This window comes from Vidua chalybeata, chromosome 2 (genome assembly GCF_026979565.1).
Source record: "Vidua chalybeata isolate OUT-0048 chromosome 2, bVidCha1 merged haplotype, whole genome shotgun sequence".
NCBI lineage: Eukaryota > Metazoa > Chordata > Aves > Passeriformes > Viduidae > Vidua > Vidua chalybeata.
This window is the reverse complement of record NC_071531.1, coordinates 96,631,525-96,919,882: the sequence shown is the minus strand read 5'-3', so window position 1 is coordinate 96,919,882 and position 288,358 is coordinate 96,631,525. Positions and strand designations below refer to the sequence as shown.

At 40.7% G+C, this 288,358-nt stretch overlaps 2 protein-coding genes across 3 annotated transcripts; one reads left to right on the top strand and one right to left on the bottom strand.

Annotated features, from left to right (window-relative positions):
- Positions 1–37,200: 37,200 nt before the first annotated feature.
- On the bottom strand, positions 37,201–92,322 carry COG6 (component of oligomeric golgi complex 6). 2 transcript variants are annotated; one of them, XM_053935376.1, is made up of 19 exons: positions 92,152–92,322; positions 91,447–91,590; positions 91,039–91,110; positions 87,678–87,736; positions 76,949–77,060; positions 74,834–74,916; positions 74,539–74,609; positions 73,288–73,381; positions 68,957–69,085; positions 68,758–68,849; positions 64,438–64,502; positions 60,411–60,502; positions 58,760–58,877; positions 49,842–49,973; positions 49,126–49,293; positions 47,061–47,168; positions 45,600–45,653; positions 43,115–43,194; positions 37,201–39,606 (listed from the first exon to the last, which is right to left on the bottom strand). In XM_053935376.1, the coding sequence occupies exons 1-19, from the start codon at positions 92,278–92,280 to the stop codon at positions 39,459–39,461; spliced, it is 1,950 nt and encodes a 649-aa protein (XP_053791351.1). In that variant the 5' UTR covers positions 92,281–92,322; the 3' UTR covers positions 37,201–39,458. The 2 variants fall into 2 exon arrangements, with proteins under 2 accessions (XP_053791351.1, XP_053791352.1); XM_053935377.1 differs by lacking the exon at positions 92,152–92,322 and adding an exon at positions 91,931–92,029.
- Positions 92,323–108,661: 16,339 nt separating this feature from the next.
- LHFPL6 (LHFPL tetraspan subfamily member 6) lies at positions 108,662–244,155 on the top strand. Its single transcript, XM_053936126.1, has 4 exons — positions 108,662–109,058; positions 111,517–112,076; positions 230,715–230,813; positions 243,052–244,155. Exons 2-4 carry the CDS (start codon positions 111,692–111,694, stop codon positions 243,168–243,170), a joined length of 603 nt encoding a protein of 200 aa, XP_053792101.1. The 5' UTR covers positions 108,662–109,058; positions 111,517–111,691; the 3' UTR covers positions 243,171–244,155.
- The last annotated feature ends 44,203 nt before the right edge of the window (positions 244,156–288,358 follow it).

Below are 288,358 nucleotides of genomic sequence, written 5' to 3'. Positions count from 1 at the left end.
GACACTGCAGCAGAGCTGAACTGCCATGGCAGCTTTCTTGGCCTTGCAGACATGCTGCTTTAGAGGCATGAAGGACAAAGGGTGGAAAGGCAGAAGAGGGGCCCAGCACCAGCAGGTGATGGTTGTGACAGGGCTATAGGAAATGTAGAGGGTCACCAAGGTAACTAAGAGCTGCACAACCCCTCCAGCAACAAATGTGCTGAATGTTCCCAGTAAGGAAATACACATACTCAAAAGAAGAAAATATTCTGCTGTGGTTGGGTTGAGGGCCTCTTGTGAAAAAACCCAAGGGGGGATTTAGTTTGCCTGTCAATGGTATAAAATTTAGACACTGCTGCCCATGGTTTAGGCTGCTGCGAGCAAGTTGAGGTTGCAGCGGAAAGAGGCCACTATGATATCTGTGACAACCACCTGAAGGGTGTAGTAAGCAGCCTGTTTAAAGTCTTTTAATTTTGTGTCCATTCAATAAATAATTCATTTTGTAATAGACCTAATGGGCCATTATTAAGAACTAGCAGACAAGAGCAATCTGGGGCGCAGGCAACCCCAAACAGAGGTGGAGAGAAATCTGAGTCAAGGACAGGACTTGGCTAAGCTCTTGTCTCCATTTGTAACAAATTCCCACAGGAACTTTCTACAGAACTGGAGGCAGTTCAGGCATTACTCTCTTGTAACCCAGGTGATTTCCTGGTGCACCCTAAAATGAAGCTCATGAATCCTAAGTCCTTTGCTTGAGCCATTAATCAGTAATCCCATTATAATGATGAAACAGGCTTAGGAAGAGGAGAAAGCTCAAACTGTGAAAAAAAGTTTTCCCCACAGGCTTAATTTCAGCTTGCTCTCCTTCGTTACAAAATTTTTGCTTGGTAATCTATCTTATTTGGAGAATTATCTCCTATGTAGCTCTTAAGTTAATTCATTGTCTCTGAGATTTACTGAATAATCTACTCCACTTAATAGTTTTTAAGATTTACAATCAAAATACCCTGAATTTCATTTGGCAGAAGAGTTCAAGCACATGGTATGAATTTCCCTTTCTTTAAATTATATCTGAAGCAAGACAGTAGTTGAGGAACTGCAAGAAAATAAGATTTAGGTCTAATCTACATGGGCAAATGACCAACAGATTGCATGATTCCATGATAGTTCCCTAGGTAGACATTATGTTCTGAAATAGAAGGGAATTTATGCTGGAATAATTGCTCCAGTCTGATTCTAAAATTTAGTAGAAGAGGTCAAATATTCAGGGCTAGATACACTTTATTGTTCTTGTATTTCTTATGCCCTCTAAGGATTTGGATAGGAGGAATTTCTTCCTATTACAATTATAAGGAATTATCTTGTATAAATAGCAGTTAATTGGTTAGGGCTTTGCAAGCCAAAGAAAGGTTAAGTTCTCTTTCATAAAAACTTCAGCGAGATACAGAAGGAATGAATGTGCATCCCCTGGTGACTGCCTGCTGTTTTCTGCTTGCTTCCTAAATGTAGTCATATGATTGCCTGCAAGATCCTCCCCGAATATTTAGAAATATTTTGGTCAGGGGAATGGAAGGACAGAAGATTTTTTTAGTGACTCCCACAGGAAACAGTGGGGTGGGCTGTGTGTGGCTACAGCTTTCTACTCCAGAATAAATTGGCCCAATGTACACAAAATGTTCTTATCTGATGAAGTTATGATGTTGGAAGGACTGTTGGATTTTGGCTTTGTTCTTCACTGGATATTCGAAGGGCTTTCAGCTCTAGTTGCATTGGCTTCTCCAAATTAATTAGAAGACTTTCTTGCCCTACTTTAGCAACTCTCTTAAAGATGGAAGGTGCATGGGGGGGCTGTTCCCTACAGTGTGACTTGGAGTGTTCCTATGGAAGAGCAGGGTTTGTGTGAAGTAGCCTGGCCTTATCCTGACACCAAGAGTGGGAACTCCTCGGCAGACAGAGGATGCAAGCAGATACGTCTGTATTTGGTGCCCTGAATCTTACTCCAGGGACTACAACATGGTATTGGCATAATGGTGGTATTCTGCTCTCCTCCTGCTGTCTCATGCTCTGCTTCGTGATGTCTGTCTCTGAGAATAATAGTTGTTGTACAATAGAGCTGCAATAAAAGGCAAGGTAAAGTCTGAAGGTAGAGATATTTTCTCTTATTGGATGAAAAATGTAGTTTGAAAAAAGCAGATAGGCTTTCAGGTTTCAGAGGTTTTTCAGGCTTGATAGAGAAGCAGCAAATTTCAAAACTGAATGGGATTGTGAACAAAAGCCCTGAGTGTAATCAGATGTTTTTCAGAGGATTGGAAAGGAGGTTGTTGGGACCTGTAAAGTAGACTTAATTTTAGTAGGAAAAGAGAGACAGTCTCCTCATTTATGCCTATGGGACAAGGAGACTGCTGTGAGGAGAGGAGCTTATGAAATGTTGTAAAAGCAGTATCGCCACCAAATCCATGGTATTCGAAACCCAGTGAAGTTATGAATCTCTATTCCCAGGCTTAGTAGGAAGTGGGATTTGAGGTCAGAATGAGTCTGCTATGAATGAAGAACAGAGATCTAGAAACAATAGTGAGCACCAGCAGAAGCTTATGCAGAAAAGGAAATTTAAATTAAATGACTTTTAAACCAGTTTTTACTGGAAGCTCTTTATGGTAGGAACACTCACTGAAATATATTCCTTCTGTTATAAAGGGCTCTGTGGGAACAAACTTTTTACATTTCAAAGGACAGTTGGTGATTCAAAATTTTTTTCTTTTTGGGAATGGAAGATGAGAAAATGACAAAAAGAATAAACCATTTAGAAGACAATGTTGAAAAGAGAAAAGTAATGCTTCTCGTCAGAATAAGTTTTGGGGAAAAAATGAAAAGGCTAGGTTTTCTGGAACTTAGAACATCTGAAAAGTTCTTAATATGAAATAGAAAAGTTGTTTTGAAATGGAAAATAAAATTTCATCTCAAAAATGCTGAATAGGAATGCTTTTGACTGATGGCTTCTGACCAATTTTTTGAAAATAACTTGAATGCAAAAAAACAAAATTACAAAAAAAAAAAAGTTTGTCTTAATGGAAGCAGCATTTTCCTGCTGAGAGACATTTCACTGTGGAAACAGATTAGCTGTTTAAATTTAATGAAATTTAAATCTGAGCATCCTGATTGACAGTGGCTGGTTGGAGAGCAGGCACGAGAGTCCTGGGCTCGGTCCCCCCGACTGCCGCCCGCTGTCAGCTGCCTCCGGTCGTGGGGCACGGCGCAGTTATAAATACACAGAGAGATGCCTGAAGCCCACCCCACCTCCAGGCAGCACAGTTGCCAGCGCTCAGAAGTGCAGACAAGTGTGACCAAAGCTCCATGGACAAATTAAATTATCTCCACAGCTGGTGCAGGGAAAAGCCGCATGTAGCGCATGGGGGGGTTACATCCCAGCCACAGCCCTGGGCTGCTCCCAGCGCTCTCAGTGGCTCTGAGGAACACGCAGCCCTGAGACAAACAGCTCTTGTGCCCAGAGCAGGCAGAGGCAAAACGGCAGCAGAGGCTCCAGATGAGTGAGTTGGAGTGACGGCGATAACCACGCAGAGACCTTTGCTCCAGCTGTCGTGGTCAAACACGGCGCTCGGCTTGCCACAGTCATTTTTTGTAAGGGGCCTTTTTATATTTAGCCTTTTAAATGTATCCATTAATTAATGGCCAATAAAAACAAGCGACAACTACCACTGGGCCAAGCAATTCAGCAGCTAAGTGGTTTTCAAGTTTCTCTCCATGTATTTTCACTGATTAGAGTACGTGAATCATCTGTTAGGACTTAACTATTCAATCAGTATAGCCTTCCAATCATTCCCTAATTTCTAGGTATTTGTTGATTATTTTTAAGGATTACTGGAATGTGCTTTCCTGTAGGTTGCTCCTGCCCTGAATTTTTACATATACAATAGTTTCTCTTAATGAAGTGTAATGAGTGCTCAAGTCGTGCAGTATTTGTCCTATCCCTTCTTTAGAGAGACAGCACTAAGCTATGAAATACATAGATATATGTTTGGTAGAAATAATATTTCTCTGAAACAATAATATTTGAAAATATAATCTCTGAAACTCTTGAAATTTGCAAGAAGGAGCTGAATCTGACATTGCTATGGCATAAAAATATCACAATATTGCGCAGCCAACTACTTTGGTTTCCTTTCTTTTTCACTGTTCTTCCAGGATTCCTGCTGCCTTTTGAGGCCACAGCCATGAGCCCCTTATTCTGTCTTGAACTCTGTATTTTGTACTTCAGTTTGAGATACGAGAGAAAAGGGAGGGGAGCATCAGTAAGCAATTTTCACCACTTCATACAAGAAGAGCTCATGGAGGTCATGAATAAGGACAGCTTCTGTTCCCTGAGCCATAGATAGCTGGAATTTGGGACAGTACATCTGAGAAAGTGCCTTCATATTTTCCACTTTTGCTGAGGAACTGAGGATTGCAGTAGCAGGGCTGGGGTGCTGAGGAACAGGGAGCTTTGGTCAGGGCATTTATGGCTCAAAACTGCCTTACATGTTACAATTACCAGATGATTTACTGAATAAAAACATCACCAAACCTTCTGCTATTGGTTTGGCACACTTCTCACCATCAGTACAACTGAGTAAAACCTTCTGGAATTTCACAGTTGGCTGGTCCTCTTTTCCCCTGATAAATCAAGACAAACAAGTGCCAAAATGAAATGCTAAACCAGACCTTGAAATTTTGGAAAATCCCCCTGATAAGGCTACTTCACTGCTGTTTCTCAGTGAATGTAGGGTATTGCCTACATTCTTACTTTTTCCATAATGTACACTGTGGGGGAGGCAGAGATGAGATATAAAACAAAATTGCAGCAAATGCATCTTTTCCCTGGTAACAGCTGGAGCAGTAGTGGACCCACACAAGAGGGGACCAGCATTGGGAGAATCTCTCTGAGCTACCAATAATCAATTTATTAGTCTTAGTGCTGCCCGGCATCTGCTGCTACTTATTTAGAACTGGGGAGGTGCTTAATAAACAGAGCAATAGCAATCAGGCTTTAGGGGGCATGACTGCTATGAGTGTCCTTCTGCATTCAGAGGTCAGAGAAATGATTGTCTTGAAAAATCCTAGAAACCCTTTGTTGCTGCCTGTCCCAAGGAGAAGATTCCCAGCCTATATCCATCACAGCCTCCTCCGTCCCAGACTCCCTTTGTGGTCAGGCAGACATGCTGCAGCCTGGTCGGCATTCTCACACACACTCATTGCATTGGTATTTTACACAGCTGATAAAAAATATTTATACTCCAAAGACTTTTGGGGAAGGCGATATCCAGTCTCCTTGCTGGTCGCGGTGAATCTTTCGCAACTCACTGTCTGGCAGCAACTTGTAAAATTATGTTTTCATTGCCAAGCTCCTTGCCATCAGAGTAGTGCATTTAACCTTTTTATACCTTTTTTAGGATCATTATGGTGAAATAAGTGATGGGGTAACATTCTGATTAAAAGAAGATGAAACGCATAGGTGATACTGCAAATGATTAGCAGAATTTTGCAAAAGAGCTCACCAAAGTGTTCGGATTGTGCTTATAAAATACAAACCCCAGCATCATGGTATCAAAGAGTGTTTGAAAGCATCATGGCACTCAGCTAATGCAGTATCTTCTTTCCTACGACACAGTTCTCAGCTTTAGCCTCAGCTTTGGACTCATCCACCTAATGTAGCATCTGATTCTGTGTGGTCCTGAACTCTCTTAACCCCAGAGGCTCAGGCCCACAGAGATTGGAGTGATAAGACTGAGCTCACATGCCTTTGGAGAGCAAGGCAGGAAGAAATGCAAGCTCCTGTTCAAGCAGGCCTGCTTGTCCTCCTGTGCTAGGGGGAAAAGTGAGAGGCAGTATTCTCTTGGACAGAGTTCAAGTATTTCTGCTGGGAAATAAACCCACAGCATTGTTGAAAGGTGCAAGATGGCCTGTTACCTCAACAGCTGGGCCAGGCCAGCTGAACTGGAGCTCTTGCAGTACAGTGCAGTCAGTGATCTGTCTAGCTAAACAAAATTTCACTGCTAATCTTCTTGACCTCAGATGTCTTGTCTTTCTTAATCCCAGTTTAAAATACACCTGTCTACCCAGCCCTGGAAGAAAGCACAATGCAAACCAAGACACGAGGGAAGCTTCCTAAGCTGTGGCTGCCAATGGAGAGGACAAGTTAAATTTACTTCTTGCAGGAAAATTATCAGTACAATTTAGAAGAAAGTTCTTGTTCTCAAATCTTTGAGATGCATCGCTGTTGACATCATATTGTCTTTGGCAGTTGGACAGTGGAATGGGCTGTTTTTATTTCTCAGCAACTTTGGCTTTGACCTACCTGCAATGTAGGGGCCAAATATGTAGAAGGGTCTTCATACTTTCTGGGTGTGGTACAAGTGAAGTCCCTAAGGATCTGAGTCTTTGCTACAGAAGTCTCTAAAGTTGTTTCAGCATCCTGCAGGAGCTTTTGTGGCTTCTGGTATGAGGAGGCTGGAAGAAATGTCCTTGTGCTTGCTTCAGTGCCCAGAGCTTCCCCCCAAGCTCTCCATTTCTCATTGATTTCTAGAAATTGAAAGAATGAATGGTCAAGTCATTTTTAGAAAACAGATATTTGCAATAAAACCTGCCTAGCACTTGATGGGTGATCAAAGAGGGAGAGAAGGGGCTGCTGGGGAGGCCGAGTGGTTCTGGTTTTGCCATGTTCACACTATTGTATCCTAGGTTTGATGCAGCAGTTCTTCAGGAGTAAACCCCGATGTGAGAGGAATGCGGTGCCAGACTGAGAGCTGGGTTGTGTCCAGGAGAGGTAAGGGATGAGAAATGAGGGTCTCACCTGCCTTCAGCCTACTGCCACCTAGATGACTTTCACAACATCTTCTTCACCCTGCTCTGCACCAGGGAGCTGTCTGGCCCAGGTTGTGCACACCCTGGTCACACAGCCCCAGCTCGCACAGGTCATGAACACCCCTGGGGCTGTCCCAGAGACAGATTGCTCAAGCGGCGGTGGCTCTACGTGCAGATGCTTCAACCAGCTTGAGTGAGACACAAGATGTCTAAATACAGGAGACAGCCAGATGCTTTTCCCTTCCTTGATTTCTTTCACAAGTCACAGCAGGAGTTTAGACCAGAGGTAGAAAGTGACATGTCCATCCCTCCCACCCAGACTTCCTTCAGCACACAGCTGCGATTGAAAAATCTAGTTTGATAGAGGGTGCCATCATTTTGCCTGTTTGTTTGTACATGACATTTGTGAAGGTGATTTTCACGTCTATAGGTGATGCAAGAATTTTCTCTTTCTATGGCTCCAGAAGTTCATATGTAGGATCAAAGAGAACGAAAGGAAAAAAAAAAAAAAATGTGCACATCCCCACACACAGAGGCAAAACAAACACCAGTGTTAAAGTCTTACAAACATACATATAGACAAACTTGATCCTCAGAACCAAGCTCAGAAGATGGACACAGGTAGATTTCCCAAGCTGTCAGAGTACTAAAGGATCAGATTATTAGGTGTCAACATGTGGTACAGAGGATGGTGCCAATTCTTCTGGAGATGGACAAGCTTGCATGACAGGCCCGTCTTTGGGTTTGTGATGCTGGTCTCCTTTGAAGACTCCATGCACAGGGCTATGCAGTATCCCTTCATTGACTTCTCCCTTTCTCTAGGGCAAACTGTAAAGGATATGTTTGTTCATCTGGGATTTCTTGGGCAGTTGATTAACAAGGGAAGGTAATGTGAAATCTGTAGTTCATGTGCTGAACTGCCAATGAAGGCTGGAAGTCTCCATCATATGGAACCAGCTCCTTTGGGTGTAAGTCACATCAGAAATATTGCAAGGGTAGACTTTCTCCCAGTGTTGGAAAAACAGAAAGCAGGGGTGGAAATTAAGACAAAACAAGCACATGAACATAACATAAACCAAAACAAAACCAAACAAACAAAAACCCGCCAAACCCAAGCAAAAACCCTAACAATGACAACAACAGCAAATTAAAGTTTAAGAAAACAAACAAACAACCCCCCCACCCCATATCTATTTGGCCTGTCATCAGAAAGACTATGGAAATGTCAAGTAATTCAGGGAAATTTAAATTTCCCCAAATTTGCTACTAATAATTGGTCATGGTCATTGCTGGAGCACATCAAATCTGGATGTGGAGTGCTGTGGACCCTATAGCTCCCACAATTTGTTGCTATTGGACAGCAAGCTCGTAACTCTGACCCTCAGTGCCTATGGAGGCACCCTCTGGCCCTGAAAAGCATTGCAGACCCTTTTGCACTTTTTGCCCTTCCATCAGTCATAGAGTATCAAGGAGTTGGATGAGTCTATGGGCTTCTCTGAGAAGAGAGAAATTCCCAACAGGATGAAGGGCAGAGTAGGGGTCAAACTTAACATAGCACTGTATCTTTACCATGAGGAGGAGTGTGATACGAGTCTAAGAAGGCAGGGATACAATTTCCCCCATACACAGCCAAAATAGCTTTGGGGATCTGAACTGTAGTCAGCACTTCAGGGCACTGAAGAAGCTTCTCAGATGAGGCTGTGCTGTATGAGATTCATATGTGACCTGAGGTGTCCTGGTGCTAAAAGATCAAATTAGCTGATAGAAGTTTATGTCCAGATGAATCTGGCAGGTGCCTAGTTTGGGCTGGCACATGCACACTGTCGCTGATGTACATGACAGCTACGAACATTAGCCCACAGAGCAATTTCTGTGAGGTCTGGCTTGACAACATAAGAGGGTTTTGCAGGATGGTACAAGTTTAGTGAATCAGGCGGTCTGAACTTGCAGACTGAAGAGGCTGTGCTGTCATGAGAGCAGGCAGGGGTGGGGAGGTAGCACCTAACCCAAAAACATGCTGCTCCCTCCTCATGAGTGTCTGTCAGCAGCAGTAGGAAGGCTGTGTGGGTGCCATCGCGCTGTCATCCCAGCTGCCCTGTCACTCTCAGTTACTTTGGGCCACGATTGCACGGAGGCTGGGGTGGGGAGGTGATGGGGAGAGGAGGGAGAGCGCCCAGCCTGCATCCGCAGTGCCGCTGTGCAGTCGGAGCTCAGCATCGCTTGTGTGCCCTGTCCCCGCTCAGCCGCAGCGGGAGCTCGTCCCCAGTGCGCCGTCTGCAGTGTGTGCTGGAAAATGGTCACTGCTGCTGATCTCTGACATGTGGCTTACTCGTCCTGTTAGCATTTGCTGCTGGCACACTCATATTTGAACCAGAACAGCCCCACAAGCAGATCATAAAGCTATATTTTTCCAGCCCAGAAGCTGATTTGTCTTTGCTAAATGAACTGGTGTAACCTCAGTGTTACCCTGGAGAGAATTCCTCTGTATTTTGCCTTGCAAATAATTCGCATGAGTTGACACCAAGTTCTAATCTGAGTACAGTATGCAGCATTTGGTACAGTATGTGGTTCTTTGCAAAGCACTATTGCATGTACATGTCTGGGATCAATTATTTTCATTGAAACAAGAGAAGCCTCATGATGAGTAAACCCCCAAGTATGACATTTTATTCCCACACTTGGTGGATATATACAACAAAATATACTGCAAAAGAACACTTTAAAAGCATCCTTTAATGTCAAATCTATGAACCTCTTATTTTGTCTTTGGAAAAAGAACTTTGGTGGATGATAATGCCTTCCCGCAATACCTAAACTTTGGAGTTAAAAAGAGATCTCCCTGCAGAGCAAACTCCAGCTCAAGAGTGACTTTGTTGTTTTCTTTCTTCATATTCCAATCAAAGCTATAGGCTCTAGCCAGTGCAAGGTCTCTGTCATGCCAGGCAGGGTGAGCACACAGACTGGAAAATAAACCCTACACCCCTGCAATTGTTACCCTAAAACACTGGTGACATGGATATCTGGCACTGTCCTGTTCCAAGATAAGGGGCGTCAGCATGAGGGGAACACTGACCTTTTCAACCAGCCCACTGCCAGGCTTTCATTTACAGCACCATGAACCCACTTCCATCTCATTTTTCCCAGAAAGGAACATGTTGCCATGTCCATGATGCCCAGCACCATTCCACACCTTAGAGACAAGGGTCAGGGAGCCCCCTCCTGCCCCTGGTCCCAGAGGAATCCTGCCTGGCCACTGAGGATTTTCTGAGAACCCTGAGCTAGGTGTGCAAGGCACAAGCTCCAGGTGCCATGCCATCAAAAGTCCCAGCCTTTCCTCTCTTTCCAGTTTGTCAGGCTGAGTGATCCAGGGTGTATTTTTGAAGCATTAAAGCCATAAGAGGCTTAAAGTGATAAAGGATTTGGATAGGATTTAAGTATGTTTAAGCCTTTGAATAGGATCAAGCTGTGTGCAAGGAACCCGCAGCCTGTGCAGGCACATGATCTTATCTCTGCTGCCCTCATTATTATAACCCTCTTCATGCTGATAGTGTTATAATAAGTGTAATATGAATAAACAGAAAGAAATATCACTCCACCAGGAAACAAGTCCTCTGCTTTATTGTATCCATGGCACCTATTAACACCTCTATCCCAGGAACTCACTGAGATGTGTGTTCATACACCAAAGCACAGTTATCACTTTTGACTTCACACTCCTCACAAGAAATTCATTCTTTCCCAGACAGTTCCAAAAGCTGGAAACGATCCTGTTTTTTACAGTTGGGACTCTGAGATACTATGGACCAGCACTTGAAAAAAATATGACTAATCCACTAATCTGCTCCCATGAATAAATTTAAGATGTAAAATCCCACTTAGCAGTTGGCTCTCTGTCCCTGGGTAGCTCTAGAGCTGGCCGTGTTTTGTGTGTAAAACAACAAGTCAGATAAAACCAAGCTGGGATCAAGAAGCTCCATTTCTACCACATCTTGGTGGTGAGAAGTTGGCAAGGGGCCATGGAATGATTTTGCAGGCCAAAGAACGGGCAGATATCTTCTATTCCCTGCCTGCTCTGAGCTGAAAGCTTCTTCTCCTGCAGTGCTGCAACCCTCTTGACTACCTTTTGGGCACAGTTGTGGTCTTCTCAGCTGAAGCTGTCTCACTTACCAGACTCTGAAGGGGCAGAGGGCAGGTGAGGGTGGCTCCAAGCACATGGGTGAGGCACAGTTCAAAAGAAAAATATACCTGCATATTTATGCTCAAGTACCAAAAAATATCCCTTAGGGAGTCAGTTTAACAACAGTCTTACTGGTCGTGACCAGATCTGCTCATGAGAACCATTTTTCTTCTGTCTCCCCCTTAGACCTCTAGATGAATTATTAACCATATTTGAGATGTCTTGCTCTTTCCTCTTCTTGTTGTGTTCTACAGAACCGTGAGATGCTCAGCTATCTCCAGAGACATGATCCTCTGGACCTTTCAGCATGTTTACAAGTACAGATGCAGTAAGATGCTTGTAGCCAGGGCTGCTGTGTTTTGAAACTAAGATCCAAATCAATACAAATCCCAGCACAGTGGAAAAGCTAATGCTTATGGTGGCAAGGAAAGGCCAAGAAAGCTCCACAATCAGCTAGAGGAAAGAGGAAATGGAACTCCTGCTAGTTTTATGCCTAGGAAGAGGACAGAAAAACCACTGGTGTTGCCATAGCATCATAGAATCATTTGGGGCAGAAAAGATATTCAAGGTTGCTCAGTCCATTAACTCAGCACTGCCAAGCCCATCTCTAAACCCTGTCCCTCAGTGTCACATCTGCACATCTTTTAAATATGTCCAGGGACAGTGTTGATCCCAACACTTCCCTGGGCAGCTTGTGCTGATGCTTGACAATCCTGATATCCAATCAAAAACTCCTCTGGAACAACTTGGGGTGGTTTCCTCTTGTCAGGGAACAGCTGCAGTAAGGCATGGCAGGACATTTACACATTTACACATAGGGTCTTTGTCCTTCTAGGAATTTGTATCTGATTGCCCTGGGTGGATCCCAGAGACATTGCCTAAGGAATGAACCAACAAATACCCTGAAAGGTGTTGGCTGCCTACACTGCTATAGTCCTGTTGCTTAATTTTAGAGTTCTGTGGCTGTTCATCCAAGGGATAAGAGACTTAGGTCATATCCTCACTGTGATTTACATTTGGCTTCAAATCAACCCTCTCTTTTTAATTCTCATCAGCCATCTCTCTTGTAAGAGCCCTCAGAAGCATACCTATCTCACTTAAATATTTATCAACAAAGAATAACTATTCAATATTTAAACATTAACTGAGAGATGAGGACAGAAAATCCATAGGATCTGTCAACTGGCAGCTGGGGACCGAGGTTTGCTTCAGTGATTACTGAAATATTATATATTCAGTAAATTACTCCAGAAATGGAGAGCAGGATCAGTAACTGAAAGTATTCCCCAGCTGGTTGTTGCCACATTGCTCAAGGAAAGAGCCAAGGTAGGTTCAACATTTTCCAGACAGACAGAGGTAGTAAACCTGGAAGCCCAAAATACCCTGGAGTATGAATAGAAAAGGAAGTATATTGTAACTATTAGTTATACACTAATTTCTTCATTTCGATGAATGGTACCAAACACAGCACTGCTGAAACATTCTCACGAACTGACAGAGTTGAATGGTTTGATCTGACCTTAGTTTGCTTTACTGGGTCAGACCCAGTGGCCTGCATCTGTGAAAAGCACTGGCTTTTTCAGTGACTACCAGTTCACAAAAATCCATTTGTGCTGCTGTAATCACCTCGCAGGTGTATCTACAAGGAGCTAACAAGTGCATTTCTGGCTGCCTGCCTACGGACTGGTGTGCGATGAGCTCTGTGAATGAAAGCTTCAGAGTCAGCAGGCAGCACCATCACACTGCAGCTGTAATTCCCACATGTGCAGGGCTTGCTCCAAAACCTCTTGAAATTAATGTAAAAGATTGCACCCTTATTAACTTGGCACAGAAACAAAGTTTGAGGCAGAGCAGTGAAGTGACTGCATACCAAGGTGAGCTGAGGTGAAAATTGCAGGAAAGTAGCCAATTACTTGCTGTCCTGTCGATACAAGGCATGATTATACTTTATATTTAATTCTCTGGTTGCACTGAGCCTTACTTCATTTAAAGTAATTAGTTTCTTATTATAAAGCAGCACTCAGATATTACAGAGAAAATTCCCCATACCGAGCTTGCAGCAAGGGAATGAATTCCTAATTCTCCCAGCATACCTCAAGCCTGATCTCAGTCATGCATGGAGCCTTCACAAAGGAGAGTTTCAGGCCTTCAAGCACACTTACCTGACAGAGCATTAGACTTTCCCAGACCCAAGGATGGCTCCAGTAGTGCCCAGCTGGTAGGAGGAGCAGTGGCCCAGGATGTTTTGGTCCATCTACATCCCTGTCCCTGGACAGCATGCTGCAGCCATCCCTTGGGAATGGTGAATTTCAGACCCATGCAAAATCAAAGCCAAAGTTCCTGATGAAAGGAGTTTTCACAGACTCTGGGCATCTTATGGCTCAGTGGATTCCTTGTCCCAGCCATGCTGCTGGAGAAATGTCCCTGGTATTCACTGAGACAAATTTTCATTGGGTTAATGGCACAAAAACAGGTGTCTGGTGAAAAGAGTGAAAGATTTAAAGGATGATGCTGCATGTCCAGCTCTCCAGTGTGATGCCTTGCAATGATGGTGATCATGCCATGATACATGATACTCCAGGATGTGGCTATCTTGCATCCATGCTGCATGAAATGCATGGAGGGTTTAGACAAGGGAAGTGTGTGTGTATTTTACCTACATTTGTTCACCATGCTGATGACCTTCTTCTCTTACATTGCATGGCTGGACAGGAGCTCACTGTGCACCCAATTGCTCCACTCAAGTGCAGGGAGATTTTGTCTTTGATCTCGGTGACATCACAATGTGGGGAGCTGTGCATGTGTTTGTGCTCATCAGGGAGAGGAGCAGGTAGATCCTCTGCTGTTTGTATGGGTGAAGCTATATAGCAAAGATTCCTCTTAGCTAATGAACTACACCCTGCTAGGTTTTTCAGTAAGCACTTCTGATTTTAGGAATAGTTGTGGCACTATCTTCTACTCTAGCAGATAAATAACTCTTTTTTCCTAAGGTTAATACATAATCCTAGAAAATGTGCAGGCATGTGTCTCTCTTGTCTCTATAATGTGTGAATCCAGTGGTTTAATTCTTCCCTTTAGATGAGAATTATCATGAAGGGAGGTGATGGATGATAAACTGATTCTTGCCTGGACATCAGAGAATCCACACAGGCAAGCAGCGCTGGCAGGAAGGTTCCATACACACCTGCTCAGAGAGGTCTGGCTTCGTTTCTGCTCTGCCTGGATCGTGTCGTAGATGTGTGAGATGGTCCAGGCTATCTCCTCCCTCTCTCTGGGCAGCCATTTTGAATTTGAGAAGATAACTTCAAATTCATAAATCTCAAAGTGATCTTAAGCCCTGACTGCTTGTTGGGGTGAGTTGTTTCGTCTTTTGCTCTGTGTAAGAGGTTTCTGAGTAACGTTATGTTACTGATGGAAACACTACTGAAGACTTAGCAATTTAGAGATCCCATTTAGATAGAGAGATGTGTTTACTCAGACAGGACCAACTCCCAAATGTTTTCACTTTCCCCCCTTCAGTTGTGAAACAAGAGCCTCAATCTCTTCTAAAGGCTGGCAAACAGCCCTTGTCCAAAGAGCACCACATGACATATTTACCTTCCCTGCCCAGTGCAGGGCCCAAGCGTCAGCCTCCCGAGGGACCCTGTGATGTGCCAGTGCCCATGGGAGAGCAAGGCTGGGCTGCTCGCTTACCTCAGTTCATAGAACAGGGAAAGCTCACGGCGCTGCAGGTTCCCACTTTGTGGTGATTCAGCTGGGCACTCTGTGAGCCATGCAAGAGGCAGACAAACTGCCTTCTGCCAACTTTGTGCCTGAGAAATGACACAACAGGTCTACTCCAGAATCTCTGTAGGACAAATTATGTGCATTAGATCCTGGTACTGGCTTGGAAAGAAAGGGCAAGATAAAGCTGTGGACCAGGCTCACCAGTGGTGCGAGAGCCAGTTCAATCAGCTTCTGCTGCTTGGCCAACAGTGTGCTTTCCACATGGCAGCTCTGAAAAATAGACAAGGGCACATGAAGGTCTGATAAACTGGCTGGGCTCCAACAAGTTCAGGATACTGTTTGTTTACAACACCTGGCAGGAGGGACTAGCCATGAAAATGTTGCTAATAACAGAAATCCAGAATACAGAGACCTCTATCCATCTGCCTTCTGTGGTCTGAAGAACAAGAAAAAATGGGGTTGTTTTCTTTCCCTGATCTCTGAACTAGTGTGTTTGCTTCATGTTATTCTTCTGGTCTCCTAAATTATCAGAATAAGCACTCTTAAAACCGTATAAAGCAAGTCCCCACTTTGCCATGCTGTTGTCATCTCTAGCATTTGTTGCTATCTATTCATTAAGGTACATCCTCCTAATAAAAACATCCAAGAAACCAGCCTTTGTTTGCTGATTATACATTCAGGGATTCCAGATTTATAGCGCTCATTTACCTTAATTGAAGCTTATGACAAGTACAAATTTTCTGCTGAAAGAAAAAGACAAAAGAACAGAATGGTATAGGACAGAGTTCATGCAGAGCTAAAGCAATGATTGTGTCATTTGTTTTGGAGGGTATGTTTGCTATTAAGCTGAAGTCAAAAGTAAGGTACATTGATTTACAGGAAATAGCTCACTTACACACATATTAGACATTTACAAACCCTACTTCAGAAGCCCCTGAATACTGATAAGCCTTTGTGATTTCAGCCAAGTATGTCATCAATAACATCAGTGTCTGTTTATAAACATTTTTTCCCTGATTCAGTAGCCAAAGTTCATGAAAATATTTGTCTTTGGCCTCTGCAAATGAATGGCTTGAAATTCAGTGATATTGTCCTCTTCAAAGGGAACCAAAGGAACAGTCCTGTTTCCTAGAAGAGCCTCAGTGGAGCAGGAGAACCAATGTGATTTCCAGAGAAGTGGCACCCTTCTTTCTGTTTTTGCCATTTAATGGAAAAAATAATTATTTCCTCTTATTGTGTCTTTGCATCTTGGAAACTTTGCAAAATGTTTTTTTGATCTCCTGGATGACTTGTGGAAGAGTTATATGTATGACTTGAAAGAATGCACTAGTAGATAAAATACCTTCCTATAATTAACACAAAAAATTTGGATTTGGCTAGTCCCCATCTAATTGCTGGCACTGGGGCCTTTTTCCTGAAATGGCTTTGGCTCCATTTGAAGGTCCTGATTTAGCAAATCATTTAAGCACATGCTGCTGTAAAGCAGATGTGCTTAAGAGTTGCTGAAGTGCAACCCTACTTGGGTGGGGTTTTACTCATCCTCCTGTGTGTAAGACTGCAAGAAAAAAAAATCTGGCTTTATTTCTGTCTTGTGCACTGGGAGAATAAACTTCAGCAAGCAAGTGGTGTGCCTGTTACATTTCAATACAGAGAATACAGGGTAATAGTACTTGGCACCAAGGCAAAACACAAGTATCATGTGGTGCATCTATCTGTTACTCTAAAGCAAACATGAGGAAATGAAGAGTCTCAATAATTATGCCCAAGAGGGCAGAGCAAGGCCCACCATGACAGGGACTTCCCCTGCTCAGAGGCAGCCGCCAGCACTGCAGGGTTTTCTTCTGAGCTGGCTGCCCTCCATCCCTCCCTGCACAGGGCAGTGGCCCAGAAATACCCATTTTCTCTGTTGGCTTTGTAAGCAGCATGGGAACATTTTTCCCACTGGGGACAGGATGTTAATTTATTTGCTCTGCTGAGTTTCCACACCTGATTCCCACCCTGCTGTTCTGTGCTCTCCTTCCAGCCTCTGGTGAAGCAAAGCTCTCCTCTGCACCCATCCTTCTTGTGCCATCCTGAAGAGATTTGGCTGACACCAGCACAAAAAACAGCAGAACCAGTGATAACCAGTAGCTCTTCTTAGGACAGCTTTTGTGGCAGCTAATGCTCTAGAGAGCTGACCTCTCCTCAGTGCTGTGGTTATGTTGGAGTTTCTCCTGACAGTCGGATCTCATCCTGACATAGAGAAAATGGGATCAACATGGAGCCTCAGGAGCACATGACCTATTAACTGAAAAAAACCCACAGCTGCTCTGTGTATCCAGCAGCTCTAGCATTGCTGGGTGGTATTTCTCTGAAGAGGTTATCCTGCTGGTTTTGTCACTACAAACTCTGAGATGGACACAGGCATGATGCACCATAGTTTCTCTAGATAGCCCTCATGTCATGGCCATGAAAGGAACAGAGAGGTGCCAGGGGGTCTGACAGCAGTGCACGGGGCACAGACCCCCGCGGGTCACGTCCTCACAGCCACGCTGCTCTGGCACCACCGGGCTGTCTCCTGCCACAGCAACACTTGCTTCATCTGCAAGTGAGTGAAACCGGGCAGCACCAACTGCAGCCACTGAGGATCTCTTCTGAATGCCCATGAGCTATGAGTCAGGCTTTCCCCCTAAGCCTGAGTGCTTCTGTGCCTAAGCTTTTCATCTTATATCACAGAATTGTGCATATTTTCATTACCCATATTGGTGCCTTATCCTCGCTGAGTGGCACAAGGTATTTCCCTCTTACTGCCCAAAAGAAGGGGCAGGGAAGGGAAGGAAGGAAGAGAAAGGAGGGGAGAATCTGTTGTCCCTTAGTTTGCCCTCCTGTCAATCGATCAGCAGCAATTCCTTTTAGATAATAACACACAAATTGTCTGTGCAGCTCAGCTGCTGCTCTGCCTCTGTGAGAATCTGCTGGGACCAAGCTTGAAATAAGCAAGTTAATGAGCTGTAAGAGCAAAGGAGAAGGGGGAGAGGAGAGAAGGAGGGGGCAGAGGGACAGACGGAGGTAAGTCTGAAGATCCAGCTCCTGCTTGAGCTCCACTGGGAATTAGGTGCTCACCTAAGCTGTACCTACAGCGTCCCAGCTCTAGAGCCATAAACGGGGGCATCCGCGGTGGCAGCGCAGCAGCTTGGTAAGAGTAGGCAAGGCTGAGAAGAGGCAAAGCACTTGCAGTACCTGCTGTAGCCACATCCTGCCGAGGTCTGCCTTAGGTCTGCCTCCCCCCACAGCCTTTTTTTACCTCTTCAGACCATCACTTTGGGTTTAAGTGCCCCACTGGAGTTCCATTCTAAAGCAGATGTGACTGTGCATATATAGATATATATATAGCTCTGTGTGATGCATACATACACCCCCCCAGGATGAATTGGAACGAGCAGTAGTGATGCAGCCTTTGACAAGCAGTTTTGTGCCCTGTCCCACCTCTGTCATGAGCAGACGATTTTTGTGACATTAAACGTTTGCAAAATGTTATCTTGGGGTCCCAGCAGTGATGGTCCCCCATAAAATGACAGCAGCTCCCCAGGAGGCACAGGGGCATCACCTGAGTGCAAGCCCTGCTGTCTGTGGCTTGCTTTTGTATAAGGGACACCTGCTTCTGGAGATCATCTCCCCCATTTTGCAGGCAGCACAAAAGAAACACAGAGTTTGTTGCTTTCTCAGCTTCATAACAAAGCTATCCTGTTCTAAAATTATCAGAGTGAAATGGAGGCTTGCTTAATGTGTGTGTGGGTGTTAATGGAGAGAGAACCGCTCTTATAACTGCCTTAAAAGCTATTTCATAAAATAGTTTCATTGTCAGGGACTTTAAACATACAGGATTAATATCTTAACTGACTGTGCCTCATTTTGTATTATCTCAAGGAAAAAAATTATAAGATGATACACACTATTTAGTCTTTATAATGCTTGCATCTGTAACTGCCATGCTTTGGGAGAATTTTACCATCATTGCTACTTACAGAAACATATTAACTTGCCATAAACAACTAAAAATAAATTAATCACATTCACAAATGTGCTAAGGAGTTAGCTACTATATATAAACTGCCAAAAGCAACCTGAAATCTATATGAAATGAGGCAAATATTGCTTAGAGATATTAAATAATACATGTATAAATCAGCTTAATTTAAAGCATCATTGAAACTACTAATGCTATTTTGACTTGTAACATAAGGTTGTGTGTTTTATTAAAATTCTTTTACTGAAAATGCTTAGATTTAAAAAAAGTTACAATTATTTTATGGATTTTCTATTTCTTGAAATTTTTTAAGGATTTGAATTGGTTTCTTAGGACATTTATCCATTTTATTAGGTAACCTCAATGTGCTAAGAAGAAAAAGTAAAAAATGCTGATTATAGGATGCCTTAAACCACAGTATTTTTCAGAAATGTTTCATGCCTGGTAATTTTCTGTGCACATCATAGGAATCCCTTGGCTTCTCCAAGCAGAGTTCTCACAGTGTGGGATGCTTGAGGGAAATGAGACCTTTTCTATGAATGGACAGAGAAAGCTGTCAGCTTGTTTAGGCTCACAAATCGAAGACAGAGAGTAGATATGTTTGTTGCCTGTGAATGTATTACAGTAAAATTCCAAAAAGGTTTTTCATCGAGTGGAAAATATTGGCATAGAGATAAATACGAGCATGTTAAGAAGATGAGAATTGACAGACCTGTGCAGCCCAGAGATCCTGTTTCTGATGTAGTGACACTTACCTAAGGAAGAGTACAAAAATGTATCCCTGCTAAGCTATCCCCAACACCCCTCAAACATTTTGAAATATTATGGAAATCAAGAATGGTATCACAAAGCTCTGAGATTAAAGAGGGAATGTGATGCCCCAGTTTTCTCAGAAAAGAGAGGTATGCTATCCTTGTCTTCATAGTTCACCACAGCACCAGACACATCTTTACTTTTTCTTGGCAGCAGTTCTCCAGAGCCTCAAAGGGAAGAGCAGTCACTTTTCTGGTCTGAAAGAGCTGGGTGGCTATACGGGAAATGCATCAACCTTCCTGACAGTAGGAGATGAACAAAGAGGGGGAAGATGCAGCAGGACTGGGACTGATGCATGCCCTGTGTTTTATTAGCTGTACAATATTTGGGACACTGGATTACTCTCTGAAGAGTCTCTCTGATCCATAGTGCTGGACCGAGGCACTGGCTCCATCCCCACCAAGGAGAACAGGCACCAATTTATCTACCATTGCAGTGTATATGCTGGGCAGCTGAAATAAACTGCCTTTGAGGTTATGGATGAAACTGAACCTGGTGTGGCAGATGACAGTTCTGTCACCAGTGTCCTCTGGAAGACACTTGCATGCATTGCTGGGGAGGACTGTATAAACTTTGAAAAGAGCTCTGTAGAGGAGATCTACTGGTAAATATGGTGTCAGAAGAAGGCATGCCTGTGTCACAGACACAACTCCTGATTTCCATGCCTTGGTACCCTTTCTTGCACAGACTCATCCTTCCCTGTGTGACACAGACCCTGCTCCATCACTGCTGCCTTCTGACTTTTTGGGGAATGGCCTCCAAACCGATTTTCTCTACTTAAGTTGGACACCAAAAAGGTGTAGCTGATTCATGATTGCAGGTGCGCACTCCATGAGGAGACTCACCTCCAGGAAACTGGGGTTAATTTGGGAGTTTCATTCTTCTTTTTCTTGACTGTTGGGATGTTAAGGCAATTACACCCCTAATTTACCAGCTGCTCTTGGTGTGCTAATTGTAATGAGGATGACTCAGGCAGTGTAAGATTAAAGGTATTATCAGCTATCAATCATAAGTCACTTTGGTGGCAATTTTTATAGCTGAAATGGATTCAGCCACACAATGACTTATGTTCCAGGCTGCTCTAAAAACTGGCTTGCTGAGGGTCTGCTTAGACCTCACATTGCCACATTGCCCCCTCTCCTCCATCCACTTTGGACAAGGCCTTAGCCCCAGTGAGCAAGCTGTTTTGTCTGCTAGTCCTGTTTTGGACCCTAGTCACATCCCTGTAAATGAACATCAATTGATTGCTGGAAATTATTTCCAATTACAGAATTTTTGCATTGCAGTTGTCTCAGGTTTGAATTCTTTTTCTCTTTTTTTTCATAACATGATGGTTTTGTTGCACCAAGAATGTTTTGCAAAGTAGCTTTTAGGTGACCACAACCTTTCATGCCTGAAGCTCTCAACAATTTGAAGATGATAGACTTAACTTCACAAAGTTATAGATAAAACATCGCCTTGAAAAAGTCCACATTGTCTGAATGATACAAAAAGGGCAGAGAAGAAGAAGAAGGGAATTGTTCTCCTTTTCATAGCTATGTCTTCTAAATGAACTTCCAACTTTCTGTCTTTTACCTCTGAGTTTGTATGTATGGGTGTTGGCTAAGCCTTGCTTTGAACTCACAGACTTTCATTACAGACTACAACAACTATTTGGGAGAAATCTGCTCATACACAGAAGACTCAGAAATCTGAGCTATTGTGGAAGGCCAAGGCAAGAGATTTGGAAGGTAAGCAAGGAACTGGCACACTAAGGGATAGTTGAGGTTAGACACTCTGATAGCAGCAATAGCCACCCTCATCTAAAAATACCTTGTAAGATTACATTGAGCCCGAGGCCCCTGTATGAGAGCTATTGTCATGTGAAAACAATGTCTGTGGCTTTCAAAGCAAGTGTATTTGTTGTTCTGCAAAAACCTTCATCTAAAGAACTTTTCTATCTTCTGCTGTTGCCTCATGCTCTCAACTCCCATCATGTTTTTGTTCTTTCCACTGTATAATGTTTATCTTCCTTTGCAAAAATAGAAGTCAGACGGGAAACCATCTTTTCTGGGCATTCCCACAGTCAATATTTGCATTTTTAAGCAGTATCTCAATAAAACAGTGTTCTTCAGATAACCTGAAATCACAGGGGTTATGCAGGTAGCAATCACAATACCATGCACAACTGTGGCTGACTATTCCGAGCAAAAATCAACTGTGAAGATACAAAACAGACTGACTGAAAGTACAAAGGTTAGGTAGCAACTTTACCCCAACAAATATATGCAGTCCTGGCTCCTGTAATCTGCAGGTTAAAGGACAGTCACAGAGTCACAGAATCATAGAACGGACTGGTTGGAAGTGACCTTAAAGATCATTTAATTCCAATCCCCCTGCCATAAGTTCCATCCAATCTGGTCTTGAAAACCTTCAGGGAGGGAGGACCTAGAATTTCACTGAGCAAACTGTTGCAGTGTCTCACTCCCCTCACTGTAAAGAATTTTTTCCTAATAACTAAACCTACCCTCTTTCAGTTTGAAACAATTCCCCCTTGTCCTGTCACTAAATGCTCTTGTGAACAGACTCCTTCCCTTCTTGTAAGGTCCCTCAAGCTACTGAAAGGTCACAATTAGGTCCCCCTAAAGCCTTCTTTTTTCCAGGATGATCAAATTCTCTCAGCCTTTCCCATAGGAGAGGTGCTCCATCCCTCTAATCATCTTCATGGCCCTCCTCTGGACCTGCTCCAAGAGGTCCATGTCCCTCCTGTGCTGGGCACCCCAGGGCTGGATGCAGCATTCCAGGTGGGTTCTCATGAGAGCAGAGGGGCAGAATTCCCTCCCTCACCCTGCTGCCCACACTGCTTTGGACATGTTTGGCTTTTGGGGCTGGGAATGCACATTGCTGGGTTGTGTCCAGCCTCTCCCCTGCCAGCACCCCAAGTCCTTCTGGGCAGGGCTGCTCTCGATCTGCCCATCCCCCAGCCTGTGTAGATGCTGGAGGTTGTCCCAAGCCGGGTGCAGCACCTTGCACTTGGCCTTGTTGAACCTCATGATATTCCACAGGGCCCCCAGGGGTTGTCCAGGTCCCTCTGGATGGCATCCCATCCTTCAGTGTGTCAGCTTTAACAGTCAGCTTGATGTCACCTGTAAATTTGCTGAGGGTGCACTCAATAATGACATCCTGGGGTGAGGATCTCTTTCTCTGTTGCCCAACCACAGTGAATTTCAGGCTATATTTTACAGTCCTCAGGTAAAAGGAGAGAAAGACATCAGTTTCCAGGAAAGTCTTTAATCTGAAAATGTTTCAAAAGTCTCAGAAAACCTTCATGTAATCTGACAAATTGCAGCACCACCCGAGGACTCACTCAACTTGAAACATTTCATTTTCTTTTATTTTTTTTATTTTTCTGCAGTCATGATGTGAAAAGGTGATAAAAGTGCCTCTCCTCCCCTTGCTGAAATGAAAGGTATCCAGTTTCCTCAGCACTGATGTTCTGACAAGTCAAATAGTAGGGAAAAAGGAATTGAGGAGTGTTTGTTTGTTTGTTTGTTTGTTTGTTGGATTTTTTTTCCTACCTGTATGAGGGCTGGGGCTGCATTTAAAAAGACACCATCAACTTTAGATGACAGAAATGCTCCAGAAGGAATCAGTGGTGAGGGGACTTGTTGCTGGGGCCAGCCTGGCTCTTGGTGGGTCTTAATTAATACAGGCAGATGGAAGGTTTCTGTAGGAGAGAAAGATGTTAACACAAGCATCTGCCACAAAACAGGAGTCAAGTGTCCTGTTTTTACAAACTCTGGCTTGTGTCCAGCCTTTAACCTCCCAAATTCCTGCAGATTCAGTGTGTGGAGATCAGCAATGCCTGGCTCTGGCTGAGACTTGGATAGCTTTTTTGGACAATTTTGCTCAGCACCACTGATGCCTGCAAAAATCCCTGCCTCAAGGTTTTCAACTGGAACCACTCTTTCCTGGTGTCTCGGGGTTTTTTTTTGATAAATTAGAGCCAAGCAAACAGCCACCAAAACAGGTTTAAAGGAGCCCCAATATAAACAGGAACATTTTGCTGCTGTTTTCACTTGGCTGGACCAAACACAGCTGCTTGTTGAACTGGGTAAATAGGGAGCAGGATTGTATTGCACTTCACCTCTTTATCAGGGTTCAAGGCAAACCTTTCCCTCCTTTCTTTTCCTATGTTGTGCATATTTTTGAGTTCTTTTTATAAATCAATTTTATTTTAATTTTCAGTTTGGGTTTCTGGAAAATGAACTAGCTGAAGCTGATTGTGAAATTACTCTCTAGCAAAAGGTAAACAGGAATCATGCAGAAATGCTGATAATGGGAACAGGTTTGCACAAAAAAAAAAATCTGTTTTTTAAAAGATTATCCTTTGGTTACTGATTATGTGCTTGCATGTTTTAACACTTTCTGTATTACAAATAAACTGGAGTTGCAAATCTTCTATCTTCGACCAGATCTAAAGTTAAGCTGATTCCCCTCCTGCTTACAATTGTCCAGGAGAAGGACCAAATGGGGTGGTCAGGATTTCATGAAGGGGAGTGGTAAGAGATCCACCTTCACACCAGGTCCCAGCTCCATCATGGGCTGGAGATTTTCTAACCATGAAGTATATTATGTCTTGCAAAAGACATATATTTGAATAAACAAAGTTTATTCACCATTACAAACTTCTGATATTCACCTTGCACATGCTCAATGGTGGTTTAAAACCTCTGTGTTTCTAATTCCCAGATGTTGATTATACACAACAGGAAAATGCTGCACTTGCTCACTTACGATTTTCCTACCTTATAGCATCAGTGGATGTATTTACTGGATTTACATACTCTGACATTACAGCACAACCAAAGGAAAAAGCACTTACAGAATGGCATTACATGCCAAATTAAATCATGTTTCTCAGGTACTAGATACACAGAGATGGTCCCTGGCTGTAACTGCTCAGTTTGGGTAGACAAGGCTAAAGACCAGGGGTAGGCATATTGTTTTTAAAAATTACAGATTGAGCAGCACTCATAAGCCCATAGGGGAAAGGTGGGTAAAAGCGGAAACTGGCTTTAATCACAAAGTATCCTTTTGTGTGCAACATATTTTCTCCTTAACACATAGCAGGTCCATTTCATAACAGTTTGCAGGAGTGCCATATTTCCTTTCTGGATTATTTTCATTATCACTACAACCCACAATGAGTTGCAGCAGGGCAAAACTACAAATCAGTTTTCCTCTCTTGCAATTTTTATCTAACAAGATAGTTTGGTGTAGAAGGAGACCCATTTGCATCACATCTTCCCTCTGCCTTCTGCTGCTGGGCATCTCAGTGTCTCAGCCTCACCTGAGCCCTCTGAAATTTTGTTGACTCCTATTAACTCTGTCATCCTCTGAGCATTCATCCTCCCCAAAAGGCCATGCTCCTGCTCATCTTTCTTCTCTCTGCATGGTGCTATTCCTGCTGTTTAATGATCTCTAGCAATAAACAGGAAAGGCAGGAGAATGCAGGAAATGTCCTCCCAGATCAGATCAGATCAGATCAGATCAGATCAGATCAGATCAATGTCTGTGTGTCCTGGCTCTCTGGGCACAACACACAAGCCTTGGTGCCACTCAAGGCTCACTGTCTGTGAAGTGCACCACACAGCAATCACAGGACTAAGGAGGTTAGAGGGGACATCCTGGTTAATTTTCTTCAGATTCTGTTTATTGATCTATTGCTCATGACTTTTTTCTCCAGTCCCTTTGCATTCTATGGTACTGTCCATCTCCACAACCTCCAGTGGCAACAAGTTCCCAAATTTCTCTATTTGCCATGTAAATTTTTTCTTGCTACTATCTGTTACAAATTCATTCATATTTCATTGAGTCCCCACACTTCTACTGATGGATGAGGTGAACAATAGCTTTTTATTCCCCTTACAGCCCCCTTCATGTTTTGTAAGCTTCTGTCATATCCTTCCTCAGCCTTCTCTTCTCCAAATCGAGGCAATCCAGCCTTTTCAGTTTCTCTTCATATGCAGTTTTCTCCATTCTCCTCATCATTTTAATTGCCATTCCCTATAGCTGTTTTTGAGTCTACTGTATCCCCCTTCAGGTGTAGAGAACACAGACTCATCTGCATGAGATCCAAGGGTGCACCATGGTCTTACAGGATGGCTGTTTCCACCAGTGTGAGATGTAGGGTCTATCTATTAAAAACAAAACAACCAACCAAAACAAACCAAAAATCCCCACCAAAACAAGTACAGACAGCCTGAGAAGGTCATCAATACTCTAAAATATCTGTAAGTAAAAGCAGTGCTGAACAAGAAATAGAAAAGCCACTGAAAAAAGAAGATGCAGCCTAAAGAGCACAGGAAGAACATGGTGCTTAGAGCAATTAGAGATTTGATATTGAGGCCTTAGGGAAGGCACTACTTGGCACAGTGCCACGTGGTAAAGAAATCCCAGGCAGCTCCGGGGGGCAAGGAGCCAAGAGATAGAAAACAGGAGAAAGGGCTTGAGCAACTGCTCAATGTAGGAAGAGGGGGAAATTAAATCAAAACCTTCTCTTCCATGTTTTGTGACTGTTAAAAGAAGCAAACAAACAAATCAAAGAAACAAACAAACAACAGAAAACAAAACAAAGGAAAAGGCTAAAAAAGAAATCTCCTTTTCTAGAGAATACACCTTAATGGTCTTCAAAATAAAGAAGTTAGAGGAAAACCCACCCTGAACCTGATTTTTCACATTGAAAAGTAACTGATTGAAAATAGAAACAACTGAGAGTGGAGCTACTTAAATTTAAATTACCACAGGGGAAATTCCCAGTGCAAATGTCTATGAGTTATGAAAGCAATCCAATTAGTCACAAGTGACTAGGACTAAGGATTAAAATCAACCACTAGGGGAGAAGGCTGAAAGATACAATCTGCAGTTTGTGATAGAAGATGATGCTCCTGGAAAAGGGCACAAAGGCAAGGAGACTTTGCAAGGGGAGGGAGGTAAAAGAGGGAAACTGCATTAGCAACAGAAGAAGGGTGTCAAAGTGACAAGATAAAGAGAGTCAGATGATTCTGATATAGAAAAGCTAAGGGCAGAAGAAGAGAAGAAAATAGGAAAAGGGTGTATCATGTAAAACAAATCTTCAGTTACTAGGTAAGAGATCTTAAGTATTTATAAGGACAACCTAGGCAAGGGTAAATATCTGTGCTATCTCTACTCCCATTCCCCATCTCTACTCCCCATGACCAGCTTAACAGTGTCTTTATAGGATGAACCACCAGTATAAGGGGCTGGAGAAAGTCAGTTCTGCCTCTAACGTACAAGAAACAATTACTTAGACAGCAGACACAGCTCTCAGTGAAAAATTTCATCTGGCTAGGTGGAACATGAAGAAATAATCTCTTTCAATAAACATGAACAGCAGCAAAAATATAAGCAAAGCCTTAAAGCTGCAATTACTTTGGGTGAATTCTTAGGCAGGGCCAAAACTGTGGTTCTGTAGGTGCTTATAAGCCTGGCATTGCCCTCCACAGGCACACATCCATGCTTTAGACCCGAGCTACCTTCTGAATAATTTGATGCTAGGCTGCTTGTTCTGGCTTTAGGACCTCATTAAGTATTTAAGTAGGCAACTATTCTTACTTTACTACCTCATAGTCCTTGCTAAATGGTGTTTCAGGTGAGGGCATGAAGCGATACGCGGAATAAATAAATAGACTCCACAACCTGGGGTAGTTATGAAGTGGGTATGTATGTCAGCACCCGGCACAAGCGAGACATCTCTCATAAAAACTTGTGCCCCGAGCCTCGGTCTGACCCACACCTTTATTCCCAAAGCTGTTCCATATGCAATACATTGCACAACTTTGCCGTGCATATTCAACCCCTGGCCCCGCCTGTCCTCGCCTCTCATGCTAAATATGTCCACGCCCTTCTGGGCACGTGTGGTTTGCTGTGGTGGTCCTGCGGGGGTCTCTGGTGGTCTCTTGAGGCTGAAGATTGTGGTCTTCCTCATGATTGAACTTTTGAACTTCTCTCCTTTGCGCGTGCGCTTTTGGTCCTTTGGTGCTTATCTGAGTACATCTGTCAGTTTTGATAGGCTTGGAGACAGAGGAGCCCCTTTATCTGGGTTCTTTGCCTCCTCTGGTATTGTTCTTTATGCAAGAAGCTTCAGAAATTTGCATTTTCCTATGTCCTTTGTACTATGGCAGAGGTTTCTTTAAGTAAAAGGTTAAAATTCAACACATAATTTTGCAAGCTAAAATGTAAATGCTTAATTCATTTTGTTAACTCAAGTGAATTCCAAAAATCTCTATTTCAGGCAGAGATCTGGCATCCATCTACAACGCTGCTGGAGAGGCAGAGTAAGAAGGGCAGGTAAGCAAATTTAATCTCCTGCTGCAAGCAGACTCAAGTGGATGCACAAGGAGGGCTGGGCAGAGCCTCCTCCTTGCCTTTCTCCTGCACCTTATGGCCGGATAACAAGGAGAGAGGAAAGATTCAGTTTAAACTCTCAGCATCAGGGTAATAAAATATCTGCTTATTCAGAGCTGTGGTTTTGGATGTGAAAACGCAGCAGAGAAGCCCATTCCTCACATGTGTGTGTGTTCAGGCTACTCCCACCCCGCCAGGACCAGAGCCTATTCTTGACTCCCGTCGAGTGTTTACAACACCCAGGGTGGGGGAACTGAAGTACAGAGATTAAGTGATTTCCCCACCAGTGGTGACAACCACGAAAGAAACCCAGATTTCCTGCTTTGCTGTTTCCACTACAGGCTCTGCAAACCTCTCCCTTGCTTGTTCCCCTGCTCCAAGCGAACCACTCCACATCATTAGCAAACAATGGCATCATGGTTGCTGGAGCTCAGGCAGGGCAATTTCCATCTGTTCTTCTCACTTCCCTTTCTCTTCCCACAGAGCTCACTAAATTCTAATGCCGGTGCCAAAAGCAGAAAGGGTCACACTGGCAGAGTGCATCCCTACTGCCTCTCCCAAGCATCCTCCAAGGCTCTCCAGAGCCCCTCTATCTTCTGCACAGGGACAGGGGACAGGCACAGACCCTCCTGTCTCCATCACCTGCAGGCTGCATCATACAGCCTATGGCACTGCAAATGGGAACAAGGACTGTGCCAGCTGTGGGGCTTGCAGCTTATGGAAAGGTGAAAGCGACTCTGGTGTTTTCTAAATGAAGGGGCTTTTCTTTCTCTGTGCCTGGCATGTGAACGTCTGCAATACACTGCATTGAGGTTTCTGACATAGATGGGCTTGTCTGAGCTGTCATTACCTGAAACCTGAAAAGCCTTTATTCTTGCCTGCCATTTCGAGCACATGGCAGGATCCTTCACTCCAGAGTGATCATTAGCTCTCTGTTAATTTCTCCTCTCTGTTTCATTGCTCAGCGAGTACCCTCTGATCTTGCTGCTCACTCCCCCTCCCCACCTCTCTGAAACAGTGGAAGACAGAGTGTCCTGCTATCCACAGAAATACCTTTCCCTCCTTCCCTGTGTTCTGGCAGCCTCTGCACAGTCCCCGTCCCCATCACTCAGGCTGCAACCATCTCCTTTATCTGAGCTTGCCAGCCCTTCCTCTGTCTTTCACTCTGCCATCAAGGTCTAGAGCAGTTTCCTGTCATGTTTTCTGGGCCACTTGTATCTTAATTTCTGCCTTAAGTAATCTCTGCCTCTCATGAGCATTTTCCATGCATGTCTTTCTGCAAACCATATCTTTCCTTGCTCCCATCCCTCACACTTCCTCTGATTCTAGGGAATCTTTTCTTTACTGACTTGTGATTTTAGCGTTTCCCGTTCTCAGGAGCTGGGATCTACAGGCAAGGAGATACAAACTGCCAAACCAAACTGCTTTTCACCTTCTGATTAAAGTATTTAAGCTAACTCTTGCTCTGTTGCATTTGAAGTGTACACTGCACACGTTGTTTTCTCCTGCTTTCTTTCTCCATCAGGGTTTTTGGACCAAAACCTGCTTTTGATCATTGCTGCAGTTAAGACTTTTCACAAGGAATCAGTCACAGGCAATACATTTAACAGCTTGATTCTAAAATAACAATGTATATATAGGAGAGTCATAAAGGATTTGCAAATGTTCTGTATTATGTCTTGAAACTGGACAGAATGGGTGTCATATAAAAATGTGGATCTAAATTCACAGCACTCCATGTATTTCCACTTGCATAGCAAAAATCAGGACATACTGTGAAGATTGAGCTTTAAATATGTGGACTATTGAAAAGTATGGTTTAGAAAACAGATAAATGGGAAATAAGTGTGCCAGGGAATTTCCATGTTCTGTGCTCTTTTAACAACAAGCAGCATCAATATCTAAGTTACAAAGTTTATTATTAAATTTGTCTCTTTTTCCTTTTAGGAGGGAATAAAATTGCAGTGAATATATTAATTTTAATCTATTAAATCTGAGGTTAATGGGAGATTCTCTGAAAGTGTAAACACTGGCCAATATACATGTATAAATTTTTGCTCATATTTTTAATACACTGAAATGCAGAAAGGAACATTTTTTTTTCTACTGGTTTGTTAAAATCTCACTGTCTTCTCCATGGAGAGAGCTGGACTGGGAGTTTTCCTCTAAGTACAGTTGTTGGATTCAGCCCTTGACCTTGAGTGTTATTTCTCTGTCTTCATTTGCAATCAGAAAAAACTCAGGTGTGATGGTACACTCTTAAAGGCTATTTCAAGATTGTACCTCTGCTGAGGGACCAAATTTCAAACTGCAGCCTTTCACGTGCCTGTGGGATGGAGGTCACGAGAACAAACGTGTGCACATGTCCCCTTCCTTTGAATTCACCTGCTGCATTTGAAATAGATACATGCAGTAGGATTACTTGTGTGCTAAATTGTGTGTAGAAACTTTTACAGCTTTGGGAACTCAATGGAAAAACAAACTATGAAAAAATCAGGCAGTCCCATGCTTCACCTTCTGCCACTCCACACACTTCAGTCACCTGCAACAGAGCTCTGAGCTGACTCTGGTTTCCACTTAGGCAACACTTGGAGCAACTTTTCTAGACCAAGAACATCATGAGTACAGAAAATGTGTCCAGGGTAAGTGTATGTGGGAAGCGAAAAACTTTCTGCTTCTGTAAATCTCAGTACCCAAACAGCATGTTTTAAATCCACTGCATTTCTGCATCCAGAAAATCAGTAAAATCAATCTCAGAAATGCTGGTGCTGCTTGGGAACGTGTACTTGCTTACCTGGTGAGAAAATAGGACATAAGGGGATGGGAAAAATAAATGCCTACTAAATCATGTAAAGTCATCTCTGCTCAGGAGTTTGGGGTTTGCACCAACTGTTGAGTTTTTCAGATGGAGGAGTTTGAGGCAATTAGGGGGGTCTCAGCCCCAATTTTGCTGTACAAACTCCTCCTGCTGTGGCTGCAGTCAGGGTAAGCACCTGTTGAATGAGGAGTGTGGAGCAGCAGGCTGTTCATGAGCTGGGCTCCAGGCTGGCACTTGCAGAGCTTAGGTCTCATGACATCCCAGACGTGCTGAGGAGGATATTGCTCAAAAATATCTGGGAAAGGTTGCAGCCTACACATTCTGCCTGGAAAAATACAGACAGGAGTGTGTGTATGTACCTGGCTGGGTAAGTGCCCATTTAATTATTTTGTTTCTGCTGGGATTGTGGCATTTAAGGGTATTTTAGGCCATGCTGGAATCTCTAGTTACTTAAAGCTATGCCAACCCAAACAAACTCAGTTTCCAGTTTGGTCACTACTGTGGTGTCTGTGGGGGGAGATAAGCAACTCCACAGCACAGTTAATCTCTTCTGAAGCAATTTTCTTGACCTGATCAGAAAAGCATCACTCTGAGCACCAAGTCCTGTGCTCCTGACATCAGTGTGAGCCATGCCCTCAATAAGAGGTGTCTTTGGGCCTCAAGCACCTGTTGGACTCCAAGTTAAGTACATGTTTACATTCCCATGAAGTCACTTGGTCTTAATCATATGCTGAAGAGTTTTGCAGAGTTGATCCAAAGTTCAGTCATGTAGTGGGTGTTTGGAGGTAACTGCAAAGACTTACAATAGAAAGTTAGAAAAAAAAAAAAAAGTAAATTCTCTCCACATAACACCCATATATTATTTATCCCCATAATTAATTTACAAATCTACCTGACACATGCAATTTTTATTTTCAGCTGTTTTACTTGTGATCTCTTTAGCGGTTTTATTTCCTAAAGTTAGCCTGAGTAAATATTTCACTTTGTCCTCTAAGTCACTGCATACCATTGTGTAACCTAATAAAACCTTTTATTTCATTAGCACCAGTTTATCTAATGTTCCAGACTAATTGAGAGTGGATTTCCAAGAAGAAAAAGGAAGAACATGTTCACAACCACAGACACCTCCTCACCTGTTTATGAAAGACAACACAGGCTCTGCAGGACAGAAAAAATACCAGTAAAAAATACCACATCTCTCCTTTCTGCAATTTTCTCAGTCCATATCAATTCCCCGAAGTAAAAGCCACATCATTCATTCAGTGTTTACATAAAAATGTAAGCTTGAAAGTAAGGTCGCTATTTTTCTCTGCCTAGTACGGATTACTGGAACAGATTCTGCACTTCCTTGTGTGGAAATCACCTCTCTCCTTGGGCTCTGCCTCAGCAATCAGAGGAGTGGGAAGTGTTCCTTTTATAAGTCCATTTCTTCTTATGCTGGGGGCCCCAGAGCTGAACACAGTACTCCAGGAGGGATTCACAAGAGCAGATTAGAGGGGCACAATCAACTCCCTCACCCTCCTGGCCACACTGCTTTTGGTGCAGCTCTGGGTATGGTTGGCAGTTTTCAGTCCTTTTGTCATTCTGGGTATAGAAACATAAAACTCAAAGAACTTTCTAAACTGATCTGATTTAATTAGAAAGTTGACATATTGTTATCACTACTGTGATATTCCTAACTGCTGCCAAGAAGGCCTGGGGAAGGGGATTGACAGAAATTCACGTATCTTATAAAATAACGAAATGGTGCATGAGTATGTTCAAGTAGAAATTATTACTGAAACCAAAGGGAGCACAGCAAGGATAGAGCATCCTCAGATTCAGAGCCCTTTCCACAAGAAAGTGCTGGCAAGCTGATCCGGGCATTTGCTTGGGTCACTGTCCTGGAAGCCCATGGGGTACGTCAGCTCTGCCTCGCAGTGTTAGCAGGCTGCTGTGAGAAGATGCCCAGTCTGTTCTGCTGGGGTGCACTGGAGCACCAGATCTGAGGCACAGATCTGGTGAGCCTTTCTCTCTGAGCCACAGCTGGGGATGGATGTTCACAGGGATAAAGTTTTGTTCCCACAGTATTTAAGTATGAGGCAGCAGGACCACCAGATCCAAGTGGAAGGGTTGAACTTGCCACTCTGATTTCTGACCGCGTGGCTGCTGAAGTGAAGGCTTTATTTCACCTACAAAAATCAAGTAGCTTGGTAATTCTCCTGTTCTTTCTTTTCAGTGGAGAAGGAGATGGACAGCCCTATCCCAAGCTGTGAGTTCCACTCAGGACAGAGGTAACGGAGGCAGCAGAGGAACTGTGCTTTGTGTACAGGGGCAAGTCTTTCCTGCTGAAGTAGGCAGGTGTCCTCAGAACAAAGTGGGGAAGGGCTGGAGAGGGCAGATCTGCTCTACAATCTCCCCAGTGGGGCCCTGGGAGCTGGACGTGTGACCAAGGCTTCTCACCTCAGTGTCTAGATCTGAGGTCCTTTGAAACCACTGGATGCAGTAATTCACAATTAGAAATGTTGCACTTGGACAGTTTCTACAACAGAGAGTACAAGGAGAATCAAGAAACTGGGATGATCATGCAAAACTGCTACAACCAGGAAAAGACCATTAAGAATTTCCCCATAACTTGGTCCTTCTAAGGAGTATTTTATGAGACGTTTCTAAGGCAGAAGACCTTTAAGAGCTTAGCTAGTCTTTTAAGAGTCCTTCTCTGAAAATCATTCATAAATTCCTATTAAAAGTTCATGAGGCTGCCAGGCTACAAACAAAGACACCAAAACACTAAGGAAAAAAGGAAAAAAATATTATAATAAAATATATCTCCTCTTCTGACTCTTACCCACTTCTGCCTTTCTGATCTTTTAAGGTCAACTGCAGATCCAAAGAATGATCTCATGTCCTGCCTCTACAGTCTGGCACTGCTGCCAGGACCCCTCTCAGAGCCAAGACTCAACAGAGCTTCAGCCCCATGCTCTACCCCTGCAAAACTCTTCCTCACCCAGCAAAAGGTGCATGGCTGGCCAGGGACTGGCACAGGATGCACTCAGCTCAATTTTCTTCCCTTTTCTCTTTCTCTGTTAATCCTGGAATGTGTTTGCACATGGTGGAAAAAATGCAGAGAGGAGAGAGAAACAGCCAGGAACATCACCCTCACCGCTAGCGCTCAGCGCTGCTGTTGGTAGCTTGTGCCAGCATTGGTAGCCAAAAAAGTTGGAGGAGACCCTGATGCCTGGAGGAGGTGAAGCACAAATTAGATTAATTTTTTGGGGTAATAGTTTATTTTTTAATTAAAAAAGAAAAATGTATAATCTGCACAAACTCAGTTAACACAGGCTTGCAGTGAGAGGCAAAATCTGTTTTGTTCAGAAAACTGGCTTGCAATGAGTACAAAATTTTTCACAAACTTTCAAACCCATCTTTTCCTCCCCTTTTTTATTAATGGGCATCTTTTATCCTGTCCTAAGAAACAGCAACCAGACTAATTAGTTTAACAAGTACAACAAATGGTTTTATTGACAAAAAAGAACCCTTTGAAATATACATTACATTCACAGAGGATTAAATTACACCCTATTATCCATTTTCCATAAAATAAAGATTACTTTGATAAATCACAACTAATGTTATCTTTGGCTGATAAGAACTCAGTACTTATTTGTGTGGCTTCTATAAATAGTGTGTTCTGATTTTTTTTCCTCCCTAAAATAGTCAACGATACAGTGTGCCAGGCATTTTCCTGCAATTTGACAATGCCACATCTGTGAACCAGGCAGCAAGTGAAAGCTTCATTGTCTGAATATGAAACATGCAACAGTCTCTTTCTTTTCTGCCAGCTCCTCTGCATTAATCTATCAAACACCTTTCAGCCATATCTTGTTCCATCAAGGCTTCCTTATTACTAAAGTAAGCTAGTCAAAACAAACTCCTTTTGTTAAGAGCAAAGCCTTTGTGGTTCATCTTTCCAGTGTAGGTTGGAAAAGTTGGTGTGACAACTGTAGCATGAGTGGGTCATACCCTAATTTAGGCCTTAATGCACACAAGATATGTACAGTACTGTACGAAGTGTGCATTTTCAGGTGTAAAGGGTTCCTTTGTGCTTTGCCTTTCCTTAGTTTTGCACCAGAGGATTCTGCAGATTGCTGGAGATCTACCAGCACCATCTCTGGGTGGATAAACAGTTGGACAAGGACCAAGCCAGGAGCAATGTCCTGTGTTTAGTTCAGATCTGCATTAGCTCTGCACAAAGTGCCTCTTTACTAAAGGATGGAGATAGAATATTGGAAAAGGATCTTTGTGTGCCAAGAGGTTCACCCACCTTTTGAGCATTTGGGTACACCAGGCATGGACATCCCCACTGGGTCACAACTCGGCCACCTTGCTGGGCAAACAACAGCTTAGCACAGAACATGAGCACCTTTAAAAACTTCCAAGGAGTTTGATTCTGAAAAACTGAAGCTGATTTCTACTGTGTAGTGGATTACCAGAGAGATCTGCCCTGCCACATGAATGGCATTGCCTCTCCTACCTCTCAGGACAAATATCTGAGTTCAAATTATATTAATTTCCCATTTTTAAAAAATTCTTTCAAGAAACACATTTGCTCTGTGTTCAACTACTGCTTTGTATGCATGGGCTGACTCAAAGCATCTCATTTTACTCTAATTATTCAAGGGTTAGAATTTGTGCTGCAGTTGCTGGATTGGCTTGAAATAAAGTTTGCGAAGTTCTTAAGACTGGTAGTGAAAAGACGGAGCAGTTCTGGAAATCTTTACCAAGTAAATTCAATGTGTGAGCTGAGTTATATGATTTTTGAAAATCCTCTGAACTTCTCAAACATAACATCAATTAAATATCCATTTGCAGCATCTAACCCTAGCCAGGCCGTTTTGGATGGCTGTTCTCATCATAAGCAAATGTCTCTTTTCCCACATTTTCCCTCAGAAGCAGGTGGCAGTGGATTTCAAATAAACCCACACCCATGTCTGTGTTCCTTTCTGGAGGGTGTGTTTTGCTCACGGAAATATGTCTAACCTCTTTGTTTAATTTTCAAAATTTTATAAGTGTCCCACCCCCTGGGTTGCCCACAAAGTGATTCAGCAAGGCAAGCAAAGGGATCAAAGAACAGTTACATTTTTTTAAACGAATGGAAAAGTTTAGCAATTCTGAAAGCATTTTCCCTCAACACATATTTCAAAACATTAATAAAAATAATTATAGCTGAGTCTAACAGACAAAATGCAGGGCTAGAGTCATAAATCTTAGTGAACAGGGAGGAGCACTCTGAAATGCTGCAAAACAAATAGACTGTCACCTTTCCAAACCCCTGCAAGCTTCTCTTTTCCTGTAATAGAAAACAAAAAATCACCATGGCTGGGCTGCTGCTTGCTTGCTGTAATTAAAACAACTTTTATATTGTATTTCCTCAGTGGTGTGCACATTTATAAAGCAGGAAGGAGGAAACTGTACATGTAGAAGTGAACACATAGGAATTGCCACCAGCACAGATCAACCACCTTGGGTCCAACCCAAGCCCAACTTCATATTTTGCTGCCTACTGGATACTCTGTGGGTGATAAAGTCCTGGGAACCTGATTGTATTTCAGGGACTCATGTACTGGAATCAAACATAAGGTCCTGATGTAACAAATGGAGGAAGATCCAGACCTTGGAGGTCTAAGAGACCCCTTATGTACATGCCACAGGGCCACACTCCTCCTTGCTTATTCCATCTCCTGCCTCCTGTATTTTACGCTGATTTATGCACAGCTGCTGAACTCGAAAGAGAAGAAACAGACCTGCCCCATCTCATACTACACAACAGTCAGAGGGCTGGGTGCTTGCCAGGAAGATGGGATATGTTGATTCCAAACTCCTTTGGCCCAGAACCCATCTCTCCCACTTCCCAGGAAAGTGCTCTTTGTACCAGACAACACATCTGTTCTCAGATCAGGGCTGTCAGCATGTCACATGCAGTGAGTGCTGCCTACCGTGGGCAGTGTGCAAACCCCTCTCTTTTCCCACCTTCCCCAGTCGCGGCCCAGCACAGAGAGGGGAGTCGCTCTCTCCAGGAAAAGCCACGTCCCTCCAGGAAAAGTGATAAGGACCAAGAGCAGAAGGGCTGACTGACTCAGCCCAAGCACAGGAGCATCTCTTCAGGCATGGGATGCTCAAGTCAGAGCTGCAGTAACTGGTCTGAAAATGGGCCAGCTACTGACATCCAGAGTAATTTCATTTACTGAAATGCTATTGGATCCTCTAGTCAATCAGGGGACTGCAGCATCAAGGTTCCTAGTGTGGAAATCCTGGGAATTTGTAAAATAAAAGGGTCAGAAATACCAAGATGGAAAAGGCAGGTCATAATCAAATCACATTTTCCTTCCTACTCATAGCAAGGCAAGGAAGAGAAAATAACAACATGGAAGACAAGTGTCAGTAAGTCAAATATTTTTATTGATGTCCTTTCTTATTCATGACCATTGGTCATTAATTGCACAGACCAAAATTAGCTAGTGACTTTAATTTTCCTAAACTATAACTTCTATAGCTTTTGCATTTTTACCAAGAGAAGACAAAATGATAATTAAGTCTCTACAAGGAATCAAACATAGGAAGCAACTTCTTACTAATTTTCATGCAAGCTACTGATTATTGGAGACTGAGGTTGAGCGTTATTTCAGGAAAAAGTTCACTCTTATGAGTATGCTCATCTCAAGCTAATTTATAGTCTTTTCACAACTGATATAATTTTCATATATTAGATAATAATTACTGGCATATTATGCAGTATTAACATTATTAAACAACAATGAACAGCCGCCTGAAGGTATACTATGGCAATGCAAAATCTGAGTAATAGAAAGAGACTTACCTGGTAATTTTCCATTAGAGCTTTTCTAAGCTTCTGGAATTTTTTGTCTTACAGGTCTAGAGATTTTAAACAGAATAAATCTAACATTCATATTTACAGAAAGATTTATGCCTGGCCCAAGAACTCCAGGGACACTTACACTTTCTATACCAACAAATTACTCCCATTTGGAAAAGGAGCTATTGCTTTATTGTGGCATTACCACAGAAGCTGCTTTCTGAGCGCACTGAATGCATTTTGTGCAACGAGTTTTCCAAGCGGCTAGAATATATTGCTGCTGTTCTTTATGTCTTGCTCTTTTGCAAGCATACATTAAGCTGCAGACTTGGCTGCCATCAAGTATGTATTTTATATGTGGACTATTACTACTAATAAAAGTAAAATAAGTTATTCAATATGAATGACTGCTCCTCTCCCCCTTGATGTACATAAAATAAGCCACATATATTGTGAGACTAAACTCAGGTGACTGTAATAACTCTGTGGCATTCCTACAGTAACAAAGAGAAGAAAAAGTTAAATGCTTCCAACAAAACATGTTTGCTTAAATTATCCTTTAAAAACAAATGAAGAAAAAAACCTAGTCACAGATCCATTTTACTAACTTTTTGTTTCCTGAAGGTTTCTTTTTAACAGTACTTTCTTAAAGAATTAACTATGTTTAAGGAATTTGCAGATAATTATCATAAGACCCAACAGAGAACAAATATCCTACTTACTTATTTTCCTCTTTTCCTGGAAGCAGAAGTCCCCTAAATCATAACTCTGTAATATCAGGGCTTCTACAGAGGGAAGCTTCAGCTTGCACCAAAGGAGAAAAGAAATGAAAGTTTCACTTATGGCTTTCTATGCATTAAGCTGGGACATCTAGACACCCCAGTTCTCCCACTTAAACACCAAGTCATGTAAACCATGAAAATTTCTTGGTGGATTATGAACTGAGTAAGTACTTGTACTAGAGCAGATGAACTTTTTCTGTACATAAAAACAAACAAAACAAAAATTATGTACATGTGAGGGAGGAATGGCCATACTGTTGTGCAAACCACTTTCCTAACCTACATTGTTACTGGTCCCAGCCTTAGGAGATCAGTATGTTTTAACTGATACAAGGATTCTTACTGAAAACAATTGCACTAAACCAAAATCCTTCCAGTAAAACAGAATTATAAAAATAATTTAAAGCATTAACTTACAGGTTATATACAAGCATGTAGTTCAAACATTTTTTTTCCTGACAGAAAACACCAGATAATAGATTGCAAAAAAAAACACACAAATTTTGCCTCAAAGATTTAATCAACAGGATTTGCAAAAGAGCATCAAACACTCTGAAATTATTTATGAGCTGCAAAGTGATGCATGAGTCATTGAAAGTGTATCAGTTGTATTAAGATTTCAGTTATTGGTGTTTACTGATGGCAGGCTGAGAAAAAGAGTGAGAGAACAGACAATAGAGCAAATAAAAATATTTGTGAGGTCATAACAGACACTGGTTAAACCTGCAGTTCAAAGGATTATGTACAGCAAGGAAAAAAGCTTTTCTCCTTTTTCAAAGAGATTGCACATTGTCAAGGTCCACTTCCATCAGAGAAATACATTAAAATAATTTTCAATCAATATTCTATTTTCTGGCTTATTGAAAGTATTCAAAGACACAGGAAAGACTAGACTTCTGTCAAGCAAATTAAAGAAAACTGCATTCCTACATATTTTAACTATACAGTTACACAACCGAATTCAAAGCAGAAAAATAATTCAATGCAAATACTCAAGAAATACAGCATTATGGATTCTGATTAATCTGAGGGACGCAAGACTATGAAAGGAGTGCCTGAACTTGATGAGGAGATCTGTGTAGGATGGTTTCTGGATCCTTATATTCATTTGAAGGATCCATCACAGCTGCATATAACTCACTGTAAGCTCTGCAGACGAGTTCTGTTGACTGTTTTATTATCTGCTCTCTAAAAACCAAAACAAAATAACATAATATGTAACTTGTAGGGAATATAACTGTATTACAAATAAGGAATTAAAGATATACATTATAAATAAACATTAAAAATTAAAAAAAGAAGGCTTTTTCTCTCGTTGTATCATACACAGATAAACTCACATATATGACCTGATAACCAAGACAGGCGCTTCTTTATTTCTACAGTCAAGCAAAAGCTAATAGAAGGATTTGATTAGCAGACATAAGTTTCCCACGTGCACTTGCCTGTATCTTTTAAAAGACTGATAAACTTAGTGATCTATCTTCTACCCTCAGTGGCTTCTTATTGTGTTTGTAAATACATACTTTTTTTTCATCTACTAGCAAATATATTCTATTTGCTTTATCTTGACAGCAAGATACCATAATGATTCCATAATCTGACAAAAAACTAGTGATAGTGGTCAGAGATTTAAAACACAACCTTTTATCAACAATGCTATGAAGTCTGTGTCCTATTATTTTTTCTGAAGATAAATGAGTAACAATGCAGAGACTGAATGCTAAACTTAACTGGAAAGTTTAGTATTTTTTAAAGACAACCTAATAATTTTAATTTACATTGCCCATTGAATCAGTTTACTTTAATCATCATGGTGATGGTGCTTACAGTAGCAGATGAATTTTTATCTATTAGGAACAGCAGTTGCAACTAGTTTACAGCCAACCCCATGCAACGGGAACTCCAGCGGAAGCTGAAGAAACCAAGGTAACAACAAATCCACATTCAGCCCTGCTGTAATATGAAGCAGAGAAACAAAGACAACAAAACTGCATCCACTAAAATCAGGGCTGAATTCACAGACTGTTGAAAATTTACAAGTTAAAAAAATTTCAAAGATCAAGTATAAAAATCTTAGTCTTTACAGGAAACATTAAGGAACAGAAGCTATGAGAAAGCAGGTTAGAAGACCAAACCCGCATTTTATTCTGACACACAGTATCCAGATTTTTTATATACAGCATCAACTGCCAGTACTACTAGGTTATTAGAATACCTGAAAAAAAGACTGCATTTATAATAGCAAATCCAAACCTATTACAAAGGAAATATATTCAGGGTGTTCAGGTAAGACAACTGTCACTGACCTCAGCTTGGGATCACTAAGGTATTGTAACATGACAATCCTTTATGAAAGCATGCATTTCATACACTGAATTTGTGTAGAATGGATGCACCAAATGAATAAATAAAAAAAGTTTGTTAAAATATTCAGAGAATGGAACAGAATCACATGTTGTTCAATCAAATAATGTCAGTGCCATTAATCAGTACATTAGGATTTCAGTTGCCATAACAACGTGATACATTTATTACTAACACAAATGGCAGCACTTGCTAAAAATAGTAATTTCAGCATTCAGTTTCTGTGATCCAACACAAATGAAAAGAGCTTTTCAAGACCAACAACCATATGAATATATAGCTTAAGGCTTTTTAAATGAGTGAAAGAATTTGAAAGACAAGAGCATGCACTGGTAGTGTTGGAAGGATTCACAGCTGCAAAGCTTAAATGATATTGCCCATGAGTATGTATTACGCTGCTCCCTCATCAAAGCATGTGGTCTGATTCTGAGAACCAAAGACCTCATAGGTTGGGGCTCTCGATTATCTGATCTCCAGAAAAATGTCTTCAAAATTGAAAATTCCAACTACTATAGCCAGGGATTAAAATTATAGCACTGGTTAAATGTTTTGTTTGAATTTTGAGAACATTTTGAATTTTCAAGGTTTATTTACTATCAAAAATATTGACTATCCAGACAGTGATTCTACAAGCATCTGTATAAATGGGTATTTTAATTTCAGAAGGATTGCTTGCGTTTAAAGCTAATTGCCTGAAGGCTAATGGGCTAACTGATTTATTTTGTTTTCATTCTGAGCAGAACCTGATCTATAACACTGATTATAGTAGGTTAATAAACTTCTGCATGTTAGCTGAGTTGAAGCAGCTATAGCAATCACCCTTACACACCTTCCCTCTTAACTGTCCACTGCTAAAAGATGACATGAATTCAGCTTAACATGTGCTGAGAGCTTATCAATGGGTTAAGGCTAAGAGTGCCTACATAACCAGTTTATCTTGGTTCATCTGACAGAAGGATTGATTAAGTTCAAGTAATTTCACTGCGCCAGTCATTATGGTAGCATAAAGTCTTAAAATTGCCTCTGTGTTAGCAATGAAAAGTTAAGGCTTTCAAAATACATTTACTGTCATTATGATTTTTAAATAGACCTACATTTAAGAAAATACATCAAGAGCTAAAATACAGTTTTAATGCCCTGACACTGAGAAGCAGAAGTTGTGATGTCTCAATGACATTACTGGTCAAGCTAGCCTGTTTCATCTGTACAGAGAGTAGAGCTCTCCCACAACAGGATCAGCTCTGCCAGCTGAGCTATGGAAATGGTAAATCTGGCAGAGTCACCCAATGCCATCTGAAAAATATCAGCATTCCCTGCGCCCAGCCATGCTCCACCTGTATGGTGTGACACTAGAAGTCTTTGGATGAGGACAAACTGAGCAATGCAGCACAACAACCTGGGAGCTGGACTAGCTGATCATTGTAGGTCCCTTCCGAACAAACTGTTCTATTCAATTCCCAACAATAATTATTTTTTCCTTGACACAATTTTTTAATTGCAAGATGCTCTACAACCCCACTGAGGACAAACACCAGTAATGAAACTCCAAATACTGTTGCATTATGTAAAATGTGATGTACTTGTCTCGGTTTCTGGTATATTCAGTTACCTGCATTCTTCACAAAAGTGTGAAAAATAATGTCAAAGAAAGTTTTGATCAGTGCAACATATAATTCTCTGAGTTTAAGTACTACAGAAAGTCTTCATGTGGTTCGCATTTAATTGGAAAGAAATTCGTGGCACTTTCCCTAGCCTTGGGGTTCAGTTATATTCAAAAACAAGGCAAGATATAAATAATAAAGTTCTTACTTCCATACTTCAAAGAAGAAATCTCTAAAAAAAAATACATTAGGTGAAAAGTAAAATAATCTCAGCAAAATATTCAATGAGACAGAATGCCAATATTCTACAGCAGAAGACAACAAAGGTGAAAATTCTAGAACTGACAAAGCAGTGGGGATAAAAGAAAACTTAGAGAATTATATATTTCACCTGTCTTTGGAAAGCTTACAAAATAGTTCTAAATCAATTTACAACTAAGTTGACAAAAAACTACTGACACAGCAGAATACTTTCACAATGTAATTCACCTTGATGGTGTCTCTTAAATCAAAGGTAATTACTTCAGAAAGTTACAGAATTAGATACTCCTCACTGCTTGTTCAAAAAGAGGAGAGTCAGAACACAACTGAATTGTGACCTGAAGGACAATGCAAATATCACCACCACTAATAACTTGAATTCTCATCATGATTCACTAAAACCTAATCAAATTCATCTCTGTGATCATTATTCAGGCATAATAGAAATTCAGAGGCGAGGTACTTACTTCACAGTGGCACTCAGAAGGAAATTCAGCTGGGACATTAACAGACTATCTGGAGCAGACAGATAGCGATCAAACTGAGCCTTCAAGAAGAGAATATGAGACCAACATATTAATGCCTTGCTATCACACAAAAAATAGGTAAAACCACAATTTCTGAAAACATCTCTGATTACATTAAAAGACAAAACTTAATTGCCCAAAACAAATTATTGACTTCAGTACTTCTGCCACCAAAATTTTGTTTCTGACTCTAAGGAATATGAGTGGAGGGCAAATAATGAGAATTCAGCTTCTATAATTATCCATCTAAGCTTCCTATGCATCTGGTGCAGGTACTTACACAACACTGAAGATCACACCGAGTCTATTCGATGCAGAGGGAATACAAGACAGCTTCAGAGCCATCTACTATCTATTCTGTCCAAATTAGACATGTTGCTTGATTCTTTTTGCATGTTTCTTTTTACTTTTTGGCAGGGAGTCACTGCTTATGTTGGAAAAAATAAAGAGCAAATCTTTCACTTCAGGATTCTTGAACTGCTTCTAAGCCTACTTCTCTTTCTCACAGAATATAGTGATAAGAAGAGCAGTGCTTTGATTCTAAGAAAAAACATTACTCCTGTCTTCAAAAGTCAATCAGAAAAATTGTGGCTGCCTCATTCCTGGCAGTGTTCATGGCCAGGCTGGATGGGATTTTGAGCAACCTGGTCTAGTGGAAAGTACTCCTGGCCCATGGCAGGAAGGTTGGAAGAAGATGGTCCTTAAGGTCTGTTCCAATCCAAACCATTCTGTGACTGTGTGGTCAAATGGGTGACTACTGAGAATATGACACCAAGTCTTCTTACAGGTGAAAACACAAGAAATACTGAACACATATTACACTAAGAAGCATTTTAATTAGACAGTGAGAGGAAAAATTTTTATCAGGAATGTCATCAAACGTTGAACAGATTATACAAAAAACCTGTATAATCTCCATCCTTGGAATTACTCACTAAGACAAGGCCCTAAGTAAGTTTATCTAGTGATGGCAACCTTCCTGTTCATTCATTCACTGAATTAATATTCTCAAGCTAGTAAATCTTAAAATCCCCATTGATCCATTATTTAAAACATAGACAAAAATGAGTAACGAAGTCAAAGTTCTTACAAATTAAGTTTTGGGGGTTTTCCGTCCTTGGAAAGCAAGGGAGCTTTTGCTGAGAAGGGTATGAACTTAACCATCTCATTTGCAAGCACATATGAACAACTTAAAAGGCTGGAACCTGGAAAACTTTCAAGCATAAATGGGAGGCAGTGTATCTGGTTGCAAGTACTCCCCCCTGGTTTAAACCCTGAGAAGCCAATAGATTAGGCTGATAGATGGGATTTATGTAGGTTTGATTTCAGCATACTTGGTTCCATTCTGGTTAAAGTGTGTTCACAGAACAAGATGTTAAGTAATGAAAAAAATAAAACAGCTGGATTCTTAACTATTCAAGGGAAATTATTAAATACCACTACAGATAACAGTGTTACTTATGTATAATTTAAAGAGAAGGTCTCCAAGATGCAGCCTTTAAATTTGTTGTGAGTCTAGAAGACTATGATAAATAGAAGATAATTTAAATGCAAAATTCCTAAGTTTTAATGAGAATGCATGCTGATCTGAGTAAACCACTGAGTGCTCTGTGTCAGAGCTCTGTTCATCCAACCAGCTTGGGAATTGCTGGTTTAAATCCTGAGCAGAAAAAAATGGGTTACACATTGGGATGCATTCAACACACAAGTTTTTAAAAAACCTTTTTAAATCCCCTTTTTTTCTCCATGGATGTGTACATACAGTGCTGTATGAGCAGGCCTTTTGAGTTAAACTTTTAGATTAAAGCTAAACTTGGCTAAGCAAGAAGAGGGAGAGATTATACATTATTGCCTACTGAACTGTGGCATTGCTATCTCTATGCAAAATAGCCTTCACACACTCTAAGAAAAAATATCAGCTGATAATTTGCTTTAAAATATATTGTAGCTTTCAACTTAAAAAACCCGTAACTGTGACATATACCCAGAATCTAACTTCTGAGTAAAGCTGAACTATTTGCATAAAATCAAAGCCTTAGGACTAAGATTATAAATTATAGCAGAACCTATATTTCAAAGCATAGAGGCAAAAAAAAAGAAACTTTGGTGATTAAAACTAATTAGAGCTAAGTATTTGCTTTTAGCAATTTAAGATGACTCATGGGACAGCATTCTTGTAAGTAAAGATCTGCATCTCAAGGCTTAGAAAATAATATTCTACTACTAGCCCTTCAGAAATAATTTATGTATTTATTACTTCAAGTGGTCAAATTACTACAAATGAAGAAAGTATTCCCAGATATGGAATTCAGCTATTCTTAAAGTGTAGGACTGATTAGATGAATATCTTCTAATCACATAATTAACAGTATTATTTACCATGTCACAGCATCACCACCATAATATGAAAGGTATAAATGCTTACCATTGCAACCTTCAGGGACACAGAATCCATACTTGACAAATTTGAAAGAGGACCCTAAGAATCAATAAGTAAATAAGGGGATAAAAATGGTCATCCTAGCATATAGAAAAAGATAAATCATAAATATACAATTGGTTCAGTGGTTTATTTTTCTTTTGGTCCTGCTACAGGATCTTAAATGTTTGGAAACTATCACCATTTCAGTACTGAAATGCTGTTAACAGCTCATTTGTATTCTACCACTCCCTTAAATTAAAAGCTGAGAATACGGAACTCTTAATATGTCCTTTCAAAACCTTTTCTTCCTTCTTCACCATTAAATAAAGCCAAAAATAGAGTTCCACATGGTCTAGAATAAAAACTGAACTGCAAACCAGCTACATCCCCTTGGTAATCCGGACATAAGAGACAACAACCTTGCTCTATCTGTTCTTGGACCATGAAGAATTCAGACCTGCTTCCCAGTAAACCTTCTGTGTTGGTAGGGCAGAACAATGCACAAATGCTGCTTAAGCCCCTAGCACATTCTGTGACAACATCACCCTTGCAGCCAGGCAGCTGTACAGATAGAAATGAAAATTGCTACATCCCTTTAACAACCTGCCCTAGTCAACTTGAAATTGGTTTTAAAACAGGAGCTAGGCTTGTGAATAGAAAACGGAGTTATTAATCAGATCATTCACACATTTATTTATTCATCTTTACACATAAAAATCTGTTTAGTTTAGGCACTTTATGCAAAATTATTAGCTGAAGAAACAACATAAAGCTCTCCAACAGAGTTCTGCTTTCTCCAGAAAACACTGTTTTTCATGTCTACAAAAGATCACAAAAGGACATAAGCACAGCTGAAGGGAAGAAGGGCTGTATTAACACCTACCACACTGCAACTGTGCTTCACAAGAAAGGGAGAGCGTGAGCTCTGAATTCCAGTTTTCAGCTCCTCTAAGAAATCTCAAGTTTTCACTTTGAGAATCTCACTGTCTTGGTACTAGAATAGCTACAGCAACAAATAAGGGCGAAAGAAGAAACTATTTCAAACTACTACTAAACTCATCTGCCAGCTTTCCACAGAAGAAAAAAAGCAGCAATTACCAAAGGCATGCAGCTATCTATGGACTCCATGCGTGGTGCTATAGGAGGCAATGAAGAAGCTGAATGCTGCTTACATACAAAGCAAGTCTAACATGTCCTAGGTGCCATGGGAGTGCTGGTACTCAGAGCCAGTGTGTACCAGACAGGACTGTTGCACACCAACCCTGCTAGGCTTGCTGAGTACACAGTAAAAAAAGCGGTAGCTGCAAGGTGCCAGTGTCTGATAGTCCTGGTCCCACGTGAAAAACCAACATTACTGAACCTTTGCTTTCAGAGGAAGGTCAATTTGCAAAAACATTAGTGCCAAAATTCTACTAGCTGGCCAGTGTGTGGTACCCCCTCATCATGTAAATTCTGTAAGCTCACCTGCTCCGGTTTGTGTTGCTGCAGAGCGTTATAAATGTAACTCAGACCAGCTCTCGTTAGCACATAGGAAGCTTGCTCATTTATGAGTGTATCTAAATGAGCTTCAATCTGAAATGTTAAGCATAAGGTATTTATAAAGAGTGTACGAGAATATTAAATGTAACAAGTTCTGGGGTTAAAACATCTAGAAACACAAATAATAAACAAAAGAAAACACAAATAAAGAGAGTGATCAACAAACAAGGAAATGCTACAAATACATGCAGCATAATTATTTTATCCATTTACATCTTTCATATTACAAGCAACCAATAATAAGAATGCAGAGAATTCCTTCATATCTGACTAATAAAAGAACCTATTATTTTTGTATCTGTAAATACAACACCACCAGAAATGAAGATTGCAGCCTTGATCTTAAAAATTCCTATATAATTTAATTTTGCTATAATTCCTTGGAAATATGTGATAAAAACCATTCCACTCTTATTGAAAATACGGACGATAACATGGCAATTTTACAATAAACAAGAGACAGTCTTCCATAAGGAAAAAGAACTGAAACTAAATCATACTCAGAATTGATTTTAAATTCAATACTGATAAACATGAAACATTTTTAAAAAGTAAACTGAAAGAACAATAGACAATAAAATTACAGTTATCTACTTTGTTTTAATTATCTTCATATGAAAAAACTTGGAAGAGTATTTTACATTCTTAATAGAATCTTTACTTTGCAGGAAAACCTAATCCCTAAACCCAGTTACAGCAATCATTTTTCAGTTTAAGCAGTCTCAGAAAGACATTTGGGTATATATACATTATTACTTCATTTTTACAGATAACTACCCCACAAATTTTTCTTCCAATCCTAAAGAAAAGAAAAAAAAAATAATATATTGAATTCTAGTAAAATGTAAGACTCTTTTGTCTGATACTTAAAGAGTTCACCTTTTTACTTCCTAAAATTGTTTGGAAGAACACACTTTCCTTTTTAAATCAGAAGGGAAATCTTAATATTTCAATTTGTAGTTTTTAAATGTCTTAGTGCATTCTTTTTCTTTAAAAAATGTTTCTCCTATTAAATATGCCATTCTAACTCCACTTGAATAACCTACTTATGTATAATCTTAAAGATTTTTTTCAGTCTGTTCCTGTATTTGTAAAATGTTTGAAGAAAGTAAATGGTATTAAATCTATAAGCTTCAGCTCTACTGCTTTTCTGAAGAATACATCAATTGCAACATTTACTGTGAAAGGAACTCTGATAAAAGAAATTAGAAATACCTAGACAGTTTGGTGAGGTTGTCTGTTTGTTTCAGAGCTAAAAGGTGCTAGAAATTCTGATTAGGATTAGAAAGTGAAAAATGGCTCTCAAGGATCAGCCAATCCTTGCTGATCTCTTCAAATAAGAATTTGTGACTTTTTTCAAGCCCCCCAGCTCCAAAGGCTCTTCTGAGATATACTGCAGACATATTCATGTAGCAAAATATAAATGGGCCGTGGCCAAGTTTTTGTAAAGTCAACAGTTTCTAAATTTTGGCTTCCACTTCAAAATTGTACCACTTATGAACTATTATCCCGGGATGTGAGGGGAAACCAAACTAATGAGAAAAGAGAGGCAGAAAGCAGGACTGAAGCAAGTAACTTCAGCTACCCAATATTCTAGTACAAAATAGATGATGATCTAACTGTAGATGATGTACTAAATATATGATGGAATACAGTCAGCCATTTGGCTGAGCTTTTAACTTCCATTTGCTTCTTTTCATACAGTTTGCAGATAAATATTAGAATGATTAGGATAATGAAAATACTCACTGGTCTGGGTTTATCTGCAACTAAACCAAACAAACCCAAATATTTTAATAATTTTTGGTCTGTTTAAAATGAAAGATGCTATCTGCTCATGGTCCCTGATAAGAAGCCCTCTTAACCCATTTCCCTGATTTTGATAATGTTGGCTTTGGGTTGATTTTAAGATAAATATTTTCACAGCACAACTTACAGTGCACAAAAATCAGTAATAAGTTCATTTTCTTTTGGGGGTGCTAAAGCTTACCTGAAACTGCAACATTTCTAGACGTTTGTCAGTGAATTCAAAGAGAGCCAGAGTAGTCCTCATCATGTAAAGTGAATTTACCATGTAGGTTGCCATATCAGCTGTGCCCAAATTACTAGCAGACATAGTACACATCTGTAACAATGGATCTAGCACACAAGACAGAACCTAAAATAGTAAACATACAGAAAAGGGGGAGGGGAGGGAGGAAATCATGTCACACGAGGCTTCTAACCTCATTCTGTCTCTATCACATATTTATTCCCAAAGCAGAATAAAGAGGAATGAGAGTTTCCAACTGTGAAAGCAGTTTTCTACTGGATTTGTCAGCAGGTGATCACCTACCACAGTGATGGGGAAAGCATAAAAACCTGACAAGAACAGATTCCAGCCTAGCAGGAAGAAGAATAACCCAGATTAGATAATTGGTAATTGTGCAATCTTGAGGGTGTATTTACTTAATGGAGTAGTAATTGGATAACTGAATTTAGATACGGTGTTGAGAGTAGCACTCCATACTCAACTGTAATTATCCATATTGTTAGTCACCCTGTTATGCACATTACAAACCCTGGTTTGACAGAGAACTCCAGAATGGGACCAGACAAAAAGATTAATGCTCCATCTACCTTGGTGCACTGAAGCTAACTTACACGTTCTTTTTTTGCCCCTCTCCCTCCTCTTCACACACACAGAGCAGTCAAACATTCTTGTACCTGCACAAAGTCAGCCTGACGGGCATCCAGTGGAATAACAGATGAGTCATGAGATGCCAGAACCTCCCGTAGCAAGTTAAGTGTCTGATTTAGAGCAGAGCTTGGGCCAAGATCAGGAGGTGGAAGCTCAACCTGAAGAACAAGATTATCTGTTTGTGGGGACTTTTATTAATCTCATTTACAGCAAATACCATCCAGTCTGTCAGCACAAATGCAATGAGCTATTAACAAAATTACATACAGGCATATAGAGAAGAACTTTAATTTGACAATGGACAAATCTAGCACATTTCAGACAGTAACTGCCTGCAACTTTCAGCATAACCACCTCATTCAGTGCCAAACAAGAAACACTGAATTTCTCATTTCCTTCAGACTATACCTACTTAACCATTTGGAAAAACTCAAACTCTACTGGTTTTTGCAGTGAATAAAAATACATTTACTACATTAGGTGACAAAGAGTAGCCACTTTGTTGGCACCATTGAGTTCACTTTGATCAGGACCTCCTGCAAACACTTCAGAATCTAGTGCAGGCAGAGCTCTGGGAGATGAGAGCCATGCTGCAGCAGTTCTCGACAAGACTGCACAGCTCCTGTGATGCTGAGTATGTGAGCTGCAGTCACAAATGCAACAGTCTCTATCCCCAGCAAGCTCGTACCTTAAACTGCCAGTACACAAATGAACTGCACACAAGCTAACTCAAGTACACCTACATGAACTGCAATGAGACTACACAAACTGATATGCTGGCTTATGCAAAGGTAAGAAGCAGGTAATGCAGATGTTTAAAAAATAAAGAAGGAAAGTTTGTGTATATAAGAGAAAAAAATATACTTTCCAAGTCAAATTATGAAAATTGGGTCCCCTGAAATGGACTGAAACTATGTTATTTTTAACCCAGGCTCATATACTTTAGCCCTTTCTTTGAAACAGGCAAATACTCATTAAACACTTAACAAAACATTTCTAGAAAATCTAGCACCTCTTTTTTGCAACACATTTCTTAGGTTCCACTCCAAACATAGCTGCATCTTTTTGTCTCCAATGCTCCTCAAACTGGCTTCCTGCTGCCTCCAAACCCTTTCTATCACCTCATTTCATTCTGCCAACAATCCACTTCCCACCTTCCTCTGTTCTGCCCATGCAAGGGCAAACTCAGATGCGGCTGGGAGTGGGAGTAAGGAGACCCCCAGCAATACAGAGTATATCAAGACTTAAAGGCATAATCTCTCCAGAAGGAGATAGGGAGAAGTAAGTTTGGATGGGACTTGCCCATGTGAATCAGTCAGGGTATCTGGCCACAGCAGAGCAGTGCAGCATGCACTTCTGTAGTACTCCTAAGACTCCAGCTCTAAAGAAAAGGCAGCCAGCTTTGAATGGTTCCAAGTCATAGGCAACATGTTCCATGCCTTCCCAAATGAGAAATACTGATGAATGGCATAGTAATATGGATGCCTGAATCTTAAAGTTAAAAAAAGGAAAAATATCCAAGGGGCAGAGGCTGATGGCCAAAGAAACCAAGGAGAGCACAGCAAACATCTTCAGAGCTGAACATTACAGAGCCTTCTAGAAATGAATCTATACCTGATGAACAAAGAAAGAAAGAAAAAAAAAATCTCTCTCTTTGAAACCAGGCTGCTCTGATTTTGTGCTCTGAAACATTTGAGATACCATACATGTCCCCACACAGTTACCAGTGACAGATTTAACAAAAACTTTTTTCATCCTTCTGAATATAAAATGTTCTTCTCACTTTCCAAAAGAAAGTATACTGAACTGAAAAAACTAATGGAAAAATAAATGTAGTAGGTTGAAAGAATAGTTGTGCAGCCCAAGCGGTCTTGAAAGCATGAAATATTCTAGCAATAAAGCAGCAGTAATTCAAAGAGAGGCACTTACTCAGTGCTGATCAGCAGTAAAATTTACTGAAATTTACAGCACTGAATGACTTCCTTCTTGTTTCTTCTTGTTATATTAGGGTTATTGACTGTGTCCTGAACACACCATTCTCAGACTTGAACTGAACCATGTTCAGATATTTTGGCATTACTTTTAGACTAGAGTTTGATGGAGTTTTCACTTCCAACACACACATAGATCATGGCAATTATATTTTCAGGCTGCTTTGCACAGAATTTTTGTCTCCTGAGGTAGCTAGTGCTCAGAAGCTCTTAGATTAGCTTCATCTTTCACCTGCCTGTTCCTTTATAGTCCACTGTCTTCTAGGTAAGAACAAGGAACAACATAATGAAAGAAGAAAATATGGCAAGGAAAAAAAGATTTAGATAACTAGATTTTATTTGGGTTACCCTGAAATTCCTGACTACTGCAATAGAGACAATAGTATCAGTAAGTGGAAAGAAAATCAAAGTAGTGTTATATTAATTTTGAAAATTCTAACTTTTAACACAAGAATACAGTAATACAAAGTGAGGGCTTTTTTTTTCAAAATCAAAAAAGAAAATTTAAAAACAGACACTTCAAATTTATACAGGAACCTATGAACTCCAACTCATGAGCACTAATCACTATTCCAATAAAAAAAGAATTGATGCCCTGAATGTTTTACATGCACTAAGAGATCATTATAATTTATCTTATTTCCAGAAAAATAGGTTTCAAATACATGCTGAGTTCTACTTTTGAAGTACCTCTTTCAGATGCAAGCTAGACAGCAGCTAACTAGAACATGATTAAGGAAGTTCTGCAGTAGAGAGTTCAACTGCATTAAAACATACTCTAACACAGTATTAAGTCTCTAATTTGTTTTAACTATCAGTTCAGTCATACAGAAATTATGCCAAACAGCTCTTCAGCCTTTCAAAAACCCCAAGAAATTATCCATTTTTAAAATCCAATACACAAAACTGAAATGAATTCTGAAATGGGTACTAAAAGTTGCACATAAGCTTTAGTACAAAAATTTGTATCTTCTTTTCTGCATATTAATTAGTGGGGAACAGATACCAAGCCAGTAATCTTCCTCTAAATATATAACAGAGCAGGTTTCTCTATCTATGAGAGCAAGTCTTATAGAATTTTACAAACAGCAAAGGAAAATACAGAAAAAAGAAAAGGCAGCATCAGCAATCGAGAAGTGTGCACATATGTTAATTGTTTCCCTTTCTCATTTACAGAAAAGGTTACATTTTAAGAAAGGGTAAATTGTCTTCTGAAAATACTGCACAGTCGATCAGAACTTGATATATTGCGGTACTTTAACATTAGAAAGTCAACAGGTACAATGTTCATGAAGGGAATGGAATACCTCCTACACAAGGAGAGGCTGTGTTCTGCCTGGAGAAGAGAAGGCTCAGGGGGGGATATTATAAATGTGTATAAATATGTGAAGTGAGGGATCAAGATGGAGCCAGACGCTTCTCAGTGGTGTCCAGTAACAGGTCAAGAGGCAATGGGCACAGATTAAGACACAAGAAAAAAAATTTTTACTGTGAGGTTAGTCAAGCACTGGAGACAGCTGCACAATGAGGTTTTAGAGTCTATCCTTTGTGATATTAAAACTTCAGCTAGAGCAAGTCCTGGGCAACCTGCTCTAGCTGACACTTTGCGTCAGGAGCAAGACATTTGGACTAGATGGTTTCTAGTTTCCTGCTGAACTCATCCATTCTTTAATTCTGTGATACTACTACCAAATAAAACAAAATGGTAATTTAAAACACAGAACTCCACGGAGAAAGCCTACTTACAAGTCTCAAATGGGAGGTTAGTGGCTTTTATAAGAGCCTAATCAGCTTTAAATACAGCCTTTTAAAAAAAACCCACCATCAGGGGCTGGATCCAAAGTACTACAGAGTGGAACCTTGTAAAAATCTTATGAATTTTTCATGCTCTAAGTTTACACTGAGCAGCATCAACTGCAGAGTCCATTTTCCTCAGCTGAGACAATATTCACCAGCACTCCAAGAAACCTGAGTGCATGTCTTATCAGAGAAGCTGTTTTAAGATTTTCTGGTCCTATTAGGATCCTGCAGAGGTCAACAAAGTAGAATGCCTAATGGCACGCTTTTCTTTTCAGCTATCAAGCTGGTCTTGGAAGAAAAGATAACTAGGTTTTGCTTTGTTCTCATGGATCCATTTAAAAGCACAATAGCATTCAGAACACAACAATAATAATCAGTCTTATTCAATCTGCCCCACATCTGATTTCCCAGAAACCTAATAGGTTTCGTTCTGGCAGGAATCAAATTATGAAGGACAAGTTTACAATTATTCCCATGCAACGTTTTAATATCTCTCTCACTGACAAACTTAAAAGATAATGCAATCACAGCATTTAATTAGCATACATCTACTCTAAAAAGAACAGCATTAAGGAATAATAATCCCAAAACTTAATTTGGGATACTCTACTAATAGTCTTCTAATAGCTCAGACAACAGATGACTGGAGTTTGGCACAATCTTCATTAGTGCCCTTATGATAATTGTCATTCCATTTTACTAAATGTTTGCAATTATTCTTTCCTTTAATAATTGTTCTGGAACACTAGTGACAACAGAGGAAGGATATGTGGGCTTGAAAATTCCCACTCTCCTAATTTAACAGGTGGTCCAATAAAACATGCTGACATCAGTTGGTCTAACACACTTGTTAAAATGCCTCACCAATGGATTCATGATATTAAATGACTCCCATACTGAGGGGACTGAAAGAGCAGTCCATCCACTCCAGTCCATTAGGTACTCTGAACTTTACTCCCAGTTTCACTGGAACAGTTTCTGTTATTCTGACAATTATTTTCATTCATTATTTTCTCCTGGATTTATAATAATCTGTAAAATGGTCATCTGTAATGGACTGTTCTTAGAACTAGACAACGAGTAACACAAGCAGAATCCTGAATTCCTATACATTTGATTTATAAGCACAGAGTGAAAAGAAACATTAGAAAAGGATAGGTAAGGATTTTAATGATAATTCTGATCCACTTTCCTAGCATGGTTGGTAGACCCATGGCTGGGTCCAAAAAAGCCAAAAAAGCTAACAAATACAAACACAATTTTTTTCAGCACAAGGACACCAATACTGGAAAAAAAAACCAACATTCTAGTTCAACCAAGAACCAGAACAAATCAATTGCTACCAGAACTAGAAAGTACTGGCAAGAATGCCCAACACTGGCTCTGAAGGGTACAAGCCACTAAGGCAAGGGAGAGACAGCGTCTCCAGTGAGCTGATGCATCAAACCTTCAGTGACACAGGAGGTGGCTGGTGATGCACAGCTTCTGTAGGATGTCAACACTGAGCTCTACAGGAGCCTGAGAATCTCAAAGTAGTGAATGGCATTTTAAACCCCCACCAAAAAGTGGCTTTGCAATAACTGTTACCAAGCTTCATGACAGGTTCAAGAAGTGTCAGAACCAAAGAGACTCCCTTGTGTATTGCATTGCTTTGGTAACAATGGACTTGCTTTCCAGCAATCTGCTGAATATTTCTGTTACAGGGGTTTCAGCTCAAACAGAGCTACCCGAGAAGCCAGAATGAGAACACCACAAAAAAAGCTTTCTTAGAACAGTTGGAAATTGAGAGCTGCTGAGTATTTTATTTTCAGATTCCAACCAGGATGCTTGAGATTTTCTTATGTAATGGAAAAAAAAGTTCATAGCAAAGTGCTTCTGGGCAAACCAGTAAGTATTCTGAAGTAACCAGGGATTTCCCTCTATCATTTACACCGATGGCTTGACAACCAAGAAAGAGAATCCTGATCTATGACTGCCTAAAAGCTTCCATACACCTCCACACTAGTGACACTCCTTATGTAATATGGGACTCTTCTCAAAAATAGATGTGAAGAGGAAGCTATTTTCTTGTCCTAGAAAGAACAGCCTGAAGTCTCAGTTTCCCACTGTGCTTTAGAAATTAAATCCCAGGCAGATTGAAGACAATGCTCAACTCAGGATAATCAATAATCTAGGGAATTAAATTGTCTGTGGCGATGAGGACATCCAATTACCATCCTGTCATTTGTCTGCATCCTAAGGATGGGATCTTGAGGAGTTAGCACATTTAATGAAACCTGCATTGTTTAAAAAATGTTCCCAACTAGCTATACTTAAGTGAAAGATTTGCTTAAATCATATTCTGGTCTATCAAACACTAGAGACAATGTAGATATTAAAAAAGAGAATTATCAGCAATAATAGATGATACTGAGGAAATACTATTGTTAAAATTGTCTACTTGACAGACCATTCACCACCTTCCAATAATCTAAACAGAAGAGGCACTTAAAATTATAGAAATAGAAGTATTTTTACTTCAGAACATCCCATTTGCATTTTAATGTATTTCCAAAATTATTCAAATTGTCTTAAGGATCCTATTTTAATCGAAGTATTGGACAATTGTTATTCTTTAGAACAGACTTGTCAAGGCCTTAAGATGCATAATCTAAATTCAAGTAAGAAACTACAATTCCCAGATTGTTCAAGTGAAAAATAATTTACTAATTTTCCCAGTGAATATTCTCTAGCTGCACAACATGAACAGCAGTGATGCTTTTGTAACTGCCTATGTAAGCACAAAAGGTCTATCTTCCAGGGGTTTAATCTTCTCTGAAAAGAAAATAAAAAAAAAATCTGGAAGCAATTGCATTGCATTCATAGCTGGTAAAAAGCTAGAAAAAAGCTGGGATGTGAAGAAAATCCTACTAATACATATACACAATTTTGGTCTAAATAAGCATTTATAAAAAGCATGGTAAAAAGCAACCTTCAGTTTCCTTAAAATGTAAAGGCATTCTGACATTCACTACTAAATTTACAAAGACAAAGAAAAGGCATAAAACCTGCTTATCTTTACACTAACACACATAAAACTAAGTAACAAGAGAATTAAATTTATGATAAAATAAACATCTATCCCATGGAAACTAATATTTCTCTGACTGTAATCAGCCTATAAATTTTGTATTTTTTATGAAGCAAAACTAATTTCAGTCATGAAGAGATAAGAATTCTATCAATTCAGTAATCCACTCATAAAGGGTAATAATATAAGGTGCTACAGAGAACTAGCAAAAACTCAGTTACAAGAACTACACATTAGAACAGGAAGATTTCTTCTCAGACATAGAGTTACCTCGGTGTTAACTCCTGAAGCAGATTAATAAATAATTTGTTACCCATATATCTAACAGTCCTCTAAATCTCTTTAAGCTTTTGACCTCAATTATATTCTGATGAAAGATCTTCATAGGGCACATAGGCAATGTAATATTGTTGGTATTTCAGACTTAATTTATAAATGTGTTTCTGAGAATGAGCAATATTATGATCTTTTCCCATTACATGGTAGGCTTGGTATGTCATTCATTACTTGTAATAACACACCACCGAAGGTGGCAATGCAATCACTGCCTTTATTTAAGGCCAGTAAAAGCAAATTTGACTACTTTATAAAACAATGACAACATCTAGAACCAGTTACATCCAGACTGGAGGCTGAGGGAAGAGGAACTAAGAGGGCAAAGAGGAACACACAACCTTCCCACAGTGACAATAGAAAGAACACACACTATGGACTAGGGGATCATAATTCCTTTATCATCCTTCTTCTGAATTCTACACATTTCCAAACTGAAAACAGCGTATCACCCAAAACAAAACCTCACAGACTGTGAGTTACATGAGTAGGAAAATCATGCTGGATCCTAACTGAGTATAGATGTAATACCCAACAGAATAAATAAATTAAAAAGAGATGAATAAAGAGATGTTGTCAAACCAAATTTTTTTTTTTCCTTAAGCACTTTGTAAGCAAAGAGCAGTCATTTTTGATATGGTCCATCACTGATTTCTTTTCATATAAGGAAAATTTACACAGATATTTTATTCTAGCTTACATATCAGGAAATGAAACGTTTTTTGGTAAATTCATGTTGTCCTTGTCCATTGCATGTTTTAGGAACAGCTTTAGCTGATCCTTGAAGAAGCATTAATAGCACAGGATCTATTATTGATATGATCCTGGATTCAAATGGAAATACTTGACAGCAACTTGACAGCATTAAGAGGACTTTAGCAGTATGGATTGTGGGTGGTAGCAGCTAAAGAGTAACCCAATGAACAAATGAAACCACTGAAAGGAGTTACTGGGATGGATATCTGGGAGAGAAGAGGAGGAACAACTGCTTCTCTGAAAAAGTCATTCCCCAGCCCCTGCAAAAAGGCAGGAAATTAGGACCAGACAGATTGTGCTGAATGAGAAAACTCATTTGGAACCACAGAAGAATACTGACAAAACTCAGAAAACCTGAGTGGCTAGCAAATTACAAGTCCACACAAAGAATAGTTTCTGGAAAATGAAGTATTTTTTTTCCTTTTTTTTGTACGTTAAATAATTTAGAAATGCATTTACAAATGTTACAGCAATCTTCCTGTGTTAAAACTACTTTTATAATAGACAGAAAAGCCCAAATTTTGTTTTTACTTAGCTTATCATTTTGGGATATACCTTGCACCTTCAAAAAAGGAATGATGCACAATTAACTGATGATGCATGATGATGCATTAATACAAATCTGATCTGATCTGATGATGCATTAATACAAATTATACAGCTCAATCACCTGACTTTGCTCTACTGCACTTAAGAAAATTTCCTATTTTTGCTGCTTCTTGTAGATTTTAAAAATATGTAAACTGTTCTTCAAAAGAATATTGCTAACCACAGGATTTTAGACACAAAACTACAAAACCTCCACTGTTATTAGAATTAAGTTATAAACAGCAAGTTTGTAATGTAGTTCTATGACTAAAATACTGAAATTACAAGACTTCAACTTTAGGAAAAGCTGACATATAAAACAGCTATTTACCTAGGAATCTTACTAGACAAAAGGGAAATGCAAGCATGTCTTGAAACATGAAAGCTGTACAATTTTGAAACAAACCTTGTCCATTAGTTTACTTGCATGAAGACTCAGGCTATTAAAGAATATTTTCTTGCTCAACAAATGCATTTCTTCAATTGTTGTCAACAGTGTGGCTGCACTGTTTCCTACAATACCACTGAAAAAAAAATTTAAATTATTTAACAAATCTAAAGGCAGGACAACATAATAGTCACATACCTAAATATAATTTTAAAAAATATTATTTTCAAAGTTTAAAAATTAGAACAAATAATTGCACAGTTCTCCATAATGGCTGAGAGATAAGCTGACCATAAGAACAAGAATCATCAAGTATGTTATTAAGCAAATATTGAACATAGACTATCAAACTTGCACAAACTTTTTTGTAGAGTACTAAAATTTACTGGATTTTTGCTTTCTTATGTAATAAATCCACTTCTGTTATCAAAAAAAAAATTACATAACAAAAAGGGTTAACAATATTCTATCATACTACCTGTTAGGATAGCATTACTTGTCTCATTTCTTCACTGAGATGCTGGGCATCCCCAAAACTCTAAGAATTCATGCCTTGCTATTCCAAGTGTTAAACTATCACACTTAGCACAGACACCACATAACCCTTAAATGGCACTACAGGATTGTGCTCCTCTCCTCTCCCTCTGGCTATAGGAATTGCACTCTTAAGCCACAAACTCTCAGAGAAAATTCATCGGGTCATAATAGGACGAAACCTCAATCTCTATTTTCAGATTGTAATCTTGTGTTTAATAGATCATTTCTCAAACTGCTTTTCCTTTCATTACTAAGGTGCACCTTCCCTACGCAGAGGAAATTATTCAGCTGGTAGAAGGTATTTCAGTGGTCTTTAAAAATTGCGCTGTTAACAAGACAGAAACCAACAGATAAGACTGCCTACACCCTTCCATTTTAACATCACATTTCAAAGCTTGCACCAAGCTGGGAGGTGCCCAAGAACAACTTATCCCAGTCTGCCCAACATTTGAAGTATTTTCAGACAGAGAAGCTCAACTAGTAATGTTAATGTTTCAAATTCTCAGCAGTTCAGTCCAGGGCTGTGGAGGAAGATTTTTCTCCTACTGCTGTTTCTAACCAACATGAACTACAGCATATGCCACAACATATATATATTAGCAGCTCTGGCTTTTCTCCCGTTTCTGTATTCCTGATGGCCTCTAGGAGCTTGGAAGGTGATCAGTGCATCTTCAACAGTGAGATAAGGGAGTGCATAATTAGGGGAAAAAACGTTATCAGAACACAACTATTCAAAACAAACAAAAAAACCCCACAATAATAACCAAACAAACCAATCCCCAAAAAACCCAAAACCTGAAGAAATTTAAATTAGTAACATTTTTTCAAAGGGGACTTGACTTTGTCACATGAAATGTTGTGCAGAGTTTTTTTGTATTCTATTTAAATCTACACAGAACAATAAAGAGATCGTTACTGTGGCAAATTGATGCTGTACTCCAAAGCAGTTTTGATATGAACTGAGGAATGGTAATGGGTAAACGGTTTCTACTTGATATCACATATGTTTCTTCTTGATGTTATAGTGCAGAGCAACAACTAAGCAACAAAAGTATTCTTCCTAGCAGATTTGTTCTTACATACACAATTAGGGAAAAAAGGCATTTTTAACCTATTTTTTAATTTTGCATACCTGATTGTATGGTGGTAGAACTTGAGCAAATTAGAAATCTTGTACAGTAAAACTGCTCCTGGCTCGGCAACAATCACCTGCTCAATTCTAACCTGTAGCATGAACAAACACAAACGTCCTTCAGGTCACAAATTCTGAAAGCCAGCCTTCTATGACTTTATATGCAATATATCTCTGATTTTTGAAAAATAAATTCAACCAGAAATAAATTTTAAAAGAGACTGTCCAGTTAACGTTACTATTTGGCTTGAACTGAAGTGCTTCGGGGCTGCCAAGCATCTGGGCAGAGAACACAAATGTATATGCACTCTTAAAAAAAAAAAAACTACAAACTCAAAAAGCCTTCCAAAAATCCTACAGTCCCTACAGACTTTGGCTGTTATTGTAAATTTAAAAATAATGACATCATTTGATGGATTAATATACATACTAGAGTCTTCCCCAGCACTGAATAGCAAGAACAGCTGCAATGCTGCTGAATCACCAAACTATAGCAATAGATTTCTAGCATCATGTGGAAATTCAGAACATCAAAATATTAGGTATTTTGCCTAAGAAACAAATTTCACCTGGATGAATAAATTCTTCCCTTAAAGGAGAGTGTATATATCTCTTACCAGTATTTAGTTAGATATATTTATAACTAATAGCTAGCTAAGTTGATCATTTATCTCAATCAGGAGATACTGGTTACACAACAAAATGGTGCTGAGTATCCTTACAGTTGGACAGCTGATGTCTTCTCTCCATGGTACACAGAGTCTTAATCCATTCATAAAAATCTGCCCCAGGGTCAATCTTTGTGCAGTTATGAGGCAGAATAGACAGTGACTTATCCCTGCACTGCTCTCCCACGTGCCTGACTGTGAAAAGGCTACACACAAATCAGCAGCCACCACCCACTCTCCCAAGTTATTTGCTGTTCAATGGAACATGATGCGCTGCAGTCCCTTCTTCTCAGAGCCAGCTGCAGGGAGAACCAACTAAGATTATGTTTGCTCAATCCTTTCAGTTTGCATCTAATTCATAGACCAAAACCAAATAATACTTTTTAACTCTTATTTGCAATACTTAATGCATGAAGTTTATTTCAACACAAAGGTGAACTTTGCTCTTCAAAGTGTTTGTATATACAAAGGTCTATATACAACTAAATGTCTCCAGTGTTACCTAAAAGGTCCTGTGGGCATGAATACAAAGTATATCCTAGTTGTACAGCAAATGAGAATAGGGCAGGCAGGGGAAAAAGACGGAAAACAATACATTGACCAAAAAAAAAAAACAAAGGAGTAACTGAAGGTAAATAAAATAATTAAAAACTGAACAAGACTGAACAGGAAGAAGGAAAAAAAATTAGATTTTAGGGTCATGAGAGAAAAATAAAAATTAAAAAGACAAAGTGGGAAAAGAAGAACTATTGCTTCCCATACAGAAGTCTTCATGGCACTGGAGAACCAAAATTTGCAAGTGACACAACCTAACCTGTTCAGGGAAGCTCTGGACTTAGAGCTCTCACTATTTTTCAGTCCTGTACGTCCTGTTGTTAGCTGACCATAAAAGGCTACCTGCAGTCCACATAGGACATCCAAGACATTTTGTTTTGAACGCATCTTAATGTTATGGAAAAGACAAGGAGTTTAATTTAAATGTTTTTTTTAGGATTCTCCTACCTCCATCTGAAATGAGAGGTCTGTGGTAAGATCTACCACTAGGGAGTATTCAAGAGTCACTTAAGTGCCTAAAACACAAACCAACTATCAGCAAGAAATGTGGGCAGTGTAGACTGCATGTAAGTATAACCCTTCTACAATGTATTGTAGAAAAGACTCCTCCAAACTGAATCTATTACTGTTGTTCCTCTGAACATGGTGGCTTGCAATTATCTAATTACCTTTTCTGCATTATATCAAGGCTCTTCTGCTTGGGGGTTTCTCAGGGGGGATTTTTTCTACCTTTTTTTTTTTTTTCTTTTGCCTGGGGAACAGTAAGTTTCCCCAAGAAAAAGAAAAAAAATTAAAAGCTTTTTAAATAACTCTAAAAAGTTCATACTTTTTACTGGAACGTCTAGAATGGCAGTGAATTAATCTAAATTGCATTCTATTAAAATACAGAATACAATGGAAAGGTCTTTAATTTTTCTTTTAAGATTTTTTTTTTTTTTTACTACCACAGTAACTAACTAACAACAATATTTCAGGGGATTATTTGTAAAGAGACTAGCAGCACGTAAATGTAAAGCGTTTGGCAACTGAAATTAAAGTTACTGTGTACTTAATTATAAAAATCACAAGCACTCAGATCAAGACCAAAACTTCCTCTGACTTACACAGGAGTTTGATTTAATTCCTAATCACTTTGTTGGAATGCACAGAATTACTGAACTCAAACATCAGCATTCAGTATTAACAGAACTGATTCAAGAGCACAGAAAGTTTGGAAATATCTTCCAAAAAAACAGAGCTGTGGTGATTGTGTGTCTATTAAGACAGGTGTCTTCCAACAGATCAAAAACTAAAAGGTTGTGAAGGATGATCATAATTCTGTGGCAACAGGCACAAAACTGAAATACAAGAGATTCTGTCTGAACATCAGGGAACACTTTTTCTTTACTGTGCAGGTAGGTGGCTGAGCACTGGCATATGTTGCCCAGCAAGGCTGTGGAGCCTCCATCCTTGGAAGTATTTAAACGTCACCTGGACACAGTCCTGGGCAACCAGCTCTAGGTGGCCCAGCCTGAGCTGGGAGTTTGGACCAAGTGACCTCCAGATGTCCTTGCTAACCTAAATTCTGTAATTCTGTGACTTTCTAAATGGCACCTTTTTGCATTTTACCCCTCTCCAGACCTTATTAGAAATTCTTCTTATTAGAAATTTAGGTATAGTATCAAGAAACTAGCTGTTCACATTTGAGACTAGTATTTGTCAACTGGATATGGTTGTTATAGCTACAGAATCCTAAGAGAAATTTATTATAATTGTATTTAGACACAGTAGATTTTGCTTTAAAACCACCTGGATTTATACACTGCACAGTCAGGCAATAATTGGTATCAGCTTCATCACCTTGATTACTTCAGTGCTTATGTGAAGCACATACAATAGACAAGTCAGTCAATCACCTGATGGATCATCATTAATGATTTCTATCACATGTGTCCCCTAAATTTACTAAGGCTGTGGTTTGAAAAAAAGACAAGTATAGAAAGATGTGACAAATAAGAAAAACTGAGGTAGCATAAACATGGCAATTAGGAAACAATTTTTCAGAGTGTCTTTAAAACATGAGCTGGATTTCTTAAAACAAGCCCAAGAAAACCAAAACACCAAAGCAAAACAAAACACCCCAAAAAACCCAAAATACAACAGAAAAACAAAAAAACAAAAAAACCCCAAAACAAAACAAACAAAAAAACAAACCCCAAAAGGAACTAGCTTTTCACACAACAAGAGTTGAAATGTTCACTTCCCTCCTGAAGGATATGTTGTGAATATCATCAGTTTATATCAATTTGACATGTTCACGCAAGAGAACAAGCATTGAGATCTATTATATACAAAGAAGTTATGGCTCAGTAAGTCCCCAGTATATTCACAAACAGGCAAGGAAACTATCCTACAGAAGTATGACACAACTGCACAACCTGTACACTCTTCCCTAAGCATAATGATCACTATGAAAAACAGATTAGTAAATTACAATGATTTTTCATTTGACCCACTACAGCTATTCCCATACACTTATCACAAAGCTGTAATTTTATACATCAGCACTCCTCAATATAGGAAAAGTAAACCAAAATCAAGACTCAAATTTAGCATCCTAGTATCTCTCATTATATGACTATTATAAACCAGAAATCTATGAACAAAGGAATCTTTAATTTGATAAAAAGTCCTTCAGAAGTCGACAATCTAATTCTTAACCAAGGGCAGTGAAAATACACTGAAGAGATGGGAGCACAAGTTCTGAAAAAACATGACAGAACAGCTTTTGTATTTAGAGTGCTAAGGAAAACAAAATACTTCACCTTCAGAGGCCTGCAGACACCTTCTGTGATGTGCCCAACTACTTCTTGAATATTTTCTTCCACACCTATAGTTAATGCAAACACATGCTAAGATTATGCAAATGTAACTTCAAGACTATAAAACAAATAAACAAATGTAGGAGGTACTCCTCCATAAAAAGCATTATGAACTGTGTGTTCTTTTCTCCACATGACTAGTTCACACCTCCACCATACTTCCAATCTAACCATTAAGAAATAGCTGCATGGCAAAACAGTCCCGGAGTCATTACCTTTTGCTATGCAATTGCTTCCTAGTGCAACACAGTGCGTGGGAATTTGAGATAGAAACAGCAAGGGGAAGAATAAATGATTTAGCAAGAAGCTATCTCAGTAAGGCTCAATATTAGCACTTCATGAAATTAAACTAGAAAAACACCCAAAAAACAACCAGGCTGGTGAGTCGCTCAAGGAGCAGCAGTACACCCCATTGCGAAAGGCCTGACTGGCAAACACACGTGTCTGTCAGCGCTGATTACTGACGAGCTCGTGGCATTGTTACTAATGAAGTGACATGTGTACCTCCACACTACTGTGTGCTGCAGTGCTGGCAAAAGCTTCCTCCCCAGCAGCAATTGAAACTCATCTTTCACAGAACGATGTACAAAAGAGAATATTGCCCCATCTTATCACAAAACACAAATGAATTGTTGCATGGCAACCAGTGCTGTCATAAATCAATCAAACTGAAAGCAACAGATCTTCAAGCTCTCACTTCAGCAACAACTCAGAACAGATTTATGAAGAAAGCAATACTTTAATTCTAATTTAAAACTTGTCAACAGGAGTTCATCTTGCATGGGACCCATGCAGTGAAAGTAAACAAACTGACTGTGACATGTGACAGAAATCAGGTGACCCAAAGCTATATTTTGCTTATTTCAGACTGAGACAGATTACCTCAGAGAGTAAAAATAATGAAAGATCAGAGATCTGTGCCAATGCCTCTTTACACCAAGTTACACAAAAAGCCATACAAGCAGTAACAACTTAATTCAGTGTGGTGGCTCTAAGAATTTCAACATTCTGAACTGGTAATAAAAATATGCTTACATACTTGAGTATTGATATCAAGGCAAAAAGTAAGATTACAAACCACAGCATGCATGCTCTTTTACGTAATGGCTAGCTCCCAGACAGACCTTAGCAATTTACACATTTTTTAGCAGGAACAGTCACACTTATACTGCTCATCAATGTAACAAGTACCTAGAATGTATTTGCAATAGTGTATCTAGACCAGATTGACTAAAAAACAAGTTGTTTGGTATGAAAATTTTAGCTCAAAAAATATACAAGTTCGAATACCAAAGGACAGGGAATAAAAATTTTGAGATACCACATGCTTGTGCCTTCATATGTATTTTCATGTCCAATTAGAATATCTGGATTCCAAAAGCACTGAAATTTTCCAGCAGAATGGTTTATATAAGTGGTGCAAGTTTGACATAAAAGAATTACAGAATAAACAATTCTCAAAGGTCCAAAATAACTTTTAGAATACAGCTCATAACTGAAGATACGCTTCCAACTCTTTGCTACACCATATATAATTCTTCTCTGAGTATCCTTCTATAAAAGGAGAGATCTTTTTTGTACTTTGTTTAGCTTCTGTTCTCCATCTGTAACTCCACAAAAAATGGGTTTCTACTGCATCTCTTAAAATGCCTGCAATTCTCCATTCCTTGCAAGTGGAAGATTTCTTTATGACTGCGAGGCTTCTGCTAGCTGTAGAATACCTAAACTCTGAAGAGGAAAATCAGATGCTTCATGCTCGCTTCAGCAAAAGACTTAAAACTTTTTGTAATGTGTTTTCAGCACTTAAAATTTTAATAGCATTTTTGGTCAGATTAATCTGAAACAGTTAATTTTTGCAAGCTTAACATTTTAAAACTTTTTAAAAGCCATCCTTGCATGCTCTGCTTTATGGGCTATATAGTTTGGTCACTTTAAAGTAAAAACTGGGATGGAAACGTTTCTCAAAAAAAAGAAGTGCCACACATAAAATTTTTCATCCAGTGGGACCATATGCACCATACAAGTGGTTTTTTTTTTTTTTTTTGGTTGTTTTTTGAGAAGCGAAATTTTTGTACAGCTGTGATTTGCCACACTCTCCACAGTCCTGAAAGTACACAGAGCTTATAGGAGAATTTAAACAGAAATCTGAACTCAGTACAGACACACCTGAAGGAAAATAATAGAAGTGGTTCCATCTGCAAAAAACTACTCAAGCTGAGATTGAAGTGAAAATATCTGACTGACCTAACTTCAGACTGCCAGGTAGGTGTCTTATCTATGGCAGCTGCTTGGGCTCCCTCTATAGGGGAATGAAAAAAACTCCCAGTTTGTGATGAAAGTCTCCAGAAATGCTTACATTAGATTTCAAATTTTGTTAGGAAGCACTGCACGCTGAAGATGCAAATCTCTCTCCTTATCTCTAACTGCAAATAAACAAGATGTCCACTTGTTAAATGGCTACATGAAATTAACTCGGTTTTTACTCTAGCCTGCACAGCCAGATACCTAAAGACTGCACAACAGCACAGAAAATTCAGCTTGAGTTTTTCAGTACCATAGATGCTGTCCTCACTACCAACTCAGGATCTGTGTTTATAAAGAATATATAATCCCTGGGTACTTTGGGGTTGCACTGCCCATAACTGTTTCTTGTTAAATCCAGTGGTATCTTATTAAGTACTGTTTTGTCTTACAGACCTTATCACATCACTATCCTTGTCATCCAAAAAATCTCCCCAAAGAAACAGAGGAAGAGTTACAGACAGCACCTCCCAAGCTCCCAGTTTGTTGCTCCCAGTATGAAAGGAAGAATTCCTCTTTACATTTCTTGAAAACTGCACAACAGTGATAGCAGACCCACTCCTGAAGAGCTTAGAAAAAGATATTTTTCCTTCAGACTAAAATACTGAATCTCTTGTTTATACCAGTCTCTCCAGGAAAAGGTTTTGTCCTGGTGATTTTTTTGTTGAAAATCTCTCCCCCAGATATTTATATTCTCTATATTATCAAGTATCTTGCTCTGTGGCTGAAATGCTCTAAATATATCTCATTCCATGGTCATATCAGCTCAGCCCAACATCCTGTCAGAAGGCCAAAGAACTTCATAGTTAAGCAAAGCACTACACAAAGAAGTGGGAGAATTTCAGAACAAAGTGCTGCAGCAGAAGTCCAGCCCACAGCAGAACAGGACACATTTACATGCTCCATGTAAATGGAGCTTTTCCTGAAGGGCTCCCAGTTACAGCAGAAGCACTGGTCAGTCATCTACAAAGAACTGCCATGTCTTTTTCTCTACCATAAAACCATCATGAGGCTTGCTTTCCTGTCTCCCTGAAATACTGTCAAGCAAGCAGTATTAAATTCACTTCCACAGTACACTGTAACTGTACTTAAAAACCAGCATTCCTCCTGGTTGTGATTTACAACAGTTCCTAAACAGCCTCCTTTTCTCACACCATTAATTAGGAAAGGTAATTAATACTTAACAGCAGTAAGGGAAATCAGAATACATATTCAGTTTAAAACCCAGAGCAGGATTGAGACATAGAATCTGAAGAGCTCACCAGGTTTAAGTTCTCACAATGAGTTTGTTACAATTGAGTACACATGCTTAATTTATCAAAAATATCTTTCTCTGAAACTATGGTGGCAAATCATACTAAAGCTTCTACAGGATAAAAGTCTTTAAAGTATAGGTTCAATCTACTGAAAACAAAGCAAAGGGGCTGAAGACTAAGCATGAGAATCTGCTGTTCTGAATTGAAGGAGAGTTGATATTAAAAAGCTTCACCTATTTGTGAGTGGCCTACATCAACCTCCATAAACCCAGAATGATGTTAAATGGCAGATGAAAATTCCATTTTCCTTGTAGAACAAGGAGACTTACAGAGACAAGGAATTATATTTTTAAAAAATTACTAAACAAAAGAACAAAGGCATAATGAAAATCTTCAACATAGTATGTAATGTTTTCAAAGAGACATGTATTCATATAAATTACAAACAATTTCTGAACTCTCAACTACAGTCTAAAATGTCCCTTTGTAAATTTGATGTATATCTATTATAAGTACAGTAAAATAGAATGCATTTTGAAATACTCTTCTTTTGGTAGAATGCAACCACCAGCTATTCTGAGATTATTTTTAGGAAAATTTAAACTCAGACTTGTAACTGAAGCCCAGCCTAAGAAATTAGTCACATTTTCTTATGTATCATAGACTTACTATCACTTCACAATTTATGTTTTAAAACCAGTGCTACCTTGAATAGTCACAAGCTTTAGCATAGCTTCTAAGTGTTCTTTTTCAGAAGCTGTAGCTTGATGCAACCAGGCCAGCATGTCTCCTACATACCTACAGAAAGACAGAAATTTCTTTGAAAATTAGTGGTTTATGGTGTCAGGAATTCAAAATGCCAAAAAAAAAAAATTATCTCATATATATTATTGTTAGTACTGTACCTCAGAGGATCATGAGAGTGCATTTCAATAGGGCGGGGAGTACCTCCCAGACCTCCTCTAGTAAGAGCATCTATAAAGCCACGGACCACAGCACTCCTTCTAGCTGTCCCAAATTCATCCAACGTGTATCTGTTATGGAAACATGAAAACAGGTTAAAAAACCCAGTCTGCCTTATCACAGTTGATTAGTTCAGCCTCACAGCTGAACATTTACACAACTAAACACTTTTATAATTCTAGAAATTTTGCATCAATGCTTCTATCAATGCAAGGCAGGTGATTGTACCACTCTGCTCTGAGCTGGGGCAGCCTCAACTCAAGTGCTGGGGGCAGTCCTGGGTGCCGCCATATAAACAAGAAGTTTAAGTTGTTAGAGAACAACCTTAACTTGTTAGAGAACAAGAAATTAAGTTTTTAGAGATTGTTCAAAGGAGGGCAACAAGGATGGTGAAGGGCCTTGAGGGGAAGCTGCATGAGAAGTGGCTGAGGTCGCTTGGTCTGTTCAGCCTGGAGGAGACTGAGGGGAGACCTTACTGCAGTTACAACTTCCTCATGAGAGAAAGAGAAGAGACAGGCACTGATCTCTTCTCTGTGGTGACTACTGACAGGACCTGAGGGAATGGCCTGATGTTGTGTCAGGTGAGGTTTAGGTTGGATATTACAAAAAGGTTCTTCACCCAGAGCGTGGCTGGGCACTGGAACAGGCTCCCCAGCAGAACTGATCACAGCATCAAACCTAACAGAGTTCAGGAAGTGTTTGGACAATGCTCTCAGGCACATAGTGTCACTCTTGGAGATGGTGCTTTGCAGGGCCAGGAGCTGGACTTCATGATCCTTGTGGGTCTCTTCCAACTCAGCATACTCTGTGATTTTCTTGACTCTGAACAGATACTAAAGAGAACTCTTCCTTGACCCTCCCATTCCCTTACCCCCCAGAATCAAATACATGAAAACTCAGCTTTTCAATTTTTGTACACATAAGCATCTTTGACAGGTTTGGCACTCCTGTTTGTGTAAGGTCCAGTTGACTGACAGAGGCAGCAACTTATTGCACTGCAACACAAGGCTTCTTCCTTCTAGGCTACTGCATGACTACTAGGGAAAGACATATTCATTTGATAATTGTTCACTGATTTTAATCAGAGCAATCTTAGCTAGATATTTAATGGATAAACAATTACAGCCCAGAATGCATTATCTCAAATGGCTTGCCATTGGTAGAGGAGGTGCCAATAACATACACATGGCTCATTTCTGGAGTGGGCTACCTTTCTGTTGGCACTGAAGTATGAAAGGAAGTGAAGGATGGGAAATGAACACTGCGAACACTCCAGTTATATGTGCAAGTAAGAGAACACTTCTTTTTTTTTTTTTTTTAAACAATTTAAGCATTTTGAACAACACACAAACTATGAAGGAGAGAAAGAAAATACACATTACAGTTTATTTTTCCAATGTAACTGAAAATTGTTAAAGAGTGAGCATGGTGTCACTTACCAATGACACCCAGCAGAGGAATATATATATAAAAAATAATATTAATAAAAAGAATGTTATTCACTGATTTATTTAAGTCTGCATTTAATAAGCACTGCATTCACATTTAATAGAGGTAGAGAATAAAATTTAAAAGAAAATAATAAATGGTTTCAAAAGTGTTTGACATTAAGTTCAATTAGATTTCTACTCTGCTATAAGAAGTCAGGAACCTTCAGTTTTGTCCTTTTTAGTCCTAATTATTATATTAAAGAGTTGAGGAAAGAGCACACTGTAGAATCTGGAAATTTCTGTGGAAGCATCTAACACTGTACTTGTTAGGTTGGAGAGTAAATATCTGCAATTGATAGAAGTCTAACAAAAAAAATCTATAAATTACTATTTACAAAAATTATGCAATTAAAAGTGGAAGAGATCTAGCATCTGACAACTGCCCACTGTCTAGAAGGAGCAGTATTGGAGTGAAAAATCTCAAGCGTCTATAGAAACCAGTCAGCTTTTTCTTTTCCTCTCCAATGAACAGCTATACAATAGATCATTAAATATACAGCAGTGAAACGGATTTTGTGATCATTATTAGTTCTGAAAACAGCATTCAATAATGATAATTTTGTTTTAAAAAGGAAACTACTAATTTTCCTTTTGCTCTCAGTAGAGCAGGGTATAACCACTAAAAAATCCTGCATCTTAAAAAATTCAGCAATAACTATTATTTACACTAGAACACAGTGTTTACTACTATGTTATTACACATACTCATGTTCGTAGAAGAAAACAACATTTGGATTTTTTTCAACCCAGCTTTAATGTTTAAAATATACAGTAATGCTCACTGGGGAAAGAGAAAGAAAAAAAACTTTATAAACCTAAGTGGATGATGGAAGAGGAACACTGCTTTCAGCTATGTCTCCATGCGTTTTCTAGGAAACAGTTCTCAATTTTTCTGTTAGAGCCAGGAAGGGGAAACCAATTTGAAAGGTTTATTTTACATTCCCTACTGACTGCAGCTTCAAAAAGTCCACCCATGGTGCAATCCTTCTGACACTTTTAGTTAATAAGTCAATATCAGGAACCAAGAATTTGTAGATTTGTTTCTAAACTCTTGCCCTTCTCCATTTTATTCACTTTCACCCAATTGAATCACAGTCTTTATCAGATGCAAGGGCAGCGATTTGGAGGGCAAGTGTTTAGTTCACACAGCAGTGCTAATACACAAAAAGCTATTTAAAATTATCTTCTTCCGTGACTTAACTTCTACATTACAAACTCAGCAATTTGTTACTTAAAGGTATACAAAAATTTTTGTAAGGGAATAAACTAAATCTTGAGATTTAAAATGTAAAGCATCAGTACTGCAATTTTGATAATATGCTGCAGCAAGTAATTAAGCTTGATAATCTATGATGAAAGACACATGTCTGCATCATCTACAGTAATGGGTTTTTTTGCCTTTTTGGCAGAGGAAAAGTCTTACCTATCAAATTCTATATTTGTTAATACTATTACTGTTGTTCATGACAGAAGTGTCAGAAAAAAAAAAAAATTCTCTTTTGCAGATTCATGTTAAACTGGCCAGAATGGATTTATACACAAGATGGGGTTTTCTTTCCTTGAACTAAGAAAGCAAAACAGTGATTTTATGAAGTTTCAAAGTATCATAATTCAACAAAGTATTTATTACACAAAATAAAACTGTATCTAAAAAGAATCTTATAAAATGTTGCAAATAGCATAGTGACAGATCTTTTGCAGCTGTAAAAGAGGGTGTAGAGGAAAGAATGCAAGAAAGGACTGCAGTTCCCAGCTATGGCCTGAAGTACTGCGACACACCATCCAACAGCCAGGGAGGTCAAGTGACACCACTTCTCCCTCACATTAACCAGCAGAGCTGACTGAGCATATCCTGATCTGAGCTTTCTCTTACACTGACAGCACTTTTCAGGTCCACATGCCCCATGCATTTTTCCTGTGAAGGGCTCCATGGAGCTTTACAGCATCAAGTACCTATACCTTTGCACTGACACTCTTAAAGACAAGGGTAGCCTTTGAAAGGCTGCCTGTTACTCTGCTGCCCTGGATACCTATGGCTGAAAGTAATTTTCAATGGTTGCAAAATGTGATGAATGCATTAAAAAAAAAAAAAAAAAGCCCAATGAAAGCCAAAAGGCCAAAACCCAAAGAAGAGTAAATAACCTCTTCAGGGATGGTCACCCCAGTAAACAGTTCTTACAGTGCCACCTGGTGGTTCACTTTCCTAAGTACCATTTCATTTACTTCAACAACACTTCAGCAAATTTGGAATAAGAACAGCAGTATTTTACACAGATATACATATATAAATACCTATACACTTTAGAGGTCTATATGTAGAATTTTTTAATAGACTACTGTATAACTCATAATGGAAAACATTCTACCATAAGCACTTCAGTAAAAGCTAATTAGACTTTACCAATTTTTTTACTTTTGGGACTTAAATGACACAATCGCATGTTTTGAACAGGATTTTTTTACTTCAGAAAAATCCTAGAATGAGAGAACAGAAATTCACAATTCATTTAAATAAAAACAGTCTGACATTTTACTTTAATTAGAAACTTTTAAGTTAGAAAAAGTCCAATGACATTTCCTATATCATAATTACATTGAAAAGACTTCCCAAGTTTAAAGTAGTCAAAATGTGATTTTTTTATAACTTAAGTTTCTGGGTAATTTTGAATTTGGCACAGGACCAAAGTACCACCAGCCTTGGCACTGTAATTCATACACATCTTTAAGTTTTATATGCTCAAAATACTAGCTTCTGTCAGAGATGATAGCTAACATTTACTTACTTGTACAGCACAGGTCTGTCTTGTAAGGCTTCCATGGCTTGAGCGAGAACTGGAGAAATGTCACATGATTCTTGTGTCAATGTCCTACATTCATCTACAAAATACCAAAATAAAAGCACATTCTTTACTCTGTAATACATTTTATACAAGCTGTCAAACAAGAAAATGAGTTAAAAACAGAAAGGCTTTTAATCTTGAAGACTTCAGAATATGCTACCTGAGCTAGTTAGTGTTAATAGAATTAAATTCCCCTGCAAGCAGTACTATAAAATGCATGTCCATCAAAAATTTCAACAACAAAAAGGATTAAAGGAAGCTTACTATTTGTTCATGCCCACATAGAAATGTTGACTCATTCAACCTTCAGATTTTTATTGGGCTCCTCTGTAACTGTTTACCACATTTCAGGTAAACTATTAAGAAAAAAATGGAGCAACTAGTTAAGCAAGCTGTTTGTTTTGCCATTTGGTTCTGATATTTTTTTTCTTTCATCAAAATAACTATATAATTTTGTACATTCCTAGCAAGAATGTGGAAATCATATAAACTAAATCAAACATTGGCAGAAAAATTATGACTTTTCATAAGGGTGAAACCACAACTATTATTTGAGGTTTCAGCATCCACTGAAGAACAGCTAATGAATATAAAAATCACATTGCACCATTTTCCCCCACCATGAATCATGAATCTTACTGTTAGTGAGACAGTCTCTTGCTTTTTTTATTACTTCCCTCTTCTCCAAAGCAACTATATTTGACACTATCAAGGTGTTACAATGAACATGGATGGCTACGTCCAGGGTACATATGGGAAAAAAAAAAACCCTACTGTCATTCAAAAGAGCATCCTGACAAAAGGATTTTTTTCTTTTCTCAAAGTAATCCACCACCCTTCCCACTAATCTAGATCTTACTACCAAATCATTAAAACCAACAACTTCCCTCAAACTCACAAGGAAATGAAATTCAATACAATTAAAATTTTGTTTGGGCTACCAAACTGTAGTAGTTGTTCTTTGTGGAAAACCATCTACTAAAAACACAAACAAATAATCCACTTTTATAATAATGAAATTGGCCCAAAAAATGAGAGAATTGCCACTTAACTGGTTCAAAACACATTTTTTCCTAAGAAGGAAACCAAAATGTTAATATATCTTGGAAAGGGTTTGTGCTAAGTTCAATCCACATGCAGGAATTATTGGAATCATCATAATAATCATAAACATAAAAACATTCTTAGTCCTACTTTGAGTCCATCTGTAAAGTCGTTCATAAGATGTCTCTTGCAGTAAAGCCATCTGTTCCATAATTTCCAAGCTACAAGACAAATAAAAAGTTTATATGCAAATACTGTTTTAGGCATGTGCAAGACAAATTAAACATACCATTATTAGAATTTTGAGTATTTTTTAATTTTTGGTGAAATATTCTGTATATTTCTGTGTATGTATTCTGTCATATGAAGCAAAGAATGAGGCCTTGCTTTAACTTCTGCTTTTAACTGTAAATGGCTCTCTTGCACTCATTTAAGTAGGACTTACCCCGCCCTTTGCTGATTTGTTCGGAGGAGAATCTTGACATCATCATGAATTTGTTTTACTCGTCCCAAAGCCTTGAAAAAATCCTAAAGAAATTTAAAAACAAAACACAAGTAGTGTGTAAAAGCAATAATTTCTTTTCAAATCTCTAGCACTCCATACTCCCTCTTTCAATTCCATTCCTAAGTTTCTTGCAGGTCTGTATTCCAAGAGCTGCTTTTAAAATTCACATCCCACCTCTGCCACTTACCTTTCATTTCACCTTAAGAGCCTTAGGATTTTTTGGTTTCCCATTGTATCATTCTTTTCATCCACAACAAGGGAAAAAAAAAAGATATGTTTCTAAACCTGTCTTGCGAAGTATGTGTGTTTCACATCCATTAGGTAACTCTAGGGAGATTTTGAGGATACTGCTATGCATTACATCACTGTCTCCCATTACTGATAGAAACTAAGGAGCAAAATGAAACTTGTAAAGTACAATGATTACAGTTTGATATTTTTTGTATTCATAAAATGGAGTAACTATTTCTTAAAAAAAAAAAAAAAAAAAAAAAAAACCAAACATTTGCAATAGACTAGACTAAGGTTTTCCAGAACAACCTTTCTCTGCGGAGTAACTCAACAGCAGCAGTGAAAAAAAAAAACAAACTCAAAGCCTAGAAGACAAGTACATATGGCTAAAAAGGTTACTTTGTTAATTTCAGAGTGCAAATGGAAAGCTAGTAACATTTTCAAACATGACTTCTTATGAAGACATAATTCAAATGCCTTGGAGGCGACCAGCTATTTCAGATACAACTGCTTGTTACATCTACTGTGATTTGAACAGAGATTGCTCAGGAAAGCAGAGTTTCATTCTGGCTCACATCACCTAAAAATAGACATATTCTAAGTAAAAGAGGCCAGCAATTTAATCTACTGCCTTGCATCAATTGTGTTAAAGACCATGTTTATAAAAACCCAAAGCACTCTTCCTTCGGGATAAAAGAACATTTCCAAACCACAAGACTGACTACAGGTGTTTTAGGCACACTGGTTGACTCTGTCATAGGGGAAATGCACACACATGATGTTACTGAAGTCTGCCAACTAAAGCAGAACAACTGTTTTATCTCAGTTACTTCTGCACACTTTTTAGATGAAGTATCAAAAAGAGCAGCCCTCTCTGGCTGCAAACCAATCACGCAGTAACTGGCACAGGGTTGCTGTCATTGTTCCCTGCAATAGGCGCTTTCTAGAAACTTGATGAACTAGAATGTTCTTTCATGGTAATTGTGGTACAGAAGCATACAGCAATTACTCAAGTGCACAGTTATTTAGCACATTCAATTTATGCTTCCATTAGAACTGTTTATGGTTATCAGTTCCATGTTTTTAATAGTGCTTTAACTGCAAACAGGATGCCTGTGAAAATGAGATAAATCTGGACTACCTGCTGATACACTACGTGGAGCTTTCCATGCAACTACAATAATAAAAAGGTCTACTCAGTATACTCAATTCTTTCATTTATTCAGTTTGCTTTTACTGTAGAAAAAGTTTCCTTTTACTGTGTCTTCTTATTCAAACCATAACATATTCCAAAACTTTTTTTGGATGGTGGCTGAAGTGAATCAGCACCTAGTATCTTTAGCAACTAAATAGCATTGAGGGAAAGTCTCAGTTTACACTGTCCCAAGTCACTGAATACCTGTGTACATGAATATGCAAAATGTACACACACATGCACAGTGGCAGTACTAGAGAGCTGCAAGCTTCTCATTTGCTTTGAGAGTCATGAAGTTTTAAAATGTCTTCACTGAAAATTCAGACTTCATAACCATCTTTTTGAAGTGTAGAACTATATGAGAACTCCTGTGCCTCAAACTGATTACATGAGAGCTCATTTGCCTCAAACTCATTACATAAACTAGAATTTAATGTTGGTTTTCTGTTCCTTTACTTGAATCTTTCATCACACATTTCAAACTCATCAGAAATTCTCCATTCTCTTAAAAGGTACATTCCTCAATAAAAAATTAAATTGCAAACCGAAAATAATATCTCGTGTACAATTCAGTTAGGGCATTTCTACATTTTAGTTCAGGGTGAAGATTTTAATGTTCATTGAGCTACCTCAGTAATTGGCTCATCTTTTGTGCCTCGAAGCAGATTCATTTCATCCGGTGTCAGCTGGAATTTTGCTATGAATGCATCTGCAACTTGTGCTTTCATTTCTAATCTCTGACTGTAATAAAACAAAGTGAAGAGGATATTAGCTTTTTATGCTTATCTCAAAGACTTATTTTTCATATTTATACTTTCAGAAATACAACCAGCATCAGAAACTGGTATTACTAAATTATAATAGCACATTCTTGCCATCAAACACTTGAGTTGCTTTTTCACATAAGACTTTCTATTAAGCTTACACAGATTATACAGTAAAGACAAGGTAGAGGTATTTTAACACATTTGAAAATTACTAAGTTCTTTAAAATAATATTCCTTCAACATTTGTATCATAAGTTATCTAATCCAGATACTTTGTGCTTGCACATTTGTAATGCTTGATGTTACTACCTTTCAAATTCACTAAGGAAAGAAAAAGCCTATAGCATTTACAAATTACAAAATTAACCTTAGATTAATCTACTTTTCTGCAGACCAGATCCATTTCTTTGTAACACCAGACAGTTGGGATATCAATTTACTAATGTCACAAGCAATCAAAATGCAATGGCTAATTCTCTTGTTCCTGGAATAAACACAGCCAGGATGCAATATGCAAACACCATCTCATGGGCAGCATTTTCCTGCACAGGTTTTGTCACATGCCTTACAACCACAGAATAGCACAAATGGAATGGACTGGGATTCCTGTAGCAACAGAAAATTTGTTTGAACTGTGGTTTGAGCACATAGTATTCCAGGAAATAAAGACTACTTTTTCAGGACATTGAGAAGGCATTAATTAATTATTTGCAGAAGAATAAAGCTCAATTCCTTTAAGAGTATTTCATCTTTCAATGTGATATAATTACTACAAGACAAATACATAGTTATAAGAGGGTGGTAAGACAGACAAGTATGCTTCTATATACTGTATAATTAAATTTCCTTGAAAGATCAAAGCTTGAAAAGTAAGCTTTCACTTATTTACTCCTTCTCTACCATCCAACTAGTGTCTGAACTTCATTCAGCTACTAATTATGGAAAACAGACTTCCATTCTGTAGACACAGATGACTTTCCGACCCTGCAGTTCCACAAACTCTTTTAGAGATCAGATTAAATGTTTTGCAATTGTCAATACTCTAGCACATTGAACAATGAGAGGGAAAGCAACATAAAATCCAACAGTACTTTAATAGTAAAATCTATGGAGATCAAAGGGGAAAGTAAGTCAATACTTCCAAGTTACACAGCAGACACCTAATCAAAAAGGAAAACCAAAAACTCATATGCTTTAATACCACCACATCTTGAATTAATAATTCAGGTTTCACTGGGGTCCTAGGCAAATATAATGATTTTATCTTTACACTGATTTTAAGCATTGCAAAACTGTCAAAGTATTTAATTTTCTCTAAATAAACTCTACAATTCCAAATTTTGGGTCTCCATGAAGTCAAATGTTTCTCAGGGAAGGGACAAGAGTGATAGAGGATGATTATAACCACCTATACAGACAGATGCATCCATGGAAAATCCTGGCACTTTCTAACACAGTGGAAGGGGAAAGGAACACCACCATTTTGAACAAATTCAGTAAATTTTCAGCAGGAAGAGAGCAAGTCATGCTGTAAGAGGCAAACAGAGAAGTGGTCTACAAAACATACAAGAAACAGACAGGAAGATACTAACAAAAGACTATTTAAAAATCAATATTAGGCCTGTGAGTGACATTCTGAGGATAACTATGAAATTCTCACAACACAGATGAAAGATGGGGCAGGTCTGCTCTGCACTAATATACTCACTGCAATGATGTGTAAGCCATGCTATTCAGGCTGCCTCAGCCATCCCTGCTCATCCCTAAGCTGTACTGACCTTCGCACTGTGCCAGCACCATTGTTTACAGCATCATGTAGTGAATTATATCAGGGAACAAATCTGCCAGGAAAAAAAATCCAGAAGTTCTTACTTCTTGGGGGTAGAGGTTACCACCAAACTGAATCCTTGGGGATTCAGTTTACCACAGCCTGTGCTAAGGGAGTGGAGCGCACCAGCACCAGGAGCTGTCACAGGCAAGAGGCATTGGCTTCACTGCTGCTATGAAACTCTCACGAAAACTACACTTCGGAATTCCTCTGGGGCATAAGAAGAGCTCATTTCAATAGTCAGTTGCAACTACTACTAGTAATAATCAAAATTATAAATATTATGACCCAAGAAAACCCTAGAGGCATCAAGATGGCTACTCAAATTGAAAATCAGCCAAGGACACTTAAATTTTAACACAGTGATGCTGCTTTCAACAAAGCATTCCTGTTTCACACTTTTTGCTGAGCAACTCTAATGCCTCAACATCACCACCACTGTATTTGGTTTAAACAACAGAAAATGTAAATTAGTGAATTAACTTCAATAGACTCAATAGCTCTGAGTCTCTCCTCTTGGGATGGAAGTCTCAATTTAATACAATCCACAAAGCTGAAAACAGACTGGATTATCCCCCCCCTTTAGGTAAGAGAACGAAGGTAGCAAATAGATGAGAGAAGGCAAACACAAGGCCTTCTTTGGGTTCAACTGAAACAAATCTTCAACAAAGAGAGGAGCAGCTAGGATGCTGAGAAACTCTTTTGCTCTTTAAGCCTGTGTATCTCCTGAGTGCATAAACCTTAAGGTGTTCTTATAGGAGATCTCAATTTATTATTATCTTCTGTTCTTCAGATTTTTTTAATGTATACTTCGACCAAACTGGGGGTAGGAGGAAGTCTCATTTTAAGTGTAGTATATTGGGCACAATGGTTTTCTCAGTTTTCAGGTAGAAGTAGGTTTGTGGTAGAACAAGGAACAGAGTCAGGAACTGTACAAACAGCATGCTCGTGAGTCAGTCCTGGAACTCTGTGCCCTGTTTTACTCCTTTATAAAAAAAGACTAATCTTGCTAATCCATATCTCTCCTTCTGCAAATCCTCACTCTTCACAGTCCTCCCTCCATTTTTGCTGCTATGGAGAACAAGGTTTGATCAAATACTGCACTTTAAAGCCATTCCCATCCTTGGCTGTGTCTTGGGCTAAGGCCTGGCAGAACTGCACACTGATAGGACTCTGTGCACTCCCAATAATTAACTTTTATAATATAGAGTCAATACGTTAAACTCAAGCACACTGGGCAAGCTAAGCTTCACAATGCACTCAGCAAATAACCTTAAGGTGGCAGCAATGTCTCATTCACTTTACTCAAGACAGTGACTGGAAAGTGGTGACAAACATCTCTCCTAAACAAAAGCATGTGTCTGAATTTTGATAAAGCTGTTTCTGTTGGCCTCTTTACAAAGCACACAGGATTTCAAAGAGCTACTCCCTTTCAGAACCCAGGTTAGCCAGTTCTGCTTGAGATGACTGTGAAAGTTGCCATCAATCTGCACAAGAAAGAGACCCTATACCCTAGATGATGGATCAGGAACAAAATATGTAAATTGTACATACCTTTGATTTTTGCCTGGCAGTGTACAGTATTACTGAGACCAATACACTCAGATCTGTATTCAATTTTTTTCTATATATATTTATGTATTTATTTCCTCAGATACAAGCTAACAGGTGTTTAGAATTTAATCTAACTTACTAAGACAGGGCAATGGATTAAAATGTCACTCAAGGTTGCTACAATCATTTCACTACAGTAAGTGCCTAACAAAACACAATGCAGGTAACAGCAAAAGCCAGTGTAAGGCTGTTTTACATATAACTCACAGTAGTCACTACTTATGTGCAGATGACTGGACATTTCAAGACCCACTGGCCTTTCTGTAGATATAATAACTTATAAATTCTAAGCAGTGCAGTACAGCTCAGGAAAGGCCATACCATGTTGTTATCCCAATTTTTTTTTTCTTTTAACACAGTTAATCCTGCATAAATGAATGAAACTAACAGCTTATGGGATCCTTGCATTGATGCAAAAGGGGAAGTGCCAAGTGTTGGTAGAATTTAGAACTTGGGCAAAGGACAGGATTCCAACAAAGAGCAATTTCCCCAGCTTTAATCGTTACCAGGGAGACAGAATTCTTTTGCAAGAGAACTCAAGAGGCTGGGAAAACTATGCACTTCATGCACTTTTCCCTTGAACCAAATACAAATGTGCACTGTTTGTTAGGATTATCACCTAGACAGCTCAAAAATGAGGTGAAGAAACAGACTTTTCCAAAGCTTAATTTTATTTTGCCATCACATACAGCATAAAAATCTGCTAGTTTCTTCTACTTAGGATGAATCAGAGCAGTCATTCTGAAATTACTTTCAATTTGTGGTACTGAGGACTCAACACATTTTTAAAGCCTCAAGATAATGGAGTATTTCTAACTCATAAGTAAATAACAATCATCTTTAACATTCTTGTATAAAGCTGCAAAATTATTTTTCTGTCATGTGAAAGGCAAATATACAAGATTATGTAACAAAACAGTTACACACAAGCATTAGAAAACCCTTCTTAAGAGTAAGTAGAGGTGCAAAAGTGCATTTGTAAATGCTGAGAACAAATGTTTTGTTCTGCATTTTATCCATCAAACACATCTCTTATTGAAGCAGAACTGAAATACTGTGAGGAGGTATTCAGTGACCCATTCCATCATTATGGATTATTATGAAGTGTTCTCCTTACTTAAAAAATAGGAAGACAAAAAACCCAGTGAATTGTCTAATGTTTCCAGGATACAAGAAAATAGCAATAATAGTAAAGAAGGCTTTAGTGAGACCTCATCTGGAAAACAGATCATAATCCTGATCATCTGTGTGCAAGAACAATGGATTCCCATTAGACCACAGCCAGCAGGATGATCATGGAAATGGAAAAACTAATTTATCACAGGAGGTGAAGGCAGCTCTTAAGACAAAGGACAAGATGAGAAAACAGTCAATTTGTATCCAATAATTTGGTTGGAAATGAGGGAAAGGCTCCTCCTGGAAAGAATGAACTTTTGGGGTAAGCATTCCACAAATAGCAACACACACAACATGTAAAAATAATGCACTAGTTATGTACTGAACAGCTGATGAGTTTACCAAAGTCATCATGCAAATAACATGTGGCAGCAGGAGAGTGGACTTGAACTTAGAATGTCTCTCCCATCTGTAACACCTAGCTGGAGACAGATAGCCTGCAATGCTGCAGCCTTGCCATCTCATACATTCGGTGATAAAAATAAATGGGGAAAAATTGAAAAGGTTAAATCTAAAGTGAACCAATAATTCTGAACTGAAATGATTAAAATCTTACTAAACAGATTACCAATTACTAGAATAAAAAAGTTTATATGTTGTAAATAAATTCAAGAAATTAAATAATTTTCTACTTTTATACTGGTAAGGCTTCCTCTAAATATGATGCATATGCATCTATGGAATATTTTTGACAAAATTTTCATATGCAGAGCTTTGCAGAAATCATGTGATATATAAAGATATAGATATGCAAACACACAGAGTAAAACACTGTTTGGCAATGGTTAAGATCCATGATCCATGGTTTCTAAGTTATGCACAGAGATTAAGTTTAAAAGGAGTGTGCTTCCAATTAACACATTCTTTTCCATCTTTTAGAGATGAGCTATTTGATATTTCCATACCAAACAGACTGGTATCTTGAGTTTATCTTTTATAAAATCTGATATAAAGTCACTTGAAAGGGGCTTGCTTAGTCTAACTCCAAATTTGTCATCAAATTCAACAATGTTGCCAAAGGCATGGAAATTACACGCTGTTCTTTACATCCACCTGGAATAAAATCAAAACAAATGAGCTTAAGCTGCAGCAAAAGGAGAACTAAATTAGATAGCAGGAAAACAATAAAACCAAAATCAATTTCCAGTGAAGACAGCAGGTTCTCTGGCCCTTCTACTCCTGGGCTTTTCTTCTCAGAGCAGATCAGACAAACATCAGTCAGAAATGGTATCATATAACTGATTTTGCACTTCTGGTGAATGTTTCTCAACCTAAAACCATGCCTCATTTCATACTGACCAAGAGTACTTCATGTCTCAACACAGTTGCCAGGATGAAAAGCTAGTAAGAAAATAAGGCTTTGCATGTTCTCTGCTGGTCATGGCTGGAATGTGACAAATTAGTTTTGTTTTTTTTTTTTTCTTTCAGATCCATTTTAGTTGGTTTTATTCCTCTGCTACACCTTGTCACCTATGCTTTACTTTGCTACAAATCAGGATAGAAAATGAGCCTCAGAACTTGAAGTATTCACTCTGTCCCACATGGAATTCAGTTTAAACAATCACTGCTTTTTCTCATGAAGCACATTCATGGGAATAAATGCAAATACAAGTTTCAAAAGGTCAACACATGAAATACATCCCATCAATGCAAACCAACAGATCACCACTTTTCTTAGCACAGGCTGATAAAAGAAAACCTCTCTAACCTGCTACAAATAGTGCTGAACTTCCTGCATAATTTCCACATTGATTATGACATAAAAGATATTTGTTAGAAAAGGAAAAGGGCACCACCAAGAGACAAGGAAGAGAGATCAGCAGTGCAGCATACTGAAGCAGATGTTCACTTAGAAACATTTTTCCTAAGACTTCTAAGCTTGTATTGAACACAGAGGTGACAGTTAAATAATTGACTAAATTCCAAGAATCAAACAAGTGTTTGTCATTTTAAAATAACAAACAAGTGTTTGTTATTTTTTAAATAAAGATCAAGTCTGAATGTAATGTGATTCAATTAAATCACACTTACATTCCTGTCTGGGAATCATATTTAATTTTATTTTAAAAAGTAAAACAATCTCAGAGCTATGTAAATGGCTTTTTTTGTAATCAATGTAGCTAACAATGATTCTGACACCAAAATACAAATTTCACTGTGTTTAAGAACACAATTAAGAGAGTGTAGCAAAATAAGATAGCCTGTAAAGGTGTTCAAGTGCCTCATCTCCACTAAAGTTCTGAACCAGTAGCCTGACTCAAGAAATATCTGTCTGAGCCATTTCCATTCTTTCATAACAGATTTCAAAGTATTGTGCTGTTACTTCTAGAACACTAGTTCTAGCCCTCAACAACTTTTGCATTTCTGCACTTATTTTCAGTGAAGCCCCTGAGCATATACATACATAACTTACATACTTACATAACTGCTGTTACTTATTTTTATAAGAATTAATATTTCAAGTATTACCTTCTAGTCTCTCAATTGTTACATTGATCACTGTAACGTGTGGCTAACCTCAAAAACAGCAAAACATCTTGCACAACATCTAATTATTAAGTGGCTGGTAGAATTACTATGAAGACAGGCTTCTAGCATTCTGCCTAGAGTATTTGGAATTAAACAAGTTATTTCTCTGGTATGGGAATTACTGAAGTCTGGGACGCTTGTCCCGTATGCAAGGTGAAGTAGTTCAGTATTGCAAATAAGTTTTCAGCCACACACACAAAAAAAAAAAAACCAAAACAAAACAAACCAAAACAAAAAAACAAAAAAAAAAAAAAACAAAAAAAAAAAAAAAAAAAAAAACAAGCAGAAAAACCCAACAAAAACCTCAAAACAAACAAACCTACAAAAATAAACAGAAACCACCAAAACCGAACAAAATGCAAACAAAACTAGAGTCAAGTATAACAAGAGAAGCAGAGAACCAGCAAGTCAGAGGAACCTATTATTAAAATCTCACTTCAAGGAGCAAGATCCTTTTTCTATCAGCCTACTAGCAATAGCAATTAAACATCTTTTAAAGCACAACAGATGATCATTGTTTGAAAACAAAGCTCCTCATTACTATACATAAAAAACCTAATGCAACCCAAAAGTAATATTAGTGTGCTCAAGTAGAAGTAATCTACTGAAGATAACTGAAACAGAAGTGGATTTTTAAGAATTACCAGAAATTGTCTAAATTAACTAACTCAGTTTTTCTTTATTATAGAAGTTTGTTATTAAATACATTAAAATGAACTCTATTCAAGACTCCATGTTACTGAGAAGCAATAGCTTAACCTTTTGTTATGAAGATATGGGTTGGATGTCTGGACTACTTTATTTCACACTACATGGTTCTATTAAGTTATGGTAAGTCTCAGTTTTAAACGAAAAAGGAAAAAAAATCATCCTAGTTCCTATGCTAAGCAGATACAATAATTTAAATAGTGTGAAGGAAAACTGTTTCTGATGTACAGTAGTTTTAACTAGACTTCACAGAAGAAATAAATTCAGAATAAGCAACCTGACCTAAGAAATGCACTAACTCTGACATATTAACAAATATAAAAATGCAGTTGTATTAATTACTTTTAAAATTTCTTATCTAAGGAAGACCCTATATTTAGCATTTATGCCAAAGCAGGTCTAAAGCTCACAAACTAAGTAACAAAAAAAAATGCTGCAAAGCAAAAACCCAAGAATGCAGAAGTTTTAACCTAAATCTGAAACAAACATCTAATTTTCTATCCCAAATATTTACCTAGATATCTTAAATTCACACATTTCACCAATAAAGGAAGTTCCAATGCACTCATCAGGACTACCTACAGGGAACTCCAGGTGAGCAGCTCTACCTTCACACCACAAACCTGAGAGACTACAATAACCAACAAGAGTTCAGGTAGGAAGCTTTGGAAACTGAAAACCATCTTGAACTACAACTAATTATATGATGATGATAATACAGTGACAAAACTACTTAGTATTAAAAACCTAGTACCCACACAGAACCACTGAGACAGCCATTCCTTTTCAAGTACAGCAAAAAAAGGAAAATAATCTAAATCCCTAGTTAACATTAATACATGAAATGCATCTGGAAGTTTACAGTCTCCCTTCAGTTTCAGATCATCTAATAAAATCCTAACATTCTTCCAGCTACAAAAACAAGGTCAGCTAAAGTAAGTCACATAAATGCTAAGCCTAATAGCAGAACATAACAGAACAGGTCAGTTTTCATCTCTGCATTTCAACCAGACAGCATTTTGGGACAACCCTCAGAAGACAGAAAAGCCATGTCCTTCCAGTTTCACCACTTACTCATTTGCTGGCTAATAAAGGTCACATTAAGTTGAAGGCATCAGCAATTTGGGACCTGCACTTTTTCAGAGGTAAGATTTCAGGTGTTCAGGAATCCCCTAACATCTGGCAGCAGATGCCTCTTCACATGCCTGATGTAAACCAAAGGAATGCATCAGAACAAACAGCCCTTTAACAAGTTAAAAGAACAAATTACTAAAATGTCCCAAATGGAACCAGTCTTCACAATTTTTCACACGTTTAGGCAGGGAAAAATTCAACTTTGCTAATAAATGGTATTATGAATCTTCCATAACTATCAGACTGTAAAAGGCACAAGTACTCTCTGGCTTCTGCTCATGGGTACTTCATGGTATACTTCAAAAATAAACTTACAAACTTCTTCCTACATATGCACTCCAAGGTCACACAGACCCTTAGAAGGACAGACCATTTCCTAAACATTTTTCCTCTTCACACTAGGGGGATGTTCCGTCTTTTAAAGGAATTATCAGAAAGTTTTTTAAGTAAACTTTAGTGCAAGTAAGGACTATTATTGCAGAGGTACTGATGTACAGTCTGCATAATCTCCTTTAATGAAATTTAAGGCCAATTAGACACACACCACTTAGGACTGGTCTTGGCGTAGATTCTACTTCAGAACAAGGAATCAAAGCAGCTTTCCCTGTCTTGAGACTAAATATATAAACACTTCTTTGTTCTACTACTTTACATACTCATATTCAAAATGATGTATTTTCTAAGACTACTGCTCACTTAAATTGTCTTTACCAAATCTTTCACTTTACATGAAACAGCATTGCATTTTATGCAGTTATTCTACATTCGATGTTTAAAATATGTACAGATTTTCTATTGAACCTCATATCATAAACCTACTGATTTTGAAAGCTCACTGAGAGCAATCCAAAACCATAATTTTTACTAGAAGTTTACTGCTGCAAAATAATTATTTCTAACCTCCAGTGAACTGTATATAATTTTCTGAAGAAAGCTCACAAAGCAAGGGGATTCATTCTTCTACACCGAGAAAACCTGAAGCTATAAACCCATACATCCTTGACATAAAAACAATAAAGACTGCTTGAATCCATCATTAGCTATTATCCCCTTCTCAGGAATAAAAATACTGAAAAGTGAAAAATACACATTTTTTCTTCCACAGGAGGCTGGAGAAACAGTGGAAAAAGTGGTGTATGCTAGGCTTATTAAACAGCACTGGTGTATTTTAGTCAGGTTTACATATGGCAGAGTAGATTAGAATCCAACTTCGCATTCCCTCGTACAGCCCCTGAAAAAGACAGATTTCCACTGGATACGAAGCATTAATAACAAGAAGCCTGTAAAACTGACAAGAAATTGAGTTGGTCCATATCTGTTAAGACACAATATAACTTACATTATCAACAGACTTTAGGCAAAGCACATCCATATTTAGCATGTGCTACCACTGTAAATGATTGTTTTTCCTAAAAAGCCAGTTTTTATTGAAATAAACACTAAAACACATTCTTACCTTTTTGGATCACTTAGCAAAAACCTAAGAGTACAACTGAGCTAAAAACACACATAGTATTGAGAAAAATCCCGAAGTCATAAATCAAAGTGTCAGAGTCGCATCTAAAAGAAAATTCTATCAAATAAATAAGGTAGTATACATACTTTTCTGCCTGGAGTTTTGTGGTTTTTACAATCAAGTCCTGAGTTTGCTCCTTTGCTGCCTAGAAAAAAAATTAGAATTGTTAAGCATGCTTAAAACACAAACACATCAACTGTATTAAACAATCTTTATAGTAGGTAATACTTTTGAAGCTGAGTATAAGCAATTTAAAGACTATACTCTTTGAAATAAAAGGTCTTCTTGAAACAAGCATTCATTAACTCTCCCTATGTCCAGGTTGTAAAATAAATACATTTTTATCCTTATCCATATATATTTTCATGTTTATATACACTTATATTCACAGTTTATTTATAATTTATATTTAATACAGAAACTAGAAATATTAGTGAAATAGTTCTGATTATTTTGTTTGCCCATCAACTGTAAATTGCTTGCTGTCACAAAATAAAAAAATCAAACAAATACCTGTGGATGCTAAACTACCCAGTCCCAGTGTCCACTCAGTCTTTTTAGAAAAGATTATGGACACAGCTCTGCTAGTCTAAGCAAGCCTAGCTCTACAGCCCAACAGCTTACAGAACTGCATGAACCAAGGACAATTATTTGGAAAAATTTCTTCACTGAAAAGGTGGTCAGGCATTGGAACAGGTTGCTCAGGCTGAGTCACAATCCCTGGAGGTACTTAAAAGATTTGCAGGTGTAGCACTGAGGGACATGGGACAGTGGTGGACTTGGCAGCGCTGGGTTGGACTCAATGATCTCAAAAGTCTTTCCCAATCCAAATGATTCTACCATTCTAACTTAGGAAATTTAACACAGCCCTAAATATTGAGTGATGGCAGTGCAAGGCAATCCATGCAGAAACAATTCCACATCAGACAGCAACTGCATAACTAAAAGGATTGCTGCAACTGAAGCTAAAGAGTTCTGGAACTTACTGCTCTGTGAAAAGCTAAAAGACAGCTGGACATTTTGGCTTCACACTGGATGCCAGTGATCCCTTATGCAGAAAAACTGCAATGATTTAACAAAAAAAAAATCCTAAAATCAAAATGTATTCAGTACAGAATAATACTGCAAGAGAAGAGGTGGAAATGGCAATAAAGACATTCTGTGAATAATTTCAATACTGTATTACAGCCAAATTACAGCTTGCCAAATTGAAGATGCCAGTCTTGAGACCCATGAGAGATTTAACAAAAGTATCTATACACACTGACTCATTTCAGCCTTTCTATCTGCCACTACATTAGTTACAACAGAAAAGCAGTAAAGGTACAGGAATGCTTTGAAAGGTGAAAGTAGGACTGTAACAATTCATGTCCAACTTAACTGCAAATTTCAATTAAAAAAAAAAGAGGAAATTTGCTTCCTTTCCAGTACTTTCTGGGCAGAAGTACTGATTATCACGAACAATGCTAACAGTAGGACAGCAGAAAAGAAAGAAAAACATTTTTTCTGGATCTAGCTAGATATACCAGGAAGCCAGATTTTACATATGTGCATTCAAATACATGCCAGATATTGTCATTATTTTATGTATGAAATATAAGAGCTTATATCTAACCTAACAAGGTAACTGTCAGAAATGAGCCAGACATGCTAGAAAAATCAGGAAGCTGGTATTTGATGTTTCTTGTGGATCCAAACAGAAATATTTTTCTCTTCCTCTCCTCCTCAGTCTATTAGTTACCAATTTCATTATACTTCAACCCTACTGAATTCCATTTTAGCACTTGCTCCTTCTTTCAGCCACTGTATTTATCAAGTCATTGTCCTGAAATCAGATGTGACAATATATGGTTATTTGGATCAGATGGTATTATAAACTTACAAAATAACAAAGCTAAAAAGCTTTTTGGCTTATCCAAATCTATTCCCTTTCATGTCCTACATTTGTTCTGCTTTCTTCATATACTGCTCTCTTTGCACACTTTTCTGCATTATATGCCCCAAATCCTCCTCTTTGTATCTTCTGTTTGCTCTATTTAGCTCATTTTTGTCTTATTCAGATTGAGCACATGCCTGCAAGTCTTCCTGTCCTACTACAGATAAAGCACCAGAGTATTTCACAACTGAGAGCTAGTTCATGAGCTTATTAAACTTTATTCATACAAAGAAAATATGGATTGAATCAAGACAAGTTATGAGTTCTACAGAGCTCTAGAGGAAACCTCCTGTGGGGCACAGAACAAAACTACCTACTGACTACAACAGTAAAAGAAATCTCTGCAGGGTGGCTCTACTCTGGGAAAAGAAAAAAAAATATCACAGACGACACTTACACTTCATGATCTAAAGACAGAAAAGAGCTAAAATCTGCATGGACACTTGACTCATTTCCACATCTAAGAGCTTAGTCTAACAGTTCCTGAACTGCACTAGGGAATATATCCACATTAACAATGTTCAAAGAGATCTGGGACCTCTGAGGTGCATTACCCAGCTCCTTCCAAAACTGAAAATTAAGTACTGCAGTTGGCTACACTGTACTCTCACGTTTTTTGGTATGAGTTCATCAAGCTACAAGCATTTGTACAATGAACTGTGAAACCTATTTATCTAAGTAGGAGGACATCCAATATCTGCACACACACACACATATATGGAGAGGAAAACAACTGTTTTCACAGGATTTTTTGGTGAAGGATTCTTATTCACATACTATAACTTATGTGCTGTATTGGGAACAGGTTTGGTTTGGCAAAACATCTACACTTCAGCATCCATAAGCCATTTATATGCATCACTGCACTGAATTTTGAACATCTACCCTAAAACCAAGCCAGATTCAGTAATGCACCATAAAACACAAATTTCCTACGCTCCCCAGCCCTGCCAGAAATATTTCAGATTCAGGATTAAGGTGAAACAGAATTGGTTTTGTTGCATATCAGCATTCCAAGACAATGTTAAGAAACAAAACCAATAAACTGAAGATGCACACCAGATTTGTCTCCCCGTTTGAATTACCAGATACTTTCCTATGAACACATTTGAGGTATTTACATGGACACATAACTCAAGAGACACAGTCAATACAAAAGCCATTTTAAATGGACATACACAAATTAACTCTTAAATCTCACACACATCCAATCTAATAAAATATTTTCTCTCCACTGACATACACATGGATATCATATTGCTATTATCAAAATAAGTATATGGCTGCATTTTGAACTGCAATTTGGAAGAAATTAAAATTACTTCCTTGATACATTTTCTAAAGAAGTAAGAAGAAGCATATTAGTATCCTAAAGTAACATAACATGCATACCATGGAAACATCTTGCTGCTGCTCTTAATCCTCAAAAATAACTCTCTGCCTCTCCTTTAAAAGAATGTAGTCACACCTCAAAAGGAAAAATATTCAAAGCACCTCCATTTATATATTACCTTCAAACGACTGGACATGTCTTCACAGCAGCTGCTCATTGCTTGCACATCTTCATTTATACTCTCAAGTTCCTAAGTAAGTCAAATAACAGTAACTGTGTTTTTAATCAGAAATGCTGTGTCCAGGCCCAGCTTCCCACCACAATTCGATGCCCTAGTTACAAGGAACATTGTTGCTCTGGGCTGCCTGTTAGTCAGTGCAGAGCAATGCACCTCTAAACATCAAGATTCACTCAGGACTTGGATCTGTTTGAAACATCCAATTTCCAACCAATGAAACAATTTTACTGTAAAAGTATATCTGTCCTGGAAAGTTAAAATACCTGTTAATTTTTTTTTCTGTTGTAAAACTTTAAATCACATAGCAGTACTCTCATAAAATAGCTAGTCATCCTGCAAAAACATTACCTCTTTAACTTGCTTGAATATGTGCACAAATTCTTCATTTATGGCCAAGCTTCGTCGTTCAATGTCTCCACGCAGGTTCCTTCGGGTGCGCAAACTGTTTTCCACAAAAAAGGTTGAGAGAGCCTTGAGTGCTTCCAGCATTTCCTAGAAAATAAATAGGACCTTCAGTCTGCATGCAGTTACAAAGAAGGAGGTTAAATAGTCTGTACCAACCCCAAGTTCATGGTCTTATTAAAAATAAAGCAAACCTAATAAGTGGTTTTAGAGGAAAAGCTACCTTAACACACTCCGCATCAGTTGGCAAACAACTAAAATAATTGCTGAGCCTTTCTTCTTCTCTTATGACAGAAAACTTTGTCCACAATTTTGCAGTAGCTTTACCCAACAAGACTACTTTCTGTAAATGAATTACCTATCCACAGCAAGAAAACATCTAAATTACAAAAAGCTTGAGAAGTGCCCTTCCGAGGCAAGTAATACAAACCTCCCTGCGATCTGAAGGGATAAAACAGGAGCGCGGCATGTTGCTGGAGAAGCGAAAGCTAATTTTATTTGTAATTAATGCAGCAAAGGACCGCCCGCAGCTCCGCAGCGGAACTGAGGCTAGGGCAGGACTCGCCTCCCCGCCGCGAAGCCTGTCGGGGCCCGCGGCCCCTGACGGCTCATCCGGCCCCCGCCCCGTCACGCCGCCGCCGCCCGACCCACCTTGTCATTGTCCAGGCGCGTTTCCAGGATCTTGTTCAGCTTGCGGGACAGCGGGTTGGTGCCGGGAGCAGCCGGGAGCCCCGGGGCGGGAGCGGCGGGCGGCGGCGGCGGCGCGGCGGTGTCGGCCATGGCTGCGGCCCTCCCGGCCACAGCGGCGCCACACGGAGCGGCTCCGGCGGAAACGCGCTCCGAGCATTTGGTTCCGGACTAACGCAGGCCGGCTGTAGAGCCAGGCCTTACCTGGTGCAAGATGGCACTCGGGCTTTTTCTGTTTATTTCTTTGTTTGTTTTTACTGATATATTAAAAATACATAAAAATTAAAATATTAATAATTAAAAATAATTTACTCACTAAATAAAGGATTTTGAGTGGATGATAGAGGGTTCACTTCATGAGAGCAGATAGCTGTATTTATTTCACAAAACAAATGCTTTACTTATGAGGACAGCTAGTAAGGAAAAAATAAATGAGATCTCTGTTGTATAAGCTGACAGCAGTGGCTGTAATATGTGTCAAAATGAGGAGGCTGTCTTGTTTCTGCTGTGCATTTACTGACACAGAAGTGACCTCCCAAGGTCTCCTCACAACTCCAGAGCACAAAATCACAGAGTCAATTAAGCTGAAGATGTCTGAGATGATCGAGTCCCACCTATGACCTGACAGCACCTCAACCAGACCACAGCACTGAGCGCCACATCCAGTTGTTCATTAAACACCTCCAGGGACAGTGACTCCACCACCTCCCTGGGCAGCCCATTCCAATGCCCAGTGACCCTCTCTGCAAAGAAATTCCTCCTAACATCCAACCTAAACCTCCCCTGCTGCAGCTTAAGACCATGACCTCTTGTATTGTCACTTGTCCCATCTGAAATGCTGAGGTGCAGCAGAGGGTTTCTGTGGGCTTTTCCAAAGGACAGAAAGCAGGTAGGCAGATAAAGGTAAGATGCCATGGAGAGAGGATGGCTAACAGTGCACAGCTATTACGTAAGAAGACACGGGTTTCACCATGGTATTAGCTGTGAAAACAGCACCACCTTTCCAATTGTCTGATGGTGTGTGGTCAAAACCCAAAGATTCAAGCAGTAGCTTAACTCTTTGGGAGTTTGGGGATTTCACATTGCTCTTCTGAAGACCCTTCCTGAAAATAACTGCAAGCACATCAAGTAGACATTGCCTTTATGCCCAAGGTCAGAGCACTGAGCTTCTGAATGGTTTTATTCATTAATTATTTTTTCTTTTAGTTTGAGTCGTTTACCTCAAGAAAAAACTGTATGACCAGAGCCCTTGAAATCTTAGTGTGATGGAGACAGTGATAGGATATTTTGCTATTTAATTTTTGTTTGTTTATTTGCTTCCTCACATGGGTCCTCTACATAGAAGGCCGGCTTTTCTGAACAGTCTGTGTAGTGCCGTGTTTCTATTCTTGGCTAGTCAGCAAGAAGGATTCCAAGCATTTTCAGACATGTTGTTTTCCTTAGTTTCTGTTTCTCACCCCCCCTATTACATTGATGTTATCTCCTTCTAGATGTCCTTTACTTCTGACTAAGCTTCCAGGAGCCAGGATCTCCCTTCTCCATGTCAGAAGAGATAAAACAGCCCGCAGTCATCACAGGTGTAAGCAATTAATATTTAAGCATGTCAAGAAAATCCTACTATTAGAAAGATCCCCTCCCACCTATAAGCTGGATGTTGTTAGTTGTTTGAACAACACTTCAAATGTTGTTAACCTGATGGATGAGTTGACAGAGTGAAGGCACACCTTGAAGTTAGAAAGACTCCAACATCTGAAACACAAGTGTCAGATAAGTCATGACCATTGCCAAGTCTTGTCCAACAAGTTATACCACAAACATACAAGGAGCCAGAAAGAATTCCCTCTATTAGTTGGTACATGCATTTTCTTTTGAAGCAACCAGTTCTGTTTTCAGATGCTTCTTCATGGGTGTGCGTTTCTTCAAGAATGTGTTTTGTGAGCCAGAATGCTTCTAGCTAATGTAAAACATTGGGCTGACAGGAACCAATGGAGTTTTGAAATAGCATGTGTTTATCTATGCATATGTTCTTTTGAAAAATGAGAAGAAATAATCAAGGGAGCACTTTTTTACCTCACAAGTCTAAAAGCTGTTTGTATGAGGATACCAGTGCCTATATCTTGTTCATCTTTTAGGAATATTAGATGCAGTTATAAAAAGAAAGCCTCTCTGATGCAAATAATTTTTGCAGGGTAGATTTTTCCTCAGAACAGATTTTTTTTTCAACAGAACTTTAAATGTGACTGCAACAAAGTCACCATCTAGAACTCAGCTGGTGTGCCATGTCTTGTGTTCATCACAAAGATGGGTTTGGCATGACATTCTTACCAGTCTGCTTGCCCATCATCAAACATCCTGTTAAATCAATTGGATGTACACTGCGGGATAAAATGCTTGGGATTTTGTGATCTGTAACTCCCAGAAGGTACTTTGATTTCATTTATTAGTTTTTGTGTGTCAATGGTAGACAGTTTGTGTAGTGTGTGTAATTTACACCACTGCAAGTTCCCTTACCAAAGGGATCAGAGCTACAGATGTATGTAGTTCAGAAATGCCTGGCACAGGGTGTTTTCTGTTCATTTGCTTAGTTCCTTACTATGGTGGTTTCTGGTTTTGTGGGCTTTCCCTCTCAGAAGCAAAACTGTTTGACAGCTGTTGTTACCACTGTGCAGCTGGTGAAAGTGTTCACAAACCACTCGTTTGGTGCACAGACAGGAGTACAGTTCAGCCTGCAGAACAAGGTGTGGTCAGGAATGTCACCTGCTGTCTAGTCAAAGCTAGTAAGTGCTGCTGTACTTTCAAATGCTTGGGAGTACATGCACTTTCTGAAGACAAAGAAAGGTTTGTAGTAGTGACCTGAATTTGTTCCACAAAAGGGTAAGTAAGTAGTAATAAAACTTAAGTGGATGAATAGGCTGACTGGGGTCAAAGACATAGCTGGATGTATTTCCCTATCCTGTGACAAAAGAGGAGTGACAGAGCAGGACATAAAGAAAATGTTTTCTTAAACACAAAGAAGAAGGAATAGCTCTTGTTATGGGTGTTGTTATAGGCAAATGAGAGTGAGAAAGGAAGACTTCTGTGATGAAGGAAAAAGGAAATTTACAAATGGGAAGGGAAGGGAAGGGAAGGGAAGGGAAGGGAAGGGAAGGGAAGGGAAGGGAAGGGAAGGGAAGGGAAGGGAAGGGAAGGGAAGGGAAGGGAAGGGAAGGGAAGGGAAGGGAAGGGAAGGGAAGGGAAGGGAAGGGAAGGGAAGGGAAGGGAAGGGAAGGGAAGGGAAGGGAAGGGAAGGGAAGGGAAGGGAAGGGAAGGGAAGGGAAGGGAAGGGAAGGGAAGGGAAGGGAAGGGAAGGGAAGGGAAGGGAAGGGAAGGGAAGGAAAGGAAAGGAAAGGAAAGGAAAGGAAAGGAAAGGAAAGGAAAGGAAAGGAAAGGAAAGGAAAGGAAAGGAAAGGAAAGGAAAGGAAAGGAAAGGAAAGGAAAGGAAAGGAAAGGAAAGGAAAGGAAAGGAAAGGAAAGGAAAGGAAAGGAAAGGAAAGGAAAGGAAAGGAAAGGAAAGGAGAACTAATACAGAACTTTCCTCAATATGATGCACAGAGCACATAGGAATGGGAAGCATTATGAAGTCAGGGACGTGAAAGGTCATATAACAAATGCCCATAACTCATTGTATTTTTCTTACAATATAATAGATAAAAAGAATTTGACAATGCTATTTTGCATACAATTTTCAGGTCCTACAGTGAAGGAGAGCATCTGAAGGAAGCTGGCTATGATATATTGCTGCTCAACTATATCATCCTTGTGAAAATGTTTACAGCCCTTTATGCTGATGTCCCTATACGTGATCCAGTGAGTGGAACCTGGCTATGCTGGGCTCTCCACTGCAGACAGCATACCCCAAAAGAAATCCACCACTGCCTTATAATCTTCACTAGTTCTCTGCCATGAAATTATTCCTTGGCTTTCTCCAGTATTTTGATGTGTCTTTGTGCTAAGGTTGGACTAGAAAATCCAACCAATAAACAGGAACACATGAAAATGTTCTGTGTCTTTAAGTCAATTAGAGCTGGATTTTTAAATTATTTATTTTCTTAGAGGTTAATATTGTAGAATCTTTTCACCAGACCATTTCCTGATCATTCCTGACCATTTCCAAATCAATCCATTTCCTGAGGTAACTTTTTTTAAAAAAACTCAGACAATACTGACATCATCTGGAAATTGGAAATATGACTCTGTGAATGATTTGGCCAAAAGTCACCCTGACAGCAACACGTAGTCATATAGTTTGTGTCCCTTGAAGGTCCAGGAGGATGTACAGTTCTGAAGTTTTAGGTTAGCTCATGCTATCTCACTTGAGGATTTATTGTCATGCCTCACAGTCAGCAATAGTGGCTGTAATATATGTGATGCTGAATCAGCCACCTGGCTGTGGAGCTATAAAGCTTCTGTTTGTTATAACTCAGTGAAAAGATAACACTAGCAGTACAGTGTGCACTTTAATACATACCAAACCCATGAAATCTTCCTGTTCATCTCCTGCTAAAAAACCTCAACCATTGATTTCAAGGGAAGCACTGTATCAGCAAAACTAATAGGGTTTAATCTAAATTTATTTGATTCTAGAACACTACAGAATAAAGGACTTTTCTAAGCAAGTGGTTGTCTAAAGTATGTGGCCACATCCCTGGCAAGGTCAATTACATTGGTCATGGCACTGCCACTCACTTCAGCCAGGGCCCAAATTTCACCTAAGAAAAAAAAAAAAAAACAAACACATGGTTTAGATCATGGAGCTGTGAGAACAAATATCTGCTTGTGGCTGATGAATGGCATCACCTCAGTGACACCACGTCTCTGTGGCTGAAGTATAAAGCTTATCTTCCTTTGCATATGCTCACTAGTATGCTTACCATTATAATGACAATATAGCAACAGAAAGGAATATTTTTGCAGGAAAAAAAGTACAAGCAGGACACATAACATGATAATGATGTGTGCCAGGCCTGCTGACCTCTCTCTTCAAGCAATGACTGTCTGCTGGCAAAAAGTCCCTGGAATGTGTTCGGTTTTATAGGTGAAATAAAAATAACCCAAACAACTGAACAAAAATTACAACTATTCACCATCAGAAAAAGAAACAGTACCCTTCATTATGTCCTGATCTCAGCTGAAGTCAATGTCTAGCAAAGAAAATCTAGAGAGCAATACCTAAATTACTGGACCGTGCCCTCAGATCAGCTGATCACCAAAAGGCCTTCTATGAGATCACGACAGGGTCATGATGTGGATCAAGCCAAAGGTAGATCTAATAAATTGCAAGAATGACGGCATTAGTAAAATACCTCTTGAGTCAGTACATCAGCAACACAAGTTTTGACAAAGACCATAACTACTGCAAACTTTGACTCCAGCTGCTGAGCGACAGTGCATTATTTTTCTCAGCCCCAGTCAGCTCCCGAGTGCCCGGATTGGGCACCTCAGCTTCTCGTTGGGGCCGGCGCTTGTTGCTACTTCCGAGAGCTTCTGCTGCTGCACTCTGGGGTGGGCTGGCCGCGCTTTGCCGTCGGTGTGAGGGAGGAAATGAAGAGGCAGGGAAAACGTCCAAACCCGTCCGCATGGCGGCTGGATGTGTTATGGGCCGCGAGAGCCACGATGGAGAAGCTGCAGCCCATTCCCAACCTCGTGTGGACGAAAGTAGCACTGGGACCAGGGGGGAGCGGGATGATATGGGGTGGAACAGGGAGGATGGGAGCCCTCCCACCCAATGAATACAGACACCGTGGTGATGAGGTGTACTACAGCGACCAACGGGAACATGGCAGGGGTGGATACGGGGCTTTGGGCCGAGTAGGACCACGGGGATGGGGTGATGGACACAGAATCCTCAGGAGTGGGCAGGGAGTTGCCACAGGAGTGGCAGGGGGGATCTCCAATGGCAGGCAGCCTGGAGCTAACCACCGTGGGGGCGGGAGGGGAAACATGGGGGATGCACGAGGGTACACAGAACCGGCAAACTAACAAAGATCAGAACCCCTAATCTGAACCCAAACCCAGGATGCAACACTGCTGTATTTTTATCCAGTTTGACCTGTGGGTCCAACATCCATGTCTTATGGATCTCTGTCAAATCTCTTAGTTTTTTCCTCCTTTGTCTTTTCTGGTGTGTTTCTTGTGAACATGCTCTTCTTGTGATGCCTTAGTGGAAACTCAGGTATTGTCTTAAGCCCCCCCCAGCTAGTGATCAACCATGACTATTCTTCACTGAAGCATTTTTGTTCTTTCCAGAACCCAACCACTGTGGTCACTTTGTTTTTGGAGTTCAAGTTACTGAAGATGTGTGATAAATGTAGCATATAGTTCTGTCATTCAGGATTCATACAGGACTCCAAGATAGTATAACTCGACTTGTCAGGACCAGAGATGCATAAAAGTAGAATGAAATGCATTTTTGCAGCCCTTTCCGCCCCCCACCCCTTATTTTTTATTACATTGACTGGCTGGTCTGTGTTTTGAAGTCTATTTGAATTTTCCAAAGCTCCTTTTAAACTCCTGTTACACAGCTTCTGCCCTCTTGCCCTTTTTGCACCTACACACATACTTCTTCCACGCAAGCAGGGTAGTATTACAGGCTTCTCTCAGCTCCTGGCAATTTTTTTACCATAGTCAGTATCCAAAGTACAGTCCTTAGTGTTAGTAATTGCTCCGGTGGATCTGGTAGCTGTTGATTGGGATGTAGTTACATAAGATGATAAAATTCTCACCTTGCTAGCCCAGCAAATCCTGCACAAATGTTGTAGTGGCACAGAACAGACAAGATTGTATTGTCAGGGACATCTGGCATGTAGAAACTCCCTTTTAAATGACAGCTAACAATTTTATCAGGCAAAAGTGTTTCTGGAGCCATGAGCGCACAAGGAGCTCTTGAGGGAAAAAGCAGTAGTGGGGCATGAGGCAAAAACTATACAGCTTCACCACAAAAGCCATTGTCTTGTGAAAGAGCACTTGAGGGATGTTGCTAGTAAAAGTTGCAAAAAGCATGTTGATGATCACGGCAATTTTCATAGCAGTAATACAACATCAACCTAATTTTACAGGTATGGGTGTCATAAATAGCTTTTCCTAGTGCTCATAACAATTCTGTTTGGGTGAATTTAATGCGACTTTATTGCTACTTCAGGAGAAATAAAAGTTTCCAAAATGCCAGAAGTCACACTCTCAGATATCTGTCAGGATCCTAGCCAAACAGCTTCTCAGCAATCCCAGCGTGGAGCTACCTGGTTTATTTGGATTTGATTCTTTCTGTAAAGTTGACTCAGAAGTGTCATCTGGGCTTGCCTCAACCATTCATCTTTGTGTGTCAGCTCATACAGCCCTTCCAAAGCCTTGGCGATATGCCATCACCCTCAGAGATGCTGGAGAGCTGCTGTGTATAAAAATAACTTATTACTTAATGCCTGACACTGGTTGCAGTCACCGCAGTTGACTGCAAATCGCAAACAATTTCTATGCAAAGGTCTGCTCACCTCCAGATGAAATACATTTAAACCTTCTGTTTCTTGCTAAAATGACCTGGCATCCCTTTCTGGTGGTCATTTCTACCTTCATGGCATTATTACAGGGCCTGCATCCCCATGACTGATGCACTGGAAACAAGTAATTGTGTCCCCAAGGGCAGGCAAGTGTTGTTTCTAAACTTTGGTATATGTGACTCATATTTATCCATTTACAATCTGAAATAGTGGGGATGGAGTGAGAGTCTGCCAAGAACTGGCAGCCTGATGGTGACTTAGTGTGTCCTGGGATCACCAGTGGGCTGCAGGACATTGCGGGGAGCATGGTGATGGGCTGGCTAGTGCTGGTGTCGCTCTGTGGCTACACTGGAAGGAAAAAGCATTGAGTGTTTTCTGCTTAGATGAGAGTTTTGACAAAGCAGGAGTTCTGTGTTGGCATCTACTGCAGCTGACTTGGTTGGTGAGGCTGGGTGTACAGAATGGTGTCAACAGCTTTGTGAAGCACTCACATTCCCTGGCAGAAGCTCAAGGAGCATTTCCAGCAACCTCCAATTACAGTACTAATTACAAGAGATTATCAAGTTCCCCAGAATAGACCCCAAGCTTCCTTTTGCATGCAAACTAGCAGCAACTTTCTTGTCCATGCAGGTAAAGCTCTCTTCAGAGTATCATCAGTCTGAATATACATCACTTATCACTGTCAACTTTCTTTAAATAATGCCATCTTAAAATATTGTTGTGCATGTAGAGCACATGCCTGTCAAAAAGCAAATGTCATGTTGAGTGAACTGCCAGTCTAGAGGTTTTGAAAGGATATTTTTACGTTAGTTTTGATGATTAGAGGCTTCTTTCTGCTTCTGTCTCATACATGTCCTTTTATGTGATAAAGTCTAGAGTACTAATAATATAGGCAAGGTAATATCTCAAGGAAAAGCATCAGGTTCTTTAACCAAATTGCAGTGCTAACTGGCAAAATTAACATATTTGTGCCTCACTGAAGAAAGCTTATGACAAAAAATGCCCATGTTGGCCTGGAGCTAGACTTTCTTTTACTGGTCAAAAAGCAGATTATTTTACTGTGATGTAATTGCTGATCCATTGCTGATATATGGAGCTCTTAATATTAAGTGGCCTGAATCTATTATTGCTGTCTTCAACTTGAGTATCTGAACAGTTGCAGACAAAATTAAGAACTTTTAGAGGGATGTATCTCAGCAGTTTTCTAACACCTAAAAGTCAGAAGTAAAATCCATAGCTAACCATCTATCAGAGCATGGAAAGAAAGGCACTTTCAGAATGCAATTCATCCTCAGATTCCTACCCAGTCTTCTCCTCTTACTGCATAGAAAACTTGTGTGCTGGACTATTGAGCAGACAAATTTTTTTTACCCCTGTTTGTCTGACAGTGGCTTTTGACTTCTCTACAAATAATTCTAAGAATATGCCCCAGCTTCAGTACTGTGGAAATCAAATACTGTGTTTGAATCCCATTGTAACCCCAGGTTCTCCTTATACTCATGGGGAAAGGGATAAGAAAATCAGGAGGTTTGATTTTACAATTAAAAAATAAAATATCTTGTTTTCACAGCAAAATGATCTAGTTGCTGCCTGTAGGCATGTGACATATCATGCAGATGTATATAATTTTGGATGACATATCATGGACTTGCCAGTTGAAAAGGTAGAACTGCCCAAGGGCTAGTTTAATTTTTGCTCGTGAATCAGAAAAAATGTTTACATTTTCATTCATAAATCAATGCTGCAGTCTAGTTCATACCTGCTGCTTCTGTTCCCTCTTCTCCTGTGCCTCTTCTCTTCATTTGTCACCTTCTGTCCATCCCCATGCAAATCCCTCTCTCAGAAGTATGTCTTCCACTCCATCACAGACATGCCACTTGGAATGCATTATTCACCTTCTCAGATACCAATATTTATCTAAATTTCTTTTAGTGTGATGGGATTTGCACACAATTTCTACTATCAGTAGTGGAGATATGTCGGCATACTACCACAGGAATACTGGCTTATGGCTGATTCATTTAGTAGCTGTTTTAAAAGAGACTTGAGTGTGAGCATATGTTGAGCTCCATTTTCCAAAGTGTCAGGCACTGTCTTGAGGATATACCTAAGTTCTTGGTGATTCATGGACAGAATTTCTGTGTTTTATGAGGTTGAGCCAAAGTTCCTTTTTTTTTTTTTTCAGTCACTGAAGTTAACAGAAGCCCTCATGGATGGGTATTGCAGCATAAATTAACTTCAGTTGAAGAAACAAGATGGTTGCAAAGGAAGACGAAAGTAAATTCTTACTACATCAATAAGAGAGGAAGGATTCATTGCCTTTGAGAATTTGAAGGAAGAGGATAAAAATTAATTCCCTTTTTGTCGCTGCCTCCAAAGCTCCAGTCTGAGCTCCATTCTGCCTCATTTTTCTGCAAATGTCTAAAGACTCAAGCAGTGGGCAGTTCTTTAATATGCAGAGCTAGCATAGAGTTCTCTCTACTCAAATATGAAAATGGCTTAGCAAATATCTAGTTTCTGCAAGGCCAGCTTGTGATCTATATTTGAGTAAAGAATTTTTTCCTTAAAAAAAAAAAGTCCTTGTTTTAATGGGCAATTTCCCTTGAAAATGGTAAACTGCAAATTAAATGGCAAAAAGCAATTAATTATTAAAATTGTAATATCCTTGTAAAGGTTAAGAGGTAATATAAATGAAGTTCCTGTGAGCACATTAGCAGAATTACTATCTTCCCCCTTATAAGTGGTAACTAATGACCTTGCTAATTAGCTTTTTCATCAAGAAAAGGAATATTGAAATATGTAGTTATATTGCAAAAGCACAATCTATTAGTAGGTTATTTTGTTACAATATAAAATCGAGAGAACACTCTCGGTGCTGAACCTTCCCAGAGAGGGTTAAGAGACCTTCCCAGATCATGTATGGGAGATGAGTGAAGCCCCCATAAACCAAAAGGAGATGATTAGTGACTTGCTATGGCAATTAGACATGCCCAAGAATATGGGCCCTGATTATCCACCCCAGAGTAGTGAGGGAACTCGTGAAAAGAACTTGCCAAACCACTCTCAATCACCCAGCAGTCCTGGTTAACTGTAGGAGTTCCAGCTGACTGAAAATTAGCAAATGTTGCAGCCATCTACAAGAAGGGTTGGAAGGATGATGTGGGAAACTACAGGCCTGTCAGCCTGACCTGGTCACCAGACGAGGTTATGGAAGAGATATCCTGAGTGCCATTGCATGGCCTGTGCAGGACAACCAGGGGATCAAGCCCAGCCTACATGGATTTACAAAAGGCAGGTCTTGCTTGACCAGATGGGTCTCCTGTCTCTATACCTATATATGTATTATAGAGATATGTATATAATCCCTATATCTGTATTATAAATACACATATATCTAGTAAATGCATGCTCATGTAGGTATATGAATGCTATATACATGCTGGATTTACTAAGGACAAGCCTTTTGGAGAGTTGTAAAATGAAAGAATTTGGTTCTTCCCCCACTGAGAACGTGTTTCAGACATTGATACACCTGGAAGTGAGTTCTGTTTGGGTTTCAGCTGACAAGAGCTGGCATTACAATTCTTCTGTGGATAAATCTCTGTGAGATTTCAGAAGTTTCAGCTTCGTGGAGTCCCCTAGTTCTGTACAACCCTCAGGGTACGATGAGGGGGGGAGGAAATGAGCTTCCACTTGGAAAATGAATTGGCCATTGTCCCCAACTCGAGGATTTTCAGCTTTCCTTTCTAAAAATCCCAGAAATCATTAGCCATATCCTTGGGAATGTGATCTAATAGGGTGACCTAGATGCAAGTGATTGCTGGAACTCACGGGGAGAGGCAGCTCTGCTCCAGTTCTGTGGAAAACGACTGGGGGAGGAACAGGACGCTGCCTTGAGCCCCCTTCTCAGATACACCCAGTTTAACCAAACCGCTAAAAGTCACCTTTGGGTTCTGCAAAGGCACCTTAGAAGCCTCAGGACAGCGGCCCAGGGCGGTTACAAATCCCAGAGGATTTATGAAGAACAGAAGCGCTCTCTGCTCTCTACCCCCGCTTTTCACACACACGCCCTTCCTCGTCTGCAGCCGCATCAAACGCTCCGGAGGGGCCAGGGCAGAAGCCGCGCCAGCCCCGCGGGGCCGGGAGGTGTGAGGCCCCCCTGCCCCGGGCTCTCCCGTCGCGGCCGGCCCCAGCCCTGCTCCGGCCCCGCCGCCCACCGAGTGTCACTGTCGAGCAGCGCAGCGCCCGCGCCCGCCGCCCCGGGCACCCATCGCCGGGGCACCGGTGCGCTCCGGGCCCTGCGCGGAAACTGGGACCTCCTGCTGAAAGCTGATCCCAGACTGAGGCTTTAAAGTGAAAAGAAACATCGTCTTTCTGTTGCACGTGTCGTTAAACAAACCCGTGTCTCCAAACGCGCCCGCCGCTTAGTGCGGGAAAGCGCCGCGGCAAGATCTGCTCTTGGTACGTTCCCTGCGTCTTTCTTTACCAGCATTTGGGGAAGATAGACAGGTGTCCCACTCATAAGTAAGATGACACTGTTAAATTGTTTGTATTGGGTCTACATGCACAGAAAGCAGGCTTCCCGTAGATGAGCATTTCTTACTGGGAAATCACTCGTCCATCATCCAGATGTTCCTTATTTTAAAAAGTCCAGTTAAGAATAGTGGAAATTTAGGATTGAAACCAGCCATATTTTTTGTGAGTTTGTGCAGGGCTAAGACAATTCCCTGGTAAAGGAAGATGGGTCTGGGACCTGTAATCTCAGAGTTCAGTCACTTTGGCAGTGTTTGCAAGGGCAGAACAGGCATTCCTCCCTTCAGCCAAGGGCCTGGTGCAGAATAAACCCCCTTGTCCTCTCCCACAGCCACCAGGCTTGTCAACAACAGGACACAAAAGAGAAAATCAATAGCTGTAGCTACTATTTTAGAGCCTTGCAAAATGTAGAGCACCTGGTGGCTTTTATATAATAGATGATAAGTAATGACTTTATAAAGATGAAACAACATGCAAAGGGTTTATGGCAAATAATAAAGATTCTTTTCCTCTTTTGTTTTGCGTTGACATATTATTTTTATGTGCACCCAGAGATTAAAAGACTGATGTTAGCAACAACAGCATTGGGTAAGACAACTGTCTTTCAGAAATATGGCAAGTTTTGTTATAAATTGTTTGTAAGACAATTCACAAAATTTACCACTACTAGAACCACCAGAAAAATGTGTTGATGATAGGACAGTATTAAAATAGAGTGGAGAGAGGATCAGAGCCAAGTTTATAGGCTAAAATTCAGGTCTGGATGGGACAGCTCAAAACCCCAGGTGTCTAGTTCCACCCACAGTAGAAAATATGCAATTTGTTTGACTTGGAAGGACACCATACAGATGGACAGGATCTAGTCACTTGAATTTGTTTTCTTACCTTCCTCTGAGAAATTTTCAGGTTTTTGAGTTGAAGTTCTCTTTTCCTGTCTGTTTAGTTGATTTTTTTTTCCCAAGCTGCTGCAAGATTGGACATCATTTCAAGCAAATATACTAATTATCAGGTTATTTCTCTAACAGTACTTGTCTGTTTGGTTTTCAGTGACTATATTTGAATAATTGGGTTGACTTTCTGTTGCTCCCAGTGCATAGCCTCAAGTCTATTTTTCTACCTATACCTTCCTTTTTGATTTAAAATCGTGTACAGACACGACCTGAAGATCCAGTTTTGTGAGATGCTCGGAACCATGTTGGTGTGATCACTTTTCTGCAGACTACACAACCAAAAACATATGGTGGCCTGAAAGATTAAACTCTTTTGGTTTGTTTTCTGGTCAAAGACTGAAGAATGAGATGGAGGTTTGGTAGCTGCTTCATTTTCCTTTGGGTTCAGGAACATACATATTCCCCTATGGCATTTTATGTTGTCTTACAAGTCATACTGTAGTGAAAGAGTCTGTGGTTGAGCCTGTGATTAGCCAGGATTGATTTAGGTGCAGTGACAGGATTTTCTGTCTTTGTTCTGCTGCGCTGATTAGCTCCATCAAGTCTGTAGTGCCCCAGATGTAACAGCAGCTTAGTCAATGGATTGAGGAGAAGTAAAATGGTAAAATCTATAAGCATTTTTCCATCTCCCTGCTAGGGTAGTTTTCTGACAATGTATTCATAGGTGTTTGATTCAGTCTGACTTCAGTGGTTGCAGCAGAGGTTAATCCGTGGCTCAGGTTCCCTTGACCAGCTAGGAAGATTTCTCACAAGTGGATTCTTTTAAAATTCAAAACAACAGGACCAATTTTAAAACCAGCTGCTCTTTCAGTATAGATGAGACCCTAGGGACCATGTGTTTTGTTATTGCTATATTCTGAGGAGTTATCTGCTTTTGTGGTAGCAAGAAAGACTGTGAATCCTAAAGCACAATGTAATAGCTCCCCTTTTCTTTTGAACGGGTTAGACTAGGATAGAAATATTTCAGCTAACTTTCAAGAAAAATACTTCCATGCACAATGATCCTAAAAGGCGAATCAAATGTTGATACAGTTGAAGCATGATGAGTTTTAAACATTAGCAGAAAATTGAATGAGAATTTGGATGTTACCTTATATACACAATGTGTTTAATTTGTTCCCAATCAAAACAAAACTCCCTGGACAGAAAATGAATTGTGAAATAAAGCTTATTTCTCAGCAAGTGACTAAGCCATGAAGCAAGCTTGTGGGGGCATTCAGAGACAGTTGGCAAAATGAGATGCTTCAGGAGAGATACAGAATTCAATGTACAGTTTCCATGAGGGAAAGCAGAATGGCAGCAGCTCAGGGAGTGAATGTACAGGCCATATAAGGCAAATAAATGAACTGCTGTAGAGATGCCATTAGCAAAGCAAACACTGACTTGGGGACCTTGGCATATACCATGGAAGAGATAAATTGCATGAATAAATTCATGCTTGTTTGCTTCTCCCTAGGCTTCCAATGCCAATTTTAACTGAGAAACAGTTTCCATGTGTGAAACAGAAGTTTTTCCACAGTCATTTTAATGCCAGGCAATTTCTACCCATGTCTGATCCCAACACATGTCTAATTTAGACATATTTATCACAGTTTCATTATAACCCAGGCCTTTGGCTAAGAAAAGAATGACAGACCTCAGTCTTTAAACAATTAAACAACCATTTAATAACAGTACTCAATTCTTCCCTTTCTTTACACCAAGAGCAGAATTCCACTGACATAGTATTAGCTTAGTATCCCTGTCATTTCAGGCATTGGTAAAATGAATAGCAGGTGGTAGAACACCACACTAAGCCAAGTGGAGACATGTGAGCGGTAAACAGGGAGTGTCTACACTCTCCAGAAAGTGCATGGCTCCTTGCAGAAGTGGAGACCTGAGAGCTCCTGCATGCTTGGGGATGGAGGCACAACACCAGGCAGAAAGGTGATTTGAGGCGAGGATGCTGGAATGGTATGCTGTGGAGCAGGCTCCAGCTCTCAGCTTTGGGAAAGTCATACTAGCTCCCTTTCTGTCAGACACCCCATGGGCACATTCACTTTCATGTTTTGGTGTGGATCAAGGATGTTCCTTTGAAGTGAATCTCCAGATCATCCTCACTTACCACGTTTTATTTTACCCAGCAGAGGTGAGTACACAGAGTGGATTCAGACAGCAATACAGCAAAAGACATATGCCAGGAGTGTATCAGATGCGTTTGGAGTTCTCATGGGGCCCTCAGTTCACAGACCCAGCCTGGAGTAAAACTGAAGAAAAAACTATTGAAAAGTGTGAATATCACTTAGGCCCTCAACACCTTGAGATCCAACACCATATTGATCCACATTACTTGCTACTATAGATGTATACCAGGTGAATGTAGCCTAGGGGTAATAAGCTGATGGTGTGGCTGCTTTGGGGTTATGCCTTCATTGTCTTCCTCGTGGAGTATTTTATTGCATATATTCTAGCATTCAGCCTACATTTAACCCACTTCTTTGATTTTTTGAAGCACGTTTCCTTAAATACACTTGAAATGTTAGGATGGAAAACTTGATCATGCTAGATACTTTCCAATCCATTTCTTATCCCTTGAGAAAGTATACATTTTTAGTAATATTCTGATTTTAAGACTTTGCATTACATGGAAAAAATGGAAGTCTAATTTTAAAAATACCATAAAGCGACTTTGTAATTCAATTCTGAAAATAGCTGCTATTACTATTAAATGGTGTAAATGCAGACTGAGTACAATAAACCTCACTTCCATTTAGCATTACTAATATTAATGAATGGTGTTTAAATTACACACCAGGACTGTAAAACATTACCAAAGAGATTTTGCATGTCTGGTGCTGACATAATTTAAACCTGTCATAAAATTGTAACTGAGAAATATATTCACGTTTCTGGGTGTAGAGGAAAGACCAGAATGGGAAATGTCTTTTTCTCCCAGAGGTTCTCTGTGCAGATGGCAACCCCTCCTCAAAACTTTCCCACTTAAGACACTCTGGGAAAGGGCTGAAGCTCCTGTTTCTCCGCTTGACCTAACCCATCCGGGAGGAGCTGATCGGTACTGTGATCACATTTGCTCTCTGTAGACCAACTCGGGAACTGTTGCGATCAAAATGCTGGATCAGCAGCTCGCATGCAGAGACAGACACAGTTCTTATCACACGCACACCATCAGGAGATTAGCCCATATTTTCCCATGTAAGGACTGCAATCTTCCCCCTTTCCTTAAAATACTCCTTTTCCGACGTCTTTACCACCCTCTCCTCTCCTGCTCTTCCCTCCTCTCCGTCCCCTGCTTCACCGCCCCTTGCACCCCGCACGGAGCCGCCGAGCCCGGCGACGCCGCAGCGCTCCCCGCCACCCCCGCACCAAGCCGGCCCCGGGACCCGAGACCCCCCCGTCGCAGCCCAGGGCGGGCTCGGGAAACCGGGACCCACCCCCGCAGCGACCCCGCGGGCTCGGGACCACCGCCCCGCCCCGTGAGGGCTCGGGGACGCGCCCCCGTTCTCCCGTTCGCCGCTCCTCGCCGCCGCCCGGCCCCTCGCCCCCGGCCCCGTCCGCGGCCCCGCAACTGCGCCGACCGCGGCGGGTCCCGCCCGGGGAGGCGGTGGCGGGGAAGGGGGAGGAGAGGCGGTGGAGTGCGCTGCCGCCCGAGGAATCAAACGGGGGGAGAGAGGAACGCGCGGAGGAAAGGACGGGCCAGGCTGGGGAGGGTCCCGGTCCCGGTCCCGCCCGCCTCGGAGCACCCGCGTCGCCTCCGCGCCGGGACCGCGAGTAGAGTCGCTTGGGGCGGCCGCCACCCGCCGGCCCCGCGCCCATGTGCTCCCGGCAGCCGCGGCGGGCAGCCTCCACGCCCGGCGTGTCCGTAAGTAGCCCTTCGCTCTCCGGCACCGCGCCTGCCCCCATCCTGGCACTCCTAGACCCTTCGCCGCTCCTGCTCCTTCCGGACACCGGCTCTCTCGCACTCCATGCGCGGCTGAATCTCCTGCCCCTTACAGACCCCCTGCACTCCCTTCCCTTGTCGAACCCCTGCCCTCCCTCGCTCCCGGTACGTTGTATCCCCTTCATGACTCCGGATCCTCCAGCCTTCAGAACGTCCTTTCCCTCCCCGACCCCTCCCTACCCTGTACGGCCACATCCCCTGCATCCCCGGACCCTCTTTCCCTCCTGCGTTCCCTTTCCCCGCTCTGACACCCAGCTTAGCCGCATCCCTTGCCCGTTGCACCGGACCCTCTAGACTCCCTTCCCTGCTCGGATTCCCAGCCCTCTCATCCTCTTGTCTTCTCGAATCCTTCCTCTCCCGGGCCCCCGTCTTTCCCGTATCTCCCTGTCACTCCGGACCGCTCTCCCTTCCCTGCCCCGCAGTTTCCCGGCTCTCCGTCCTCTTGGGTACTGGGATTCCCCACACTCTCGGCACCTCTGCCTTTCCAACCCGTCCCCGGCCGCATTCTCCTTTCCCTCCCATTCGGCTCCTCTTGGACCCCCTGTCCCCAAAACCCCTTCTCCTCCCGTGTCTCCTGCCCCTCTGGGATCCCCTGCCCCTCCCAGGTCCCCTGAACCCCAGCCCGCCCCGCCCGGCACCCTCCCACCCTGCTGGCTCCGCGGGCGCTGCGCCCGCTCGCCCGCAGTTTTCCCCTGGCATCACCCCGGCGAGTTTTGGTTCCCGGCAGCCGCCTTCCCTCGGGGGAAGCCGTATCTCTCCGCCGCTCCCTCCTATCCCTGAAGGGCGGGGAGCGGGGTTTCGGGGCCGGAGGCGTGAGCCCGCCTCCCGGTGGAGCGCCCAGGCTGTGAGCTAGCAGGCTCCAGGGAGCCTAAGCTGCTGCCCCGCTGGAGCCGCAGGATTTGCAGGGTCCTACCCCGGGACACCCCATGTTGTCCCCTATTTCTAGCCGTACCTCCTCCTGCGATTCAAGGAATGATCTCCCTTAAGTGCTGTGACCCATTTTGGCTTAGATTTTTGGTGCCACGCCAAGACACAGACAGATCCTTCTCTAGATGATGCTACTGGAGCAATGGTGCCCCCAGCCATGCCTCTCCGGCAAGTTTTTATCCCCAGGGGTTTGGCAGTTTGCAGGTTGAAAGACATTTCTGTGGGTAGGCTACGGGTAGATAGGTGTACTCTTCTTCAGTAGCAGTATAGACCTTTTTAATATTACAGAAGAGACTTTTCTTAGTGTTTTAAAAGTAAACAAAACTTTTGTTGGTGCACATGGCTGATTTCACTTACAGACTTTCTCTACATTCCCTCCTTGTGCTGAAGTAGTATTCATTTTATTGCCTTTTCATGAATTGGATTCACTGATTGGCATCTAATCATGCTTAGAAGAAAAAGCCCCTGTAAATAGCTATCAGAATTAATTTGGCAGCAACTGTGAGAAATGATCAAAAATTTGCAAATGCAGTTAGAATAATGATCCAACATGAATTTAATGAGAAATACACCCCCAGCCTCTGGGAATAGCATGTAGGTTTCTGTGACAGTCAAAATGCACTTGGGTGCACTGATACTGAGCTGAGAGGCTGGGAGTTGTCTGAGAAGGATACAAAGGGGTTATGGCTCCTTCCTGGGTTTGAGCTGGGAAGAGGCAAAGAAGAGCTGGGCTGAATGCAAGCAGGAATATTAAGAGAGACCTCTGTGTTTTAATTGTGTGCTCCTTGAGGTTGTGTAGGGGTGAATCCAAAAGATGTGGCAATGTCTTCACTTACCAGAAGCCCACCTGGAGTGGCACTTTGGGACATCAAGTGATAAAAGGCTCCTTTTGCACAGGGATGCCAAACAACTTGGAGTGCTGGAAAAACTGTCATCTCATATCACTTCTTTTGGGGGTGTGTTAATAAGTTTTACCTGTGTCACAAGAGTCTGATCCTGAAATGCCTTAGCCACTGTGGGTGGTTCTGCACTGAAGCTGCAGGATCATCTATAAAGTGAAGTACATTCTCCAGGCATTGCAGGAGGAAGGTATAGCTAACTAAGGATAAGCAAGATCTTATCTGTTTTGTCTATCGGTACTGGAAAGATTGGGACTTACAGTGGAGAAAAGTGAGGCAAGTACACAGGGGACCCCTGAAGGTGACTGCAGAGCATTCCTGGATGTGCACAGCAATCTGTTCCAGCTGGGCTGCTGGCCACCACCATCACACTGACCACAGAAGCTAGTGTCACTGAGGGCAATTGTAGGGTCTGTTTGGGGACAGAAAAGTGACATGTTTCCTTCAGAAGTCTTCTAGAAAGGAAAATCACTCTGGGAGACAAATATTTTTTCTAATGTCAGTGTTACTGAACTTGTGCTTTTCTCCTTTTTTGTGTTTTGTTATTTAATTAGGGACCTTTGACTTCATGATGGGAGGAAATATCCCCCCGGCTCTTTGGATCCGAGCTTCTCCCAGTGTGAGGATTTGTCAAGGCTGAGAGATTCCGGATTATCCATAAAGCTCCTCTAAAATACACAGTTACTTTTGTGTCTTCTTGTCGTGAGGGGTCTTGGAGCAGATACAAAGATGGCCTCCAGCCTCACCTGTGCCGGCGTCGTCTGGGCGTTCCTCTCCTTCCTCTGCGCTGCTGCCTCCTGCGTTGGCTTCTTCATGCCCTACTGGCTCTTGGGGTCTCAGCTGGAGAAGTCTGTTTCCTTCGGCACTTTCCGGAGGTGTTCCTACCCCGTGCGGGATGAGAGCCGCCAGATGACCGTGATGGTGGAGCAGTGTGGCCGCTATGCCTCCTTCCAGGCGATCCCGAGTGCCGAGTGGAGGATCTGCACAGTGGTGACGGGCCTGGGCTGCGGGCTGCTTCTCTTGGTGGCCCTGACAGCGCTCATGGGCTGCTGTGTGTCTGAGCTCATCTCCAGGACTGTGGGCAGGGTGGCAGGAGGAATCCAGTTCCTGGGGGGTAAGTGCTCTTGCAGTGAGGGGATGGGGATGTCCAGGCTGTCTGTTTGCTTGTGTGGAGACTCTTCTGGTGCTTTGGGAAGAGGAGGGGGTGATTCAAACTTTCTCCTAGCAAGGGAGACCACTTGGTTCCATCAATGACTGAGCTGCTTGTGTGGCTGCCTGTATGTGGCCCAAAGACACATACAGAGAGCCTGTGCTCTCTTGTGCTCAAGTCCCTGTCTGGTCATTATGTGACCTTTGAGAGCTTACATGGTAAGCTGACTTTTGTGGGCCAGCATCTTCTCAGCAGTTTTGTGGGTTGTAGTTTCCAGCACAGCATAGCTGAGTTGGAGGTACCTGGAGAAGCATGTGGGCTACGGATCCACATGAAGCATTGTGGTTTGGCAGAGGAGAGGCTGTGTTGTGTGGGAACAAACTCTCTCCTTCTTACCCCTATTACTGGCAGAGCTCCCTCCAACTCTGCTCTCTGCAGCTGCACGGATCTGGCAACAAGCTTTTGGCCCAGGTTTGAAGTGTGGATTGTTTATCCCTGGTGGAGGTGGCCCACCATCTCCTGGGAGGAGCCCTGCTGGGCTGGCTGACCCATGCCGCCTGCTGATGGTGCCTCAGGTTTGTTGGCTCCATGGGCTAGACTGTGTGGGAGAATTACCTCCGCTCTTTTTTCTAACTTGTAATTGTGTGGCGTCTTTGTAACTGTAAGAGTATTTGAAGGGTATGAGACAATAAATAGGATCCACAAGCATACTTTTTACAGGGCACTTTTCCCAGTAAATCATCACCCTCTTGTCACCAGTGACACACGGATCAGTGGCACTCACTTTTGCTCCACCGCACACATGCACTTGTCCCCATAAGGTAACGTGTTTCTCTGAGCTTTGGGTGCTAAGGCAGTGCTGGGGCCAGCTTTTTGGGTGCCCTGCAGCATCTGGTCCCAGCCAGGCTCCCTGGCTCATGCCTCAAAAGACACTCTAGTGGAACCCTCATTTCTCTCCCCTCCAAACAGGCGCTTGCCCTGCAAGGGCAGTCTGGTTACATGCCATGACTGCAGCTTATAAGGAAGCACAAGACAGAAACTCCACTAACTGTCCAGCTTGGTGAGGACAGCTGAGTCTGGGAAAGGGCCCTGTGCCAAGCCATCAGCCAGATGATACCAGTGTAACTCCCTCCTGGCCACAGGGAGTCCTGTCTCCAACTTTTTGAGTAGTTTCTGCACTTTAGAGCAAGCTGACCCTCTCACTTCACCCTTCCCTCAGCTTTGTGACCCACAGGCATTTCTGTGTTTAATCTGTCTGACAATTTGAAAGTGCAGCAGCTGCTGGAGAGTTAACTCTGCTGGGAGCTGTGGTTTCTTGAAACCTGCTCCATTATACAGTTCCAGCCAGGCAGCTGGGGGTGGAGGAAGTTCTCAGTTCGGTGACAATCTGCAAGCCCGCTTTGTCTGACTATTTTCACTTAGAGCCGTCACAAGCTTTAACCACCCCCTCTTTCCAACTGCTGTCTCGGCTCATCTGGTTTTAATTTGCATTTGGCCCCTTTCTCCTGAACATGCTCCCCTGTGTGCCTGTGGAGCAGGGCTGGCAGGGGAGCTTACAGCTGTTTGCTTACAGCTGTTTGCTTACAGCCACCCCAGCAAATACGGCAGCTCCAGCAGTGGGCACGTGGCTAGGGGACGCAGGAGGAACCCTGCTCCGTGACACTGGTGTGGGCTGAAGTCATGCACCCTTCTCTGAGGCAGGATGGTGGCTCCTGGAGAAAGAGGTGAGAGGTTCCTTCAGAGCACACCATGGCAACCCCTGAAGCTTGCCCAAGCTGACCAGGCAGCATCCCATCCTGTCTGGAAGGGCATGAGCAGCTAGTGCATGTTCTCAGTAGGTGGCAGTTCAAAGAAACTTGAACCTGTGATATGAAATTAAAATTGCCAACAACTTTGCTTACAGTTCAGAAATTAGTTATGCAGCATGTCTAATTTTCTCCTCTACTGGCTTTTATGGTTGTCTCATATTTCATTCAGCACTGCTGGAAGTGTGTAAGAAAAGACCAAAGTGAAGACTGTCATTTCTTAACCTGCTTAAAACCTAACTGTGAGGGCACAAGGGAGAGGCCAGGTGGTGAAAGCCAGTAATTTGGATAAACTGAAGGGACATATTAGGGTAAAGAGGAGTTTCTTACATCCCTCATCAGATCCTTGGCTGCTGTAAATCAGTGTAGGTTAATTGTTTAAATGACATTACTTCATTTACTCAGATGTCTAACTTAGGCCTATAATTATTATCTTGTTTTATGTCAAGATAGCTGTGAGCTGTACACTCTATTGACAAGCAGGGAATGCCAGCTCTTTGTTCCCTGTAATGCAGTTGTAGGTGTGTAGGTGTATACCATGATGTGGGCTTTGAATGTGGCTTGGTGGCAGCACAGTCATTGTCATTTTAGTTGGTCTCCACTTAGAGATTTAATCAAATAAAACCCTTATAAATGTTTGGGGTTTTTTTAATTGTGAAGAAGAACTCCCACCTAGCTTTATATATGGAAAAGCCTAGGAAAATAAGCAGCCACTAAGTGATGCTATTAATTGATCCTCTGTGTTAGCTAAATGGTTTCACTTTCTTTTTGTCTGAGGCACCTGCACCCATACCCTGCTGGGGTTCTTGCTCCAGTGGCAGAGGATGAGTGTTGGAATAAGCCATATTTCTCTTGAAGTTAGAAACCAACATAAAGACAGGTTCAGTGTAGCTAGTTTATGGCTTTACTTGTGCTCCTTTTGTTTAGGATCCAAGTAAGTTTCTCAACATGATTTAAAAACGCAGACTTGAGGAGGAAGTAAGCCAACGAATAATGGATTATTATGGGAGGCCCAAGAGCACAGGAGATGCACAAGCCACTGAAGCTGTGGTGAGCCAAAGCTAAAACTTAGTCCAACACTAGAAGCATTTTTACTGCTATGAAGACGTGGCAGAGAGGTTTGCTTACCAGAGATGGTAAGCAAACAGCCTGATCCTTTTCTTCTAGCACTGTGAATGAGGAATAACTCCCAAGTAGGTCAGTGGAATAACACCTGTAAAAAAGTAGTGTGGCTTGTGCTAGCTAAATGGTGCCAAGGTCTTACAGCTGGGATTTCCACAAGCTGCATGTGGCAGCTCAAGGGAGTGAATTATTCATGAGTGCTTTTACCATAAATCTGCTCTTCTGATAAAAATTGAATGGCAGAACCTGCAAGAAATTGCAGATCTAGTCAGAGTCAGAAGGGCTCTGTGGATATTGCTTATTCATACGTACTTAATCTGTATTTACTATTTCAGATGATCCTGGCTACAGAGTATATATGTATTTTAAGGAGACTCTGGGATGAAACATGTTGAGTTTCTGTTCCTACTAGAAAGATTGCATCATAGACTTTTCCTCCCATTGGTAATTGTGGGAGCATCTTTCTTTCCCATACCTGATCACGTGGCAGCTCTGTAGCCATTACAGCAATTGCTTGCATGAAAAACAATGCTTTTAACTTTTTCTAAGGCAATTTGGGGACAAGAAGTGTCCAACTCCCCAAGGCCAGCCTTTTATGCAGTGGATGTCAATGGTCTGCAGTCCACAGCTGGCAAACTGCTGCTGTGGTTTCTCAGACCATGATTCCTGGGCATCTGTCTTGGACTGCTTCAAAGAAATGACAACTGAGGTGGAAGTTATGCTGTCTGTAACCTCTTGAGGGCACAGTCATGTAGATGGATACAGTCTTCACTGATAACATTAAGCTCAGTGTTTCCAGCTGGTTTCCTTTGTCTGTTTGGAAGACTGAGGCATATGTAATGTAGCTAGAACAGATTGCGAGGATGTAGCTTTGACCATAACTATTGAGGATATGACAGCAGGGAGTGAAGTTTAACAAATCTATCGCAAATTGGAGTCTGTAATTATTGATCTTCTTTTCATTGTGCCATGGCAAGTCAATTCCACTTAAATGGAGAAACTAGAAATTTAAAGGTAGGTAGCTCAGATATGACATACTAATTTGGGGAATAGTTTTACTCTCTAAATGCAGAGCAATGATTTTAAGAACATAGCAATATTTTTAAGAACATAATGAACTTAAAGGTTTGCCAGTTTTATGAGAGGCAGTGGATCAAAAGGCACGAGTACTGCAAGGATGGTCAATTTAAAGAGCATTATGCTGGCAAGATGGAGCTTTTCATTAAAGTGGTCTGCAGATGGGAATGAAATCTTCACTAGCTCAGAACTCCTTTTTGCTGGGTAGAACAGCTAAACCAAGCTCAGAGTACGGATCTGAGGGAACAAACCATAGAACATTCTGCTGGCTGAGACACCTCTCTGAACCTGACACTATGACCCTGATTCTGAGTGCCACGTGAGAAGTGACTCCTTTCCATGATTATGGGGTAGCCATGTGGCTCTCAGCAACTGGCATGTTTACTGTTTAGTATTCATTGATTGCACTCTAAAGAAGCACAAGTTTTGCTACTCCCTTCATTAAATGAACAATTTAATGCAGCAGCATCTACTCTTCCTCTCCTTTTTTCTCTCTCTTGTTTCCCTTGTGTGTCACGGAAATGCTGAAACTCCTGAAACTATGGTCCTTGAAATTGTTGGTTAGAAAATCTGGAGAGCTCTTGGAGCAGGGGGTGGTGAAAGGTGCATTTTTTTATTTGAAGAAAAGGGGACACAGTTCCTAACAACTTCTGATTTTGTCTCAGAAAATAAAACATGGCCTTATGAAAAATGTTCTCAGGAGTACATGAAATTGCTGGAGAATCCTCTGAGTGTTGTGCGCCAATAGAGGCCATCATAGTTTCCATCACTTATAAGGTGCTCAGCGCAAGTGTTTTCTGGGTGCAGAGGGCAGAAAAATATGGACTGATCCCTCAAGATAAGGAGAACATAGAGTGTGGGGTGATATTTTGGTTCTGTATTGTCTGTGATGAAATCTCAGAGAAAGCCTTTGTGATTTTGGTCTAAAGATTCTAAGGAGACAGGTCCAAACAAAATCTGCAAGTTAATGACATATTAATGGCTTTGCAGGTGAGATGATACTGAAGTGTAAGGGACAGAGGAGGAAAGAAGACTAGGTCTCGTGGCCTTGTGGGATCACATAGAGAAGCTCTCCCTCAAAGGATTTGCTTGGGGAAACAGTTAAAACACTAAGAAGAGGCTCTTGGGAAAGACAGAGTCATTGAAACAAAGTTGTATTTCAAGAAGCGTGGCTGGCAATTAAAGACAGCTCTGGGGTTCAAGTGGGACAAAACAAACTTGGTTCTGAGGCTGGCTGAGAAAGGGGCTCTGGGGAGACTAGTTCCAGTTGACTACAGGAACTAGAAACTTCTGGGAAAGATTTTTGTGCAGCCGGAGGAAAAGGCACTGACCAGTAACCATTATAACCATTATTTCATCTGACAGCTCAAGTGAGGCTCTCTGCTTTCTGCCTGGAAGACTAAGATCAGTGTAATTTGCTGCCCATAGGGAGAAAATGTAACTGAGAAAAGCCTTGTGGGAATAAGGAACATCTGAGATGGTCAAGGGACTTCTATGAAGAAAACAGTGACCTCAGACTCTTTTGTAGATTTCCCAAGCAATTTCATCCTTTCCCCCATATGTACATATTCTTGCTATCTCTTCCTGTAATTTGTGCCTGAAATAGAACAGACATTAAAAAAAAAAAAAAAAAAGCAAAATCGGCCTTTTAGTTCTTTCATTCTCCTGAGCCTAAAAATATTTTTTGAAAGGCTAACTTCTGGGGGGAGGCAAGCCAGGGTCATTGCTTCTGTCAAACACCAAGGCCCCTTCTTCACCCACAAGTTAGCTTTCAGGGCTGTTTTGTCAGACCTTCCTCTCATTGGATGCAAAACTTCAGTGACTTTGCTGTACTCCTGTCAGCACATGATGGGGCAGTCCTCATCCTAGACAAAAACAAGCTGCAGGCTGGGTACAGATCCAGCATATGTGTGCACATATAGACACTGCAGGAGAGGCAAATGAAAGGGCAAGAAGCCTCACCAAGGTAACAGAAGAAGAGAAAACAATGAAAGCGACACTGTTAAAAGTTGCTAGTGAGTAATTGTGTGTCATGTCATAGGCTTATTGATTCAGCAATAATAAAGTCAGCAGAGGACCTTGGGACTGCTTAGTCTGAGGTTTGCAGTAGCATGGGTCATAGGACAGCCTTCATATAATTTCAGTTTGAACTAGAGTGTATCTCTGAGAAAAAAACTTCTGGTCTGAATTTAATTAGTTTGAGAAAAGCCTGATCTCCATAAGTTGTTCCAGTGGTGAATTACTCTGACTGCTTTTCTTCCAGATCATTAATGCAAATGTTAAAAATGTAGCACTAAGAATATATCATTGCAAAATTATGCTTTCTCAAGGAATATTTTGTCTTTTATTTTTCTTTTAAGATCCGACACTTAGGTTGCTTTTAATCCATTTAAGATGTGCTTTGTTGTGGTTTCCTTACCAGAACAACCTGTATAGAAGCTGCTTTGCAGCTGATGTGTTTCACACTAGTTCTTTCTTCAGTTTTCTCTAGCAATCCACTAAAGGATTAAATGCAGTGTATAGTTTTGCAGCTTCATCCCTTTTCAGCTAGACTTTGACTTGCTAAACTGAATCCTCTGACTGCTTGTGTCTGTGTTCAATCTTTGCTTCTCAGCACTACAAGGTACCTTCACATACTGTGGCACAGCATAGAGTCAATTTCTTGGATTTAGATTTGGAGTCCAGAATTAGTAAGGCAGGGAAGTATAACTGTTTGGGAAGATGTTCAGGACAAGGGAATTTAGACAGTGAAATTATCTTAAAGATTCTGTAGCATATGTTTTATTGCAGATAAGCCAGCTCTCTCTCTGCTGTGTTCAGATAGGAATTAAAATATAAGACAAATTCAGGATTGAAGCCTGAATGTAATATATGAACCAATGCAATGTATGTCCTCTGTCAGTTTATAAAGGACATTACTTAGATTCCCGCTCTCTTAATTAGATAGGGACTTGCATTATTTGAATCTTTCCTGAATGCACAGGCCATCAGGTCTGACTGATAGGGAATCCAACTAGCAGGTACTTACCTGAAAGAGGTAAAGAAAGGTGCAGACTTAGATTCTGTATATTTTCAAAAGATTATACTGTTTTGCAAGGTTGCCTTCACCTCGGTCACAGAAGTTCCCGCTGCTGCCTTGCTAAAGGCTGCTGCCCTGACAGATCTAACAGCACAGGTTTTTGTGAGTTCCACTGAAGGAAACCTGGTTAGCAAAGTTTGCAATTTAAGCTCACACTGACCATTTTAACAGAACAGGTTAGCAAGGAAGGATCAGTAATAAACATTACTGGTCCTAAAGTGCAGAATCAGTAGCTCTGAGCAGGCCATCCCTGCCAGCAAGGTACCAAGCAGTACAGAGCAGGCAAGGGGTTGTAATGCTGCTGAAACAGAGGAGATGTAACTTGAAGAAGACTGATCTGGAGAGTAGCCTTCATATTTAGCTGTCTTAGTTTTTTAATTCTGTTCTCAACCACTTCAGATAACTCTTCTGGTGTTTCAGAATCTTCCTAAAAAAAGCATCAGGGCCCTTACAAGCTGCAAATTTTTTTGTGCCCTTTGAAGTCAGTAACACTTAGTACAAATTACATCACTATTTTTATTCTAGCATTACTGGATTTGACATTAGTCTAAAACAGGTGTGTTCTCATGATGACTTTCTTCTTTAAGAGCTACCCCAGTGAATTAACTTGTTTATGCTGAATTGTTTTGAATACATATTCATTTTTGGTTTTTAAAAAATTATATTTAATCCTAATATAAATTTTAACTAAATACAGTGGAAGACAAAGCCCCATGCAGAGTTTCAGCCTGGAGCAAATTCTGCAAGCAAGACTTTAGGTGCTTTGGAAGCACATTTAAAATGGAAATTCTGATGTATTAAAAAAAATGTTGCTAAAATACTGGGAAGAATCTCTTTACTTCTCATGTTGTCCTATTAATGTTGAATATGAAAGTGATGTTTTGAATATTGCTGCAGCTATGTTGTGTTTAAGCAGAACTTTGCATTAAGAACAGAATTTTTGATCTAAAGAAGTCCCAGAGTGTTGTTTTATTTATCTCTAGAATGAAGTTCAGTCTTCTTGCTTTTTTTATCCCTTTTTTTATTAGAAAGAAACAATGATGCTCAGCACTTCTGTGACACTTTTCATTTCAAAAGGTTTTGCTTGCATTACCTAATGAAACTTCAGAAAATGTGAGGCAGGGGACCAAATAATCTATTTTGCTGGTGTAGAGTCAGAGTAAATTCAGAGGTACCTCATTTCAGATCCTTTACATTGGTGTTGATTAGAGAACAACCTGGGTTGGAGTTAGCAATTTTGTTTCTGCATTGAAAGATCTGGCTTGTTTTGCTTCCTGAGATATTTCAATGAATATTTGAATATTGCTGGAACTGCTTTTAGGCATCAAAATGTTTCAATATTTTCCAGCTCAAATGAAGTCATATGCCCTACAGACAGGACAGAATTGGTCCCAATGGTATATTTTCCAGGATTTTGTCCAGTCTGGTGTTAAATGTCTATGTAATTTGTATTTTTTTCTCATTTCTCTTAGGAAACTGAGCTTACTATGCATTCCACATGGAATTTTTTTTTACAGTATTCAACCTGTATTTTCTTTTCCTTGCTCACATCCTTTTATTTCTCCAATACATATTTTTGCCTTCTAAGGACTTTAACTTTGGCTTCACAAAGTAAAATCAGGCAGTTTTCAAACTCCATCATTTCAAGGAAGTGAGGAGTAGAACTCAAGAGCAGTCAATGTAATTCAATTCAATTCCAATGTAATGCAAGTCAATTCCATGCAGCAAGCAATCAGGAAGGAGTGTGGTGTAATTAATAAACACAGGATGTATTTGTACAACCAAAACTCCAACCACAGCTGCTTAGCTTGTGGTGACCATCATGTTGGCTGGCTTCCTGCTCAAGGATTTCCTTTTGCTCTGTGGAGCACCTTTGTTGACTTCAGTGATGTTAAGCTTTTTATGCTGCACAAGTGCAAGGTCCTAAGTGACATTCAGATCATATGAAGAGGGCTTTAAGTCACAGAGGACCAGGAAAGGATCCTCTCCTTGTTTTTAGGATGACTCTGCCACCACAAGACATCACAGGTCAGAGGGGCAATAATGCATTTGACAGATCCCTTCTGGAAGTTGTCCTGTATCTTCTCAGGCATGAAAAATTGGGCATGGTCACTGCACCCAGACAATGCTGGTGATAAGGCTGGTTCACTAAGCTTGATTAGATCTCCTGTTTTGTTTGTTCCACTGTCAGTCCCCTGATGTCACAGGTACATCTGAGAACAGAGGTAGACTTTTTTTCCCCTCAGTCTGGCTTCTCCTTAGAGCCTGACCTGTTGAAATCAACAGCAATATTCTGCAATGGAACCCAGGGGAAGAGAGGATCTGGAGCTCAGTGCCGTTGCTACTTGTGACTAGAGGGATTTGGAGGAGGTTGCTGCTGTGTGGCAGTGCAGAGACCATCTTGGGATACTAGATTCTACCTAATTCCCCAGGTATGGAATATTAATTGCATCAGGACTAACACCTTAGCACAAAACTCTTTCTTGAGAGGACTCACCGTGAGCTGAGTCCACGTTTTCTAGCATAAGCCTGATAAGCCCCAGTCTTTCATGAGGACTGACCACTTTGAATTGATTTGCAGGTACATTTCTTTACTAGGAGAACAGGCATTTATGTAAGCTTGGCAGTAGTTTGTAGGAATATGAAGAAAAATTATAATGAATAAAAACCTAAACAATAACTTATTAGAAATCATTGTTATTTTATCTTGTAGCAGAAAACAAAGAGCTTCAGAGAGAATTAAGCAGAAAATATAGAATTCTGATAAACATGGTGTAGTTTCTATAGTAAAGTGGATTCGACCCTTTCTTTTGCAAGCTGATTGTTCAGTTGTCTTGCATTGTTTCCCAATAAAGATACCTTTGGAATATAAATTTGTATTGTTAATTTGAGAATAATTTCTAATAAATGCAGTTTTCTAATGAATGAAAAGTGGGAAAGTATTGAGATAAAGCCATGACTGGTCAATCTGGAATAACAGAAGCTGCTTCTGAAATGCAGCACCCTATGAAACCTGCTAACATAGCGATGTATAAGAAATGGCCTTACAACTTCTGAGGAGCACACTGCCTGACTTCTTCACAACTCCAGGTTTTTTTGTCCAAGTCTGCAGCCAAATGAAAGCCTATTTATGAATACTTTTTTTTTTTTTAATTGAGAACTAACTTGATATTCAGAGCACCACAAGTCATTTGGGTCAGACACAATACAGCTGAATGCCAGTCACTGGGAATGGTTACTAGGATGTACTAAAAAGTGCTTTGTGTTGGGCAATTTATAGAAACCAGGGTAGAGTGATGATGAGGAACCTTTGTGAGTGTATCTGTGAGATAAAATTTATTTGTTTCAAAATTTGCTCTGACTCGGCCCAGGTGCTGCTACGTGACTACGAGCTTTGAATGTCACTTGGAGATTAGTACAATCTGTCTGGCAAATTTGTACAAATGTTCCCAGGCATACCATGTTGCTTCTGTTATGGTTGTTGTTATAATGTATGAAACTCTTGAAATCCTTTGTGGTAGGGGAAAAGGCAGAGGCAGCTGCTGCTCCAAATAAGTCCTTACTGAAAAAAAGTCAAATGGCAAAACTGAGGTAGATTTGGGTTGATTTGATTTTTAATATGATAAAACATTTCTTATGTGCTTTGTAGAGGAGTAAGTAAAGGGAGACCTCTAAATCTTGGCTTAGTAACAAATGATAAATGTATTACTTTCAGGGGGTAAAGTTCAGATGACCTTTATTCCCTTAAAAGCTCTTTTACTTCAACTGCATCCTCAGAAAGGTATGAGCAGAGGAGGGAGCAGTCAGAAGAAGGGTACGATAAGGAAGCAGGGGAAGTGGGAATGGAGAGGGCTGTGAGAGGAGAGGAGTTTCACCTCCTCGTAAAATTCCATTTGCCATACCTGCAGGCAGATGGATTCTTTGGTACTGCTGACTTGCAGAGGGTATTTCAGATGCGGCATGGGCTGTGCACAAGAAAATTGGAAACTTAAGGCTTCTGTACTATAGTGTGCTTTAGATTTCAAGGAATTCTGTTAGTTTTCAAGTTATTTTTCTGGCACAGCAGTGAAAACATGATGAATGGCACTAAATACTGGCATAAAACTCTTTACAGCCAAGACAAGCCCTGAAACTATTACAGGCACATTCTGCAAGATCAAGAGGTCGTGATAAAAGTCAGGGCATTTTTATGAGAAATCCTTTTATAAGAAGCACAATGTCTGGCTTTGGAGAGCTTTGTTCAGTACTGGAAATCTCTCTTGCTAGAAACTTTCTCTCCAGAAAGTATTCCAGCTTCATCAGCAGACCATTAAAAGGAGAATCTGGCCATTTGGGCCAGGCAAATTCAAGCAGGTTGCAATGTTAAAATTCATCAGTGAGGTAAAGATGCACACTCCGTGTTGTCCAGAGCTAAGACTACTCATAACCCCCTGAACAGCTGAAGTAATGAGTGTACTGAAGCTGTTTCCGACAAAGATGGGCTGCACAGCTTTTTTTGTCACATGTTCTTAACCAGAGTTTGAGGAATTACTCCCACAATGAATGCAAGCAGTTCTGTTTGAGACATCAGGCTTTTCTTAGCACAATTTCAAAATAATGCTGTTGTAATAATTAAGGAGTAAAATGATTCCTTAACAGGCTGCAGTGAAGTGAAGTTTTGGCAACTGTTCTCTGTGTAAGCCCTGTTGAACAGAGTCCTTCTTCTATGCTGGCATCATCTTATATTTCCTATTCCCCTCTATTGACTTCAATTCATTGCCCAGGCTGTGGAAGTGGACACTACAGCTGAAGATAGTTTATGCTGAGCCATTAACAGCTCTGATTAGCTTGTTCCTCTTTTCTGTAACAATTTGCAATAAAAACTGTCAGGAAAGAACCGTGCAAGGGCTGGGACAAGCCGTACACTGGAGATGGCAAATTCCATTTCATGCCACTAAGCCAGAGATCCGGTGCTAAGAACACAGGAAGCTGGGAAGATAAATACTGTAACTTTTCATCTCATGCATAAGAATTGCAGTCTGTTTTGATCTAGTGATAGAAAAAAGTCATTCTGCTTATCTCATCTAACATAGTGGCTAGTCTGATTACAAGCTTCTCTGCTTGGCACTTTTTTAAATTCAATTTGGCTGCCTGTGCCCTTGGCACACAGTGGGTTTCATTAAATTTCACAGCAGTTAGTTTTCATTCCCTCTGTGACACCTTTTTATCAACATTTGACTCTAGCGTAATTTCAAGCAATTGTGCTTTTTTTTTCCTGAAGTGCTTATACCATAATAATTTGGCAGAGCAGGTAGGGGAAGACAATTCAGACACTGTTGCAAATCTCTGTATAAAAGTAATATATGAGAAACCAGGTCAGCTTGCAAGTGTTTTTCACATATGACAGCAAAAATGAGCTCCTTCCCTTTCTGTAACATTGAAGACTGTCAAAAGTGCAGTTAAAGAGCTTGCTGTAACAGGCAAATTTTATTTCCTTCAAGCTAATCACAGCTTCATTTTAAAAGCAGACCTAGTGGACTGTTGCTGGATTGACAGCCCGAAGTTGTTACACAAGCCTGCAACCCAGACTGCTTAGCAAGTCTGTGTGAGTTTCCTTATCAAAAACAGATGAGGACATTGGTTTGGTGGGAAGGTGTGTGTGTGTATATGAGCACAGGAATACAAACAGCAAATGCAGCTGTTTTCTTTTTAGTGTTGGATACTCAGTCTTTGGTAGGTGGGGTGAGGCTAGATGAGCACCCTAGCATGGCCCTGGCATCTCCTGTCTGCAGTGCAGAGCAACATTTCTCCAGATGGATACTGGGCAAATTTGTACAGCTATAAGTAGTTTTGCCAAAGTATAAGTGGTTTTCAGGTGCACTCTAAAAGGTCTTTATTTGCAGAGTGCAATACTAGCTCTTTTTCATTCTGCCAAACTGAACTTCCAAAAATAATGTGTTACGGTTTCTCAGTAAAATTTTAAAAAGTATCAATTAAAAATTAATTCAAACTGAAGCTTAAAAGTTCTTAAAGGTGAGCTGCGCATTCTGAGGTGACTCAGATCTGTGCCTCACTGCCAAGGCAAAGGCAGCCAAGCTTGGGAAACCATAAATTATTTTCAGAATGAGACTTCCAATTGAGGAAACTTTTCCTTATGCCCTTTAGAAGGTGTTGGTTCTTGTCCTTTCAGTTTTACTAATTGAATGTCTTGCTTTCCTCCACCCTAAGGTCTCTACAGTGCCCTTGTAGGCAAAGAGTTTCCAAATGTGCACAGTCTTGAGCATCCTGAAACAAGTCAGGTTTTTCTTAAACACCTTAGGAAAGCTGGAGATTATGGACAGTTCCCCACTTTCTTTGCAGGAGAGACCTTTGTGCTCTGTACTTTCTGGTGGGAGAATATCTGCTGGGAATTTTCTTTAAGGTACTCCCTTCTTGGAGGTTCCCCATGTGATGGGACCGGTCAATCCCATGCATACACTGGCACAATATTTTTTGGTGGATAGGCTGACTGTAGTTTACATCTCAGTTCCCTGTAGTTTGCATCTTGAGTTCCCTGAGAAGGAGGAGGCTTAGCTGTGCCAAGAAAGCAAGGGGGTCTTTGTGGCAGTGACTGCAAGCATCCCCTGTGTCTCTGAAGGGCAGTGGCTGCTGCAAGATCTTTGTGCTCCAGCTGCCACTTCCGAATGGTGAGCTGGGTACCAAGCCACTGCAAAATGTCACAAGCCATTGAGACTTGGATCTGGCTGGAAAAGATGGCCTCACCCTTTCTTCTGGGAATGGTCTTTCCAGAGCACACTTTTCAGTGCATGAACCTCTGGCTACGGACTGAAAGCTCATTGAGCTGAATATAAGAATAAAGATTATTCTCTGTCTTAGTGTGAGGGCTTAAAGTACAGAATCTTGGTGTTTCCAGCATTAAATGCTCCAGTATAAGTAGCAGACCTAACACAGTGTAGCAGACTGTTCAGCAATAAAATTGCTCTGGGTGAAGTTTCTTCCTCTTCCACAAAATTAATGAGCATTTTATATCCTGAAGTCTGGAGATTCCTATAAATTTTATACCTAGCATAATGGTAGAGGTTTAAACCACAGAAATCACATTATGATTATGACCTAATTATGCAGAGATCCAAGACAGAGGATTTTTGATCCCCATATAGGCCATTCACTTAAGAGGAGACTCAGTGATCTTTGTGGGTCCCTTCCAACTCAGGTAATGGTTGTTGTTCTGTGATTCTGTGATTCTTTTTTTTTTTGGACATTGATATTTAGACATAAATTTTTTTACCAGTGTGGCCAGTGGCAGTTCAGAAAGAGTAAGTAATCAAAATATTATTTGAGAATGGAAATTAATGTATATCTTAGAAGAGTTATATCTTCATATATTTTATCTTAGAGAACTTTAATAGAAGGCCACGTCCTTCTGTTTCAAGATTATATATTTTGTTATCAGTGCTGATGATCACTTGACCCTGTGGGCCAAGTGAGATAAAAACAAGCGTGCCAATGCCACGTGGATCCTGACAGATGTCTCTGAGTACTTACAGGCCTTGATATATATGCAATCTATGGATATTTCAAAATTGATTAACATTTCAGAACCTGAGGTAAAGTTATACTTGGCTTGTCAGTAGTGTCAAAGCAAAATTAACCAGAGCTCAAAAGATATGCACTCTTACTGACATGCTAGTGACAGTGAAAATATAAACCACTGGGAAATATCCTGCTGAAAGACAGACTCTAAACTGGATTTTGGAAGAGGATCTGCAAAACTGGCTTACTGCCATAGACAGACTCTGAGGTGGTGTCTAATAGTGTTGCTGGCATTTAGTGACTGAGGTACCAGCTTAAATGACTCAGGGCTCTGCCAAGTTATATGTCCTGTAATAAGTCATTGCAAATCTTCTTACTTGTGAAACATTAACATATTAAATATGCAAGCTAATCTCTTGAAACAGTTCAGATAAGCAGCATTTTTAAATGTACCAGTCAAGTGTTTTTCAGCCAATGAAGCTCAGCAAGCAAATGCTTTCATCTTAGTGGCTCTCATGAGAATGGTCAAAATTTATACCTGGCTGTGATTTTAGGCTGTGTGACTGTCTGTCTTTGTAGTAAAAATAAGAGAGCAGAATGAATTTTTTTCTCATTAGTTTTGTTTGTCTTTGTTTTAAATAGGTCAGCGATAATCTTTACAAATTTCAAAAGATGTTAATTCAGCCTCAGTGAAAGCTGTTAGGATCCAGTTTGAAAAGCATCAGATCAAATAGGATGCCTTTTCAGAAATCATGCTTTTTATTTGTTCAAATGGAACCCTAAATGAGAGATTAGCAGTAGTTTTGCTTTCATAGCACCAAGTACCTGTAGGAAGATATGACAGACTCTGTGTCTGTAGATGGGTGTCTCTGTTTCCCAACAGAAGGATGGTGTAGCTCGTCTGTCTCTTGTGAAGCTGGCCATCATTTTTAGGTGGAGACGAAGCCTCAGCTAAATGTTTAATTAGTTTTGAAACTACAAATCTTTTCCCATTCTTTTGTTCTGGAAAAAACACCCAGTGAACAGGGCAAAAGTAAAAAATAAAGAGAAGCTACACAGAATCAGCTGCCACTGCAAACACTAAAGCCAAAACTAGAGAAGACCCAGGAGGGGATGAAGTTTGGGGTGAAAAGGGGTTGGACTTAATTAGTTTCTTCCTCCCTAACTTTTTATTTTTTTTTTCTTGCTCGTTGTGAAAATTGTCTTAATTTAAACTTTGGCAAGAGCATAACAGCCTCCACTACTTTCACTTTCCTCTGAATTCAGTACATGGTGACCTGTCTACTGATCCATGGGCACAGTGACCTGGATTTGATCTAACGTCTGGAAACCATTCATGTCTCTCGCATGAAATCTCTTTGACTCGTCTTCACATTTTCCCCTTCTCCTCCCAGGACACTCTTTGAAATACTTTATGCCATATCCAGCAAGCATTCTTTAGTCCTCATGGTAGTGGTTGTTCCCATTTAATTACAGACTACTTAGATTCTCTTTAAAATATCAGAGATTTTTCTTAACCTCTGAAGACACAAGGACACAAGGACAATGAAGAGTCTTCTGTCATTCAAACTGGGAATGTAAGTCCACTTTGAAAAGAGACTGTGATTGCTGTAAACAAAAGGGACTGTTAGTGTGGTTTTCAGAGATCTTGAACAGTGGATAAATGAGAATGGAAAGCTACTGTTGCCACAGGACCATGGTTTCAGCAGTTTTGAATGTGAATTCACAAGTTGCAATCAGATTTTTTATTACAGCCTATCTTCAAGTGCTCACAGGTAAAACTGAGAAGACAGGTGCATCTCTAATGAAGGTAATCAGTCTGTGAGGTGGATGAGATGGGCAAAACAGGATGCAAAAACAGGAAAGATTTGAGTGAGAATAAGACTGCATAATTATTTTTTCCCTCACTATTTGAGTACACAGTTTGATGTCATCTCTGGCAAAGCTGATTGACAGAATTCTATATTGTAAGCTATAGAAGTATCTTCCTGGAAAATCTTTATCTTCACAGTGCCTCAACACAGATGAAAGGAATATTTTTCCCTTTTACAGTTAGGAGGCTAGAAACTTATTGAAGGTTATATTTACAGAACTGTTGAATGGAGGCCTTCCAAGTCTTAGGTTCAAGTGTAGCCACTGACCCAGCTGTCATGTGCTGCTTCCTTTCAGTAGTTCATGGGTAAACGATTATCTGCATGGCATTTTTGAGGCAGATAGGAACTTATACTGTGTGCAGCCCAAGCTGATGGTGACTGTGCAGTGTTGGTCACAAGCTAACACAGACTGTTTCTCAAGGCAATTTACCCTGTTGAGCTCCTTGCTGCCATAATTAGATGCTTTGTGTAGTCCAGCTGTGCAGAAGGCATATCCTGACTGAAAGACACAGCTAATTTTCTTTCCTTTGTGAAGCTTTTCTTGCAATAATGAATATTATCCCATGGTTCAAAAGAGGTCATAGCTTCTTTTATGTACAAAGATTATATATGCTTGTTTAGATGACTGGTTTTCAACCTTTCCTGTCTGATTGACTCCCTAGATTGCTGAAAAGCATGGCTGAGCTTGCTGTGATTAGTTACCTTTTATGGGTGATGAAGCAAGGGTTTGTGACACCTTCTGCAGTCTTGGGTCACTCCCATTGAGAGACCATTTTAGAAAATAAAACATTTTCCATTTATATATTTGTATGTTTGAACTGCTTTGTTATGTGTGAGATTTTTTAAGGACATTTTATTTTCCCTGTGTACAAAGAACAGTAGTCCTGTAAACTTCTGTCCAGAAAAGCAAGCAAACATACAATCAAGGAATAGATCTGCCACACAGATCAGAAAGGAGATTTTGGATCAAAGATCTCATAGAGCCATCTTATGTATCTGTAAAATATGTAATACCTTCACTTTTATTATGTTATGCAGATACGTATTTAGAGGGTTAAAGCAATGTGGATTATGCATTCTTTCAAAAGCTTGTTCAAGTATTTTGTCCCACTTTCTAACTGTATCTTTTACAGGAGCAATTAATAGCTCTGCAGATTACCTGGCACTGAACAAACAATACTTTGCAGCAGACCACACAACATCCAACATCATATTTACAGAGAAAGAAACATTTAAGACCAGTGGTGGACTGAACATGCTTTTTAGGTTGGCACTGCACTTACTTCGAACCCTCATGTTCTTAACTGGTCTTTACATATAGCCATGTTAGAGGAACACAGCTGAAAAACATTGCATAAAAACTCCCCATATACACTGTCTTCCTGCATTTTAACCTTCAGGCTGCAGGAATCTGAGAAGTTCTTCTTTCTTTTTTATCTTCTGATTCCAGAAGGGATGCTTAGCTGGGCACCTCAGCCAGAAGTGAAACAGTCTTACTGATATATGCCCCCATATCTCACGGTGAGTGCAAAGAGAAACAGATTTTCTCCCTTTCATCATTTTGGGGGTGGGCACGAAAGCAGGTGCCCACAGCCAGGCTGGCAGCCCCTGCACCATGCACGAGTACATTGTGTGAAGAGCATGGCAGTGCAATGGATTGTTGTGCCTTGGTGTCTGTGCTTGGAGCACCTGGTGGGAAATCAGTGCCTGGAAGCTGATGGAAAATTTACCATTTTTAGGAGTGGGACCTTGATACACTGAGCACCACAGTGACTTGGGGGTCTACATCTGATGTCTGAAGAAGGACCAAGGCATCGATACATCTCACTCCAAAAACGACAGAAAATCCTGTGTAGCTGGGCCTGCCAGGCAAGATCTAGCACAGCTGAAGTGACCCCCTGACATGTTCCAGTGATTGGATCTCTATGGAGCTGTGGCTGTAAAGAACAGTGGAAGCTCTTTTATGTTCTGTGAAATAAGAAGAAGTGCCAAACAACACAGTTTTGTGATAATGTGATTGCAAGATTAATTGGCACATGCATTAGCAAAGGACACAGAAAATTTGCATTTGCCTGTGGGAAGAGTGAGTCAGAATGACTTTGTACCTGTTTCCTATTATGCGTGTGTCACACGTATTTAATATTTTTGGTTTAATACTTCACTTCATTGTTTTCTTGATTATATTAATTTTCTGAACTACCTCAGTGTGAAAACATATCACAGAAGATGCTGATACTTTTTATTTATGTAAGATGCTTAAATTACACTTCTGAAGTTACTTACCCAGCGTTTTATTTATCTTGCAGTCATAATTATTTAGTGCCTCCTCCATCTGCTTTTATTTAATTATGACTGTATAGACAGCAGCCGCAAAGATAAGCCTTTTCAGGCTGATCTGTTGCACAGAGAGCTTTCTGTACACTGTAATGAACCTGCTTGACACCTGGCAATTAAACAAAATAGACTTTTTTTTTAGCTATTCAGGAGAGTTGGCATGATATCAGGCCTGCAGTGATGTGACTTGGTTCTCACATGTGGGGCAGACTCTCCCTGGCACTATGAAAAGGACAGGTGAAATAAATTAGAGAGTTGCCAGCTGCTTTAAACAGCCCTGTTCAGCTTCATAACCTGGTCTCATCAAATTTCTGGAATTTGATACATTTTTGTTTGAATGTCTTCTTCAGCCTTTTCAACTGTTGCCAGAGTGAACCTCCTACTGAAGTTCTTGCTGCTTAAAATTCAAGAGTGCTTCCAACTCCCCCTCTAAGGCAGGGTTTGGTACAGAATAAAGATATTCCTTACCATGCTACTTATTTAATATATCCTTTTTGATGCTGTAAAGAGTGCTGGAGAGACTGGAGTCTGTGTATGCCTGTTGGCTAAAATTACACTCTTATACACCTGTTTATTGCTAGGACAATATCATTAATTCCCATGGGATTTCTCCAGGTTCACTCCTCATGTAACCAAAACCCAGATACGCACCTGCCTGTTTTCTCAGTGCATAGGCACAACCCAAGTTTCCTTTACAAAAAAATGATTTTGACCAGTGTGGGCTATTAGTCTTTAGCCTTGAGTGTATCTTAACTCTTCATGGGTGAGACTTGGATCTACAGTTGCTAAGGTCAGTGAAAATAAAATGTTAAATTAAAAGTTTATTGACATTTTTATTATTAAATATATATGTATTGTGTGTCCACAAAGGTAATAATTTGCCTTTCCTTGTCATTATTATACCTTTCTTACTGTGAGCAATGTCCTTTAAATTAGTATTGTGACTTTGACCCACTAACCATTTCCAAAACTGTGTTTATTTTGTAATTTTAAGAAGCAAACATTGTAATTAATTTATCAGTAGGATAAAATCTGTTTATTTTGATCTAAATATTGGAAAAATTCCTTGAACTTAACCTTAAAACAATGATGAACCAGCCTTATTTCTCAGTGGTTTCTAATGTGACTTGGATTTGCTCTGCCTTAATCCTCATAATGCCACTCAGCTACCTACTGGCATAAAAAAGGCAGCTCCTAGAGAGAGAGACAGCAAAAATTGCTTTCAAAACTTGCTTTTAAAAAATAATTTGTAAGAAATTATAACTTTTTTTTAAAGGCTTTTTTTTAAGGTTCCTTTTTTCTTGGTGTTTTTATTAGCAGACAAATGCTGCCTCACTCATCCCAGTAATAAGAGTATTTCGGCCCAGATTCATAGCTACAAATACACACTGGCCACTACTCATGGAACTTGTGCAACTTTCTGGATGCATGAGGGGAGAGCAGTGCACATTGTCTACCTTGATTTTAGCAAGGTTTTTGACACTGTCTCTCCCAACATCCTCATAGGCAAACTCAGGACTGGGTGATTGGATGGTGAGGTGGATTCTAAATGGCACATCCCTGAGGCTTGTAATCTGGGACACAGGATCTAGCTGGAGGTCTGTCACTTGTGGTGTCCCCCCAGGTTCAATTCTGGGCCCGGTATTGTTTCACGTACTCATCAATAACTTGGGTGAATGTGTAGATGCTTTTTCAGAAAGTTCACTGCCACAAAGCCAGGAGGAGTGGCCCTTCAGAAGGACCTCCACAGATTGGAGAGATGGGCAGAGATGAACTGTCTGGAGTTCAGCAAAGGCAAATGCAGGTCCTGCACCTGGGGAGGAATAATCCCATGCACCAGGACAGGCTGGGGGCTGACCTGCTGGAAAGAGCTCTGTGGAGAAAGACAACAAGCTGTCCATGAGCTGCATCTCCTTGTGGCCAAGAAGGTCAGTTGGATCTTGGAGTACATTAGGAAGAGCATGGCCAGCAGGTCAAAGGAGGTGATCTTGCTGCTCTACTCAGCCCTGCTGAGGCCACATCTGGAGTGCTGTGTCCAGTTCTGGGCTCCTCAGCACAAGAGAGACACGGAGCTCCTGGAGCAGGTCCAGTGGAGGGGGCCAAAAATGATTAAGGGACTGGAGGATCTCTCCTATGAGGAAACACTGAGGGAGCTGGGCCTATTCAGCCTCAAGAGGCAGCTGAGAGGGGACTTTATCATATTTAAGAATCTGAAGGAAAGATGAGGATGGAACCAGGCTCTTCTCAGTGGTGCCAAGCACTGGGACAAGAGGCAACAGGCAGAAACCAATGAACAAGGTGTTCAACATGAATATAAGGAGGAATTTCATTAGTTTGCTGATGTCTGAGCACTGGAACAGATTGTCTGGAGAGGTTGTGGAGTCTCCCTCACTAGAGATATTTCAAGAAGTGCCTGGACACAATTCAGTAAAATTTGCTCAAGGATGATCCTGATTATGCACGGAGCCTACACCAGATGACCCCCTGTGGCCCCTTCCAACCTTACCAATTCTGTGATTCTATGAGATTAAGGGAGCTGTTGGAAAGTGATTGAAGCCTGGATACCCCGATGACACCATGTCGGTCAGCCTGGAACTTTGGGTCTCCTGCTGTTTCTCCTCAATCTTTCCCTAAATGGTTAAAGACATCTTTTCTTTGACATAATTTCCATCCCTTTCTTTGCACTGATCAGCAATGTCACCTGCTGGTTTTGTACCTGTGTGCTTCAGATTATAATGTATGTTTTAGTATTTTCTGTCTTTTTCAAGAGGAAGCACTTTGGGCCATGCCTGTGCTTCACTGTGCTACACTTTGGAAAAACATTATGGGCATCTAGTTCTCATGTTCTTTTCTTTTTCAAGCCATTTATTGCTTGAAAGACCAGTGCAATAAATAGCAAGCTCAATAGTCAGACAGGAAATTCTTGAAAATTTGTACCTTATGTTCTGATCAGCTTGAGCCAGCATAACCAGATGCAGGGGGACATCCTGCTCTCTCAGCCTCACATCCTGATCCTGCTGCCCACCATCTTTCCACCCCCCTGCCACATCAGGAATTGCTCTGCCTGAAAATTAACTTGGAAAAAAAAAGAGTTATTTTTAGCTGGATCAATTCCCCTGTTTGATTCCCAACATGGCTGCATAAATGTTTGCACTGGCACAGTTGAAAGGATGCAGTGAGAGTGGGAATGAGCAGTCCCAGATCTGAGGAGGAGGATGCCAGGAACTGCATGCATCACCAAAATAGTGTCTGTGCACTTGGAACCTTAAGGCATGACCCTCAGTCAGAGCATCTGTGGAATCCTAAAGGATTATATGTAACATTATATGTAAATACAGGTGATGATGAATGTGGAAAGTGAATGTTTTCAGGGAGAACACTTGAGAAGCAGCAGTTGGAGTTACAGAGCAAGAAGTTTTAACGGAGCCTTGCTGAACCTGTTTTTTTTTTTTTTTTTTTTACACGATCATCACAGAAACAGCAGGGTTGTCTCTCATTGCCATATTTTCCTAAGTGCACAGTGCAAGTGAGAAGTACATGTGATAAACAAAGTTAGGTGCTTAATTGCTTAGAAAGGAAATAACTTCTATTACAATATATTTTTTCAATGGCAGCTTTTAGGTTCCCTACCCTGTAGCCTCTGTGACCAAATCCTTAGTCACTGCTCGAGGCTGCAGAACATTGTCATTATTCGGTGGTTAATGCAGAGATTTCAGTAATCCTCAGGGGGTAGTTAAAAAAAAAAATGAAGAAAGGAAGAAAGAAGCTTCCTGCTGATGAGATTTCCAAAGCCAGAGTTTATGCACTGTATATTTCATGAGCACAGGTGAAGCAATTTTATTGTTTCTTTCCAGGATTGTATGAACCTTGTATTCAGGAGTTCTTTTCAGTGGGATTCCTCTACCCAACATTTAAACAGTACTTTCTGGAGGGAAGCAGATCTGAAATTTCAAGTCACGGATCTTTCTAATGCAGTTTTTCAGGATTAATTTTGCATGTAATCACAATACAGTTTGCCTTCCCCAGCAACACCAAATGCCGTAATACATAACTGCGCTTTTCTCTGAGAGCTGATTGTTACTTAATGCCTGCAGCCAGGTTGTGAAAATTTGAGGTTTTTTCTCTTCAAAGTATACTCTCATAAAAAAGGCATTTTTCAGAGCTGCATCAGCTGAAGTGTTTTTGTTATTATGCTTGGGTGCTTTATGATGCTGTTAGCATCCTCCTAACATACTATACCAAAACGATCCATTATGCCATGTTAGCAACTTCACTATTTAATCTGCCTTGCATTTGTTGTCTTGTATTTTAAACTTAAGACATGGTCCTCTAAATGTAACCCATCTTTGTGGGTTTTACACCCACAAAGAACATGTTCACTGCGGATTGCAATATCTAATGTTTTTTGTTTACAAAAGGAAGAATGGCAGAGGTATCTATGTTCCCAGGGACTTTGATCCTCTGGAATCTTTCTGTTTGCAAATAATGGAGCAGGACGTGTCAGCAGCTCCAGAAATCTTACTAAGTTACAAAGAATTGCACTGGTTTCCCAGAGAGAATGGAATCCATGCAGTATGTTATTGAGCACCGCCAATTAAGATGACTATTCCATGTGTCTGCAAACATAAGACCCCCTTCCAGAGACCCAGTGGATTTCAAATCTCTCCCTTAAAATGCCTTGCAGTGCTATTTCTTTACACATCTCTTCTTTAGTCTGCTGTATATTTGCTTGCTTGAAGTCCAGTCTGATGAACTGGACCCTGGCAGGTAACTATGTAATTTTCAGAAGAGTAAAAATATCAAAGCCACAATACCAAAATGACAGCTGAAGTTCAATGTGCTCTATTTTAGCCTTCTCCTCCCATTTCAAATTTGCAATGGGCTGCTGAAGTTAGCCTCTACCTCATAGTTACCCATTGTGAAGCTGGTGCCCACAATCACTTGCTTTTTCTATGGAACCACTGGGGCACAATGGGAATTTCATGATCTCTGTGACAGTGATAACAATGCAGAGTGAGATCCTGACATTCAGGAAAGCTGGTGTTGAAACTTGGCAGTCAAACAAAAAGAGCCCAGTTTTAAACCTCTGTGATAAATTATCCTTACACTTAGAATTAAATGTGGAATAGTTTTTAAAACATGCATGATCTCTCACATTGGAGCAGGCTTTTCTGATTCTATTTCAGAATAGTTACTTGATATTTGTGTATCCAAGGGTTGCACAAGCAGTTTTAAACCCTTCATGATAATGTCTTAAAGCATGCCATAACCATAGCAGAGCAGCTTCTTTACAGGCAACGACATTCCAAAAATAGTATCTCACTACTCCGAACGGCTGTTCCAGACCCTTGGTCCTTTGGTGGTTAGAAGTCTTCTCCTAATCTTCAGGATGAATTTATGTATTCTTAGTACATACTTATTTACTCTTGGAGCAATGTTGCACCTTAGGTTATATAACTATTTCCCTCCTCTGCTCTAAGCTGCTCTGATGTATTTATATAAATAGTAATTTCAGCTCAGACTTAACTTCCATTGTTTACTTCTGTACATTTTTGTTTAAAATCATGAGTAGTTTCACCTCCTCTTTTGAGACAGGGTTTGCAGTCATCTGTCTCACTTGTCCTTGACAATCTTGCACAAGTTTGTTGCTCCTGTTTTTAATTTTTGCTTCCCTCAGTTTTTCAGGTGAATGGTTGCAGCCATCGGTTGGGGTGCTCTATGCAGTGAAGGGAGATGGACCTCTCCAGTAGGAGCTTGGTCCCACCTATGTAACATCCCATCTATATTAAGAGAGAATACATAGTTTGGAAGTGCCTCTGGTCAGTGTAGAGAGAGCCTGGACAAGTAACTCATATAAGATGCTTCAGTTTTAACTAAAGTTTGGTGAGATGAATCCTGCTGCCTCCGGACAACCTGATTTGGTAGCAGTCAGTCTCTTATAAGACCAGGGGATGATCTGTGAATACACCCATGTCACACATTGATACGATTCTCCTCCTCCAAGCTGGCTTCATAGGGCATGAAAACACCTTGCAATCTTTTTAAGAATCAGGTCAATGACATCATGGCATAATGCTTTATCATCTGTTATGCTCCACTGCGCTGATTACATCCCATAGGACAACTCTAGACGGAGGTGGTTGCCTGCTGTCCATGTGGAAGGTCTGTTCCCCTGATTGATTATCCTTCTGCATTTCACACTTGAGATCATCCCTGCCTAAGAGAGCTCTGCCTGATGAATGCTAATACTGGCACTACAGGTTGTGCCTTATTTAACATCAGGCAGGCTCACATTACTAATTTTCTTACTTTGGCTTCAAGATCTTCACTGGATGACCCCATGTCTGTACATTTAAATTATAGGAAACTGTGAACTTGCTCTCATGGATAGTGACGGCATCCTTTGTTCACTAATAAGGCTTGGCAATTAATTGTGAAACTTGTGTCTGCACAACAAATCATTCAGCATACGTGTGGCTTGTAAGCCCCATATACTAGATTCAGTAGATCTTTCTTTGAGTCTCACTCCATAGGCATAAAATTATGCCATGAATGAAAGAACATGCTTGAAAAAAGGAGTCAAGTGATGCCTTGCCAATGTAGTTTGTTAATGTCTGAACAAGTGTAGTCGAGTTTCAATTATTTATGATAATATCTTCTAGCCTGCCAATAAAATAGTGTAATAGGTTTTTTAAAAGTAATGAATTCCTAGAAATATGAGATCTCGTTACTAACATAAATTAAAACTCTGCTGAGAAGTGGAATGAGTAGTACTCTTGGGGATAAAGGGGTTGTTGAGTTCTTTTAATGTGTGGATTATCAAAATGAGAATTAATGAGCTGTTATTATTTATAGAAGCAACATCTGATCAGTGTTTCCTCATAATTCATACCTCCCAAAACCTGGATTTACTTTGCTTTTCCTCAGCTAAAGGCTTTAGACTCAGTAATATTTCTTCTACAGAATCAAGATCCAGCAGTATTTTAAACAGGTTCTCCATTTTATGCTAGAATAATTATTCCTGATTTATGTTCTGTTTTGCATACAATGGGTCGAGTCCCTATGTAAAATTCATGTAGCCCCATTCATGTGAATGAGTTTTAACAGTTCAGAGGTAGAACAAGGCAGCTGAGGAGATGCCTGAAAGCAGGACTCAGACTAGAGGTTTCCTTTGTGATCCTGACCAACACTCTCAGGGTGCATTCATCCACCTGCAAGACAAGATAGCTGCATACCTGATCTGTGTCTACACTCACAGGAGACAACAGTTCATCAATCAGAGGCTATCCTAAATAGTTGTCCTAGATGATGAAGGCTTTATCATTTGTCTGTGCTCTGGTATTTGGCGCTCTGCTTCATGGTGCTCTTTCATGAGGGTCAGAAACTTGCCTGAAAGTCACCCTACTTTGGTGGTGATTCCTCATTGAGAATTATTTGTCAAGTAATAGAGCCGTTTTAAAATGCATTTTTTGTGTAAGTATATTTGATAATATTTGGCTTATGGTAACTCCTAGCACAGCTGCAATTGCATCTTATCTGTATTGCTGTATCTGTAGTGCTTATCTATACTGCTATTCCTATATAAAGGAGCAATGCCAGTGAGTTTGGCACCAGGAAGAAGTGGAAGGTAGTACACCATGACATACGCTTTCATATGCTGTGTCTGTCTGCAACATCAGTGCTATCCCAGCACCTCTGGCTATGTTTTGTACTGAATGAGCCAGTGAAGTATCTGAATCACAAAGCTCCATCACTTAGGAGTCCTCCTTTAGTGCTGATTTCTAAGCTTTAGCCTCTGTGATTATTTCTGGTTCATAATCTTATTACCTAAACATTCTTATATTGAACAGTCTGAGTCACTTGTCATGCTGTAAACTAATTTATTCCAGTCTCTTCTGAATGTGTTTGCTTTTGTGTTCTGATGGATAGAAATATCTCTGTGCTTTCTGCCTCTCACTGCTGGCATCCCATCTATTTCTGCCACTTCCCAAGCTGGCTGGTATTCTCAGAGAGCTGCTGTTTCCTTCGGTGAAAGCACCCCATATTTCTCTGCTGTATTTCCTGGCTTGTTCCTAATTCTACTTTTGCTCTCCTTTTAATTTTCTCTTTAGTCTTAAGTATATTTTCTTTCTGTATCCTCAAGATGATATTTAGTGGTTTCCTTGATGGTTTAGTTCTCTGTTCATATGCCATATTACAATAACCCTAACTCAGATATGTAGGTGTCTTTTCCTATTATTACCATTATTATGTCTGCCACATTCATTATCAATTGGCAGCCACAAGCTTTACATACTAAATAGTTTTCCCCTCAAATACCCTTTACTTGTCCTCTCTCAAGTTTATTTTTCTCTCAGTGTATAGGACAAATTATGTGTATAACTACATTAATGACAATGGGAGCTATGGGTGTAAATCTCCCTTGTACTGAAAGAAGAATGGGCCTCCAAGTCTCTTGTCACTGAGCTTTCTCAGTGCTTCCCCTTTGGGGTTTCCCCCTGTCCTCTCCGCCTGGCACAGAATATGCAGCTTGCAGGGAAAAATGTGGCACAAGTCATGGTGAATTAAACAGATATCAAAATTCCTATTGAAGAATGGGTAAGCTATGCTGGAGAAGTGCAAAAAAAAAAAAAAAACAAACAAAACAAAACCAGGCACTAAGGAGGATGAATGCAACCTGTGCCTTGAATAATTAAATGAAACATAAATAAAACAATGACATGATTTGTTTCCCCACTTACCTTGTGAATAGGAGACACCAGTCCTGATTCTTCCTTACTGGAAGTGAAACATCAAGTTCAGTGATGTTACTACTGATTTGCAGTGATGAAAGTGAAAAGAAAGGATTTATTTTGAGAAATTATATTGAGGAAGTTGTTGGAGAATGATGAAACTACTGGACTGACTAAAGTCTCCTGTTACAGCCTGGTATATGTCAGGGCAGAACTCACACTTAGCCTTTATGATAAACTAGTATTTATTCTGGAGCACATATATATATTATGATACTAATATGTCTTAGGAGTGAGATGGGAGACTGAACCATGACAGAAAGAAAACTGCAAGAGAGTTAATTTATTTGGTATGGTAAAGGAGGCTATTCTGTGAGGTGTAGCAGATTATAATATAAGAAATAATGTCATGTGACAATGTTAGTAGAGTGGTTTAACATAGTCAACAAAGCAACCTAACTGAAACAAAAAACCTGGCCACACTGAAGTATATCTTGAAGGGTTTTTCAAATGTGTTTTTCTCAGAGGTCATAAACCACTGAATATTGCTTTTGGCACATAGTGGAAGGCACTAAGTTGTCCCATTGGTTTCAGTAGAATGAGATGGCTTTTTGTGCAGGCCCCACTGTTATTATTCTTTATTAATTTGCTTGCCATCCGAACAGGACTTTGCAGACAGACACAGTAAGGTTTTTACCCTGGGAAGCATAAGAGCGTAATTAATCCTAGCAGTGATTTTAACAGGATATTTCAGGCACTGAAAATTACATCTGGATTTTGGAATCAGATGTAGAGGAGAGGTTGGGACCAGTTCTGCAAAATTGTGGTGTCTGCACCACAAAGCCCAAACTTTTTCCCTCCCCTGTCAGCATCTTTCTTACTCTATGGTCTGCTGACCCTTTGCATTTGGGCTTTGACATGCAGGAAGGGACAAGTGCTGGAGCTGTACAGCCTGCAGTTAGGCAATCCAAATGTCCCTCAAGGAAATACACAGGAGTCACCAGCTCATGGTGGAGCTGTTCCCTCCTGGTGCTTGGTTTGACTGAGATGTAGCTGCTGTGTAGGTTGTGTACTCAAAGACAATCTCTATGCTCAGCAGATTGAAGAAAGCTGCCTAATGCCACATCTGGACAGCAGAACACTCAAGTTCTTAAATATTTTTAGTGTTTTTCAGTGAGACCTCGTGGACTATTACTGTCATGTATGACTTATTTTTAATAGTGCCATGGTTCTAATTTTTATTTATTCAAGACAAATTCAGTTCTGGAATAAGCAGATGCAGCTCCAAGGCAAACCTTAGGATCAAATATGATGTAAGGCTCTAAAGATATGCATTTGGCAAGAGGATGGGTACTGGTATGTGAGAAGAAGGCATGACAGAGCTTTTAAACCCTTTTTTTGGTTTGTTATAATTCTCTTCATATCTGTGCTTGTAGTTGTATGTCTGTGTAAGGATTCACATCCATTTAAGTGGGTGGATACTTGAGCCTAGAAAGTACCATTTATGAGTCAATGGCAGTTCACAGGTTAATGCATCATTAATATTTTACTTGTTTGAAGAAATTTTGAACACTGAATTAGAGAAATTAAGACTTTACTCAATCTAAAACAAGTTTAACTGGCTTTTTTGTTGAAGTTTTTCTAATTGAAAATGTAGCATCACAATCTGCATTAAATTTACAATAATCATAATAATGATACCCAGACTCTATGTAGCATATGTATTTCTTATTAGTAGTAGTTTCCAGTTATGATGATAATGTGTGAAATAATTTCCACGGGCTCATGTACTTGCTATAAAAATATAAGTTCAACCCATAGTCTTTAGTGAACACTTTGTTATGAAGAATCTATTAAAAAATGGCCACTTGGGAAGCAATTACTAATAATTACAGAATCCTTCATCACTACTTTTGATCTTTAGCATGCATGGATCTAAACCCCTAATATTCACGTTGCTGACAGTACAGCACAGTTCAACAATAGCTTTGATGCCAATAGGAACAAAAGGGCTTTTAAAAAATATTCAATTCAGCAATTACTGTCACAGCTCTACTTAAATGCAACTGTGTGTGTTCTTTGCAGTTAATGAATTCATTTTACCCTTTAGAATTCACAATCCTTTTCCCAGCACTTTTAGTTTTAAGGTGTGAATTGTATCAATAGTGATATCCATCATCACTAGGTGTTTGCTCTGTGGGTGGATGGTGCTCTGTGTGCAATGTGTACAATTACTTTTGAACTGTAGACAAGATAATAGTCAGGGCATTTCATGCCTTAGGCAAGGGACATCTGCCAAGCATATATTGTACTCTATCAATAGGTCTTCAATCTTTTGTATCCCATGAAATTAATTTTTCCTGAGGCTATAGATAATTTGTCTTGTCTAATGAAAGTACAGCTATTTCACAAACAACAGACAATAATTCTGGAAGCTTGTATTATAAAAATTACTTGTCTTATTTTTAAATAAGAGAAGCTGATTTGTTCTGTGAAAATAGTTTAATTTTCTTGGGAATTATGAAAATAAAACATAGGATGTGTCAAACACACAAACACCTTCTGCCAAGGCAAAGGTATTTAGAATAGGTCTGGAATGCAAAGTGTGTCCGTAAAGACATATGGGATATATGGGATATATTTCTATATGACTCATGTCACACATCTCTTATATAAATCATATAAGGTGAAATATAGCCAGCATCGTTCACTCATTTGTAAGCTACAACCCATTGTTTTTTGTCACTTGAGACTGAGCAGTCTCTGGGACAAGGGACCACCCCGCCATTCAGCATCTCAGCAGCATCTCAGCAGCATCTCAGCGCACTGCTGTCTGTGTTAGAGGTTGCTGCTGCCTGGTACCTCATTACTGGCAGGTCTCCAGGCCCATGGAGAAGGGCTGCACTGCGTCAAAATGCAGAGATGAGCCCTTGCCTCAAGAGGCAGGAGGTGCGCGGTGCTGTGTCCTGTGACCGGGGATCACCAGAAGCTGGACTGCGCCTGGTGCATGTGCCACCAAGCACGGCTTCTCTGAACATGGGCTGGGTTTGACCTCTTCTCCTTTGCCGAAGTTTGGTGCTGAGGCATTCTTCTGTTTTTAAGCTCACCTGTACCTATCTGGCAGATGTCTCTGCCTGGCTGTGGGGCAGAGGAAGGAACAGGCGTGAATTTAGGACTAGGACTGGAAAAACTCTACATAGTTAGGCTACGCTGAACAACTACATGAAAATCCTGGATATGGAGAAGGTGAATAAGGGCTAAACATTCAGTGGTTCATCCTGGGCAAGGATAAACGTCCCTCAGATGGACTGCTTGGGAGACATGTTCAAAACTACCAGAAGAAGGTGGTTCTCTGTATAACAGACAATGAACCCATGGGTTTCCTTGCCAAAGGGTGTTATGAATGCAAAAGTTCAAGGAGAGACTGAAAAGGAGTACTTGAAAGAGAGATTTACAAGGGATCATTAAGCAGGTGAAGCATATGAGGTTTGGAAACCCTGCTGAGTTCAAAAGAGTATGAAGCTGAGAGAGTGCATGTGGGGAAATGTTGTAAATGTTCCCCCATTTCTTAATTTGCAATGGATATGGCTTATGGCTCTGCTAGAGGCTGGAACTGGGCTAGGCAGACCCTTTGTTTGAACCAAATCCATCCTCATGTAAACCACAGCTCTGGGGTAGAAGGTAGTAATTGCAGGCAACCCCCTGAACAAAGGCAGGCATCTCTTAATGTCTGTCCTGGAAAGATGACAGTATTGGAAATCAGTTGAAGTCATGCATATCTGGGGCCTTCAGGAACAAGCCCTGAGATCTGTCTGGCTTTGGAGGCCTTTCTTATCCTTTTAAAGCTTTTAAGTCATTTATTTCTAGAGGATTTTGAATGCCTGCTATGGCAGCTGGAAGTTTGCCACTGTTGTTCTGCATCTGTATCTTTGGGGATTTGCTGGATGTTTTGGTTGAGTCAATTCCACTTTAAATACACTTCAAATTTTAAACGGTGATGCCAGCAGCAGATTCAGTCAGCAACAACATAAACAAATAGGGCTCTTTCATCTCTGTGCGGACTCTTGTGCCACAATTCCTAATATGCTTCAAGAGCATGAAGTGGCTGTAGAGTTTCAATGACCTTGCTTATCTCCTTCTGTCAACTTAAACATGAAAAACTCCTTAATAAATAATGTAATTACAAGTTACACAGAGATAGGAGTCTGAAACTTGCAATATTAGGGTTCTACCTGTAATTTGCTTCCCTTGAAGCCAAAAAATTATGCCTTGTGTGCCCACTGCTGTCCCACCTTGTCTTTTGCATTCCCAACCCTCGTGGACTTTACAGAGGACTTGTGAGCTTCCTTCTACATTAATCAGTGCAGGTTTTCAGTCTCCAGTGAATCAGCTTTTTATCATGTAGTGTTTCCACTGCTGGGCTAACCACTTTGCTTCTCTTTGGAAATTTCTTGAAGAAAGGCTGGGATACTAAAAAGCCTGCCTATATTCACAACTGAATCAGTTGGTTTAACAAAAGATATTGTATCTTCCTGAATATGTCATATTTTTGAGATCCTTCAGTGGTCTCTATTATATCAGAACTATGTTGAGAAATGGCAGTGCAGCAGGAAAATTATCAATGGTTTATTAAAAAACACATTAATTATTTTGATCACGGAATGAGTTCCCATTTTTATGAAGTTTGCATCATTTGGAAATAACTTTAAGTGACCTTTACAGTAAAAGATAGATATCTACATTTTGCATTTTCCTTCTTGTACAGAATACTGATAGATAGTCTTGTTGAAGAAAATAATTTGAGATAATAATATATCTATAAGCAGACATGTCTTGGAGCAAGGGTGTTTACAGATAAGTCAATACCTTCATATTTCTTGGTTTTATTTGATATATATATATTTTAGACCTGACCCTCTGTGCTTTGCAGAAGAGAGCTCTAATTTTTCAGGGAGACAAGGCCATATCCTGACTTAATGAAGTAAGCATGGGAGCAGGTCCTGTCACAGGACTTGCAAGGCAACATGGAGTCAGTGCAGCCCTGAGTGAGACCCATGCTACAGAGCACCCTGGTGAGAGGCTTCCTGGGCTGTGACCATCTGAGACCTCCTGTGCCTTCTTCATCCTGCTAATATGCTAGTATGTGATATCTGACTGCTGCTGCCGTGCTCATCACCATACTGAGTGCCTACAGGAATTATACTTGCCTTTATTCCCCCCACAAACTCAGCAAAGAGTAGATTAATGCACTTTCTGTTCCTCCTACTTTTCCTCCTACTCACTCATTTGCTTCGGGCAGCAATAAACTCAGCAATTATAGGAGCAGCAGTAGCAGCAGCAGCAGCTTCCAAACAACGGATTTGGCCAGGAAGAAAGGCATCCTTCAAACCAGCACTCTGCTGCTCAGCCCACAGTCAGAGCAAAGTCTGCACCTCCCAGCAGCAAGGAAGGCAAATGTGCTAAAACAGAGGCTTGCAAACACTCTTCCCTTCCTCCCTTGACAAAGGTAAATACTGAACTGCTTTGCAAACCCAGCTGAGGGTGAGGAACTGTTTTCCCCAATGTGTTTAAAATAGGACCTTTGACTTCCTTTGCATGGGACAGCACCTCCAGATGAATAATTTTGAAGCAAAAATCTTGATAAAAGTTCATAAGAAAATAAAATGGGGATGGGGAGTCACTTGATGGGGAACACTGCCTGCCCACACAGGGGGCTCTGTATTTTACATTGCATTGAGGGTGTTTCATCCCCAGCCTCAGATTTCAGAGCATCACAATTGTTAACATTTCATTAGCTACAGCAGGGGGAATGCTGCAAGAACTGTCACATTAGACTAAGCCAAAGCTTTTTAATTTGTCTGTGTGAATAAATTAGGGACTTCACTGGCTTACATTTTATTATGAGGTACAAACTCTTTGAATAGTTATTACCTTTCTCAGGTGAGTCAGTGTCAGAAGACAGCAAGGTCCATTATTGCAGACCTCAGCAAAGTGTGCTGGACCTCACCATCAGAGGCAAAAGGATCTGCAGTGGTCACCAGTCCTTATTCCTCTCTCAACGCTGGGGAAAATGGAGTTTTCCTTTCATAATAAATTATGTGCCAACTTAGACCCTACCAAGATTTATAAGGCCAGATTTTGGCCTCAGCTGGTTTCAATGTGGCAGCACTTAACATACATCTAAAGACAGAGTATAGTTCACCTTTCAATGAGTCTCCTTCTCTGTCTGTTGACAGGCACTGTTTTGGATTTAAAATGAAGTTGCAAAGCCAGAGTGGAGACTTCAATGAACATTCCTTGGGTTTTTTTTTTTCTTTTTTTTCTTTTTTTTTTTTTTTGTTCCCCTTAATCAGAACCAACACCAATAAATGTCACTCACACTAAACATTTATATATTTCTGCCTCCTGGATGGGAACTTGTGGGACCCTTTGCTTTGATAGTCACTCTGCATCTGAGTCATATTTTGAGTTTCTTAACCAGCAGGTCTGTTCATTTACTATGGCTTTTTCTGAAGGACTAGTTTGGGGTGTCCCTGTTGGCACTCTTTTATAGAGGTTGCCCTGTGGACTGTATTTCCTTTGTTTGCAAAAATGGCACAGGTCAGATTAGAGGTGTGCCTTCTGCAGTTTAAAAAAAATTAATTAAAATAGTATTGCCAATTGAGAAAGTCAGTGAGGACTTTGACCTTTAGAATAAGCAGTGCCAGAAATAAAATGAAGTGCCAGGGTGTTTTAAGAATTAAGTATATTACCAAGTCTAGTGGGAGGGAATCCAGCATCTTAAATGGAGGGCACTGGAGTCTTGTTGATTGCAAATGACATGGCAATGCAAATCATGAGCAATGTTTCAGGCTATTCTCTTCCCCTCTTCCCACTCCAGTGATCTCTGTGTGCTCACTTAATCAAAGAAGGAGTTAAGTCTCCCAGAGGTGCACAGTGACCCACACAGCCAAGCCAAATGTGAACCCACAAAATCCTAACTAGCTGAAATCTGTTGAACAACAGGAGGGGAGAAAATCCTAGGAATATAATATTTGATCAATATAAGGCGTTGCTTGTTAAGGCACCTGTCTGTAGGCTGAGGGAGTAGGGAAGCAGAATAATAATTGGAAAAGGAGTATATCAGGACAGTTTTTCTGTCTTAATATTTCCCTCCTGCCTCTCAGAAGACTTTGAAGGTGATGCAGTGCCTCTGCTCCATTCCTTGTATAGACAGGATGAAGGATTTGTTATTTTAAGACTGTGGACTTTGTCAACCCCTGTCTAAGTCCACATTATACAGGGTGAGGATCAGCAATCTTTCACTGTGTTTATACCTGGCCATGAAATGCAACACTGCCTGATGTATGCTTCCTAACCATCCTAAGGCTGATAGCTGATGTTCCAAGAGTATGCAAAGAACAAAATAGGATATAAATACCTAAAACAAATGTAAGAGGAAATGTAACTCTTCTTCAGGAAGGGAATTCTCATTTCACCCATGTGTGACAGAAGGTCTGTTAAGTAACCAGCATGCTTGGAGGTTTGGAAAGGAGTGTAACGTGGTCTTTAAACACATGAATTACCAGCAGAATAGGAAAGAGAATGTATCTGAGGCCAAATGTCTCCATAAACCATCGTAATAACAAGGAGGCTGATCCTTCCTGTCTCTCATTTGGACTTTCTGCCGCTGCCCGTTCTGCATTGCAATGCTCATTATAAGCTGAAAAATGGTTCTGAATTTTACTTTTAAACCTCCAGCAACCATTTTGCTATAAACCTGAGCTATTTATCTTTTCTAAGCCTGTCCTCACAGGTATCAGAACTGTACTGTGAAGAATAAAAAGAACAGTTACCGTGACTCTTCTTTGAGAGGGGAGAGTGTTAACAACCCATTTGCCCCAGGGGCTCAATCGCAATTGCAGCTAAGGGGCTCAGTGGTTGGGTAGTCCTCTGATCTGCACAGGGCCATGTGGCAAAGACAGAGGCAGAGGCAAGGGCTGAGATCAGGAATTTGTGGCTCTCCAGACAGACTTCCTTCCACCCTGACCTTGAAAATTCAGAATTCCAAATCCCTCTCCTCATATGCATTATTTAATAAAGAAGAACATTTTCTTAAATATTCAAAAAGCCAGACACCTTGCATTTCTTCCCTCTCTTCTACTGTCTTTGTGATTCTTGCTCAAGAGCTAAGCCTATTTAAGTTTCCTATAATGATGCATATTGTAAAAGTTTATTACAACAGAATTTAATGGCTGGGAAGAAGAAGTCTGCAGGCTGAAACATTATATCAAAGGTAACCTTTTGATAGAAAATTTTGCAGACATGGTAAATTTAATCCAACTCGAGTGTTTAACTCTTCACAGTATATTTCTCATATCTCTCTAAGGTGGGGAGAAAAGAGGCTTCATTTCCCTCCCGCCTTGCATAATTATTTATACTTCTGCAAAGTGGATACAAAGTTCTTCAGAATCTCAGTGGCAGGATTTTCCATGCAATTTCTGGAGAAGCTGAGAAGTGCAGAAGGGATCAAGCAACAGAGAGCTATGGGATAAAAATCTCCATTCTGTTGCCTTAACACAGATGTTTAGCATCATTTGAGATGCGCTAAAGAGCCTTACCTGGCCTCCAGCTGCCACTCCAGAATTGCATGGATTTCCTACAGATCTTATGTCACACATGCCAGACCTGTGATCTGAGATACCCTAGGAAATTTTGGGTGGCACCAAATGCTTATGTTTATGCTTATGTTTAGACTCAAATTCTAGTTAACTTGACTGCCTGATTGTGGCTGAATTCACTGAGATGAGAGAAATTTGAAGTTTGTTATAGGCAGTCTGAGTATAGCCTTTAATTCTTGCTCAGTGGAAAACCAACTAACTTCCATCACATAGGCTAACCCACTTAGTAGCACTTTGGGCATCTTTTGGACCTTGCTGAATTAGATGTGAGCTCAGAGAAGGAGAACACAGGTTCAAGAGAGATCTTTAAAAACGTACTGTAGACTTCCTTGCCTTGCCTTTGCCAGTTGCATGGGATACAAGCCCAAGAGTTGGAGAAAGGATTGCCTGGAAATCAGGATTTCTTTCTTTTCTAATCAGGTCCTGGATGCTTGTGATTAAGTCTTTTCACAGCTTGATACCTTAGCATCCTCTTCCAATAGCTGGGGGTCATGACACTAACATCCCTTCTCATGAGCTTTGACAGGTTATGGAAAAGACTGTGATATCATCTGATTTTGGGAAAAACTGAAAAGACAGTTTGTTAACACTACTGGAATATTTCATGGAAAAACTAGATCCTGTGTGTGCTTTCCCAACTTCAGGATTGTGCTATGGGTGGATGCTCAGTCTTCTCCTCTAGTAAGGAAATACTGCATTCTGTTACTCTAAGCAATGAATTGTGGCCTCTGACTTGAAGTAAAACCAGAAAAGAAGCACTGAAATTCTCTGAGGTATGATTGTTACTGTTCCCCATCACAGTTGTTATAAAGCTTGATCTAACATGTATAATAATCTGACATTGATCTAGTGAAGCCCTTGCCTACTTTGAACAAGTATTTAATTTTCTTTGTTACTTGTACTGTGGTTCAGTCCTTTACTACTTATCTCTTCTCCTAATTACCTAGGAAACCTACTGTGTTTCTTCTGTTACTTAGAAATTGTTCCACTGAGAACTTTCATGATCTATAGTGCACATCCTGAGCTCCAGGTGACAAATCACCTAGAGAGGGAGCCTAAGACTTCCCATGGCCAAGTGAGTGCAAATTATCTAGTCCTAGAGCAATCAGTTCTTCCATCAAAAAGGACATTGACCCCTCCCAGCACTGTCAGGAATACTCAGTATATTTATGTAAAGCCAAGCTCAGTTTTCACACAGCATTTATGCTGTGATGTTTATGTGGTGATGTTTATAATCTTCAGTAGGTATAAAGTTAACACTCTCTCAGGCTGTCTAATCTGATTCTACAAAAATTATTCTAAAACTGAGAAGCAATTTTAAGAAATAGAAATACCCTTTCTGAAGGTAATTTGAACCATTTTGCATCATGCCATGAGACTGCCATCAATCTCAGTGCAGGGAGATTATTAAAAAAATCTCCAGGAAAATATTGTTCTTTTCTATTACATTGTCTGATGTTTCTGGTAATATATTGAGGAGTGAATTGAAGCAACACTCTGTAGGTTTCATTAGTCCAGCTCCTCAGTGGATTTTTTTTTCTGAGTTTAAGGCTCAGGAAAAAAAAAATCTGTTTCCGACTAAACAATTTCCCTGTTTAGTCTTCTAAAACATTTTCAAGTGTAGAGTTCCCTGGACTCTTGGTTCTCTTGGTGTGTTAGTGGTAGATAGCTTTCACAACTAATTCTCCTTTGAGTGGAACGAAGGCCATTTCCAGGCTCAAGGGCAGCTCCTACTTATTTGTTTAATTTGGTTGAATGACTTCAATTTCAATGTTAAATTTAATATACTTGTATTAATATTCTTAATTCCTTCACATGATTAGGAATCTTATCCTCATATAGCCTCACCTATGTTTGATTCCAGAAAAAAAAAAAAAAGCCTTGTTCAGACTTAGCAACATGCCTCTTTGTAGCATGAAGTTGAAGGAGAAACTGGATCAGATTAAATAGCAGGGGAGAAAGGGAATGGTGGGAGGCATTCACCAGTAAAATATGTACCAGCATGTGCATGTTGTGTATGGACACATGTTCTGGGTTTGCACATCACCCTTCCTTGGTGCTGCTAACATCAGTAAATGATGTCAGCATTGTGATGGGGGCTGTGAAGGATATCAGATGAAGCTTTCCTAGGGGATAAGTCATTTTTCAAAAAAAGGATATAAAAAGATATTACTTTGTTACAGGAAATTCATTATACAAGACGATAGGCATGGGGTTGATAGCCACCTCCTGCAGAGCAGTAATCCTTTGTCTTTAGGATATATAGGTGTGCCATTATCACAGCCTCTTGTAACAGGGGTGATATTCAGCAAGTGAACAGGACTCAACTGAGCCACTGGGAAGCTTCATTTGATGTGCAAATGAACGGTGCTGTTCAATAGGGTACACATGTCCCAAGTGTGTATACATGAAACTCCACTTAATGTCTGCCAGAGCCTGCAAATAACACAGTATATCAGATAAGGACTGGGAGCCCTTGAGGGACTGCTTATCTTAATGTCACTAGCAGGAGTAAATTGAGTTTTCAGTCTGGAAAAGCCTTTCATTCAAACTAAATAGCTTTGACATGTGCTGTAGCCCTGATTAGGGAATAAACTCATGAACCAAAGGTTGAAAATTATCATACCTAACCGGAATGAGCAGGAAGAAGCTTTCTGATATATCCTGAATGCCTGTGTCCCTGAAAACAAATATTTTAGCAAAAAAATCAAAACAAAATATTCCTATGTAATATTTTCCTCACAGAGGTACAATAAAAATATCTTTGCACTTGCCCAGCATTGTGGAGGAAAGAGAAAGAAGTGAGATCTCATCCCACTAAAAGACACACAAATGTCCTGCATATGTCTATTTCTTGCCGAACTGTGAAACTCAGACAAGCTGTTACTGTTTCCAAAGAGGCCTTGTACCTGCCAAAGATCTACTCAGAACATTCTAAAATTAAGCCAGGGTGACAGATCATGTCTATACAAAGAGCATAAAACTTAAGATGTTATGCCTTGAGCTCCAGTACAACATAAACAGGCCTAAGTGCAGTGGCTTCGTACAATGGGAAAAATCAGATTATGCCATTAGAAAGAAGAACTGTATGCGAAACCAAAATAATTCAGATTATGTAGTCTGCTTCTGCTTAAGATAAAGACAAACAACCTTGATTTTAACAGAGCTACGTGGAAAAAGAAAGGATTACTCAGTCTGAATAGAAGGGAAGAAGTCTAGTCCTACAATGTGAAACTAAATAAAACCAATCTTTCTCCCCTGAATACAGGAATTGAAAGAGTCTGTTCTTGAAAATATCTATTTTTCTGTACTCAGAGGCTGTGTCAAATAATTTCCTAGTGGTAGACAGATCAAATTCCAGCTATGTTAAGGGGTACTTGAAAGAGTAGAAACATTTGAAGTGAAATATTTAGAGTTAGATCTAGAAGGGTCAGGACTAATTTGTGAATCATCAAAAGGCCCAAAGGCAACCTGCATATAAGTGCTCAATTTTGTCCTTTAGTTTGTCATCATCATAAAAATTGATTCTTCTGTGCTGCATGACTAATATTTATAGGCAAGACTTACTAATGGAATGGGGGTTATAATAAAAGCTTTTGTCTGCCCAGGTAGGATAAGGCTCATGCACAAATTTACTGTGCTCTCACTGCTCTGTGGTAACTCTCCTCAGAGTCTCTCTACTGGTGGGATTTATTACACATATAAAAGTATATATCTTGCTTAAGCCTACTGGTGTAAACTCACTTGAGAATCAGTCTGCATCTAAGAAAACTATTTCACATCAAAGCATTTTCAGACTTTCCCAGTCTAGGTGCTAAGTTTTGCTTACTGGTGGATTATTTTGGCATAGGAGTGACTGGAAAGAAATTTTTGGCCTGTAATGGCCAAAGGTTACTAATTATAAAGATAAAATTTTGTCAGCCACAGAGATAGAGAAGATACAGCCTGAAAATTAGAGAATTAGATTTATATAAAAGCATCCACTTAAATAAAAGGTAAAATACAATGTAATTTACTAGAATAGTGGCAGAGAAAAATAGAGAAGTAGTAAAAGGGAATAAAAGTGAGACATATAGGAATTCTGGCAAAAAATGGCTTTTATTTTATGGATGCAATCACCTTACATAATTAAATCTGGCTTCCTAGGCAGGGGTCAGTATTCATTCGTGCCACCATCACAGAGGTGAAGAAATGATTTCCCTAGGGAAGGCACTGCAAATGACAGCAGAAAAAAAAACCTGTGAAAAATCATTATAAAATGTGCAACCACTGCACTATCTTTCACTATGATTTAACCCATTCTTGTACACCTGGCAATAAAGCCATGCTGCTTTGAAGTATTCTTGCTCTCTTTTGTCTTTATGATACAAACCATACCAAAAGCCAACAGGTACAGTGGGCCAAAGGGATTTTCTTTGAGGCATGTCTCATGATGTTGTGGTTAAATGCAATGATTATACAGAATCTTGATGTTGCAGGGCTGGCTGCCATTTGTTGCACTAATGCCTTAGTCCTCTTTTTTCCCTCCACCCCTGCTGTGAACACTAGTGGAAGAGGAAGAAAGCAGGGCAGTGCAGAAAGGCCCCACTGTGCTCCTTATTCTGGAGACATGTGTTAGCTCTCCAGTGAGTATTCCAGAGCTTGATGTTTCAAAGTTAGGCTTCTCTGAGGCATGCTGAGTGCTCTTATCCACTACCCATGACATGCCTTGAGTCAGCTGGAATGCAAAATATGCTTGTTGGGAGTTGCAAGAAGACTGTGTCAACATTATGGGGTTTATCATTTAGCTCTCTGGTTAATGTTCTTTTGTAGAAATTCTTCAGTTCTCTTTTACTATGATTTGATGCTGATTGCTGGGGAAATAATTATTTGAGTGCTGATGCTCTGTGCTAGGCTGACAGCACATGTAACACAGATTCAATGCCTCTTAGATGTGACCCTTTTGCTGGACTGCCTGAACCTCTGGAGGATAAAAGTGCTATGATTTCATGTTCAGGTTTGAAGAGATTTGCCTTCCTCCCATGTTATTCCTGTCTGCTTCTTGCCTGTCCTCATCTGGCACTTGATTGAGATGGAAGAAGATGAGCAACCAGATGTTGCAGACTCTCTTATGCCTTGTGGACTATTTAAAACCTCACTCACATTTTAAGCTCTCCTGCACTCATTTTACACTGCAAAAATTCACCACGGCATTGCATTCTTCTCCCCGGTCCCGGGAGGCTCTGGAGCCCGGCTAGGCTCTGCCCCTTCGGCCGGACCGGGGCTGCTGCTGGTTCGGAGGCTCTGGCGCTGAGCCTCCGCGTGGGCTGCCGCATTCTGTAACTGGTGCTGGGAGGAGGTAAAGAGGCGAAGGAAGGCACACCCTGCCCTGTGGTTGGCTGGAGAACTTTTATTGCCGCATGGAGCTGCGGTGGAGAGCAGTGACTGCTCCCAGTGCCCACGTGGACAAGATGGCAATGGAACAGAGGGTGCATGGGATTTTATAGGGGGCGGGCAGACACAGGCGGAAGCCCCCCTCACCCAATGGGGAAAGGCAACAGGGGGGTGATGTGGACCACGGCAACCAATGGGAACACAACGGGGTGGATACAGGGTTCCGGGATGAATGGGATTGCGGGGATGGGGTGACTGGCACAGAAGTCTCAGGAATGATCAGGGGGTGGTTACAAGACTGGCATGGGAATGCTCCAATGGTAAGTGACCCGGAGCGAACCATCTCGGGGGGAACATGGGGATACACAGAACCGACTAACATTATCAAAATTCCTAACTAAAACCCAGCCTGATGCAACAAGACGGTGTGATGGGAATCTGATCCCTGATGTCTTCAGGCTGCTGGGGTGATTCAGGAAAGTACGAAGCCCATGTGACAGCCTTTGTAGATAGAGGCACTTTTGAGTACTATTGAGTTGCCCCTTTCAAGGGTGAGGTTGTCCCCACCAGTGGCCATGCATTTCCTTACTTTGTCCCTCGTCACCTTTCCCCTGTGTCCAGAGATATTACCACCCACGTAGTGGTGTGGGGCTTGGTGAGAAGCGGGACATGCAGTTTTTAATGGCACAGTTGGGAAGCAGGTCTGTAGAGCTGCCCCTTTAGGGTTGTGTGGTGGTTGGACAGCTGAAAGCTCTACCTCAGAGGCTTCTGCCATAAAAGTGATGCCATTAACTAGCATTGACTTGTGCTAAGGTTATGTCTGTACTCTCATAAGCATTATGGCCCCTGTACTCCAGTTTTCAAAGGTGCTGAATGTGCTCAGGTAACCAATTCATTCTCACAAGTCATGGGACATGTTTTCTCACACTTCCAGCCTGTGTTTGCACCTGTCAGTAGATCTAAATTGTGATACGGCATTTGGGAAAATGCCTTTTGCAGAGCAGAAGTTATTTACCCAGCACTGGAATATTTTGCTTGACTGAGGCAGTCTTTGATCTTTTGTTCTGGGGCTTTAAGAGTTGTGCATCCAGTCTCCTGCAGAATGGTAGCTGGAGCCTTTTGTAGATAATCTCCTTTAAAAGCCAAGTCACTTTGGCTACCTCAAGGTCCAAAGATTTCTCGTTTATAAATTACATTATTTTCTAGGAAGTGGATTCACATTTTAATCTGCATTTGAGCATCTACCTTGCAAATGTATTTAAGCAGCTTAAGTTATTTGGCAAGGCAATGGAACCCCAAAGTGTGAGTTAGTTTTCCCAAGGAAGATTTTTCACTCATGTAAATTTGGGTTTCAAGTACCACCAGCAGAAAAGCAGAACAAAGAAGAAGGAATTCAACCACCTAAACAGAGATTTCTTGTTACACCTGGTTGGCTTTGTTTTCAGATTGTGAATGACCCACCGAGTGAATGCACAGAAACACTTCCACATTGGTAGTCACCTATTGTATAATGAATATACCATAATTCATTTAGAAAAATGAAAATACTGGAGGGCCCCAGGCAGCCAATTAAAAATATTTCCTAAGTTCAGATAATGCCTCAAGATCTATTTTTATACCTGCTGACAAATTAGGCCTATACTTTTTTCCGTCCTGAATATAATTCTTGCACAGTTAAGCACACAGTAACTTTCCATTGCTTTGCTCTGATGTTTTACTGTTTCAAGAGTTAAAATACAGCAATTCACAAAGAAATGGACCAAAGACAGGTAGCCAGGTAGTTGCATTATTCTTCTGCAGTCAGATGCCTCATGAATCACTGCCGTTGTAGCAATTTTAATTAACTCAATATATTTCCCATCAGGAATTTAAAACAAACAACCATTTCAGAGGGAGTTAATGCCTTTGTGCACCTCTCACAAACAGCAATATGTATACAGGAGAAGGAAGATTTTAGAGAAACTGCTTTAAGAAGCATTGTGTCTCTAGAGCTGCCTCTTTCACCGCTCCCTTTCTACCTCCAGCTCCTGCCTATGCAACATTTCTAATTTACCTTGACAATTGACACTCGTCGTGTTTCCAGCAACAAAATCTGTAGTGACACAGTGACTTAGTGTTTCTGTGTTTGCTGGGAGTGCAAAGGGAATTGTGCCATGTCCTGCTGCCTGATCCTCATTATGTATTGCATCTGTTCTGGCTGGGTGCTGCAAGAAGTGCTAATTCCTATCTTGCCATCTGCCTGAAATTGTCATAGTCTTTCAAAGCTGTAGACACATTTTGTGTTGTTCCATATTATGATTTATGCACTTAATTGGGACTCTGAGAATCTTTTGTGTCGTGTGTCCTGACTGTAAGGTAATGTAGGAGGGTGTGCAGCCTCTCACGTGCCCTATGGGCGGCTGGGTGCCAAATCCTTCTGATGTCTCTTGGGTGAGAGAGAAGCTCTGGGTCGGTGCTGGACACAGCATGGGGTCTTGCTCATGGAGAGGCACTGAGGGACAGTGAGTGCTGGAGTCCTGAAGCCATCCCATGTCACCTGGCAGCTCAGCAACACCACCAGTCCTGTCCTGCCACCTTTGCATTTTCTTTAATAAGCTCAGGGAAAGGAATATATGCTCTGGAAACATTGTCCCAGAGATTAGGCTTGAGGAAAGGGTGAGAGAAAGAGGAGGAGAAATCCCTCTGCTTCAAAATTCAACTTTAGTTACTGTCTGTCCCCTGCCTGACTTCCACCCCCATGGCCGGTACAGGCTTCAAAAAACAGCTATGGGTGAAGCCTCCAAAGTTAAATCTACATCACCAGTAAACAGGAAGTCCTGGTGAGAGCAGCTCCCACAGGGATGGCAGTGAGGGGTAAATGAGCAAGCAGCCCACCCATCTGTCTGTCTGTCCACCATCCGTCCATCCATCCATCCATCCATCCATCCATCCATCCATCCATCCATCCTTGCTGTCACCATCACTACCTTTGGGAACTCCCTGCTTCTAACCCTGCCTTTCAGTGAAGGCACCATGGAGAAACAGCCAGCGGCAAGCAGAGAGTATTTTTTATTTTACATAATCTCAGGAGACTCTCCTTCAGCACTGGACACCACTACAGGGCCAAGTTGTCAGCAGCTTTGATGGGACACAGACGTGGCACAGGGAGGCCTGATCTGCCTTAGTCTGTCCCGGGAGAAGTCCCATTTATTTTCTCTCTAACCTGCTCTGGCACACAGAGTCTGACCTTAGCTTATCTTAGCAGCTGCCACCAGCATGAGAGTGCCCTGAGGCCACAGCACCTGGGCAAAGGGTGAGGGAAAGGAGATGCTGCAGAAAGTGACTGTAAAGCTTTATGTGGAGACTCTCTCTGACTTAGGAAATCCCTGAGCTACAAACTCTTGTTACAGTATAAATCTATGTTTTCTGCACAAATATGTCAGTATGTTTTGTCTGGAGTCACACTAGTCTGCCAGCATTCTCCTTTGGCCCATCTCATGGATTGCTGGGCTGGATGATCTTCCCATCCTGACTTGGCCAGGGATAGCAATTTGCTCTGCACCTGGCATTTCCCAGCAAAGCAAATAATAGCTAATGAGCTCACTGCTGACATTAAACATTTCAGAAGCTATTTTTAAAAATAATTCTGTTTGTTTATAATTATATATATATAAAAAGAGAATTCTGTTTGTTTCCAAAGGAAATAAAGCTATGAAAGCAACTGCACGGACTTTACATAGGGACCTCTGAGAGAATGAATTTGTAGACTGCAAATTTGTAGATGGGTTTTTATTGGCTTTATCAGTTAGGTTACAAATGAAAGCTTTGACCTGGGTAAATGCAGTCATGCATGTATAAAATCAGTGAGAAAATTCTCAAAAATCCAATAATTGACAAATGCAGTAGGTCACACATGTATAGGTTACTACAGTATAAGTTATATTAAACATTGAATTACCTAGTTTTGAGAAGAACAACAGACACATGAGATTGTCTGAGTTTTTCCTGATGGGGAATAAGTGGGAGGTGTCAGGATGTGCTCCTCTAAAGGATGCAAGGGTGAGAGGTGTCCTCCATGGAGAGTGGCTCCATGCCACCAGGACTGTAGTTTACTGTCACAGGGACCACTGGGCATGGAGAGAGGCATGGATAGCCCTCTGTGGGTCATGCTGGCATGGACACCCCTGGCACAGCCCAGCACAGCTGCTGCCGTTGCCCCTGCCAAGTTGTCCAGTTGAACATTAGGAGGCTTTTCCCCCTTCCCTCTGGGAATAATTAAGATTTTTCCTAAACCAGGCCTGGTGAGAAATTGGGTTTGCCACAGGTCATTTGGAAACATTTGCTAATGACCTCCTTGGTTCCAGTGCTGAATACTAATTTACATTATGAATTTCACTCGATGGCTGTGCTTTCTGCCAGAAATGCTGACTCAAGATGCCATGAAGTGAAGCTGTTGGAGCTAGCAGAGATATTTAGTAAATCTGCTAAAGGCTGCACTAATCAGGAAAGAAAGGGATAAAAATTCTGATTAGAAGTGACATCATTTTACTTAATGTAATTTTTTAAATGCTTTTAAGGACGGCATCACACTGAAGCTTCATATAGTATCTGCATCTTAAAGCTAAGATAGGTTAAAAAAATCTTGCATATAATATCCAGACCTAATCTTACACTACCAGCCAGCAAGTTTCCAGGAAAAGGAGTGGGGATCTGTAATTTAATAGCATTCAGTATAATTAGCAACTGATGCCAAGAGAAAAAAATGTAGAATTAGCTGTACTAACTTTGAAGGGCCTGAAACAAAGGGGGAATATGCATGAATAGCTGGAGATTCCTCAGATAATAGTAATGTCATAAATTTAGAATATTATAACATACTTTCTAAAGCAAAGTAATTTCATATTCCAAGTAGAGAGCAAATACAAAGAGCTTTCCTAAAGCATGCTGTAGATTGATGAATTTCAAACAGCAACATCAAAGTAAATCTAACAATAACACTGCCACAAATAAAAAATATGATGGGAAGCAGTTAAAATACAAAGACAAACCGCCAATTTTTTCTCACATTATCCTGGTGTAAATCCAGAGTAGCTTCGTAAATCTCCTCTGCATCTCTGGGTCTAGAGATGGGAGTGACAAAGAACAGAATTTGATTCATGCTTACATTAAAAGAATATAGAGCCATGAAAGAAAAAAGCCTGAGGGTTTTTAGGAGATGAGAGATCTTGAAAGCAGAGAGAGAAATGCTCTGGAGGAAATGCTCAGAAAGGCAGAGCTGTCTTTTGCTATAGTGTGTTGTTATCCCAGTGTGTTGTAGGATCCCCATCCACATTCCAGCGAATGCTGATGTGCAAAGCACAGGAGAAGTCGCTCCAGAAACCTAGCAGATGAAAAAGGACCTGAAGAGACAGATAACTTGTGTGGGGCTTGGATACATACAGGGCTGGGGGAGAATGTAAAGCACTCTTGTGAGCATGGCTTTGCTCCTAGAGAAGGAAGAGGAGAGACCTCCAAGACAGCTGTCTCCTGGGTCATCTCTGTGCCTGTGCCAGTGTGCAGAGCTGGAGGTGGAGGGGGCTCAGGCTGGCCGTGGTGCACAGCCCCTCTGACTGGAGCAGCCCCACGGGACCGAATTGCAGCCACATCAGGGGAGAATGCAGAGACTTCCAGGCTGGGACTTCCACACCGAGGGAAGCAGACAGGGGAGGTTACCTGACCCATCGTGACCAAGCCACCTTCTGTTTCCAGTGTCAACCACTTTGAACCAGCTGCAGCTTTACCCTCAGGTGGCTGAGCAAATGGATGATCTCCCTCTGCTGCAAGGCCGATTTGAGGGGAATCACTGGGTCATATGCCGCCACTGCTGCCTCCAAGACTCTTACCTCTCCCCAGGCAGTGGGAAGGAAATGAAGGAAGAGACTTTTGCATCCGCAGAGTCATCAGTAATGCGTGAGACACCTGAACATTTCAGCTGAAATGAATAAATATGCACATGCATCCACTTACTTGGGTGACTTAGCAAATGCATTCCGACAGTAAGATACTGAAGCCTGCACACAATGAACTTAACTAAATATTTTTGCTGGAAGCTGTTCAATTGTTACCATCAGGGAAAGCACGGTTAAGGCTGACATGTCTTCTCCCTTCTGTTCACTTTATTCTCCCTTCTACTGCTTCTGCCATAACAAGCACTTACACACATACATAAAAAAGAAGGCTGGGTAATGATAGGACTTGGCAGGACATGTTATTTGGGTTCTGCAGCAACCTACTGAAGTGCCACTTGCCAGGTTGCTATTCAGCCTGAAGAGATCAGGCAGTCAGTGTATCACATAGCAAAGGATTGCTAAAAAATAGAGAGGACTTGTGTCAAACTCAGAGGAAGTATTGATTGAAGCCAGAAGCGGAGTTAGTGCTTCCTTCAGTGTTTCTAATCTGTCTAAATGACCCGCACAAAGAAGCCAGCTGCAGACTTCTTATGTTTGCTCTTACCTGTAAGTGAAGAGCAGGCAGCAAAAAAAATCAAAGGCATGTCAGATGTGCTATGAAACTGGGTCACTGCACAGCAAATGGAATTTTATGTGAAAATATAAAGAAAATGGTGGGTAAAAACATGAAACACATGAACCTAATGAGAACAGCTCAAAAAGCAAAGCCTTTGGAGTAGCAGTTGCCTGGTTTACCAAAGAGCTGAACATTTGATAAATCAGTTTCCAGGAAATAAATCAAAACCTGAGTCACTGCTAAGATATCTGGCTACTCTTCAGTACAGGAGCATTGTTTTCATCATATGGGCTATGGTCAGGGAGTGGATAAGCAGGATATGGCACCTGCTCAGATTTCCTTGGATTTCCTCAGATTTCCTTTTTTTTTCAGCTGTTGCTGCCAGTCTTCCAAAGCTGAAGAAAATGGAATTTAGTCCTTTTTCTGGTGAGAGCTGCAGAAGCTTGTGTCCATTAAGGCAAAGGGAGAGGACCCTCTGAGGCCTTGGAAGAAATCCCATTACAAAGGCAGTGGAGAATTTTAAAACATCTGTTTTAAAAGTTCTGGTAATATCCAGTGTAGTACTTGACTGAACAAAGAGCTCCTTGCTAAAAGCTGTCAGCTGCTCCAGGGGACTAGGAGGAGGAAATATGCCAGATCTGGAGCAGACAGATTTCCCTGGTACACAGTGGGAGGTTTGGGGATGCTGCATGCACTCCTTGATATGCATAGGCAGTTGCAGGTCAAGAAGTTCTTTGGGATTTGACTGAGGAATGTCAGATAGAAAACTGGGGAAATCAATTTTAAATGGAAAACTGTGAAAACTTTTTTTTTTTGTCCTTGTTATTTCCAGATGATGGCATTTAAGTTCAGGAGTAACTCCAGGACATTTCTTCCAAGTGGGTGGGACACTGCATGCCAAGTTTCAGCAGTAATGGGGAGGATGAGTTTGGAGCACACCTGCACATTCCTCTTCTTTAGTCCAGTGCCAGAGGACTTCTGGGGTGGGATGCAGTGTTGGGCTAGAGGGTGGTAAGGGTGTGAAAAGTGAGAAATCTGTATGACCTAGAGTGGTAGTAGTCCCCAGCAGGTAGGGAATGGAAGGAGAGGTGGTGTGTACTGGGTGTCTTCACCACAAAACTAGGTCTCTATGCACATACAAACAATAAAACATATTTTCAGCTGGCATTCCAAGCTAAAGCCATCGAGGTAGAAACACACTGGTGTTTCATGATAAATCATAAGTTGCCTTCTTGGACGAAATAGAGCGTTAAATAGAAAAGCTAAGTGAACTCTGATGAACCAAATGGCCTAGGCTTGTTCCATCATTTTTTATTAATTGCACCAGGTGGTTCATTTTGTGTCTTTCAGAGTAGATCTGAATGCTCTGCTCTTTATCTGAATTGTCATTTGGACTCTGGTTACTAGAAGCCTAAAGTGATGGTGACAAACACCTCCCCAGGCATTCTCTGTAAGAGAGTTTTAGGAGAAGAAGGACCACCACATGGATACAGAATACCCAGAAGCCACCAGAATGATGTACAAATAGAGGCTCGAGGGGACATGGGGTTTACTGTCTTGCAGGTTCGAACAGAGTGAGGCTGTTGGGGTGAAAACCAGCTCCTCTGATAAACCACAGTGCCAGAAATAGCTCTCCACTGCTGCCTTTTTCTGTATTGCTTCCTCCTGAGGGCAGGATGGCTTTCAGGTAGATTCTTACCCAGACATGGGAGTAAGTGGGTGAGGGACAGACAGCAAATGCCCTTTGCTGTAAACCTGAGCTCAGAACTCCCCTTGTCTTTATTTTAAAAGCAGCTTTTTTGCATCAATTTTAGGTGAACAAGTTTTTCTTCGGCCTTCAGCTTCTTTTTTGAAGCCTCAAATGCCACTGAGCCACCACAGCAATGACAGTTTATCCATTAGATGGAGGATGTCAGTTGCCAATGCAGAGTATTGATTTCTGCTGATTGCTAATGAGTAGGTGGAACTGTAACTTTGCATGGAGAAATTGAGCTGATTCAGGCAATTGGAAGTGTTACTCAGGCCGGTGGAAATTTCCTAGCTAGCATTTAGCTGTGAGCTTCTTTGGTACAGGCAATTCCCTGGGGAAAATGTCTCACCCTCTCCTTGCCTTGGTCTCTGAAGTAGGTTTGCATGAGACTGCTACCTCACCTTAGCCTAGGGCAGGGAATTCAAAGGAGGGGATCAGCCCTCACATCAGGATATGAAACTACGTGACATATTTGTATTTTTAAAGCAGCTGCTTCTGATCTGTTGGAAGTTCATCTGCCTTCAGAATAGTATTTACATGGATAATGTAGTGCACCTCCAAGGGTAGGCAAGCAGCCACCTCCCATTCAAACTGATTTTCATGGATATTATATCTGCACCAACAGTTAGCTTTAAATCCCAACTCCTGATCTGTGTAGAGTAATTTCTGGCTGGTCTTGAAAAAAAAGGAAAAAAAGAAAAGTCTGCTTAATGCAAGATGCAAGCAGGACAAGAAATCCCTCTATATGAGTTCTAAGCAATGGATCCTCTGTCATCCCTTGAGATTTACTTAGCTAAATTTTTCTATTTTGATGTATCTCCTCTGTGCTTTGATATATTTTTCTCCCTGTCAGCAAGTCACATCTAAAGCAATACAGATACTTTGCAATTAAACAGCATTTTGCAGAGACAGTTTCCCCCCTCCTCTCTCTCTCCAGTCTTCATCTGGTATTATGCTTGCAAAGTCAGTGGCAACTGGAAAATGAATCCTGTCAACCTCACTGTAGGATTTCTGAAATTAACCTTCTAGAGAGGAGAAGAATCTTACTTCTTACTGCATGTTGAGACTTCAGAATTACTCCCTTCCCTTGAGCCATATTACTTTCATATCTCCATAATGTATGCTGCATAAAACTTAAGACAGGTATTCATGTTAACAACGTTAGTCAAAAATCATATTAGGATGTCAGTATGGTCATGTGGGATAAGACTAGTGCTCCAGCTAATCAGGTTCCATCTTCATCTGCTCTAAAGGTAGTTTTAAATTTATTGTCTTTGCAAGCTGATCTAGTGGGAGGTGTCCCTGCCCATGACAGTGGGGACTGGGACCAATTTCTTAACGTTCTATGATAACCATCAAATTTTTCTCATCCTCAACTTGATAACAAAAATGAAGTGTGATCTTGCACAAAATTGATTTTCCAAGTCTCTTCTAAAGGCGTGGACAACTCAAAAGGGTGTCCTCTGTTTAGTGTAGGGATTTTTCCACACAGCTATGTTATTCTGTGTCTTGTGTGAAAAAAAAAAATGAAGTTAGATAAGAAAGCTTGTTTGGATTAATGTAGAAATCATATATATATTTATAAATTACCTTCTTTCAGCTCATTTTGTGGCTCAGTTTTAAGGAGGTAAGATGACTTTGCCAAGAGCACACAGGGTCCTAATATGTCAGCTTTGATGAGCTCTCTTGTCCTGGCGGGTGTAGAGGTGTTATGGGTGCTTCAGGATTTGAAAGAGCAGCTGAGCTGCCTCTCTGTGCTGAGAAGGCAGGGTTGCCTGTAGAAAAACTCTGCCTCAACATGCTGCAGTTATCTCCTTTGTTTTATCCAAAGGTGAGAAATATTTATGAGTCACATGGCTCATACCATGGCAGATGTATAGCCAAGGTATGTGTGACCTCGTGCTGGGGAGGAGTCCTTGCAGCAAGCACACTGTTACTGGGCTGATACCTCTGTGTCTGCAGCCTGGTATCTGTGGCAGGAGCACAGGAATGCAAGGTGGCTTGTAAATAAATTACATCACTTGGATGGTATGAAAGCTGAAAATGTTTTGTATTCCTTTCCTGGAGGCTCCTAGATGTGCAGGATAGCTGTGCAGGGGCCTAGTTGTTGATGTAGTTGTTGCTGCAGGGCCTTAAGTTTGCTGATAACATATGTTGAGTTCGACTTACAAGGAGATGCACCAAAGGGGGTTGGCAGTGTGAAACTGTAATTAAGCCTCCACAGAATTTGGGCTTCTGGGGCATGTCAGTTAACACAGGGAAAACTTGGTTTGACTTTAATGGAAAAATACCTATGGTGAGCAAAGAAAAACTTGTAATTGGTTCATCAAAAACCTCTGCATTGTGGAGATTTTTAGGTTTATTTATGTGTTTTGAAATCAAATGTTTGTCAGGCGAGATGGGCTTCTCAGTCAGTGACAGCATTCAGCATTCATGGAGAAGATGGCTTTGCTCTTGAACATCTTCCATACCTAAATACCATTCATCTCTTATATGAAAGACAAGGGACACCTGGATCACCAAATCCAGCCCTCTGACATGAAAAGCAGCCTTATGGTGTGGTGGCACTGGCACCAGTGGAACCTGTTCTCTTACCATCCCTCCAGTATTCCTTGGCAGCACTGGTTCCTCAGCATGGCAAAGGAGGGGAAAGCACTCAGCATGCAGAGGGCTTTCTGGGGCAGGACAGCTGGGACCCAGATGCATCCCTGCTGCCCTCTCTAACCCACTCACCCTGCCAGGTAGTGCACGAGTCTGGGACAGAGCCCTGGAGCATGGTAAGCACTCACAGCTGGAGGAGGAAAAGAGTTTAAACTGCTGAATCACACCACATGCTCCAATTTCTGTGCAAGGGAGATGTGGGGAAAGAGCTTTCTCTTGCCATCAGATATGCCATCTGCCCTTAAAAACCTATGATCAACTCATTTGTTATCCTCTTCTGTATGTAGCGTGGCACTGGGAAACGATCGCTCTGATGTTAATACACAAATGGTCAGCAAGCTAGTTAATCACAGCATTCAGAAGGCTCTTTGCCTGCCTTGCTGTTTGGCAGAGATAAATTAGGGCATGCAAGTGATACAAAACACTATTTTAACATTATTAAAAGCTGATCCCACATTTCAGAAGTTATTCTACCACTTACAGTTCCAACAGAAGGTGGAAGTCTATTCTCCATTCTTTGTATTGAATATGCATACATATGTGTATGAGTAATTGACACTGCTGGCAGTTTTTCTATTAATAAAGCTACTGTATATCAATAGAAATAATTAATAGCTGCTTTGTCCCCAGATTACATTAGATCATTCAGTGTAGGGCATATAGATCCTTCCCCTGTGTCTCCAGGAATGTAAAACAGCCTGGTCTCTTTAAAAGAGGACGCAGCAGTTCAGGGGGGACGCAGCTTGTGGGGCTACTGAGCACCTGAACCTGCAGGAGAGGTTGAAGCAGATCTTGTGTCTGCAGCTCTGTCATTGGTGTCTTTGTAAACTTCCCTGCAAAGTTTTCTGGGAAAGGTCTCTGTGGCCCTCAAATCTTATGGGTACAGTGGAGGAATGAACTTGTAGAGAAGCTTATTGGAGTTTGAATTGTACTTTTTAAGGAAAACCACTACTACATGGGTGGTTCAGTCAAAGTCCCCTGCACAACCCTTTGCAAACTGCTTTGCCCAGAGGGTTTTGTGACAAAGGTCACAAAAGGAAACCCTTTTCATGACTCTTTTATGCAATGATGATGTATGCATTAGTAAAGAAATCTTCCAGGAGATCTTTTGTTTCTTTCAATAGCAACCGTGCTAAATGTTGATATTTTGGACATTCAGAAAGGTTCCTCACTACAAGTAATTCAGCATGCAAGCAAGCACAGAACCAGCATATCTTTAAAGTCCCACAAACACACCTTAAATTCCAAACACATGGCCAAGACCCAGATAGGCATCAGGTAAGAACCATTCAATGTCTTTATTGCATTTAGGCTTCGAGCTGGCCTTCTGTGTGACATGAGTTGACTGAAGAGTGTATAGGAATTCACAGGATGCAACTGCATATCTGTATTAAATCATTTCCTTATCAGGGTACCAGTACAAAAGCTACCATATCTCAACATACTGAATTCTTTACTTTCCTGATTCTCAAAGCATTTGCACTGAAAAGGGCTTGTTTGTTGCAGCAGAGTTGGCGGAAGGCATTGTGGTCTAATCCCACTGGATGAAGGGACTTACTTCTTCCTTGACTAAGAAGCAAGGGGGCCTGGTAGTGAAAGAGCTTTTGTGAACTTCTGGATGATGCTGGGATGAATTATCTTTTGCCTTTAGTAGCATACACTTTATCATGAAGTTGTGAAGAGAACTGCATATCTGCAAGAGCCACTAGTTTGAAAGATAAAGCTTTTCTGAGCAGGAGCCAGAGGCACTGGCAGAGTCACTTCCACAGCAGTACTGTCCTGCCTTCTGATCTCCATGGCCCATCAGCCAGAAAGAAAAGCTGGTCCCAGGTGCAGCACATGTTTACTTCTGTACCTGCTCATGGCATTCAGGTACTTTTTTTTGCTCCCTGAGGACCATGATGCACCCCAGGGCATTGCCATGGAGACAAGAGCACGTGCAGAGCTGGCTAGAGTGGGAGAGGTGGCTTGGGAGCTACAGAACCTTGTCATTTAATCTACACACTAGGTAGCCATTATAAACCCTGAACTATGTTCTAAGGCTGGAAAGCATCAGGCCTTTTTTACTGCAACATTTTAAAATACCTATGCATTAACTCATGACCTCTGAGAGGTTTTTTTTTTTTTTAAGCAGTGTGCTTACCACATTGCAGTTTTGGGAGTTGGCCCAAAAATCTCTCTGAGGCAAGACCAGAATAGAATCCTTATAAACAGATGTGAATTGGAAGGGATTATAAGGTTTAATAAATGCTCATAGCTCTCCTTAGGTAGACACTGACTTCCAAACCTGAACCAAACAACAGTTTTTAGAGTGAGTAATTCTGAAATCTTAATGTTACCTTCCAAACAGCATCCCCTCCAGTGCTGTTGTTCATTAGTTGATAATCTTCTGTAAAGCTTTATGCTTGGGAACACTTCTCTGTGAGAGCCCAAACCACAGTCCTTCCTAGTTTTAAAAGCAGTTGTGCCATTGATGTCAGCTGGCTTTGGGTCAGGCCCTAAATGCTTGTAATATTGAATTATGTGGCAACTGTGTGTTTTCCATTGAACTCAGCAACAACTAAGTGGTCTCCCACTGCGTATTGGAGAAAGGTGGGCTCCATAGAAAAGTAAGTGAGGAAAAGCCTCCCAACAGTATTTGTGTAATTGTTGGCCATCACTGCTGCTACTTTCATTATAGGAAATGTTTCCTTAAAATTGCTATGCTGCTGGTGTCGCCCATTCTCCAGTCACTGCCTGACAATATTAATAAGGCAGTGACAAAGTTGTGTCAGAAAGTTCCAGCTCTGACTTTATTTACCCTTGAGGGCAGATACAATCTCAGGAGGAGCTTTGAATACTATTATGGCAAACCGTGGCTGCAGTGGCAGGCTGATGAGATAGAGAAACCCACCCTTCCTTGTCTGGAAGCATTATTAATAATGTTTCTGAGGGTTGTCCAGTTATTTTCTAGTTTTTCCTCAGATATAAGGCCACCTGCTATATGTATTTAATATAAACACTCTGCTTGGGATGTCCTTCACAGTGGGTAAGAGAGATTGCTGTAAATGATTGGAAGGGGTTGCTTACTTCTGTCTCTGGGCCCAAGCAAAGCCTGTGACTCCAAGGATCACAGGCCAGGAATACAGCAGATTTGTTACCTATGGTCACTCTAGCACGGGGCAGAGAATGCTGACTCTGCTTCACTTTTGATGTGAGTGGAAGCTGCTTGCATCAAACTGCAACAATGGATGCTGGGACCTTGGTGAGGCCACAGCAGCCCACTGCTGGACAATGATGCTTTTGACAAACTGGCAGCAAGGCAATTGTTTCCAGAAACAGCAGCCCCCACAAAATTGGATAATGAGAATTTTTTTTCCATGCAGTCCCCAGAAGAAATTTGTTTGCTCAGGAAACAAAGATGCCTAGCAGGACTTCTAAATCTATAATTCTGTGTCTCTTCTCTTCATATTTACAACATGGCTAGCCTTGTCATCTTTGATAACAACACCAAAAGGACTGTTTGATTAGAAAACAAGCCCTCATTGTTCAGGAAATTACCATTGAAATTTATTTTATTAAGACTCTTCTGTTTGGCTGACTGTGGTGTGGGAGCACTGAAACACATACAGAGCAGAAAGACTGCTGAAGTCTAAATCAGACTTTAATAAGGGAATGCCATGTTTCATTTAAAAGATTCTCATCACCTTCCTTTTTGTGCCATCAAGTGAAAATAAAAGTAGGGCTATAACTACATCACTGCCTCCACTCCATATTAACTGTGAGATCTCTCACATTTCTTTCCACACCTTTTCCACTCCTCCCTAGCTTTGCTGCTTGCTTAGCAGGCTGTCAGGATCCCGGCGCCCTCTCAAATAAGCAGATGACTAGCTGTGGTCCTTGTTCATTATGGGGTGACAAGCTTAAGGAATAAATACCTACAACATGGAAAGTTTCGTGCCTCAGGGTGTCAGCCTGATGTGGTTGGGTGGAAAATGAGGTGGCCTGAGCTTCCCCACTCTTCCTGGAGCGTGAAATTGGACAGAGACTGACTCTGACAGATGCTTACCCTCTTTGGGATCTTATTGCTGTACTCAGACCCATCCTGTCACGTTGCTGCATTATGCTCTTACAAACTAATGTCAAGTCTTGCTTCTCCTTAGAGTCCTTGACAAACATTTTGACCCAAATCCTTCTTTTTGTTACCCCTAAGCATTTTGGTTTTTTTCATTCTTGTATTCTATGTCCTTTCTTCCTAACTCTTCATTTTTTGCTTTAGGCAGTTCTTCTACATATGTTCTTTCCCATACTTCTGAATTCCTTTTTCCTTTATATCTTCCTTGGGATCAAGCCAGTTGATCCCCAAAGATTTGTAGGACATTCATTTCCTTGGCCTTCCCTGAATTCCTAATTACACATTTGGTCCAAACCAAACTTTATACAGCCCTCACAGGGCTCCCAGGATTTCAGAAAGGCTCCATGCACCCATTGGCATGACTTTGGATAATAGAGACCTAAGACTATAGTTTCTTCAGGCAGGGATTTTTTGTCTCTAAATTCTTGTGTCTGCTAAATCCCTGGACTCCAGGCTAAATGGTGTTGCGTAGCTCCATCAGTGATACTTAGGACCCCTAAAGTAGGTCCTAGGGTAGTTTTTGAGAAAGCTTATTTTGGCAGCTGTGAGAAATAGAGCAGTGGAGACAACCAGTGGCTCAGAGCTTCAGTTCCATCCCTACCCCTCTCTCTTTAAGGGATTGCAATTATATTTGGTCTTCAGGAATGGAACACCGATCCTGAAGTTAGTAACAGTGTATTGTTAAGTGGCAATAATGAAATTGTAAAACTGAAATGAAACTTCTGTATCACTGAATATAGTCTTCTCTTACCACAGGTCATCACATTATGCACAGCTTTACCTAAAAGGTAGATGTTTTAGTTTGAGATAGCAGTTTGCCTTCTTAAATTGGGAAAGTACATCACTGAGAATGTTGCATTCATGACAGGATTTTGCCTTTTGAACATGAAACTATGATTATAAAGGATATCTCATCCCAGAGACATCACTGCTACCTCTGAGAGTGGTGGGCCCATGTTCTTCTTTGCCTCACTGGGCTCATTCTTGGCACCTCTATTGAGCAGCATAAGCTTTCATAGACTTGCATTGCTAGGCATCCTACGTACCTAATCATGCAGCTGGAAGTTAACTGTACAGAAAAAAAAAAAAAAACACCAAAAAACAAGAAAAAGAACAATATTATCTGACCTGATGAGATGAGCCCCACCATGCAGCAATATGAATTCTAGAGCCAGAACCTTGACACAGCTGGAAAGAAGAGCCAGGAGAGTTCCAGAATACCTCTTCTAAGCAGTCTGGATTTATGCCAGGTTAAAGTGACTCTTCGCTGCAGCCTTAAAATTGCCTCTTTTGCTTGCCTTCACAAGAGACAAGAATGAACCAGCTGCACTTCACTATGCTTTATCTGATGAAACCTTTTTCAAGTTTTCATAAAAGTAGGCAGCATTGTTCTGAGTGAAAGAGAAGCACGGTTTAATGGGAAAAATAAAGACTGAGCAGTTGATGGTTAAAGTGACAGCTATTGGTGTGAGCAGGCACTCACTGGATGCTGCACATTTGTCTTTGGCCCAGGCACAGATAGGAGTGCAGAAGTTATGTGACACAACTGCTTGTTCTCTGAAGTTCTCTGATTATAAAGATTTCTTCATCTGGAATAGCTGTGAATATATCACCATAACAAGAAACCATATTCTGTTTAAACTGCTTTAAGCTAGTACAGTTAGCAATTTGCCATGCCCCAGCTTTTAATAAATACTTATCAGAAATATTTCATGGTAATTTTTGATCAGATACATGCAAACATTCAGTAGCAGTATTCAATGGAAAATTCAGAAGCTTTATCACTAAAGCTTCCCAGTGGGTCTGAATTCATCTGTAGGCAGACTGATCAAAAGTAAACTGCTATTGGCATCTAAAAGATCCAGTTTGTAACTGATCGCAGTCCTTTGTAAAGCCAGATGAATAGGAATTATTTTAAAGGCTTTAAACATATTTTTATTTCTTATCTTGTTTATTAATATTATCTGTGGCAAGATGCTCAAGCAAAGCACAGAATTAATCTGACCAATTTATCACTTTCCGCTGTGATGTTAATTTATTGTACATGGAAGTCCATGGATGTGCCAAACAACGTATTTTTAGTGAATATAAACTCCATTATTAGTCTTCTGGTGTGCACAGCCAAAGGGCTGATCTTCAGGAAACAGTATAAACCAACAAAAACCACTGCTTCATCAGCACAAAGTATACAGCAGCTAATGCAGCTTTGTAATAATAGACCATCATAACAATCTTTGAAATGGAATGATTGTTTGTACTGTTATGATTATTTGTACTTAAGTAAAAGCACATATTGGACCCACCATACTTAAAAAGATGAAATCAAAGTTCAGTCTAGAAGTTACTTGCCAGTCCAAAGTTTCCTGGAATTAGCACAAATTATAAAATATGTTTCATCCTGCCTCAGAACAAGGTCTGGTCATTGCATCTTCAATACCTTCCAACCAAACAGGTTATGATTCTGTGGAGTCAGTGTAAAAATATAATGGAGCAGATGAGCATTTCACCTGGCAGATCAAAAGGGCAGAAAGATAAAGTGACACCAGGCAGTGCTATCAAAAAAATACAAGATACAGCCAAATCCACTTTCTGTTTCATTGTTCCTTATCTCCTGCTGGAAATTTTTCCTACTTTGTAGTTCCCTCCTCTTCTGTATTTCACACATGCTATACTGATTTGCTGATTTGTAGTCGTGGCACTTTATTACCCTTAACATCACCCGTGAGTGTAACTCACACAGGCATCACTTTCCAAATAGTTGAGATGGAATTGTGGAGATGGAATAATGCAGTGGACAAATGCTTATTCTCGACTTTGAAGAGCTATGGCTGTTGCATGTCACCTTCATGGTTTTGAGTTATTCTTTCTTGCCTTTTACTTATGTTCCAAGCAATGCCTCCTGGTTTCTTTTCCAGGTAATGTCTGAGCTTTATGCTTCTTGATTGCAAAGCACCATGTATTTGTTGGTTTCTTATGGGCAAACAGATGGAAAATCAAAATACATTCATGTGGTGGTGCCAAGCACAGAACTCATCACTGCTGGATTTAAATGTAATGCTCTTTACAGAAAGAAAATGCTGCTAGCAGTGCAGCTGATGCATGCAAGGAAAATCAGCTTGCAAACACAAAATTAAAAAAACTATGACACATCTCTCTTTCTCCCTTCTTCTCTCTATTAATATATACCTTTTGCATTTAATGTCTTGCTTTTCTCCCTCATCACATCCTTGAGTAACAAATACAAGTTGTTTTAGTGTAAACCCTATTTGCTGGCTTTGTAAAACAACAACTTTTCTCATACACTGTCCTTATGTTGACAGATCTTGGAGTGTTAAATTCTGTTCTTTCATTTCAAAGTTTTTTTTCTAGCTGCTTTGTGTTGGTGTTGCAGCCCTGTGCCTGTGGCTGTAATAGGTGTTTTTGTGTCTTCTGTGGAGTTGTTAGTGCTGGTACTTACTCTGCTGCCTCCTGTTTCTGGTGAGATCGATGGTTTCAGGTCCTCTTTGATCTCTGTTAATTACAGAGGGGCATGAAAACAATGTTAATTGTTCAGTTTCTGACTCCAGTTCTCGTCCTCAGATACACATTTCTCCTCCCATATTGACTCTGTGAATGCAAACACATGGGTTTTATCCACTGCTGGACCGTGCCCTTGCCAATTCCTGTGACTAGATTTGAGCAGCAGCTCGTTCTGCTCAGTCATGTGCTGACAGGTGGAAACCAGGCTCCTTATTTCAGAATTGCTTCCTGTTAGGTGTGAAACCTGAGCAAATAATTCTCTTTCAAAAGGAAAAGTTGTATTGTTTTCTGGATGTTTATACCCCCCTGTGTAGGTATTAGTCTCTCTGTTATGGGCAATATTAATAATTGACAGAGGGCAGGAAATGCAAACAGATTTAATCTTAGCATCATACATTTATTTAACAACAACGTATACATTTTTAATGGCATTATGGATTTTTAAGTAGAGGAAACAATGTGCATTCTCTCACTGGGGTGTGATTGAGGTCTTACATTCCTGTGTGGGAGAAAAAGGTCAGACCTGACCTTGGGGCATTTAAACACAATCTTAAATAGCCATAATAGTATTGAAACCTACTAATTCTTTTTAAAGTATCTTCAAAGGGAACTGTGATAGGATGGAATCACTGGAATATATTTCTTGTAGGTCTCTGAATTGCTGACCTAACACATAACAAGCAAGATAGCACCTCAGAAAATCTTTATTAAGTACCCTGTTATTTAATGGGCAGGTCATAGACTGTACTACCATTTACTAGGTTGAATAGCTTTTGGGAAAGTATACTGGCAAAAACTTCCAAGCTAACTCCCAAAGCCAAACATGATATGAGAGCCTACTCTATTGTAGACTCTACCCTGTTATTCATAAATAATCAATCTTGAATCTCTAAGTGCCTCAAATACATTTGAAAATACAGGCCATAGAAAGTTTTTCTTATCAGGTTTGAACATGCCCTTCTTGGGCTAAGTGCTCTCCAGCCCAAACTGTTTCACACACGTCTTTTCAACTGGATTCAGGGAGTCCCCATCCACAGCTCTTGCTGGCCCCAGCCTTGTGCTGATGCTGCTGTTTGTGAAACTACATAGCAAACTGAGCCAGGGAACTGGCCTAGCTGAAAAAAAAGAAAAAGAAAAAGAAAAAGAAAAGAAAAAGAAAAAGAAAAAAAAAGAAAAAGAAAAAGAAAAAGAAAAAAACCCCAAACAAAAACCAGGGAAGGAGGAAAAATATAAAGGCTATGGGATTCCCTGCATTTGCCCTCTATGTGGCACACAAATCACTGGAGGTAGAGGTGAGGAACTGTTCTTTGGCTTAAATGACAATTGCTGCAATCTGTCTAACCCCAGCCTCGGGGTGCAGCCCTTCAGTGATGACACAGTTTCAGTGGTCATCTTAAAACATAAATTCCCTGATCTGGGCTTGCTAAAATGGCCTGGAGAAGAGCTTCTGCACTCATGGAGACCTGGTCAAACTGTGCTCAATGGTGGGTCAGCTGGAGGTCACTGTTGCAGTGCTCTACAGCAGCCATTGTGTCTAAAAGGGTCACTAAGTCATGTTTAACATCTTTCTAGCTGAGAAGACACCTTACCATTATCTTCAAGATGACCCTAGAGAAGTTCAATCTTTTATCTTGCATTTTAGCTAATTTGTTCATAAAACAGATGTAAAAACATTTGCCTGCCTCTAATATGACAGGCATAGAAAGCAATAATGGCTGGGGGCTTTCTGAGGAAGCAAATTCATTTTATCAGAATCAGATGTGAGAAGATTCTGCTCAGGTATTTGATCTGAATCACTTGACTTTGGGACATCAGTTGCAACCTTCTAACCAAGAGAGAAGCTCTAACCAACCTGTCTGCTGCCTGCTGTAGAGAAGGAGTGCTTAGAGGTTTGGTGTAGGCATTTCATGACTTTTCAAGAGTCAATACTGAGATAATTCTAAAGGAGGACAGGAAACAATTTTGAAATCCCAGGAATTTTTGAGGAATGGCAAACATGTTTCTAGATCATAATTCTGAGCAGCCAAAAGCTTGGGGATGGATAGGAATTTTAAGTGCTATGAGGGATGTAAGTGATAATAAGTGTTAACAAACACACACACACACGCACACACACACACACACACACACACAAAGAGGTTTTGTTTTCCCCCTCTCGGATTATCTTTGGCCAGGAGATATAACAAAAAACCCTACTGCATACTTTGGCATGGAAATATCTGTGTACATGTAGGCTGAAGCTGAAGCTGCCTGCAGCTGACTATGGGTGGTAGTTTGTGTTATTTTTGTGGTGGTTGTCTTAGATAAAGTCCTTTGGGGATCAGGGACTTTCCCAGCTGGAGGAAGACTGTCAGGGCTAAGATGGGAATCATTCCACAGTGGCATGTGATACAGACGCTTCCAGCTCAGCTTCACAAGGCCTGTTTCTGCCAAGCTTTCCTCCCACGAATAAGTCTTCCTTGGACTAACTGTTTCATTGGATTTCAAGGAAGAACATTTTCAGGCAGGTGAGAGCAGGCTAAGGTGAGGTCTTCTGCTCTCTCTCTGGTTTGGCCAGACACAGACACATCATGGCTTCAGGACCCGTAAAACTGCTCTAGTGCCAGGTTGTGTTTGAGTTTAACATGCCTTCTTTCAAAGGCCTGCAGCCTTTGGACTGAGCTTAAGGACATTACTTCAGTAATGTGGCTGTAAGGGCTTCCAGATCAGAGCAGACTGTAGTCTGCTCAGCCCATACTACAAGTAGTAGAGCTCAGCAATACGCTTACCAGTCTGCTAGATATGCATTAAACATCTCTCTCTGTTGCAAGATGGAATAAGATTGCATCTAACATCATTGCCTTGGAGGATTTATGCCCGTGCAGTGACAAAATGCTCTCACTCAGCCAGGTGAGGTCCCACAGAGAATCCTCACACAGCCCAAAACCAGAAACCCAACCCCCGTAAACTCCCAGCCACATCGGTCTCTGCCTTAGCAGGATTGTCAGCATAATTTAAAAAAACGAGATAAAGAACAAATGGAGGCACCTTCTGAATTAGTGAATAGAGAACTCTCTCTAAAGTCCTGCCATTGTTCCCGAGAAGAATGATTTTGTCCAGTCCCAGTTTTGCTTAAGGAAAGATATCAAAGGAAGGAGTGAAAGAAAGACAAGCTATTATAGCCAAGAACACTTTCATTGCCCTTCATCCAGAACACTGAAATCTGTAGGAATATTGTCTATGTATTGGGCAGCAGAATTGTACTGTATTGTTTGTGGATTCTCTGTTGTGTTATTTTTTTTTCTCACTTTGAACTCCTCCAGTCCTTTTAAGCTCTTGAATAGATGTGGTGACACAATGGCTTTCTGTGCCCCCTGCCACTGCCATGATCTCTCTGATAATTTTGTCTCCTGAACCCCCTCTGTACCCTCAGTCCAAAGTTTAAATCAGGTGCTGACTGCAACTCTTTCAGCTGTGTTTGTTGGAATTTTACTGCTTTGGAGTCATGTTAAATCTGATATATAGCTTAATCTACACTGCCCACAAAAGGTAATTGTTCAATTTTATTTTTATGGTGCTTCAATTTACAGCAGGTAGTTAGACTTTGTATAGGTTTATGCATTTCAGATGGCAAGTCCCCATCATTTTAGTGCAAAACTTTCATGTACCCACCTGCAGACTATTTTAAAAAGCCTGGCAATTTTTTTTCTGGGACAACTTTGTTACTTCCTGTGGTTTAATATGATGTAGGATTAATTATACCCTATGGGTAACTCTGCATCTTTTGTCTTTATGTCTGAAAAGAATGTCTGAAAAGGTGTCCAACCACATGAAGCAGGGGGGAAGCATTCTCTATGTTATTACTTTGCCATTCTTTAGCAACAGACTGGTCTTTGCTATGTTGTGATGGTTCTGCAGCTTCAGGAATTGGATGTGAATTTCTCCTTGTGATGGGCTATTTTTTCTGTCAAAATTGTATTACTGGGTTCATATGTTACAGGTATATTATGAGCCTAAAGAGCATCCCAGCCAATGAACACCATGATATGCCACACTTAATTCAAGCAGATTAACCTTGTGAGACACTAAAAGAAAAGTAAGTTGCTGACTTTAGTCAGGGGGACACTTGGATGACAGTCATCTAAGTCATCTAAGATATCAAAGCAGCAGAAGGTGGAGCAGTTTGGCTTTCACAGGAGATTTCACAATATTGTTTAATTTGATGGTATTCCATTAAGCAATAAATACTAGAATGAGAGTCTGTGGGGTGTTTCTTGTTGTCTTCTCCATGCCAAAGCCTTAGGTCTTTGTATACTGGCTCACTTCAACATTACACAGGAGCAAAGAACTGTCTGTTCTGATGCTGTAAGTGAATTTCATCTAATATCCTCTCACCATAATGGTCAGTGCATCTGAAAATACTTCTGGATGCTTCATATTGGTGCTGAAGAGATCACTTTCAAAACTTTATCAGTTGCGACCATGTGTGTCGTACAAAATACCTCTTGCTTTTTCTTCCCATACCTTGGATGTTGCTGAAAGGTTAGCATAAAAAATTTCTTCAGTGCTAGCTGTTGCTCTTGCCTCTGTATCATTAATAAATTCAATAACCAACATCTCTAGAGTGGAAATTGTGGGCATCCTGCTGTTGGTCTTTTGCTACAGTAAAAGCAAGCTGACTATCTTTAATCTCGGTCTCTTAGCCATTTTCCAATGCATGACAAAATGTTACCTCTCATCCCATGACTACTCATTTTTAATAAGTGTCTAGAGAGGGGCTTGGTCAAAAGCTTTTGCAAGTTTAAATAAATGGCCTCTAGTGGTTGCTAAGGGACAGGGTGTTTCAGCTCTCCTTGTGAAAAGTGCAAAATGCAAATGCATTTGCAGGCCAAGCTTTCTTAGTCCCCCCAGCTGCAGGAGGGGTATTTATCTCAGCCTTTAACTCTCTACATGCTAGCTGCCCAAGCTGAGTTAGTTACCTAGGCTATGTCTTTAGTCACTGTAGAGAGAAAAAATAACCTCCAAAGGGCAGTTAATTTCCTCCTAAAGAGGTGTCTTTAGAGGTTTCATTTGACAAGATGCTGACTTCAATGACAGACCTGGTTTAAGTAGTTTCTGCTCCTGAATTTGCAATTCCCATCCCTTTGGATGTGCTGGTACAGCTGTTGCTGGGATGTTGCTGTGACCATGCTAGAAGAGGGAAATTGAATGGATTTTTTTTCTTTTTTAACCTCACAAGAGACTCTTGTGGAAATTAAGGATATGGTTTTGCAAGCCTGCTGAGCTGATTTAATGGCTGATTGACACTGAAAGGTGAAGGTCTGGGTCATCTTCCTTCTGCCTCTCTGACAGAATGGTCTGGCCCTCCCTTACATGTCCAGTGTGCTTCCATCCTCTCTCTGTGTCAGCACAAAGCCCCTGTACTTGCATGATGAACTTGCCAGGGAAACTATCAAATGGAATATGGGCACTACAAAGCATAATCATTTTTTAGATGCACTGTGACCTTGATTTTGTTGTTGTTGCGCCCACCAGAATGACAGCACTGGTGGTCACAGAAGAGAGCATGGAGGAGGCTGGGCCAGACCACTTGGTATTAATGTGTGTTTTCATGGACACAAAATGACTCATGGATCCAGATCCTTCATAGTCACTGGATGAGAGTTAAGGTTATGTCATGCTTTGAAGCAGGTTGCCCAAGGCTGTAGCCAGATCTGCAAAACCTGATTGGACACTGTCCTGGACAACTTGGTCTAGCTGGCCCTTATTCAGCAGAGCATTTGGGCTAAATTATTTCAAGAGGTGCTTTCCAGCATCAACTGTACAATTATTCCTTGATTAGGGACTGCTCCACAAAAAGGTTCTTTTTACATTTGTCACATCAGTTGTTTAAATCAGGATTAAAAGCATGGTCCCATTAATAGCTGTAATGGAAGGATTAAGAAGTGGCAAACTGGACCACAAAAGTGTGAAAAATTGACTTTAGAGTGATAGGAAATGGAAATCTTATAAGCAATTTTTGCTGTTGCAGTCAACATCTAGTTGAGCAACCTTTATTAATAGTCTGGAGAAATTTTGTTCACTCCAGGCACCTATTTCATTTCGCTGATTGAAGGAGGAGGCTTGATGAATAGCTTACATTAAGTGGCTAACTTTCAGATGCCTAAAGTTTGTCAAGATGTGTGTTACTATAAGCTGCTACTTGAGACCCAGAATGAAGTAGTTGTAAAGAATTAACTAGAATAGCTTCAGAGGGCTCAGGAAAAGCCTTTCATAATATGGTAAAATAATTTTACTCCTGGGCTTATTTTTTGATGCTAATGTAATGCTTGGAAAACTTGTCTGATCACTGCACTTTCCTGATTTCCTGTCTCAAACTGATTTAAGTGGGGACTCCATTAGGACATCAGAAATGATGTGGTAATTTGGTATGCTCAGAGCCTCTTTACTTATTTAAAGAGAATTAAGGCAGTGATTGAGCCATCCATTATTTATTGGTAGCTCTTAAGAAAGCACTATGGTAGATGCTGTTGCAAACAGACATATCATGTGATTGAAAAATTAAAGTCTGTGGGTGACAGTTTCTGAAAATTGTTTCAGTCTTTCTAAGCAAAACCTTTCCAAGCTTTGACAGCTTTGAAAAGATTGCTTTGGAAACTCTTTCTAAATTGTATGATATGGTATTTTCAGATGGCACAAAATAGCCACATAAATTCCTCTACATCCTAAGATGCCCTGATGTTGTACATCCTTCTTAAATGAGGAAGGCCAGAAGGTAGATAACCCACCTGGTACATAACCTAGTTTTCATGCAGCCTTCAGGGATGAACTGTGTCCCTGATTCAGTGGCTAGGAGACAGCAGCACCTATACCCTTACCTCCTACCACCTTTGTGACCTGCTGATCGTCAGGTACTTCTTAAAAGCAGAACTTCCTCAGGGAAGCTGCAGATGTGGTGAGTCACAGTGAAGAAGGGATCCAAGAAGAGGTACCCTTTCCTTATCAATACACAGAAGTCTCAATCCCAATTTTTCTTACCTTCTTGCCAAACCACACACTTATTAGAATCTGACCCATGTGATGCTGTCTAATGACAAAAACCTACTCACAAATTACCTTTCTTATACTTAGTATACTTAGTATCAGAGGGAGTTGGAATGTCTCATGTATTTATGAGATGAAGTCAAACTCATAACCAATGGCCCTAGAAACAGTGTAAGTTACAAAGATACTTAGGCTAAAATATTAGGTTGGGGACTCATTATCCTAGCTTAGAATTCTTGCAGCATTATGATTATGTCTGAAATAGATGTCTACATACACTCTAGAAGAAGAAGGAGGTGCTCCTGGGCTCTTAATTCATCTGGCTGATTTTAATCATTTTGCTTTGGTGCAGAAACTCCAGTTTGTGCACCAAAAGGTTTCTGTCCGTTGACTGCAAAGGAAGACCAGGTGACCACATCCATGTGGAGCTGAGTCCTCTCCTGGTGTACAGCAACTGCAGCATACATGTGTGTGTGTAGTCTACCTTTCTGTGTGTGTGAAGTCTTCCATAAAAATCAGATTGTTGCAGCACAGCATATGTAATAAAAACTCAGATTCAGCTGGACTTCAGGAAATGAGAAAATCCATGTGTGACTAGAGGAAAAACATGAAGGAGACATTACTGGTTTAATAGCACCAAGACTAAATATAGCTGCTGGCCTGTTCTTTAGACTCCTGGAAAAAAGGTCCAGTCTGTTCCTATGAGTATTTCACTAAAGAATGCAAACCCCTTGCCAGGTGAGATATTTGCTTTTATGTTTCTGCACAATATGGAGCCACTCAAACTCATATTCTAGTCTGCTCTTTGGATATGTTGCAATACTTCCCACTTTTTCTAAGTGTCTTAGCAATGTGCAGAAGGGTTAGTACATGCAGCCTTGAGCCAACTGAAGATTCTCCATCTGTATTTGGAAATCAGAAAACTGCTGTGTCTCTACATAATTAGTTCAAGCACTGTGCCAGATTAATAGGACTACATAGCTTCCAGATTTCATCTGACTGGCTTGGAGAGACATCAGAAATTTAAGCATGTACTCTGTTGGACTGAGGAATGTCTGAGTGATATCAAAGACTTTTTCTCTTGCTTTTTTTTTTTTTTTTTTTTCCTTTGGGTGTTTGTTGAGTGTTGTGCAAAAGAACTAAATGAAAATGGTCACTGGAGTGGATGAGGTCTGCTTTCTCTGTAACTAGTTGTGGCCCAGCACTGAAGTCTTCAATAAAGAAATTAAATCCTTAGAGGAGATTGGAATTTTGCTACTGGGTTCTTTCTTGCTGTAAATATCATTAACTCTATTTTGTGCAGGCAGTCTTCGTTGTAATGCAGCATTGGTCTCTGACTAAAACTGAAAACTTGTAACAAACAGGAAATCAAAGGACATAAACTCGAGGTACCTTTTTAGTTTCTGCATGATTTTGAAGGACCAGTTGTTCCTCACCAGCACTGGAATTGCTTCAGTTTGCTTAATGCATATCAATTCCAAAAACTCTCAGAAAGTCTCTGGTTTCTAGCAGAAAAAAAATTAAATGAACTGACTGTTGTGGGATTTTTAACATGGTTTTGGCTTTTTTCTGCTTTCGCAAAACCTGGATATTTTTCACCCATAACAAACAAATGAATATGTTTAGTGTTTCTCCATATACTTTTACTGTTCATGGTGGAAACCCAAGAGGATCTTTATTTCCTAACTTTTCCCATGAAAGTGGAGCTGATGATCAAGCACCACCCCCCCCACCCCATCTGAGACTCCTATGAAGAGTGCCTTGGACCTTCCTGAAGTTTTTCCTGTAGGAAACATTTAAAAAATGATGAATCTGCAAATTCTGCAGAAAAGAGCAGGTAGTGAGTAGTCAGGAAGTCTCATGACCTCGGGCCTCTCTTCTCTTTTTGACCCTTTGCATGGACATAATCTGTAGTCTTGTGAGCACACATCCATGGCCTTCAGCAGCATCCCCCAGAAAAAGTAATTATTATATTTAGGCACTGGGAAGCAATTTGCTGATGCTGTGAATGAACAGTAAATAATCTCATGTTACTGGCCATTAGGTTTGAAGGCTTCTTCACCTGTTCCCATTCTTGACTGTCTACAACATCTGTAAAGGGAGGGGACATCTTTTATTCTGCATCTTCATAACCTACAAGAGGAAAATAAGGAGCAGAGAAGTTTCTTAATCCCTTGCAAGAGTTTGTGTTCCAAGCTGTAATCTCAGACAGTGCACATATATTTTAATTCATTTGTAAAAGGTCATTTCTACTAATGAACTTCCTTAGAAATTCCCCTCTTGCTTTACAGTGTAGACCCATGAGATTAAAGTCCTTGTGCATGGCATGAAAGATGGGACCTGGTTTAATTGCAATGTGTTGTTTGCTGACCATTAAATAAAGATGAAATAAATTGTCCATTTCCTGTCTCCAAGGCTGGTTGTTTGAGCATATTACTCATCTGGGGAGAGAGCACTGTATTGCCAAGGCTGAGAGCACATACATTTATCATTTAGTAACAGCACAGGGATGAGATGCTTTCCTGTAGCCTTGTCTTTTGTTTGTGAGATTAACTTGTTTTCAACATTGCAAATTCAATGCTATGGAAAAATTTCATACTCGGTCGTTTAAGAGCTGAATATCATTTTCCCTCATGTAGAATGCAAGTCCCTATCCTGAGCAGTATACTTTCAAGATTTTACAGTTGTTATTTACTAGTGAAATGTTGTATCAAGCCTAAATATAGGGGGAGGCAAGATCTTTTCACTATGAAAGTAGATTAATGCTCTCCTTGCTTTCCTCCATTTGGTCTATTTTGTTTGCCAGTGAGAATATTTCCTCTGCAGAGTTTATGGACTCAAGCACCTTTAATCCAAAATCTGACATTGCCATGTCATAAATGTCATAAAATCCTAAATCAAAGGCATTTGGTATTTGGAGGTGTGGAGTCTTTTTAATCTCCTCTGATCCTTGCCCCTACTGTGAAGTCTCTTCATTTGAGTGTCAAATATGGATTGAAATGCATGATGTTGTTAACCCTTTGGCTTTAAATGGTGATAGGTTTGTTACCTACAATGGCAGGATGGAGAGATGGGACGAAGGAGTGATGCAAATTAAAGTGATCAATTATTCTGCCTGTCTGGTATGGAGTCATGATGTAGACTTTGCTTTGTTCAGCGCCTAAGGAGATTCCATGGAGACTTCTTAAAAGTGAGGTATGGGCAGGTGCAAGTGAAAAGGAGTGAGGAGAGCTTCACTACAGTCTTTAGGCATTGGGGTCAGAACTCTCCATCTGACTTCCAGCTGGAGGTCCTGAAGAAGCCAGGTTCCAAAGATGTTGGTGGTTTTGATCTGTGTGCCCTTACCAGCCAAGCTGCTGTGAATCCATGGCAGCCAGAGGTCATTTTTAGCCTTGTATCTCCAAAGAAGCCCTTGGGGAACATGTTGCCTTTCAGCTGCTGCAAAGAAGAGGACTTGTGTCTTCTAGGTGCTTGTGCCCATCTTGCTATGGGTTCCATGCTTCCCAGAACCTCCTGGTTTCTGTGTGACAGAGCAGTCGCTTGGAGGCAGTGATGCTTTTATTCCCAGTCTCACAGAGGACAGTGCAAACTGCTGGTGATACAGGAGAGCAAATTAATCTTCAGGGTGAGGAGGGAATGCAGAGGCTGCCTTGAGTCTCAATGGCCTCACACCAATCATCACACCACTGGACAATGAATATTACATTTATTTCTGTGTAACAAAGGATCCAAATTCTTACTGCTTCTGAGGAAAAAGTTGGAGACAGCCCCAGGGCACTATGTGAAAGGAAATAAAAAATCAGTTGTAAATTACTACAACTGAGTGGAAAAGAGGAAAAAAAAAAAAACAAAAAAAACCAAAACAAAACTCAGATAATTGTCTTTTATTACAGTCCTAAATCAACAAGAAAGAACGTAGATGATTTGTCAAGGTGGAATCCACATTCCTTACAACATTCAAACTTTATTTCATTAGAATGTCAGTATTCTGATCAAATGATTTTGCTTTTATTAATAAGGTTTTATGCAAATGACCCCCCCAAAGTGCTAGTTCCGGCTCACAAGAAATCCTATCTGCATGGAAGTGGAGTAGTTGTGTAACTCTCCTTTTCAAGGAGAACACAATTAAATGTAAAACTCCTAACAGACCCAGGGCCCTCAAATCTCTTTATATAGACACAGTGATAACTGATAATACTTAATGCTCTGACAGACTTTCATCTATGTTGTTGAAAGACAGCACTAAGACAAATACAAGCATACACAGCTGATCACAAACAACAAAAAGAAAGTTGAACTAAGATATTCAACAAAAGCTTTGTCCAAAATCAGTGATGAGCAATTCCAAGCATAGAAAAAAACATAGTTTTTAAATATTTTAATGTCAGCTGCACAATCAATATTTTTCATATATTATGTATATTATTTTATTGCACTTTCTGTTTTTCTTAATTCCCAGCTCTCCATAATGCTTTGGAACACCTTCAGCAGACACTCACTCATTTGTAAGGAAGATTGCCTCAGCAATTGTACCTGCATGGAAAGAAGAGGAGAGGAGAGGGGGGCAAGGTGTGGGCAGCAATGGAACCTCTTTGTAGCCGAGTAGATTGTTTGGGAAGAGAAAGAAAAGATTTCATAGGAGCTTTCATGTTGCTTGGTTATGAAGCCTATGGAAATGTAATATAGGTATAATATAGTATAATACTAGATGGGTGGTAGACAAGTGTGGAGAGGCTTGTGAGGCAGTGATGTGTGTGGATGATATCTGGAGGAGAGACAGACCAACTGTACCACAGAAGGTGCTGAGCCTGAAGAAGTGTTAAGGCTTCCTGGAGGTCCCTTCAGAGCTTTCCTGAGAACACCAAGGTACTGGAAGAACCAAAGACCTGTGGGGAAAGGGTACCAGAAAGTTCTTTGGAGCTAAGAGGGAGAGATGGGTTAAACCTCTTCAAGAACTGGTATATTGTTTTTCCATTGAAAATAGTTGACTGTTCAGGTCCTGGAAACATAACTACAATGGAGGGGCTGGGATGGCTCAATCCAGATTCTGTGTGGGAGAAAGACTCCAGGGCATACCAGACCCTCAGTTAGACTGTGGTTTCCACACTTTGTGGATATTGTTTAATATTGGTTCTCTTTCCCCTCCTTCCCTAAAAATATGGACTAGAATGTGGAAAAAAAAAAAAAAGTAGAGTGTAATAAAAGTTGTAATATGTGCTAAAATTTACTGAATAGCTTCTACAGAAGGGCTAAGTAGGTAGGACTTTTCAGTGTGGAAAGAGGTTACTGAAAGGGTTATATGAAAGACTTTAAAAAAAATGAAAGAAAGAAAAGTGAATAAAAGATTCTCCTATTCATTAGAAAAGCTGAAGGGCATCAAAAAGTATTAGCAGGCAGTGACTTCAAAACAAACAAAAGGAGGTGTTTCTTTACCCAGGTAGTGAGAAACGTGCACAGCATTGCTTAAAATGCTGAACTGTCTCTTTTATGAGAGTAATTCATGGCAGGAAAATCCCCCAAGGGCTGTTGAGTATAAGGGCATTGCCTCTGGCTCGGAAAGTCCTTGAGCTGCAGAGTCTGCAAGCCTGGAGGAATGATCTGGAGAAGGGTCTGTAACAGACTTGCTCTGTTCTTCAGATGGCCAGATGGGAAACTAGGGGGGACTTTGATGTGACCCAATAAATCCCTAATTTTGGTCTTACAGTTCAAGAAGAGCTTCTGTCCCACTGCATCTGTTTCAAAGACCCATCTGTAGAAGGATCATCTCAAAATCTTTTCAAATATCTTCCTGTTCTTCCACATACACGTTGCTGCTTGCTGGTTTAACCATATGGATTGCACACTGCTGTGGCTGTGGCCTGGGAGGCTGGTGACCACAAAGGAATAAAATCCTGTGCCTGTGCTTTTAAAGTATGTTTGGAGTGCATTTAAAAGCACCTTTTTTTCTTTATTGTCTCTTTTTTTCCCTCCCAATCACAAACCCACAGCCATACACTTGTGAGTAAGTGCAGTGGGTTTAATTGTCTGTGTTTGTGCTAGGGGAAGCCATGGAAAGATAAAGATAGCATAAGCTGCCATGGGAAATTCTTGGGTCCAGTGTTTTCCAGAGAGCATTGTCAGAGACTGTCAGCCCCTGATATGAAGATAGCCACTTCAGAGCTGCTCTAATTTATGCTTATCTTTCTACAGGCTTTGGAAAACAAGTAACAGGAGATCAGCACACTCCAATTATGCCCTTGATGCACTCCTTATCCTGAGGACCATAAGCATGACAGCCTTTATTCTCTCTGCTCCTTGTGTCTGCTCCTTAAGAAGGCGTAGCAAAAGGGAGAGAGGGAGGAAGGGAGGGGAGCCCTACATAGGTAGCAGAAGGGTGATTTCTCCTGGTTTTAAATACCTTTGGGATTTTTCTTTCTTCTTGGATTTTAATGTTTCTAAAAATGCAGCATCTTACTGGTTAGCAAAGCTCACTTATTTTCTCAGAGTAGATGAAATTTCTAGCATAATGGAGAATCAAGCCTGCTAGACTGCTGCAGGGAAATTGGTCAAGGAGATTTCCAGAACTGCTTTGTCTTGTCATTTGGAATTCCTCCATTCTCACCATCATCAATTCATCCTCTATATCCCACATCCTCTTTTCTATTCCACATCAGCAAAATGAACAAGACATACCATTCTTACAAAAATAAGATATCAACTGGGACTGACTGATATGTGATTTCCTTCCTCACCATCTTCTCTCTCACTCTCAGATATGTCTATGCTTTTGTTCCTCCCCAGCCTGCCAGGAGCAGCCACTAAAGCATTTAAATGATGAGTCTGTAGCCGGGGAGGGCAAGAGGGTGGTCTCCTAAGCATGGCTGGGAGTGATTACTCCAGGTTAATTACTAGGGGAATTTATGTAGTGAGCATCAATCAAGTCTTAGACACATCAGATTCTGCTGTATAAACTGGCCTGTGCCCAAACTGCATAAGATGGCTTTTGTCTTAATATTATTACCATGATTTACTGAATGTATAGCTCAAACATATTCTGAAAATGGGAAACTCGCAAAAACCACCAAATATCCCAGAACTGTGAATGTCTGGGTGCAGAGGCATTGAATGCCTGTCCCCACTGAGGCCACCACAGCCGGGATGCTGGGCCAGGTGGGATTGCAAGTGGGCTTCAACCCTCTGGTCATGTGCTCACTGAACTGGGTGCAAACCTTGGCTGAGGGAATGCCTCTGGAATCTGAAATTAGGTTAAATTATTTAATGACAACCAAAATCTCTTCTTGAAACTCAGTGACCTGCAGCTTAACACTTATAGTGACCAAATGTACTTTAAGAAAAAGTCTGAAGAAAATCAAACTATTAAATGTTACACAAACTCACCCTTTACTTGGTAAAACCACACTCTTTAAACTTGTTATAGCACTTCCATGGCCACAAGATGCAGAGTGCACAGCCGTGGGCTGCTGGAAGAGTCCTGTGATGCACACACAGCACCCGCGACCTGTGGCAGCGATCGCTCCCTGCCCCAGTGTCCCTGGGCGAGGTGATAAACCCGCAGTGTTTGGGCTGCCTGGCAGTCGAGGAGCCCCCGTCACCAGCCCACGTTCCAAGAGCTCCACGTCCCGCCTGCCAGCAGCGCAGAGTGGAAAATCTGCTGAATGCCTGCCTGGCTGAACCGACTTTTCCTATTAACATTCCTCCAGCGTAAACCTCGGCAAGTGCCACGTAGCTGGGGGTGGGTGGGAAGAGGGGAGGGGGGAGCCCAGGCATTGCTTCTGTGATGGGACAGCAGTAATGTGGGACAGCAGTGGTGGCAGGGACATCACCTGCTGCTGCTGGCAGGGGACGAAAGCAAAGGCAAGAGGAGGAAATCGGGTGCAGGCGGAAAGTAAAGTCAGGGAAGAGGGATATAGAGTCCACAGGTAGCTTGTATGTTTTCTATCTCTCTGTTCTCCACCCTCGCCACCCCCAGATACTGTTACTCGTGAGGATCATACACTGAACCATGCCCTGGTGCTGCAGCCTGAGGAAGACCAGGGGGAACAGCCAAAGGCTTTTGAAACAGCCCCATAAGGAATACCACAGGGTGCGTGGGGAGGCACATGCACAGGGCTCTCCCCTCTGAGCGGCGGCAGTAACAACGTGTGATGAACTGACCAACCCCGTTCTCCTTCTCCTTGTGCTGCTGGGGTAGGAGGTAGAGCTGGGATGGAGGAGGAGAAAGGTGGAAAGGTGTTTTTAAGATTTATTTTACTTATCATTATCCTGCTCAGATTTTGTTAGTAATAGATTCAATTAATATCCCCGTTTTGATTCTGTTTCACCTGTGATGGTATTTGGTGAGGGATCTCTCATGAACATTATATCAACCCACAAACCTTTGTTATAGCTTGTCTCCCCTGTCCACTTGTGGAGGGGAGTGATAGAGTGTCTCTGGTGGGTGCCTGACATCCAGCCAAGGTCAAACTGCTACACCCTCCTCTGAAGAAGGAAAAAGAAGTGGGTATCTGTGTGGTTATCAGGGAGAACTTCATTTCCTCAGTGCTAGCAGCTCTTCTGTGGATGGAGATGAGGTTTATAGCATATGAATACTATGCTGTAAGGTCGAAGGTTGTGGATATGTTGATAGCTATAAATTTTATGGGTGAATTCTTCCCAGCACCCTCCAGTTTTGTGGTGGAAAGCTCAATATTCTGCTGTTGCTGGAGCAATGCAGAGTGAGCTCTGTGCATCAAGAGTGACATCCCCAAGTGGGCCATAATCTGCTCGCACATAAATAAATAGTATGCAGCTGTCATAAAAACTTTCATGGATTCAGGGCAGAAAAAAAGAGAGGATGAAGATATGTGGCCATTAAAATACTTAATATTCAAGTGGGCCTGATGTCCTGTGGAGTTGATCCAGAGTGTTTTCTTGTTAGGAAGAGCAGAACCAGCCAACTGGATGCTTTCCTTTCAACAAAGTGATTTCTCTAGCTGAACTGATGTTCTCTGGTGCCCTGTGCCTGCATGCTGAAGGTGAATCAGGCACTGTCTAGAGTATCATTGTAACACAAAGCTTCAAGTGTCATCCTCAAACCATGAATCTTTTCAACTTCCTTCAGCCAATGAATTGATTGATTCCCTCTTGTCGTGCTTTGCCCTGTGATGCCCATCAAATATAACTTTTTCTATACCCTTTGTGAAATCTCTAGTAACCCTGTGGTAGGTAAGAACAGTCCTACAATTAATTGATCAGCTTTTAAAATTTGAAACCCAATAACAAATAAATAAGCTTAAGGGACTAGTCTAAAGACAAATGATCAAGAATGCATTTGTCTCAAGGTTTTTACCAGTTTGTAGCTGGCAATTTTGGTGGCTGTGGTTTTAGACAGAACAAATGTGGATTCTACCTTGGTTAACATACAATACAATACTAATGCAATACCAATTACAGATAAACATCTTAATTAAAAACTGAGGAAAGCATGCTTCGATATTTTCTAGAAAGTATGATTGGAATGTAATCTGAGTCTTTACAAATGCAATAGGGAATAATAGCTAATCTTGATGTTCTGACAAATTCCTCATAGAAACAGCATTTTTTTTGAAACAGCAGAGCCCTTCTGCACAGAAGTAGTTCTGTCTTCATAAAAACTGCCTACCATCTTGACAAGAGAAATCAGTGTTTGCACTCAAACACAAGACATATGACTGTTTAGTATGTCCTGAAATGAAGAGCGTGTTTTCAAAAAAAAAATCTAATAGGCTTGTCTGTATAATTATTGTAATTTGGCAAATGCTTTCCACAATAAGGCTGTTGTGGTCACGCAGTCATTTTATTTTTGCTTGCTTCTCACACCTGTTATTCAGTGATAGCTGAATTCAGACACAATACAGGGAGAGTTTCTGAGTTCCTTGCTGCACTCTGGGTTGGGTGGGTAAAAGCAGGAGGATCCTAATGAAGTCTTACTGAAGACAGTGGAGGTCAAACAGCAGTCAGGAGTAACATTTGGTCAGGAGGTTTCCTGAGCATCACTGGCCACATCTTCAGGTGCTGCAAATAGAACAAATCACTGAGCTCAGTGGCCTGTGCTGGTTTCTCCTGGGATGTTCAGGTGCTGCTTTTCTGCCACTTTCTAAAGTGGCTTTTTATGCATCAAAAGGCTCTGAATCAAAACTCTAAGTAGCATGTAGGATGAAAAATACAATGAATTTAGGAGCAGCTACCCAGGAAGCTAACTTAGCAATAAGAACTTGATAATAAAGTGCTCGATGAGAAAGGGAACTGAAATTTGAGAGTAGTAACACGCCAACAGTGGAGCACAAAGGAAATGTTTGAGGCTTTCAGATATCCCAGCTGATTTTTGAGGCTGAAAAGATATCAGATAGTCAGAGCTAGCTGCACACTGGAGACTGGTGTGAAACATGCTGCAAAGTCTGTCTTCCAGCTGAAAAAACAGCCAAGCTATTACAAGGCAATCTGGCTAGCATTATATCTTTTAATATATTTCCAGACTAGGTTCTGAAATCCCCAGAGGATCATGAGCCTGCAAGGTCATCAGGGTTTTGACCTTTCTTTTATTGCCATAGCAACCAAAGCTGTCTTTAGTGTTTAAATTAGTTAATCAATTGCAATCCTTGATATATGCTCATTGGTAGCAGCCATCCTTGAAAGTTATTTCTTGACTAATATGTGCTTTTATCACAGGAGGGTATTCCCACACTCTGGTTTAATAAGACCCTTTGATAGAGGAATTGACTTTATCATCTGAATTCAGTACCTCATCTAGAGCCAACTAGTATGAATTACTGTTATAGTTTAGTTTTAATGTTTTGGTCTTTTTTTGCCTAGAATCATCTTAATTCTGGTTTACATTCCCTTAGAAGGAGATGGGGGTCACTTAGTTGGAAAAAAGCACAGGCTCTAATTGCTTCCATTTTATAGAATGCTCCACCTTTGCACTGTATATGAATGAAATTGCAATGCAGAAATAAGTTAATCACTTCAAACAACTCTTTTGAATGAGATCAAAATATGAACCGTTGCCTGTTTAACTGTCATGTTCTGGTAATCCCTGATTCTTCTGATATAGCATGGAATAAAGGATTAAGGTCAAGGTCACCAACTGAAATGCCCTGAGATTCAGGACTATACATTGTTTTTACTGTGTGGGTTTGGGTATATTGCCCTTGGCAATGTGCTTCCTTGAATTGTAACATGCAGCTAACACTTAAACTATGCTCGTATGGAATCAGAATGTTTAAGTGGGTTTCCTGTTTGAAATGGTACCTTCTTCTCTATTTCTTCTGCTGTTAAACAGTTATTTCTGCAGAGGTGCAAGAGCTCAGTTCTGTCTGGCTGAACTGAGCCACAGGCACAGGCTCACAGGGATGAGAAGGGACCTCTGGAGTTCTCTAGCCCAAGCCCCTGCTCAAAACAATTACTGCAGGTTGTTGAGGCTGTGTCCAGCTGAGTTGAATACCTTCAAGAATGGAGATCTCACAACCTCTGGGCAGCCCTTAGCATGACACTGCCTCACTTCTGCAGAGATGTATTTCTGAGGACTGCACTCTCCAGGCAATACTTCTTTATACAGTGATATATTTTAATAGTTTTGCACTTAAACCTGCTTTGTCTCCTTGGACAATTGGTGAAGTCAGGCTTTGGCTATATTGTGCCTGTGCATGTGCTAAGAAATGAACAATGCATGCTCTCAGTGGAAGCTCTGTATTAAAAGTAGTTTCCAAATACTTGTCAAGTTCTGATCTGCAATTAGGGCTTTCTTTCTCTTTTGCTCATTGGTAGCAGCTTTAAGAACAACAAGCATGGAGAAAGCTGGGAATTTCATGATGAACTACTAGAAAACAAAAATAATGTCTCCTCTTTTGGCAAGCGCCCACAGCTAAGAGTCCTGGATGTCAAGGCCAGCCATATTTGGTTGAAACACTGAACACATGCTTCTTGTAATGCCTATCAACAGCACCTATTATTCATTGGTGTTTCAAGAAAGTCATAGAGTTTGCAGTGCCAAAGCCCACGTGTTGCTGAATGATTAAAAAGTTTTCACTGATACAGAGTGGAGCGTGCTGTTTGCAGAGCAAAAAATAATCCCTGCAGTCCAGCATGGTGATTCTTTCTGTTGCCTTAAACCGGTGGTCCCTGGGGACACGTTTGTCTGGGCTGGCTTCTGACAACATGACCTCATCATTATGCTAAACCCATGTTCTTCCTGTCTTTACACAAATAGTCTTGCAATCCAAATGAGCACACTCTTTGTTATTTTAGAGAGTGGCTGGTACCAAAGCAAATAATTTTTCTTTTGATTAGCATTTTCAAAGGATAACCTTCTTGAATTTTCCACAGAGGCTGCTGCTTCTGCTGCACAGTGCATCTGGTTGAGTTTTAATCATTTAGCAATTCTTGGGCTCAAAATGCTGTTGTTCCTGGGACTTCTTGAAAGCTGTGACATGATGGCTGGTGGGGCCAATTTTTCTGATGTGGGGCCTTTTTTCTGATGTGTGCTCATTGCAGGATAGGATTCGTGTTTTACATCCTCTCTTTACTGCCAAGGCAGCTGCTGTTGAGCGGAAGGTGAAACCAAACAAGAGGCTTGTTTGTAATATGCAATGGCAGCACATCTCTGAAAGGCACGGGACTAAGTGCCAGCTCAGGGAATCAATAAAATCGAAATAATTTTTATATGCTTGCTTATGGCCTTGGACATATTTCCCCTGTAACTCCAAGAGGACTTTAATTTGTCTAAGTGTTGATGCAACTGTGACCAAGAAGTTGAGGTTTTGCCATATATATCAGGCACTATCAAGTGAACTGACAAGCACCATATTTGCAGTTTCTCTGGACCAACACTACCCATTTGCAGAGGGATTAATTAGTTATGGTGCTCAGAGAAAGGATTTCTGTAGTAACTTAAGGAATGTATTGCTTAATGTAAAATAAATGAAGTGGGAGAGGGTATGTAGATTAGGATGCAGCTTGCTCTTTTGTAATATTTAAGCTGATTGCAGGGATTCAGAATAGTTTGAGTATCATTTTGGCACCAGTCCTGAGCCTTTTAATATGATCCTATTTCCTGATGTGACTCTGTGACCAAGGGACCCAGGCCCTTTGTGAAGGTAGCAGAACAAGGCAAATGGTGCTGGCCCTGTGCCAGACACAGCATGGACAGTGGCTGACAGTGACCATCGCTGCTCCAACCTGCACTGCGAGCAGTGGAGGCACAGTTTTGGCTGGAGTTGGGATTTCTTGGGACCTTTGGGTACTGTTTAAAAGGTAACTATAAAAGCAAGAGGCTGTGGTGGTCTCTCCATAAAGAAGGCTGTGGTGGTCTCTCCATAAACAAGATTTAAGACAAGGTCATGGCACCTCAGAGGAGGTTTGTGTTGGACTTTTGAACTCCTTCTTGGTAGTTTGGTCTGATATGGACTGCATCTCCTTCTGTGGCAACACCAGGGCACCACAAATGTGTATGGGATAAGGTATTCACACCTTGGTCCTATAGGAAGCCTTTTAAATTTTTGGGCAGCAGCACTTCCTGTGAGAGTGAAAGTTTTTGTGTGAAAATTGCCTAACAAGGAAAGCAGGGTGAGAGGAACCTTGCAAATAAAAAATAGGATTTAGTGGTTTCTCATTTCCAATAACTGGCAGAAAAGCCTTAGGTTGTTATCTGAATAGTCAAACAGAGGAAAAGTTACTCAATGAAGAAACCTGTGTTAACAAGCATATGGAAACTGCAAAAAGCAGAGTTTGCCTTTGATGTCTGTGTTACCTGTTAATTGTGTGCAGATAAGGAGTGATTGTCTCACATCGATTTCAGGTTGCATTTCCTTTCATTATCCACCAAACTTTGCTACTTTGCTCTCTTTTCTTTCTTTCTTTTTTTTTTTCTTGGCTCTGCACTTTGCTTTTTCTTAGCTTTCTCTGCTTTTCCCCTAGTTGTTCTTTATTTAAAGAAATTGCAGAGACTTCCTATTTCTGTCTTGCCATCTGGTCTAACTCCACAGTGGCTTTCCTGCTAGATCACTGCCACTGGAACAGCATAGCAGGTATATGCCATTTCAGGCACATACATTTTCCAGAAGCAGCTGTTACAACAGTGGGTTTTGCTTGAAAATGGAATTTCAAAGTCAATTAGGATGATAGTTGCTTGGACCCAGGATATTTAAAAGTAAGGCACAATTAGACCAATCTCCTTTTTGGATTTTTGTAGGTTTTAAAGGAGAGGAATCTAATCCTTACACCTATTATTCTCTTCATTTTAAATACCAGAATTTAATAATATAATTTTCTCCTTTCCTTTTTTACATAGAAGCTCTGCTTTCCCTTATAGACTGCCTTCCCTTGCTGACACTGTTTATTCAAGCGTCTTCCTTCACGTGACTAATCATTTCCATGTGTTTTCCTTTTCACCTTCTCCCTAAGATCAGTGGGATATTCAGTGACAGCATTGTGCAAGTAGTAGGAAGAGGTTCTGTTTGGGTTGTAGTTCTTTTTTTTTTCTAATCCTGATTTGTGGTTGTTTATTCCCCCTCTTCTAGTTAGTGCACAGGGGCTTTCATTTTTCTCCTTCTTGTTCAATTTGCTATAATACCCTTCAACATCCTCAGTCATTCTCAGTACACCTCCACCTCCCAAATAAGCCAGGATCTGAGATGATTAATCATGGCATAGCAGTTTATTTTCTCTAAGGTATACATAGCTGAGTAAGATTTAATGGGCTTCAAAGGACAAACTCAGAGAAACAGCAGGACATTTCAATTATCTCTTTGGAGAGACAGACCAATTGTCAGGAAAGCAATAACAGTGATACAGATAGATATTGCAGTGAGGGGAGAGGATTTGCTTGTAAAAGTCATTAGCAGGGGACTCCCCTGCTGCTGACACCTGACAGCAGGGGTTGCTGCTGAAAGCCTGTTCTTAAGACTCGCTCTAGCCATGCCGTTCTCTTCATCCAGGATTGTTTCTAAGCAAGTGAAAGCTCAAAACAAATTGACTTTTCCAAATTACCCGATCATGGTGTTTCTTGTTGATTAATGAAAGCCCAGCAGCCAGTGAACTAGCTGATGACAAAATTAGGCCCATACAGCACTCAGTCCAGTTTGAGCAAGCCTCTGCACCAAGCAGCGTCCCTCCTACCCCTTCCCCCTGCCGAGTAGTTGCTGTGTTGAAAAGCATGACTTTTAGTCATCCTTAAAGTATTTGGGAGCTTGCCCTGAGATTGCTGAAGATGTTTTCAGGATGAGGGTCACCAAGGGGGGGATAGTGAGAGCCCAAACCAGTTGCTACCCTCAATGCCAGAGGGGTGCAAGCTTCTGTCCCTGGGAAAACTAAACCATTCCCTGGGGGGCTGGTTTCTGTCCTGCTGGTGGAAACTTTTATTAAATATGAAGTACTTAAATAGTTGTTGCACTAGATGGAAAAATAGGAGTTTCCCCTCCCAAGCAGTCTCTCTCACTCTTTGCTTCACTGAATAGTTATTTCTTCCATGCAAGCCCAAGCACAGGGACTCACAAGGGCTGACCTCAACACAGAGCAGGAGAGGCCAGGAGGGAACAAAATCTGCTGCTGAGGTGCCCTGGCTGAATGTGTGAACTGATGGGTTATTGGCCCTATTTTTGTGTGAATCTGCCAAAAAATGATGTTTTTGTGGCCTTTGTTATTATTTAGAGTGTTGACACAGAAATAAATTTGTTTGGGATTTTTTGTTTTATTGACAAATACTTAAACTCCAACAAACCATACTTTTTACTTCACTTTATTATAATTTTTAACAACTCAATGCTGTTTTAATTTTTGATTCAGGGGCCAATTATCACATAACGCTGCTAGAAATAATTACTCGATAATTGTTTCTCCCTCTCTACACTTTCATTGCAGAACTGTTTCATTTTCAGTTCTGGTGCTTTACTAACTTCACAAACCGCCTTCATTTTATAGCTTAATGCTGTTGGACAGCACTATCATCTGCTTTTTCATTTTGTAACACTCTTTAGCACTAGATTCATGTAGATAATGTATACACCATGTAACAGCAAATAAATATCATGGGGTTTGCTGGAAGAAAGGTAATACAATATTTGAGAGCCTTGTTCCCTGGAGAAAGGAAACTGTAATTGTTTCCAGAATGCGCTTGCCTGATGACTTTTGAGCTTCACAGTCTGTGGGACTGAGCTCCCACTCTCCACTGCCTTCCCACAGCAGGCTGAGTTCAGCCCTGGGGAAGGTCTGTAGCACAACCCCTGTCTCCAGCTGGGAAAGAGGAGTACAGCTTAGCCCTGGAGCTGCTGGCTGGGGAAGGACTGTGAGTTTACAAGTGGGTGGTGGCAGCTCCCCGAGTCTCTCTTTGGGGCAGCAGCATTGCCTTGTATGCCTGCAGCAGTTCATGCAGAGCTGAGAATGTCGGGGGGGAAGTCTGGGATTGGCTTTCTTCCACTCTGGCCTCATGCTTGTAGTCCCTTCTCTGCTACTCCAAGTATTAGTAGTTGCTGGAGTTTGGTGGATTCGACCTAACAACGTGTTGCAGCCACAAGAATACACTCCATCCATCAAATATGTCGAGGGGGAATTGCTGAATTTGTCAGGCATGCTGTTCTAATCTCCACAGCCAGCAATGGTTTGGGTAAAGGACACTCACCACAAATCACAGTCACAGGTGGTTTTTTTTCTGAAATCCAGAGGTCGTAACCCATGGCCAATAATTTCTAAAGTAAGCAGTGATTATAGTGCCTCATGGCTGGTGGGATCTTCTCAGGAAAGGTTGATTTCAGAGTCTGAGCACTTAATGCCAGGCCTGGGTTCAGCTGAAGTGTGTTAAGCCCCCCTCATTTTCATTAGTGATGCCTGATGCAGCATGCGTGTCCAGACAGGCTCTGGGGGAGCAGCTCTGCTCCTCACCAATTAGTTATTGGAACAGAAATGAGGCCACCATTCCATGTTCATTAATTCTGGATATTTACACTGCAAAATCACCTGGCTGTACCAGGGGGATCCAGGACAGGCACTAAGCAATGGTCATATTCCTACTGAATTTGCGAAGGTGCACACGGAGCTTTGTGCTGGCTGTTGGGTGACAGATGACACGTAGCCCACCTTGAAGTTCCTTTAGGTCCTTTGAAACAAAGTCTTCAAGTAAAAACTAATGCTTTCAAAATTTTAGTCCAATTCGAATAAATGTAGTGAATTTGTACCTGCTTCCTTATACTGTGTGCCTGTTGCAATTCTTGCTCTGATATAAGGCACCTTATAACTGGATAAAGAGTCTTGAGGACCCATGCCCAGGTGTAATCCTACGCAGTACTTCAAATCCTGAATACACCAGCAGTGCCCCATAACCACAATTCACACTCTTTGCAGAAAATTTCCTTCTGCTCTCCTTTTCCCAGCTTCATGTTTTTGTCATTTGCTAAACAGATTGAGGCTTCAGACAAATAGCTTTCCAACAATAACTAGAGGTGGTAGCAGCCATGTCAAGGATATTATAAAATCCTGCTGTCTGTGCTGTTTTGCTTCATCTTGACGACACAGTCAAGGGAACCAAGCACTGAACAGAAGGGATGTAAAATCACCTAAGTCAGTGGAATGACAGATAGCAGGCTTTGTCCTTTTGCAGATCTTTATGAATGCTTAAAATTATGGCTAGGCTTGGATTAAACAGCATTTCAACCAAAATATTACATTTGGGTCTTTCAGACACTGAGTCACTTGAAAGATGGGAGAACATTTAATCTTACACCCACACAGACATCTTCATTTCCAAAACAGGATCTTTCCTGATGTTTAATGACTCTCCAGTCTGTGTTGAAACTGAATGCTGAAAGGAAAATACATCAGTCAGCAAGGGAATGCTAAAACTTACTCTGTATTCATTCAAACATCATTGTCAGCATCTCTGGCTTTTGAGGGTTTATACATGCTAAGTATTCTGGACAATATTCTTTACAGCCTCCAAAATCTTTCCTATGCATTATTTTTTTTTAATTTTTTTTTTTTTTTTTTGAGTTCCACATCAATATTTCACTAGCTAGTTCTTTACTGACCAGAGTAAAATATTCTGATTTTCCACAAGCTGTTTCTTCGCCTGTCCTGGACTACTGATTTCCTTCATGTCTGATCCCTTCTGATAAGTCATTTGTGCCTCTTGAACTTTACTCAGACAGCAAATAGAATGAAAAATTGTAGTTCTGAAAACTGCTTACTCTTTCTCCTATGAGTTCTCCTTCATAGATGCAGTTAATTTCTGTTGTACTTGACATATCAGGTGGTTCTAACTGCTTTCCTGTTTCAATGGCAAACTTTTCTCAAGAACATATTTCATGATCTATGGAGATTTTGTGTGTGTTGTAGTGTCACTTAGTCACTGTAAAGGCAGACAGTTGTCAGCAAAGTAAAGGAATGGTTTTGGATGAACTCTAAATTATTTTAAGCCTGGTTAATTATGTCACTTCTTTAACAGACTTGGCAGTGTCTGAAGGTGTCAATAGCTCTCATGAGGATCAGAGTATCCTCTGCGGCCTTTGGCATTGCTGGGACTGAACTCTGCTGAAACTGTCCCCAAATAATCATCTCACTTTCACATGGCAGCAGACGCAAGAAGCCAAGAGCTACAGCGAGTCACAACAAGACCTAGTTTAAGCAAGCAGCCATCAGCTGGGAAGTTCACACAATGTTACCTTCTGAGTGATGTTGTGTATGTGCCTAAGAGAATGGCAACCTTCAGGGAAAAAAATTAGGTCCAAGGCTTAGAGGTGGCAGCTGCCTGGGCTTGAGGTGTCTGCTCTGGAGACCTACTTGAATATCTGCCAGCAGAATGAGCCACCTTACAACATTTTGTAGTGTGTGTTTGCCTACTCTGGCAAGCCTGACATCAAAATGGCATTTGTGGATTTGAGAACCCCTAGGATGAGTGAGGTTGCAGAGGCTGTAACGCAATCCTGAGGAATTACCACTAAATCCACCCCCTCTGTGGCCCTAAATCCCATTCATACAGCTGCAGGCTGGCTCAGCAGAGGCTGTTCTGCTGCTGCAAGCCTCCCTCAATGCAGGTTTCTTACGGTCACTGGGGAGGGTCACACAACTGTTTCTGCCAAATGAAATAACGCGGTAAGTCTCTGCCTTCCTCTAACCATTATTTTTGTCTCACTGAGTCCTGGAGAAATGAGTTTAACTTTTCCTGTGGGGAGACATGAGACCCAGCAGCAGATGTTTTTTTTTTCCCCAGCAGTTTGATCCCTGCTTTTTTTTTTTTTTTTTTTTTTCTTTTCTGAAAAGGGACATTTTCTCTTTATTTTCTTTACATTAGTTTTTATCACCCACGTTTTCCTTTTGTTAGTGAAAAGAGAAGAAGAGCTGATAGAAATTTAGAGCAGAGGGTGAAGTGGCAAATGAAGTATTTTCAGTAGCTGCAACTCACTTTGAAATATGGTTTGTAACATTAACAGCATCCGTGTGTACAGAAGAACAGTGAAAGATTTTGTCTTTTCTGTTCTTTGGCACTGACCCACTATAGCTCCTTTCAAACCCAGTTTTTTAAAGACAGAAGGCTGCCTTGGAAAATGGCTTTTGATGCACAGGCATAGGCACCTGTGCTGTGCTGGGAGGTGCTGGTTTGTTATGACCCTGGTAAGAAAGGTACTCAGGCTCTGCAAAGAATTACTTCAGATGCCATTTGGTGGATCCAACAGTAGAAAGGCAATAGCATAAATAATCTTGTCTGCTGTGAGATGCCAGGGATGCTGAGCTGTGTGTGCAGTGTGGAGCTCCAGTCCAGGTGCAGCACTCCAGGCAGACCCTCTCTGCAGTGCTCACCTCATTTTAGTAATTTCAACTCTTGCAGGGTGTTCTTACAAGAAAACAACTCATTCATCATTTCCAATGCCAAACAGAGAGAGGATGTTCACGTGAGATCTTGTTGGTGCACAGTGAGATAAAGGCAAGGCCACACAGGTGTGTAATCACTGGTGCAGAGTGGGAGCTGCCTGTGGGATCCCCCATTATCATCCCTCAGCTGAGTCTGCCCTGCACCAAGGGAGAGATGCAGCACAACACAGGCCTGAAATAAGTCTGCACCCCTCACACATGGCTTTGTCAAAAGGTTCTCATTTAAAAGAAGTGTCTTAATTGTATTTCAGCAAAAGCATCGCTCTTTGAACTGTCATGTGTTGGCTAATACTCTGTTTAGCTCTGTAGTGGGTTCTTGTGGTGGATTAGCTGAAGTTTCACCTGTTCCTTAGAAAGAGTATATCACTGTCAGTATGTTTAGTTTCTCTGCAAAATCAAACCATTTAATATGTAAAAGATAGTATTTATAATTTATTTCTTGAAACAAAATCAGGGATGAAAAATACTGACATAAGACAATCTAAAATTTCAGATTTTTTTAATCCTATAAAATTTCAATACATTGAAAGTCACAGATTTTTAATAGATTCAAATTCTTCTGAATAACTGACAGAAGAACTATTGAACTTGTTATTGATATAGTTTGACATGATAGTTCTTTTGTTCAGTTGCTCTTTTTGTACAATTTCTTAAAAAGAGATTTTTGAGAGGGGGAGAGAACAAAAGATGATGAGGGAGGAAAGTGGGGGAGGAAGAGAGGAAGAAAAGAAAGAAGAAAAGTATTCTAGATGTAACTATTCCAGTTTCCCTTGGCCTACAGTGCCTAGTTTAATTTTCTTCAAACAAAAAAAAAATGGTAGAAGAATTGCCATGGTGAAGCTGAGGACATGTCTTTTTGACTTTAATCATCTTCAGCACGTTATGTCTGTAACTGCTTGTACCTGCTGCTCAGTAATTGCATTATTCAGATCTGAACTTTACGTCTGACTTTCCTTCCAAAGTTTGTCAGAAACTATCACATTCAGAATTTCAAGTATAATTTTTTTTTTTTCTAAAATGTCGATTAAAAAGACTGGCCCAATTTCCAAGTTAAAATGAAGTGTTCACTCTTTTGCTCTATATAGAGCTATTACAAGAAGAACGAACTTAGAATGATTTAAAAGAGTGATTGGCCTCATTTATTAATTGGTTCAGCTCATTTTCCCCCACCTCTTTCCCCAGCTATCAGGAGTATTTCCTTCACTTCTCTCACTCATGGAATTTTCTAAACAGCCCACAAGCTTCTGTCTCCTCTAGTTTGTCCTAAATGCTTACTTGTTTCACAGTGCTCTTGGTGCCATAGCTCAGCAATAGTGACATTTAGGTGGATATTATTGCCATCTGAGTAAGGGTAAAACAACTTCATTTTTTTACCTCTCACCTGGCTTGTTCATTGGTGTGTGACTTTTTGTTCAGTTGCTTAAATAGTTCAAGGCAGCATAAATGAAAGTCAACAAACTATAGGCTTGTTTCAGTCAGTGTATGAATATTGGTGATACCACAGCTGAAATTGTTTGGTTTAAAGCACAGAAAGTTGAATGTTCAGGAATCAAGGCTAAGTTCTCCTTCATACATTTTTATAAGCCCTTATAATCTCTTGACTTCTCTTCCTTTATTTTTGGATAAGATTAATTTTTATCTCTGATCAAAGAAGTAAAATGATCTGTCATTGGTATTTCTTGTGCCTGCCACATCCATTATGGTATACTGGCAAAAATGGGTTATCTCTTTTGAAAACTACTGGCTACAACAGAAACCTAAGTATGTCAGGTTCATAGTAGGAGCTCTGTAAAGCTCTGTGCAATTAGTGGAGGCATAAAAAAGTTAAAACTGATGGTCTAACAGTTTTTGAAGTAAGGTTAATTCTTTCCTAAAGTTGCTCTTTCTTCTCCTTTCATATATTGAATTGCAGAAATTGTGGGGATGGGGTGGCAGGGCATCTGAAAGCCGTCTTCACTTTTAAAAGATTAAAGAATCCTCCACCTGCACTGCTCCTTGTGATGCCAGTAAAATTCTTGTATTTGGGGCAAAGATAGAGCTGTGGCCCAAAGGCTTGGAAGTTTTAGAAAAATACAGGCTTCTTACTTGCTCATTAAGCATTTTCTTTTCTTATCTACAAATTTATGCAGATAAGCTGCTAATTATGTGGACCCATCTGTTGTATTTAAAGTGTGATAAATGTAGATCCTAAATTTAAAGCTTCATAGAAGCTTATTATATTTCAAGACCTTCTTTTTAGAGTATGGATTTTAGAGTACTATATGCATCTGGAACAAACTTTAAGAGTCTGTGGAGGTCTGCAGGTTTCCTGTCAGATCATTATGAACTGTATTTTCCCTCTTTTTTGGGAGTGTCCATGACAAAGAATTTTACTCACTCTGGCCATACATCCTATAATTTTTCAGACATCTGCTCCCAGCACATCTGTTTAACACTGTGGGGTAGAAGTGCTTTCCTTCTTTCTTCAACAGAGACCTGTTAACCTGCTAGAGAAGACCTTTTAGCTGAGCATTTATACAAATTTATTTGCTATGTCTCATTTGTGTGTGTTTTATGACATTTTCTGGCACAAGCCTTGGAAAGGGGAGAGAAATGGAAAGCTTCTTAGAATTGAAGTGCCTGATGGTCAGATGGTAGAATTGTGATCCCCTTTAATGCAGCTGTATTGTCAGAAATTTACTGTAACTTTTCTTTCAGATTTTGCAGCAGGATTAAAATACAACAGGTCAGGGGGAGATCCAGGTAATGCATTGCTGATGAATGGGAAAGTCCCAGGTGTCGAGTACCTTATTTTTTCTCTTCCAGTTCAAAGCAGAAATCACTGTAACCTTCCTTTTATTTTTCTCAGTCCATTTGTAGTGATGGAAACTACTGTTTGCTTTGATTTTTACTAGATCACTCTTTTTCCTGAAAATATTTGAGTGGTGAAGCAACTCCCAACACATCACAACTCACATTCCTCAAGAAAAATGTGGTTGAATTAAAGCTTAATACAGATTCAGAATGCAAAGCCCTTGAACATTTGTGATGCAGAAGCTTAAAAAAAAAAATGCAAACCTCACCCAACAGTGAGCTGTCAGGCATCAGAGAGGTCTAAGGAGCATTCTGGGAATCTTTCATTGTCCTCAGTTGTTGACATTGCATTGGTTACTACATAACTGTTTGGTCACAGAGAAATATTTCTCCATGGAATTTAGCCTGCAGCAAGGAGTGCCAGTTCACATTCTCATGATTACTGGAAGTGAAACTTCACAGACAGGTTAAAAGATTTGACAGGAGGAAGATTTGACAGAAGATAGGTAATGTCTATTGAAAGCAAGTCCTACTCTATCATCCAGGTGCTATCAGGGATGTGTAACCAAGTCTGAACAGCTTCAGGCTGGCAGACAACAGCTATTAAAGCTACAGAAACATGTAATCGATTTATATTTTGCATACTGACTGCTGCACTTTCCAGGATACACCTTCCTATACTGATGCTGTCACACTCCATATGCCAATAGCAGTAACACCCTCAGCTTCCCTTCTAGTGGATGGAGCAACAGAAGGTTAACTAATACAATTTGACATCCAGGCTGAGAAACTCCAGCATCTGCTGCAAAAACTGGCTCACATATTTTGAAAAGGTTCAGCAGAGGTTCTCCCCCTCTCCCTGTCTGAGGGGGTTATATAAAAGACTTTTTAATATTAAAATATTTTCTTTTTTCTATGTGGTCTTTAAAATAAAACCTCTGGGGCTGTTAATATCTCTGATGTTATAGCTTTGAAGACTGCATAAAATGATTTTAAAGGAGAAGCTTTTAAAGGACTCGTCCATTTCTAACACTGGCAATCAATCTAGTTTGTAGCTCTAGATATGAGTGGAAACTTTGATATAACACAAGTTAAAGGCAAAAGATTTTACATGACTGTTTGAAAAGACACATATTTCTAAGCGCTAAACTTTCATTTGTTAGGATTTCATTTAGTGCAGGATGCTTTCTAAAACTGCAGCTGTCTCACTGCATTTGGCTGCAGATTGTAGAGTGTAAAAGATCTTCTATCTTTTATGTAGCTAATTCAGAGAAAAGAAAAAAATGAGGTAATTCTACCTAGTGAGGAGTCCACAAGATTTTCAGCACATTAGCTCCTGTGTCAGCCTAGAAGGAGAAACTAGGCACATTAAGCAATATATTTTTTTTTTAATCTAGAAAGAAGTGTCTGATAAAAATGCAAAAGGTGTTTAAATTTACTTTAGTCTGTAGGGACTTACTTATGTGTTGCTCTGTGGAAGATTTTAGGGGAGGAAGCATCCTGTTTTGCAACATGGTTTCCTCATTTTTATTTCTTAGAATTCACAACATTCTTTCACTTTGAATTATAAGATTTTGTCTCAATATTTACAAAAAAAAAATAAAAAAGGAACATGGGTTAAATGAAATGTGAGCATCAGGTGGTTTGTACACTTTTATGTTTTGCATGAGAAAGATCAATTGATGCTAAAAAGAGAGGAATCAGTCAGGTAAGAGATGTTGATCTGACTGAGGGGACACTTACCCCTGGGAAAGAAAATTTGAACTTTTGTTATGAGATCCTGGAATTCTCATGTCCTGTACACTTACTTGAGGCATGGCCTTGCAGAGGGGGAACTTTCACTCTCATTTTAGGGCAGTGGTTTGATTTTCATTCTAAGGAACATTTTAGAATGAAAGGGGGAAAGTTTATTCTTTGACAAATGACAGATTCCAGTATAAAATAATTTAATTCAATCTGTTTTATTCCACCATCTATAATTGCATTCCACATCTCAGTTGCTCCAAGGTTATTATAGCAGCATGAGTGCCATCACCACACAAGGATTAGATGATGGATTTCTTATTTCCAGATCAATATGAATCTCCTGGTATTGTTGAACTAAACAGGGTGCTCTTCCAGCATCTTTTCTGTCCTTCCTCACCACTTCTTTAACTTTTTCTTTATTTACTCTTCACCACAGATGATAACGTTGAAGTATTTCTTTACCTTAGAGACATTTTTGGGGGTTTCAATTGCATTATTCTAAAGAAAGAAATATGACTTTACTGCAACTTTCTAGGTGGAAAGGATATTATAATATGAATTCCATATTTCGATATCTTTATATCTACACAGCTGTACAGCTGTCACTTATGTCTCTTATATTCTCTTTGGTCTGAAATTATATTTGTGTTTGTGATACTACATATGTTTAGATTCTTTATCTCCTTCAATGTCTTTGTATCTTATCTGCCGTTTACATAGTCCTCTAGACTCTTTCCTTTTTTTTTTTCCATTACAAGACACTTTTTTTTTTTTTTTATGCCTTTGTAACATCATGTACAAGGAAGGCTATATACCTATGAGATGTGACAATTAATGCATTACAAATATCCACACTGACTAAACAAGTTTTCTGGTTTCACACCAGAAGTATACGGTACATTCAAGGTCGAGTGGAATAGGGCTCTGACAAACCTGATCTAGTTGAAGATGTCTCTGATTATTGCAGGGGGTTGGATCAGATGACCTTTAAAGGTCACTTTCAACCCAAACTATTTTATGATTCTATAAATCTGATTCTATAACATTTGAGCCATTATTCAAATCTTGCTAGGAAAATGTATTAATATGGATGATACTGTAACCACTCTTTTTTAAAGACAAGCAGTCAAAATACAGTCTATTGCCATTATTACATCTGTTTATATTTGATCTGCTTCACTGATTTATATTTGTGTAATACAGAATTATAAAATCTCTACTTTGCAAGAATTGCCAAAGAAGTAGTATCCAGCAAGTCAAATAAGGTGTATGAGAGCACCTGAAAAGTATGTATTTCTTAGCTGAACTTGTAATCCCTTGTCCAAGTTTACATCTGGTCTAACCTTGAGATTTAAAACAACAACAATTTATTTTGAAACATGTATTGCAAAATCCTTACCTTTAAAAAGAGAGCTGAGTCTTTACCCTTCCCCAAATGCAAGCCTGGATGCATTTATGAATGAGATGGGAAAATTTGAGTGAACAATAAAGGCCAATGAAACAATAAAAATCTCCCCTTCTTCTCTTCCAGTTATTGGGATGAGCTTTTCTGATGAACAGACCAGCAATGTTTGCAATGCCCTGTGGGGTCCTGATCTAAACCCTCCTCTCACATGTCCCTGGCTTAAGCCAGAGAATGGTCACATCCGTCCTAATCCTAGCATATCACAAAAGTCACACAGAGAAGGTGAAATCTGGAAGGCCTCACAGTCCTGTGATGTCCATCAAAATGTGCATCTGCAGACAGCCATGAATGGAGTTGTTGGGTGTGTTTGGCTGGTGATGGACACCTGTCCCAGGATAAAAGGCAGGCATCCTGGCAGGTTTAATTACCCAAAAGGCCCAGTACTGATAGAGTATCTCTCAGAGTGAGGAAAACCAAAGAGGAGAGCTGATACAAATTAGCAGGGCAGAGTAGTAAAGAATGCTGTCACATGTAAGAGGCATTGAAATGTTTTTATGGTGGTGATTAGCTCAATGGCCTTGTAGCTCTTGTGCAGAATGAGCACAACAAAGCAGGGAAGGGGTGTTCCTCTGGCTCTTCTCTCCCCTTGCCTTCAGGAGCCAGCCACTGTCTGGTGCAGCCCTTGGAGTGGTGATTTGATTCATGGTATCCAGCATGTCACCTGGGATTTATGCTGTGTCAAGGGAACCGTAATCCTCTGTTTAAAATGCTTGTGAAGAAAGGCTTCATGTAAGTCAGGCACTCTGTTGCATTAGGGAATGTTTATTGCTACTCTGATGGAGTACTTTCAGGTATCATAACTTTTGTCAGACCTGAGCTCTGAGCAGGGAGGCATAAATATCCAGGAGAAGGCTGTTCCTGCTGAACAGGCTGTTCCTGCTGAATCCTCTTCAGCAGGATTTGGCAGCACGTGTGCATAGCATTGGTGGGCATCTTCTCCCCCAGGACTTCTGGGGTGATATAAGGATACAGAGAGATTTGCCAACATGAGTGTTCATCTCAGCACACCATTTGGAAAGATGCAGGGAGGAAAAGGAGGAAGATGGGGAAGACTTGCCCAACTGTAGAAGTTTTAGGAGGATGGAGATGCTGATCTAACCTTGTGTTGTCATTCCTGGCAGTCGCTTCAGCAGACCCAGATTCTGACCATTCACCTAGAAAAACCCAATTTACAGTCAATACTGAGGAAGCCATACTTCAGAGGTTAAAAAGGGCTTTTTTTCCTCACCTCTGCATGCATTAAAGTAATGTGAGACTGAGCAAAGAGCAGAAATAGAAAATATAACCTGTCTCTCAACACTGAAAAATTCACATGATTTATTTAGCATCTTCTTTGCCAAGTCAGAAAACAACACATTATTACTCTTTTTTTAATCTGAAATAGTGGTGCTTGCCTTGCTATCTCAGAGTAGCCATGCAGTGTGCACCAAATATAACAAGACCTATTTTTCCAGATGTGTTCAGCTTAACATGAAACAGAGACTGGCTCTTTGTTTTCCTAATGTGCTTTGCTTTCCAAGGGCAATGGACTTTGAGGCAGGCTAGTTACTCACCCATAGATGGAGCAGGGTTAATGTTCAGATGAAAACGAAAATAATTATGATTTGAGTAGATCAAATTTCTCAGGGTATGAAATAATATACTGGGCAAAAGCTATAATTCACATAGCACAGTCACCCACTAATGACATTTCTAGGTTGTTTCTGAGTGATTTAAAAACATGTGCCATAAAATCTTAATGTATTTTATGAGAATAAGCCTGTGTTTTATATGTAATGATCAGCAAGCTCCAGGACATGACTGGAGCAGTAAGGGGCTTTCTTACAGCATTTTTGTTGTATGATTTAATGTACCTTAGATTTATTTTTCTCAGCTGACATTTCTATATGATAAGTATTTTTTTCTGCCTGATAGTGTGGCTGGAAACAAAACCATGCTGAAAATAATATAATTCTGTATTGTACAAATGCAGTTAATACTGTATTACAAGAAAAAACATTCTCAGAATTTTTTTGTGTGTGACAATATGCAACTGCTCAATACACCAGGAGATCTTGCACAAAGGGAGTCCTGTGATGAAGGTTTTGATTGTTCCTGGATAAAAAGCAGCCCTATAGATTTCATAATGACTCATAACCGAGCGATTCATAGCAACTAAGCTGTTGGGGTCTTTGAAGAAGCTTAGGGCTTGAATTTTTGCATGCATTAGAAATATTTTCCTCCATTTTGATGGAGTTAAAGAGCAATGAGTTAGGCATAATGGGTCTTCTATTATCACTTAAAATTACTCCTGAATTAGCAGAGTTGTAAGGAGTTGTTGAGCAGGCTTCAGGACAGCTGGTTCCGCCTGGACCATGCAGAGATGGTGTTAGAGGGAGCAACATGGCCCATGTGGAAAGGTTTCAGGCTTTGGAAGGGTGGATGGTGTGGACATCCAAAATGCAGTACTCTTGCATCCTGATGTGGGGTTTATTTAACAGCATGATTAATCCTGTGAATACTCCTATGGAACAACTGTTTTGCTTAACCTTCAGAGAAAAAAAAGTCCCCATAATTTCCTTTGAGTTTCTTGACTCTGCATTTATCTACTGAATAGACACTTTTGTTTGTGCTCATGTCTTGTTCCCATGTACCCACTGGCAGTTCCTACATGAACTCTCCTCTCCATCACGTCATGTCTTTGCTAGCTCACACCAGTTATCTCACATCTCACAGAATCACAGAATCATGGAATAAGCTGAGCTGGAAGGGACCCATAGGGATCATTGAGTCCAACTCATGGGCTTGTATAGCACCATTCCAAAGAGTCACACCATGTGCCTGAGAGTATTGTCCAAATGCTTCTGTCAGGGTTGCCTTTCAGCTCTCAAAACCTACATTTCCTAGTTTACAAACATTCCTATTTCCAAGCATCTTTTTGGCTCTTGTCCCCATCACTCCTCCTCAAACTGTACCTGTTTTTTTGTGAATTTTCATAGTTGGTTAAGGCTATTCCAAAGAACAGCTTTCTTCCTAAAATTGCCCAGCAAACCCACCTAGCTTGTGAGCAGACTTGTGACCAGTCCCAGCAGCCTGTAACTCTCAGGAAATGGAAAAAATAAGATGAAGCTCATTGTCCCTCAGTCACTGATCACGACCCCAGCTGTGATAACTAAAGATTACTTAGGCCCGGGCCCAGTCCAAGCAAATCTGATTTAGAACTGGATTGCTCTGGATTGCTCTGGTGAAATTCAGGTGTGTTTCTCCCTTTCCCCGGTCTCAAAACACTAGCTCTTACTTTAGCTAAATTATTTTACTCAGTGCTTTTAAATGCTGAACAGGTAAAACATGGGTGCTTCCCTGCATAAGGTGGTCATACTGTATTCAGTCCAATAATAATAATAATAATAATAATTATTATTACTTTCTGAACTTAATATTAAATGGGAATATCAGCTATCTACCAAAATAGCATATCCAGGACTTTAATAAAGCTGGATTTCCATAATCCATGTGCTGGTCATTGTGGAATATAATGGTCTAATTAAGCTGTGCTTTGCACCTTTCTACTCTTTTGTGTCAATCTCTCAGCAAGCGCTGGATTAATTTGACTGTTTACATGCTATAAATCCCACAGGGAGTTTTCCTTTTGTGGAACTTTGATGTTAATGCAAACAAGCCAGTGAGTCCTGAAAAGTCAAGGCTGTTTAATTTTTTTGAGATACCACAACATGGTGGTTTTGCTGGTTAAACCAGTTATTTTATTTGAAAAACTTAGGAAAACTTGCAGCTGTGACATAGTAGCTCAGAGACTCCTGCTTTAATGAGAGGCATGCAGATGTCTGTTGTTCAAAGCATGAGATAATCATCAGTGTCTGAACAAATTCAAACTGATATCAGCTTTTACTCATTTTATTATGCAATTTCCTCTTACTCCATCTGTCATTCATATTATAAAAAGGAGACGTGTTTATAAAATAGAGGATTTACATGCTTCCTGGAAATAAAACCTCAATAACCAGACCCTGGCATCTGCTTTCCACAACCATTGATAAGAACCATTGTGATCTCTTTCTTAATGCAGGCATGATCCAAAGCACATTAAAATGTCCTTGGAGTCCAGCTTATTCCCACTGAACCCTCAAAGGCACTGCAGTGTAAATAGTGGACCCACAGTATTTCCCCTTATAGCTCTAATAACTTCCTTTTGATCCTTCTGCCTTGTATCCAAAAATGTGCCTGTAAATTAGGCTTTGGAGTTGCATGAGTAGTGTAATTAAGTTGCATAGCAGGAATCCCTCGCAGCATTTTTTGCGTCTAGAAAAGGAAATTATGGTAGGATGCAATTTTTAATGTCCTGAAGAAGTTCTAAGGGAAGAAAACCAAGATCCATTAATGAAACACTTTGGTGTTACCAAGGCTTCTTCTACTTTTTCCCACGTCATTGTTGCCAGTGTATTACTTAGTATGGGCTGCATATGATGGAGGGAGAGCCTAGAAATTAAGGAGCATCCATTAAACCCATTCTTCCCCCTGTAATGCTTTGAATCTTCTGATACCATCTCAATAGCTGCAAATACCCAGCCCATTTCTGTGCTGAAGATCCCTGAAACGTATCCAGACACAGGCACAGGACAGTCCTGGGTCCTGGTCCTGCTGGCAGGGTGGACAGGGGATGTTTTCACCCATCTCTGGACTGGAACATGGTCCATGGGGCAGCATGAGGCTGCTGCAGGGGGTTAAAGTTCACCAACAGCCTCAGTGATAACAAAGACTCGATTCTCTGCTGGAAGTTCAAGACAGAAAAGGGGGAGGGCAGGGAAGAAAAAGAGAGTGTGTTGTTAGGAGCAGTTCATTCATTAATAAACTTCTGAGGGAGGACAAGCGGGACCTGGCTGTGCTTTGGTATTCTGCTTTGAGACCAAGCAAGCGTCTTCCATTAAAAAGATCTAAGGCTTATTGTTTAATTCAGTAATAAATATTGCATTAAAATAATTGGCAAAGTAATGCCAATAAATAATGCATTTCTCCCAAGGGTTTTGCTGAAAATCTAACGCAGCTCCTGCACACATCACAACATTCGCTGTAATCGGTCACACAGCTATTGTTCCTCATCGGCACTGTTTTCTCTGGCCTGGCTTTAATGCAGTGATTTGACCTAATTTTTCTCTGCGTGTCAAATGGCTACTCTTGGTTTCACAAGGCAGAGAGCAGGGCTGCCCACCAAGCATATCCCATCCTGGCACAGCCCGCAGACTGCTGCCTTTTAGGAAAGGTGCTGCTGTGCTCCACATCCATAAGTGGATTGTCATAATCTCCTTGACTATAAAGTTGATGCCAAGGACCAGCATTAACTCTGCTTTTTCTGGTGAGGAAGGAGACCCGCAAATAAATTTTTGAATCTTTCTCTCCTGACATAAGCATTTCATTTGCTCCCCGATGAATGCAATATTCTCCCCAGGAGCTGAAATAAATTTTACTTTATAATGATGTCATACTTTTGCTACTCTTTGTCTCTAGCTTCTTTCATCTGTATTAAATCAGTCACACTGGCTGACCTGTAATGGGTCACCTAAGATCTTCCTGCACAGAAACTGAGGCAAAATAGTTTCATTAAAATAAAAAAAAAAGTTAAGGCAAGCAACCTTGTGATTATTTTCTTTTACTGAGGGGAAAAGAGACTTTTAATGACTCTGCTAAGGGACTGTCTTAAGCATTTCATTTCTTGCTGATGAGCAGCAGCACCTGTGGCTGATAAAACCTCCCTCTTCAAGGACTGAGTCAGCCTGCCTCTGGCCACCTCCACCTTGGAATGTCATAGTCATCCAGTTTCCCATGTCCCCTGAAACAGCTGGGAAAGCTGTTCTGTATTTTTGACAGCTTTATCTGTCACAAATACAAAACATTTTACTTTCCCTGACCATCTCTTTTCCTCTCTGCCATTGTTATGAGGCAGATTGTTCCCGCAGGCAGCTTGCTCCTACCTTCTAATTTAAAGTGGTCTTTTAGTAATATACCATGCCACCTTTCTCTCCTCCCATCAAAAAGCATCAGTATTCTGGGTCTACCTGTAAAAGCATCATCTGTCAGAGGAAGGAGGTGTGGCTGTGGGATCTGTAACCTAGGCAGTGATAACAAATAAAGGGCTGCCCCTGATTTCAAATGCTGGAGGAAAAAAATCATGCATAGCATTCATCAAAGCAAAATGGCTTCTTAAAACTAGCAAGCTTCCAACTGAGGCAATTCCAGCCAGAGAACCCTTTAGAAGAGAATACAAATACATATTTCTCTGTCCCCACTTTTCATGGGCCCTGCTGGAAGGAGAATTCCATTGATGTTCATTTGCAGCATTCAGCTTCTGCATTTGAGAGGCATTTTGACTGACAGAGAAAAGCAAAAAGAGACAGATGTACTCACTGGGGAAGACTTATATATAATTGAACATGTAAACATTTGCAAGCCACTGTTATTTTTTACAATTATATGAATAACATTTCCCTTGACTTATGCTCATAGGCCTGTCAGGAGTTATGTAAAGCTGGGTACAAAGCAGCTGCCCCTGATTCACTGCAACACAGGCTCTAGGCATGCAGTGTGTCACTGGTGGTGTTTTGTGCACCCCTGCTTCGAGGTCCTGCATCAGAGCAAGGGGGCGCATCACTACAAGGGGGGTGTCAAAGGCACCTTTTGCCATGGCTCTGTGGAGCAAAAAGGAGCTGTACCTACTGCAAGGACTTTCTGTTGCAAAGTATCTGCCCAACTCCTTTTTATGTTGTGAAAGGTAAATAAAGGAAGTTGTTTATGTTCTTACACCCTTCTGCTATGGAAAATACCCCAAACCAGCTGAGTTAGTGTCAGTTGAGTGGCAGGTAATGATAGAGAGTCCTCAGAAGGCCTGCCTTGGGACAGTTTGTAAGGAATTAGAAAACATTTCCCTTGCCCAAATTTGCAGAGGACTTTTTTAGTGCCTGATATATAGTAGATCTATTTGATGATCTTCAGCACCATATTTTCAGTACTACCACTTGCTGGAAGGAGTTTCCACAAAAATGAGATTTGGAGGAATTGTCACACCCCTCCCCACCCTGCTCAAAGTAATGAGTTCTGAGTTTTGATAAGGCTCTTTGTGAGTACAGTGGCTATGCTCAAAAGGAATATTGCAAGGAGAACACTCTTCTTACCCTGGGAGTTAAGCTCTCTTCAGTGGCATGCATCGCTCACCATGGCAATGGGAATTGAATTTTCCACTCTCTGAGCTCTCCTGGATACTTAAACCAGCCTCATGTAATACTATTGTGGCCGGTGTCATTGCACCAGTGAAAACTAAATGAATGAATAAATTAGAGCCCTGACGTTTGGGATTGCTGAATTGCATCCAAGCTTTTTATTGCAGCCATGAGCTCCTTTTGCGATGACAGACGGAATGATGCTTATTAGGCAGTTAGGCAGATCATTGTAACGAGCAAACGTGAGAAGTACGCTAGCAGGGCAATACATCAGAGAACTGAGACAGGATTATCTCTTAAGAAACCCCTTTCCAACACCAATTGCCTTTTGACTGCAGGGCCCCTTCTTATAACACAACAGTTTATTCTTCCTTATTGATGCAAGTAATCTAAGTTTATGGCTCCTGTCACAATCTTTTCTTCCTTGGCCTCTTAACTGCCTTGAATATAGAAGCTATTCCTATCTTCTTGAAAGTTTGTTCTCCTTCAGCTTTCAGCTTTCATCCTGCTTCTATTTTGTATGTCTCTGAATATCCCTCAATGTCACATTTGAAGCACTCAGTTCCCTTTTTTGTCTCATTTCTGCGCGGTTGTCTCAAGGCTTTTTTCTCAGCCCCACTTAAGGTGTTTCTCCACAGCCACTCTCAGCTGTGGGCAGCACTGCCCGCCTTTCCAGGACTTGGTTAAGTGCCAGAGCTCTGTTTAGACACCCTTTGTTCCTTTGATGGGTCCATATTAGGCTCCCAACCTGTTTGTGTGGTTGAATGGAGGGTTCCAAACAGGTTTGATAATTTGCTTAAGATGATTTACTGGTACTTGAGAGGGGGTGGCCCTTTGTCCTTGGCATGGCACTTAGATTATTCATCAGTATGCCAACTTGGATAGTTAATACCAGCAGAATAATAATACTGTAAAAAGCTGTGATTTTTTTTTTTTTTTTTTTTTTTTTGGCCAGTGTGGCTCCCTGAACTTGTTGACATTGAAATTGCATGAGGGAAAAGGGAGAAAGAGAGTAAGATGTAGCTGGGACTGTGTAAGAGTGCCTAACTATTCTTTTCAGAAATGGCATGACATAAGATCCTCTGTGATATGAAATTTATCCCAAAGTCATATTTTGTGGCCATTAACCAGTATAGGAGCAGGCTTCTGAGGAGGAGGAGCAGTCCTGTTGGGTGCCCCTTGTGTTACCAGCTGTGCCTGTTAGTGGTGCACTGCACACGGTGAGCTGGAGCACCTGGAATTCAGCCCAGGGAAAGAGGGTCCTGATTGCTCAGCTCTCCACAGCAAGTGGCACTGAACAATTCCCAAAGGCAGTAGCAAGCTGTCATGCTCCAGAGGAGGCTGCTGTGCCTGGGGATGCCATTGGTGTTTGTTGTACTGCTTGTTCTCACAGTGTGGTGTTTGTGAGGTAGGGAACAAGAGGCAAGCCGAGTCTTTTTTTCCTCAATGGAAATGAAAGGTCAGTGTGATGGCACACAAGATTGTCGTGTAGTATTGGGAAGCAGCCTTGCTTTAGTGTGTATATATACACAAAAAAAATCTTCTAGGAGACCTCTTAAGTGCAGATGTATTTTCCTGGTGAGACAGAGATACAAGCCTCCATTTAACTGCACCCCTGAAATCACACCAGAGCAAGCCATTTGGCTGTGGAACAGTTGCCCCAGGAAAGCCATAAACCTTTATTGCTTGGAGACCTTTGAAATTGGACTGGACACACTGTGGTGTTAAGCACAGATTAAAGCAATGTGCTTCAGGGAGCAAAGCACAGCAGACTACCTCAGGGAATGAACCATCCCTTGGGAGCTGGGGACTGGATACAGATTGTACATTTCCATCTCCAGTTTCTGCAGGTCTGCTGCATGTTAGACTCAGAGACCTGGAATACAGTCATCTGCTGCAGAGTACAATGGCACAATCTTAATTTTTTTTTTTTTTTTAATCTTAAGTTTGACTAAGTATCACTTCCAAACTCACATTTCTGACTCTATGTCGTTTCTTGTCTTCAGGAAGCAAAAAATGCTTATTTTCTACAAAGCAGCCATGTAAATGCTTGTGGCAATATCCTGTTGGGACAAGTGAAGAAGAAGTGATGATGGGAGTGTTGCAAGCAGAAGGGTGCAGACAGGGAGGAGAAAGCCTTTCAAACCATCCCTCAGTGACAGCCAGGTGGGAAGGTGGCCTTATTCTGGTTCCCGTTCTTGATCCTGTTGAAGTTACCCTGACACTGCCAACAGGTTTTTCAGGTGGGAATATCCAGACTGTGGACACCCCAACCTTGTCTTGATCAGGTTTTATGTAAAGGCTGTTTCCACAATCATCTTAACCAAAAGTAGCAGGTATTTACACTTTAAAGTTTAGTTGTTGTTTCTGCCTGCAAATTGCAAAAAGTTTCTCATATTTAATTTATGCTTATTTCATTTTTTAAAAGGAAACAAAAGACACATTCATAAACCATGAGCTAGAGTATTGAATCTTCAAGTGACACTTTTGCATGATTTCCCAGGGGCATGTTGTTCCCAAATGATGTATGTAGGTGCTGAGATTATCATAAGTGGAGGGGTGGACAAAATTGAAAAGATACTGTGATTTTGCTCATTCCTGGAAACAGTCAGCCAGTCAGCTGTTGAATTATACCTGCTTATCACATCCTCTGGCCATTCCCTATGGCTCCTGTGAGAGAGACACTTAGTGGTATCTCAGCCTCTTCAGATCACAGCTGGATCTGCTGGGTTAAATGGCTAATTGAAGGTGAGTGCTTCAGTGTGCATTAGTCAAACCCTGTGGTTAAAATGGCAGATAATTTCCTTGTAGCTGCATGCAAAGGCAAATGTCTCTGTTTCTCTTGTTTGTTGCCATCCCCACAGCCAGCTATGAAGGGCTGCTGATTTAATTGCATAATCTAGCAGGGCTCAGTGGCAGGGCTCTAACTTAACTGTAGCTATGGAATTCGTACTACACAGGCTTTTATTCTATGCACTCATTCCACATTTGTGTTGAGCCACACAGGGTTATCAAAGATACTGTAGACCTACAAGTCTGCTGGAATCTCAGACTGTGTAATTCACCATGGCCATCAAGACACTAGCTGAGGAGATGTGTCATATAGTGAATGTTGCTTAGTTTTGGTGCCAGGAGTTGAACCTTCAGCCTTCTGCAGCCCATATCACAGTCTGTGAAAGCAGCTGTGCCCACTTCTCCAGGATCAAGGGCTGTGGTGAGCTATGTCCTTGGAAAAGTTGGATTTGTTTATTTGCTTGTTGTTTTGATTTTTAAATCTTTTTAACACCTTCTCTCAAGGTCTCAAAGTGATGTTGAGCCAGGGATGGGCAAAACGACTTGTATGATTATAGAAGGTAAATGAATGTTTATTTAAAAGTACGTTTCTCTTTTATAGAGAACATCGTGGAGATTAATTTTATTGGTTTTAGAGTAAAAACATTTCACCTGATTGGTACACTGGACTTAGGTCAGTGTGGTAGAGCATATCTATAAACAATATGAACGGAAAACAAGATAATAGACTGTTTACATTCCTCTCAGACTTTTTCCCAGGCTTAGCCTGGCAGAAGTCTTTCTCTTTTTCTCTCTGACTGAACTGAGAATATCCACATCAAAGCACCACACAGAGGCAAGAAATCCCTGTGCCTTTTGGAACTATTATCCTGTCTTCCTTATGTAGGGAAAAGAAGGCTTCAAGAGGCAATATGAGTAACACAGTGGTTGCACAGAAGTCCCTGGTAGGGACAGAACTTGGCTGTAACCTTTAGGACCCCCCGGGTCTCTGTAGTGATCTTGGTAACATTTCTCAGTCATTATAGTTGCAGCTTTTGCCTTTAAAAATAGTACCATGTCGATTAAAGGCAAAAATAAAGCAGTCCACCAGGACCTTATCTATGTATATTCAACCCCATGTCTCGGCTCAGTTGCTCACACTGCTCTTTAAATCCTAACAGCTGAGGGATGGCCAGAGCTGTTTTGCTCTCCTCCAGAGCCTTGACCTGAGCACTAGCAGTGTCTGGAAGTTGCACCAGAAAGGCAGCGCAGGCAGGGTGAAATGTGCTCCTTGAGCCTTGACCCCTTCTGCTTCGTTACTGTGAAAAGCCTACAACCAAATATTCATTCATTTGTATTCAACCTGGCTGTTCTGCTTTCGGACCTCCTTTCTTGTCTGCAACTGACAGGATGTCACGAGGAAGTGACACAGCAGTGACATTCCATATGTCATGGTCCACTTCTATTTGAACTTGATTTTTATCTGGTAATGAATCAAGCCACAGGAGCCCAGTCTGGGAAAAAAAAGTGTCGCAAGGAAGTAAGCTGAAGCTAGAAAGTTTTTCAGTCCATTTGGAAATAGGAATGCATTACAATGTGCTTTTTCCCTCCGTAGCAGACCCTGGTATTCTCTCAAGGTAGACTGGGTACAAAAGGGGTTTTGCATTATTTATTAGTGTGCCTCTGTCAGACGTAATGAGGGCTATAAAGTATGTAAGAGTTTATAATTGGCTATCTGCAAGAAGTAATCCTAAGGGGGCTGTGCAAGGATCAAATAAATTATGCTTCATTATAGTCGTTATGCCAAGGATATTAAAAAATTGTTTTTGGTTAGAGGAAGAAAAATAAGGAGAAGCAGAAAAAGAAAACTCTTTGTTACTTCCCAGACCCACTGCTGTCAAAGATTTTACAGTCTGAGGGAAGATTTCAGTATTTCTCTTTCAAATTTCTGATGTGTTCAAGATGCTAAATAAGCAGTTGCCAAGATACTAGTACAAATAATGCATAAATGGAGTTTATCTAAATTGTTTTATTAATAAACTTCACTGAACTCTCACATGCAGTTAAGCAGGAATCCCAATTCCCCATTATCTGCCATTGGCACGTCAGCTTTCAGAAATGAAACTTTTATCTCTTCCTTTCAGGGGGACCAGAATGCTTGCCCCACCCCTCCTCCTTCCTGGAATCTAATTATTGTTCTGATAATTCAAAACAAGGATTCTGTGGTGGTAAAAGAGACAGGAAGAAAAAAAAAAAAAAGAAAAAGATGAACCTCTGGTCCTGGAAGCTGTGATGGTATCATTGTAAAATGAATATTTATGTTTTAGAAAAGCCAGGAGTACAGGGATCTCCATGTTTCTGACTTAGTTATAGGGCTCTTCTAATGCTTTTGGATACAATTTTTGTTACAATGTGTCCCTGGAGTACATAAGTTAGACAAGGAAAAGTCTTGTCAGATCCAGGAGGGAGGGAATATCCCTTCCCTTGCTGTATATTATTCTAGTTTTAAATAGACAGTCAAAGGATGACAGGGTTTCTCTCATGATAAAATAAACTTGGTTTTCAACAATTTCCAGCAGTGAAAATTACTCATGCTTTTGTATATTAAGTGCAATACTTTCACAACTCTAAAAATATATCCTATAACCCTTATGAGACCATGGCTGCTCCAGTCCCTGTCCAAGCCATAAAGGGAGTTCATGTTTTGGAATGCTTTAGCAGACCAGTGTTCTGTATGTACAGCATTGTGTGGAAAGCAGGAGGCAGCTGCTGGGACCTGGAGCAGCAGAGGAATTGCAGCCTCTGTAAGTAGCTCAGCTCAGCCTGCACATCAAAAGCTGCACTCTAGCTTCAGTTAGGGGCTGTTTGCTGAATACATAACTCTACAACAGCTTTGGCTTGGAATCACTTGCAGGTGGTTTTATTTGCATCACAGAAATCATAGGATGCTCATTTGATATCTGAAATATAAATTGCGGGGACTCAAGCAGGAACCACTGGCACAAGTGGCCAGTGAGGAGCTGGACAAGTCACAGGAGTCAGCTGCTTCTGAAAGAAGAATGCAAACAATAGCCAGGGTATGAGGAGAGTTAAAAATAAGGGGCTTTTCCTCTTTGAAGACTCTCTACATGGTCTAAGTATCATCGTTAGTGGCTCCTGCAGCCATCTGACATTCACCTCATAGCCTATTCATTTTCTGCTTGAATTTTTTTCTTACAATTCTCTCGCAATTCTTGTAGGAGGTCCAGCCAATGCTGATATCGCTCCTTAGCATTCCCTACTCCTAGGTCCAAATAAAAATTCATGTCTTGTATCTAGGAATTGCATGCTCCATTCACTAAGTATTAATCCATTAAGCCAATGATCTTGTAAATTGGAGCAGAACTATTGAGTGCTGGCGATGGTATCAAAGCATTGATTGGTTTTTACCAAGGACAGCCTTTATAGTGAAGAGTTTCTAGAAGATTCCTCCACTGCTCATAAAGCACTATTTCTAAAATGTTTTTAGGAAGAAGGGACAAATATGAGCTCCAAGAGTCATACAGTTCATTTTAAGGTTCTGCTAGTTGGTATTATCATCACCTTCAAGTTCTTAATTTCATTTAACTCTCCTTTTGGGTTCTCTCCATTGAAAGTAACAAGTTTGATTCATTTTTCAACTGCTGTCATAGTATTCTGGCATGGCTTTTTGTTTTTTAAAGGGAAAACTCCAACAGACTGGAAGCCAGCAGCCACAGAAATCCTCTGGGAAGGAGACAGAGGCTGTATGGAATGGCCAGTTCTAGCAGGAAAGAAAAGGAATAAATTGGGCCTGCTTAATTTATTATAGAGAAAGGTGGTGCAAACAGGGAAGAAAATGAAATGATTTCTCAGAGCCCTGGTAGGGGTTTAGCAGAGTCCATGGTTTAAGGGGTGAACTGAAATTGCCACAGGAGGATACTGGTTAGACAATGTGAAAAGCTTCTGTAGCAGACACAGTGCCACAAGAACAAAATCTCTTAAATCTCCAGATCTCCATTGAGAGGGGCCTCTTAAGAACAGACTCAACAAGCAATTCTTTCAGAAGGTACCAGTAGAGCTTTCAGCTTTGAGGCTGAAAGATGATTTAAATAACTTTTTCCAGTCCTAGTTTTTTAACTAAACTAATTTCAAAATTATCTCAAAGGTGGGCTCATGAGAAGGGAGAAGCACACCCTTCTACTCAGTTCTTCCCTCTCACACACTGGTTTTCATTAACAGAAAGAGTCAGGTATGTTTGAGATGTTGGTAAAGTTGTCCATATGGAATCTCTCTGAAGAGGATAAGTGACAGTGCCAAATTTTTCTGAGCTGCAGATGTGCAATACATTTGTAACAAACTGCAGCTCCTATCCAAAATTATATTTATCACATTTTGTGGAAAACTGAAAAATGGGATCTATTTGAGGAAAATTGACTCGATAGAGTACTTCTTCCCTCTGCAAATTGGGTCAGTTATTGAGTTTGAATGCCTTTGTATAGGAAGCACAGAAAAAGCTGTGTTTTTATTTGTTTTTAAAAATAAAAATATCTTTTTTTCTTGGATATGTCTCATGATGCAAGCTTTTCAGTATGTGAAAATCATGCAGAACAAAACAGACAGCCTAACAGTATTAAACAGTATTTTGAGTGTCACACAGTTCTAGTTGGAGCTGTGTTGAATCTTACCGACCCTCTTACTGAAAACAAAGTAGCTGAGAATGGGGTAATAGTTGGTTTTAGTTTAATTGAGGAAGCCATACGAACAATCGATTTCACATGGAGTCTATTATTGCTTAGATTTAACTCCATTTCTTTTGATTTCCCACTGAAATTCAGCACAAAGGCAAAGAGCACTGAATGCACCTTTGTTCATGCATAGATTAATTCATGTGCTTAGCTGCTTGCTCTGCAAGTAGCCTTGTGAATGTAAAGGGTATTTAAAAAGCTGCTAAAAATGCTGCAGCTATAGCAGCAAACAGTAAATGAAACTGACCTCTTCTCCACCAGCTCCCATGTATTTTAGAGCACTTTGCTGTCTGAGCATTATCCATCAACAGTGGATACACTGTGCAGATAGAGATGCAGTTGATGGCTGCAGGCCTGTGTATCAACTACTCTGCTGGTGTGAACATTTTTGCAGAGTAGAAGACTTAAACTTGTGAAGCACCAGTGATAAAAGCATAAAATGAAAAGTGATTCTCAGCTGTGCTTGATAACTGCCACTGACTTTTACAGCATTATTTATCTTACTCTATTTCCTATCTAGAGAAGTGATTTCCAAACTCATTTGATTTGAGGGGTCTTAGAGACTATCCAGTAGAAATGCGGAGCCATTCAGTTTTTATGGCAGGTATAGATTTCCTAGCAGCATGTATGAACTTCCTAGGAAAGTACTCTGTGGTTTGCCAGAGGGTCTTCAGAGTGTGTACTGAAAATATGACTTTAAAGTCTTAAGTATAGCTGAAGCTTTACTGAAATGTGCAGCGGTTGATCTTCTATTAATCCATGGACAGCTCAAGTGAAATAAAACCAACCAAAAAAAACTTTAAAAAGGCAAAAGCCTGGTATGCAGTACTCCCCCACTGTATACAGGCTTTGCATCCATTCCAGTTTCCCTGTGACTTTGGGGATATGACACCAAAGTGAAGGAATTGTCTAGATATCTTTTGTTGCTTTATTTGTCATCTACAAACAATTGCTTTTTAATAAATTAGTGAACTAATAGACATGGAAAAGCAATTATTTGGTTTAAGCCTGACTAAATATTTCCAAAAGCAGCGGAATCACTGGAGTAGTGCTCAAGAGTCAGGGTGCTGCAGACTTAGTCCTTAGTCTGAACGGATTGTGTTGAAAAGATATGGGGATGCCTGTCCATTTATCCATTTTTCTGCTTAGGCATCTTCACTGATGCCAGATATATTTCTTTCATTCCCTCCTTACAGTCTTTCATGAGAGCAGTTCACGTATTGAGAAATCCTTCAAGCATGGAGCTTCTGAAAAGTTCTGTCTAGTTTTGGCCAGTCTCCATTTGCTATTTAAATTCATATTAATAAAAAGGAATATGCCTTATCTACTGTGACTACATGAAGAGTTACGCATTTTGGGAAGTTAGTTATTAAACTACCTTTTATTAATTACAGTAGGCACCCTTGTGTTTCTAATGGAATGATTTCTATTTAAATACATTATGCCATATGCCATATGCTGATCTAGACTCTTTGAACTGTCAAGCATTTGATTCTGAGTCACAAAACGATGGGGTGAGCACACAGATGGGTTGTCACAAAGAAGTCTGATGGCATGTGATAATGCTCAGGCTTTTTTTTTTTTTTTTTTTTTTTTTTTCCCACTATAAAGCTTATAATGTACAAGCATTGATCATGGCTTGCCAAACAGAAATGAGCTGACAGTTAAACTCCAGAGTGTTTTCTGGAGCTCTTCAAGCGTTTCAGTTCCACTCTGCAGACTCACTCTGCCTTTAACTGGACCATGTCACATCCTTTTCAGAACAATTGGTGTCAATCATTTTATTGTGCAACGGACTCTGGGAGAAATGACACAGAGACTTGCCAAAGCTAGTTCTGATTGGTAGCAATTGAGGCAAACCAAGGCCATTTTGAAGCAGCAACTTTTTTCCATAAAAATTGCTTTCTTTTGAAGTCAAGCATACAGGTTTACACTCAGGAGAAACACAGTTTTTCCTTCAATCTTTTCCTTCCTTAAAATTCAGGTAATTTCCCATAAAGGAAGAGAATTGATGACAGGAATTGAAATATTTGCATCTTCAGGGCAGAATGAGGGCAGAAGGATAGAAGATAAGGGATAAAGAAAAGTGTAAGTAACTTTGGGCTGGGTTCATACACTTTATAAAGGTGTTTACAATACAGCTATTTTCCCTTGAGGTAGGTTTCTAAGCTCACATTAAGATCAATAGATATCTAGGGTGGAACTCATTAGCCTCAATCTAGATGCCTTGCACTGTTAGAGATACCCTAGAGTCTGCAAAATCTTTGTGTGGGCTGGCAGGTATGACAGAGGACTTAGGGGAACCTTACACTGCTCTGGAGAGGCAGCTAAAGGAGCAAGATACTGAACAGCAATTAAACTGGCAGAAGGTGACATATTTGGGTGGTTAAATCCCACTCTGGGTTTGTACTGCCAGTGGAGCACAATTCAAGTTATTGACCTACAAGTGCCTAGTGCCATATGAGATGCCTTTGGCTATTCCACTTCCAGCTGCTAATCCAGATGCATTGGCTTTCCCTGCTGCCTTTGTGTGATGTTTGCCAGTCCCATGTGAATGTCTTTGCTGACTTAAGATTTATGTGAGCTTAGATGTGTCCTAGTCACAGACCTATGTTTATGCATTCTTTAGGATGAGAAAAAATGTCTTTTAGACTCCCCTGATTGTACTGACAAAGATCTCAACTCAATTGCCCCTGCAAAGGCATCTGCACAGGTTTGATATGCCCTGTGTCACCTGAGGCACCTGGAAAGGAAGCATCTCTGTTTGGAGAAATTTCCCTCTCTGAGCCTGAAACACTTCTGTAGTAATGAGCACATCACCTTTGATCAAATGAAAAACAAAGTGAAGTGATCTGTCAGAAAACTCCCATCTGTACCCTCCACCCTCTGTCACAGTGAAAGTGAGGGGTGTGACTCTCCCATGACATAGCACTTGGCTGGCTGGATGCTGTCACATATTTGTAATACCTTTTTTAGGCTTCCTCTGCCACTGGCCCCAAATTCTGAGAGCTATAGTAGGCAGGTGGCATTTCCTCACTGTGCCTGTTTGCTGAGGTTGGGAGCCAAGCAGGTGCCAGGCAGTGCATGCTCGTGGTATGGAGTAACCCAAAGTAACACAAAAAGTCTCAGGAAAGGCATGGGCTTGAAGGTCGGAAAAGGGGGGCTAAGTAAAGTCAAATGGTGCAAATTAAAAACTGGAGCCCAGAACCAGAAGAGAAAGGGTGGTGGGCTTTTGCCTTTGGCGGAAAACCCCATTTCCATCACTCTCAAGATCAGGCAGTGTTACTGGAGGCAAGATTTGCAAGCTAAAGGTTGTAGCATTTTATTCCTTCTGGTTTGTGTTGTTCTTATGCTTCATTTTGCTTTGTGTGTAAGAGTCCCTCTAATGTCCTGCTACAGGAAGGCTGTGATAGAAACACCTTGACCTGAGTGAAACCCTGAACTAACTTGCTGTCTCCCATGTCATGACCCTTGAAGGAGGAATGGGAGGAAATTTGGTGCAGCATAGAATTATTTCACTGTGTGTGCCCCCACTGCCTGGACACTGGGACAAGGGAGTCCCTTACTGAATTCATTCACATTTGTGAATTCACAGGTCCTCTCAAATGAGGCACATTAAGCTCAGGCTCAATAAAGAACCAGTCAAATGTCCCATGTTTAGTGACTACTACCTAAAAATAGAACTTTTGCCCAAAGTTTTGATCTTGTGTTTAATCCTAATAAAAGCCCATTTCAGCTCCATGTCTGGGTTTCCTGAGGGACAGATACTAACAGCAATAGAAGGGATTGGTGTGATAACATTTCTTTTACAGAAGAACAACAGAGAGACCAAAGTGATGGTGCTGAGAGAAGGTAGAAGTGCAACCCAAAGAAGGGGCGTTCTAGGTGAAGTGCTGGGAGCTGCCAGTATAAAAACACTGTCCCTCAATAACTGAATTGAGGCTGGACTCCCACAGGCATGGGAGCCAGGCTGCCTGCACCTGGCACAATCCTGCTCCCCTCTTTCTTCTATTGGGTCCTGCTGTTCTGCCCAGGCTCTGGAGTTTATCTCCATCTGTTCCGACCCTCTTCTATCACTCCATTGGTGCTTGGTATCAGCTCCCAGAGGATTCTTTGAACAGGGACTTCAGAAGCTGTGTCTACTGGAGTATTTCACATCCCAGTTTTTAATCAATTCTTCTTTAAGCACATTGTTGGCTAAGGTATGTCTGAAAGCAACAGATAACTTCAGTTGCCAGCTCCATTTTACTTTCACACTCTGGAGTCCCTTTTATAGGGGGTAAATGCTTTAAAATCATTACAGCGAGGTGAGTTTTTAAATCGTAAGAAACAAGAGAGTCAAAGTCCGTGCTGCATCTAAAAATTGGTTTTGTTTTGCTTGTCAAGATTACTGTACCTTCAAGTGACAGATGGGAATGTGAAAACTTTCTATCATCCTTAAACATTCAGGCTGGCTAATAGAGAAAAAATGTGAAAGGAAGAATCATCATTAAAATAGTTTTGAAAGCGATGACTTCCAAATTATTGTCTGTCATCTACTCCATATGGCCTGAATATCTGTCAGATGAACAGTATACATTAGAAATTAGTTTTCTTTTTGGTCAGATCTGAAAATGAAAGGGGAGAAAGTAGATAATGGAGGGGGGGAGAAAGGAGGCAGATAATTTGAAGTAGATATTTCTCACTAAAAAGTGACTGTACAAAAAGAAACCTTCAGTTCTGATTTTATTTTTCTTTGCAGTACATATATCAAGTCTGGTCCATTCCTTTTATTTTTCTAAGTGAAAATACAAATTGGATTTTTGCAATGACAAGGCCCACTGAAGGGCTCCTTCCTTCTTCAGAGGCTTCCCAGGGTCCCTGTTACAGCAGTGCAGACCCCTCTAACTGCTGGGGAAGGAGGCCTTTGTGCTCCCTTTCACTGCATTCATAGGGTTTAACTGTCTGGAGCTGAGGATATACAAAAAAATGAATGCATGTAAAAAACTCTTAACAAGCCCATAATCAAGGAAAGCCACCAAGAGTTCAGTTACCATTTTAAAGTGCATTTTGTAGCAGCAAGACTCTGAGGCTGAGTCCAAAGCTAAGTGCCTAATTCAATGCCATCACCACCACTCTTTATTCATCAAAACTGATGCCTTTCATCATCAGACTTAGCTGAATCATGTGCTTAGATTCAACCTAGCAAGGGAGAAGGAAGGAGACTATGGAAGGTTTGGCTTTATTCAACAGACTTCTGGGGGATGCAATCATCAAATGGACTGACAAAATAACCAAGAATGAGCCATTTAGCAATCAGGGAAAGCTGTGTCCTCAACAAGTGAGAGGAAGAGCTGTAAAACAGGACTGTCAGCTATGAATGGTCAGGACAGTTGCAATTAATTTATGATGTGATGTCTACATGGATTGTTTAAGGCAGATCAGGTCCTTGAGTGGAGGCTCCCATTGAAGCCACAGCAGCAATCTGAGGACAGCCCACCACAGGGATTTGCAAGTTTCTTTTGTTGTGCTCTGGCTTTTTTGCTGATAGGTCTTGGTGTTTATGAGTGCAGTCATTTTGCCCGCAGCAAAATCTGGTTAACATCTCTTGGTTTGTTAATCCTTCCGTATTGATGGTTCAAGACTTGTTCATATCCAGGATATTCTTGGAGATATTAATAGTGGTTAATATTTTACCTCTTGGAGTAAGCTGTTTGCTGCATGCCACAAATCATTTCTTTATCACTTCAAAGATGAGACCTAGATCTGTGCCAAGCCACTAATGTAATTACTGTCCCTTGCCTGCTGCATCCACCATATGCAGAACCTGTTTTATGTAATTATTTTCAATCACAAGCACCACTCCAGACAGACAAGATCATCTTTCAAGTGCTAAGTGTTACTAAAATACGATCATGCATTATATTCACAGCAAGAGTGACAGGGAAAGCAGTCTGGGAGGGACAAGGATTACTCAAGATGGTTTAATATTAAGGCATCCACTGTCTGACCCCCTGGTTTGCAGTTGTACAATCTGTAGGTCTGGGCAGCTCCTCACTTAGCCACATAGGCTGGTTTTAGATCACTTTTTGAAGGGATCCATCATTCTGCATGGACCATACAAAGAGCCATGGAGCTGTCTGGGACCCTCTGAAGTACTGAAGCCAAGCTCTTAATTCCAGCTTTGGATTGTCAAAGCTGGTTGTGCTCAGTCAGCCCTGCGTGTCTCTCCCTATGCCTTGCTAGCACATTGAGCCAGATGCAGCATTCACAATAGCAGTGTTTCACAGGGTAGGGCAAGGAGCCTGTTTCATTCCCAAATATGGAACCTCTCCAGAAAAGCTGGTCTGTGACAGTGCCAACACCTCCACTGGTACATTGTACGTCATCTAAAACAGCTGCCATGTGCCACCAGCACCTCCACTTGCTGACTCGCCCCATCCCACTGACTGGGTCCCTCACACCTCGAGGCTGCAGCCCCTTTTGTGAAGGTGCCATTTACAGATCTGCACATTTCCTTCCCCTTTCAATTTCTTTTCACAACTGTAGTGGATAATGAAAGATGACAGAGGATGGTAATTACAGCAGATTGTTGGTTTTGGTTTTCTTCCTTTTTAAAAAAAATGTTATAGGCATCCTAAGCATTTTAAGCAGCTGTAAAGATGGGTGTGGAATCCTGGGTAGCATAGCTGGCTAAATGCAATAACTGTAGAGCAGGCCAGAATGTGACTTTTGAGCTAAACTAGTAACTGCTCTTTACTGAAGCTGCAAAATTAGCTTAATGATTTCCACTGTGTTTGCAGCCATTGGATTCAACTTGGATCTTTCTCTGAAGGTTGCAGCTGTTCAGCAAGATCTACATCCTCTATGATTAAATAAATTGGCTGTGAGCATGTATGAATTATTAGTGGTAATGGTATGCAGCCTTTTTGCTTTTGCAGGATCTGATCCACACAATTGCTTGCAAACAGAGATGGGTTGATTAGAAGGGAAGGAAGGGACTGAGGGGCTTTTGTCCAAATCCTATTAACACCACGGGCTTTGAGGCACACTCCACACTTTCAGTGCATAAAATAAGGGAGCAAAAATGCCAATTCTCAGCTGCAGGGCCCATGCAGACCAAGGCAGCATCAGCCCTATTGAAGTCATGTAGAATCCTGCTGAAAGCAATGAGACATGACACACACATGCTCATACATACAAATATACCTCGGGGCATAAAGCAAAGCTTGTGAAACTTTTTCTTGCTGACTAGCAGGCTCTAAATCTTTGTGGGAATCTTATGCTGAAGGCAAATCCCTGTGCCTGGCCTGAATCTTGCTTGCAAGAAATACTGGAGGACACAAGTGCACAGCAGGTGCATATGTGCCACAAAAGGGAACTGTCTGAAGGTCAGTCAAAACCAGCTGAAAACCAATGATATCAAAGGACATGTCAGAGCAACAGCTTTAAGTCTTGTGGCCTGTGGGTACCTGTCACAAAACAAATATTTATATAAGTGTATTTGCCAGATGGGCACTCCTGGCACCCCATTGGTCTCTGAAAGGTGTTGTGTTCACTCAAAGAAGTGTGTGAGCTTGCCCATGGCTTTATACCTTGTCCTTTGCACATAAGCATGCTGCCACTCATGCTTTGGGGTCATGTGGCAGCAATAGGCAGCAGTTTCCCATTTGAGCTCACCATCCCAGTCAGCACAGGCTGCAAGAGGAAAAGAAGCTGCACTGCTCAGTGACTGGTACTCCACAAGTGAAACTCAGTGCTGATAAAGCCACTACCCAGCTGGAGAGCCAGCTGTCACTGGGATAAGGAGGCTTTCTGACATAGTTTTCCCTTATTTGGTTTATCTCTTAATAGGAGGCACAGCTAATGGTGAGGCTCAGCAGTGGGTGCTGTGGGCTGGTTGTTAGACAGTGTTGGAATGGCTATAAGGGCTAGCATCCATGTGTGAGCTCCTTTGGAGCAATTCAACATTACAGTATATTGCATTGCTAAGGAATTTTTGACTGAAACCCAGAATTTATTTTCACTGAAACTGGGCTTTGAACTTACAGACATGGTGTACAGAAATGGGAAAGGAGGGGTCTGAATAGGGAAGGAGATAAATTGCCAAAGTTTGTGATCACTGATCCACTGTAACATCAGAGGCAGAAAGAGCAAACAGGTACTCATGTTTGGAAAAGGATGAGCTGTGTTTGGAGAATGGCAGTGGAAAGTGCTGTGAGCAATACTCGTGGGAAAAAACCCAAACAACAACCTGTTGCTGCAACAAAACCTAAAGAGAGTTGAAAACAAACAGTCTGTGAATGCAATGGGCACTAGATACTCTTGCCACCTGAGGAGAGTAATTGGCAAGGGCTGAGTAAGAGCTTGTTCTGGGTTTTGAGGAGCAGCATTGTTATGCTAATAGTCCTTTCACTTGCCTGCAGTGCCGCTGTTGGGCTCTCCTGGAAGAACTGGGCAGAAGGCTTTCCCAGGACCTGTTTGTGAGGAAGGGCTGGCAGCATTTTAATCTGGTCCAAGGCTGGCGGGTGCAAGCCCACCGTCCCTCCTACCCCCTGCCCTCCCTGCCCTTGCAACAGAACCCTTGTTTGAGAGGTCTCCCAGACAGTCTGTTCAAGTGCACAAGTTGACTGCAAACAGCCCAGCCAGGGCAGTTCACTTTGGGCAGGGCAGCTCCTGAGCTGTGGCTGCCTGGACTGGCACTGGGCACCACGAGCAGTGTGGGAAGGGGTCAGAACCATCGCAGGACTGGCTGGGGCTGCCACAGTCCACTGGTCTGTGAAGCGACTCTGGCATCTAGGTGCTCTTCCTCCCTTCCCCGGCCATTCTCATAATCACTGGTGATGTTTCTCCTTGCCCTATGGGGTCCTGCCCCTTCCTAGCACACCACCCATGCTGTCTGTGCTTCACAACACCTTTCTTGCTTTAACAGCTCAAGAGAGAATCAGCAGGGGCTTTTTTTGAGAATCTTAGATTGCCTTTAACAAAAGTAGACCCAGTTTTGGCCTAAATTCTTTTGTCTGAGAAACATCTTTTCTGAGAATTTAACTAGAAGTGATTCTCATTTACATGGATTCTACCAGCTGCCCTTAGCTCTAATGGCCCTAGGGGAAAAAAATGAAATGATACTTTGAAAGATATTAGTGAGGATATTAGAAGCAACCATACCCAGATCAGGCAAAGTTCTGAAAATACCTAGCATTCACATGACCTTAATTGCTTTTCTCCTGTCACAGCTGTTGGACAAATGCTTCATCTGAGAGAGGGCTGCCTCAGGGATTTCTTTTTCATTATGTGATGTAGATGTGGAGACAGCAGCAGGCAATGACTGCTCAACAAGGGAAGGAAGAAGTAGGCTTGAGCAGCAAGAAGAAATTTGAACTTAATAGAGGAAGATCCAGGAAGCTAATATTGGGCTTAAACAGGGGCAGGTGTGTTTGGAGGAGTAGCAGACAGTAGGTAACAGCCAAGATGCTAAGAGCATTAAACACCTTTTGAAGACAGATGAAATAGCACTTCTGGACTTCAGTGCCTTGTTCAGGTGTGTCTTTGAGCAAAACAAGAACATAATAAAATGATTTCTGTATCTTACAGGAAATATCTTACAGCAATATGTGAAGCTTAGATATCTTGAGAATAGAGACAGTGGAAAGGTATGGCAAGTTCCAGGCCCTAAGCCATCATCCCTCTCAGGACTCCTGTTAGACTGGTGTGATGTCCACAGTGACTTTGTCACAACATCCAGGGCTTTTTTTGCCCTGGGAGCACGGCAGCAGAAGTGCTTTGCCATGGAGCACTGCTCCTTATCATCAAGAGAAGAGGGGCAAGATTATGTGAGGTCAAGAGGTATGCCCAAAGGCAGAAACTGACAGCTGAAAGAAACCTTGTACTCTGCCTAGCAGGTAAAAGGCACCCCTGCAAACCTTGGGAGGGCTTGCTTGGCTTTGCAGCCTGTGAAGTGTCAGGTGATCCTAGCCCATTATCTACACAGTGATTTGTTTCCAATCTCATAAATAAGATCTGACGCAAAGGAGGCAACATTTAAATGTTGTAATATACATTGAAATGTTCTCTCTAGGCTGTCTGTGTAAAATGCTTTGCCAGCTACATCGGCCTTTTGGCAGCTGCTGCAGTGACAGCTGAGAATGCAATATGATAAAAATGCCACTTCTGCAAAACAGTCATGGTGCATGGGTGCATTGCTGATTCCCTGTGATGTCTTATGAAGGGACAGAATTTTCCAAAACATGTCTGTTTGGGGCAGCATGAGGGCTGGAGAAAGCAAAGCGTCTTGTGAATATTAAACCAAGTTTGATAACATGACTCAAGATCTCTGTTGCTTCTGCTGAATGAATCAAGAAAAGTTTGTGGAGTGTGTACCTGTGGTATGCATTGATCAAGTGGTATGAAACCATTATTACCTTGCTTTTGAGAGAGTGAGAAACAAAGCAAAATGGCAACAGATTAGCACAACTGTCAGTTTTCCTGATGGAACCTGGATGGACCCTGATTGATTGTTGTTTTAATTAATCAGAAGCAATCAGCTTGTAAATGCTGGCATTAACACACTTCTATTTAACCACATGTTGTGTATTCCAAACTGCATATTAAGCCATTCTGGAGAGTAGAAGAGGGGTCTAAAAGTTCTCAGATAACAGCTTCAGAAGCTGAGCATGGCTTCTGATACTGAACCACTCAGACTGGCTCCAGCCCACAGCCCACCTCTAAAACACTGCAGCAGAAAGCAGCAGTCCAAATGGTTTTCATCTGTTTTTAGGAGAAGGAGAGACTTCTTTTTCTCTAGGATTCCCAAACTGCAGTTTGACACTTTGATTCCCAAGTGGCAGCCTGTGTTTAAACTAATGGCAATTGCTTGTATAAACTTTTATTTCCTTTTCTCTCCATAGGTTTGTTGATTGGCTCTGGTTGTGCCCTCTATCCTCTTGGCTGGGACAGTGAAGAAGTCAGACAAACCTGTGGTAACATTTCCAACCAGTTTGAATTGGGTGAGTCATCACCAGAGCATCTCAGCCACATTAGACTCTTCTATATGTTGGCCATAAAATCAAACTAGGATATTAGCATAGGCTTGGGGAAGCAACCTACCAGTGTGTGGTAGGCTAATCATATTGAATAATACTGGAATGGTGTCAAGGCAGGGGATTTCAGATGGATCTCTGGAAATATTTTCCGGAAGAACATTATAAAAGAAAATGTATGTATATATATGTATGTATGCATATTTTAAGAAATAGATCAGATTTAATGGTCTTGCAATATGGGAGCTAACACTCCTGGAGGTCTTGACAGGGTAGACAGAGGCATCCCGTCACAGCATAGGTCAAGGTAATTCTCCATGAGTGCAATTGGCTGTCTTTGAATTCTGGGATGTTTATGACCTTCTAACACAAGCCTAGAGTGTATTTGCATGTTACTCACATACTTGGGAAGCTGGCAAATAACACTTGCACCCTCTGTTTGCTTTCTCCCAAACAAGCTACTTGTCATACTGCTGCTGACTGCACTGTGCCTGGAATGAGAGCCAGGGATGCAGCCACACCGGGCTCACACCTGTGCTTTCTCTGCAGGGGCTCTAGAAAACAAGGGAACAGCAGCGACCTGAGGATTAAGCAATGTGGATGATCAGGATCTGATGTTTGAATGCATGTCTGATCCTTGTTTAGCTGGAAGCATCAATGCAATTGCTGATACCCTTGTCCATAAGTACCCCCTGATCCTGTGCTGCTTGAGGAAGAGGGGGATCTGCAATCCTCCTGAAGGAGTACGAGGGACTGAGCACCTTGACCCCCCACAGACTTGAGAGCTTCTGCTCCTAAGCATACAGAGCTGCCCATTTCCAGCTCTTGCAAGCTAAGCAAGTGTTAAGCATAGAAATTCTTTCTATAGGTGTGCCTGCAGGACTTGTGCAGGGCCTGTGCAAGGAATCCTAATGCAAGGAATAGTAGACAAAAATGGTCTCCTAGGGTTAAAGACTAACCTGCTGCATCGTCTCTTGATTTTACACTGATGTTTCTGGAGTAGGGAGATTTGTTTCCATCTCAGAGGTATTTCTTGTCAAGATGTGCAAAAGAATTGAGGTTGAAAGATTAAAAATTACTGCTTTGGGGGGAGATGCTCCAGGCCGCTGCCCCAACAGAATTCCTGTGGTGTTTTGAGTACATTTGATCTGGCACGGGACCAGGAATTCTCATAACCAGTATTAGCACCCATCACTACAGTGCCACTGATGTCATATCAGCAACGACCTATGGTGTTGCTCAGGGGATGTGTAATGTACTCTAGAAGCTTTACCTTGTTATCCTGAACTCTAATATCCTTCTGTGCTGTTGATATTGAACTTGCTCTTCAGCAAAGTATAAAAAGTTCCTGCAAATTTTTTATTCACCTCATAATAGAAAGATTTAAACACAGAGGAGAGAGAACAATAAGAACAGAAATGTGTAGTTAACTAGCAGAAAAAAAAATGTTCCAGAACTTAGATTCCCAGCTCCATGAAAAGATGTATCAATGGATGTAGTAGAGAGACTAGGCAAAACTCTGTGATTACTGTTGCAGGGAAGATTCAGGTTCATCGCTGCCCATGGCCAATCCTGTGTGGAAGCCTGAAGTAATTCCTGGCCAGCCCATTGAGCAGTGCACCCTTTGAAAAGCCAGCTAGCACCACGCTGGTGCATGCTGGTTCCTGCTCTCCCATGCCAAGCATGTGAGCAGCTCTGCTTCTGGGGCTCCAGCTTGTGTCCCATGTTTGTTCCCAGGTGCAGAATATTACCTTCCAGGTTATTTCTCTGCAGAGTCACAGAAGGTGAGTGTTGTGTCAGTGTGAGCTCTTCAAAGCACTTGGGCAGTTACAAACTTATCCTTAAACACTGTCAAGTCCACAGTCAGAGCAGAGTCTCCATGACCACCTTCACTGTCTCAGTCTTGACTCATGAGTCAGATATTTGCATAAATTGAGTCACTCTGCCTTAAAAGTCAGTGAAGAAACCAATGTGAAAAATGTAATCTGGCAGCTTTCCTTCCAGGTATGCATAAGGACCATGAGAGGTCTTGCATTAACTGTGAAGGCTCTGACTGCGTTTTCTGGAGCTGGAGCACACAGCCCATGTGTGTGACACATGCTTAGACTTGACAGCAGTGCTGGTCTCAATGATCTGCTGCAATTGTATGTCAACACATTAATTAACAGATCATAATGAAAGCTGAAATTAGCGCAGTGATTTCTGCTAGGCAGCCTTGCCACTAAACGTCTCCTTTCCACGTACATTGGCAGTGAACTTAAATGCTCAGCTATGTTTTTTTTTTACTTAATGTCAGTGTCTGTTTGGTGGTGTGTTATCCAAACCATCTGTAAAGAAGAGGTACTGTCCGAGGGACATTTAACAACCATGCTGCTAGTCTTTCATAAATACCTCTTGGTTGGTGATAACCCCAACCCTCTAGGTCTCTTCTGAATTATTAGAGACTGGCATACTCATTATAGCCTACAGGCCAAAAATGATGTTTCAAAGACTTAATGTTACTAAGTCTCAAGACAAATTTAAGTAATTATTGCTTTCATTTGAATATTTAATTTGATTAAGCTGCAATGATATGCTTTCTGTTCCTGAGTCTGTGAAATGGGTTGTCTGAAGAACCACGCTGCATTCAAAATCCACTCTCAGAAAATCTGAGCTTCTGTGAGCCCTGCACTGGTTTGCTAATGGGAGAAAGGTGATGGTGGGAGTCCTGCACCCCCTGCTGCTGTGGGTGCCAGTGAGGATGACACAGAGAGGATGATTCAGCTTGTGGTTGCTCTCAAAGGAGATGTGTTCACAGGAATGCTGATCAGCAGACAGCATTCAGCCTCCTCTTCCAGGATGGCAGAGCAAGTGCTGCAGCCTGGCCTACAGGGAACATGTGTGTGCAGATTGGAGAGGGTCAAAGCTCAACAGGTTTGACCACAGAGCCAGCAAAGGTGAGGGTTCAGCACTGATGCTTGTTCTGGACCTAGAAAAAGTAAGGGAGAAAAATGCTTGAGGTTGAAGGTAGAAAATAAAAGCCAGGAGCTATATATTAGAGGAGGATGAAGAAGAACAAGAAGCAGGTACAGAAGAGGGACTGCAAGAACTTTCTTGAGAAGCAGCTGAATTGTGCACTGTGATATGTAATGTCAACCAGAAATATACTAGAATTAATAATGAAATGAAAATTTTTGCTTAACGAAAACATAACAAACCCCTGCTCCTATAACATGCTCATAACTAGAGAGAATAAATAAATAGCAATGCTAAGAACCCAGGGAAAAAAGCCTAATCTTTAGTGGGTGTGCTGGATAAGAAATGCCATGTCTTCACGTGTTCTGAAAAGGCATTAGACTAATAGTCAATCCAAATAGTGCTGAGATGGCCCATATTGTGAAGAGGGGACCCCTCCTTCCACCCCTGCCAAACACACACATTTCTGTGTAGATTCCAAAGTAGTATTTAAAAAGGCTGCAGGAAAAATAATTATGCCTTTAATTTAAGTGGATTTGAGTATTGTTTTCTAGAAAACCTGAGCTGACAGTGTGAAATACCCAGCAGTTTTCTGTTCTCTTTAAAAATGGATATTTATTTGCTTTTTATTAAGTGAACTATGTCCAAAGGATTCACTTAAACATTTATGTATTTAATTGGGCTAATTTTTTTCAATCAAATAAAAGTGGTTGTGTAGATCCATCTCTGACAAAGAGGAGTTATTCTTCAAATGAAGATACCCTGCCAAGGACAACTCAATTTGTTGATTAAATTACATTCAATAGTCGAGCTGTTTTGGAAAATGGGATGGGGAATAACCTCCATAAATAGACACCATAAAGACCTCCATAAGGAGGCTGGTGTACTTGTAGGGGCTTGCTCCCTGCTCTTCTCTAGAAGTGTGGTTTTGCCATCATGAAAAGAAGCCCACTGATAGATTAGGCCTTTGACAAATGACCTCTTGCAGATCTTGTTGAGAGGTTAAAGCCATGATAGGTCTGTGCTGTGTTGCTCTGCTTGTCATTCCCAGCTTCCCAGCAGTCAGCATGATCTCTGTGAAGGTCTTGGAGCCCAGCTCCTTATTGCAGCATCCCATCTGGATCACAGGTCACACATGGAGCAGAGTTCTCACTGAAACACTAGACAGTGAACAGGAAAAATCTTCTATCACTGTTTTAGGGTGTTAACTCCTAGAAATAGGACAATTCAAATAAATGAGGGCAAGAAAAAAGAGATGTTTATGTTTTAAACCAGCACAGTTGCTTCCTTATTGACCAAGTCAAAGTCTGTACTCTAATTTGGCAACAGGGCTAATAGTGCCTGAGGTGGAGACTGGAGTAGGAAATGAGCAGTGCTCAAAGGGGCTGCCTTTCACTAAGGATGGATCAAAATCATCCTAATCTCTTGTCGCCATGCAAACTGTTACTGTTATGTTGCATTATTCACACCCTAGACTTGCCTGTGGGCCCATTCAGGGCAGCAGTGACATGGCACAGCAGGATGGAGCTGCTCACTGAAGGGTGTAAAAGTGAGTCAGATCTACGAAATCCCTGGGTCTGCAAAAGGAATTAGCAGGCAATTTCCCAAAAATAACCGTCATTACGACGTATCATATAGCATATATTCAATTTTGCTGAGCTAGAGACACTAATACCATTTTGTTTTCATTTCTAAATGTAATATACAAGAAAAACAGATGGAAAAGGAGTCTTTTATCAGGGAGTTCATTAAAGTAAGGTACTCTGCATTAAGGTGAGAGTATGCACAAAAGTGAAGACTGCACTATACATTTGCAAAAGCTTCCACATTCTGCATATTTAAGCTGTGTAAAGAAATCTGAACTTGCATGCCTGTTTTAAAGGGGCAACATGAGTGTACATGTGTGAACACATTTGTATTGGTTTTAAAAGTCTAAAATCAATGTGAGACTTCATTTTTGTCCATTGATTTCCCTGGATGTGCATGTGAAAACAGCTCCATTTTACATGCTGATTTCTGATATGATGGGTGCAGAGGCAGCCAAGTTCCACAGAAGGTCTCAGAGAGGTCAGAGCATGCTCCATTTAACTCATAAAATTGAGCCCCAGCTGGCATCTCATGAAACAGCACTATGAGACCAATACCTAAGAGCCCAAACAGCAAAATGTTTATCTAGAGTAAGATTCACTTATTGAAACATAGATGATTCATGTCATCACGAGCCACCAGCCATTTCTCAACCACCAGATGTATGAAGTGATAGTAGGTACTTATTAGCCAGGAAGAGTGAAGACACAAAATTTAAGATAAACTCCATTTTTTAAGAGAACTTTTTTTGAACTACTTGGCAGATATTTTTTCTTTCTTTGACAAAATACAGTAGCTCTATGTCTTCCTTCACGGTCAGAGAAATCCTTGACCTGGGGATCCAGCTGCAGCAGCAACCAAAACAGATAGCTCCAAACACACATGTTTGCTTGCCATCTGTGGCAGCCCATCTGTCTGTGGACTGCTGTGAAAGGGCACACCTGGCCAAAGTCACTGTCTAGAGAAAAGCTTAAAAGCCTGACTCCCATGCTGAACTAAACAAGCAGCTGGATTGGCCTCAAAAGCTCTCGGGAGCTTCTCTAGTAATGGATATTTGTTTCAAAAAATCATTATTATTAAGGTTCCCCTTTGCCACTTTTAGAGGGCTTGAAATATCTTAAAGAAAACCGTTGACTTCATAATTACTTTTGCTGTGGAAATGTTAGAGTAAATGATCTTTAAACCCTTTCCAAGCAAACAGTGAAGTTACTAAAACAGGATAAAAAGAAAGCAGAAAGCAGTGTGGATGTAAAAAAGGCTTTGTCAACTATTTAATTTGTCTTAGGTAGCATCATTTCAGCATCTGGCTGAGTGTTGACATTGAGTGCCAAAGAATCAAGAAAAGGATTTAGAAGGGAGGACAATTTGTTAGAATCCTATTAAAGGCAAAACATTCAAAGGTGTTTTTCTATAAGCAAGCTATCTGAAAAAGGCATTTTTCTTGTTTGTAGATCCTCTGCAAACAGCATGGAGATTTCACACATTCATTTTTTGACTGGGGCTGAGCACAACCTATACAAGCATACTTGAGTGCAGGTACTGTATTCTTAGATAAATGACTGAGTAAATTACGTGCTAGTAAAGGAAGTATTCCATCAAGAAACATTTCCTCTTCCGTGCTACCCAAACAGCTTCATTCTTAAATCTTTGTAAGCTTTTGGTGACTATATCAAGGTCCACATATATTCTAACATAAGGAGAGACTATTTACAGGAGCATGTAGTGACAGGTCAAGGGGGAATTGCTTCAAACTGAAAGAGCAGGTTTAGGTACTAGGAATACATTCTTTACTGTGAGGGTGGTGAGCCACAGGAACAGGTTGCCCAGAGAAGCTGTGGATGCCCCATCCCTTGCAATGTTCAAGGTCAGGTTGGAAGATCTGGGCAACCTGGTCTAGTGCAAGGTGTCCCTGCCCACAACAAAGGGAGTGGAACTAGATGATCTTTAAGGTCCCTTCCAGCCCTGTCCATTTTATCATTCTATGATAAGGCACATATGTTTGTTGCCAGAATTAGACATGGTCATGCAAGAATCTTCTGCAATCACTAGACATAAGCAGCAGCATCCAGAAAGGGACTCAGAACACCTGGAGCAACTATTTGGTACTCTTTATTATTCAAAAAGTGTAACTAACTGATTGTTTGGAATCTCTTCCCAGTTAAAAAGGAGAAAAATAGGAGCTACCAGAGCTGGGTTCATCTGCTGTACTTTACATGTTTAAGAGGAGATAGAACACAATACAAATGACTTTTCTTCTTCATTGTGTCTGAAGGGAGTCTGGGTTACTAGTCCAGTGTGAATCTCAGCTCTGTGTATGCTCAAAGAGAGGGGAAATTGATTTCACTTCTGGAGTAGTTGAGCTTTCTGCTGACTTCTTGCAGAAGGCTGAAAGAGCTCCTCATGAGCAGCACATAAGCTATTTGAGCATTGTAATTGACACTGGGTATCAGTTTCTCCTTCATTGCTCCATGATAAATGCACACCTACAGCAAATTTGAGGTTTGATTAAACAAAATTATATGATCCTCTAAAGAAAGGAGGATTTGATCATATATATGAATGTCCACATACAGCAAGACTAAAGAATTTCAATTTGGCATTTTTTCCTCACTTTTTTACCCTTCAGAACTTTATGAAATTTTATGCATTTAGTTACAGACCAATTCTAATTAACCAAAATAGCTTGAAAAAATATACATGCATTAAAAAATCATATCTTTTTAAAAAGATAAATCCATTGAGAAGGTTGTATCTGCCACAGAAAAAATAAGCAGTTCCACTGAATTCATTATTTTGTATCAGGCTGTTTGCTGGGCTGCAGTTTTACCTTATATAGTGTTCTTTCTTTGTTTCACGTAACTACTTTAATTCTTTCTGGACGCATTCCAAGTTTCAACTTCTTTTCCTGCTTTTGCAGCTGATTTCACATGACAGTTTTTCATTGTTACTGTGTCAAGAAAAAGATCTTCAGCTATTTAATTTATCTTGGCTTTGTTTCAAAATAGGTTTAACTTCTTATTAATTAGCTGATTATCTTTTATATTCATTTATGTCTTTCATAGTTCCAAATCCCAGTATATCCCTTAGCATCACACTTTTTTTTTTTCTGACTACTTTTCCAACAGCCTGATTGAGTATGTGAATTCACATTCTCTATAGTACTGTACTCTCATGTGAATCTGTTAATTAGAATTCCTGCACAACTTCTTGGAAGTAGGAATTGTACGTTTTATTTTTGAAGGTATATAATTTGTTCTCTACAGTCTGGCTAATTCTGAAACCTTTTCTCCTTCAACTTGGAAAATATGCTGTACTTAAGGTTAATTGATTAGAGTTTGCCAAATACTTCAGACTGCGAGTCCAGGAAAGTCTTAAAATTAACAGCAAAAAAGGTATAAATATTTAAGATACTAAGTCTTGCAATTAACAGGTTTGCATCCAAGACACTTTCATATTCAGGATATTTTTTCATAAGTGGCAATTATTGGTTATTTTAGATTAAACCATATGTTATTTCCAAGACCTCGATAACTATATGTGATAACTATTTATAAGACATCATGAATAGAAATCCTGGTAAAATTATGTTTTGGCAACTGGATCCTGGCACAGCTCCATGGTAGATCAAGTATCTACATATTTTCTCATTCTACTCATTCGCTAATTTGTCTTAATCTTTGTTTGCCTATATATTCAAGAGGAGGAGGGAAGCAAGGGTATGCATATCCTGGCCTTGAGGATCACATTAGAAATCAGGAAAAGACATGGAAGTGCTTTTTAGTAAGCCCATTTATCACTGCAAAACTATCTTTCCACATTTACTGATTTCTTTTGGTTTAGTAAATACTGTCTTATGTTCCATGGGACTCTTTTCTGTAAATCTCCTTTTGATAGTGTCCCTGCTCTCCATAATTTTTGTCCTCTGTCCTCAGGGACCATGATTTTTCTCAATTCTCTTAAGAAAGAGTGGAACGTTTCCAGTCTTTCATTCGTTTATTTGCTTGGAAAATGGCCATCTATGCCTAAAGCTGCAAGTTCCATGATTCTGTTATTTCAGTGTTCATACTGACACTCTCTTGCTGCCAATCCCAGTAAAACAAAGGTTCTTAATGTCTGGTTACAAACTTATCTGAGCCAGCTTGGACAGTCCTGCTTCACTGAACACCCAAGAGCTCCATTTATTTATGCTCTCTTAAAAAAAAAAATTAAAAAAAAAAAATCTAGAATTAACAAAGTGCTGAAGTGCTGAAGCCACAGCTTCTCCCTCAATACTGACCTGTCAGGTGAAGACTGATTTGTTAAAAGTGACACCAGTTCTGGGCAGAGAAGCAAGCTGCTGTGATGCTTGTCATCTCTATCTGCTAGAAGAGCACTTCAGCTGCTGGGAATTTACTTTGGCACAAACTCAGATCTAGCCCATCTTAGGAGCAAGAGCATGTGCACATTCTTGCTCGCACCTCCACACCCTCAATGGATGGGGACTCCTCTACCTATGTATATATGTGTGTGTATTCCAATGCCTCTTTCAGGGAAACAACAGAGCTTTTGTGCCTTTTTGTGTGCGTGAAAATTGACATGGTTTCAACAATTGGTTTAATTCTATCAAGTATTTAGGTACTGTTGCTTCTCATTTCAGAACTTTGACATTTAAAAAAAAAAAAAAAAAAAAAGAGAAACTGCAGTACTGGATTTCTAATCTTTTATATGACAGGCTCCATGAATGCAAACTGCTCTATCTGATGGTTGAATTTAAGCCCCAGTTCTGCAAATCTCTTCAACATTTGCTTACCACTGAAACATGACTAGTCCTGCTGGTGTTAGTGCAGTAATAGCTTCTCAACTCTGCTTTTTATAAAGCTTTCTGTTCCTTTTAAAATGAGTGTTTTATATCAATGTGAAGCAGAAATAATTTTACAATTTAAACTGCAGCTAAATTACCTAATTATTGACACCCAACAATCTTTCTTTAGGATGCAGGAGACTAAAATAGGCCATACATGTGGTAAAATTGGAACACTAGAGCAGAAACAATAGCTCCAAAATGTTTTCCTCCTTGTACAATACAGGGTTATAAAATGCCTGTCATTGTTTCATTTTGACACGTGGCTACGCAATGTAGGCATTCATTGCAATGAGTACGTTTGAGATGGATTATCTCTGGTCTTGTATCTATTCTTAACTATACTTGCAATGAAACGTGTAGCTAAGTCCTATACCCTCAGGCATCTGCCCTGTTGCAGGCTCTTTTTCAGCACAACAGCTTGAAATTCTGTTCTGCTCAGCATCATCAGAGTACAGACCAAGCTGTTCTTTCCAAGGCCTCCCATTGCTCTTGACATGGGCTGGAAATAATGGCCAGGTTTATTGCTGTGTTATTATTGCTCTAAGGTCAAGCTCACAGCTCTTTCATCCATTCTCCTGCTCTCCCATTCTTTCATTTGTTCATCTTGACCCAACTCACACTTGTGAACTACATTGCATTTGTTAGATCAAGAGTGCCTGCCTGCTGTGCCTCAAAGCATTAAGTAGGGCAGTGGTCCTTTGGGTCCTTTCCTTGGGGAATAGAGCATGGTCTAGAGAAATAAATGTTATTCTCTTCAGCCAAGAGTGAATGTGTGTGTTGTATCTGTTGAACACATCTCTGACACTGATTTAACAGTTCTTTCTTCTTAATATGTATCACACATACTCTCTCCCACTGCCAAGGTACAAAAGTTGAAATCACACCATATAAAAAGGTCAAATTTACTTAATTTTGTCCTGCTTAGGTTACAGGTTTGGGCAGTGCCACCAGGTGAACCTTTAGGCTCTTTTTAATGCTACTGTATTTTGACATTTTCTCTACTTGGAAACATCATGATGAGAAAAATTTACTTTTTCAAGCTGCAACTACAATTCTCTAGTAGTTTTTGGAATATTTCGCAATTTTTAAAAAGACCTATCAGATGGAGTCCATCTCATCACAAGAAATGCTGTAACACACCCTACCCTGGTATAAATGTGATCATTTTCAAAGAGATTCAGTGAGTTTAAACATATGGTGTAGGCTTAAGTCTGGTTTTGAAATTCCCAGCAGAAGCTAAGGACAGGGTGTGTACACAGGCGAAGCAATAGGTGGCCCAGAGACAGGTCTCTCCATGGACTGCGCGTGATTGGGTAAGCGTCAGCATCAGGGACATTGCCAGGCACTTGACAGCTCTCCAGGGTTTCTGATGGCCTTTTCTTCAGGAAGTCAGACTCTCTGTGTGGTCTTCTGTAAGGAAGGCAGGAATGGTGTTATCTACAGAGCACAGCTAGATGACAAAACCAAGTAAATCTCTCTGTCTGCTCCAGCACATTAAGGAGAGAGGCTAGTGAGCTCAATCCAAGGCCACAAGTCCTCAGGTCCTCTTGGTCACATCAGGATCTTTGTTTCACTGGACATTTTTAAAATAAAAAATTGTGAGGGTTATGAAGAAAAAGAAATGAAATAAGTATTATGCTTCCTGCTGTGGTGTCAGCCTGAGATCTTCAAAGTGACCGGGAGCATAAGTGTTGCCTCCCGCTAATGTCTCCTTACAAAGCCTGCCAGACAGTATCCTGCAGTGGCGGTGCTGTCTGCCTTGAGGTATGCAAATGCCTTGGACATGTTAAAATGAACAGACATTTTGTGTTTCTTGTGCCTGAGGCAGGATTAGCTGAGTTGATAATTCCCTGAACCTCAAGCCTGGCCCTCAGGGATGCCATTGGGACAGAATACCAGCATGATACCTATTTCTAGATGGAAACTCTGTTGATACCTTCTGTTCTCTGAAGGGAAGAATGGTTTCTGCTGCTTTTGGGAAGGCTGGGAAAGAAGTGTTGCATTGCTGCTTGTGTCTTACTGAGAGCACTCACTGCTCAAAGCAGGGTGGTATCACCCAAGGTTTCAACAACACAGAAAGAACCTCAGTGGTAACAAGTCCCAAGCACTCAAAAAAGACAAAGATGATGCAGCCGAAGTGAAAATTGATTTTGAGATGGGTTGAAATCCTGACGAGTAGCAGCAGCCACATCTCCTTGCTTTTGGAGATCTCTAAAGAGGCTTCCTCCCTGCTGCAGCTGCTGTTTTCCTGATCTCCTCCCCTACTGCAGGCACAGTGCCTGAAAGGGAAGTAATTGCTTTATGTTCCACTATGGGATTCCCCAGCACTATTTACTGTTGATTAGTTTGACTATATAAAAATGCTGAGGCCTTTAAATGGATTGAAAGCCATATTGTGACACTCATTAGACAGAAGATGAGTGAATTTTTCAGCAATGGGTTGTGACATTGGGCGGGGGTAGGGAAATTTGTCTAATATTTTATTTCTGGGCTTTGTGCTTCCATTCCCACAGCAGTTCCCATACAGGTGATCCCCTGATGCTGCGCTCCTTTGTGGATGCTCAGGGTCGATGCCTGTGTGAGGGGATGTGAGCAGGTCCCCCATGCCCTGGGTCATGGTTACCCAGCAGTTCTCAGTCGCATCCAGCTTCAAACTCCTCTGCTGCAGTGGCAAAGCCTGAATTGCACCCCGCATTGCCTGTCTGAGGTGGGCTGAAATCTCAGAAAAGTGTTTTCCTGGGCAGGCAGAAGGGGAAGGTGGTGGCAGTGGCGCTTCCCCCCACTTCTAACGCTGACCGTGTCCTTCTGTTTGCCTTGCAGGGACCTGCCACATCGGCTGGGCCTACTACTGCACGGGCGGGGGCGCGGCGGCCGCCATGCTGGTGTGCACCTGGCTTGCCTGCTTCTCGGGCAAGAAGCAGAAGCAATACCCCTACTGAGCCAGCCCCGGGCAAGGGCCCTGCCAGGCTCGCCCAGGTCTGCTGGACAACAAAGGACAAGGAATTTTCAAGTGCTTTCTCTCGGGAGCAGGACGGCGGGCAGCCCCAGGGTGGCAGGGAGGTGAAAGGTGGCGCAAAGCCACCCGGCCGGGCTGGGCAGGGACTGGCTCTCTCACCCAAGCCTGCTCAGGATCTGCTCCACAAAAATATAAGCAAGGAAAACTCGGCTTTGGCAAACGGTGAAATTCTGCATGCACCAATTACTGGACAGGCTGGTGAGGGGTGGCAGCGCCCACATGCTGGGGTAGCGCCTGGCAGCACCTCAGTGCGGCGCTCCTGAAAGCACACACGCACGCACAGATGTTGACCGTGGCACAAAATAAGTAGAGGGGAAACTTTTTTTTTGTGCGATTCTCCTTTCTTTTCCTTTTAATTTTTTCTCTTTTTTTTTTTTTTTTTTTTTTTTTTTTTTTTTTTACTTCTTTCTGGTGGTTTAAGACTTGGTGTTGCAACACTTTTTAATCTATACATTAAACTTAATAAAAGGACCAATAAGCCACTTTATCAGTATTTTGTATAATCTCTACACATTTTTCTTCCCCAAACATTTATCCACTGCTTATTCAGCCCTATATGACTTTTATTAAGACTCTGTGTTTTCAGCATTATTACAAAATGCAACATAATTACTTGGCATATGTACCCTTACTATAGTACTTTTTATGAAATGCAGTAAATGGGCGTTTCCCCGTCCATTGGAAATTCCACTCACGGTACTGTAGAGCTCTGTTGGTTATGTACAACTAACAGCAAACTTTTCCAGACATAGATTTCTGTTGCTGTTATGTTTAGCTCATTGATGTTGTATTGTGCTGTACCATGTTTATTATTTCAATATTCATTTTTGTAAAATATATATATAATATGTGCTATTTTATGTTTGTATTTGAAAAATCTCTGTAAATAAATTTTTCCTTGATCAATACTTGCAATGCATGGTTGTGCCAGTAGATGAAACAGTTTCTTCCCAAATCTTCACTGGAAAAATTCTCAGAAATACTCAGAACTTTTACAACCATGCTGTCGTAAAACACAGACACATTTAGAGTTCTGTTACACTGCTTGAGGATAGACATCTACTGCCACTGGGGACATTCTGGCATATTCCACTTTTTTTTCCTGTTGCTGTCAGGTATCCTGAAGGATTTCAGCAAGACCTTCCCCATTTTGTCCTGTCTGCTGAGGACTCAGAATTTCACACAAAACTGTACATCCTAGTTTAGCCAGCTGAAATTAGCCTTTACTTCCTTAATACCAGTAACTCTGATCAAATACCTACCAGGCAGCATTCTCTGCACAGGACACTGGCACTGTACATAAAAAACTTAAAAAATCAATCTTTTATTTTCTTTATTTAAATCAATGTGAACTTAATTTCGAAGTTCATAACCAATTTATTTAATCATAGCTAAAATAATGTTATTCCCTTTCAAATTTGTTTTTCTGATCCTGTTTTCCCAGTATTGTATTTCTGTTGTGTATATTTAGGTTGCCATCTACATTTCAGTTGCAATTCTGGTGGTTAATAACCTTAGAGCTGAACAAATCTGGCATCATGCCAGTGCTTTGTACATTGCACTGGGCAGATTTTTGGAGGAATGTGGAAATAGCAATGTCAGCTTACAGTGATCAATCCTGATATCACTCAATGGAATTTTATTGAGTTTTATTATAGTCTAAGCACTATTTATTTGTTTTATGGTGCTGTGCAGTGAAAACAAAATTGTACCTTAACGTTCCCAGATTAGCCCATAATAGCCCCATCTCATCTGACTGCACTTCTGCTGAGAAGCACACCAACCATGCTGTGGGCTTTTGCCTCCCTGCATGCTCTTCCAGTAGCACTAGCAGAAGCAGGAGCTCTTCCCTCCAGATTGCAGGTTTTAAGGCTCACCTGTTCTTATGAGCACTCAGGACCATATCCAAACCTCCTGCAGGAGGTCAGCAGCACCCCATATATCCTCACAGTAAGTATGAAATATGCCTGTTAGGGTGGATTGCTGCTTTATTAAAACTGAAGGATATATAAACACAACTTTGACTGTGGCTCCCCTGACTGCAGTCAGATCTTTGGCAGGTGTATCTCAATCAAAAAAGGCTACCTTTGTACAGTGTGTTACTGTGGCAACATGCCTTTCCTTCCACTGAAACTGTGGTTGGCTATAGAAAGTTTCTGTGACCTGGCTATAAATATGTGTGTTACTATTCCACATCTGAATCTCACAAGGGTATATTCTGGACTGTGCATCATGAAGAGCATTTTGACTTTTTTTAGATTCTTCCTATGCTTGGGTTCAGGCTTGATTTATCATGACAAACTGGAACTATGCAATTACTTCATGAAGAAAATTAGGGTTTTGTTGCAATGCAATTCCATTATAGCATGACTGAATTTGTATACAATCTCCTTTTTGAAATTTAGGCTTGAATAAAATGTCAATTTTTAATAATCAAGCCAATGACATATGCTGCACCTGCTTTGAAGCTGTCTATCATATAGCCTTCAGCTGCTGTGATATGAATAAAGCAATCACAGCCTAATTAGGTTTGTCCGTATTTGTGCATTTTGGTTCTGATATCCATTTTGCACTAGAATATAAATACCATTTATTATCATGGTTATCAAGCCTCACAGCTACAAACTCTAATAACTTTGAACTGGCAAAAGATTGTTTTTGATTTCACAGTCTGGAGCGCCAATGAAATATTTACAATATTTACCATGTTTAATTTTCCATTTATTTATTCTTGAAGATGAGGAGCTTGGCTTTGGATTTGTCTAAACAAAAGAGGTAAGCTTGCACACAGTCCTAGGTCATGGAATTCTTTCCCTGCCATTGCTGGCAATCGTATTCCATAATACTGTTCATAAATTTATCAAGCTGTATTTTAGAACTCTTTAAGCAGTTTTTCCCCAACAAATACATTTGAAAATTTATTGCAAAATTTCATTCTTTGGGTGATTATACACTTCCTGTGTTCCAGACCACGCAGGGTTCTGGAACTCACTGTCAATGCACATATCAGAGGTCTTAGTCCACTTCCAAAAACACTCTGGAAGCTGCAAGTTTCATCTGCCACTCCCAACTAATACAGAAGCTATATATATGTAGAAAAAAGTCCTGTAATTGCAGACTACTGTTCATTATCAGAAGCTGTTTTGGGATCACAGAATAATTCAGGTGGGAAACAACCTCAGAAGATCTGTGATCCAACCTCCTACCCAAGGCAGGGTCAGTCATAAGACTACAGCAGGTTGCTTAGGAGTTTATCTCACCCAATTTTGCAAACCTTCTGGAATGGAGATGCACATCCTTTCTGAGCAGCCTGTGCCACTGCCTGACTGTCCCAAGAGGGAATGACTTTTCCTTGTAATTGATCACTTTTTTGATTAATGATGACTGTCTCTCATCTTCCCTCTGAGAATAACCGAGAAGAGCTCATGCCCATCTCCTGACACCTCCCCATGGGTGCTGGGTGTCTTCTCTTGGGTTATTGTGTGCCCCCACAGCCATCCTTTCACCAGGCTCAGTACATCCTGGCCTACATCAGTGCAGGGCCCTCTTTCTTCATGTGTGCAAGACTTGGCATTTGTCCTGGTTGAGTTTCATAAGGTTCCTGTTGAGCCATTCCTGCAGATTGTCTCAGTCACTATGGCTGGCAGCCCTAGCCCTTAGTATATTGCCTGATCCCCTCAGCTTGGTGTCATCTGAAAACCCAGTGAGAGCACACTCCTCCACTGGTAAAGCCATTGGACAGGACAGGTTCCAGAACAGACATGTGGATACCCCATTCACTGCAGGCATCCAAGTCCAAACAGGAAACATGACCCTCTGAGCCTCATCATCTATTCAGGCTTTACCTCCCCATCCAGACCATATTAACCCAAACTTGGTGCAAAAAAAACTGGGAGCCTGTGTCAAAAGCCTTGCTAAAATCTCTGCAAACATCCACTGCTCTTCCCTCAGTCACAAATTCAGTCATTACACCATGGTGAGTCAGAACAGCTTGTTTGGAATAAATATAATCTGACTGGAAAGGCACTTCATATATAAGCTGGAGTGGAGCAAGTGGAGATGGAAGAACTTGATGCAACTTTATTTATGTAAGTTTAGTCTTTGGGAATGACTGTGGGAGAACATATTCCCCCACCCAAATCCCAGAGAGCTGGGGACTTTCCCTATGCATCTTAATGTGCACTGCCAAGACTCCAGTCTTGAGCACTAACACAGTATTTCCTCAGAGGAAAAATGCAAATTGTGTCGTTCAAGAATTAAGTCAGTCATGTCTGCATAAATAGGAGGCATGTGAAGGCCTGTCTGGAGTTTGAGAGAGCATTAAGCTCTTTCTACCAAAAAAGTCATTGCTTTTCATGACTTACATATTAACAAACAAATTTTTACTATGTGCCGTAGAGTTTGCTCTCTCCCCAAAGCACAAATATATGTCTATGACAAAAATCCCCAGCCTTTAAAAATGTTTTGAAATTATAACTCCTGAGGCGATTTAATCCCTCTATTTCCTACAAATCAGTTGTAACTGCAATTTATCTGTCATTCATTAAAATAGTCTGTGAAAAATATCAAACTGAATGACAAGACAGATAATCTGTACATCAACATAAGCATTAATTTTTCTCTATGTACTTAACCTTTCAGAGAGACAATGGTGAAATTAGATATGTCTTTTTTTAGAAGTGACATTTAAATGTAATCCCTTAAGAAGACGGGATTTTAAATATATGCTTTTGAGTATTAAGTGTTTTTATTATTATTCTGGAAATAATGATGGATCAGAGAAAAAAAAAGGAAAAATTTGAAACAGTTTCAAGCTCACTTGTCTTAGTGACAGAAGGATGATTATTAGGCTAACATATAAATAGATGGCCTTTTTTCATGTTCCTCTCCAAGAAACAGAATGTTCATTGAAACTTAAACTGATATTTTAGCTGAATAAAGACAGACTCTGACTCCTTCTGTGGACAATTTTGTGACCTTTTAGTTTGCTAGAAGTATCTGCTGTGAATGTCAGTATGTTGGGTATATATTCTATGTTATGCCAAGCATATTAAATTAGGTAAATGGAAAATGATAGGAATTCTGAAAGGAACATATGGCACAGCTTCATTATATATATTTACACCACTAGGGCCCAGCGCATTGCTGCCTGATTTCCTGGCTGTCTAAGAGCAAATGAACTATAAGTAACTCTGCTCTAAGCCTCTTCCATTGCACAGGGACCTCTCATGACCCTCAAGGAGCTCCTCAGCACGTGCTGTGGCCCGTACTGACCATCACCAGATGCACGATCACCTGTAAATGTGCACCAAGGCTGACCATCTCCCCAGTGGTAATAAATCAGTCAGGCTTCGAGTGGCAGTGGCCAGGCAATGCTAGGGCACAGAAAAGCCCCACCTCACCTGAGGGCTAAACAAAAGACAGGTCTGTGTTAACAGTCAGAAAGCTGCTCATGCCTTGGAGGTGGGAGGAAAGTTTGCTGTCACCATGGAATGCTCCTGTCTGCAGCAAGACTTGGCAGCCCAAGGAGTGAGTCTGTGGCCACTCAGGCAACTTTACAGACATTTTTCTCCCAGGACAGACATGGAGGCCAGTGCCTGGGTTCCCAAGAGAACACATTAAGGACAAAGAGTGCTCCCATCTAGCTTGTTCCTCTCTGAGGCAGTCCCACCTGAGGCAGAGGGCAATGCCTGTGCACACCTGCAGCAGCCCTTGTGTGAGAGCTCTGCACCAGCCCCAGCTCCAGGACAGAAGACAAGGTGTTTTGTGTGCTCCATGTGCATTTGCTAACTGCATGGAGCCCTGCTCTGCATGCAGGAATTTCTTCATCCTCTTTTCATTCTCCAGGAGCTTTGGTTATCCTCATACCAGCCAGCAAAATCAATATTTAAGTACACTTAATAAAGAAATAAAGTATTTTTTTTTTGGCTTGTAGACAGTCATGGTGTGAAGCACTTCTGTTCTAGCTCATCACCAAAGAACTGAGTATTTCATCAAGTAATGAGCAGCCGATTTCTACACAGGTGTGGGTGATTTTCTACAAATTACTCTGCCACTAAACCCAAGAATTTTATCTTGTTCCCTAAACCTCTGCCAGATGTGACCACTTTTCAAAACCTTGGGCTTATGAAAGCATGGTGGCTGCTAAAGGGAAAGCAAGCTCTTCATGTCAATACTTTGTTCCCTGTTAAGAATTTCATTCATTCCAATGTACTTGGACAAAACTTCATGACCCTGATCCAAAAATTATAGGAGCCTATAGCAAATAATCCACTGACTTAACTCCCATGGATTCAATGGGAAATATGCAGTAGCTATTCTTTATCTGGTTTTATATTATGTTTTGGTAAAGTGTCTATCTTTTTCCCTATGGAAAACATACAGACATACACAGATACACATTTTAAAAGCAAAAAATCCCTATATCTTCTTGGTTTTGTACTTATCTAAATGTTTCTTGTGATCTGAGAATTAACTAAAACAAGATTTTACAAAAGAAAAATCTATGTGACATGTAATATTGGCAATTAGTTTTTATTTAGGAATTATGTTTTCAAATATCATAAGCTCTTAATAAAATAATGTTTTCTACTTATTTTTCAGATAAACAAACTGCTGTATTTGGATAATAAAGCACCTTTTTTTTTGCAAAGAAAGCCAGCTGTGCATCCTTATCTTGCCTGTTCCAGAACAAGAAAAAGCAAAATGGATTAACAAACTTAATGAACTTTTCAAAAGATATAAAGTAAAATCTGCTATTGATGTCGGGCTGCAGTTCTTTGCTGATATTACTAGACTGGGCAGGTCCAAAGGGACTCTTTCTACTGCCAAATGGAAATGATAATGAATAGAAAGTAGAAACATGGCCTTGTACTGGGGGGGTTTACTGGTGACCCCACTACAGGGTGGTAGTAGATGCCCCACACTTGTGACTTACTGGAGTTCAGTAAATTTCCATATAAAGCATGTGGATTATTCTCTTCCATATTATAGCAACAACAGTGTCAGTGAGCTTTCTATTTGACCAGCACCTAGGAAAAATATTTCCCAATTTATCAGTAGGGCCTAAGTCCTACCCTAAAGTAAAGTAACTCCACTTTACAGCAAGAGTAAAGGACTTACTTTCACTCAATGGTAGTATCTTTTGGTAGGGAAATGGAGAAAAGAAATCTCAATTAAAACACAATCTATAATTAGGATAGTACATTTGAAATGATGAAGTGCTTCTTGCCTGGAGCTCTGTGGCTATATTAAGAATTGCAGTGTGAGATATTTGTTTTCAAGTAGCTGTCAACATATCATTTGTTTTCTACACTTCTGGGATTAATACCTAATTATGGTGCACACAGAAATTAAAAAGACATTAAAGTGCCTTACTACACCTACCTCTCTCTCTGGCTAAAATCAGAGCTTGCAGACACTGCTTCCCCCTGCTCCCTCATGTTGGCTTCAGCAGGTCTGTTTGCCCTACAGCCACTGCAGGAAGCACCCCTACTCAAAGGCATGCTTTGTGAGCAGGGTATCTGCTGCTGTTCTCCACATCACACTCTCCAGACCCCTGCTACAGCTTGCTGCTGCATGGCTGTCACTTCTGGAAGGTTTCAAGATGTTTCTCACTAACTGGTCAGAGTATCTTGTTGTGGGATAATCCATTAGTTTAAGTGTTTAGTTTCATTTCTTACACCCCACTCTCTTGAGGACCATTGAACAACAGTGACCTAATAGTTGTTATTGCCTATTCTATTTTTTTTTTTTTTTAATTCTGGGGCAACAGTACTAGGAGAAGTCACACTGTGGGCAACAGACCCATCCATGGTAAGAGGGAAGAAGTTAACTTTTCAGAAATAACACGTAGAAAGTAAAGGCAGTCATGCCCAGATGTGCAGTGACATTTCAAAGAGGAATAACATTAAATGTTTAGCTCTGCAATGAAATATTAATCAATCTGCATTTGCTGTCTATGTGTAGCAGCGTTATTCACTTCTCTCTGAGGAGTTACTCTGTTTTTGTCATGTACTGGTGAGCAGTTTCATGGCTCCTCAGTCTGTTGTTATGCCTGCTCATACTGCCAATATCAAGGAATGTGAATTATAGGGCAGATTTCTGGGCCAGCCTGACTCTCAAGGAGGATCTGAAAGATATTCTAGCTAATGGAGTAAGATTACCGAAGCACACCTTTCCAGGGGCTGATTTTGTGTGACCTGTGACTTGCACTGTAGCTATGCTTAAGTTGCAGCTATGAAACCAGCAATCAGAGACCTAACAGATGACTAGATAGAAGCTGTTGAAAAATGATGGCTGTCAGCAAGTAATATAACCTGAAAACTTGTTTTTAAGCAATGTTGATATGAAAATTTAGGCACTTGGATGAAAATAACTGGTATAGAAATTCCAAACATGTACATTAGCAGTGTGTTGATACTCAGTTTTTCAGTAATTTCTGTTCCAGGTAATAGATGTGATTTTGTTTTCAGCTTACCCAATATTAGGAAGATTGAGGTCTAATTAAATGTTTATTAAGCCTTGCACTTCTCCATTCTTCCTTCCTCTCCATTTTTACTCCTACAAAACATTGATCTTCCTGGTGGAAGCCACTGTATTCAGCGGTATTCTGTTGCTCCATACCTGGACATTTCAGGACTGGTTTTTTTTTTGTTTGGTTGGTTTTTTTTTGGTTTTTTTGTTGTTTTTTTTTTTTTTTTTTTTTTGGAAAAAAGGCAAATGCTTTTTACAAAAGATTCAGCAACCTATTTCATATGCAGCTTCCTTTGGGAGCCACAGTAAAACTCCTGTGAATGCAGCACTCAGTGCTGGGTACTTCACTGGCCCACATAATTAGGAAACATTGCTGCCTGAACCTCGCTCAGACAGATGATTTCAACAGTCAAGAAGTAAATGTACTTAGAAGCAAAGCCTGCTGTTCCTTTTTCATTGCCTCTTAGACAGCAGGACCATTCACAGCTGCCTCAGCACAATTACAAAATGCTCTGAGCTACTTGGAACCATTTCAGTCAATCTGAACATTTATTTCCTTTCATGGCAATGCAGAGCAAAGGTGCTGACAGACCCTAAATACATTGCTCGAGCTATTCAGCAATTCACAACCCAGCTTCTGGGGCAGGTGGTTTTAAGCTGTCCAGTGTTTTAAGGAGCACAGGTATTGCTCCCTCATGCTGATACTTTAACCAGCTACCACACTGTGGATGGGGAGAGATCTCAGGAGCAGTGGTAAACTGGAGATCTTCTTTTTCTCCTTTGTGTCATGTGCCCAAAGAGAGGCCAGGGTACCTGACACCTGATGACTATGGACCACTGAACATACATGATGAGCAAATAAAAAAAAGTGATTGATAACTTTCTGCACATTTTGGATTACATTTCTGACGACAGCCGAGTCCAACAGCCTTGGACTCTGACTGCTACCCCAACTGTCCTGACTCCCAGCTGAGCTTCAGGACACCATGAAAAGATGTCATCCTGCCAATAAGGAGGAAACATTTTCCATATTAGCAGTGTTTTTATTCCTGCCTACTTACCTCTAGGAAAAAGAAACACTCCTATGTTGCTCAGGCAACCCCCCTCCAAAAATCAAATAAGGCTGGCAAATGTCCTGAAGGCCTTTTTAATGCCTATGAGGCATGCATTTTGGCAACTGCTTACTGTCTCCTGAATAATGGAATCTGTGATTTGCCATTTGTTTTGTAGGGAAACAATGTCACCTCAAGTAGCTGAAGGATATAGTAGCAACTTTCCCACATTGTCAGCTGTGTCAGTTCCCTTTTATCTTTCGGCTTTTTAGCACACTCCCATGTTAAAAATTAGTACAAGTTAAACAGAAAATGGCCACAAACATGTTAAATATGCTCCTGCAATGCTTCAAGGATGTAGCTGTTGACTTTACCAATATAAAAACTAGAATCTGGTAGTAGAAAACTATGCTTTTTGCACAGAATATGAGATCTGGCTTTTGAATGATAGGCCCCATTGCATTATTACTCCTAAGGCCTTAGGATGTTTCTTTTCTGGGAACTGAGAGAACTTGAGGTTTCTTAAGGAGGCTTTGGATTATAGACACAGCATGGGCCCTGTCTTGTGAGCCATATCTAATGAAAAAAATCAAGGAATTCTCAAGTGTTGTCTGATCTCAGTTCAGGCCTAAACCTCCAAAAACCTCCATAACACTGGGAGATTCCATAGCTTTTTTTTGATTTGTGGATCAACTGCCTGTGGAGAAGGGCATCTAAAAATAGCTGAATGATGAAGGGACATGCAGGGGAGCTTTAGCAATGGAGGAGCAACCTGAGGGAGTCAAGAAGAAAATTGGACTGCCTTCTGAAATGTTACTGCTGCTGACAAAGTACCCACTTATTCTTAGCATCCTACAGTTCAGCATAAAAGGGCTGAACTTAGAGGAAAGCCAGAGATTTATCATATCAATATATCTTATACACTCAGCTATGCTAAATTAAAACCAGTAAATGAACAATATTGAGACTCCTCTGAGCAGTGACTCATGGCCTTGGGCACGTGCACTCTGAGAATTGAGATAAACTAGCCTTGGCATTCCAAGAGGACTAGAGCATGAAAGACTGAAAGTGAGCACAGACTGATAGAAGCCCCAGGGTATCAGGATCTACACATGCCTGACTAGCATAGTCAGGGAAATGTGCAGAAGTGTGAGACCTTGCACGGCCGGAGCTGGAGATCTGGGGATGGTTTTGGTCCCAGGGTAGCCAGGTGTGCCTACCAGAGTCTGTCTCTCACCTGGAGAGCATGATGTCACCCTCTTCAGTGCAGCATGTGTCACCAGAGCCACCCAGCTCCTGCGCTGCACCCTTCCAGGGCATGGGACTCTGCTGGGTCTGGTTCACCATGGCTTTCCTTTCTCTTCCTGGATGGAGTTGCTATGACTGCTACTCCTGGTTTGGCAAATCCTCATCCTGTCAGTCCTCTGCAAACACAACTCTTGCACAACTCAGGAAATCAAAATACGCTCCTGCTTTTAGTCTTTAGTCTTCTCATGTATGTGTCTTCTTTTGTTTGGAATCAGTGATGCTAAAGCAGACTTGTGCTGCCAATATTTTAACAGCAGGTTTCAGAAAAAATATCCCTACCTCAGCCAATGACAGATTTAGAGTGCTGTATTGCTTAGGTTGCTGAGAAGAGAGGCTGGGGAATATTCTTTTATGGTTTGCCTTTGAAACAAAAGCTCTTACACATAAAAATCAGGAAGACAACATTACTTAGCAAATAAATGCAGCTTAAGTGCTCTTAACTGGAAGTCACCATAAACTTTCCTTCTGAGAAATCTGCTGGGCATTTTTCTGATGCTGTGAACTGGAGTTCTGGGTGGACTGGCAGAATGCCTGTGTGTGCAGGAGTGGCCACTCAGAGATGTTGAGAAAAGTCATTCTAGCAAATGTTACAGCCCACAGGGATATATATTCTTTGATTGTCCCCTGTTGCCATTGTGAAGCACATGAACACACATAACACATGGCATTATCTTTGTTTAAATTCTTGTCAGCTCTGGTCTGCACATCTCCGTGCTATTAAATGAATGAAACTCAGATTCCCCTTGCCCCTGACTTATCTACATGGATTTGCATGTTAATAACTCTCCTTCCCTCAGTCAGTTTGTTCTACCCTCTTCTTGATTTTCTCTCCATGGTAACTTTGATTGAGTTCCTTGCCCTCAGCTCACAGTACAGGGAAGAAACTGAAGCAAGGTGATGCAGGGGAGCAGATGACTCTGGTGACTGTTTGCTTTCACCACCATTGCCATTCCACTGGTTAAAGCCATGATGAGCAAGCTGAGTATCTTGGATGCTTTGGATGCCTGTCAGGGATTGATACTGTTCTACCCATCTTCCCTTCCCAGAACCCTGGTTTTCAATATGCACTCAGGTGTGTTCTGCATGCATTTATGTTTTGCTCATCCCTGAACCCTGATGGCTCCCCCAGTTCTGTAACTCTTACCTCCCCATTCTCAACCAAGTTTAGCTTTTGGCTTAGATCTCAGCCTATCCTGACTGAGGAAGCCAGCTGAGCGAATGACAAAGTGTAGCAATACCCATTCACTCACACCTATGCCTTCCAGAAGCTGTAAGACAAAACTGGCCCCTCTAAACCAACAGCTTTGTCCTGCGAGCAACCAGTCAGCTGTGCAAGTATCATTCTGCCTATCTGCTGGCAACCTGTGTGGGTAGTCTGAGTCTGAGAAGGTCTCCTCTTGGGAGGAAGCTTTCCAGTGCAAAGAGGAGAAGGCTGGCTGTGCGCCACGGCCCCCAGCAAGTTCTGTGAAAAACATGCAGCTACTGGTCCACGGAATCTGGTCCCTCGTTGCTTCATTGCTTCATTGGCTCAGGGCATGCTTTCAGAGCATGTGTTTGGGGCACGAGGGAAGCTGCTGCCATTGTTGTACAGTTTCAGTTGAGTTTTCTCAACTTCCTGGTGGACTGCCAAGGACTATGAGGCTTAATTTCCCACCTCTGAGTTTCTCTCCCCCTCAGGATCTTCCCATCTGCTGCATTTCATGTTGCCCAGGTAAAGCTATGCTTGCCAGCCTTCCCCTTCCAAAAATACTGCAGAGTTTGTTTTGGTTCCTCCAGATTGTGCTGGCTTTGACTCCACATACTGACTCATGGTCCTGCTGGTCACCTCTATCTGATTCCAAAGTTTTCATTATCATCTGTTCTTTGCAGCTCTGTGCAGACACATTTGCCTCATAAAATATAGCAATCTGTAAATGTGGCCACTGTAGAGATCAGCATTTATATTTAGTAACATCACTCATCAGTGCAGGATTTTTTCAGTAAAAGAAGTCTAAAAAAAAAAAAAGATCATCAGTTGTTCCCATGTTTTTTTCTCCTCATAGACTACAGAGAAAAATATTCCACTGAGATTTCATAAGCAAGCAAACTGAACTACATGCTTGGTTTTTTTTTTTAATTTTTATGTTGCATACATTTCCCAGGCTCTCAGATTAAAAAAATATCTGACATATATTCTGATATGTTATTTGCTGAGTGCTTTTAAGTGGCCCTAGAATTGTGCACAATGGAACTGAGAACCTGAACACAAGACAGAGTGGAATTAGCTTTATCCTGAGTCCTCCTTGCAGAATGTAAAAGAAAGTAAAGTCTCATTTACAGCATTTTCTTCATGTATTCCTGGGAGTCCTTGCACATGAAAAAGGCCAAGTTAGCTGATTGGACCTCAGTGGATCAGCTGCATCTGACCAGCTTAAAGTGGAGATCCTTTGACAAGTCTCACGTTGTAGCTACAAGTCAGTGATATCCCAGTTTAGGGAAAGCACAACTCTCACTTCAAAGCTTGTCCACTCTGATGGTGGGCAGCAGGAACCAAATCTGTGAGCCCAGCAGCTGGGATTGTGTGGTTTAACCAAGTGCCACCAGCTGCTCACTCCTAGCTGCCCTCACCCTGCTGGGATGGGGACAAGAACTGGAAAAAGGTAAAACTCATGGCTTGAGATAAGAACAGTTTAGTAATTGAAATAAAGTATAAAAAAAAATTATGTTGATGTTGGTGATGATGATGATGATGAAAAGGAGAGAGAGAAAGAGAAAAGAATAAACCCCAAAAGACAAGTAATGTACAGTAAAATTGCCTACCACCTGCTTACCAAGGCCCAGTCAGGCCCTGAGCATCAGTCAGCCCTTTCCAGACATCTCCCTCAGTTTGTATATTAGGCTCAACATTCTAAGGTATGGAATATCTTTTTTGGCCAGTTTGGGTCACCTGTTGTAGCCATGCTTCCTCCTAGCCTCTCGTGCACCTGGCCACTTGCAAAGCATGGCACACTGAGATGTCCTTGGGTTAGGGTCAGCACTGCTCAGCAACAACCAAAATATCAGCGTGCTACCAACATTGTTTTCATACAAAACCCAAAACTCAGCACCGTACCAGCTACTAAGAAGAAAATTAACTCTATTCCTGCCAAGACCAGTACAGATGGATGGGATGACATCTTGTCCCACATGCACAGTACATATGTGAAACCTTGCAGACCCCTTATCTGTTTCTTGCCTGAGGATCAGAGGCCTTCAAATAAAACAAAACCCACAGATTAAAATCCCTTCCTTTGGAAGATTGCCAGACCCCATTCTGTCCTCCCATTACTCTTTTACCTTCAAGCTGGCCTTATTGCATACTTTCATTATTCATTCCCTCTGTCCCAGTTGTGCATGCAGCTGGTGAGGCTTAGCAGCCACCTGGGCCAAACCTAGCCCACTGCTTCCACTGCCTGTTCCATGTTCCCTACACCATGTCCACATCCCAGTGCTGGCTCCTCATGGGGTGGGACGGTTGCCACATGCTGTCATCCTCCTGTACTTGCTGGGTGCTCCTGGGGTACCCAACCATCAATTGCACCAAAGCACAGATTGAACACGGCAGGAGCCAGAGCTTTTAGTAATTGCACCCCAAGGCTACAAAATTCTCTGACAGCAAATCACACTGCCAAACACAGGCTGCAGCATTTCTCCCTGCTGAAGCATGTCAGGCAGCACAGTTGGCATTCGTGACCTTTCAATCTGACAGCACCATGTCAGCCCAGGAGGGGCAAAGCTGTTTTATGAAGACGTCTGCTGCCTTTTCAGCTGCCAGCAAATACAAGGATTGGGATTCTTTGCCCTTCCCTTCATTCACTGTCAACTCTTTCTTAGATCGTGTTTTTGCTCAAAATTTATTGCAATTCAGGTGTCACTATATCCCATCTCTGGTCTACCCAGGTTTCAAACAGAGCAAAACTTTATTGCTCAGCATTATAGACTTATTTGTCCCATGTGAACATGACAAAAAAAGGGAGAGTAAGAGACAGGTCCATACAATTCTGGTTCCAGCTGAATGGCTTCCAAGTGAAGATAAGTCTGATCAATCCCTAGCTGTTCAATTAACCCTGCTTCAGCATTGTTGATCATTTTTGTTTGCCTCTGGATCTTGAAAGGATCATACCCAACATATCATCTTTATGAAGAGTGAACACTATGCCTGTGGTGTTACCCAGATTGCCAGAAATTGATTCATGGTCATTTTCATGAGTATTTTCTGTGTCACTAGTTAATGTGAACACTCCCAGGTCAGCAGAGTTTCATCATCAGACTGGACATCATGGTGTTTTTTCACTGTCAGAAACTGCCTGGACAACCAGGGTAGAAAAACAATGCAAGAGGCCTAGTGATGATAAGGAGACACAGAAATTGAGCACCTGAAAGGAGCCTGGGGTTGTAGCTATGAACAAAAGTGAGTTTTGGTGTCTGTTCTGTGGATAGTGTCCAAGGGACTGAAAAATAAACATCTTTAACAATGGCTGGAGTAGGGACAGTCATTCCTTATGAGTTTTTATTAGGACACAAGCAATATCTCAAACAATGGCAGCATTGCCAAGGACTCACAGTAAAACCAGAAGGATCTGAGACTGTTGCCTGTCAAACATTTCCAGTATACCAGATGAACACTAGGCTGTGCTCTAAATATTTTTTCTGCATTTTTTCAGGAAATACTAGTGTGTGTCCAACATGAATTTGCTGAAGATGTTTTTAAAAAACTCAGATGGAGAATTCTTGTTTGTTCTCCAGTTTTTGTTTCTTTTCTGTTCCTAATTAACCAAGAAAGCAGCATCAATTTGTTTAGTAGCGATGTATGTGTCTGTGCTGGGAGAGGACGAGGGGGTCTCCACTGTGCTTTGGTGGGACCAGGTTTGTGTGGCTATGGCAGGGCATGTCCTGTCTCTGTGGAGGTTCTGCAGCTGCAGGTGGGATTCACCTCCAGGGGAAGCTGATCTCCAGCCTTACCAAGTCACCAAGGGTCTCTCAGTCTGTCTCAAGGTTCCTTGGAGGCCTTTGATGCGTATGCAAAAGGAGGGAAATCTGGGTGTTGCAGGTAAGAGAAGAAAGTGCCATGGAGGCCTTTGTATCAGCTTGGAAATAAAACATACAAATTCTCATTCAGAAACATCATACAGTCAGTATTTGTCACCCTTAGGAGTTAAAAAAAGATGCAAATATTCAGACTCATGGCAGTAGGTAAACCCAGAAATTCTGGACTTCAGAGATGGGTAGGCTGGCAAAGTGCCTGCAGTTTTAATCTTACTTCACTCTTTCTGCGTGGTTAGGGATTAATCTCCATACTATAGCTTTTCCACCTAGGAACAGGAAATGTCGGTCACCTGTGTCAGAGAAGTGTTCATGAGTATTAACAGGGATTTTGGGCTTTTATGTAACAGATTCACAGAATATTCTGAGTTGGAAGGGACTCACAAGGATCATTGAGTCCAAATCTTAAGTAAACGGCCCATAGAGGTATTGAAGCCGCAACCCTGGTGTTGTTAGCACCACTCTCTGATCAACTGAGCTCATGTCATAGAGATAGGGGTGAGGGTTTTTATATGACCTAATGCTGAGCATGAAATAAAACTGGCCTTACTATATGCTTCCACTTGAAATATTGGCATCAGAGCCATGATATTATGGAACTAAGTTTCTTTTTTCCCTCCTTGTTTTTCTGAAACATTCAGGGTAACATACAGGGGCTGTAACACTGCCATGGCCCTGACCTATCACTGAAGAGGGGGAATTTGTTTTTCTGTAACCTCCCATCAGAGAATGCAAAGCATTCACTGCATTGGCATCACAGGTTTGGCAGCAAGGAAGGAGCCAAGCAATTTGGTTTGCTTAGTTCTGCTTTGGTCGGATCTCTCAGAGGCTGGTTCTCTGGCTCCCGCAAAGAGAAACAGACTCATGGAAGAAGTTCTCTACCATAACACATTTGGGTAAATAATTAGCACTGAAGTGGCTGCCTGTGCAGCCATTGGGAGTGTCTGGGAGCTTCTTGCCTTCCACATAGCTGTCCAAGCTGTGTCTTTACTCTAATGTGCCCAGCAAGGACAGGCACATTTCTCCCTTTCCCCTGCTCCTGTGTATTTTTGCTACCACACCACAAACCCTTCAAACCAGAGACATGGCAGCATGCAGGTGTGGCAGCAGCCCACATTGAAAGACATATATATATTATGAAAAGAAATTCCATAGCCAATGCAAAAGGGTGTTAAGCCCTTCAGAAGACCCCACTCTGACTGAAATCCCAGGCCTTAAAATAGCATGGTTTGGGTTGGAATGGACCTTAAACAACATCCGCTGCCATGCATAGGGACACCTTCCACTAGACCAGGTTGCTCAAAACCCCATTTAGCCTGGCCTTGGAACACTTCCAGGGACAGGGAATCAACAACTTCTCTAAGCAACCTGTGCCAGTGCATCACCACTTTCAGAGTGAAGAATTTCTTCCTAAGATCTAGTCTAAAGCTACCCTCTCTCAGTTTAAAGCCATTCCTCTTTTTCCTATCACTACATGTCCTTGTAAATATCTGGGGATGTGATCAGATGGGAAGAGAAGATCCCATTTCCCCACCTTAGTACAAGTGTACAATAAACACAACCTTTTTAAGGAATGAAAAACCTCAGAAGAAAGTGATACTTGACAAGCTGTCCCAGCTGGTGCCTGTGCAGCTACAGAGAGGTGCCATGGGAGCGGGAGGCTTGCTCACACTTTATTCCTAAACATCCTCCATAGTCCTTTGAGAAAACATTTGATGTGAAGAGACTTTCCCTTCATGCAAACCCTAATGTATTGCAGTGACAGTAATCTGTTATGTAGATTTTATGGATCACTTATACAACTTACAGTGAAACCTCAGCCTTGGTTTAAAATAGACTCTGAAATAACAATACAGCAGTAACAGCAATAAAAACAACAGCAGCAATAATAATGAGTAGATTAAAAATTATTCATTTAAGTTCCTTCTCTCTACAAGTATTGGATAATAAAAAGGTATTTTTAGCCTGAAAATTATTTAATAGAGTTTTGTCTTTATTCTTTATGGTTTCAAATATATTAGTATGGTTCACAGAGTCCTACAGCATTTTAAGACACAGAAAAACCACATTTTCTTCTGAGCCATCAGGTTACACTTGGATGAAAAGAAGTATTTAGATTCATGTTTTTCAGTTTCATCATCCTGCAGAGGAAAATGTCTCTTTTTAGTAATGCAGTGTATTAGAGGTCCCTTAGAAGGGAATTCTCAGCACAGACGTTTCCCTGGCAGTGTAAGAAACCTACTGAAGTATGAATTCATTTTGTGGTAACTACAGTTAGGACTCCCCTTTTCTGGAACAACCTGAATCTCATGGAGAATTGTGCCATGCTCAAAACAAAACACTGAATATTTTTTATCTTACTACCTTAGCCAGTGCTGCTAAGAAATTTTTACAAATTACTTTATGTGAAAAGTATTCTTGTATCACCTGAAAGCAGCCATCTGTCTTTCTTCTGCCTTTTCTCAATGAAGACATTAAAAAAAATTTATTCAGTTTACACCAGGCCTGTTTCTCCTTTGCTTTCTGACTGATGCACTTTTCTGAAATGGCAGGCAAATCCTCACAGCACAAGTGGTAGCGTTCTGTGAATAGTCATGAGTGAGGTCCCTCCCAAATCTAAGCAACTGGACTTTTCCACAAAGATGTAAAAAAATTGGAGGCATAACTGACTGCATATTTATATTTTCTTTTCCTCTGTTTTTGTGTATTGGTGTTTTTTGCCTTTTTTTTTTTTTTGGGGGGGGGGTTGTTTTTTTGGTGGGTTTTTTTGTTGTTTTTTTGGGGGGGGGTTGTGGTTTGTTTTGGGTTTTGGGGGGTTTTGGATTTTTTTTTTTTTTTTTTTTTTTGTTAAATCAGCTGGGTATTTATTAGCTCAGCAAAGATATAGTAATGCTTTGAAACTCCTAAATGTTTTAAAGATATTTCCTCCCATTCAAAGAACTGACATGTTTGAATTGTTACCAAGCAAAGATGGATGGGTTCATTAGGAAAAGCCCACAAGTACTTGGATGGGAGAGGTCAGGCTGGAAAGGGTGGATGCCTTCCCTTAGAGGCAGGACCCTGAAACCTGGCAATCCAAAATTGGTGACAAAGTAAGCCTGTGAAACAAGGGCACACACCAGGGCTAGGCACAGCCAAAATAACTTGGTTGCCATGACACGTAGAGTAAATATTACAGGGAGCTTCTGATGGCATGTCTATAGCTCCCCTGCCTTTTGTTGCTTGATGTGCTTTCCTATAGCTGAAACACAATAGAGAGAACTGCTGGAGTATCCAATTGATTAATAACCTCTTTTCTCAGCAAAACTATTGTTGGCCACATTCACTAACTAATCTTTATTATAGCTGAATGCTGCAGAAGGATATAATCATTCCTAACTGCAACTCTTGTAGATAAACTGAGACAGTCCATAGTCCTCAGCACTGCAGCCACTCCTGCAAATTACAGGCTTTGTTTTATACAGTTAGAGTCCAATGCCTCATAGTAGGAATAATGTCACTTCTTAGTGAGTGTCTGAGTGATAGATACTTACACCTTAGATAATCTTTGATGTGAATGAAGAGAAATAGGCTTTTTAAGGGCTTGATCCTAATTTATCTTCTTACTTTAGGCTGAAAATAAATTATTCTCAATCTATACTCCTTGGGAGTGCATGTTTCTAAAAGAGCTTGACTGTGTTTATCAGATTAACTCTGTACCCATGAAAAAATCTACACCAATGTCCCTGGTGCTGACATGTGCTTTGCGTGTACCGTTTTCCAGTGGGTTCCTTAGCATGGTTTTCATTTATGCCAACCCACATTCTCCCAGTCTTTGCCCAGGCACAGCCCTGTAATTGACATGTTCATAGGGATATTGTCATTGGGAGGGCTGAAACGGGGATGAGAGGCGTAGTGAAACAAAGAGAGTGTACCTGCATGAACATGGACATACCAGGATACTTGGACTTGGGATCTATGTATATTTCTGTCCAGTTTCACTTATGGGCCTAGGGCTAGCTTTTAATGTGCTTGGATTTCTTTAAAACACAGCTAAAATTGTAACATCCCTGTATGTGATTGGACTTTGTATGCTGAGCTCCATTTCCCTGTGTGGGGGTCTTTGAGATTGTGGCATGTGATCGTCCAAGAAAAATGATGACCTGCCATCCTCTCTTGAACTCCCATCACCTGGGCGATGTGGGGCACAGATGATGCCCGGTGGCATCCTATGGCTGTGCTGAGTGCTTGTGGCATCCCAGTGACCATCATCTTCCCTGGTCAGGCTCAAGCCCTGGCTTTGACATGGAAACAATTTGGTGCCTTCAGCAGATGGCATCAGGTGCTTGAAGCATGCAAACAGGCACTGGCTGCCTCCATGGGTCTCATTGCAGTTGTTCCTCAAGAACCACCATCAGCTTCAGTTCTGAAGGATGACACTCAACACACCTTAGAAATGTTGAGGTGCTGTTAATTCAGACTGCTCTGGCTGCTCCTGCTCTCTGAATACACTGGATCCTCTCAGGACTCCTCTCAGCAAATTCCCTGGGCTGACTTTTCTAAGATATGCAAAGGAGCACATTTTAATTTCTCACTATTTTCCTTGACTGCCTTGTATTTACATCATGAGACAGGAGGAATAGAAGGTCTGGTACTATGTTACTTATTGTATTATACCTATTTTATCCAGTGCTGAGACAATATTTTGGGGTTTACTCCAGCTCCTGCTGTTTTGTCATCTCCTTCTTCCGCAGCACCTGATCATGGCTATCAGGCAGGAAAGGAACCACTCACTGTTCCAGTAGCTGAAATTGAGGCAGTTATCATTCTGATTACCTTCAATCTCCTCCTTTTAATTAGTTGCTCCTTCTTAACCGCTAGATGCATGGACTCTATATGGGCTTCTGCCTTCACTTATACCTAATTAGTCTCTATTAATGTTTACTCTTTGCTGTTAGAAGGTGTTTGTTCTTTAAACATCACCTTAGGTGTCACATTCTAATTTATGCTTCTGTTTGCTGATTTTATTTGAATTAGAATTGTACATATTTAAGGAGTTTTGTTGGACTGGTGTTGAGCAGCTGCAACCCTCACACAGAAATCATTGTGCATCTGCCAGCATGAAAAGTGATATATACAATGAAGTGTGGTATGCAAAGATTTAAATTAAATACTCTGATTAAGTTGCAAGAAGATGTTCCTCTATAGACATTTTAAAGTCCCTTTTCTCCTTGCTTTTGTGTGTAAAATAAAAGCACATTCCTGATGAAAGCAGGAGTCACTAAATAACACAAATCTGGTGTTCCCTTCTCAAGCTATACATACTTTTAACAATTCCCATGCTACAGCAAGAGATTTCTCATCCACTGCTTGGCAGCACACAATTTGCACTGCCATGGTTTAGCTAATTAGCTGTCAACATATTCGGAGTCCACATTTGCAGCTTTATTACCAGAATGAAAGGCACATGAATCTTCTTTTTTTGGTGGGTTTTGTTGCTTCTCTTCTAATATAAGGCCTTTGGACCTTTCAGATTTTCTATTTTTATTGCATTTTCCACAGCTCTATGTGAGTGATTATTGCTTGATGTCTGTAAAGTTCAAATGTGTACCACCTGCCTCCATTAGTCATCACTGTTTCTCTGTCAAAATTCATTGGTACTAAGTGACTATTGCCAAAGTAAATAGAAAATGTAACTGGAGAAGTAGAACACACTGTAGTATTTGTTGGTTTTGCCTTTTTTTTGAGATTACTCTGTCAGCAGTCATGCTGAGTGAGGGCATTTTGTTCTTTTCTTCTTTTGTTTTGTAGGCTTGCCAGTCCCACTGTTATAAAGGATTTTAATGCAAACATTTACATTTCAGCTAGTTATGGCTATTTTCAATCCTCTTCAAGGTTGTGCACACAATGAACTGCTTGGCAGTAAGACCATACAATAAGCTTCTTTCCAGTAAGTGCTTTACACTTGTACATTTTTAGGAGAATACTGCTCCTTGCCGTCTTATCTGTGCCAGAGAACCACATGGAAACCTGTATCATGGTCCATTCCTCAATGCTTCTGTCCTCTGTGATTACTCCAGATTTGAGGCGTCAGCTTATTCTACCTCAAGATAGAAGGGAAATGTGTGCCATACTGAAGTTCATGGCAAAGTTCCTGTTGATGTCAAGGAGGCCAGGTTTTCATTCAGAGAGATTTGGCATCAGCTTCACCAGGGAAGTGTCAACATGTACTGCACTGATAACATTCTTATTTTGTCAGTGCCAAGGCGTACGCCCACTCTATGTCCAAACAGGAGAAGAACCCAGATGGTGCCATGTCACACTGCCATCCAGATCCATTTCAAAGGAGTTTTAGTGCCAACTCTGATCAGTGTGTTTTACTCTAAATTACTATAATGCTCTGGTAGACAGATCCTAAGATATATGGCACACTTAATAAGATATGTATAATAATTATTTGTGGCTGAAAGAACTGGCCAAATTCCTTCCTCTCCCTCTCCCTCTCCCTCTCCCTCTCCCTCTCCCTCTCCCTCTCCCTCTCCCTCTCCCTCTCCCTCTCCCTTCCCCTTCCCTTACCCTTCCCCTTCCCCTTCCCTCTCCCTCTCCCTTTCTTCTATCAGAAGCTACAGTCAGAGTAATTCTAGGGCTGCAGAGGCACAGGTTTGACTTTCTTTCCCTGTCCTTGTTGCCTCTGGAAAATGGATATTGACCTGAGCAGAAGGAGAAGTCTGGAGAGTCTTTTAGACCAGAGTTGTTTTTACTTCACCGCTTAATGAAACTTTAAAAGCAATTACAATTAAATTACAATTGATTGGAGTTGAGCATGAGATTCTAAAACATAAAAATAAACAACCTTTCTCTTAAAATGTGTAGTCCCTAATGAAACCTAGCTGAATCTTTTTTCATTCTTACATAATTTCATAATAAAATAGAAGAATATAAAAAGAACTTCCTGGGGTTTTATTTTATCTTGTATTACTGACCATGATGAACTTCATAGACCAGATCCCGCTTTAACTGAATCCAGGGCAAATCCAAAGCAATTCCATTTATTCTGATAGATTTATTTAGAAGAGCGTTGCCTGACCTTCCAGCATCATGTTTAAACTGTGCGCAGCCAAAGCAAATTCAAACTCCCCTGCAAGCTATAGTGTTATTTGAAAATTTTCACATCTTTCTTTGCCTAATAGATCACTGTGTTCCCAACACTTAATAATCTTGGGCTTTTGAAAGAATACTCTGCACATAATTAAATGCTTTAATCACTTTTTGAAAGTAAACCATAATATATATTGTTAAGACTTGATGTGTGCTATGGATGTTCATATATATATATATATATATATATATATATATACAAAATCTATTATATCTATGTTGCTTTACTACTCTTAGAATCATTCTCAGCATCTTTTTGTAGCATACATGGCTGGGGGAGGTGAAGAGTCCCCTGCTGGCAAAAGTAATGCATCTTTGATCCTTGGATCCTGGCCAAGGGCTACATAGCCTTGTGATTAATACATTAGCTGCATATTTACAAGGTAGAAAATTCCCCTTCTGCTGAGCTTGTACTCTTGCTGATATTAATATTTTCCATCTCTTGCTGTTGATTATGGTTTTCTATTTCTTCCTGTAACAAAAATGAGACAAAAAAAATGCTCAGACATATTTCCAAATATTTAATACAGCCAAATTATTGTCAGTAGAAAGACGGGTCTGATGTTTTATCACATTATGGAAACACAGGAGCCCTGTTATACACAAGAGAAGCATCTTACTTACAGCTTTGAAGTATGATTTCCAGAAACATGCAACAATTTCTCCATGTTTCATCTCTCAGCTTTTTGCTAATGAGCAAAAACTCGGTGAAATTTCCACTCCTGTAAAATCAAGCATTCAACACTAAAGAAGTGAGGGAACCCAAAATATTATTGTGAATGTCTGGCCTGATTCCTTGTAGGCCTGCTTTTTTTTTTGATAGCACACTCTCAGGTCTGAGAGTAGCTGAGCTTGTAGTACCTTGTAATTTTTACCAGTAGCCCGAGTTATCCCCAGACCCTAACCCAGTTTGCTTCAACAACAGCTTTTTTCTAACAGTGTTTCATCCATTACATTTCATCCAGCCAAGTACTTATTTTCCTAACTCGGCTTCTTGTTTTCATATGTAAAATGTTTTGGATTTGGTATGTATTTGCTGACATCTCTGTAGGAGGTGGTAAACTGTTGACATTAAATACCAAGACAATTATTTTTGCTTATGGAAAACTGTCTAATGTCTGTTGCAGAAAGGCAGCAATATTTTTCTGTAGGAGTATTGTCACTTTTAATAAGCACCCTAGTGGTTTATTTTTCAGTGTGACATCTGTCTCTTTTCCTTCTTTCATTGAGTTTATGTATCATATGCACATAGTGTTTGATTATTCTTTTTCTTGCTTGCTTTTTGCCTCTACCTTTCTGAAAATTTACTCATTTATGAAAGGAAGTTCATTAATGTCTCACTTGTTAATTGTTGTTATTTATACTTTCTTCTCCCATGTCTTCTGTTATAATTCAGGAGGGGAAAGCAGACTGAAAACCTGTAAGTGGATTTGCTGTCTATCAGCATTTTCAAACCCCAGATCTGGACCAGTGTATAATTTGCCCAAAAATCTTGGGAGCTCCTTTCAGGGCCTTGAAGATGAACTGGAGCCTGAAATCCACAGAATGAGTGACAGAGGGTCAAAGAAAAACTGAACTAAAGCCAAATCCTTGTTGCACTGTGTGGGTCTATGCTAAATCTGGATTACATTAACAATGTTTGGCAAGGTAGAGCTGCTCTGAATAGTTAATTTCCAATCTCTTTTAGTCCAGCAAAACAGTAATTGTCTTAGGTACAAGATACAGTGTTAGTAATTCACATTTGATCCCTCAACTCCCATAAGGACAATCTCAAGCTCTCAGTAAAGTGCCTCAGTACAAGACCTGTGCTATAATTGCAGGTTCTCATTTCTTAGTGCACATCTTGACCTGCAGGATAGCTGTGTTTTCTCCACATTTCTCTCTCTGACTGTTTGCTGGAGCAATTTAATGAAAGGCTGCAAGCACTACCTGTATATACAATTTAAGTAGGTCAACTTCTCTGGAAAAGTGCTGAGTTCTCTAGTGGTTGGAAGCAATAATCACTATTCATGAGCCTTGCCTATCACTCAAAGGTCTTGTTTAGATCAGACAGATCTATTGTGTCAGCTCCTCTACAAAGACTTTGTAACCAGAATTTTAGAGTAGGTAAAGGTGGAGAAAAAGCATCAATGAGCAGCTTGAGACATCATTTAGTAGAATGTTTTAGATGTATGACTTTTGTTTAGATGTATTGGTTTTGTGAATGTAATGTGTGAAGCCAAATTGTGCTGACACAATGCACCGTTTGTAGAGCACGGTAACTGAAAAATAGGTTTTATTTTCAAGAAACTAAGGGATTTCTTGGTCTATGTGGTTTTAGGTTTTTCTGACTGGGGGTTATGACTCTCTAGCCTTTAGGCATGGCAGATAATCTTCTTCCCAGGTGGAGCATGGATCCAAAGCTCTTTCCCTCATGAGGCCAGGGCAGAGAGTAGTAAGAATGTACCAGTGTCTCATTTCTTCCTATGAGCCTGATCTCTTGGGATAAGAAGATGATAGGGACCTGTAGAAGGCCAGCCTTGACCCTTCTAATGCTTCTAGGCAATCTATAAAGCATATATCCATGAAATTTCCAAGCTACTTTAATTTATGACCTCGTCCTTAATAGTTGATATTGTCAATAAGGATGCTGATGATGGTGACTGTGAATGTGAAATGTTGCTTGAATTGCAAACAACGCTTCTTAAAAACAAATATCTGTAAAGTAGCTCATGTATTAAAGAAGTTGTGAAAACTTGGAAACAAGGCAGAGAATAGTGACAACAACTTTTGAGGAATAGAGAGATGCCTTACAATGAGAGATGCTCATTGCACGCAAAACAAAGAGGCAACCTACATTCTAACAGGATGGGAAAATATTCAAGTTTTTATTATTTTTCTTAACACATCTGTTTTTTATCAGATGATAAAAAAACAACATAAGGCTGTTAATGCCAATCAGATGAAAGTTAGGAGTAAAACATGCAGCAAAGATGAATAACTGCCAACCCAACAGGGGCATATCTGCCTTTGAATTCATCAATTGTGTTTTGGTCTAAAGCAAGCTTCAGTAAGGCTGTGGTAGACCTCACATGGGAGGGAAAGCAAGGCATACTCTGTGCATTATTCAGAAATTTTAGCTACATCATCTACAAGGTTCCCTCCAACTTCATAGTCTAAAGCTTTGGTAAGGTTAAGTGCCATGGAGAAAAGTTGTGTTTGAGAGGAAATAGTCCAGTCTCTACTAAAGCTCCGTGGTACTCAGGTAATGTTGTGTAGAGCCTGACCCCTTCATCCTCATATGGTGAAGGGAGGAGGAAGGAACAGGCAGGACAGTGACTTCTTTAGTGCAGATCATAGCTGTGCTAAAGGAACAGGTCTAATTTCAGGATTTTTATTATTGAAAGGACACTTATTATTTAAAGGACACTGAGGACTTAAAGAATGTTTTCTTAAGTGTATAAAAACTGTGATCTCCACAGCAGACATTTTGGGGGTGTGTCAGATATCCGATCCCATTCTGAGCTGTATTAGTCTAAGGCTGCAATGCTTAGCATTAATTCCAGATTCTGGCTTGAAAAGCATGGATGTCTTTCTGCATTTTGAGTCCCAAGCCCATGCAAAGCAACAAGCACAAATCCCATGTGCTGCAACCTGATTGCTGAACCAAAAAAAAATATCCAGAATCATTGCCAGAAGCAATTCTCCAGTATATGTTTGATACATTGAACAATGGACCCTCTGCCAATAACACCCAGTACATGAGGAAAGTGGTACAAATGTCTGATAAGAGCTGCAAATATAAAGCACTGTGCAATGAAGACCAGAACTGAGCTGAACAAGCCAGCTGAGAGCAGCCCACAGAAGAAGCAAGAGAGAGGTCATCTCTTGTCATTAATGAAATTATGCTCGAAATCGGAGTCAGAGGGCAGCAGAGGAGTCCAGTGCAAGGTGTTAGCAAGTGCACTGAGGAGGAGTATCTTAAAATTTTGAGCAATAAAATGGATAAAGAAGTGGTGTTTTGAGGCAAAGGAAAGCATTTAGAGTTCTTGCAAACTCAGCAATTGAACTGAGTTGTGGCTGGGTGGGAGGGGATTAATATTGCCTCGATTTAAGAATTTCTTTACTGTGTGCTTTCTTTCTGATATCGCCTGAAATAATAAAATGAAACAGTTCAGCTTTCATATTAAATGGAAGTTGAATCCTGTTCTTTCCCCGTGTATAGATGAATGCTCTCCACTAGGACTCATATTAATTTGGAGCACTTACTGCCAAAGTTCTTTTCAGAACACCTCATGTTCAGATGATGAAGCCCTGCAGCCCTCAACTGTGAGGCATGGGAGAACAGAGCATTGCCCTCATTTCTCTGACAATGGGCCAGAAAGGTACAGGTGAGGGCTTTATCATGGCCACAATATCAGAAGAAATAAAATGGGACTGAAATATCAGAGATCCCTGCTCTCAGCCCTAAAAGAGAAGGTAATATGGCCTAGAAAATCCTCCTACAGGTGGGGAGCAAACATGTATGAAGACCTGTGGACAGTATTTTTAATGCTTCAGTGTCAGGAAGAATGATCAGGGCTCTGCCATGAACCATCTCAGGATCTTCTCAAAGGTTTCACTGGTGACCTGTATAATGGACTATAAAACAGGACTGTGACATTTCGTAGATGAGCTGAGAAGGGCTGCAAAATTTTTGGAAGGTTAACCTTCCAAGAATGTTGACAAATGGATTCAAAGAGAGAAAATAAATAGAATGGATCGATGGCAGCAAGGACAAGTTTCACTCAAGCAATAAAGGGGCAAACCCTGGATCATGTTAAGGCAAAATCAATTTACTTGGGCCTACTGTGGATGAAGCAGGGGGACAGCTTTGGATCTGCTGGCAAGTGTAAAAGCAGCCCTAAGTGCTGAGGTACCTACATCCCACCCTGTCATGTTAGCCTCTGTTTTAAGAGTATTTTCTACTTAAAAAGGGTCTGTTTGCTTATTTTTCATTACTCTAGATATACATGGTTTCCATGGAAGGGCCTTCCCTAGAATTTAGTATTGAAAGGAATTAGATTCAATTTACTTCTAATATTTTAAACCCATTTTTAACACCAAAGCCCAGCTTTACAATAACCCCCCAACTGCAGAGCATGCATAGATCTGCACATGCATTTCAAGAGACTCCCTTCTCTGACATGCTGCTAGAACAGTGAGCTTTGAAACATTGTGGCAAAAGTTTCTTAAAAATTGTATTAAATCAGGAGCTCAGACTACGCCAGGCATAAGTTCCACCGAGGCTTCATCCTCTGAGTTTGCCATCTGTTATTTAAAGCATGAGAGTTGCCTCTTCTCAAAGACTTCAGCTGAACCTGCTGCAGTGCAATTTAATTAAAATACTTGTTTGGGAGAGGGGTGGACTGATTTTTGCTAGCTGGCATATATCTAGGAGTAGCTAGGAGCATCTTTCTGTTCCAAAAACTACTGTAGAGCCATTAGAAAACTTGTACTGCCTGAAGTACTCACATTCCTCGTGGTTATTTCTGACACATGAATGGTACAGTCATCAAAATTGTGAGAAGCATGTGGTAAAACTGGCAAAATCTTGCTTTCAAGACATTCACTGGACTTCCTTCCTGCAGCCAAATGAAGAAGAATTTGCCACATTAGTATAACCATCAAGGAGTTAAAGTTTTTTAATTGCTTTTTCTTTATGCTTCAAACAAGTTGCAGCCTAAGGTAGTATAGACAAGACACTGGATCAGGTATTGATTCACAAGACATAAAAAGTAGGTTTGTTTTCCTCCATTTTAGCTGGGCTAAAACTTGAGCCAAACCTGTTTGCAAGGATGTGATAGTGGCAGGAGGCCCAGTTCTGATATTCAGCTAAGCAAAGCAGACTTCTGCCCAAATCTTGAACACCACATATGTGAATGATCAAAAACATACTTTAAGGAAAAACAATTCCCCAGCTTTCACACTTCCTGGCTTCGCTGGATGGAGAAAACTGCTGGAGTTGCCAACTGCACCCTGGGAAAATTTTTTGCAGTGGAGTGAGAAAATCTGACAGCATGAATTTTCAAAAGCGTGAATGTTTATATAGGAAAGCCTAGGAGTAGTTCTTATTTTGCAAAAATTATTTTCTGAAGATTGTTTAATGGTAATTATTTTCAATAACATGCTGGATTCTGGTTTCAAGAAGTTTTATTCATTGCTTTCAGTATTCATCCCAGACTACTGAAGCATTTGTTAAATCAAATGAAGCCCAAATATTGGGATCTGAAAGAGCAAAACAGAGCTATCAGGTTTTCATATGCTGTTTTAGATAAGTGGCAAGTAATTTCCAAAACACCTGAAAGTCAAGAGAAAGGTTTTAGCATATATTATATATTAGCATATATTGCCCTGCAGCTACTTTTGTGTTTTGCTAACTACAGCCCCCAAAACCTGCCTTGGCATGGGGGCAGATGACTGTCTGACATGTCAGATAGAAAGAGACCAACTTCTTTCAGCCTTTTCAAATTTACTCTCAGGAAGCTAAAGTTGATACCAAAGGACTTGAAAGAAAGAGCTCAGTCATTTCAAATTTGGGGCTGTAAGCAGACTTCGGCTGCCTGGATGGGCTGGTGACCAGAATACAGCATCTTGGAATCTAGTGAAAATATCTTGGAGACAACAGATGAAAAAAAAGAGTGAAAAAGCTGCATGCATGAAACAAAAGTTGTTCACTGGTTGGTGCAAACTTGCACTTCTGTAACAGCCAATTTCAGAAATGCAGTAAGAGCAAAAGCAAAGCTGTTTTGCTGTGCAATTCTGTGCTGAACTCCTGTAGAATTGGAAAAGTATTTTTTAAAGGGGAGCCCCAGAATTCTGTGGGTACATACCAGGTACAGTCTGACCTCAGTTACTTCAACAGAACAGTGAGCGTGGAATTTTTTTCAGGTTACTTGAGCCTCACCCTCCATAGATGCATTTCCCAGAAAGCAACATTTTGCTCTCCCCAGCCCCTTGCTGCTCTTTCCAGCCCTGCAGTTCTTCTCCACTCCATAGGAACAGCCTTGGTCCTATGGGTAGGAGGACCTGCTACAATGTAAAATTAGCATGGCAATATGGGAAGTTAAAAATGAGATTAATTTGGTATGAGGAACTGTGGAGGAGAACAAATGGCATGGAGACTGCAGCTTTTAGTCACAGCACACTTGGAAAGGCTATGTGGGCTCTGACTTCAGCTACTGGCCATTTACATGTCCTGTCAGATCTGTCTCTTTGACAGCCATTTCTCTTTGCTTTTTAATAATAGGGAAGATTTAACCTCTGCAGAAAAGGCCGTTTCCATTCTTCCTGAGAGAATAGCCTCTAATTTACTATTTTCTTTAACGTTTTTCTTTCTGTAACTTACTAACTGTACGTCAAACCAAGACGAGAAGTAAGATGGTAGCACCAAGCCCTAGTTCCTTTCCACTGTTCACACAACCAGCACTGATTTTTAAGAACAACCTCTGTTGCTCTGCCCATTCTGAAGATATTCCTCTCTGTGCTGTTTTTGTTTCATTTCCTGTGAGTATGTGTTAGCCAAGGTAAACTCATCCCACAGCACAGTGAACATGAACAAAATTAATATAGGAAGCTTATGGCTTTTTTTAAACTGGGTGCTATTCATCTTGCTGAAACAAACAACCAGAAACCCCTGCTTGGCAGAATGCATTTCCAGGCCAAAATATAGCTCTTGTTTCTCTAATGTGAATTCTGCAAAGGAGCCATTGGTATTGTGTAGGAAAATTTCAATAGCGATTAAGCAGACCTGCAGGGTTTTCATGGCTGACAAGAAGGACTAAAATGGAAGAAATTCTGTCCAAATCCATATTTCTCTGTTACATGGAGGCCTTGGCTATTTCCTCCTCATTCATAAGGTCTGCCCCTGGGTTGGCTTTTCCTACAAAGTCCTCTGAGACCTTCTGTGCTCCACAGACAGCTCCAGTGTGCTCCCCAGTGCCTGGGTACAAACACAAGCTTTGGACACAGCCAGTCTCAACAGCAGTCACAAAGACACTCTTACCAAATGGTCTCATTGTACAACACACTTCTGAGATGTACACACAGACTGGGAAGGGCATTTCCAGTTTAACTGACTCAAGGTTCACCTGAAGTTTGTGACATGGCCTTTTCCACACCAATACTTCCCTGAAACTGCTTTTCATCATAATCCACTAACTCATTCCTGTCTGTTCTCATTGAGGATGGGCTAACTTTAAAAGTACCTGGTGGCAATCCCAGAAAGATGCAGTTTCAGTGCATTACTGCATGTAGCTCATCAGAAATTTCATTTTCCCTCTGGAGATACTCCCCTGCTCCCTCACAGCACAGCAGGCTCAAAAGAAATATCGAATTTATCAGCAAAACAACTGGCAACTTCCTCACAGCTAGAGAATTTATCTGCAAATGGAAATAGTTGAATTGAACCACCTGCTCACCAGCTGGAACATTTTCACTGCAGCAATTTGTAGCAGAGGAGAATATTATATATTTTTTAAAACCTCTCTTAAAATTATTACAATAATAGTCCCACTAGCTGACTTTAGGGGTATGTGCCAGTGGCTCTCTAGAAGCCCTGGGGTTTTCATATGTTTTGTGGTTTTTGGTTTGGTTGGGGTTTTTTGGTTTGGTTTGGGTTCAGGTTTTTTTTTTCTTTGGGGGGGGGGTTGTGGGTTTCTTGTATGTTTGTTTGTTTATGATTTTGTTTGGGTTTTGTTTTCTTTCTCTAAGGCAGTGGTGAACTCCAGTGTCCTCAGAGAATATACTGGAGTAGAGAGTCCTTGTCCAGGTACTCACAAAGAACAGGGGGAAGTCAGACAGCTCTGATTGTGACCACTGTGGAAACAGTTGTAGTGTGAATATAATTTTCTGAACTCATCTTGTTCAGTGATATTTTTCATTTACATTGTCAAAATATGTTCTTGACCCCAAAGCAGAAAGGCCACTCCAGCCTCAGACTGCATTTAGTTATACCTCAACTGGTTGAAACAGAAAAAGCAAAGACTGGCATTTTTATCTTTACCCTGCTTCACTGCCATTGGGATTTCCTTCATTACAGACTTCCCACTGGTGACATTAGGATTAGGATGTCTAGGAATCAAGAGACGTTGACATAGTGAATGTTCCCCTGGAGAGTTATCTGGCATTTTCTTTCCAAATTAGGATGCTTAGCAAGCCTGGGACAGAAAAACTAGAACTGCACCCATTGGTACTGCAGATGTTATAAATACAAATGGATAGTCAAAGGTTGTTAATTTTTATGTGCATAAAATGCACACACAAGAGAAGAATATAAACCAACCATAAAACAGATGCATGGTTTTCTCTAATGCTATGCTCATAGTATTATACCAAAATATTACACTGAATGCTGTGAAGCTCTCTTCCCCCCACTTATTTATTTATTTGCTTTCTAAATGTTTGTGTGTAAATTCAGCTCTTATTAAAGCTCTTGCTTGAGATCACTGGCTGTAACAAGCTCTTGAAGAGGCTGGCTCTGCAAAAACTTTCCTCTTGACATATTTTGGAATGCATTTTTATTCAGGTCTGAAGATGTTCTTTTAATTCCAATGGGACTGAATATACATCCTCCTTTAAAAACAAAGCAAACAACAAATCCCTCCGGTTCTCTTGGGAATGAATTAGTATTTCATTTCTTTGTGGAAAGGGAGCATGAAAAAATTCTATGTCATCCTGAATATTGTGAATTTCCGACTTTCTCTAGAGATAATGTTGTTTCAGCAAAATAAGTAATTTCCTGAGGAAATCTGACTTTCATTGCAACACCCTTCTGCCTTTATATTTTTATTCTGAAAAATACATCCCAGATACATTTGATTTGGTAAAAATTGATTATACTCAAAAATAAAGCAGTCTCATCCCCTGAAATGTTTTGATGTGAGCAGTTAGAGGTTAAAACACAGTGTAAATCTTTTTGACTGTGCTCTGTGTCTCATCTGAGTACATAGAGCTCTCATCATCTGCCAAGTAGCCTCATCCAAGGGCAGAATGAGCATCTCAGGCCTTACAATTGCAATTGTCATATGCCATGCCATGGCTTCTTGGATAGATGCCCTTCAATGCCACCTTAATTTTAAATAAGACCTTTCAATTTGGAAACAGCAGAACTTTTTGTTTCTGTGTATATAAAAAAAATTCTTTGGAGTGTTTTCAGACTGTTTTCAGAGTTTTTTCTACTCTTTCAGCTTTTTGACCTGATTTAAAGGGGGAGAAAGTGTCAGAAGTGATGGAAAAGGAAATCCAAATTTTTTTTAAGAACTATCTGTGTCTTCTCTGCAGTGCCATTGCTTGCCAACATCATTGTCCTTGTCCTAACAAAATTTATACAGCCATTTTTGGGAGTTTTGCTGAAGCAAAGGCCGTGGGACTTAGACCATGTGAGAACAGATAAAGATAAAACATGAAATCACACTGATATGCTGTGTTGGACCGCATACATAAGGCAGAACTCACACAGGTAATGGGAGAAGTTTTGAAATTTCCTGCAGATGGCTTTCTGAAAATCAGCCATTAGCTGAAGTGTGAACTCCAGGGCTCAGTAATATTCACATCATCTCTTTGAGAATAGTTCTCCCTACTGTCAGAGTAAAGAAGGTCAAATCTTTGCCCTGCAGTGCCATGCTGCTGGATGGGCTGCAAAGATGGATTTTTTTCTTCCTGTATACCTATGAGTGAAAATTCAGTAGCTGGCCCAGTGAGACATTACTTACCTGAACAGAAGTCTGAGATTTCCAAATTAAAGGGCAAGAGGTCTCCTCTTTACTCTAATGCATAGAATAATTACAGCATGAGGACCACCGAGGAAGAGCACAACTGGTAAATTATCTTGTCACTGGATGTAGGAGTGCAATAATGAGGCATGCTGTTACTTGTCATTCATATTATACAGTAGTTACCTCCATACCCTGCACTATTAAATTTTTACTCAGGTAAAGTGTATTTAATAATCTGTAGATGAAAAATACCTTCAACTCAATTAAAAGAAAATAAGATTTACACAGTTCTTACCACCTCTGTCCTTATACCTGACAAAAGGCTTCAGGTATTCATTTTACTGCAGTGAATATGAATTAACATGGATAAGAAAAATCCTAATTATGATTTATCTTTCAGGAATCTACTACATTTTGCACATTGAGCATCCCTAGTCATTTCTCATGTGAATTTCAGCAGAAATTTCCTCTAAATTGCACTAATAGTGTTTGATTTTGTCGTGACTTGCCTTCCAGTATCACAGGCAAGCTTTGTCTCTTTGATCATATGGGTGATTTTATAATAATATGAAAGGAACGTGGTCTTGGAAAGCAATGTATGGAAGTACCTACTTCACTCCATTGACCATAGATTGCCTGACTCTGCTACGGCTAAATTGCTAAAACTGGGTGAGATAAACATGACTGTTAATTCAAAGGTGGGTGGTATGGTGGGTTGATATAACCTAGAACAAAAGGTCTAAAAACAGACCAAAGAGCTTCCTGGAGTTAATTCTTGCTATGGTTTAAAAAAGAAAGAAGAAGGGAAAAAAAAAAAAAAAAGAAATATACCAGCTAGGAGTCAATTTTAAAATGCCAGCAGTAAAGAACTGATCACCACCCTTAATATGTTATTCCATTCCTTAATTACTCACAATTAAAACATGTACTTCAGCTCCACCCTCCAGCCATTACATCCTTGCCTGACAGACTGAAGTAAACATAATCAAAGGTTACATCCCCTAAGAACCCATACAACTGTGATTGTATCACTGTTTGTCTTCTCCTCAGTAGGCTATGTAGACAGAGGTCCTGGACCTTTTCCATATAAACTGAAACCAAAGCCATTCTTCAAATTCTGGGTGGAAATCATTAAATTCAAACTATGTATCTGGTCTTGACACTGAGATTTCAGACGTGAAAGAGTAGTAGGTGTCAGCATGGGTGACAGGAGTTGTCCTCTTAGGATTTCTCTCAGTTATTAGTGATAGAGCTACATGATGGACTTAAGCTAGATGCCTAATCAAACCAGGGGGGAAAAAATGTATATGATATACAAAACCTACAAAATCATTCCCTAATAGATGAATTTACAAATATGGGTGACTTCTCAGTCCTTCTCTTTTTTATTAATCTAATGAGAAACAGGTCACAAACTTTTAACAAATTAATACCCAAATTAAAATCCTTCCTGTTCAGAGAAAGCATGGGAAAATTCTGATTCAGAAAACTGCAAGCATCAAAATAATTATAAACAATAGGCTGAGTTTCTACTCAGCCATAACCAGAGCATCTCCCCTGTGGCAGCATAATGTTAAATATTCCATTTCCAGCCTTGGAGTGATTTGTTTTATGTATTGAATAATATTGGTATGCTGATAACCAAGTTTATAGATGGTTATAAAATCATTCTGCTGCAGTCAATTTTCTTGTAATGTTACAAACAATAATAAAAAAAGGACAGACCACTTCATAAATCACAAGATTCTTCTCTCTCAAATTCATGGAAAAAACACAAAAAACAATTCAAATGACAACGTCATGCCAGCTACACATCCACTGGAAGAGGCATCTTTCATGATGAGATAGAAGTGTCATTTCAGTCACCGACAAAGCTTTTGCTATGGTCTCTACAAAAGAACCTCTTATCTTATCACTGAACACAGCTGTAAGCTTCATAAATGTATGCTGCAACTGCCCAGCTCCAAGTCCTATTGTAAAAACCATCAGTAGAAATTTGATATGCAAATCTCTGGACAGTTTCTTGTCCTTGGGGTAAGTATGTCAGCTTATCAGGAATTTAATGATACTTAGAGATTACTCACTAACCAGTTCTTCATAACATGGGTGAGGCGAACTCATGCCCTATCACAACTCTTGAATGTTGAGTGTAAGGTTTGTTTAAGCATATTGATATGGAAAACTTTGGGGTTAGAAGGAGCATAGGGATAAATATAGTCATAGCTTAAGGCTTCTACACAGAGGTAAAATTGTCTTCCATGTGCTTACTAGCCAGTCCAGAAGGATCATGTGCCTTTGCCTGGTCTCCTTTTTTTGTTTTTGGTCCCTGGCCTACCACCTAAACCTGCCCCATCAGCCCAAACCCACAGGTCTCTTTCTGTAGGGCTGCTGTCCAGCCTCTCACTTCCTAATTTGTATATATAACCTTGATGACTCCATACCAGGTGGAGAATCCAGCACTTGCTCTTGTTCAGTTTCATACAGTCGGTGATTGTCCAGCTCTCCCTGGTCTTTCCAGATTTTGTCATTGAGGAAATCCAGAGCTCCTCCTTAGCTAACTTCATGTACTTCAAACTTTTCCAGATCATTGATAAAAATAATAAAGAGCATTGGCTCTAAACTTGTGTAATTTATCATCCAAAGACAAGGTGTTCCTCTCCTACTAATGATTGCACCATTTCAAGTCCAAGGCATGAGAATATCCTTGATAAACATGCAAGGATACACAAACTTCAGTAGTGATTTGTAAGGAGGTAGAAATTCCAATATGGACAATTTGAATCATGCATGATCTTACCCTGAATATTCAACTGGCTGCCAACATAATTTGTCACAGAGCTGTCTTTTAGGGAGATTCAGCTAATTTTAGTTTAGCAATGGAAAAGTTGTGGATCTGAGCTGTGTAGTTACCTGAGTGTTTTCTCCATGTCTGTCCTGGCTTGTAAAATAAGCATATATTCTATTTGCCATCTGTTGGGCAGTTTTCTTATCTTTTCCAAGAACAATGTCTCCCTCCGGAGAGATATCTTCTGTTAATGTGCCATTGAACGGCTCACTGCATGACTGAGAAAGTTACATCGTCCCATTGTAAGATGCTCCACCCAGAGGGAGGAGCCAAGCATCCCTACCGGCATAAAATCAGCATTTCTTGAGACAGCAGCTCAGCCTCAGCCTCTTCACTGGATTCCCAGAGGAAGACCAGGCCCATCTATTCTATCACCAGACCTTCAGAGAAAACTATACCCTTCTACTGGATCATTGCTTCAGCAGCATTTCATCTGCCACTCCAGGAGCAGGAGGAGCAGCCACCATTTAACTGGACTATCACTAACACCCTTACTCATCAGGGTGTCAGGTTTCTGACTCTATCAGTAGTTTTGTTTGTACTAATTACTTTTTTTTTTTAATTATTTTTTTCCTAGTAAAGAACTGTTATTCCCATATCTTTGCCTGAGAGCCTTTTTATTTTGAAATTGTGGTAATTTGGAGGGAGGGGGTTTACCTTTTCCATTTCACGGGAGACCCTTGCCTTCCTTTACAGACTCCTGTCTTTTCAAACGAAGACAATGTCATGTAGAGAAATAGGCATTTTCAGAGAGCTGAGCATCCCACTAACTTGAAGACACTTTTCAAGCATGAGATAAGTTTGCCTGTGCAGTGTTTATATATTTATATGTTGTGGAATAACTTCAGTTATTTACAGGCAGTGGTGCCTAATTTCCAATGATGAAAATATTTCCACTCTGCCTAACTTTAAGTACCTACCTACAAAGCCTAGAAGGCTGGACTACAGTTCTTTGGATGACAGTGTAGAATGCCAGTCTTTTCTGAATTGCCCTCTGAGGAAACCTGTCTCTTGATAAGGCAAGAAATTGCTTATCTAGGTACTCAGCATTATGGGCTTTGTGTCCTAGGTGTCTTGGTTTTACAGCAACCAGGACTGTACCATTTTTCAGGCTTTATGGATGAAAACTTTTTTGGGTGACAACTGAAGGTGCTAGTGTTTTGGTTTTTTGAGCTTACTACAAGACAGGACTGGTTTCTCGGACGTGCAGGGCATCTCACTGTATAGCCTCTGCTAAGGATAATCAGGTAAAAGTGAAAAGGAATCCAGCTTCATGCTGCATTACAGTTTGAAAAATCTTGTAGTAACACCATGTGCCTAAATTGAACCTGGCAGCCAAACATGCTGTGACTCCAGATTTCCACAGTGCTCCATAAAAACCTCCAAATATGTAATTTTGAGCAGAAAGCCTTTCTGTAGGCAGGAAGTCTAAGAGGGAACACTTTTCCTTGGAAGCACATTGTGCCATTTCTTTCTATTGAGAGTAAAACCTCTGCCACTGAGTACCAGTGAATTTGCACCTATATTTTTGCCAGGCAAGATTCACCTCTAACTTTGTCCTCCAACTATGAAGACAGCAATGGGCTGTGAAGTCTTGCAATCTTCTGGCAGAAGCTGCAGTATTGTAATCTCAACAATTGCATTCAAACAGAGATAATAAATATGAAGACTGTGATAGAACGGACAGATCTGAAGCAAGTTGTATTATTTCAAACTGCTTAAGTGGTCATGTTTGCCTTTTATTTCAGCTCACAGTATAAGGAGATGGAAATAGAAAACATCCAAAAAAGGATGTACTGTGAAGTACATCCTGTTTGCATGTGCATAACTCACACTTCTAAAGCAACCATTGTATCTAAAATAAAATCTTTTGAGATTCCAAGTGCAAAAAGACACTGTTACTATGAGCATCTGTGAGCTTCAAAAGCCATTACAGAATAGCCATATTGCAAGGAATATAAAAACCAGATTTTGTGCCTCATTAATACTTTCCTGTTTTGTTTTTTCCCTGGCCTGCAGAGGGACTCCTGATGTATTTTGGATTTATTTCACTTTGCATAACCAACTAAATACTCACTGCCATAGGGACATTTCCCTCAACCCATATGCATACCTCAGCTTCCAGGTTCTGGACACAGCTGCTTTCTAAGTCAGGAAATATTATTTATTTCTTTGTTTACAGGAAGTGGAACTGCTTCAGGTGGAGATGATGAAAAAAACATCAGAAAGGAAAGGCTGTTTCTGAAGAGGGACTATTTTTGAAGAATTTCTGCCTATTCCTACTCAATTTCAAACTATTCACACAAAGTTACGTGTTTAGAAAAAAAAAGAGATTTCTCAAAAACAAGTTTCTGAAAACAAGGATTCTCACCAAATTCTAGTAGACAAAGTATATGTACTAGCTCAGTAGTTTATCTGGATTTTATGGCAGGTGGAAACAGATTGGCTTAAATGTAAGAACAGGAAAAAGATGAGACAGCAGGAAGCTGTCCCTTAATGTCTGAGTTTCCTCTTTAAATGACACCATTGCTTTGAAGTTGACCTGCAGCTTCACCAGTTGAAATCTCTGTGTAAGCACACAAACCAGCTACAGGAGGTTGAGACCAAACTGTCTGGTCCATTATTCTCCAGTTATCTACTGTGAAGATTTCTTGAACCATCTGCTGAAACATCATGTACGGACATTGAATCCTGTCCCAAGTCCTATCTGAGATGCGGGCAGGTTCTACCTGATAATTCTGTGCTACCTGCAGGGAGTAAATGAAATGAAAAAGCTCTGCTGGTACAAAAGATCCCTATGGTATCCAATGCCATTTAGGCTTGGAATCCAAGTTTTACTACGTATAATATACTTCCCAGGCCCAAGGGACAGGAGGTGAGAAATAAAGAAAAGATAGGCATATCAAGACTAAAGAATTTCCAGGTTGGAAATTCCCACCTTGGTGATTGTCCCCCTTGCAGTGAGAAGCAATTTGGTGTTTGTCTTTGACAAGTTATAATCAAGACTATTTGTTAGCTACACATCTCCGGTGTCCAGCAGAGGTGTAAAGGGCAGCTGTGTGCTCCTCAGTCATGTGAAATTTTACCAAAAACCAGCAAGGTCCAATATTAATTAGACATTCCCCTTAGACTTGACCCAGGAGTGATTATACAGAACAGAAGAGGGAATCAGTTGCCTCCTCTCCAAGCACCTCTTTCCTACTTATTTTAAGAAAGCAGTGTTCAAAAAAAAAAAAAAAAATCAACAAAAAAGATTAAGAGTTCAGCTTAATAAGTTCATGTAAAAATAGGGGAACCAGGCTTAATTACAGATATCAGGCTGTCTTTAGGAGCAGCAAAACTGGTGACTCCAATCACACCAGGGAAATGGTTGTCCTGGTCTGTCTCAACCTTTCATTTCCCAGGAGTTTTTCACAACAGAGCAAAAGGTATCTTCTCTGATGGACATTTTAACATCAGCTAAAGCTATGTTTAAGCTCCTGGAACAGTCCAACATGCCTACAAGAACGTTTCTTTACTTAGCAGTGAAATTTCTCTTTCTTCTATGATCTTATTTGCACTGCAATCTAGTACTAGACACAGTCAAATCCTGAGCAGACTCACTCCTTTGAACAATTAGGCACGAGAAGGAAGGAAATCACTTGACTATTTGTTTCACAATTCATTTGCAGGAGCTAACATGAGAAACAGGGAGGAACCAAACAGTAGGTAAGACTGCTGCTGTTTAACTCCCATGTCCCAAGGGACCAATGGAATAACACAGTTAATACAGAACAGAAGTGATCATAAACCTCCAGGAGTAGGTAGCAATAGATAAAATAAATAAATAAATAAATATTTAAAAATATATAAATAAAATAAATAAATATTAATTGTCCAAAGACTCCTGTCTTCCTACCTTTCTGCAGATAATTTTATGACTGTGATGTTGTGGCATGAACCATAGAAATTATTTAACTGTAAACCTGGTCATCAATCTAGACAATATTTATTTGGCATTTCCCAGGAAGAACCTTGGATCTCAGACACAGGTTTTCAGAGCTCTTCTACTCATTTATGCTTGGAAGCACACGGATTAATTAGAATAAGGTTATTTCATGCCTGAAACACCCTCCAGATATGCTACAGCAACTCTTACAACACCCTTGTGATCTACAGTATCAGTACACCTGCCATACATTTAATTTTTGAGTGATTGCCTACAGTGAAGATGAAAAAAGTTTCTGTAAATCTGTTCACTAAATGAAATACCTGCTGTTGCTGGTACATGGACTAATGCACATGGCAGAATATCGCAGATCCCTTCCATTAACAGTTGTGCATGTATGTGCCTGTACAGACACATAAACATAAATATTTATAGAAAGGAACGTAAGAAGAATTTTCTTTTTCTTCTGTTTTCATTGTAATTTAGCACCTCCTACTTTAAGACAAACTAGAAATTAATCATCTAGCTCTGACACCATGGGAAATCCATGTCTTTGAGTGTGTACCCAAACTTACATACCTGTGATAAAACCCCAAATGTTCTTCGGATTTATTTCTATAATTTCCACACATTTTCTTGCATCCCTGCCTCCCAGCCAGAGACAGAAATAGAGGTAAGGTTGTTGAAAAATGTAGTGATTATGTCCTTTTATTTCTTCCTAAGTGGCCCCTAGTTTAGCAAATGTCCTCAAGACATTTCCAAAACTTTTGACAATTACATGATTCAGATCAGCATAAATGTGCACTTTAAGGGAGGCATTTGCTTCAAAGCCCACCTAAACACAGTAGCTTTTCAAAGCTTAAGCATTTGTTGTTTGTTCTGAGATGAGTGCTATCTCTAAAAGTTTGTGGAAGGCTTTGAACACAGGCCCCACTGTCATACACAGGAGGAAAATACCACACAAAGATGGAGACACAGGCATGCAGTCTCCAGGATTCTGGAGATACAGAATTTCTTCCACCCTCATTATCCCTGTCAAGCTGTGCAGTGCCCAGCGCTAGGTGCCACGCACTGTGAAGGTGAGGATCTGAAAGGAGACTGTCAAGGAGAGAATAGCGGGAAAGTTTAATGCTGAATGAAAAGATCTACAAGCAAAGACTGCTGAGGTAAAACAGATTGTTAAATCCAAAGAAGAGAAGACTGAAGAAGAGGAACAGCTTGCAGAATCACCATTGCTAGTGCCAATAAGGAATACTTAACTATCAGCTAGATAAACTGCCAGGAAACAGGTGCTGATGGATGGTATCACCCCCAGGGGAAGAAAGGACCACAGAGTTTCCATCCTGGTGATTTTGTAACAATACTGACAGATCTTCTTTCACCTGCATTGGTTCACAGTGTAGTTTCCTCCTTTGCCTTTTTTTTTTTTTCCTTTTCAATCAAATAAGTATATAAGTCTGCAGTGCAAAAAGGAGCAGCTTCAACAGGATAGACTGAGAATGTGTGAATGAATGGTTCACCCCACAATAATGATCTGGGGATTGTCTGAACAACTAGGATACATACAATCAAATAATTAGCAAAATAATTTAAATATAGCCCAGGTAAGTATATCAAATAGAAAGCTTCAAATTAAAGCAGGTAACAATCTAAACTGCCAAATTAAACAAGTCTTGAGAAGAGCCTGAGCCCTGATCATCCACAATGCTAAATAGTTATTTTGCTCCCTGCATTTCTTTTGGTTCTCTACTGATCTCTCTCGAAGAGGAATCTGCTATGGAAAGAATTAATGCTAAACAGTGTGGACAGTGTGTAACTGTGCTACAAGACTTTAATGATAAGGATCAGTTCCAGCCTTTTGTCCTTCATCACTACTGACAGCTGCTGTGACCTTCTCACTTGTTTTGTGCATGACAGACAAATTCCTTTTGAACGCAGACCTTTCTTTTTTCATTATTTTGAAAAGTTGAAAATAAGCAAAAGCCAATTTCAAATAAGTTTCAGTTTTCAAAGACATCTCCTCCGACTGGTTTAGCCCAGCATTTCAGCATTTCAGACTTAAGGATATATATTATATATATATATATATATATATATATATGTATGTATGTATGCTGGTTTGTTTGTTTGTTCCATTGTTAAACTCAAAAAAGGATAAAATTAATCACTAATTTACATATTCCTTGTCTTCAAATACCTCTCTTTCAAGAATGTGTGACAGCAACCTGTAGAAATGCAGAGCCCATGTCTTCGAAACAACACATTACTTGTTTTTTCCTCAAAGCATTTAAAATGAGATCTAAATCAGTATCAGAGTTTGCTCACACATGTGGGGCTCTGGGCCTCTCTAAGCTCACCTCTGACAAGTGGAAGTGGCTCATAGAGTGTGTAGTGTCTGTGCTCTGCAGAGTGTGATGCCCTACAAGGCCCTGGGCTGACACCACACTGGCAATCTTTGGTACAGATAGCTATTTCCATTTCTAGGCTTCCTGTTTTAAGTGTCCACTGAATCCTTTAAAGTTAACTCTGGTATCTTTCCATCATGCTGAAGCCATTCCTGCAGCCCCTTTGCTGTCCTATATTTCAGGCTCTCCAACATCAATCCTGGGCAGCCCCTCTCTACCCACCTCGAAACTTGCCCTTCCCATGGTAATTTCAGATTTAGATTTTCCTCCAGCCTTGGGAGGAATAACACCTTCTAGGCTGACTGAGTAGGTGGATAGCTTCTCCCCTGGTGCAAGGATGGGAAAAAGAGAACAAAATCTGCCACAAACCCATGTGATTAATGCTGCCTTATCTATATAATAAATCACTTGTCCTTAGCTCTTTAAAAGTTTATTTTTTTTTAAAAGGCACTTATAGCCTCCCTTTAGTTAACCCTTTGTATTCAGATAGGTAATTCAAAGCTGAGTAGAGGAAAAAGCATGCCATCTTTAAAGTAATTCCTGTTCAAATGACAAGATTGTCTTTGCTGATTGTAACAAATGCTGTGATATCAGGTATAACAGCAGTTAGCTTGCCCATCTTCTTTTTTGTATTATCAGACTTTCTGATGTACTGATGCTGCAAGTACCTAATCAGCTCATATCTTGCCCCATTTTTCATGAGCCTGAAAAGTGACTCTGTTTCATCTCTTTCAAGTCAAGGCTAAGGCTTGAAATTGGTATTAATGGCTTCCAAAGGAAAGTGCATGCAAGCTCTCTGAAACTGGAAAACATCCCAACGGGGAACTGGAGGGAGAAACAAATGAAAATAAGGAAGAAGATGAAACATTCTTTAATGCTATCCTGAAAAAGAAAGGAAAAATTCTGTCTCCTCAGGGGCAGGGTCCTTTGGGGAAAATGTAAGCACAACTACATACTGTTCCAGCAGATATCTTCTTCACTAGTACATGCTCTGAGGTTGCTTTCAAGTCAGCTGCTTCCCAGGAGCTAAGCACTGACTCCCCTTGATGTGCATGGATGTTTTGACAGGCATGGGAGCTCCCAGGGGGAATCAGGCAGGACCCTCCAGGCAGCTGGGGCTACACTCTGCAACTTCTGACTGCAGAGAGAGGGTGCTGGTTGTGCCCCAGCCAGGCTGAAGGCATCCACGGGCCACTGGTGGACATGTGCACCTCACCCACACCTCAGTACCCCTGGTACACTGAAACTGAGAGGGTGCTCAGCAGCCTTTCATTTATTGACTTTGCTTCTGTTGTGTGCTTTTCTGCTCACGGGAGGTGTTAGATGAGATACAAGGTGGAGTTCAGACCTGTGAAGCTTTAGTGGGTGAGTTAATATGCAGTAACACTGCTGTAGTGAATTTTGGGCACCAAAAGAAGGAAAGAAAAAACAAATCTGTGCAGCAGAGAAAGATTTCAGAGGCTCCTTATGAAAACAGGCCATCTGGCTTCACTGCAGTGCATTTGTTAACTCTCCAGCCTACTACTCTTCCCCTGCTGGGTGACACATGCTTAATCTGTCACACAACTAGGACAAAATTATAAATAAACAATGCTGCATTCAAATAAAACAGAACTTTCCTGCAGTAGGCTTACAGGAAGAAAAATGAAGTCAAGAGGCAAATCCTTGTTCTTTTGTGTGGAGAATAGTAGGTCCCTTGTTCAGTGCTGGAAAGCATACGTGGATCTCTCCCTGGAGGAAGGTGCCTTTTGTTGAGTGCTGCTCCTCATAAGTGTTGCAGATGCGGACACAAGGGTGCTATTGATAGTGACCACTTGGGCTTTTTGGGATCTCAACCACTGTCATGGGCCTGTTTTGCTCTTCATTGGCATGAGGTAAGAAACAGCTTGTAGTGCTCCAGATTTTAAGAGAAATGAAGGCAGCAGGGAAGCAGACAGTCCTGCTCTGCTATTAGAAAAGTCTAATATCCAGTTACTAGGAGGAATGGGAAAGACAACCAGAGATTCCAGTAAAGAAGCTGGAGTATGGGATTGCACTTGCATCACTATTTGTGGGGATTTTGTATGCTGTCTCAGATACTGAGCAGTCCTTTCTTTTTCTCTTATGTAATCAGAGATCTTCTCCTCATCGAGAGACTTGTGGATATAAGAAACCCATCTGAACTGCA

Coding starts and splice junctions, on each gene's coding strand:
- LHFPL6 (XM_053936126.1), top strand. CDS start 111,692: ATGGCCTCCAGCCTCACCTGTGCCGGCGTCGTCTGGGCGTTCCTCTCC. Junction 112,077..230,714: donor AGGAATCCAGTTCCTGGGGG/GTAAGTGCTCTT, acceptor TTCTCTCCATAG/GTTTGTTGATTGGCTCTGGT. Junction 230,814..243,051: donor TTCCAACCAGTTTGAATTGG/GTGAGTCATCAC, acceptor TTTGCCTTGCAG/GGACCTGCCACATCGGCTGG.
- COG6 (XM_053935376.1), bottom strand. CDS start 92,280: ATGGCCGACACCGCCGCGCCGCCGCCGCCGCCCGCCGCTCCCGCCCCG. Junction 91,591..92,151: donor CGCGCCTGGACAATGACAAG/GTGGGTCGGGCG, acceptor TTTATTTTCTAG/GAAATGCTGGAAGCACTCAA. Junction 73,382..74,538: donor ACTTTACAGATGGACTCAAA/GTAGGACTAAGA, acceptor GGTATTTTGTAG/ATGAATGTAGGACATTGACA.